Here is a 282688-nt window from a genome sequence, read left to right as displayed (position 1 = left end):
GTCCTCTAGAACGTAAATGTAGTCTTCCTAGTAGGACTGCAATAATGAGGTCGAGCAAGAGTCGACTCATATGACTCCAACCACAGGAGTCTGAGTCGAGCAAGAGTCTACTTTTTTCGACTCCAAAATCCAGGAGTTGTGCACCACTAAGTAAAAGATTGTGAAAGGTGACTTGGGCCAGACAGGTATGTGGCACGTGGTTACTTAGCAACAGTGTCAAAATATACTGTTGCTAAGAAACAGCCTCCTTACTTCCCATCGGGTTCACATGTTTCTCAACACATTTGAGTTAATGCTAAGGTAGCCTAGTGGTTAGAGCGTTGGACCAGTAACCGAAAAGGTTGCTAGATCGAATCCCCGAGCTGACAAGGTAAAAATCTGTCGTTCTGCCCCTGAACAAGGCAGTTAAACCACTGTTCCTAGGCGGTCATTGTAAATAAGACTTTGTTCTTAACTGACTTGCCTAGTTAAATAAATAAAAATACTGTAGAAGAAAGTCAACGACCTAGGCTATTCAGATGGAAAATCAATGCATGTCGGCTACTTCTGATGTAAGAACCACATGGATATTTTCAGTATTATTTTTAATAGTCAAAAAAGCAAAGCCCGCTGGTTTATGTGTCGCACACAGGGTCACTAAAAATTCCTCAAAACTCCCAAGTGTTCTGGAAATGTTAAAAAGAGAGGACTATAACTCAAATTTCAGTTAACCTACCTTTATCTGACACACATCTCTGACAGTGGCAACCCTTTTTATTCTCGTGCGGACCGACCTTTCCCTAAAAGGCTAGATTATTCACAACATATCGGCTGTCGGTTGTTAACATCTCATCTGACAATGAATCTACAGCAGACGTGATGTGATAGCCCTACATTAGCCTACACACTTTAAGGTCTTACCCCTTTTTGCTGCCTGTAATATCTGACAGGCGCTTAGAACGCGTGCCGCCTCTCCACTATCGAGAGAGGACGTTTTATCTTTAGGACTCTTCACTGTATCCACCTGAGCCACTTATCTTTCAGTGGGAAGCCAACGAATGAGGTTATACACACATCAGCATCACCGCAGGTGTATCCGCAGCAGCACTTTGGAATCTACACATTTCACCGCATCAACTCCATACTTGTGCGCACGGTAAGATTGTAGTAGCCTATTATTTCTAATGATGTTTACTGATATGGAGTTGTTTAGAGATGCAGCTAAGGTGGTCTATTTAGATGAATTTTATCCTTAATTTTTTACAGATCTATCTGCTTTTATTCTCACAAAGTTGGGATGTAATTCTGATGCCTTTATTTTTGCATTTCATGAAAACCCATCAGCTAACCATAAAGCCTATCAAAAGATGGTGGCAACATTTTTTTGTTTTTTAAATATGTGATTGTGCTATTTTGCTTGATCAAATAGCATACTAGGCTACTGGAATTCTTTCACCCAATGTTGATTCATTTTGTGCATTTAGTTTCTACGTTGGTGAGTATGTCTTTGCGCAGTTACTCATGTCGGTTCCGTGTAATTTTTGGATGATATTAGATATTAGTCTACTAATTCGGGTAGGCCTATATATTTGGGTTCTGATGGTGTAAGACAGTTGAACTAAGCTCGCGAGGCATACAGTATACTAAGTGTTATTCTTCAAGAATCAATGGTTATATATCATTAATAAAAAAATCTAAGAATGGATGTAGCAACTGCAGATTTTCCATTTAATTTGTTGGAATGACAACTTGTTTGGATGGTGATTGTTGTCTTCTAAAAAAATAAGTTAATGATGATTATGCAGCTTCAGATATAGTATTGGTGGGAATTTTATGAAATTTAGAGAGATTATTGTAGTTGTGCTCATTTCATAGATTAATCACTCAACATTTTTTCAAGTAATTAATGGGATCAGTGCATGTAGCTGTTCAAAAATAAATCTTAGTCTAGTCTAGCTCTACTGGCTCCAAAACGGCAAGGGGGAGTTGTAGCATCTCCAATAAACCATCTGGAAGACAATACACTGATTTAAGTGACTAAATAAATATTTTGTCACATTTCATTCAAGCTTACAATTTTGTCAATCTCATTCAGAGTGCACAGTGACGTCTTTGGTTTTCACAGAATATCTTATTTAATCTTCTCAGTGTCCTTGTGTATAGGATTTCTATTTTTAGTTGGTTGCTTAGCAGCATAGTGCTTTTGTTTCCCTTTTGTAGATGAATGAAAGGCATGCAGTGGTAAAAATAATGCACTTTACAAAAGAACCTCTACTTTCATGTACAAGTACAGAGTGATCCAGGAAATGGTGGAGCGATTTCTGCACAGTGCATCTTTAAGCCCCAAATGAACTAAATAACCCATATCTGTTTGGTGTGTTCCCCTTTTCTGTCAACCTCCTACTCTCTTTCTCAAATCTCGCTCTTCCAATCCCACTACCTCCCCCTCGCTCTCTTTACCTCTCACTCCCCAATTCCCTTTTCTACCCTCTCTCCTCCCCCAATCCTCTAGTATGATAGGGGGTGTTGGTGGCCTATGAATGGGGCTGAGCGTGCACCCCACCACCACACCTGCCTCTGCACCCGTGGGGACTATGCGTTGCACAACCCTGAATGCACTAGCCGGTGGTTTGCGAGAACAGGGAAGGGGGCGGAACGTCGGCAGGGGGTCAAGGGGGGCTCAGCATGCCCCCTCCCTTCCGCATCGCTGTGCTGGGGGCGCAGGGTGTGGGCAAGACTGCCATCGTGCAGCGCTTCCTCCACGATGACTACAGCGAGGAGCCTGTCCCGGCAACCAGCCGTGCCCGCCAGGTCCACCTGTCGGCTGCCGTGCTCAATGGCCACGTGCACAACTTGCAGATCACCGACTATCCTGCAATCACCAGCTTCCCCTGCAGCTCACTGCAGGTACTGTCCCACTGAAGCACAATAGTGATGGGAACTGATGTGTATGGCAGGTTAGACATTGTAGCAAGGTGAAAGGTCCAATTTAATGTCAGGAGATGAGGAGAGGAAGCCACTGTCAGTGAGTTCATCTTAATAGAGTGGTTTCCTTCTGCTTTGATGCTATCTGTTCCCTGCTATCTAAATGTATCTACATTTGCATAACATACACACACACACATACAGTGCCTTGCGAAAGTATTCGGCCCCCTTGAACTTTGCGACCTTTTGTCACATTTCAGGCTTCAAACATAAAGATATAAAACTGTATTTTTTTGTGAAGAATCAACAACAAGTGGGACACAATCATGAAGTGGAAAGACATTTATTGGATATTTCAAACTTCTTTAACAAATCAAAAACTGAAAAATTGGGCGTTTGCAAAAGGTCGCAAAGTTCAAGGGGGGTTCAAAAATAAACTATCCAGGTGTTAGAATGGCACTGTAGATCTGACAGGAGTAGATAAGAGGACAACCTGCTCTCTGTATTCACCTGGAATGTAATTTCTCCTCAAGTTCAAATACACTGTATATACAACAGTATGTGGACATCTTTAAATGAGTGGATTTGGCTATTTCAGCCACACCCGTTGCTGACATGTGTATAAAATCAACCACACAGCCATGCAATCTCCATAGCCAAACATTGGCAGTAGAATGGCCTTACTGAAGAGCTCAGTGACTTTCAACGTGGCATCTTTCCAACAAGTCAGTTCGTCAAATTTCTGCCCTGCTAGAGGTTCCCCGGTCAACTGTAAGTGCTGTTATTGGGAAGTGGAAATGTCTAGGAGCAACAACAGCTCAGCCACAAAGTGGTAGGCCACACAAGCTCACAGAATGGGATGGCCAAGTGCTGAAGAGCGTAGCGCATAAAAATCGTCTGTCCTTGGTTGCAACACTCACTACCGAGTTCCAAACTGCCTCTGGATGCAACTTCAGCACAATAACTGTTTGTTGGGAGCTTCATGAAATTAGTTTCCATGGCAAAACAGCCTTACATAAGCCTAAAATCACCATGCACAATGCCAAGCGTCAGCTGGAGTGGTATAAAGGACATTGGACTTTGGAGCAGTGGAAACGCGTTCTCTGGAGTGATGAATCACGCTTCACCATCTGGCAGTCCCACGGATTAATCTGGTAGTTTGGTGACACCCTGTACACAGAGGTTGGGCAAAAACCCAGCCCTGGAAGTTTCTCATCCTCAGTAGGCCAAGAGGTACTGCTGAGATAGTGGATGCCATCAACCCCAGCACTCGGAGGTATGTCTTGAACGTGACCGAGCGCCTCCTGTTGAACAAGGAGAGGCACTATCAGAACGGCATGATGCAGTCCTCCGAGGGTGTCCGAGAGAGAATCCAGCATTACGCCTTGGTACTATCTGAGTTGGCACCAAATAGATCCTTTTCTGATTGATCTTGAACCATATGCGTTGTGTTTGGTACCACTTGCAAAGCAGGTAATCATCTGTATAGGACACCTCAGCCCCTTGATTCTCAGTGGTGTGAATGTTTCCTCTACACACTTTCTGAACGTTCAGGGAGCTAGCGCAATCCCAAATGGTATTCATAGACTGCCTTCAAAAGAAAACCTTAAAAACCTCCTGTCCTGCAGGTCGACTGAGGTGAACCAGTCACCTCAATGAAAAGACAGAGACAGCATGTTGAATGTAAGCATATGCAACTTTGTCAGATAGCTGTTTAGCACCCATCGCCCCAGAACTGGGGAGAACTACTCCCATTTTTTTGTGAACAAGGAAGTACCGGGTGTAGAAGCCAAGGTGGCTCTCTGCCGCATGTATAGCCCGATTGTTTCTTTGCATAATCAAGAGGAGATTTTCTGCTTTAGTATGTGTGCCGAGTCGCCAGTCGCTGCTGAGTCCAAAATTCTGCTTGAACTTGAGCCGGGGGGAGAGCCGTGGCATAACGGGCACTCAGGGGTAGAGTAGATTCCCTCCATCTTCCTTGAGAGTGAACGCATTAGAATGGGTCGCAGCACAAAGGGCAGGGTTCTACCCAAGAGTCTGTGCTCCACTGGAGAGGTGGCAGGCCAGAACTTGGAGTGAACTGTTGGCTGCCCTTCTCTGCACCAGGGAGCGTACCCCTAGGTCGGGCACCCCTTCTTCCCTGCAGGGGAATCAAATGGGCGGGACCTCGATGCGGCTGCAGAAAATTACAGGTTTCCCTATTGGCGGTGCCTGTTTGGGAATCCGAACTGTGGGGTCGGTGCATGCTGTGTCACTGGAAGCCTCCTGCGGAAAGCCCTGGTGCCAGCGAATTGGTCTGGGTTAGGCTTTTTGATAGCTAGGAGATTATGCATCTCTAGCATCAAATCGGTCTGATAAACCAGCAGTATGGTTGTAACATTCAACTGCCATATAGGACGTGCGGTAGACATGTAAACCTTCTGGTAGATGGACATGAAGAAGTGTTCCCTCTTACCAGGGAGAGAAGTGCCTGTTAGCGACGAGGAACTGTGTTTGAGGTGGTTGGCCAGTGATGGCTCGACCACCGATGGCTTGCCGAGGCCCAGCTCCTCCATGTCCTTGAAATTCATGCTGGCAAAAAGTCTGGTTTGGACCTTGTCGGTCGAGGGTTTGTCCCAATTGCGTTTGGCTTCCGCTATGCAAGCTGGGATAGCTGGGAGGAGTTGCTTGCTTGGGGCGGTGCGAGAGGGGAGTTTCCGTCCATCGTACCAGCCCATCTCTGCGCTGCCACTCCCCATGAGTTTGGGGCACTCAATATTGAGTCTGGTCGCTGCCTGTTTGCAGACATCAAGGAGCGAATATCTATCATCCGCCATCGATGCTCCGCTAAGGGTGAAATAGGGACTAGAGGTAACAGCTTGCACCTCTTCGTGCTCTTCTTCCTCTGCTGTTTGGAGGAGGTTGGTCATGCCCTCGCCATCGCCATTGGGTCTGTGAAGTAGTCTCCCTACCCGAAGGCAGTGTGTGAGATGAGCCACATAGGGCTGCTCAGCACACTCTCTGGCAGCAAAAAAACTGCCGGAGAGTGTTAGCAGTAAAAAAAAAAGCACAATGGATGCATGACTGGGGATTATTGAACACTGCTTCTGCGTGTTCGAGACCTAGGCAGACTTCCTTGCCAGCTATGGTTGCTCCGTATGGGCACAGTTGTGCTGGGACAGGGGCCGGGGTCTTGCTCGGTACCCATTGGGCTGAGCTAGCAGGCTCCATGGCTCCAAAAAACGGCTATCAAAGGGAAATGTAGAACAAAGGGAAACGTAACTCACGTTCGCCACTTGGGCTAGTAGCATAGCTAATTACCATAGTGCTAACCAGATAACCTAATTATTTAAAGGGATACTTCAGGATTTTGGCACTAAAGCCCTTGATCTACTTCCCCAGACAGATGAACTCGTGGATTCCATGTTTATGTCTCTGCATCCAGTATAAAGGAAGTTAGCGATAGTTTCACATGCCAATGCCAACTAGCGTTAGCGTGATGATTGGAAGTCTACAGGAACAGCTAGCATTCCCACAGGCTTCCAGTTATTGCGCTAATGATAGTTAGCAACTTGCTCTAAACTGCACACAGACATACATTTTTTGATCCACGAGTTCATCTGACTCTGTGGAAGTAGATAAAATCATTGCCAAAATCACAAAGTATTACTTTTACAATGTGAATGTAGCTAGCTTTCGCCTCGTGTTAGCCAAAGAAAGCTAGCTCTATGTTGATCTTGAGATGAACAAAAGTGTGGCTCTCATTCGGTAAGCAGAAAGCGAGCTAGTAATCCTACCCTTCCAGGTAAAAAAGCTAGTCGGTAGACTAGCTATCCAGGTTAGCTAAGCCCTGCAGCTAAGTTAGCTAAGTCTCAGCAACTAGCTGTGTGATGCTACAGTAGCTACCTAAGGAGACAAAGGAATAAAAATCAACGAAGCTAATTGTTACCCGAAGTGAAAACCTTCCTTTATGTAAAGTCACCCAACACAGAAGAGGAGAGCTAGCTAGAGTATAACTCTTTTGTGAGAAGAGAATGATCAGAGGGCGGCCGAGTGGCTCTTTAGTATTAAGGGAGGAGCTACCTCATTTGCCACTCGACCTGTCTGGGTCAGACAGATGTGTATGATTGGTTCTTCGAACTACTTAGAGTTTCTGGTGAATCCCACTGTGAGATATTGAAACAAATAATTCAAAGAGAACCCCTGTTTGGGGTAAAACTTCAATCACTTCACACTCTACTGAAAATTTATACAACCTGGTCTCAGAGCATTTCACATGATTCTGTACGTAAATCTGATACACTCCATTTACAGTGAACAAAAATATAAACGTACATCCAACAAGCCTCACAAGCGCAGACCACGTGTAACTACGCCAGCCAGGTCCTCCACGTCCGGCTTCTTCACTTGCTGGAACGTCTGAGACAAGCCACCCAGACAGATGATGAAACTGTGGATTTGCACAACCAAAGAATCTCTGCACAAACTGACTGCAGTTTGGCATCGTAACCGACTTCAGTGGGCAAATACTCACCATCGATGGCCACTGATATGCTGGCGAAGTGTGCTCTTCACCGATGAATCCCGGTTTCAACTGTAACCGGGCAGATGGCAGACAGCGTGTATGGAGTTGTGTGGGCGAGCAAACAGAGTGCCCCTTGTTGGTGGTGGGGTTATGGTATGGGCAGACATAAGCTAGAACACAATTGCATTTTATCAATGGCAATTTGAATGCCCAGATATACCGTGATGAGATCCTGAGGCCCACTGTCGTGCCATTCATCCACCACCACCACCTTTCAGCATGATAATGCACGGCCCCATGAAAATAAAAGAGAGCCGCATACTCTAGGAGCTCAGATGCAAAAATGTAATACCAACGTTTCGACAGCCAAGCTGTCTTCATCAGGGTATAATCACAAACACTGCGGGATAACTCATTTATATAGTGTCAAAAGACACAGGTGTCTGTAATCAAATATTAAAATGTCATACAAGAACAGCATACAAACAAATGGATAGCATACTATCATAGATTAATTTAACTACACAAGTTTACAAACAATTACAATGGCAAAATCACAATAATCACAAGAATGGCTTCAGATCAAAGTCTACGTTGAGACCGAAGGGCGCAAGGGTCTTTAAATTAAAGATCCAGGCAGCCTCTTGTTTTAACAATAAATTATCAAGGTCACCCCCTCTCCTAGGGAGGGTGACATGTGCGATGCCAATATAACGCAGAGACGAAATCGAGGGCCTGCCTCCAAGAAGTGGGCCGCAACTGGATAAGTAAAGTTTTTACACCTAATGGTGCTACGATGCTCTGAGATACGTACTTTTAATTTGCGCTTTGTTTTACCTACATAATTTTTACCACAAGGACAATGCACGGCCCCATGTCACAATGATCTATACACAATTCCTGAAAGCGGAAAATGTCTCAGTTCTTCCATGGCCTGCATACTCAGTAGACATGTCACCCATTGTGCATGTTTGGGATGCTCTGGATTGACATGTATGATGGCGTGTTCCAGTTCCTGCCAATATCCAGCAATTTTGCACAGCCATTGATGAGGTGTGGGACAACATTCCACAGGCCACAATCAACAGCCTGATCAACACGCACATACAGCTAACATTAGCAAGCTAGCTAACATTAGTCACATTGCTATAATTTGTAACATATGATACGTTTAGCACATTTGTTACAGATTGTATGTTTTCGCAAATTCGTCAAATTCGTAACTTATAACACATTTTTAAAATGTGTAACTTATTGTATGTTTTGCAATTTCGTATTTTATAATATGAATTGTAATTCTTAAACATATCTTATGAAATGGAGTGTCTCGGATTTGCGTACAGAATAATTATACGAAATGCTCTGAGTCCAGGTTGATTTATAAAGTAATCAGTGTTTCATTTGCACTGTGGAAGTGCTTGAGGTGTTTTTGAAAAGCTATCCAAGGCAAGCCCTAGCTTGCAAACAATATTTCTCACAGTGAGGAGCCAATTATAAAGCAGAAATTAAATTACAAAAAGTTTGAATTCAATAAGAGAGCAGATTGTGTTCTGGTCATATTGATCAGACAGTAAGCTATGTTGCAAGTCATTTAAACAAATTAACTAGACTAAAATCATTCACAAAAGCTGTGTGTGTGTGCGTGCATGAGTGTGTACAGAATATGTGAAAACTATTGGTCTCCATGCATCTATTTAAAATAACATCCCCAGACAAATTAAACATTTTTAAAACAGTGCCATCAGATTTTACTAGACAAAGGGAAGGTTAATTTGTGTTGCTTCGTAATGAGAGACCTCCCTATGTCTTCTTTCCTCCCTCCTGTCTCCTTTCTTCCCCTTTCTATTCTTGCTAAAATGTTATTCTAGACATTTTTATTCTCCTTTCTTCACTTTTCTATCTTCTTCCCCCCCTCCCTCCTCCAGGAGTGGACAGACACCTGCTGCAGAGGAATCCGCAGCGCTCACGTCTACATCCTGGTCTATGACATCTGCTGCTTCGACAGCTTTGAATACGTCAAGACAATGCGCCAGCAGATCCTAGAGACCAGGTGAGGACACGGCCTGCATGACAAATAGGGACCAGCTCCAGCTATGCAATCAGGAGCCCCCACCGCCACACGCACAGAGAACATTTGTTTAACATTTGGACTGAAATCAACATGAGTGGCTCAGACTGCCATGGTCAAGTGTCTTCATAATCACTTTGGCTTTTCTTCACAATTCCTCTATTGTATTTGTTTCTCTATTGTACAAAAGTTCTTTTGAATTCGGTATCCAATGGATGTTGCTGGAAGCGAAAGGCAGTGTGGAGTGGTGTGATGAAAACAGTTTTAACAACACCCACTCTACAGAAACTCACTATACACTAGACACTCAGCAGACATTCACTCACTTGTTACAACAATAGTCTTTCACAGTGGTTATCTTACCATAATAAAATAAGTTGAGTCACAGTCTGAAAGAACCATTTTATTTCACCTTTATTTAACCAGGTAGGCTAGTTGAGAACAAGTTCTCATTTACAACTGTGACCTAAAGCAAATTACAATATAGCAATTAAACACTGGAGTGATAGATGTGTAGAAGATGAGTGTGCAAGTAGAGATTACTGTGGTGCAAAGGAGAAAAGTAAATCAAATAAATAACAATATGGGGATGAGGTAGTTGGATGGACAATTTACAGATGGGCTGTGTACAGGTGCAGTGATCTGTGAGCTGCCCTGACAGCTGGTGCTTAAATCTAGTGAGGGAGATTTTTGCAGTTCGTTTCAGTCATTGGCAGCAGCGAACTGGAAGGAAAGGCGGCCAAAGCAGGAATTGGCTTTGTGGGTGACCAGTGAAATATACCTGCTGGAGCGCTTGTTGCGGGTGGGTGCTGCTATGGTGACCAGTGAGTTGAGATAAGGCGGGGCTATAACTAGCAAAGACTTATAGATGACCTGGAGCCAGTGGGTTTGGCGACGAATATGAAGCAAGGGCCAGCCAACGAAAGCATACAGCTCGCAGTGGTGGGTAGTATATGGGGCTTTGGTGACAAAACGGATGGCACTGTGATAGACTGCATCCAATTTGTTGAGTAGGGTGTTGGAGGCTATTTTGTAAATGACATCGCCGAAGTCAAGGATCAGTAGGATAGTCAGTTTTACGAGGGTATGTTTGGCAGCATGAGTGAAGGATGCTTTGTTGCAAAATAAGAAGCCAATTCTAGATTTAATTTTGGATTGGAGATGCTTAATGTGAGTCTGGAAGTGGAGTTTACAGTCTAACCAGACCCCTAGGTATTTGTAGATGTTCTGGATAGCGTCGAACAACAACATTGATGTATACGCTGATTCGGTGAGCGAGTTTATTAGCAAGTGCATCGGTGATGTCTACAGTCAATGACGGACTACAAAAAGAAAACCAGCCTCATTGCGAACCCCGATGTCTTGCTCCCAGACAAACTAAACAACTTCTTTGCTTGCTTTGAGGACAATACAGTGCAACCGACACGACCCGCTACCAAAACCTGCGATCTCTCCTTCACCGCAGCCAACGTGAGTAAAACATTTAAACGTGTTAACCCTCGTAAGGCTGCCAGCCCAGATGGCATCCCTAGCTGCGTCCTCAGAGCATGCGCAGACCAGCTGGCTGGTGTGTTTACGGACATATTCAACCAATCCCTATCCCAGTCTGCTGTTCCCACATGCTTCAAGAGGGCCACCATTGTTCCTGTTCCCAAGAAAGCTAAGGTAACTGAGCTAAACGACTATCGCCCTGAAGCACTCACTTCTGTCATCATGAAGTGCTTTGAGAGACTAGTCAAGAATCATATCACCTCCATCCTATCTGACACCCTAGACCCACTCCAATTTACGTACCGCACCAATAGGTCAACAGACGACGCAATCACATTGCACACTGCCCTAACCCATCTGGACAAGAGGAATACCTATATATGAATGTTGTTCATTGACTACAGCTCAGCATTTAACACCATAGTACCCTCCAAACTCGTCATTAAGCTTGAGACCCTGGGTCTCGAACCCCGTCCTGTGCAACTGGGTCCTGGATTTTCTGACGGGCTGCCCCCAGGTGGTGAGGGTAGGAAACAAGGATCAGATATTACTACATGGTCGGAACTAGAATCACAAGCATTTCATTATTAACATCTGCTAACCATGTGTATGTAACTAATAAAATGTGATTTGATGTCCACATATTCTAAGTCAGAACCGTCCAGAGTAGTGATGCTGGATTGGCGGGCAGGTGCTGGTAGGGATCGGTTGAAGAGCATGCATTTAGTTTTACTTGCATTGAAGAGCAGTTGGAGGCCACGGAAGGAGAGTTGTATGGCATTGAAGCTCGCCTGGAGGTTAGTTAACACCGTGTCCAAAGGAGGGCCAGAAGTATACAGAATGGCATCGTCTGCTTAGAGGTGGATCAGAGAATCACCAGCAGCAAGAGCGACATCATTGATGTATACAGAGAAAAGAGTCGGCGCGAGAATTGAACCTTGTGGCACCCCCATAGAGACTGCCAGAGGACCAGACAACAGGCCCTCCAATTTGACACACTGAGCTCTATGTGAGAAGTAGTTGGTGAACCAGGCGAGGCAGCCAATTGAGAAACCAAGCCTGTTGAAACTGCCAATAAGAATGTGGTGATTGACAGATTTGAATGCCTTGGCCCGGTCTATGAATACAGCTGCACAGTATTGTCTCTTATCGACGGAGGTAATGATATCATTTAGGACCTTGAGCATGGCTGAGTTGCACCCATGACCAGCTCGGAAACCAGATTGCATAGCGGAGAAGGTACGGTGGGATTTGAAATGGTTGGTGATCTGTTTGTTAACTTGGCTTTCGAAGACCTTAGAAAGGCAGGGTAGGATAGATATAGGTCTGTAGCAGTTTGGGTCTAGAGTGTCTCCCCCTTTGAAGAGGGGGATGACCGTGGCAGCTTTCCAATCTCTGGGTATCTCAGACGATACGAAAGAGAGGTTGAACAGGCTAGTAATAGGGGTTGCAACAATTTCGGCTGATTAATTTTAGAAAGAGAGGGTCCAGATTGTCTAGCCCCGCTGATTTGTAGGGATCCAGATTTTACAGCTCTTTCAAAACATCAGCTATTTGGATTTGGGTGAAGGAAAAATGGTGGAGGCTTGGGCAAGTTGCTGTGGGGGTGTGCAGGGCTGTTGACCAGGGTAGGGTGGCCAGGTGAGAAGCTTGGGGAGCTGTAGAAAAATGCTTATTGACATTCTCAATTATAGTGGATTTAATCGGTGGTGACAGTGTTTCCTAGCCTCAGTGCAGTGGGCAGCTGGGAGGAGCTAATCTTATTCTCCATGGACTTTACAGTGTCCCAGAACTTTTGGAGTTTGTGCTGTGGGATGCAAATTTATGTTTGAAAAAGCTAGCCTTTGCTTTCCTAACTGCCTGTGTACATTGGTTCCTAACTTCCCTGAAAAGTTGCATATCGTGGGGGCTATTCGATGCTAATGCAGTAAGCTACAGGATGTTTTGTGCTGGTCAAGGGCAGTCAGATCTGGAGTGAACCACGGGCAATATCTATTCCTGGTTATACATTTTTTGAACAGGGCATGCTCATTTAAGATTGTGAGGAAAGCACTTTTAAAGAATAACCAGGCATCTTCTACTGACGGAATGAGGTAAATATCCTTCCAGGTTACCTGGGCCAGGTCGATTAGAAAGGCCTGCTCGCTGAAGTGTTTTAGGAGTGTTTGACAGTGATGAGGGGTGGTCGTTTGACCGCAGACCCATTATGGACGCAAGCAATTAGGCAGTGATCACTGAGATCCTGGTTGAAGACAGAGGTGTATTTGGAGGGCAGGTTGGGTAGGATGATATCTATGAGGTTGCCTGTGTTTACGGATTTGGGGTTGTACCTGGTAGGTTCATTGATCATTTGTGTGAGATCGAGGGCATCAAGCTTAGATTGTAGGATGGCCGGGCTGTTAAGCATGTCCCAGTTTAGGTCACCTAACACAAACTTTGAAGGTAGATGGGCGGCAATCAAGTCACATATGGTGTTGAGGGCACAGCTGGGGGCAGAAGGTGGTCTATAGCAAGCGGCAACGGTGAGAGACTTGTTTCTGGAAAGGTGGATTTTTAAAAGTAGAAGCTCAAATTGTTTGGGCACAGACCTGGATAATAAGACAGAACTCTGCAGGCTCGCTCTGCAGTAGATTGCAACTCCACCCACTTTGGCAGTTCTATCTTGTCGGAAAATGTTATAGTTAGGAATGGAAATTTCAGGGGTTTTGGTGGCCTTCCTAAACCAGGATTCAGACACGGCTATGACACCAGGGTTGGCAGAGTGTGCTAAAGCAGTGAATAAAACAAACTTAGGGAGGAGGCTTGAAATGTTAACATGCATGAAACCAAGGATTTTACAATTACAGGAGTCAACAAATGAGAGCTCCTCGGGAATGGGAGTGGAACTAGGCACTGCAGGGCCTGGATTAACCTCCACATCACCAGAGGAGCAGAGTAGGATAAGGGTACGGCTAAACGCTATAAGAACTAGTAAGAACTATAAGAACTAGTCGTCTAGTATGTTCGGAACAGAGAATAAAAGGAGCAGGTTTCTGGGCGCGGTAGAACAGATTCAATGCATAATGTACAGACAAAGGTATGGTAGGATGTGAATACAGTGGAGGTAAACCTAGGCATTGAGTAACGATGAGAGAGGTATTGTCTCTAGGGACAATTAAACCAGGTGAGGTCACCGCATGTGTGGGAGGTGGGACAAGAGGGTTAGCTGAGGCATATTGAGCAGGGCTAGAGACTCTACAGTGAAATAAGACAATAATCACTAACCAAAACAGCAATGGACAAGGCATATTGACATTAGGGAGAGGCAAAGGTTGCCGATTGATCATAGGGTCCAGTGAGTAGCTGGGCGGGCTGGAGACATGGCGATTCAGACAGCTAGCGGACCGGGGCTAGCAGATGGGCATTCAGGGGACGTCGCAACGAAGGAGCCTGTTGAAAAAAAAACCTTGGGCGGATTACGTCGGTAGTCCAGTCGGTAGTCCAGTCGTGATGGATCGGCGGGGCTCCGTATCGGCAGTAAAAAGGGTCCTGGCCAATTGGCAAAATAGGTATTGTAGCCCAAGGAGTGGCTGATGGACCTCTTCAGCTAGCCGGGAGATGGGTCTAGCATAGGCTAGCTCCAAGCTAATTGGTGCTTGCTTCAGGACAGAGATGTTAGCCAGGAGAAGCCAATCGGATAGCAGCTAGCTAGCTGCGATGATCCAGGTGAAGAGGTTCAGAGCTTGCGGTAGGAATCTGGAGATATGGAGAAAAAGAAGTCCGATAAGCTCTGGGTTGAATTATGCTGTGCAGACTGGCAGGAGTTGGCCGGGCTAAAGGTTAGCTGATGATTGCTAGCAGTGGCTAGCTGACTACTAGCTAGTAGCTAGTTAGCTGCTGTTGGGGGTTCTGGTTCTAAAGTAAAGAAAATAGCAGAACCATACCACATTGGGTGAGGCGGGTTGCAGGAGAGTATGTTGAAGTTGGGGTTAAGAAAAACATTAAAAATGTATGCGAAGAAAAAATATATATAAAGATGTATACACGGGACACGACAAGACGAAAACAAAGACGCCTGACTGCTACGCCATCTTGGATTTCAAACTGCTATTGTAATAAAGACCTTGTAATATCTAACGTAGTATAAATTAGTTGTAATTCTTCATAACACACCATGGTGAAAATGTATCAAGGCATATGAGTTATTGTAGATTTGGCCTAAACAATCCTCTCGGCCTCAGTTATTGGAAAGTCAATAATGCTTCCTTTTGAATTTGCAAATCGTATCACCTTCGTGGCACTGGGATGTCAAAGTGGACGTCACAGCTGTTCCAGAGGTGACCGTAGGGTCAGGGTGACGGTTACCTGTCATTGGCAGCAGTGATGGATGTGAGGTGTAGTTGTCACATCAGCCTTGTTGGCTGCTGTCACATGGTGTGTGAGCATGAGGCCTTCAGTTAGCGCCCACTCTGACAGCGCCACGTGGCCAAGGCTACACAGAGGCTAATGGTGTCAGTGACAGCTCCTTTCACAGCCATTCATCTCCCAGTCATCCATCTATGGCGTGGGCTCACCCAGTTATTATTATTATTATTATTACACACAAATTATTTAATTTGTTAGATTTCCATGCTAAAGGTTTTAGCAGTAAATTCTTGTAAAATCAACGTTTGGAGCAGTGGTCTACATTTTTTAAAAATCAATACGAGAAGCAGAGTGGACAATCTCCCTCCATTGTCTTTTGCACATATTGTTGTCCCACACCATCATGTTGTTCAGACTGTTAAAATTGAGCCTTTTGCTTTTAAGGAACTGACAGCTTAGGAAAAGGTATTTATTTCCTAGAAAAGAGGGAACTATCATCATATGGAAGAGACAAAAGCTGAATGCAGAGGCTTGGGGATGGGGAGAGGAGAGTGACACCCTGGGTTTTACTCACGTTTATCTGACGATGAGTCCCGGGATAGCAGGGAGAGCCCGGTGACAGCTTGTCAGTAAGATTCCATACAAAGCCAGGCGCTGTAGACAGAACAAATGCATTAACCAAGCCTAGTGGAGCAGTGAAGGAGAGATGGGGAATTACAGTCAGCCACAACAGAGAATAGAGAAAAACACACAATGAACACTCACCTCAGAAACCCAAGGTTTCAAACTTCCTCTGTAGGAGCTACCAGCATATTACTTTGACAAGATGGGGATCTGTGGGATTTTAAACCTTCCCTCGACAATAACTCAAGGTTTCTGTCAAGGTGTACTTTCGTTAGTAAATTTGTGGAAAATGTCTGGGTTTTTGGTCATGAATATATCCAGAAACAGCCCTTTATTCTCTCCTTACGAAGAGTCAATTTTGGCCAGGGTTAACAGGGCAGGGGATGTGATAACTCTGCTTTAATAGCATCAACTATAACATCATAAAAACCCCTCAGGATATCTTTTTCAGATTTCTCTTGACTGGGTGTGAAGGTTAAAATCTTGGGGTACAAACCTGTCAGTCATAGCTAAGCCTTGCTTTTATGTTATGCTGTGTTTCTGTTTAAATGACTACAGAAAAGGAACCACTGTGTGTGCCTGGCTTTAGCTGACCACAGGTGTTTAACCTCTCATTCTCACTGTTTTTGTCTCTCTTTTCCTTTTTCCAGGGTGGTGGGCACAGGCGACACGCCCATCCTGATTGTGGGAAACAAACGGGACCTGCAGTGGGGGCGTGTCTTCCCCCGCCATAACGTGTCCGACCTGGTTAGGAAGAACTGGAAGTGCGGCTACGTGGAGTGTTCAGCTAAGTACAACTGGCACGTGCTGCTGCTGTTCGGGGAGGCTATGCGCAGTGTGGTCTGTGCCCGCTGCAAACACGTCCATGCCACCATTCGCTTTCAACGGGCACTGAGGAACGAACGCTGCGCCCTCATGTGATTTACTCAGTGACGAGGGACGGGCACCGGAGTGGCATTGAGGGCCATTGGTACAGAAAACCTCATTAGGAACAGCTGAGAATTATTGATGATCACTGTGACTGACTACCATGAGTGACCACGTTTCTGCCCAATGTGAAACTACAGTATTAAACACCCCTCTGTTTTGCTGCTGATACATGACGACATACAGTGGGGCAAAAAAGTATTTAGTCAGCCACCAATTGTGCAAGTTCTCCCACTTAAAAATATGAGAGAGGCCTGTAATTTTCATCATAGGTACACTTCAACTATGACAGACAAAATGAGAAAAAAAATCCAGAAAATCACATTGCAGGATTTTTAATGAATTTATTTGCAAATTACGGTGGAAAATAAGTATTTGGTCAGTAAACAAAAGTTTTTCTTAATACTTTGTTATATACCCTTTGTTGGCAATAACAGAGGTCAAACATTTTCTGTAAGTCTTCACAAGGTTTTCACACACTGTTGCTGGTATTTTGGCCCATTCCTCCATGCAGATCTCCTCTAGAGCAGTGATGTTTTGGGGCTCCCTCCAAAGATTTTCTATGGGGTTGAGATCTGGAGACTGGCTAGGCCACTCCATGACCTTGAAATGCTTCTTACGAAGCCACTCCTTCGTTGCCCGGGCGATGTGTTTGGGATCATTGTCATGCTGAAAGGCCCAGCCACGTTTCATCTTCAATGCCCTTGCTGATGGAAGGAGGTTTTCACTCAAAATCTTACAATACATGGCCCCATTCATTCTTTCCTTTACACGGATCAGTCGTCCTGGTCCCTTTGCAGAAAAACAGCCCCAAAGCATGATGTTTCCACCCCCATGCTTCACAGTATGTATGGTGTTCTTTGGATGCAACTCAGCATTCTTTGTCCTCCAAACACGACGAGTTGAGTTTTTACCAAAAAGTTATATTTTGGTTTCATCTGACCATATGACATTCTCCCAATCTTCTTCTGGATCATCCAAATGCTCTCTAGCAAACTTCAGACGGGCCTGGACATGTACTGGTTTAAGCAGGGGGACACGTATGGCACTGCAGGATTTGAGTCCCTGGCGGCGTAGTGTGTTACTGATGGTAGGCTTTGTTACTTTGGTCCCAGCTCTCTGCAGGTCATTCACTAGGTCCCCCCGTGTGGTTCTGGGATATTTGCTCACCGTTCTTGTGATCATTTTGACCCCACGGGGTGAGATCTTGCGTGGAGCCCCAGATCGAGGGAGATTATCAGTGGTCTTGTATGTCTTCCATTTCCTAATAATTGCTCCCACAGTTGATTTCTTCAAACCAAGCTGCTTACCTATTGCAGATTCAGTCTTCCCAGCCTGGTGCAGGTCTACAATTTTGTTTCTGGTGTCCTTTGACAGCTCTTTGGTCTTGGCCATAGTGGAGTTTGACTGTTTGAGGTTGTGGACAGGTGTCTTTTATACTGATAACAAGTTCAAATAGGTGCCATTAATACAAGTAACGAGTGGAGGACAGAGGAGCCTCTTAAAGAAGAAGTTACAGGTCTGTGAGAGCCAGAAATCTTTCTTGTTTGTAGGTGACCAAATACTTACTTTCCACCATAATTTGCAAATAAATTCATTACAAATCCCACAATGTGATTTTCTGGATTTTTTTCTCATTTTGTCTGTCATAGTTGAAGTGTACCTATGATGAAAATGACAGGCCTCTCATATTTTTATGTGGGAGAACTTGCACAATTGGTGGCTGACTAAATATTTTTTTGCCCCACTGTACTTGATCAGATGGAGAGTACTACCCTATCCATCTTTGTAAAGTGTCTTTGATCTTTTCTTGACTTGGAGGCCAACCAAAATCCGTGGCTGTACAATTTTGAACTCATCCAAGTGCACTAAAGAAACTTTCCAGCATCTGTTGTTTGATTAACCCGGGTGTTGATCAATGTATGACATTGCTAATGTCAAAGCCCCCTTTGGAGTGGGACTGAGGCTGGCATCTACTGATGCGGGGACAGGCAGACGGATCCTTCCGCTCCTGGGGCTCAGTGCATTCTCTTTCTCTGCACTGACATGTCTTGAAGGTGTACACTTGAGTGTAAAATCCTTAAAGGCAGCATTACGAATTCCATACCCAACCACTCAAACACTACAAGCAAAAACAAAGAACCCAACTGTCATTCAATTTAAGCCAATCGCAAAGGACCCTCTCCTTCACGCCTTCAGAAACCAAAACAAACAACCGTAGGGACACAGTGTCCCACACAGTGTTTAATCTTCTAATAGCTTACAAAACACTGACCGTCCTTACCAGAGAACTGTCTCTTTCATTTACTGAGGACACATCACTTTTTACATCAGGGTTTCTAGTCCTTGGCGGAGGTTTAAACAAGCGTAGTGAACTTCAAAGAGGATGGTGATATGTTATTTGGAGTAATATCACCAAATCCAATCCAACTTTTACGCTCCAACCGCAAACACAACCTTGTACATCATAAATCTACAATTGTAGATGCACATGATAAGGGTTTTTAACACAATATAATGCGACAAAATACTTTTGCAAGGCACTGGATGTATTGTATATAAAGTTGTGTTATTTGTTTTGTCAACAATCTACACAACATACTCTATTGTCAAAGTGGAAGAAGATAAAGATAAATACAAATTTAGTACAAAAATATAGTCATTGCATAAGTTTTCAGCCCCTTTGTTTAGGCAAGCCTAAATTAGTTCAGGAGTAACAGTTGGCTTAACAAATCACATAAGAAGTTACATGGACTCACTCTGTGTGAAATAATAGGGGTTGATGTGATTTCTTTAATGACTAACCCTTAATCTGTCCTCCATATATACAACATCGGTAAGGTCCCTCAATCAAATGGGTAACAATAACAAATCAGACATTGAATATCTCTTTAAGCATGGTCAAGTTAATAATTATACTGTGGATTATGTATTAAACCACCCAGACTCAAAGACACAGTTATCCTTCTGAACTGAGCCACAGGACAGGAATGAAACTGCTCAGGGATGTCACCATGAGGCCATGGGGGATTTTAAAACAGCTACAGAGTTCAATGGCTGTCATGGGAGAACACTGAGGATGGATCAACAACAATATGACAGTGAAATGACAGTGAAAAGAAGAATTCAAGTATACAGAATAAAATACTGGGGAGTTTTTCAGGATAAAAAGAAACAGGATGGAGTGTGTTTGCACAGGCAAAATCCTAGACAAAAACCTGCTTCAGGGCCTCACGAGTGGCGCAGCAGTCTAAGGCACTGCATTGCAGTGTTGCGGCATCACTACAGCCTGGGGTTCGATCCCAGACCGGGAGTCCCATAGGGCGGCGCACAATTGGACTAGCGTCGTCCGGGTTAGGGGAGGGTTTGGCTAGGAGGGCTTTACTTGGCTCATCGTGCTCTAGCGACTCCTTGTTGGCGGGCCCGGGCAGCTGCAGGCTGACTTCGGTCGTCAGTTGAACAGTGTTTCCTCCGACACATTGGTGCAGCTGGCTTCCGGGTTAAGTGAGCGGGTGTTAAGTGCGGCTTGGCAGATCATGTTCCGGAGGACGCATGACTTGACCTTCGCCTCTCTTGACAAGATCGCAATCACGAAATTGGGGAGAAAAAGGTAGTAAAAATTACAACAACAAGAAAGTGATTAAAAAAAATTCTACCTGCTTCTGTCTGCTTTACACCAGACATTAGGAGAGGAATTCCCCTTCCAGTGGGACAATAACCTACAACACAGGGCCAAATCTACATTGGAGTTGCTTACCAAGAAGACAGTGAATATTCCTGAGAGGCCAAGTTCCAGTTAACTTAGGGCCTAGATTCAATCAGATCAAGCGTTAACCGGTGATAGCAGACACCTGCATAGCGGATGTTTTGGCAATGTCAGAGGTGGAACTACTTTGGATCATTCAAATCTGAGTAGTGTGAAAATGATTAAACAAAATAATGAGGATTTCTATTATCCTAATTGAGGTGGTGTAGATTACATCTCACATACCAGTGTTCCAACTTGTAAACAAGGCTGCATGGGATTTCTGTTAATGCCACTCCATGCAGCCAATGACAATGTCCGCTTTAGGTACAATGCAGAGAGCCACTTGTGGATCTGACATCTCTAACGCAGTTCCAACACCGTCAAAACAACCGCTATGTGGATGTCGGCTAAAGCGGATCTGATTGAATAGAGCCTTAAAGAAGCTTGAAAATCTATGGCAAAACTTGAAAATTGCGGTCTAGACAGAATGTTGAAAAGAATAATGAGCAAATATTGCACAATCCAGGTGTGCAAAGCTCTTATAGACTTACCCAAGAAGACTCACAGCTGTAATCGATGCCAAAGGTGTTTCTGACTTGTAATGCATTAGGGAGTTGAATATTTATGCAACGACTATATTTTAGTTATTACATTTTTATAAATCAATTTTAATGCCACTTTGTAACACAATAAAATGTGAAGGAATCCAGTCTGAAACTTTTGAAAGGCACTTTGTACCTACAAACACAAGTCAAACCAAACCCCTGATACCTGCCTGTTAATAATGAGATATTATAAAAAGAGGTCTTGTCACGGCCGTTCGAAAAAGAGCACCAAGGTGCAGCGTGGTGAGCATACATACTTTTAATAGTAGATGTTGCAGACAAAACAATACAGACACAAACCGTGATGCTTAAGGCTATGTGCCATCAAACAAAGTTAACTTCCCACAAACACAGGTGGGAAAAAGGGTACCTAAGTATGGTTCCCAATCAGAGACAACGATAGACAGCTGTCCCTGATTGAGAACCATACCCGGCCAAAACCTAGAAATAGAAAATCATAGAAACACAAAACATGGAATGCCCACCCCAACTCACACCCTGATCAAACCAAAATAGAGACATAAAAAGGATCTCTAAGGTCAGGGCGTGACAGGTCTAAATGTAATTAAATACTTTAGACAGTTGTTGCCAACATATCGGCCTGTTCAGGTTCTCTAAACTGCTAAATACAGCAATAAATACACATTCCCTGCTTGAATCCTGGCAACCTTTGATAAAACAGTAAGCTAGAATTTGTTTTGCAATAAGGGGGAAATATAGGATACACTTGTTCCTAGAAGGTTGCATTCAATGAAAGGACAATACTATTATGCAGAATACAATGCAGATACTAGCCTACCTGACTAGAACCACTTGTGTATAAGACAGAGAGTGTTTGAGTGGAACAAGATTTGTGTAATACTATAAGAAGATTGCTTCATGATATTGACAAACTGCCAAACTGCCAGGTGGCATAAGTATTTGATCTGTGTCTGGGCAATCACATTGCTTAAGGAGAGCCTCAAATGTCTGTAACAGCCCTTGAAATCAGAACAGCACTGAATTACTGTCATGTCCTGTGATTTTAACGATCCTCTTCCTAAATATAAAATTACTTTATATACTGTATGCTGATGAGCTACCTGACTGTGTATGATTACAAAGATGAATGAGAAATAGCACTGTGTTGATGTGAAGCTATAATTACGAAGGGCACAGACATCCTATTCGCTGGTCTGTTTCATGATTATGTCATAATAATTTGATACTCCACAGGTAGGTCTGTCTGGTTTATAATACATGCTAGAGAAACTCAACCGACTCTATAAATCTCATAAAGACCACTGCCTTGAATTTACCCCACAGGTCATATTGACTTAGATACTTTTCCCTCCTCCACTGCCTGTATCATATCTTACCATTCCAATAAAATCATTTATTTTCAGGATACCTGTTGAATTTCCCAAGGTCTGAATGAATGCCCCTTCCCATGAGAACCATTATGCTGGTATTGCGAGGTGGTGTCTAAAATATCTGTATTTTTATTTAACCTTTTATTTAATTAACTAGGTCAGTAAATTCTTATTTAGAATGACGGCCTATGGGACTCCTAATCATGGCCGGTTGTGATACAACCTGGAATCGAACCAGGGTCTGTAGTGACTCCTCTAAAACTGAGATGCAGTGTCTTAGAACGCTGTGCCACTAGGAAGCCCTGGAGTATTGTGATCTACTGGAGGGGTATATTGAACCTGGGGGCGTCACAAGGAAATAACCATCAGTTGTGAATTAGAAGATGTTTAAATGCTGTATTCAAACCAATCAATTGTTCAACAAACTCAACACGTGCCTGTTTTGAGAAATTAAGTTGCTGAAAAAAACGACTGAATTTGAGTTCAAGGCTACTGGATGCTGATCCCTGGTATGTCCCCGTATGTATTGTTCTTCCTTAGTACAGTTCATCCCAGTGTGTGTGTGTCTCGCTGGCCGGCCCCACAGACAGTGGCGGTAATTGAAGGAGTATTCCTAGTCAACTCATAGGCGAGGAGCATGACGCGAGAGCGAGCGGATGAGGAACAAGCACAGCTGCTTTAGTGCTACGGGCTGCAGCTTTGACAGGGATATTAATAGCTCCAGACTTGATCTTCCAAGCAGCATTTCACCAGAGGGTTATTTCTAAGTCTGTAGCCACAAAACTCAATACACACAAGGTGACGAGGACAGCATCTGAGGTGAAGTGGAGCAATCAGAGGATGCTAAAGTAGCGACCCGCAGAACTGTTTAATGAGAGGGTCACTCCTGGGAGGCAGAGGTCAATTAAAAAGAGAATGCCTTGCACAATTACATTTTCAAAAATCTATTCAAAGTTAATTATCTGTGATTCAGCTCTTAAGACACACATACATCATGAATCTAAAACTTTCAAATCTTACATAAAAAATACATTGGCAAAAGAGTTTGTGGCTTCAGCCACCAAAGGTGTCCGATCTCATGCTGCGTGACTGTGTTCGAGGGTGTTAATGTCTATCTGTGTCTTTGAGAATATGTGTGGATGTGTGTTTTCAGCCTTGTATCAATACTGGGTCTGTGGGTCTTGGTGAGATTCTCTGTTTATCTTCTGTGCTCTGATAGAACGGATCCTGGTGTAATGTGGGCAGCAGCTGTGAGACGTCCGACTGTGTCTGCCCGCTGCCTCTGTTTGTGTTCCTTTGTGAGTGGAGAGCTACTGGGAGTCAACATTGAAGTGGAAATCTGACCTCCAAATTTCTGAGCATTATAATTGAAAAAATGTATATTTGTTGAGGTAAATGCTCCACTGAATGCTGATAATCTTTCACCACCACTCTGTGTGGTCTGATGCATCCAAAATGATGTAGTATACTATAGTACCTGTACAGTCGTGGCCAAATGTTTTGAGAATGACGCAAATATTAATTTCCACAAAGTTTGCTGCTTCAGTGACTTTAGATATTTTTGTCAGATGTTACTATGGAATACTGAAGTATAACTGCAAGCATTTCATAAGTGTCAACGGCTTTAATTGACAATTACATGAAGTTGGTGCAAAGAATCAATATTTGCAGTGATATGACCCTTCTTTTTCTAGACCTCTGCAATCCGCCCTGGCATGCTGTCAATTAACTTCTGGGCCACATCCTGACTGATGGCAGCCCATTCTTAGCCCATTCCCATAATCAATGCTTGGAGTTTGTCAGAATTTGTGTTTTTTTGTTTGTCCACCCGCCTCTTGAGGATTGACAATAAGTTCTCAATGGGATTAAGGTCTGGGGAGTTTCCTGGCCATGGACCCAAAATATCAATGTTTTGTTCCCCGAGCCACTTAGTTATCACTTTTGCCTTCTGGAAAGGTGCTCCATCATGCTGGAAAAGGCATTGTTCGTCACCAAACTGTTCCTGGATGGTTGGGAGAAGTTGCTCTCTGAGGATGTGTTGGTACCATTCTTTATTCATGGCTGTGTTCTTTATTCAAGGCAAAATTGTTAGTGCGCCCACTTCCTTGGCTGAGAAGCAACCCCACACATGCATGGTCTCAGAATGCTTTACTGTTGGTATGACACAGGACTGATGGTAGCGCTCACCATGTCTTCTCTGGAGAAGCTTTTTTCCAAAGGCCCCAAACAATCAGAAAGGAGATTCATCAGAGAAAATGACTTTACCCCAGTCCTCAGCAGTCCAATCCCTGTACCTTTTGCAGAATATCAGTCTGTCCCTGATGTTTTTCCTGGAGAGAAGTGGCTTCTTTGCTGCCCTTCTTGACACCAGGCCATCCTCCAAAAGTCTTTGCCTCACTGTGCGTGCAGATGCACTCACACCTGCCTGCTGCTATTCCTGAGTAAGCTCTGGACTGGTGGTGCCCCGATCCCACAGCTGAATCAACTTTAGGAGAAGTCCTGGTGCTTGCTGAACTTTCTTGGGCGCCCTGAAGCCTTCTTCACAACAATTGAACCGCTCTCCTTGAAGTTCTTGATGATCTGATAAATGGTTGATTTACAGTGCCTTGCGAAAGTATTCGGCCCCCTTGAACTTTGCGACCTTTTTCCACATTTCAGGCTTCAAACATAAATATATAAAACTGTATTTTTTTGTGAGGAATCAACAACAAGTGGGACACAATCATGAAGTGGAAAGACATTTATTGGATATTTCAAACTTTTTAACAAATCAAAAACTGAAAAATTGGGCGTGCAAAATTATTCAGCCCCTTTACTTTCAGTGCAGCAAACTCTCTCCAGAATTTTCAGTGAGGATCTCTGAATGATCCAATGTTGACCTAAATGACTAATGATGATAAATACAATCCACCTGTGTGTAATCAAGTCTCCGTATAAATGCACCTGCACTGTGATAGTCTCAGAGGTCCGTTAAAAGCGCAGAGAGCATCATGAAGAACAAGGAACACACCAGGCAGGTCCGAGATACTGTTGTGAAGAAGTTTAAAGCCGGATATGGATACAAAAAGATTTCCCAAGCTTTAAACATCCCAAGGAGCACTGTGCAAGCGATAATATTGAAATGGAAGGAGTATCAGACCACTGCAAATCTACCAAGACCTGGCCGTCCCTCTAAACTTTCAGCTCATACAAGGAGAAGACTGATCAGAGATGCAGCCAAGAGGCCCATGATCACTCTGGATGAACTGCAGAGATCTACAGCTGAGGTGGGAGACTCTGTCCATAGGACAACAATCAGTCGTATATTGCACAAATCTGGCCTATATGGAAGTGTGGCAAGAAGAAAGCCATTTCTTAAAGATATCCATAAAAAGTGTTGTTTAAAGTTTACCACAAGCCACCTGGGAGACACACCAAACATGTGGAAGAAGGTGCTCTGGTCAGATGAAACCAAAATTGAACTTTTTGGCAACGATGCAAAACGTTATGTTTGGCGTAAAAGCAACACAGCTCATCACCCTGAACACACCATCCCCACTGTCAAACATGGTGGTGGCAGCATCATGGTTTGGGCCTGCTTTTCTTCAGCAGGGACAGGGAAGATGGTTCAAATTGATGGGAAGATGGATGGAGCCACATACAGGACAATTCTGGAAGAAAACCTGATGGAGTCTGCAGAAGACCTGAGACTGGGACGGAGATTTGTCTTCCAACAAGACAATGATCCAAAACATAAAGCAAAATCTACAATGGAATGGTTCAAAAATAAACATATCCAGGTGTTAGAATGGCCAAGTCAAAGTCCAGACCTGAATCCAATCGAGAATCTGTGGAAAGAACTGAAAACTGCTGTTCACAAATGCTCTCCATCCAACCTCACTGAGCTCGAGCTGTTTTGCAAGGAGGAATGGGAAAAAATGTCAGTCTCTCGATGTGCAAAACTGATAGAGACATACCCCAAGCGACTTACAGCTGTAATCGCAGCAAAAGGTGGTGCTACAAAGTATTAACTTAAGGGGGCTGAATAATTTTGCACGCCCAATTTTTCAGTTTTTGATTTGTTAAAAAAGTTTGAAATATCCAATAAATGTCGTTCCACTTCATGATTGTGTCCCACTTGTTGTTGATTCTTCACAAAAAAATACAGTTTTATATCTTTATGTTTGAAGCCTGAAATGTGGCAAAAGGTCGCAAAGTTCAAGGGGGCCGAATACTTTCGCAAGGCACTGTAGGTGCAATCTTACTGGCAGCAATATCCTTGCCTGTGAAGCCCTTTTTGCGCGAAGCAATGATGACGACACGTGTTTCCTTGCAGGTAACCATGGCTGACAGAGGAAGAACAATGATTCCAAGCACCTCCCTCCTTTTGAAGCTGTTATTCGAACTCAATCAGCATGACAGAGTGATCTCCAGCCTTGTCCTCGTCAACACTCACACCTGTGTTAACGAGAGAATCACTGACATGTCAGCTGGTCCTTTTGTGGCAGGGCTGAAATGCAGTGGAAATGTTTTTTGGGGATTCAGTTCATTTGCATGGAAAAGAGGGACTTTGCAATTAATTGAAATTCATCTGATCACTCTGCATAACATTCTGGAGTATATGCAAATTGCCATCATACAAACTGAGGCAGCAGACTTTGTGAAAGTTTATATTTGTGCCATTCTCAAAACTTTTGGCCACGACTGTACATTACCATCCAAAACTAGTAATGTTCCCTTGACTATTGCAATTGGCTATGGAAGTGAAATATAAGGGGTTAGACCCAGGGCTCCTGCTCCGGGTCCACTGCTGTCTCCTGTTTAGGCGTTTGGCACTGCCTTAGCCTCACTGTGGCCTCGTAGCCATGTTGCCTGTAGCTCTGATACCTTTCCGTGGAGCCCTGTCTGTCTGCCTGTAGTGGTGAGGTGTGTGTGTTGCTTGTCTATGTGTGTGTCCCTTCTGGACCCTCTGTAGGAGATTGGGGTGGGGATCCATGTGGGCTTCCTGCCTAGTCTGTAGTGCCTGGGATGGACTCTGGGCCGAAGCTTCAGCTTGTAGATGGAGGGCACCCTCTATGGTTTCTTCAAGGTCCTCTTCTGACTGAAATAGCCTGTTGAAACCAAAGAAAGGGTATCTGAGCCTGTTGTGATAGTGGCTCGGGAGTTCCTTGCATGTGAAGTGGCTTCTGTCACCCTGCGCCTGCGCCTGCTGCTAATGCTAACTCCATTCCCAGAGTCAGGAGAGGTTGTAGAATCAGTGGACAGCTCTTTCTACACTGTAGCTCTTTCTACACTGTAGTCCAGAGAGGACCAAGAGCTGGTCACACAAGCTTTTGCCACATTGAGGTTTAAGTTTGAGTCCACCACCTCTGAGCTGCTGCATGTCTCTCTACTGGCTCTAGGGCTGCCACAGTGTGTTCACCCAGCTCTCCACACACACCTTCTCCAGTAGCCTCTTCCCTTTGGAGAGTTCAGCGATGACTACATCGAAGCTGGCCTCACCTGGATTGTGTGACATTAGAGGCTGAGGTATGTGGAGATGGTTTGGACCCAGCTGGAACAGTAGAGAATCTACCATGGACATTCTGAGTAGGTTTGTATTGACCGTTTTCCTCGCTGTCGTCTGGGAGGTTGTGGCTGTATTCTGAGTTGACGCTGAGCTGCTAGAGGTTGGACAGGATTTCGTGCTCCAGACACGGGTACAGACTGACTTCCCGGGCTGATGGGGGAGGGGTGAAGAGGTAAACACTGTCTATTGCTCTGTCTCCTCCCCTAAAGATTTTGCCACATAGTTATGGATACTCAGGCTCTTCAAGGTTTGCCTCAGTGCTTTTGTGAGAAGCCTTGACAGGAAAGCCAAATGCATTTGGTCTCATCAGGTTCTGTATTCTCTTGTGGTTGGAGTTGCTGTTTATAGAGCTGTGTGGAAGGGTTGGTTGTGATGTCATAAGGGGTGGGTTTCTTATTTTGATCCCTCCTCAAGTTTCCCCCAATGGGTGTGAAGGGCCTGACTCTGGGTTCCCCAGAAGATTGTTCACAGCATGTTTTGACTGGACAGAACGTGCAAATTATATCTGAGCTCTTTTGAGGAGTATCACTTTCTTCAGGCTACTGGATAGTGATGATGGGTTGTTTGGGGCCGACAGGGGTAAATCTGGCGGGCTGTAGTCTCTGACGGGTGTAGCGACCCTTGCCGTGTTGGATTCTCCATGCATCTGGGGGGCCGAACTGCATTTTGCTACCTCTGCATTTTGCAGTATAACGCTTTTACTAATGGGTTTGACAATCGTCAGTAGCTAAATACAGTACATGGACTTTCTCTTAATTGCGATGGTTGTTTAATTTGGAGGATTTCTCACCAGGGACCTTTTGATTTAAATCATGGTTCATTTTTTCTAATATTTTAGATTCCCAAGAGGAACAAAAGGAAGAAGCTCACCCAGCAACCCAGCCAAGGCAATGCTTCCAATAGCAGTGATCATCAGGGCTCCCGAGTGGGCTCCCAAGTGAGTTCCTGAGTGGCGCAGCGGTCTAAGGCACTGCATCTCAGTGCTTGAGGCGTCACTACAGACACCATGGTTTGATTCCAGGCTGTATCACAACTGGCCGTGATTGGGAGTCCCATAGGGCGGTGCACAATTGGCCCAGCGTTGTCCAGGTTTGGCCGGTGTAGGCCGTCATTGTAAATAAGAATTTGTTCTTTACTGACTTGCCTGGTTAAATAAAACATAACAATGAAATCAGAGTGAATTAATCTACATCTACTAACTTTATTATACTGTAGTGGTTATAGTTCATGGAGATAATATATATGGATCACATAATTTTTGGGAGGTATTTCAGATTTTTCTGGCAATTCTCACATAGTAACTTCATTGACAGGAAAGATGTCTAACAAGCTTTTTAAATTTGTATTACTAAACATTTTTATGAAAATGATGATGAAAGTGGCCATTTTAGGCCCCTTTTATACCTATACATGCCTCCTGTAAGACCCTATGATCTGTTAACAGTACATAATACAGACAACATCTTGGTGTCATTATACTCATTATAGTGTGCTCTCAAATTTGGAGTATGTCTAGATTCTGAAATACACATTACTACATAAATGTACTCAACATTTAAAAAGATGATATGAATATCTCAAAACTACTCTTTTTGATTTAGCTTATTTTTTCTACATTTTGTTTGGAACAATATAGTCTTCAAACACGTCAAATTTCCAGAGTGGGCTTGAGGCGTCACTACAAAGCCGGGTAAAAATAGAAAAGAGTAGAGGGCCTAGAGAGCTGCCCTGCAGTACAGCACACCCTACATGTTGGACATTAGAGAAGCTTCCATTAAAGAAAACCCTCTCTTCCCTCTCTTCTCTTAGATAGCTCTGAATCCATGATATGGCACAGGTTGAAAAGCCATAACACATACGTTAACACATACGTTTGATCAAACACCCTTTTTTTCAACAGTTTGCTTAGAGCTGGCAGCAAGCTGATAAGTCTGTTGTTAGAACCAGTAAAGACCGCTTTACCACTTGGGTAGCGGAATGACTTTGGCTTCCCTCCAGGCCTGAGGACAAAGACTTTCCACTAGACTCAGATTACAGATTTGACAAATAGGAGTGACTATAGAGTAAGCTTCCATCTTCAGTAGCTTTCCATCTAAGTTGTCTGATTGATTTATAAAAAACTAAAACAATTCTACCTCTCCCACACTACCTTTACAAAATTCAAACTTACAATGCTGTTCTTTCATTATTTAATTTTTTATGCATGAGTACGATGGCTCACCGTTCGTTGTTCGCATTTCCTGCCTAAGTTTGCCCACTTTGCCAATTAAGTAATCATTAAAATAAGCCATCTGATTCAATGAAGGAAGGAGCTGAATTTGTCTTTCTGCCCATAATTTCATTTAGAGTACTCCAAAGTTTGTTTCCATCATTCTTTATATCATTGATCTTGGCTTCATAATACAGTTTCTTCTTTGTTTTGTTGAGTTTAGACACATCATTTCTCAATTTGCAGTAAGTCAGATGTGCAGCCAGACTTATTAGCCACTCCTTTCTGCCCCATATCTTTTAACCATACGTTTTTTCAGTTCCTCATCAATCCATGGAGCCTTAACAGTTCTAACAGTCAGTTTCATAACAGGTGCATATTTATCAATAATTGGAATATGCAATTTCATAAATTCATCAAGTGCAGTGTCTGGATACAGTAAGAAGCTTCCTCTTGAGCGGACAGCTTGATCAAATCACATCAAATTGTATTGGTCACATACACATGTTTAGCAGATATTTTTGTGGGTGTAGCGAAATGCTTGTGTTTCTAGCGCCAACAGTGCAGTGATATCTAACAAGTAACATCTAACAATTTCACAACAATACACACAAATCTAAAGTAAAGGAATGGAATTAAGAATATATAAATATTTAGACGAGCAATGTCAGAGCGGCATAGATTAAGATACAGTAGAATAGAATACAGTATATACATATGAGATGACTATTGCAAAATATGTAAACATTATTAAAGTGACTAATGTTCCATTATTAAAGTGGCCAGTGATTTCAAGTCTATGTATATAGGGCAGCAGCCTATAATGTGCTAGTGATGGCTATTTAACAGTCTGATGGCCTTGAGAAAGAAGCTGTTTTTCAGTCTCTCGGTCCCAGCTTTGGTTGTCCTTGATGATCTTTTTGGCCTTCCTGTGATATCAGGTGCTGTAGGTGTCCTGGAGGGCAGGTAGTTTGCCCCCGGTGATGTGTTGGGAAGACCGCGCCACCCTCTGCAGAGCCTTGCGGTTGCAGGCGGTGCAGTTGCCGTACCAGGCAGTGATACAGCCCGACAGGATGCTCTCAATTGTGCATCTGTAAAAGTTTGAGGGTTTTAGGTGCCAAGCGATCAACTGTTGATGTTGAGTGAGGTTATTTTCCTGGCACCACACTCCCAGGGCCCTCACCTCCTCCCTGTAGGCTGTCTCGTCATTGTTGGTAATCCGGACTACTACTGTTGTGTCGTCAGCAAACTTGTTGATTGAGTTGGAGGCATGCGTGGCCATGCAGTCATGGGTGAACAGGGTGTACAGGAGGGGGCTAAGCACACACCCTAGTAGGGCCTTAGTGTTGAGGATCAGCGAAGTGGAAGTTTTGTTTCCTACCTTCACCACCTGTGGGCGGCCCGTCGGAAAATCCAGGACCCAGTTGCACAGGGCCGGGGTTCAGACCCAAGGCCTCGAGCTTAATGATGAGCTTGGAGGGTACTATGGTGTTTAAAGCTGAGCTATGAACAGCATTCTTACATAGGTATTCCTCTTGGCCAGATGGGATAGGGCAGTGTGCAGTGCGATGGCATTTCCATCGTCTGTGGATCTATTGGGGTGGTAAGCAAACTGAAGTAAGTCTAGGGTGTCAGGTAAGGTAGAGGTGATATGATCCTTGACTAGTCTCTCAAAGCACTTTATGATGACAGAAGTGAGTGCTACGGGGCGATATTCATTTAGTTCAGTTACCTTTGCTTCCTTGGATACAGGAACAATGGTGGACATCTTGAAGCATGTGGGGACAGCAGACTGGGATATGGAGAGATTGAATATGTCCGTAAACACTCCAGCCAGCTGGTCTGCTCATGCTCTGAGGATGGAAGCAAGACATTGGTGTCTGCGACGTGGCTGGTTTTCCCTTTGTAATCCGTGATTGTCTGTATACCCTGCCACATACGTCTTGTGTCTGAGCCGTTAAATTGCGACTCCACTGTCTCTATTTTGACGTTTTGCATGTTTGATTACCTTACAGAGGGAATAACTACACTGTTTGTATTTGGCCATATTCTCAGTGACCTTGCCATGGTTAAATGCGGTGGTTCGTGCTTTCAGTTTTGCGCGAATGCTGCCATCTATTCACAGTTTCTGGTTAATGTAGGTATTAATAGTTACAGTGGGTACAACATCTCCTATACACTTCCTGATAAACTCAGTCACCATATCAGTGTATTCGTCAATGTTATTCTCGGAGACTACCCGGAACATATTTCCCAATCCGAGTGATCAAAACAATCTTGAAGCGTGGATTCCGATTGGTCAGACCAGCGTTGAATAGTCCTTAGCACGGGTACTTCCTGTTTGAGTTTCTGCCTATAGGAAGGGAGGAGCAAAATGGAGTCATGATCAGATTTGGCGAAGGGAGGGCGAGGAAGGGCCTTGCAGGCATCCCGGAGGTTGGAGTAACAGTGGTCAAGTGTTTTAGCAGTGCAAGTAATACAGTCAATGTGTTGATAGAACTTTGGTAGCGTTTTCCTAAAATTTGCTTTGTTAAAATCTCCAGTTACAATAAATGCGGGCTCAGGATATGTGGTTTCCAGTTTGCATAAAGTCCAGTGAAGTTCTTTGAAGGCCGTTGTGGTATTGGCTTAAGGGGGAATATACACAACTGTGACTGTAACCAAAGAAAATTCTCTTGGGAGGTAATACAGTCGGCATTTGATTGTGAGGTGTTCTAGGTTGGGTAAACAAATGGACTTGAGTTCCTGTATGTTATCACAATCACACCCTGAGTAGTTAATCATGAAACATACACCCCTACCCTTCTTCTTTCCGGAGAGATATTTATTCCTGTCCATTTTCAGGTCCCCAAGAAAGTAGACCTCGCTGTTTATATCACATACACTATCAAGCATTTCACACATATTACTTAGCACTTGTTGGCCTATAACAACACACCGAAATAATAGGCTTTAGGTGAACATGCAAACACAACACTTCAATAACACTTGACATACAATATTCTTTAAGCATTACAGGGATATGGCTCTGAATATATACAGCAACACCTCCCCCATAAGCATTCCTGTACCTTTAATAGATGTAATATCCTTATATTGCTACTGCTGTATCATCAAATTAATTAGAAATGGCTAATATATGAATGTTACCTGATGTTAACAAGTTATTGATTTCATTAACCTTATTTCTAAGGCTACATATATTAATATGGGCTATTTATTTTTACCTTTCCTGAGTAGTTTATCAGAGATAGACATAACATGGAAAAGAGAAAACAAAGCAAGGAAAAAAATATATACATTCAGCAGTCCATTATTCAGTTGGTTTGTGGAAGAGTGTGATGTGGGGTTGAAGCTACAAACCCATAGGCTTGACTCTCTCATCTCTCATCTTGACTCTCTCAGGCTTTTGGGAGGGAGGGTGGACAAAGAGCCTGTCATAGCAGATGTCCCCACACACTCTGGCAGCTTTCATGGCTGGGATAAGTTCTTTACTTTCTGGTGCACAGCTTCAGGATAGTCCTCGTTGAGGAAGATGTAAGTTCCTCTCAAGTTCTTGGCTCTTTCCATAACAGCTACCTTGTCCTTGAACCTCAGGAACTTGACTACTATCACCCTGGGCCTGTCACCTGGGCCAGTGGTGGGTTTTCCAGTCCTGTGGGCCATTTTCAGTTTCTCCAAGATCATTTCCCTCACTTTGTCCTCAGACTCTGTCCAGGTCTCATGTTGAGATTCTGCAATTCTGTCCACAACCATGTTGTTACACGGACCTTGGACCTCCCGGTCACGAACTTCCCGGTCATGGCCGGCTGCGACAGAGCCTGGGCGCGAACCCAGAGTCTCTGGTGGCACAGCTAGTAGGTTCATCATCAATATTACTAAAATCTTCATCAATACCATCACCATCATTCTCTTACCTGTTGGGAGAAGGATTCTGATACTGCGGTTGAGGGAGGATCTGATACTGCGTTTGGGGGGAAAAAAAACTCAGAGTCCTTGGGTCTAGTGATAGGGAAACCCTGGTCCTGGCTGACTTTAGGCCCCTGGGGGAGGAAGAGGAGGTGGTTGCGGACAGGGTCCAGAGGACGGGCTGGAGGGTGGTCTGGGCGTGATGACTCAGGAGCAGCGTGGTGGTGATGGTTGTATCCTGGCCATCTGGGCGCCCCGGCAACCTGCCTTTGATCTCGTGGACTGGCGTGCCCAGGCACTGGGCCAGCTTATGGGCTGAGAATGGATGTATGGATGGGAGAGGGATTAAAAACGTGAGAAGAAAACAAGGTCGTCATCTGTCACCAGTGCTACAGCAAAGCTGTTAATACCCCAGTATCTGACCGAGGTGAAAATAAAATGTAAGGTACAGTTGACAGGATTCAGCAGCACTCATTTAAATGTTAATCATTACATAAAGCACTTAATTCCATTATGGTGATATTTTTAGGAATGAAGCACAATTTATATATACTGAAAAACATAAACGCAACATGTAAAGTTTTACTCCCATGTTTCATGAGCTGAAATAAAAGATCCCAGATACCTTCCATATGCACAAAAAGCTAATTTCTCTCACATTTTGTGCACAAATTTGTTTACATCCCTGATAGTGAGCATTTCTCCTTTGCCAAAATAATCCATCCCCCTGACAGGTGTGGCATATCAGAAAGCTGATTAACCTTCATGAGCATTACACAGGTGCACCTTGTGCTGGGGACAATAATAGGTCACTCTAAAATGTGTAGCTCTTAACCTGCGTGATTGTCTGTGACCAGCCACCCGGACAGCTGATGAAACTGTGGGTTTGTACAACCAAAGAATTTCTGCACAAACTGTCTAATGGAAGCTCATCTGCATGCTCGTCGTCCTCACCAGGGTCTTGACCTGGCTGCAATTCGGCGTCGTAACCGACTTGTGGGGAAATGCTCACCTTCGATGGCCACTGGCATTCTGAGAAGTGGGCTCTTCATAGATTAATCATGGTTTCAACTGTATCGGGCAGATGGCAGACAGCATGTATGGTGTTGTATGGGCAAGCGGTTTGCTGATGTTAACGCTGTGAACAGAGTGCCCCATGGTGGCGGTCGGTTTATGTTATTGGCAGGCATAAACTACAGACAACGAACACAATTGCATTTTATCGATGGCAATTTGAATGCAGAGCGATACCGTGACGAGATCCTCATGTTTCATGTTGCATGGCCCCATGTTGCAAGAATCTATGCACAATTCCTGGAAGCTGAAAATGTTCCAGTTCTACCATGTCCTGTATACTCACCAGACATGTCACCCATTGAGGATGTTTGGGATGCTCTTGATCAACGTGTACAACTGCATGTTCCAGTTCTTGCCAATGTCCAGCAACTTCACACAACCATTGAAAAGATTGGGACAACATTCCACAGGCCACAATCAACAGCCTGATCAACTCTATCTGAAGGAGATGTGTCGTGCAGCATGAGGCAAATTGTGGTCACACCAGATACTGACTGGTTTTCTGGTACACCCCTCCCCATACTTTAAAAAAAAGGTTTCTGTGTTTCAATTTTAGCTGAAGTATTTAACATCTATGATAGATCTTAAGAATAAATACACCTTAGGTTTATGCTTGCCATGTTATTGCCTGTCACAATTAATATTCTTAGTCAACTTAATAAAATAAAAAACATTGGGGAATGAATGATCATCTCTCATCAGCATAGAGGTTACACTAGGGGTTGCTCCCAATATAAATTTGTGTCTCTATTCTATGATGAAACGACAACCACAGTCCACCGTTCTTCCTGTCCTTCCACTCTGTCACTTTGGGACTTTATTGTATAAACCTGGTGATTCAGGAGAGTGAGATGTTACATGCCTTTGGTTAGAAGCCATCCTTGGAGAGGACAGGCCAGCAATGATTCAGTTACATAAGTCATTTATTACACCAGCTTCTAGTGTGGAGCGGTGACGTAGGTGACAGAAGCTGTGTCACAGAGTGTGACTCAGCAGAGCAACGGGGACCAGCATGATCTATCCATGCTTCCTTTTCTTGACACCTTTAATGCATCTACTTTGTCAATGCACTGTAATACACAATGAGCAGCTCATTTGTCCAAACATAACAAGTGTGCACTGCTGACTAGTGTGCAGCATGCCCTATGCTGTATAGCAATATTGAGAATAGCTTTGAGTAATATTCCAGGTATTCCAGTTCTTCTCCATCCTACTGAAATAAAATAACACATACATTAAATATGTATGTACTCTATTGGATTCCTTCTAATCTAAATAGCCTCTGTGGGGGGTGGAACTCAATATTTGGAAGGTGTTCCTAATGTTTGGTATACTCAGTGTTTATCTGCTTTCATCAACTGATTAAATTTGAGATGTCGTCCCGGGCAAGGAAAGTGGCAGGTTGGGCCAAATTTACAAACGTAACACCCATAGAGACACGAAAACCAGGTGGCACCAGTTGTTGGCAGCTGGACCCGTCACACCATCCCGTAATTCTCTGAATTATCTCTCCCACCCCTCGTTGTGAAATTATTGGCGCGGGAACAGAGAACTGTGACAGTCTCGAGCACATCCATATTATTCAGTCAATATCGTACAAGTCTCTCAACCATTATGCTAAATCCTCCATCACACACAGGTAGAAACCAATGCTGTACATAAACCCTGGATTGCTGATGCTATGTATTGGCCATAGAAAGGCTTTGAAGCCGCAGGTCTTCATTATTGGCACTCCCCAGTAGGAGCAGTCCTCCATAGGAATGGAACTCTAAATTAAATGTTTCAAAATTACATGAAGTATTTTTTCATAGGAGTGGGGACAGTAACATTAGTGATCTAAACAATTATACTCTAAGGAAAATGTTTGTATATATGTTTTCTTTGTTTAGCTCACAAAGTATGCATTAAGGTGTCTAATATAATAAACGTGGCAAAAACTAATGTAGACATTAATGAGTGCATTTCTGTAGCTTCCACTTTGTTCAGGCACACAGGATTCCATTTCTGTTAGTCACATGTCTGTGGAACTTCTTCAGTTTAGTCTCAGTTGTTGAATCTTATGTTCGTACAAATATTTACACGTTAAGTTTGCTGAAAATAAACGCAGTTGACAGTAGGAGGATTGTTGGGGAATAATCAGAATTTGTTGGTAACATAGGTAAGATGTTTTATATTCATCATATGCTTATGAGTTATTTCTCATAAGAATGTATTTTGTTGTACTATAGTGGTGGCCATTGGCAGTTATCTGTTCTCTGTCAGGACTAAGTTGTTTGGGCCGCAGAGAGGGGAGAGGTCAAGGTGTCATCATGTGTAAACATATCTTTTGCTCCACTGTGTCTGTGTGCCGGTCACTCCCTACTTTTCCCATCGGGGAGAGGAGGATGGCAGTGTCTGGAATCATTCTATGCTCCCTCTTTTGTTAACCTATAGAGTCACTCTCCTCTCCGTGAGTTTGTCCAGGATTGGTTGTATTTAGAATTGGTTGTATCTAAATGACAATTTAGGGTGGGGGTAATGTCTTGGTACCATTTCGTACCAAGGACGAAATAAGAGCTTTGTTTAGGAGACCAAACTGAAGGATAATTTATAGCCAACTCTGTCTGGCTAGGGGATACTCCTCTCTGAAGTAAAGTCTTTTCTTTGTGTAAGTTCCTAAGACCTGTGGTTTGTCATGTCGTCTAGGGGGGGGAGGGGGGGTGGATCGTTAGGATAAAGGATCCCATTTGCCATTATGTTGGGACTCTCAACTTTTCATTAGAGATACTGAACTGTTGAAAGTCAAAATGCTATTGCAAAAGCTTAATTATTATTAGAGGTGAAGATTAAGCGTAACTCTGACTTGTGTGTGGTTTGCGCTCATGATTTGGTAAATAGAGGACATTTCCACGACAGGATGTTTCTCTTTTTGCTGAGTTTATAAATCATTGACAGGTACTTGTCTTCGAAGGGCTTGATGCTTTGATTCTTGGCATGATGCATCCAGGTAGACATTATTTTGATCAATAACAATGGACACTTCAAGCAGAGAAGTCATGATGAGGTAAAAGATTCATTTGAAAGTATTACAGCAAATATCATATTTTGCCTCAGCCTGCACCTGGTTCCACTTATTTCATGTTGTTTAAGTAACATCATGACAATGAACACATACAGTTGAAGTAGGAAGTTTTCATACACTTAGGTTGGAGTCATTAGAACTTGTTTTTCAACCACTCCACAAATTTCTTGTTAACAAACTATAGTTTTGGCAAGTCGGTTAGGACACCTACTTTGTGCATGACACAAGTAATTTTTCCAACAAATTGTTTACAGACAGGTTATTTCACTTATAATTCACTGTATCACAATTCCAGTGGGTCAGAAGTTTACATACACTAAGTTGACTGTGTCTTTAAACAGCTTGGAAAATTCCAGAGAATGATGCCATGGCTTTAGAAACTTCTGATAGGCTAATTGACCACATTTGAGTCAATTGGAGGTGTACCTGTGGATGTATTTCAAGGCCTACCTTGAACTCAGTGCCTCTTTGCCTGACATCATGGGAAAATCCTAAAGAAATCAGCCAAGACCTCAGAAAAAAAGGATTGTAGACCTCAACAAGTCTGGTTCATCCTTGGGAGCAATTTACAAACGCCTGAAGGTACCACGTTCATCTGTACAAACAATAGTACGCAAGTATAAACACCATGGGACCACAGAGCTGTCATACCGCTCAGGAAGGAGACGCGTGCTGTCAATCCTAAGGAGAATTTGTGGGCAGAACTGAAAAAGCGTGTGTGAGCAAGGAGGCCTACAAACCTGACTCAGTTACACCAGCTGTCAGTAGGAATGGGCCAAAATTTACCCAACTTATTGTGGGAAGCTACACGAAACGTTTGACCCATGTTAAACAATTTAAAGGCAATGCTACCAAATACACTCAATTAGTATGTAAACTTCTGACCCACTGGGAATGTGATTAAAGGAATTAAATTAAAGAAATAGAAGCTGAAATAAATCGCTACTGTCATTCTGTCATTTCACATTCTTAAAATAAAGTAGTGATACTAACTGATCTAAGACAGGGAATTTTTACTAGGATTAAAATATCAGGAATTGTGAAAAACAGTTTAAATGTATTTGGCTAAGGTGTATGTAAACTTCCGACTTCAACTGTAGTTAGCTAGTTTAATTTAGTGTAAAATACTTTAAAGGAAAAGGTATTGATCTCAGATGGTAATCAGCTACTGCCACCAACCATAGATATGCAGAGGTTAGTCAAAATTAACTTGAAATATGTCTGCATATTTTATCTCTAGCTAGCAAGAGTCTGTTTTGTAGTGTGATTTAGCTGTGGTACTCCTTGGTTACAAGGTAATAATGAGCTCATTCCAAATATTCCATTTCACGACCACACTTTCCCCATAGCTCAACAGATCCAAATGAATTCTAAAACATGTTCAATGTCCTTCGGCGTTTGAAACATTTTTTTTTGCAGCTGGATGCCACTTGTTACACATTTTGATGTCCAAATTCAAATGTATAACTGAATATCATTGACAGACTCAAGGTAATACATTTGGAATACTGATTGACATTTCCATGGACCCCTTCCCCTAAAATATTAAAATACAAATCACAAAATGTAAATGGGGTTGAGATTTCTTTATACATTTGAAAGAAGCCACAATAGTTGAGTTGATGGGCAAAGACAAAATACTACTCAAATAATTCCATGCATAGTTACGTGGAGCCTACTTTGACATTCCAAATTGCAAACATAAGTGCCATACAAAATATACTGTCGGTCATGATTCTCTCAGAGATCCCTCTCAAACCTACATTGATCCAGCTCAAGATGGTGAGGTCAACTGTTTGAGTAAATATTTCTGATCAGTAACAAACTACTGCTTTGTCAGGCATGATGAAACTTTGATTTTGGAGAGGCCTGGCACCATTTATGTGACTGGACAATATAAATAACCACAGGTTGAGAGTTTCAAATCCTGCTCACTTCATATTAGCAACAAAATCCTCGCCCTTCTTGATGGAGCCCTTCAGCTCACCAATGGCATCAGCCACCAGATTCTCCTCAAAGGCTGACAGCTTGCCCAGTCCAAGGTTCTTCTCAATTCCGTGTTTCTAAAAGAACAAAAATATTCCTACTGGTTACAACTTCAGATTATGAACTGTATTCAAGAAAAAAAGAGTCCGTCATTCAAATAGGAACTTGAAAGGGGCAGTGCAGTTACAAATGTGATTTTCCAATAACAAATATATTTATTTTCACACTACGATGTCAAAATAACACAGAAATTGTGAAAATGCCAGGAATTTCTGCTGGTTCAGGTAGGAACTTTTGACCCAAATCTAGACCTAGACCATCCTAACAGCCAATCAGGGCGGTGTATGTAAATATCTTCAAATTTGTTTCCTAACGCCCACACAATCAGACTGCGTATTAAGGGCCAAAAGAGGTTCAGGGATATAAACCATTCAAAATATATTTAAAAATTATTTTCACAAAATAAAAGTGACTAGGCATTGATTTAAAATAAAATTACATAGTATGGGGCTTTAAGTACAACATTAATAAGCAAAAGGTGAAATTTCTGTCTCCAAGTTATAAATCTATTAATAAGGTGGTGCAGGACTTACACCAAGGAGGAGAGGTGTGGAGAAGTATTTGCATTCGGTCTCTTCTGACCTTACATACGCACACTCTACGACTCCCTCCTTTCCGTTCATGGCGTCCAGGACAGAGAAGGTGAACCTAGCCCCAGCGTAGGCCATGGACAACGTAGCAGAGCCTGAACACAAATAGGTTAGCCAGTTAGAGCTCAATCAGTGGTTAAAACACAGGACCCACCCCATTATAGTGAATGAAAAAAATGAAGTGTGCTCAATCTTCATACATTTTTTTAAAAAGATTTTAAAAATAATGGTACCAATAACTGCTTTTAATGTCCCTGAACTGATTTTTTACATTAAAAAAATATAATAATCACACACACACATTTAGATAATTTAGTTGCCAATGGCAGCCTGCAGTAGCCCGGTCAGCCTTCAACTTGAGTTAAAGGCTCTGCATGGTCAATCCATTATCTGCAGTGGCTGTACATCATTTACTGTGATGCGGCCTCTGCAGAAGTCAGGGAATTCATACTTCCTGCGCTTCGCAGAGCAGATCTGTTGTGAAGATAGTTGTCAAGGAAGTGAGTGTGTTTATACAGGACCTCCCGCCCCCACCTACCGTCAACCAATCATGTCAATGCGGAGCTATACTGAGCCCTCCGCATCGCTACAAAATTTGGGAGGCGCACGGCGCTGTGGTACATTGCTCATTTTGCCCTCCGGAGGCTCCGCAATGGTGTCAAACCCTCCGTACGGAGCCTCTGGATCACATTTCCGGAGCAAGAATAAACTGGCATTTAATCAATGAGGAGGCAGCACTGAGCTAGCCTGCAACGTCACCTCCTGGAGTAGCTCAAACTGCGCATGTTGTTTCCATGAGATGCCATCTTAACCGATTTCAATGCACTATAGTCTTCAAATAGGAATGAATGGTGTCACATGATCAATGGCTTTGTTCATATATAGACAGTCATTGGTCAGTCCTCAGGGTAACAAACACTGCCTACCTGCTCCAGCCTTGGCCTTCACAACCTCAGTGCCAGCATCCTGGATCCTAGCAGTCAGAGCAGACAACTGGTCGGCTGGGAACTCCACTTTGGGTGTTGCCTACAGAGAGATGTGTGGATGTTATAATAACTCTACCTACATGTACATATTACCTCAATTACCTTACCGGTGCCCCCATACACTGACTCTGTACTGGTAACCCCTGTATATAGCCTCGCTAGTTATTTTACTGCTGCTCTTTAATTGTTACTTATATTTCATATTTTTGGGGGTATTTTTCTTAACTGCATTGTTGGTTAAGGGCTTGTAAGTAAGCATTTCACTGTAAGTTCTACACTTGTTGTATTCGGCACGTGACAAATCAAATCAATACAGAGTTCAGTGTGTCAAATCATAGGGCCTGTTGTCTGGACCTCTGGCAGTCTCAATGGGGGTGCCACAGGGTTCAACCCTCGGGCCAACTCTTTTCTCTGTGTACATCAATGATGTAGCTCTTGCTGCTGGTGATTCTCTGATCCACCTCTACGCAGACGACACCACTCTGTATACTTCTGACCCTTCTTTGGACACTGTGTTAACTAACCTCCAGACGAGCTTCAATGCCATACAACTCTCCTTCCGTAGCATCCAACTGCTCTTAAATGCAAGCAAAACTAAATGCATGCTCTTCAACCGATCGCTGCCCACACCTACCCACCCATCCAGCATCACTACTCTGGACGATTCTGACTTAGAATATGTGAGTCTCCTTCCAGACTCACATTAAGCATCTCCAATCCAAAATTAAATCTAGAATCTGCTTCCTATTTCGCAGCAAAGCATCCTTCACTCATGCTGCTAAACATACCCTCGTAAAACTGACCATCCTACCGATCCTTGACTTCGGCGTTGTCATTTACAAAATAGCCTCCAACACTCTACTCAGCAAATTGGATGCAGTCTATCACAGTGCCATCCGTTTTATCATCAAAGCCCCATATACTGCCCACCACTGCGACCTGTATGCTCTCATTGGCTGGCCCTCGCTTCATATCCGTCGCCAAACCCACTGGCTCCAGGTCATCTATAAGTCGTTGCTAGGTAAAGCCATCGCCTTATCTCAGCTCACTGGTCACCATAGCAACACCCACCCGCAGCACGCTCTCCAGCAGGTATATTTCACTGGTCACCCTCAAAGCCAATTCCTTCTTCGGCCGCCATTCCTTACAGTTCTCTGCTGCCAATGACTGTAACGAACTGCAAAAATCACTGAAGCTGGGAACTCATATCTCCCTCACTAGCTTTAAGCACCAGCTGTCAGAGCAGCTCACAGATCACTGCACCTGTACATAGCCAATCTGTAAATAGCCCATTCAACTACCTTATCACCATATTATTTATTTTGCTCCTTTGCACCCCAGTATCGCTACTTGCACACTCATCTTCTGCACATCTATCACCCCAGTGTTTAATTTGCCATACTGTAATAATTGTGCCACTATGGCCTATTTATTGCCTCACCCCACTTTATCCTACCTCATTTGCACACACTGTATATAGAGTTTCTCTATTGTATCATTGACTGTATGTTTGTTTATTCCATGTGTAACTCTGTTGTTGTTTGTGTCACACTGCTTTGCTTTATCTTGACCAGGTCGCAGTTGTAAATGAGAACTTGTTCTCAACTGGCCTACCTGGTTAAATAAAGGTTAAATAAATAAAAAATGTGATGTGTATAGTTATTCACAGGGAAAGCATTGTTCAGTGAGAACCTTACTTTTTCTTGTCCAACTTCATTTTTAAATGACCATGAATGAGGAATTTCTTAACGCCCCTGACTAATGAAAAATACCTAATCAAGGCCTCCTACTGTAGAACAACCCTCATTCGCTTTGATCCACACCATAAAATGTTACACACTAGAGGGAACCATAAACACATTTGTCTCCAATAGGGAGGAGGGATATCTAATAGCTCAAATACCAACAGAATGAAATTACATGAAACAGTAGAGAATTGCAAAAGTGTGTTATCTTTGTAATTAGATTAAGATGTAGGCCTACTGATGGCATTGCAAGACAATCATTCAGGTATTGGATTTTTTATTTCTGTGAAAAAGCCCTTAATTCTTACCTGTGAGATGAGAGGAATAATAGTTTTTCCTGCATGACCTCCAATCACTGGTACATTGACACGTGCTGGGTCAAGGCCCTGCAATACAAAACACCAAATAGTCAGCCATCTAGCATTGCCAATCATTATACCAATCATTATACAATGATAACAAAAAAACATCTGTAAGATACAAACAAAACAAGCGTTTTTCCGTTCAGGGTGATATCCCTGTGAACTTTGAGATGACTCCTGATGTGTCAAAGGTATAGAGGGTGTGTATAGGGAGCATGAGGAGTGAGGTCCTCAATCCTCTGCAGCTTGAAGATTGATTACTTTCAGCTCTGCAACGAAAGCGTTGGCTCTGACGATGTCCAATGTTGTGACTCCAAACACTCTATTGGGGTTGTAGACGCCATACTTCTTCATGACCTCTGATGTGATGGGAATAGTGGAGTTGACCTATGGATTGGAAACAAAACTGTTACTATGTACACAACCAATTGTATATTTAAGAATTTACCATTTAACATGCATTCAAACAAGATATTGTATCATTAAAGGGCATATTGACTGAAGCATCGACACACAGTCAGTGAACTAAACAGAGCTGGCATGGAAAATAAATTCCCTTCCAAATTAAAGCCTTGACCTCTATTCCTGAAAGTCAGTAGTACCTTCTCTTTGGCAACAACACAAAATGGCTTTTCTCCAACACTAAGGCCTCTAACTCTAGACATCTGAGCTGCTCTAGAGTAATGTGAGTTGTCAGGAGGGTGAGTTAATCTGTGAGGTGTCTGGAGAGGAGGTAGTGGTGTATTTACAGGGTTGGCGATGATGCAGATCATGGCCTCGGGGCAGTTGCGGGCGACGGCGTCGGCCAGTGTGGCCACGATGGTGGCATTGGTGTTGAACAGATCATCACGGGTCATGCCTGGAAGAAGTTCACTTTAAAATGTAATGTGTGCACTTCTCAATTGAAAGAAAAGCATAACATGATGTTCTTCATTATGAATCACATTGTCAACTTGGGTGAACTCACCAGGTTTTCTTGGGACACCAGCGGGGATGACAACGACATCACAGCCTTTCAGTGCAGCGTTCAACTGGTCTGGACCCATGTAACCTAGTGAAGGAATCATGATAGTTAAATGCCATCAACCAAGCAGACATTTTCACACTCATTTCACTATACAGCATCAAGACACTAGTAGCTTAGCAGATGTCCAGCAGGTGTCTTACCAGTGACGTGGGCCCTGGTCTCGATGTGGCTGAGGTCAGCTGCCACTCCAGGTGTGTGGGCAATGTCAAAGAGAGACAGTTCGCCCACCAGAGGACTGTTCTTTAGGAGCAGTGAGAGAGGCTGGCCAATACCGCCGGACGCACCCAGCACTGCCACCTTCGCATTGTTCTGAGGGGAGAGGAGACAATTTCACTGACTGCCTATCTATGTTAATGATACTGTTCTGCACATTTTAGAAATCCTGGCTACTAACTGTATTTCCGACATAAAATCACAAAGAACCAACATATCTTCTGTGTTTTTGAAGATTTCCAGCACAAACAGTATTTTAGAATACAGATGTGCATCTATTACCAGCAATAAGATTAAATGAGCAACAGACTCATTGTTGGTTTTGTAGGATGGGTTCCATTAGATCAAGGGTTATAGTCCAAATTCAATGTAGAACTTTGCAATGTATCTTTGCACAATAACTCCTTGTCATTTGCTGATATCAAAGACGGGACAGACGAACCATTCACCAGAAAATGACTTCCGTATTTTGTAGGCCATAAACCACTTAGACCCACTTCCTGAGAAGCCAGTATTTCAGAATGGGCGATTCAAGGCTCATTAAGCTGTAGAAAGAATGTAAGCCACCCTTACATTAAGCCCACAGATAATGGTAACAGATTATATTCAAGAGGTTACTTCTTGATCAATGTAAAAGGCTCTGGAATTATAACATTGTGTCATTTTCAATGCCAACCTAAAGTAACATATTTAACACTGAGATTGTGTCAAGGATAAAATAAACACAGGATTGATGAAACACTTTGCAGTTTTGCTCAAACGGGTGTAGAAAGGAAACATGGCAATATTTTTTATACTATTGTATTGCATATTATCAGTAGTTTTAGTTTATAATCACCTGGGCTAACCATGACTTAAATACAAGGCTACTGTTGTGCCTCATGTGTGTTACATATGGATACATTAGCTGAAACCTTAATTTGAAAAAAAAGGCCCAACAAACTAATCCTAATATCATTCATAAAAACTTGAAATGGGCCATCAGAGGTGGTTCACTACCATCATGTCATGGAGGACAAACTAGAGATGACAACTGACAAAACACATGCCTTGCGGACCTTAAAAGTGAAGGAAACGTTTGTTGACCTTATACAGTGCACGCAGCTTTCAACCGTGTACACATCCTTGCCAGCAAGCTATAGCTAACTTACACGATATGGTCGGCAACTATCACTCGTTTTAAACGATCTAGACCATTCTGCGGTGGCTCAACGCGTACGAAGTTTATCTATTACATTGCAAGTTATAGCTAGTTAACTGGCTGTCTAACTATTCTGACAAGCTAGATGGCAACCATGCTAGCTAACTAATGATAACGTTAGTCACGTTAAGCTAACTCTCTCTCTGGCTGACAAAATTATGTATTTTTTAAATATCTTATTATTTACCTGTGAGGAGGTGGTTAAGCTTCTGTTAGCAATGCAAAGTGTGGGTCTTGCAATGCGGGAAAACATGTTGTCTGATTTTATACCAAAAATAAAATTTGCTGATCCTCTCAGTGACTCAAACGTCCTCTACCTGCGTGCCCGGTCGAGACAGAAAGCGTTCAAAAGCGAGCTACCTACCGTAACTATCGGGGACAGCCTACTTCCTGCTCCATATGCAGTTTGATTGGTTAACATATGTAAATGTCAATTTGTGATTGGGCGAAAATAATATCAATCATGTATCATAACGTGAAGGTCAAAAGTGGTCCTTTCACTTTAGTGCTGTATTTGTTGGAGTGTATATTCAACCCTTTGCAAACATACTTTAGAGTATGTTGCCTGTAAAAAAAAAAATCTGCCAATGTTTTTTAGAACCCAATTCATACGGTCCCATCTTTACCATATTCTTTACCACATTCTTGTCGAGATAAGTATTTTATATCTCCCATGCCAGAAAGGTTAGGAGTGGTAGATGTGAACCGTTTGTCTATTTTTTTTTAAATCACAAAGAAATCCATTATTCATTTGTTTTAGGCATGTCATAAACACAAGACTAATAAAATGTATTTTCAAAAGAATATAATGGTATATTTTGAGTTTAATTATGTTTACTGGTCTGTGCTGGCTATAGGCTGGATGGCTGCCATGCATATGAAATCAACAAACAGTTAGTTTGTTCATTAAAACAGAAAAAACACTTAGGCTACCCTGATCACAGTCAAAACACATATTTTGTAGTAGGCTATGAATATAATGAAATATAACCCACACAACTTGCGTAACGGCAACTTGTGGATCTGCAGTCATAAAAAAGTTACATTTTGAAACAGAGCCCATGCTTTTTTGAGCAACGTTTCACCTCTTTCCTACCCTTACTCCGCATTGTTAGGGAGCAGGCGTAGAGTCTCAGATATTCATCATGATACAGATAGAAAATAAAATAAATCTATATTTTATATTTTCTAAAGCATGTAAGTCTCATGTTAATTTTTCACAACTTCCACAGGCTTTTGGAGTTGCCTGTACGCGATCGAGCAAAATAATAGGTTTACACTTGATTTAGGCTACATTATTGTATGCTACATTTTCTGATCAGTTATAAATGATTGCAAATGAATATATAAGCTATACCACCTCCACTTATTTGCCCAGCCAGAGAATTAACCAAATATACAGATGGAGATTCAGTGAAACAAAATCCCATTGATTGATTAAGACAAGTCACAGGCTTTTGGTCAGGAGTAGGCCTAGGCTACTAATCAACTGCGAGTGAAGAGCAAAATAAACCACATGTTAAGCTACATAACATGCTGTCAAATGTTTTGGTCAGTGCTAATAAATGAGCCAACTAGACAAGATGATCATTAGCAGCCCTCACCTGAGCTTAGCTAACATTTCCACACCCTAAATGTAGCCTAACCAATATCCAAATGGAGATTCAGTGAAAAATCTGAAATTGATTGATTTATCAAGACAAGTCCCCACACTTGTCTCAAAGCAGCACAAAATGGCGCTGAAATGGTTGACAGTGTAGCTATTCCTTCCGCAAGGCAATCAAACAAGTGTGGTGAAGAAGGCGGAACAGCACCTCAGGAGGCTGAAGAAATGTGGCTTGCCACCCAAAACCCTGACAAACTTTTACAGATGCACAATCGATAGCATCCTGTCGGGCTGTATATCACCGTCTGGTACGGCAACTGCTCCTCCCACAACCGCAAGGCTTTTCAGAGGGTAGTGAGGTCTGCACAACGCATCACCGTGGGCAAACTACCTGCCCTCCAGGACACCTACAGCACCCGATGTCATAGGAAGGGCAAAAAGATCATCAAGGACATCAACCACCCAAGACACTGACTGTTCACACCACTACCATCTAGAAGGCGAGGTCTGTACAGGTGCATCAGAGCTGGGACAGAGAGACAGAAAAACAGCTTCTATCTCAAGGCCATCAGACTGCTAAACAGCCATCACTAACTCATAGAGGCTGTTGCCTACATTGAGACCCAATCACTGGCCACTAGTCACTTTATACAATACACTCTAAATAATGCCACTTTAATCATGTTTACATATCTTACATTACTCATATCACATGTATATTCTGTATTTTATACCACCTATTGCACCTTGCCTATGCCGCTTGGCCATCGCTCATCCATATACTTACATGTATATATTCTCATTCACACCCTTTAGATTTGTGTGTATTATGTAGTTGTTGGGGAATTGTTAGATATTACTGCACTGTCGGAACTAGAAGTACAAGCATTTTGCTACACTCGCATTAACATCTGCTAACCATGTGTATGCGACAAACAAAATTGGATTTGATGAGGTTGAAGCAATTGCCCGTAGCACTCAGAGACAGGATTATGTAGAGTAACAGCTCTAGGGAAGGGTACCAAGAAAATGCCTGCAGCATTGAAGGTTCCCTCGAACAAAGTGGCCTCCATCATTCTTAAATTAAAAAAATAAAAAATAAAAAAGAGGGAAACGGCGGTCTTCTGGTCAGACTCCGGAGACGGGCACATCGTGCACCACTCCCTAGCATTCTTCTTGCCAATGTCCAGTCTCTTGACAACAAGGTTGATGAAATCCGAGCAAGGGTAGCATTCCAGAGGGACATCAGAGACTGTAACGTTCTCTGCTTCACGGAAACATGGCTAACTGGAGAGACGCAATCCGAAGCGGTGCAGCCAGCGGGTTTCTCCACGCATCGCGCCGACAGAAACAAACATCTTTCTGGTAAGAAGAGGGGCGGGGGCGTATGTCTTATGGCCAACGTGACATGGTGTGATGAAAGAAACATACAGGAACTCAAATCCTTCTGTTCACCTGATTTAGAATTCCTCACAATCAAATGTAGACCGCATTATCTACCAAGAGAATTCTCTTCGATTATAATCACAGCCGTATATATCCCCCAAGCAGACACATCGATGGCTCTGAACGAACTTTATTTAACTCTCTGCAAACTGGAAACGATTTATCCGGAGGCTGCATTCATTGTAGCTGGGGATTTTAACAAGGCTAATCTGAAAACAAGACTCCTAAATTTTATCAGCATATCGATTGCGCAACCAGGGGTGGAAAGACCCTGGATCATTGTTACTCTAACTTCCGCGACGCATATAAGGCCCTGCCCCGCCCCCTTTCGGAAAAGCTGACCACGACTCCATTTTGTTGATCCCTGCCTACAGACAGAAACTAAAACAAGAAGCTCCCACGCTGAGGTCTGTCCAACGCTGGTCCGACCAAGCTGACTCCACACTCCAAGACTGCTTCCATCACGTGGACTGGGAGATGTTTCGTATTGCGTCAGACAACAACATTGACATTAGAACGTGCGTTGAAGATGTCGTTCCCATAGCAACGATTAAAACATTCCCTAACCAGAAACCGTGGATTGATGGCAGCATTCGTGTGAAACTGAAGGCACGAACCACTGCTTTTAATCAGGGCAAGGTGTCTGGTAACATGGCTGAATACAAACAGTGCAGCTATTCCTCCGCAAGGCTATCAAACAAGCTAAGCGCCAGTACAGAGACAAAGTAGAATCTCAATTCAACGGCTCAGACACAAGAGGTATGTGGCAGGGTCTACAGTCAATCACGGACTACAGGAAGAAACCCAGCCCAGTCACGGACCAGGATGTCTTGCTCCCAGGCAGACTAAATAACTTTTTTGCCCGCTTTGAGGACAATACAGTGCCACTGACACGGCCTGCAACGGAAACATGCGGTCTCTCCTTCACTGCAGCCGAAGTGAGTAAGACATTTAAACGTGTTAACCCTCGCAAGGCTGCAGGCCCAGATGGCATCCCCAGCCGCGCCCTCAGAGCATGCGCAGACCAGCTGGCCGGTGTGTTTACGGACATATTCAATCAATCCCTATACCAGTCTGCTGTTCCCACATGCTTCAAGAGGGCCACCATTGTTCCTGTTCCCAAGAAAGCTAAGGTAACTGAGCTAAACGACTACCGCCCCCGTAGCACTCACATCCGTCATCATGAAGTGCTTTGAGAGACTAGTCAAGGACCATATCACCTCCACCCTACCTGACACCCTTGACCCACTCCAATTTGCTTACCGCCCAAATAGGTCCACAGACGATGCAATCTCAACCACACTGCACACTGCCCTAACCCATCTGGACAAGAGGAATACCTATGTGAGAATGCTGTTCATCGACTACAGCTCGGCATTCAACACCATAGTACCCTCCAAGCTCGTCATCAAGCTCGAGACCCTGGGTCTCGACCCCGCCCCTGTGCAACTGGGTACTGGACTTCCTGACGGGCCGCCCCAGGTGGTGAGGGTAGGCAACAACATCTCCTCCCCGCTGATCCTCAACACTGGGGCCCCACAAGGGTGCGTTCTGAGCCCTCTCCTGTACTCCCTGTTCACCCACGACTGCGTGGCCATGCACGCCTCCAACTCAATCATCAAGTTTGCGGACGACACAACAGTGGTAGGCTTGATTACCAACAACGACGAGACGGCCTACAGGGAGGAGGTGAGGGCCCTCGGAGTGTGGTGTCAGGAAAATAACCTCACACTCAACGTCAACAAAACTAAGGAGATGATTGTGGACTTCAGGAAACAGCAGAGGGAACACCCCCATCCACATCGATGGAACAGTAGTGGAGAGGGTAGCAAGTTTTAAGTTCCTCGGCATACACATCACAGACAAACTGAATTGGTCCACTCACACAGACAGCATCGTGAGGAAGGCGCAGCAGCGCCTCTTCTACCTCAGGAGGCTGAAGAAATTCGGCTTGTCACCAAAAGCACTCACAAACTTCTACAGATGCACAATCGAGCATCCTGGCGGGCTGTATCACCGCCTGGTATGGCAACTGCACCGCCCTCAACCGTAAGGCTCTCCAGAGGGTAGTGAGGTCTGCACAACGCATCACCGGGGGCAAACTACCTGCCCTCCAGGACACCTACACCACCCGATGCTACAGGAAGGCCATAAAGATCATCAAGGACATCAACCACCCGAGCCACTGCCTGTTCACCCCGCTGCCATCCAGAAGGCGAGGTCAGTACAGGTGCATCAAAGCTGGGACCGAGAGACTGAAAAACAGCTTCTATCTCAAGGCCATCAGACTGCTAAACAGCCATCACTAACTCAGAGAGGCTGCTGCCTACATTGAGACCCAATCACTGGCCACTAGTCACTTTATACAATACACTCTAAATAATGCCACTTTAATCATGTTTACATATCTTACATTACTCATATCACATGTATATTCTGTATTTTATACCACCTATTGCACCTTGCCTATGCCGCTTGGCCATCGCTCATCCATATACTTACATGTATATATTCTCATTCACACCCTTTAGATTTGTGTGTATTATGTAGTTGTTGGGGAATTGTTAGATATTACTGCACTGTCGGAACTAGAAGTACAAGCATTTTGCTACACTCGCATTAACATCTGCTAACCATGTGTATGCGACAAACAAAATTGGATTTGATGAGGTTGAAGCAATTGCCCGTAGCACTCAGAGACAGGATTATGTAGAGTAACAGCTCTAGGGAAGGGTACCAAGAAAATGCCTGCAGCATTGAAGGTTCCCTCGAACAAAGTGGCCTCCATCATTCTTAAATTAAAAAAATAAAAAAATAAAAAGAGGGAAACGAAGCGGTCTTCTGGTCAGACTCCGGAGACGGGCACATCGTGCACCACTCCCTAGCATTCTTCTTGCCAATGTCCAGTCTCTTGACAACAAGGTTGATGAAATCCGAGCAAGGGTAGCATTCCAGAGGGACATCAGAGACTGTAACGTTCTCTGCTTCACGGAAACATGGCTAACTGGAGAGACGCAATCCGAAGCGGTGCAGCCAGCGGGTTTCTCCACGCATCGCGCCGACAGAAACAAACATCTTTCTGGTAAGAAGAGGGGCGGGGGCGTATGTCTTATGGCCAACGTGACATGGTGTGATGAAAGAAACATACAGGAACTCAAATCCTTCTGTTCACCTGATTTAGAATTCCTCACAATCAAATGTAGACCGCATTATCTACCAAGAGAATTCTCTTCGATTATAATCACAGCCGTATATATCCCCCCAAGCAGACACATCGATGGCTCTGAACGAACTTTATTTAACTCTCTGCAAACTGGAAACGATTTATCCGGAGGCTGCATTCATTGTAGCTGGGGATTTTAACAAGGCTAATCTGAAAACAAGACTCCCTAAATTTTATCAGCATATCGATTGCGCAACCAGGGGTGGAAAGACCCTGGATCATTGTTACTCTAACTTCCGCGACGCATATAAGGCCCTGCCCCGCCCCCTTTTCGGAAAAGCTGACCACGACTCCATTTTGTTGATCCCTGCCTACAGACAGAAACTAAAACAAGAAGCTCCCACGCTGAGGTCTGTCCAACGCTGGTCCGACCAAGCTGACTCCACACTCCAAGACTGCTTCCATCACGTGGACTGGGAGATGTTTCGTATTGCGTCAGACAACAACATTGACGAATACGCTGATTCGGTGTGCGAGTTCATTAGAACGTGCGTTGAAGATGTCGTTCCCATAGCAACGATTAAAACATTCCCTAACCAGAAACCGTGGATTGATGGCAGCATTCGTGTGAAACTGAAGGCACGAACCACTGCTTTTAATCAGGGCAAGGTGTCTGGTAACATGGCTGAATACAAACAGTGCAGCTATTCCTCCGCAAGGCTATCAAACAAGCTAAGCGCCAGTACAGAGACAAAGTAGAATCTCAATTCAACGGCTCAGACACAAGAGGTATGTGGCAGGGTCTACAGTCAATCACGGACTACAGGAAGAAACCCAGCCCAGTCACGGACCAGGATGTCTTGCTCCCAGGCAGACTAAATAACTTTTTTGCCCGCTTTGAGGACAATACAGTGCCACTGACACGGCCTGCAACGGAAACATGCGGTCTCTCCTTCACTGCAGCCGAAGTGAGTAAGACATTTAAACGTGTTAACCCTCGCAAGGCTGCAGGCCCAGATGGCATCCCCAGCCGCGCCCTCAGAGCATGCGCAGACCAGCTGGCCGGTGTGTTTACGGACATATTCAATCAATCCCTATACCAGTCTGCTGTTCCCACATGCTTCAAGAGGGCCACCATTGTTCCTGTTCCCAAGAAAGCTAAGGTAACTGAGCTAAACGACTACCGCCCCGTAGCACTCACATCCGTCATCATGAAGTGCTTTGAGAGACTAGTCAAGGACCATATCACCTCCACCCTACCTGACACCCTTGACCCACTCCAATTTGCTTACCGCCCAAATAGGTCCACAGACGATGCAATCTCAACCACACTGCACACTGCCCTAACCCATCTGGACAAGAGGAATACCTATGTGAGAATGCTGTTCATCGACTACAGCTCGGCATTCAACACCATAGTACCCTCCAAGCTCGTCATCAAGCTCGAGACCCTGGGTCTCGACCCCGCCCTGTGCAACTGGGTACTGGACTTCCTGACGGGCCGCCCCAGGTGGTGAGGGTAGGCAACAACATCTCCTCCCCGCTGATCCTCAACACTGGGGCCCCACAAGGGTGCGTTCTGAGCCCTCTCCTGTACTCCCTGTTCACCCACGACTGCGTGGCCATGCACGCCTCCAACTCAATCATCAAGTTTGCGGACGACACAACAGTGGTAGGCTTGATTACCAACAACGACGAGACGGCCTACAGGGAGGAGGTGAGGGCCCTCGGAGTGTGGTGTCAGGAAAATAACCTCACACTCAACGTCAACAAAACTAAGGAGATGATTGTGGACTTCAGGAAACAGCAGAGGGAACACCCCCATCCACATCGATGGAACAGTAGTGGAGAGGGTAGCAAGTTTTAAGTTCCTCGGCATACACATCACAGACAAACTGAATTGGTCCACTCACACAGACAGCATCGTGAGGAAGGCGCAGCAGCGCCTCTTCTACCTCAGGAGGCTGAAGAAATTCGGCTTGTCACCAAAAGCACTCACAAACTTCTACAGATGCACAATCGAGAGCATCCTGGCGGGCTGTATCACCGCCTGGTATGGCAACTGCACCGCCCTCAACCGTAAGGCTCTCCAGAGGGTAGTGAGGTCTGCACAACGCATCACCGGGGGCAAACTACCTGCCCTCCAGGACACCTACACCACCCGATGCTACAGGAAGGCCATAAAGATCATCAAGGACATCAACCACCCGAGCCACTGCCTGTTCACCCCGCTGCCATCCAGAAGGCGAGGTCAGTACAGGTGCATCAAAGCTGGGACCGAGAGACTGAAAAACAGCTTCTATCTCAAGGCCATCAGACTGTTAAACAGCCACCACTAACATTGAGTGGCTACTGCCAACACACTGACTCAACTCCAGCCACTTTAATCATGGGAATCGATGGGAAATGATGTAAATATATCACTAGCCACTTTAAACAATGCTACCTTATATAATGTTACTTACCCTACATTGTTCATCTCATATGCATACGTTGATACTGTACTCTATATCATCGACTGCATCCTTATGTAATACATGTATCACTAGCCACTTTAACTATGCCACTTGGTTTACATACTTATCTCATATGTATATACTGTACTCGATATCATCTACTGTATCTTGCCTATGCTGCTCTGTACCATCACTCATTCATATATCCTTATGTACATATTCTTTATCCCCTTACACTGTGTATGACAGTAGTTTTTTTTTTGAATTGTTAGTTAGATTACTTGCTCGTTATTACTGCATTGTCGGAACTAGAAGCACAAGCATTTCGCTACACTCGCATTAACATCTGCTAACCATGTGTATGTGACAAATAAAATTTGATTTGATTTGATTTGAAATGGAAGAAGTTTGGAACCACCAAGAGCTGGCCGCCTGGCCAAACTGAGCAATCGAGGGAGAAGGGCCGTGGTCAGGGAGGTGACCATGAACCCAATGGTCCCCAATGGTTCCTCTGTGACTAGTCAGGACCGAGGGAGAGATGAATGGAGTGAAGTACAGAGAGATACTTGATGAAAACCTGCTCCAGAGCGCTCAGCACCTCAGACTGGGGCCAAGGTTCACCTTCCAACAGGACAACGACCCTAAGCACACAGCCAAGACAATCCAGGAATGGCTTTGGGACAAGTCTCTGAATGTCCTTGAGTGGCCCAGCCAGAGCCCGGATTTGAACCCGGTCGAATATCTCTGGAGAGACCTGAAAATAGCTGTGCAGTGACACTCCCAATCCAACCTGACAGAGCTTGAGAGGATCTGCAGAGAAAAATGGTAGTAACTCCCCAAATACAGGTTTGCAAAGCTTGTTGCGTCATACCCAAGAAGATTTGAGGCTGCCAAATGTGCTTCAAGAAAGTACTGAGTAAAGGGTCTGAATACTTTTGTAAATGTGATATTTCAGTTTTTTTTTAAAGTGTCATTACGGGATATTGTGTGTAGATTGATGAGGGGGAAAAAACTATAATACATTTTTAGAATAAAGCTGTAACATAACAAAATGTGTAAAGTCAAGGGGTCTGAATACGTTCCGAATGCACTGTATATGTTACATTATTATTAAAACTTATCCTAGGTCCTTGTTCTGTGGTTTCTCTGACAGCAATATAGCTAACTAGAACTGCCAAGATAACTAGATTATTTCTAGCAAAAAAACTATCATATTTTTCCCTGCAGTGGATCCTTCTAGTTTGGAGCCTCAACTTCCTATGGATAGACGTTTGTATTTTGTATCATTTAGCTAGCTAGTTCCCAATTAAATTAAAATATGTTCATGAACATCAACCTTAGTTCTTCACCTTGTGTGGAATTTGTTCTCAGACTCTCTGTCTCTGCATTATCCACAGGGTAACTGTCAACTTAGTCTGAAATTGGACAAGGTGAACAAATCTGCATTGCAAGTATCAATTTGATGTTTAAATACCTTATTTTCAAATACAGATACAGTTGAAGGTTTACATACACCTTAGCCAAATACATTTAAACTCCGTTTTTCACAATTCCTGACATTTAATCATAGTAAAAATGACCATTCTTATATCAGTTAGGATCACCACTTTATTTTAAGAAAGTGAAATGTCAGAATAATAGTAGAGAGAATGATTCATTTCAGATTTTTTTTCTTTCATCACATTCCCAGTGGGTCAGAAGTTTACATACACTCAATTAGTATTTGGTAGCATTGCCTTTAAATGGTTTAACTTGTTTCAAACGTTTCAGGTAGCCTTCCACAAGCTTCCCACAATAAGTTGGGGGGAATTGTGGCCCATTCCTCCTGACAGAGCTGGTGTAACTGAGTCAGGCTTGTAGGCCTCCTTGCTCGCACATGCTTTTTCAGTTCTGCCCACAAATGTTCTACAGGATTGAGGTCAGGGCTTTGTGATGGCCACTCCAATACCTTGAATTTGTTGTCCTTAAGCATTTTTGCCACAACTTTGGAAGTATGCTTGGAGTCATTATCCACATAATTTTCCTGCTTCATGATGCCATCTATTTTGTGAAGTGCACCAGTCCCTCCTGCAGCAAAGCACCCCCACAACATGATGCTGCCACCCTGCTTCACAGTTGGGATGGTGTTCTTTGGCTTGCAAGCCTCCCCTTTTTCCTCCAAACATAATGATGGTCATTATGCCCAAACAGTTCTATTTTTGTTTCATCAGACCAGAGGACATTTCTCCAAAAAGTACGATCTTTGTCCCCATGTGCAGTTGCAAACCGTAGTCTGCCTTTTTTATGGCGGATTTGGTGCAGTTGCTTCTTCCTTGCTGAGAGTCCTTTTAGGTTATTTCAAAATAGGACTCGTTTTACTGTGGATATAAATAGCTTTTTCCTCCAGCATCGTCACAAGGTCCTTTGCTGTTGTTCTGGGATTGATTTGCACTTTTCGCGCCAAATTACGTTCATATCTAGGAGACAGAACGCGTCTCCTTCCTGAGCGGTATGATGGCTACGTGGTCCCATGGTGTTTATACTTGCGTACTAGTGTCTGTGCAGATGAACGTGGTACCTTCAGGCGTTTGGAAATTGCTCCCAAGGATGAACCTGTCACGCCCTGGCCTTAGTATTCTGTGTTTTCTTTATTATTTTGGTTAGGCCAGGGTGTGACATGGGTGATTTATGTGTTTTGTCTTATCTAGGGGTTTTGTAGATTAATGGGGTTGTGTTCAGTTTAGTGTTCTAGGTAAGTCTATGGTTGCCTGGAGTGGTTCTCAATCAGAGGCAGGTGTTTATCGTTGTCTCTGATTGGGAACCATATTTAGGCAGCCATATTCTTTGGTATTTTGTGGGTGATTGTTTCCTGTCTTTGTGTTTTATGCACCAGTTAGGACTGTTTCGGTTTTGCCACGTTTTCTTATTTTGTATTTGTATAGTGTTTACGTTTTCGTCTTTATTAGAGCGAAGCAGAGACCGTGAAGGAGTTAATTGGGAAATTGGAGGAGAGAGTTATGAGGGAGTTGCTGTGTTGGTGCATGAGGCACGGCATTCGCCCGACGGAGCGTGTCGGGGATTTGATGGCACCTGGGTCAGCTCTCCATACTCGTCCTGAGGGGCGTGCTAGTCGTCTGGTGAAGATTGTGCCAGCCTCACGCACCAGGCCTTCTGTGCACTTCCCTAGCCTTGCACGTCCTGTGCCAGCTCTGCGCTACAGTGCTCCTAGCAGTGCTAACCGTGGCGGGCGTGGTACTGGTCAGGCACCGTGTTATGCGGTGGAACGCACGGTGTCCCCAGTACGCGTGCTTAGCCCGGCACGCTACATCCCAGCTCCCCACATCTGCCGGGCTAGGGTGAAGACCCAGCCAGGGCGGTTGGTGCCAGCCCTGCTCTCAAGATCTCCAGTACGCCTTCAAGGTCCGGTCCATCCAGTGCCATCTCCACACACCAGCCCTCCGGTGGCAGCTCCCCGCACCAGGCTTCCTGTGCGTGTCCAGAGCCCAGTAGTCCCTGTTCTTCCTCCCCGCACTCGCCCTGAGGTGCGTGTCCTCGGCCCTGTACCACCAGCACCGGCACCACGCACCAGGCCTACAGTGCGCCTCGCCTGTCCAGAGCCGCTAGAGTCTCCCGTCTGTCCAGAGCCGCCAGAGTCTCCCGTCTGTCCAGAGCCACTAGAGTCTCCTGTCTGTCCAGAGCCGCCAGAGTCTCCCGTCTGTCCAGAGTCTCCCGTCTGTCCAGAGCCACCAGAGTCTCCCGTCTGTCCAGAGCCGCCAGAGTCTCCCGTCTGTCCAGAGCCTCTCCCGTCTGTCCAGAGCCGCCAGAGTCTCCCGTCTGTCCAGAGCCGCCAGAGTCTCCCGTCTGTCCAGAGCCGCCAGAGTCTCCCGTCTGTCCAGAGCCGCTAGAGTCTCCCGTCTGTCCAGAGCCGCCAGAGTCTCCCGTCTGTCCAGAGCCGCCAGAGTCTCCCGTCTGTCCAGAGCCGCCAGAGTCTCCCGTCTGTCCAGAGCCGCCAGAGTCTCCCGTCTGTCCAGAGCCGCCAGAGTCTCCCGTCTGTCCAGAGCCGCCAGAGTCTCCCGTCTGTCCAGAGCCGCCAGAGTCTCCCGTCTGTCCAGAGCCGCCAGAGTCTCCCGTCTGTCCAGAGCTGCCAGTCAGCCAGGATCTTCCAGAGCCGCCAGTCAGCCAGGATCTTCCAGAGCCGCCAGTCAGCCAGGATCCGCCAGAGCCGCCAGGACCCGCCAGAACCGCCAGTCAGCCAGGATCCGCCAGAGCCGCCAGTCAGCCAGGATCCGCCAGAGCCCATTCAGCCAGGATCCGCCAGAGCCGCCATTCAGCCAGGATCCGCCAGAGCCGCCATTCAGCCAGGATCCGCCAGAGCCGCCATTCAGCCAGGATCCGCCAGAGCCGCCATTCAGCCAGGATCCGCCAGAGCCGCCATTCAGCCAGGATCCGCCAGAGCCGCCATTCAGCCAGGATCCGCCAGAGCCATCAACCTGCCTGAGCTATCTCTTAGTCCTGAGCTATCTCTTAGTCCTGAGCTACCTCTCAGGCCTGAGCTACCTCTCGGTCCTGAGCTTCCTCAGTAATGAGGCACCCCTCAGTCCAGGTGGGCCCTTTGTTAGGGTTACTAGGCCAAGGTCGGCGGCAAGGGTCGCCACTCAAAGGACGCTAAGAAAGCGGACTAAGACTATGTTGGAGTGGGGTCCACGTCCCGCGCCAGAGCCACCACCGTGGACAGACGCCCACCCAGACCCTCCCCTATGGGTTTAGTTGTGCAGCCGGGAGTCCGCACCTTTGGGGGGGGGGATTGTAGATTAATGTGGTTGTGTTCAGTTTAGTGTTCTATGTAAGTCTATGGTTGCCTGTAGTGGTTCTCAATCAGAGGCAGGTGTTTATCATTGTCTCTGATTGGGAACCATATTTAGGCAGCCATATTCCTTGGGTATTTTGTGGGTGATTGTTTCCTGTCTTTGTGTTTTATGCACCAGTTAGGACTGTTACGGTTTTCACGTTTATTGTTTTGTAGTTTATTCGTGTTTTGAGTTTTCTTATTAAAGAACCATGAACTTCAACCACGCTGCGTTTTGGTCCGCCTCTCCTTCCCAGGAAGAAAGCTGTGACAGAACCGAACTTGTGGAGGTCAATAATTATTTTTCTGAGGTCTTGGGTGATTTCTTTAGATTGTCCCATGATGTCAAGCAAAGAGGCACTGACTTTGAAGGTAGGCCTTGAAATACATCCACAGGTACACCAACTCAAATGATGTCAATTAGGCTATCAGAAGCTTCTAAAGCCATGACATCATTTTCTGGAATTTTCCAAGCTGTTTAAAGGCACAGTCAACTTAGTGTATGTAAACCTCTGACCCACTGGAATTGTGATACAGTGAATTATAAGTGAAATAATTTGTCTGTAAACACGGGTTGGTAAAATTATTTGTGTCGTGCACAAAGTAGATGTCCTAACCGACTTTCCAAAACTAGAGTTTGTTAACAAGACATTTGTGGAGTGGTTGAAAAACGAGTTTTAATTACTCCAACCTAAGTGTATGTAAACTTCCGACTTCAACTGTAAGTGCACAGAGTTCATTTGTGCACTGTTTTGTTGTCAGATGTATCCTATGCCACAATTCAACAATGCACCAAGTTATTTGAGCAGAATTCAATATTATTAAAAGCACTCCTTTAATTGTCAAAGTCATGACTTTTCAAAGTATACTACAGCATGCTATTGTGTAATAGTGATTCACTTTGATATTTTATACATTCCATGTGAATGTAGCCTAGCTACTGTATGTTAGGTAAATAGCTAAATCTTTCATTCATTAAAATAAATGTCAACATGTATTTATGAAATATATTTTGGAATATACACTCAGTAACCAGGTTATTAGGCACACCCATCTAGTACCGGGTCGGAACCCCCTTTGCCTCCAGAAGAGCCATTGCTCAGTTGGTATCAAGGGACCTATCGTGTGCCATAAAAACATTCCCCACAGCATTACACCACCGCCACCAGTCTGTACCGTTGACACCAGACAGGAAGGGGCCATGGACTCATGCAGCTTACACCAAATTCTGACTCAAAAACTGGGATTTGTTGGACCAGGCAATGCTTTTCCACTCCTAAATTGTCCAATGTTGGTGATCGTGTGTCCACTGGAGCCACTTCTTCTTGATTTTAGCTGATAGGAGCAGAACCTGGTGTGGTCATCTGCTGCAATAGTCCATCTGTGACAAGGACCGTCGTTCCAAGATGCCATTCTGCACACCACTGTTGTACTGCGCTGTTATTTGCCTGTTAGCGTGCACAATTATTGCCATTCTCTTTCGACCTCTCATTAACGAGGTCACAGGACTGCCGCTGACTGGATGTTTTTTGTTTGTTGCACCATTTTCGGTAAACCCTAGACACTGTCGTGCTTAAAAAGCCTAGGAGACTGGCCGCTTCTATGATACTAGAACCGGCGCGCCTGTCACTGACAATGATACCACGCTCAAAGTCACTTAGGTCACTCATTTTGCCCATTTTAACGTTCAATCAAACAGTAACTGAATGCTTTGATGCCTGTCTGCCTGCTTTATATAGCAAGTCATGGCCACGTGACTCACTGTCTGTAGGAGCAAACCATTTTCGTGAACGGGGTGGTGTACTTAATAAACTGGCCCCTGAGTGTATTTTGCAGCATGCAAAATACACTATTCCAAAAACATGAATCCTGTTTGCAATAAGGCACAAAAGTAAAACTGCAATAAAACGTGTAAAATAAATTAACTGTATGTCCTGAATACAAAGCGTTACGTTTGGGGGAAATCCATCACTAAGTACCACTCTTCATTCTGTTCAAACATGGTAGTGGCTGCATCATGTTATGGGTATGCTTGTCATCGGCAAAGACTTTGCCTCACGCAGTGTGACACATCTCCTTCGCATAGAGTTGGTCAGGTTGTTGATTGTGGAATGTTGTCCCACTCCTCTTCAATCAATCAATCAAATGTATTTATAAAGCCCTTTTTACATCAGCCAATGTCACAAAGTGCTATACAGAAACCCAGCCTAAAACCCCAAACAGAAATCAATGCAGATGTGTATGCACAGTGGCTAGAAAAAACTCCCTAGAAAGGCAGGAACCTAGGAAGAAACCTAGAGAGGATCCAGGCTCTGAGGGCTGGCCAGTTCTCTTCTGACTGTGTTGGGTTGATATTTTAGCAGTGCATGTTCATAGATGACCAGCAGGGTCAAATAATAATAATAATAATAATAATCACAGTAGTTGTAGAGAGTGCAACAGGTCAGCACCTCAGGAGTAAATGTCAGTTGGCTTTTCATAGCCGAGCATTCAGAGCCAGAGACAGCAACTGCGATGGGGTTAGCTAGAGATGGTTGGAAACTGGAACACGTCGATCAAGAGCATCTCAATAATGCTGACGTGTGTGACATGTCTGGTGAGTATGCAGACCATGGAAAAACTGATGCTGAAACATGAGGTGATGGCGGCGGATGAATGGCATGACAATATAGGCCTCAGGATCTCGTCATGATATCTCAGTGCATTCAAATTGCCATCGATAAAATGCAATTGTGTTCATTGTCTGTAGCTTATGCCCATACCATAACCCCACTGCAACCATCGGGCGCTCTGTTCATAACATCGTTGACATCAGCAAACTGCACGCCCACATGGCGCCATACACGTGGTCTGCATTTGTGAGGCCAGTTGGATATACTGATAAATTCTCAAAATTATGTTGGAGGGGGGGCATCGCATTGCTAGCTGTGCCACCAGAGACCCTGGCTTCGAGCCCAGGCTCTGTCGCAGCCGGCCGCGACCGGGATGTCCATGGGGAAACGCACAATTGGCCTAGCGTCGTCCAGATTAGAGAGGGTTTGGCCGGTAGGGATATCCTTGTCTCATCGTGCACTAGCGACTCCTGTGGTGGGCTGGACGCAGTGCACGCTGATCTGATCGCTAGGTGTGTGGTGTTTCCTCGGACACATTGATGTGGCTGGCTTCTGGGTTGGATGCGCACTGTGTTAAGAAGCTGTGCGGCTTGGTTGGGTTGTGTTTCAGAGGATGCATGGCTCTCGACCTTTGTCTCTCCCGAGCCCGTACAGGAGTTGTAGTGATGAGACAAGACAGTAACTACTAATAATTGGATACCACGTAATTGGGGAGAAAAAGGGGGTAAAAAATAATAAATATGTTGGAGGTGGCTTATGATAGAGGAATGAACATTCAAAACTTGAGACATCTGAAGCATTGTGACAAAACCGCACATTATAGAGTGGCCTATCTTTTTCATGACTGTAGCCCACTCATTCTCACTCTCTGTACTAGTGATTAGAGCATTGGGCCAGTAACCGAAAGGTTGCTGGATCGAATGCCTGAGCTGACAAGGTAAAAATCTGTCGTTCTTCCCCTAATAAGGCAATTAACACACTGTTCCCCGGGTGCCGAATACGTGGATGTCGATTATGGCAGCCCCCTGCACCTCTCTGATTCAGAGGGGTTGGGTTAAATCTCATCCAAACCGACCCACCAAACCCGCCCCTTGACTGAATTTGAAAAAGCATGACCCTCCACCATTTTCCTCCAGGTACCCAATCTGTAAATTTCTATCCATCCCTAAGAGCTTTTGTGGACAAGCTACTCCAGTGTTATAAATGCTAAAGATTTGTGCATGTCTCAAGTGTATGCAGACGGGAAGAATATCCTATGCCAGCTGAGGTTGTACGCAGCAACTGTGGTGGCGAACATATGCCTGAGTCCCTGGATTTCCCTGTTAGGTTGAAGGAGACAGAGGTGGAGAGAATAAGGGCTGTCCAACATGTCTCCTATCTGGAGGAGGTGAGAAGAGTGGAAGGAGTAAGTGGCGTTGAAGACGCAATGGTAATTGAGACTGCACCAGTGAATGTTTCTCGGCAATCAAGGGATCCTGATTTGCTTGGAAACCCAACATTGAATTGCATTGAATTCTATGTCAGGCAAAAATTAGTGTTTGAATCAGGACATTTTCCTTTCAGGACCTCTACAAGCCAGAACGTTGCATAAAATGATACTTTAACGTACTTTACTGGTTGTCTGTGCGGTTGGTCCTTTTGGCCTATAGAAATGTGCGATCCTGATATATTACAGTTGTAGCATTTATTACAATGGTCATAAACTGCACAGCACAAAGAAAGAAGAAATAAGAGAACATTTGAATTATTGTGAGTGCAGCAGAACACTTTTTGGGATTCTGAGTTTACAGACGTGCGATTGCAAGAAATCCTGTCAAAAGATGTTTTGCCCTCACAGGCCCCTGAGTCTGTAGGGATGTTACTTGAATTGGAATATGACTGAAGGAGTGGGATGTTTTATGTGTCTGGTATTTATTTTGTATGATGTCGGTTTTTCCTAACATTGGATATTTTTGCTATAGTTTACCAAGCGTACGGTAGGTGGCGGCATGCACCTCTATAGCTAGTTTGCAGACCGCCATAATACCATAGAAGAAGACAGAACGTAAACTACTCAACATGGAGACAGCAGTTGATAAACTGGAGGCGATGGTAAGCTTTTACAACCACTTTAATTTCTAAACCAGCGAAAGTAAACCTATGCTCATAGTCTTTAGATACGAGGCGGCTTTTCTGTGGTCAATTAGCTATTTGAGGAAATGCGTCAAAAATAGGAATGCAACGTTAGCAAAGTGAGAGGAGCTAAATAAAAAAAATCTGCCATTTTTGTAGGAAAAAAATATTTCCAGGAAAAGAACCACGAAAACATACCATTGTAGCTAAGTGTTTTCTGCAATGAAAACCAAAACCTAAAAAATGTTCGCTTGTGTCACGTTGCTCATGTTCAGTGTTTATTTAGGTAGTTAGCTATCTCGATGGCTTGTTTGCCACACGTTTCACAATGAGTACGACAGACTGCGCCTGCAAAGAGGACATAAATTAGACGATGTCCCCGCGCTCGCACTTCGTCTTACGTGGTCGTTCATGTTGTACGTGGTCGTTCATGTTTAAAAGCGAAATTTCACGCTTTTCACGCTTTTCACGATTTCATCAATTGAAATTTGTACACATTCGTTGTTAGCCAATCGACAGATAAAGGAGAGAGTTTGCAATGTCTGATCAGCGATAACATTTGTGGGTGTTCCAATCACGGCCCTTATCAAACGTACAGTATGCAACTGTTACAAACTAGCCAGATTGGGCACCCCACGTTATTTCAACGTGGACATTTGGGTAGTATTTGGTTGAGACATTGAACAATGAGATTTCAATCTTTTATTCACTCACTCAAAGTCAGACAGAAGTTTGTTGAATCTCAATGTGGTATCACTTAGTCTGATTTAATCAGGCTGTAATACACAATAAATTGGTATATAGGTCCTGAGACATTTATGTAGAGTATTAGGTAAATGTTCCATACAAGCCAGAATGTTTTAATACAATTACATTTAAACTTGCTCTACCGGTTGTCTGTGCAGTTTGTCCTTCTGCTGCTAGAAAATTGAGACAATATTGACAGAGTAATGTTATTTGTGCTGAGCGATTTATCCAAAATGTTTTATTTTTGGTTCAATTATTTACATTTTTTTTCTGTGAGCTTAATGCACACATTGAACAGTTTCTCTATAGATAAATATGATCTAGCCTGAACTGTGCAATGTAGTAGAAAGTTGGAGTTTCCAACAGGCCAATATTCTACATAGTTTAGTGCAACAAAATGTGGTAATTAACTATAATAGCTAGGTTTCCATCCAATTGGCTACAGATCTTCATGCAAGTATTCTTAAGTCTGCATGAAGAAAATATGCATGTTTTCCCTCCAGTGGTGTGTTTCCACCAAACTGACTTGTTGCAGAGAACTCAGTGCATGACACAACTTACATTTGGTGTGCACTTTCATGTACCGAATAAAAATTGGTTTCTGTCGCATTGTCAACTCTACCAGTAGTTTTGTCAGAAACTGTTGAATAGCAAAGGTGCCTACTCTGGTCTTGGCATATGTGCTCTAGTCAACAGCTCACAGATACAGAGCGAGAGCATCAATCATGTATTTATTATCGATCCCCAATTGCCAACAGCTACTCTTCCTGGGGACTGGCAAAATGAAGGCAGTTATACAATTTTAAAAACATTACAGAATTCACAACACACTTTGTGCCCTCAGGCCCATACTCCACTACCACATATCTACAATGCCAAATCCATATGTACGTGTGTGTATAGTGTGTATATTATCATGTGTGTGTTTATGCATGTGTCTGTGCCTATGTTTGTTACTTCACAGTCCACGCCATTCCGTAAGGTGTATACTTTTACCTGCTTTTTGAATCTGATTCTACTGCTTGCATCAGTTACCTGATGTGGAATAGAGTTCCATGTAGTCATGGCTCTAGTACTTTGTGCCTCCCATAGTCTGTTCCGTATTTGGGGACTGTGAAGAGACCTCTGGTGGCATGTCTTGTGGGGTATGCATGGGTGTTCTGTCACCAGAATAAGACCTTTGATAATTGTTGGAAAGGAGCATCAACTTCATAGTGTGCACTTTCAACACCCTGTGAAGTTCGTCATAACTTACTTCATCTGTAGCCTAATAAACTGCATAGTTTCCTGAGTTGTAGTGGAGGACCAGACACTATATCATCGCATGTCTCCAGGTTTGCGTCGATATTATGGTTATTATATCAGTATTTGCATATAAAGGCAACCGCCATTTCTCGCATAATACATTTTACCGAAACAAAGATCCCACCATGTCCAATGAACAAATTATCTGTTGGCATTTATAAAGTTTTACCGAAACTTCCGGTTTCCATCACATCTGTTGTGATTAAAAAATACGGTATGACTTTACTGTCGATGGAAACATGGTTACTGACCAAAATCCCTTGCACATCTACTTGTCCGGTCTGTTTATTTTATGCCTGCTATGGAAGAGAAGAATGCGTGATCATGAGGGAATATAGAGAGCACCTATTGCTTCGCCAGGTATCTACCTGAAAATACACAATCAAAGTGAATGATAGTTAGTATTCAGAAGTCGTAAAAGTTTACCTGATTTACTTTGAAGAACTACAAAATAGAGATGAGAAGGTGACATGAAATGAAATAATAAAGCCATCAAGTAAAACAAATGTAATATAAACAACTGAAATATTTTATTATAGTATTGTGAATTAAATATGGTTAATAAGTGATAAGCATTCATGGGCAGTCACTACCATCATGGGAATTATTAATTGCTTTATTCTGTTACAGCATTCAACCAAAAGAATGGAAACCGAAATCGAAAACCGTGATAATTTTTTTAAGACTCAAACCAAACCTACTTCAAAAATAACTAATCGCTCAGCACTAAGTGTTATTAACCTGACTTTCAGTACACTGGCCTGTATATTGGTTTGTACATCCAGGTTTTTATTTTCAATACTGATGCAATTCGCACAGTGTCAAACACTTGCACAGTATGGCCTGGCCTAAATGAACCACAGACCAAACGGAAAACACTTCCAGCTGATTGCGAGGAAATGTGCTTCGGGAGACTACTTTTGGTTACATTCAACTATGTTTACATATTGTGCATCACGTGCAAAGAGTCGAGATTGATAATAAATGTCAGAACCCACGGTGCCTCAGAAAGTGGGTGAACAACACTTTCCTGTGACCCTATCTACACCTACCACCAAAAGGACCAACAGCATGTACAACAGGTAAAGTAACCTCAAATGTTATTTTATTCAACATTCTGGCTTATAGAGACTATTAGTGGTGTCAAGATTCGACTCTGAAGATTCAGTATTTTTGGAACGAAAGATACTGATTGTATACGTAGGCTACTTCCGAGAACACAATCTCGTGGGTTAGCAAGAGAGAGGGGAGAGGCACAGCCCCTAGGTAGGTAGGTAGGTAGGTAGGTAGGTAGACATAGTCAGAACTGTGCATCGGTAATCAAAAGCTGTATTTTGCAATTTCTTGGCTTGCAATGTCTCGCAAGTTCACTAAAGTAAGTAGGGGCTATCTATGATTAGGTTACCGTAAACTATTTTACATGCAACAGACTGAAGACTGAACACACACACTGGCATCTTTTATAGCGAAGAGATAGATCAGGCGACCCAGCGAGGAAGAGGGGGGCAAGGCAGACAGTTGGAACTGTGCACATAGGCTAGGCCTATATATTTGATGATTTGTATCTCGCAATGCCTCGTAAATTCACCACAAGTATATTAAAGTATAGATTAGGCTATCAATGAGTATGGCTAAACTACTCTACACTGTGCCAGTGAATTGAAAATGAACAAACGTGTCAATTTAATTAGGCCTAAATATGCAATAAAAATAATTGTACTTATAGCTTATTTAGTGAAACCCTGGCTGTTTTTTGTCCTAGGCAATAGATAGCAACGCAGGGCATCCCCAATTTCCCCACTGAGCCCTATCTTATTTACATAAGTATTCAGACCCTTTGCTAGGATACTTGAAATTGAGCTCAAGTCCATCCTGTTTCCGTTGATCGTCCTCCAGATGCATCTACAACTTGTTTGGAGTCCACTTGTGGTAAATTCAATTGATTGGACATGATTTGGAAAGGCACAACCCTGTCTATACAAGGTCTCACAGTTGACAGTGCATGTCAGAGCAAAAACCAAGCCATATGAGGTCAAAGGAATTGTCCGGAGAGCTCCGAGACAGGATTGTGTCGAGGTACAGATCTGGGGAAGGGTACCATTCTGGTCCCGAAGAACACAGTGGCCTCCATCATTCTTACATGGAAAAGTCTGGAATCACCAAGACTCTTCCTAGATCTGGCCACCCAGCCAAACAGCAATTGGGGGAGAATGTGACCAAGAACCCAATGGTCACTCTGAGAGGGCTCCAGAGTTCCTTTGTGGAGATGGTTGTTCTTCTGGAATGTTCTCCCATGTCTCCAGTGCTCTACAAATCAGGCCTTTGTGGCCAGACAGAAGCCACTCCACAGTAAAAGCACATGAAACCCCGCCAAAAGGCACCTAAAGACTCTCAGACCATGAGAAATAAGATTCTCTGGTCTGATGAAACCAAGATTGAACTCTTTCGCCTGAATGCCAAGCGTCACGTCTGGATGAAACCTGGCACTATCCCTACGGTGAAGCATGGTGGCAGCATCATGCTGTGGGGATGTTTTTCAGCGGCAGGGACTGGGAGACTAGTCCGGATCAAGGGAAAGATGAACGGAGCAGAGTACAGAGAGACACTTGATGAAAACCTGGTCAGGACCTCAGACTGGGGCGAAGGTTCACCTTCTGCAGAGAAGAATGAGAGAAATTCCCCAAATGCAGGTGTGCCAAGCTTGTGGCGTCATACCCAAAAAGACTCAAATCACTGCCAAAGATGTTTTTTTTAAAAGTATTTAGTATCTGAATACTGAATAGTGTCTGAATACTTATGTAAATGTGATATTACATTTTTAAATTTTTTAAAATAAATTAGCTCAAAAACAATGTTTGATCCAATTTAGAAAATGTCTGTTACGTTGCAATGGGGAAAACGTCAAGTGGCCTGAATGTTTTCCGAATGCACTATGTCCATGGTATCGCATCGAGACAAGTAAACTAAAGATATTGAGCGATAGCCTCACTCTGGTCCAAAATATGGTAAAAGAAAACCGATTGAATTGTTTTAAAAAGATTATCAAATAAATCAAATAAATCAAATTTTATTTGTCACATACACATGGTTAGCAGATGTTAATGCGAGTGTAGCGAAATGCTTGTGCTTCTAGTTCCGACAATGCAGTAATAACGAGCAAGTAATCTAACTAACAATTCCAAAAAAAAAAAACTGTCATACACAGTGTAAGGGGATAAAGAATATGTACATAAGGATATATGAATGAGTGATGGTACAGAGCAGCATAGGCAAGATACAGTAGATGATATCGAGTACAGTATATACATATGAGATAAGTATGTAAACCAAGTGGCATAGTTAAAGTGGCTAGTGATACATGTATTACATAAGGATGCAGTCGATGATATAGAGTACAGTATCAACGTATGCATATGAGATGAACAATGTAGGGTAAGTAACATTATATAAGGTAGCATTGTTTAAAGTGGCTAGTGATACATTTACATCATTTCCCATCGATTCCCATGATTAAAGTGGCTGGAGTAGAGACTACCCTTTATATAGGTCTACTGATCTAAACATTTTGACAATGGAGTAGTGAACTGCTGCTTTCAGTGTAGCAAAGCCCATGATTAACACCTGCTTCATTGGTCAATCATACCTCTATTGGATAGTGGAGAGAACCTCTTAAACGGAAGCTTGAAATATGTGGGTCAGTTGTTAAACAAGTATTTTTAGAGGGTCATTATCAGCAACCATCACTCCTGTGTTCCAGTTAGCTAATCCAAGTTTATCATTTTTAAAAGGCTAATTGATCATTAGAAAACCCTTTTGCAATTATGTTAGCTGAAAACTGTTGTTCTGATTAGAGAAGCAATAAAACTGTCTTTAGACTTGTTGAGTATCTGGAGCATCAGCATTTATGGGTTCGACTACAGGCTCAAAATGGCCAGAAACAAAGACCTTTTTTATTTATTTTTTTAAACTCGTCAGTCTATTCTTGTTCTGGGAAATGAAGGCTATTCCATGCGATAATTTGCCAAGAAACTGAAGATCTTGTACAACGCTGTGTACTACTCCCTTCAGAGAACAGTGCAAACTGGCCCTAACCAGAATAGAAAGAGTGGGGGGCCCTGGTGCACAATATTCTACCAACTATAACTTTCCTGTGTATTTCAGATGGAATCAAGGCATTAGAATGTAGAGCTTGTTCAGCAAAGCATTCTTAACCTGGGTGGGATCTGGCTACTCAATGTGCTTGTGGAAAACACTGTTCTTTATCTTTATTTTTGGTTGATATAAAGATGTGAATCCAACATATTAATGAGTAACTAGAAGATTACATTTGAAATCAGCCAAAGTTTGAAACCCAAGGCCTACAGTGGATTCAGAAAGTATTCAGACCCCTTGACTTTTTCCACATGTTATGTTACAGCATTATTCTAAAATGGATTAATCTACACACATAATGAAAAAGCAAAAACGGTCTTTTATGCTAATATTCTAAAATATGAAAATGTATTTTTTCCCACCAGTGGTTTTTCTGCTAAACTGACTTGTAGCAGATAGAAATGAGTGCGTGAAGTAGTGCACATGGACATTTTTCGCTTAAGTTTTCATGTACAGAATAAAAATCTAAAGTTCAATGTATTTGCCTCACATTTTCAACTGTACCGATACGTTTTGTCACAAACATTTGTGTTAAGTAGCAAATGTGCCTGCTTTGGTCTTGGCAGTTGCGCTATAGCCAATAGCTCTCAAATTCAGTGCGGGTAGGCTGTAGAGGTTGACCGATTATGATTTTTCAACGCCGATACTGCTTTATTGGAGGACCAAAAAATCTAATACCGATTAATCGGCTGATTTTTAAATCGTATTTGTAATAATGACAATTACAACAATACTGAATGAACACTTATTTTAAAATCAATTTAGCCTCAAATAATGAAACATGTTCAATTTGGTTTAAATAATGCAAAAACAAAGTCTTGGAGAAGAAAGTAAAAGTGCAATATGTGCAATAAGTTCCTTGCTCAGAACATGGGAACATATGAAAGCTGGTGGTTCCTTTTAACATGAGTCTTCAATATTCCCAGGTAAGAAGTTTTAGGTTGTAGGAATTATAGGACTATTTCTCTCTATACGATTTGTATTTCATATACCTTTGACTATTGGATGTTCTTATTGGCACTTTAGTATTGCCAGTGTAACAGTATAGCTTCCGTACCTCTCCTCGCTCCTACCTGGGCTCGAACCAGGAACACAACGACAACAGCCACCCTCGAAGCAGCGTTACCCATGCAGAGCAAGGGGAACAACTACTCCAATTCTCAGAGCGAGTGACGTTTGAAACGCTATTAGCGCGCACCCCGCTAACTAGCTAGCCATTTCACATCACATCGTTACACCAGCCTAATCTCGGGAGTTGATAGGCCTGAAGGTTTGAATGAATGCTTATGAGCCTGCTGGTGCCTACCATCACTCAGTCAGACTGTTCTATCAAATCATAGACTTAATTATAACATAATAACACACAGAAATGCGAGCCTTACGTCATTAATTTGTTCTAATCCGGAAACTATCCTCTCGAAAACAAGACATTTATTCTTTCAGTGAAATACGGAACCGTTCCGTATTTTATCTAATGGGTGGCATCCATCAGTCTAAATATTCCTGTTACATTGCACACCCTTCAATGTTATGTCATAATTATGTAAAAGTCTGGCAAATTAGTTCTCAATGAGCCAGGCTGCCCAAACTGTTGCATATACCCTGACTCTGCGTGCAATGAACGCAAGAGAAGTGACACAATTTCACCTGGTTAATATTGCCTGCTAACCTGGACTTCTTTTAGCTAAATATGCAGGTTTAAAAATATATACTTCTGTGTATTGATTTTAAGAAAGGCATTGGTGTTTATGGTTAGGTACACGTTGGAGCAACGACGGTCCTTTTTCGCGAATGCGCACTGCATCGATTATATATAACGCAGGACACGCTAGATAAACTAGTAATAGCATAAACCATGTGTAGTTATAACTAGTGATTATGATTGATTCAGTTTAATGCTAGCTAGCAACTTACCTTGGCTTCTTACTGCATTCGTGTAACAGGCGGGCTCCTCGTGAGGCAGGTGGTTAGAGCGTTGGACTAGTCAACCGTAAGGTTGCAAGATTGAATCCCTGAGCTGACAAAGTAAAGAAATCTGTCGTTCTGCCCCTGAACAAGGCAGTTAACCCACCGTTCCTAGGCCATCATTGAAAATAAGAATGTGTTCTTAACTGACTTGCCTAGTTAAATAAAGATTAAATAAAGGTGTAAAAAATTTTTTTAATTAAATGGCCAAATCGGCAACCAAATTTGTTGTGAAAACTTGAAATCGGCCCTAATTAATCGGTCGACATGATTAGATTACTATGGATCGAGCAAAAACATTTTATTTTTCAAACTGCTGTCAACCATTGAACATTACGTCACCAGAATAAGACCTTTGATATTTATTGGAAAGGAGCATCAAGCTCATCACCGTGCCATTTCACTACCCTGTGAAGTTCATAATTGATTTAATCTGTAACCTAATAAACTGCAAGGTTTCCCGAGTTGTAGTGGGAGGATGACACTCGTTGCGTGATTCCAAGTTTACTTCGATATGATTGTTATTATATCAGTAGTTGCACTTAAAGGCGTTTCTACCGCCATTCCTCGCATAATTAATTTTACCGACACACAAATATCCCACCATGTCGACCAAACAAATGATCTGTCCGCATTTATAAAATTCTACCGAAACTTCCTATTTCCATCACACCTATCGTGAATTATTTTTATACACGGTATTACTTGGCTTCCATAACAATGTGGATATTGTCACTCGATGTTGATAATTTGTTACAATGATGACATAATCCTGTGGTTGAAATTCAACCCTCAAAACAACAGTTGATTACTTTTTTCTAAACCAAATGTATTTCCACGTAGATTCCACGTCACAATATGTTGACAACCAGTTTGTGCCCGGTGGGTAGTAACTAGACTATTCAAATATGATGCATTCACTATCTACTCAGCTCCCCAAAGTCATGTAGCTTCACTTTCTTGTTTCTCTCTGCTGTCGATCACTGCATTTCAAAACTGGTTTTACTTGAGGTTTAGATAATTTGATTCACCCATTAATATTTTTTCTTGATCTGGCTCCGCCAATCCAATTAAAGTTTCTGTCATGTAGTTAATTATTTCTCTAGTTTGACAGGAGGTTGGATGTCTCCAATTTTATTTCAGGACTGATAACACAGGATAAGAGGAATCCATTATGTTGTGTCTGTCTGTCCAGTGCCCCTTTTATATTGTCCTACTGGTGACCCTGTAATGAAAGCAGTGCAATGTTAAAAGGGCATTGGCCAGGGATTATTCCCAAGGAGGTTTTGTAAGGTGTAGGTGTGAACCTTTGCTCAACAAAGCTGTTTGCAGGTGCTCTGACTTCATTGCACTACTGTATTGGACAGCTAGCAGTGCAATAGTATTGTCAAAGCATCTGAAAGCAGCAAAGACCACTTTTGGAAGCTGCAAAAACTGTAGGACAAAGTGGCAAAGCTGCCACTCTCCTCACCAAAGGGGGGGGATTCAGACCGGAGTTACTCGCTTAAATGGAACTTTATTCCCTTTTCTCTGTGCACGTATTCTGACCTTGAATTTAAGCATGGGACAACTCATGTGTCAGCCAGTTATTCATTTGGGGTGGAGATCACAGAAACACCATATTCTGATCTTGTCTTAATTCCACGACCTTAACACGCAAGGAAACCATGAATAAGGTTGATCAACCTGTCAGTTCCATTTGAAAAAACAGCTTTACTGTTATGTCTATTGGGGAAATAATAATCTCTGCACTGTAATTTATAAATTGATAAGAGCTATTGATGAGACCTAGGTAATCTGTTTACAAAAAAATTGGCACAGGAGGGTAGTGTGTTTTATTTTCCCCCCTGATTTACATTTGCCATTTTGCAGGTTTTACTATTATGTCTTCCATATAGCCAAATCTTTTCATCCACTTGTATGCGCCTCCATTATCGAGGTGGTTTGGTACTTCCCTTGTGCACTACGCTTTTCTGAGCGCTTACTATACCATGGGTCAATGTAGTCTACCAGTCGACTGTCTAGCCTGCCCTCTATCCATAGTGGTAGGTGGATCGTTTGTCCAGATCTGCAATAGGTTAACTAGCGGTCATACCACAAACAAAATCATACAAATCTGCAACAGTTTTCAATATAAGGTGCATTTGGAAAGTATTCAGACCCCTTGACATTTTCCACATTGTTACTTTACTGTTGCAGTTCTAAAATCTATTACATAGGTCCCCCCCCTCAATTTAACATACAATACCCCATAATGACAAAGCAAAAACAGTTTTTTAGATTTTTTGGTGAAAAAAATAAACAGAAATATCAAATTTACTTAAGTATTCAGACCCGTAACTCAGTACTATAAAGCACCTTTGGCAGCGATTACAGCCTTGAGTGTTCTTGGGTATGACGCTACAAGCACATCTGTATTTGGTGAGTTTCTCCCATTCTTCTCTGCAGATACTCTCAATCTCTGTCAGGTTATATGGGGAGCATCGCTGCATAGCTAATTTCAGTTCTTCAGATGTGTTCAAGTCCGGGCTCTGGCTGGGTCTCTCAAGGACATTCAGAGACTTGTCCCGAAGCCACTCCTGCATTGTCTTTGCTGTGTGCTTAGGGCAGTTATCCTGCTGGAAGGTGAACCTTCACCCCAGTCTGAGGTGCTGAGCGCACTGGAGCAGATTTTCATCAAGGATCTCTCTGTACTCTCTGCTCCATTCATCTTTCCTCTCCCTGTCCCTGCCGCTGCTACCACCCTGCTTCACCGTAGGGATGGTGCCACGTTTCCTCCAGACATGATGCTTGTTATTCAGGCGAAAGAGTTCAGTCTTGGTTTCATTAGACCAGAGAATCTTGTTTCTCATGGTCTGAGAGTCCTTTAGGTGCCTTTTTGCAAACTCAATGGAAACAGGATGCACTTGAGCTCAATTTCGAGTCTCATAGCAAAGGGTCTGAATACTTATGTAAATACGTTATTTCTGTTTTTATACATTTGCAAACATTTCAAAACTTGTTTTTGCGTTGCCATTATTGGGTATTGTGTGTCAATTGTGGAGGATTTTTATTTAATCAATTTTAGAATAATGCTGTAATGTAACAAAATGTGAAAAAGGGGAAGGGTTCTGAATACTTTCCGAATGCACTGTGTATCCATCCACAAGATTGAGGAGCAGCGGAGAGGCCAGGTGCGTCATTGCACATGAAAGAACAGTGAAGACAGGTCGTTTAAAAAGCTCCCCTATTGCACTTTCGGGACAATACAATTATACTAATTAGACTAGCCTACAACACCAAAATCCAATGACAAATTGCATTATTATTTTCAAGTGAGTACAATTCTCTAGCCTGTAAACTGCAGTGAAAATGTCATTTGAATAATTACCAAAAGCCCTGTTATTTGAATGTTTCATTCCATTTGGATCAGTTGTGAGTCTACTCTCGACAGATTATAGAAAGTTACAGTAGCAGGACAGTCTGGCTGTATTTTGACTTGTGATACTGATGCGCTGTCTGTTGTGATCATCCTTCTCCAAAGTCCTCCTGTGGCCTATGCTCTCAGCAAGCCCAGTTATTCAGGAAAGCTTAATACTCGTTCTTCCTCCTTTCCGATCTGAGAGGCTATTCCTTGACCTAGAACCTAATGCTTCAATATAGCCTAAATATTTGTCATTTAACTTTTAGAATATATTACCTTTTTGTGTGAGGCATAAACATAACTAGTCATAATGTTTTAATATGATTAGCCTATAGGATACTTTTGAAGCAGCCTATCTGCTCACGCTCATCCATTCCACTCGATTATAATTCCAGCATCCAAACTGAGCAACGGCCGTCCTATTAATGGAAAGAGACATCTGTTACTAAACATAAAGGTTTAATGACATTCTGAGATTGTCAAATCAAGCCTTTAATACTGAATCGGGAGTATTTTCTGTTTGTCGAGATTTGACATACTCTACTTGATTGTGGTGTTGAAAATGCAAACCATGATGATAAGTCGGTAATCGGTATGCAGTTATGCGTTGCTTATTGGGTGTGGGTGGTGCGTTGGAACAGAAACCTGTTAGTGGAGAATTTGTTGCATATATTTTACATAATTATATGGGAGACCAGATGCTGCTGGAAAGGCATTCTTCCCTCTGGTCTCAGTAGATCCCAGGGCAGTGAAGGGGACCATTGCTCTGCGTAGGGTGCTGTTTTTCTGATGAGATGTTAAACGGGTGTCCTCACTAAATATCACATAGGGGTGTTAACCCCGGTGTCACGGCTAAATTCCCAACCTGGCCTATTCCATCATGGCCACCTAATCATCCCCCTCATTCCTAATTGGCATATATCACTCCTCTCCACTTTGTGTGGTGAGCATTCTGCCACAAAATAGGTTGCTGTGCATAACCCAGGTGGTGGTGGATACAGCCCAGACTATTTAATTATTATTATTTTATTTTTTAAAGATTTCTATCATATTGTATTAAATATTAGCCACTATCTGTAGCCACTGTCAGTAATAACCACATACAGTACTTAATAACTGGCACTTTAGTGCAGTGATTTTTAGTTTCCTTAAATTTATAGCCTAAATGTATCATTCCATTACATTGTTAGTTTACCTTTCTTTCCTCTGTCACATTCGTGTGGTTGTTAGTGGATAGTGTAATAGTAATAGTGGATCATATAAGACTAAAGTATTACATGTAGCCTATTGGAATCATTTTTATTTTGTATTAGGATTCTCAATTAACTGCAGCCGAGGCAGCGGCTACTCTTCTTGGGGTCCAAACAGGAAACAACATAACAAATAAAATACATAATATGCATAAATTATACATAGCACTACAGACGTGGCCAACATTTTTGAGAATGACACACATATGAATTTTCACAAAGTCTGCTGCCTCAGTTTGTGTGATGGCAATTTGCATATACTCCAGAATGATATGAAGAGTGATCAGATGAATTGCAATTAATTGCAAAGTCCCTCTTTGCCATGCAAATGAACTGAATCCCCCAAAAAACATTTCCACTGCATTTCAGCTCTGTCACAGAAGGACCAGCTGGCATCATGTCAGTGATTCTCTCGTTAACACAGATGTGAGTGTTGACAAGGACAAAGCTGGAGGTCACTCTGTCATGCTGATTGAGTTTGAATAACAGACTGGAAGCTTCAAAAGGAGGCTGGTGCTTGGAATCATTGTTCTTCCTCTGTCAACCATGGTTACCTGCAAGGAAACATGTGCCGTCATCATTGCTTTGCACAAAAAGGGCTTTACAGGAAAGGATATTCCTGCCAGTAAGATTGCACCTAAATCAACCATTTATCGGATCATCAAGAATGAGGCAAAGACTTCTGGAGGATGGCCTGGTGTCAAGGAGGTCAGCAAAGAAGCCACTTCTCTCCAGGAAAAACATCAGGGACAGACTGATATTCTGCAAAAGGTACAGGGATTGGACTGCTGAGGACTGGGGTGAAGTCATTTTCTCTGATGAAGCTTGTCCAGAGAAGACCAGGTGAACGCTACCATCAGTCCTGTGTCATGCCAACAGTAAAGCATCCTGAGACCATTCATGTGTGGGGTTGCTTCTCAGCCAAGGGAGTGGGCGCACTCACAATTTTGCCTAGGAACACAGGCATGAATAAAGAATGGTACCAGCACATCCTCCAAGAGCAACTTCTTCCAACCATCCAGGAACAGTTTGGTGACGAACAATGCCTTTTCCTGCATGATGGAGCACATTTCCATAAGGCAAAAGTGATAACTAAGTGGCTCGGGGAACAAAACATCGGTATTTTGGGTCCATGGCCAGGAAACTCCCCAGACCTTAATCCCGTTGAGAACTTGTGGTGTCTTGTGTGATACTGATGAGTGTCGACTGCTTGAACAGACAGTTCGGTACCCTCAACACCTCGCACAAAGATCAATAGTGACAGTCAATCTCTCCTCAACTTTGAGCCAGGAGAGATTGACATACCCCTACCGTGTACATCTAAGTGCAATATGTGCTGCTTTGTTTCGGACCAACTACAATTTGCCTATGTCCTTCCTTGCTGCACCTGACCACACAACTGGACAGTAGTCCAGGTGCAACAAAACTAGGGCCTGTACGACCTGTAGCTGAAATATCAAGAAAGCAGAGCAGCACGTTATCATGGAGAGACCTCTTCCCATTTGAGTAGCCATTGAGTCTATATGTTTTGACCATGATTGTGTGCTATCTAGGGTGACACCCAGCAGTTTAATCTCTTCAACTTGCTCAATTCAAGAATAGATCCAGATGAGGTTTAGGGTTAAGCGAGGGGTTTGTCCTAAAAATTATGCTTTTTAGTTTTTAGCACCAGCCTAGTGCTAGTTACCGATTTATAAAACTGACTGGAGATCTATATTGAGTGTCAGTTACTTATTTTACTGTTGCAGCTGACGTGTATACTGTGAAGTTGTCAGCGTACATAGACAGGCTTTATTCAAGGTCAGTGGAAGGTTATTAGTAAACACAGAAAACAATAATGGTCCAAGCCAGCTGCCCTGCGGCACACCACACTGCACCGAATTTTCATTAGAGAGGGTTCCATTAAAGAAAACCCTCTGTTCGATTGAATAGGTAACTGTCCATCCATGATAAAGCAAAGGATGTTAATCCATAACACCTATGTTTTTTCAGCAATATGTTATGTTAATTTACCATCCAGGTTGTCGGTTCCAGGTGGTTTGTCCTTTTTATCGATGGCAATATTTTTTTCAACTATTCCACACTAGCTTTGTTGCAATACATTCCGCAGTCTTTCATCATTTGGCCCGTTATGCATGAAGATGAAGGCTCAGCGTTTGTTGTTTGCATGTCATGCCTAAATTTTTGCTAATCTTGTCAACCAAAAAATTAAAAACCCCAAGCGTCTATTGAGGCTCCGGTGCGTCAATCTATGTAACATAATACAAAGAATTCCCATCAAAATCTCTCAGTTTAAGCTTGAGATACAGTTGAAGTCGGAAGTTTACATACACTTAGGTTGGCGTCATTAACTCGTTTTTCAACCACTCCACACATTTCTAGTTAACTATAGTTTTGGCAAGTCGGTTAGGACATCTACTTTGTGCATGACACAATTTTCCCAACAATTGTTTACAGACAGATTATTTCACTTATAATTCACTGTATCACAATTCCAGTGGGTCAGTTTACATACACTAAATTGACTGTGCCTTTTAAACAGCTTGGAAAATTCCAGACATCATTTGAGTCAATTGGAGGTGTACCTGTGGATGTATTTCAAGGCCTACCTTCAAACTCAGTGCATATTTGCTTGACATCATGGAGAAATGAAAAGAAATCAGTCAAGACCTCAGAAAAACATGTGTAGACCTCCACAAGTCTGGTTCATCCTTGGGAGCAATTTACAAACGCCTGAAGGTACCATGTTCATCTGTACAAACAATAGTACGCAAGTATAAACACCATGGGACCACGCAGCCATCATACCGCTCAAGAAGGAGACACCTTCTGTCTCCAAGAGACACTTTGGTTCGAAAGGTGTAAATCAATCCCAGAACAACAGCAAAGGACCTTGTGAAGATGCTGGAGGAAACAGGTACAAAAGTATCTATATCCACAGTAACACAAGTCCTATATCAACATAACCTGAAAGGCCGCTCAGCAAGGAAGGAGCCACTGCTCCAAAACCGCCATAAAAAAGCCAAACTATGGTTTGCATCTGCACATAGGGACAAAGATTGTACTTTTTGAGAAATGTCCTCTGGTCTGATGAAACAAAAATAGAACTGTTTGGCCATAATGACCATCGTTATGTTTGGAGGAAAAAGGGGGAGGCTTGCAAGCCGAAGAACACCATCCCACGGGGTGGGGGCATCATCATGTTTTGGGGCTGCTTTGCTGCAGGAGGGACTGGTGCACTTCACGAAATAGATGGCATTGTGAGGCAAGTAAATTATGTAAATATATTGAAGAAACATCTCAAGGCATCAGTCAGGAAGTTAAAGCTTGGTCGCAAATGGGTCTTCCAAATGGACAATGACTTCAAGCATACTTCCAAAGTTGTGGCAAAATCTATTAAAGACAACAAAGTCAAGGTATTGGAGTGGCCATCACAAAGCCCTGACCTCAATATTATAGAACATTTGTGGGCAGAACTGAAAAAGCATGTGTGAGCAAGGAGGCCTACAAACCTGACTCAGTTACACCAGCTCTGTCAGGATGAATGGGCCAAAATGAATCTATTGTGGGAAGCTTGTGGAAGGCTACCGAAAACATTTGACCCAAATTAAATATTTTAAAGGCAATTCTACCAAATACTAATTGAGTGTATGTAAACTTCTGACCCACTGGGATTGTGATGAAAGAAAGAAATAAAAGCTGAAATATATTTTTCTCTACTATTACTCTGACATTTCACATTCTTAAAATAAAGTGCCGATACTAACTGGCCTAAGACAGGGATTTTTACTAGGCTTAAATTTCAGGAATTGTGAAAACCTGACTTTTTAAATGTATTTGGCTAAGATGTATGTAAAGTTCCGACTTCAACTGTACACACACACACACTGCATTCGGAAAGTATTCATATCCCTTTTCCCCACTTTTTTTATGTTGTAACCTTATTCTAAAATAGATTTTTTTTCCATCAGTCTACATACAATACCACAATGACAAAGTGAAAGCAGGTTTTTAGAAATGTTTGCACATTTTTATTTACGTAAGTATTCAGACCCTTTGAAATATGACTCAATTGAGAACCGGTGCATCCTATTACCATGATCATCCTCAGTGTTTCTACAACTTGACTAGGGTCCAGCTGTGGTAAATTCAATGGATTGGACATGATTTGGAAAGGCACATACCTGTCTATATAAGATCCCACAGTTGACACTGCATGCCAGAGCAAAAACCAAGCCATGAGGTTGAAGGAATTGTCTGTAGAACTCTGAGACAGGATTTTGTGGAGGCACAGATCTGGGGAAGGGTTCCCAAAAAATGTCTGCATCATTAAAGAACACAGTGGCCTCCATCATTCTTAACTGGAAGAAGTTTGGAATCACCAAGACGCTTCCTAGAGCTGGCCGCACTGCCAAACTGAGCAATTAGGGGGAGAAGGGCCTTGGCCAGGGGGGTGACCAAGATCCCTATGGTCACTCTGACAGAGCTCCAGAGTTCCTCTGTGGAGATCGGAGAACCTTCCAGAAGGACCGCCATGTCAGCAGCACAGCCTTGTTAACTAGTAAAGAGTAGCCTACAGCACAGCCCACAGTAAAAGGACCTAAAGGACTTTCAGACCATGATAAACACTATTCTCCGGTCTGATGAAACCAAGATTGAACTTTTTAGCCTGAATGCCAAGCATCACATCTGTAGGAAACCTGGCAGCATCATGCTGTGGGGATGTTTTTCAGCGGCAGGGACTGGGAGACTAGTCAGGATTGATTGAGGGGAAAGATGAATGGCCAAAGTACAGAGATCCTTGTTGAAAACCTGCTCCAGGGCGTTCAGGACTTCAGACTGGGGCGAAGGTTCACCTTCCAACAGGACAATGACCCTGAGCACACGGACAAGGCAGGAGTTGCTTCAGGACTTCGTGTTGTTAATTTAAATAACACATTTTCAAACATTTTCAAAAACCTGTTTTTGATTTGTCATTATGAGGTAATGTGTGTAGGTTGAGGAAATATATATTTTCAATTTTAGAAAAAGTCTTAACTTTACAACGTGGAAAAAGTCAAGGGGCCTGAATACTTTTGAATGCACTGTACCTCTCTGTTGATCTCATACATTATCAAGTCTTTCCCACATTATCCAGATACTGACTGTTGGGACTTGGTGGTCTATAGCAACTTCACACAAGAATAGGCTATATGGAACAGACCATACATTGCTGTTCAAACCTGGAGCCTAGCGCATGGTTCACAACAACTGAATTGTTTTCATCATTTCCATGAGGATTAGGGTAGATTTAAAGGACTATTGTTCAATCCCCTATTGTACACTTTTCCTCCCTTTTCAAATATTTCATGAATTGAACAATTGAATATGGTACCTTTTTCAGGATGAATCAAACCACTGTATTTATGATTCACCAATACATTTTGTGCGTAAATGCTTTCCAACCCTGTTTGTTTGATTCATTAACACTTTCCTAACCCTAAATAGTCTAAAAGATATGAGTATTTTTAGATCTACCAATTAGAGCTGAAAAGGAGACTGTAATTAGATGGCTTTCTTTCATTGATCCCTATTCTGAGCTCTTTCTCAACGTATATTCTAGTGAATCTGTCGCGAAAATTCAAATTAAAGGTACATTGTATTTGAATGGATGGCTTTAGATAAATGTCCTGAAAACCCTTTTGAATGGAAACTTAACAAAGAAATCTGTGGGCTAGCAAGTGGGAGAGTTTTCAGCGGTTGAATAAAATTTTAATCAGTGGGGTCCACACCTGCAAAGCCCATTGCGCACCTGCATAAGGTAAGTCCGAATACTGACTACTGAAGCGCTTAAATCAAAACAAATAGGGCAAAGCCCAAATAGCCCTGCAAAGCCCATTGCACCTCAAGGAATGGATGTGCTTATAATTAGGAATTAGAACTCTGGAATAGGCATAGGTGCGATTGGGGGGGGTTGTTATTTCATTAAAAACTTGTTAGGGAGGATGTTCCTCTGGCGGGATCAAATCAGCGGATATTTTAGAGCGCCACTTATTGTTTTCGATAAAACTCAAACTTTCATTAAAACACAAATGCAAGGTAGTGAATTAAAGCTACACTCGTTGTGAATCTAGCCACCAAGTCAGATTTGTAAAATGCTTTTCGGCGAAAGCATGAGAAGCGAATATCTGATAGCATGCACCCCGAATACCAGACCGTCAACAAAACAACAGATTTTGCGGTAGCCGGCGCTACCCAAAACGCAGAAATAAAATATAAAACATTCATTACCTTTGACGAGCTTCTTTCTTGGCACTCCTATATGTCACATAAACATCACAATTGGGTCTTTTTCCCGATTTAAATCCGTCATTGTATACCCAAAATGTGATTTGCTGACGACCGGTCTGATCCAGAAAAATGCCCCTTTACATGACGCAACGTCACTTTTTAAAATGACAAAAGTTACCTATATACTTCTACAAATCACTTCAAATGACTTTTCTAAACCAACTTTAGGTATTAATAAACGTTAATAGTCTGTTAGATTGATCACGGGGCGATCTGTATTCGATAGCAGCAAGTCTTGAAATCATCGTCCATGTTTTCACTTTCAAAACATCCTGTGGTGAGCCCAAAGAAAGGAAATGCGTCACGTTTCCAAACCAAGGATAAACTAGGCCCAAAATGACAGCATTGGCGACATCGTGTGGAAGCTGTAGGCGTTTATAGGGGCTTGATAAGTATTTTCCTTCGCCTTAGGCAATACATTGACTGGCGGATGGATATTATTTTTGTGTTTTTGGTGACCAGTTTTTCAAGGATTTTGACTCCTAAACACGTTCTGTTATAGCCACAGACACGATTTAACCAGTTTTAGAGACTTCAGAGTGTTTTCTATACACACACACTTATCATATGCATATACTATATTCCTGGCATGAGTAGCAGGACGCTGAAATGTTGCGTGATTTTTAACAAAAAGCTGCGAAAATTCGCAGCCTCCCTAAGAGGTTTTAATCTGCAGTGAAGATCAATGGTCTTAATTCAGGCAGAGTCCAACTAAGCAATAATCTTACTCTGCAGGAGAGGGAATAACGAGAAATCTATCAAAGCAAGTCAAACTTTTGTCCCCATCAGTCAGCTTCCATTTCTCATTAGGAGGAGGATCTACCTAAACTTCCAAAAATGGACAGTTATTTGTATTTAAATGTTCTCTCTTTCATACCTTGTGAATATGTTTTGTGTTACGTGCCTACTCAACCCTGATTATTTTTTCCCCCACTCCATTTTGACAAAACATTTGATTGATCCCAAGTCCTGAAACCCTATCAGTATTTTCTCTGCTGTCCACTTTGAGTAGTGAAATGTTGCTTTTAGGGTTTCAGTGTTTTGGTTAAAGCCTCACAGAAGGCACTATGAGTCTCTCAACTATTTCATCATGCACCTTTCGGGAGGCAACAGTTTTGTGGCCGAAGTCTTCGACAGATGTGATTGATTATTTCACTCATTTTGTTTACCATATCATATGGAGACAGAAACATAAACCTTTTACCTAAACATAAGTAGACATAGTTGCAAATTATTAAATCCTTCCAATAGAAATAAAAAAGCTATTTCGTTACGAATTGAACTTTAATTAAATGAGTTGACTCTTCACATGGGATGATTTCACTGAACAACAAAATAAAGGGAATATTGAATGATCCCCAATGATCCATCGCATCTCCCACAACATTTTCAACATACAGTGGGGCAAAAAAGTATTTAGTCAGCCACCAATTGTGCAAGTTCTCCCACTTAAAAAGATGAGAGGCCTGTAATTTTCATCATAGGTACACTTCAACTATGACAGACAAAATGAGAAATAAAATCCAGAAATTCACATTGTAGGATTTTTAAGTAATTAATTTGCAAATTATGGTGGAAAAATAAGTATTTGGTTACCTACAAACAAGCAAGATTTCTGGCTCTCACAGACCTGTAACTTCTTCTTTAAGAGGTTCCTCTGTCTTCCACTCGTTACCTGTATTAATGGCACCTGTTTGAAGTTGTTATCAGTATAAAAGACACCTGTCCACAACCTCAAACAGTCACACTCCAAACTCCACTATGGCCAAGACCAAAGAGCTTTCAAAGGACACCAGAAACAAAATTGTAGACCTGCACCAGGCTGGGAAGACTGAATCTGCAATAGGTAAGCAGCTTGGTTTGAAGAAATCAACTGTGGGAGCAATTATTAGGAAATGGAAGACATACAAGACCACTAATCTCCCTCGATTTGGGGCTCCACGTAAGATCTCACCCCGTGGAGTCAAAATGATCACAAGAACGGTGAGCAAAAATCCCAGAACCACACGGGGTGACCTAGTGAATGACCTGCAGAGAGCTGGGACCAAAGTAACAATGCCTACTATCAGGAACACTCTACGCCGCCAGGGACTCAAATCCTGCAGTGCCAGACGTGTCCCCCTGCTTAAGCCAGTACATGTCCAGGCCCGTCTGAAGTTTGCTAGAGAGCATTTGGATGATCCAGAAGAAGATTGGGAGAATGGTCAGATGAAACCAAAATAGAACTTTTTGTAAAAACTCAACTTGTCGTGTTTGCAGGACAAAGAATACTGAGTTGCATCCAAAGAACACCATGGCTTTTGGCCCAAAAATATTATGAAAAGCCGATTTTTAAATAAAAGTTACCGGGAGAAAGGAAAATGCATTGCCAAATAATGCTTTTTAATTGATGGAAATACCAATCGATGGAAATGGATTTGACTGTCATGCTTATCGGTCTATAGGTTCAATTGCATAATTTTGTGTCATTTAAATTGGCCTGTGTGTGTATCTGTTAGTCATCGTTTATCTTATTTATCCAACACAACTATCCTACGCGCACAGCATACAGAACCTATTTTGAGCGGGATTTCTCCTGCTGCTCCACAGGTTATTGTTGCTGGAGTAAAACATGCTTTATAAACATACACCAAGTCCCTTTTCACCCTTTAATGACCCCAACATATAAACTCAGCAAAAAAAGAAACGTCCTCTCACTGTTACGACACTTTGCAACCATAGTTCATAGTATTGACAGATCTGCACATGCAATGATTTTCCGTGTGTAATAATGATTGTGTCAGGCTTGTAGTACACTAAACCAACTGTCCTTTCAGTTCCAGAAGGCAGAGGCTGACATGGAGTACATGGAGAAGCGACTACGGCTGGATTTCCTGACTAATGTTCCAGAGAACAGTGCAGCAGAGGTGAATACACCACAGTACTGAGTTACAAACATGTCCTCAGAACAGACCAACAGACAAGTCACCCAACCCCTTTCCACTCTATCCACAAAAGGCAATGATACAGTGTATATAATATATCTCTGAACTTCTGCCATGCAGAGAGTGTAGCCAACGTTCTGTTAAATCAATATGACGCACGTTCTCGTGACCACAGGAAAACCCTGTGAAGCTGCTGGAGAACCTGTCAGCCATCAAGACGAGACATGCGGCCCTGTGCACACAAGTGCAGGAGATCGCAGCCGAGCAGAAGCAATCAATGGACTCCATACGAGTGCACCTCGACACCACTGTGCAGCTGGTGCAACAGTTACAGCAGGCTGCTGACGTTGAGGTAGACTATTCCCTCTACGTACATCCGACAATGTCAACCAACTCTTCAATGTTCAAGGGTGGTTTAAATCATGTGCAATTCAGAATTAATATTTGCACTTGTACTGTTTTGTAGCTTCCAACACTGACTGAGACGGAGCAGGAGTCTGCAGAGTTCCTTGGTTTATCAGTAAATCAAAACACAGCAGAGGTAAGTCCATTTGCTGGAGCTAAGGTGTCATTGCGTACAGGAGCAGAGTGTGTGGAGGAACGATATTTCACTGACGTCATTCTGTGTAACACTGACATTATATGGGCACTACTTTTGATTGTCCAATTTTACGGCCCATGCTATTCAGAGAAATATATAGCTTTTCTGCTCAGGATTTCTCAACTCTTTCCTTCAGTGAAATGTTATGGTCGTCTTGTAATATCCCAGTATTACAATATATTGTAATATAACTGTAATATGCCAATGTTTGTCTGTTAACAGGTACCGATGTCTATGGAGCTTCAAGCCCAAGAGCTGCCTCGGTGTAAGTAATGGTTAACCCCAAGTCTCCCCTCTGCATATGTCTTAGACACAACAAACCCCTATTGAAGTAATTTGTAACCAACATATTATGTACATAGCTAAATAGGAAATGTTCAATTTGGAGAATTTATATTGATACTATAACAGCCAACAATGACACAACATCCCTCCTCAAGGAATCCATGTGAAACCAAAAAAAGGGCTCCGTACTCTACAGACAGGAATATGGCGACTGAAGCGAACGTGAGTGTGTTCTGTCCACAGCCTCGAGGGAGGGCGAGTTTGAGGAGCTGAGTGAAGCCACACTGGAGGCAGTGCCGTGCAGCATGCGTGCCAACGTCAAGCTGGCCAACCTCAATGCCTTCTACAAGCAGCTGCACGAGTACTTCTCCTTCAGAAAAAACAGGTCAGACGAGTCATGTTCGTGCTGAGATGCATATACCTTTACACAGAAACCCCCAGTTGTCAAGGCAATGTCCGAATTGTTTTAAATCTGAACAGTTAACTGCTGGACCAGAGTCATATGAATGTTTAGTAAGTTGTATGCATTTTGTGGATGTTCTTGCAAGTTCCAACTTTGCCACTCTTTCTCCAGTGGTGCCCTCAGTTTGCAGAAGATGAAGCAGATGAACATGAAGGTTAGCGACGCCAAGCTGAAGACGTTGCAACACCTCTCTCTCATTGAGCTAGACAAGAAAGGGCATGTTCGTCTGCTAATGTGAGACTGAGGAACCTGCATAGCCGAGAGGCTAAAATATAAGACCCCACCGCACTATGTGATGAAAAGTGACTGATTCTGCCCATCTCTCCTTGTCCATTTGCTAGGCATATTAGCCTCATTGAAGGGTTTTCAGTTGAATCCTCATGCCTACATATGCTGTGGTTCGATTTTAATTTGCTAGATATTTTTCTTAAATGACACCCCAGAATCTTCTTTCAAAAGGAATTGACATCAGAAGCAAGAATTCCAGATGGGATCAAGTCATCACATGTTTCTAGGGTGCTGTAAGTAGAAGGCTGTTGAGCCATATTGTAAATTAAGGTGCACTATTTTTGTAAAGAGTTTAATGTTGGATAAGTATGTAGTGTTTTCTGCCTAATGTATCAGCCAAATACATTTCACCTGTAAATATGTGATGAACGATTTAATGCCACTGACTTTCCAACTGTACTGTACATCTTGTGTCGAGTGTCAATGAATTTTATGAGCATTCATTAAATTGAAATATTCCCTCTGCCCAGGTATACACCCAATCAAAAATCAATTTAACAAGGCGTGCAAACATGTATTAGCATCTCAATGTACAGTTTAAAGTCTCTTTCTCCCAAGTATGTAAAACAATGACTTAAAATTAACAGGAACTTTAAATGAATCCATAAAAGTTTAAAAATGCAGATGCAAACAAACCATTACATTGGTTGATTTAAGTTTGCTTATGTGTTGATAAAATCTGATCAATGGGTAATGCACTAGGGCAGAGTGAAATTACAATAGGTAACACATGAATATATTAACTGTAGTGATGGTAAATGAATTAAAAACAGTTATCAGAATTGCAGAACCAAAGAATACATGTATTGTCATGCCACATGTTTAAGTGCTTAAAAAAGGCAATTGTTTTTACCACCAAAAGGATCCATTTTCAAACAGGTGAGTGAATTGTAGTGGAGAATGTTAGAACATAATCAACAGAATGGTTGAATTGTAGTACAGTGCATTTGGAAAGTATTCAAAACCTCTTCCCTTTTTCCACATGTTGTTAAGTTACAGCCTTGTTCGAAGATGGATTATATTAATTGTTTCCCTCACCAATGTACACACAATACCCCCATGTTAGAGCAAAAACCAAGCCATGAGGTAGAGGGAATTGTCCATAGAGCTCCGATACATGATTGTGTCGAGGCACAGATCTGGGGAAGGGTACCAGTGGCCTCCATTCTTAAATGGAACAAGTTTGGAACCAAGACTCCTCTTAGAGCTGGCCACCCAGCCAAACTGAGTAGTCGGGGAAGAAGAGAGACCTGGAAATAGCTGCGCTCCCCATCCAACCGAACAGAGCTTGAGAGGATCTGCAGACAAGAATGGGAGAAACTCCCCAAATATAGGCCTGCGAAGCTTGTAGCCAAGCTCATATCAAAGAAGTCTCAAGGCTGTAATCACTGCCAAAGGTGTTTCAATAAAGTACTCACTAAAGTGTCTCACTACTTATGAAAATCTGATTTTTCAGTTTCATTTTTTAAAATTTTATACATTTGCAAACATTTCTGAACCTTTGTTTGCTTTGTCATTATGGTGTATTGTGTGTAGATTGATGGGGGAAAACTATTTAAATTTAGAATGAGACTGTAACGTAACCAAATGTGGAAAAAATGAAGGGGTCTGAATACTTAACGAATGCACTATATGTGATAGTAGAATAGTGGCCCGAGGGAACACATTTAATGTGTTGTGAAAGTTTTATTTTAAATTGTAAACTCAGCAAAAAGAGAAACGTCATCTCACTGTCAACTGCGTTTATTTGTCTCACTGTCAACTGCGTTTATTTTCAGCAAGCTTAACATGTTGAATCTTATGTTCATACAAATATGTACACAGCTGAGACATAAACTGAACAAGTTCCACAGACATGTGACTAACATAAATGGAATAATGTGTCCCTGAACAAAGGGGGGTCAAAAGTAACAGTCAGTATCTGGTGTGGCTACCAGCTGCATTAAGTACTGCAGTGCATCTTCTCATGGACTGCACCAGATCTGCCAGTTCTTGCTGTGAGATGTCACCCCACACTCACCCCTGCGTGGAATGGCCCTAGCCTCACCCTCCGATCCAACAGGTCCCAGACGTGCTCATTGGGATTGAGATCCGGGCTCTTCGCTGGCTATGGCAGAACACTGACATTCCTGTCTTGCAGGAAATCACGCACAGAACGAGCAGTATGTCTGGTGGCATTGTCATGCTGGAGGGTCATGTCAGGATGAGCCTGCAGGAAGGGTACCACATGAGGGAGGAGGTTTTGCATTGAAATTGCCTGTGTTGACAACAAGTTCAGTCCGATGATGCTGTGACACACTGCCCCAGACCATGACGGACCCTCCACCTCCAAATCGATTCCTCTCCAGAGTACAGGCCTCGGTGTAACGCTCATTCCTTTGACGATAAACACAAATCCGACCATCGCCCCTGGTGAGACAAAACTGCAACTCGTCAGTGAAGAGCACTTTTTGCCAGTCCTGTCTGGTCCAGCGACGGTGGGTTTGTGCCCATAGGCGACGTTGCTGCCGGTGATGTCGGGTGAGGACCTGCCTTACAACAGGCCTACAAGCCCTCACTACAGCCTCTCTCAGCCTATTGCGGACAGTCTGATGGAGGGATTGTGCGTTCCTGGTGTAACTCGGGCAGTTGTTGCAATCCTGTACCTGTACCGATCCTGTGCAGGTGTTATACGTGGTCTGCCACGGCGAGGACGATCAGCTGTCTGTCCTGTCTCCCTGTAGCGCTGTCTTAGGCATCTCACAGTACAGACATTGCTATTTATTGCCCTGTCCACATCTGCAGTCCTCATGCCTCAGTGCAGCATGCCTAATGCACATTCACACAGATGAGCAGGGACCCTGGGCATCTTTCTGTTGTTGTTCAGAGTCAGTAGAAAGGCCTCTTTAGTGTCCTAGGTTTTCATAACTGTTACCTTAATTGCCTACCGTCTGTAAGCCTTTAGTGTCTTAACGACCGTTCCACATGTGCATTTTCATTAAATGTTTATGGTTCATTGAACAAGCTTCGGAAAAGGTGTTTAAACACTTTACAATGAGGATCTGTGAAGTTATTTGGATTTTTACGAATTATATTTGAAAGACAGGGTCCTGAAAAAGGGATGTTTCTTTTTTTTGCTGAGGTTATAAAACTGCCTTAATGTTTCTGGAACCCAGGAAGAGTAGCTGCAGCCTTGGCAGTCTCCTTGGTTGAAACACTAACTTCCAAGTTCCAAACTGCCGCTGGAAGCAGCGTCAGCACATTAACTGTTTTATGGGAGCTTTATGAAATGGGTTTCCGTGGCCGAGCAGCCGCACACAAGCCTTAGATCACCATGCACAATGACAAGCATCGGCTGGAGTGGTGTAAAGCTCGCTGCCATTGGACTCTGAAGCAGTGGAAACGTGTTCTCTGGAGTGATGAATCACGCTTCACCATCTTGCAGTTGGACGGACGAATCTGTGTTTTTAATGCCCATGATTTTGGAATGAGATGTTCGATGAGCAGGTGTCCACATACTTTTGATCATGTTGTGTAATTGTGTGGTGTACAGAGGTAGTTATTCAAAAATCATGTTAAACACTTATTCCACAGTGAGTCCATGCAACTTATGTGACATATGTAACATATTTACACTTGCCATAACAAAGGGGTTGAACACTTATTGACTGAAGACATTTCAGCTTTTAATTTTTTAATTTGTAAAAATGTCAAATTTGACATTATGGGGTATTATGTGTAGATCAATGACACATCTCAATTTAATCCATTTAAAATTCAGGCTGTAACACAATAAAACGTGGAAAAAGTCAAGAGGGGTGAATACTTTCTGAAGGTTAAACTATCTCACTATGTAAAAGAAATTTCCACTACCATTAATAATACTAATTCCAGCCAGTTAGCATGCACAAAACGTTTCTACTGAAACTTATTTTTCTAGTTTGCTGCTTGTAGAGATATTATTTTAATAGTAATATCATCAAGTAATTTTTTATATTTGTATGTTTTAATGTATTTAAACCTACTTGTAGTGAAGCCCCTTGACATTTACATTACATTTAGTCATCCAGCAGACACTCCCATCCAGAGCGACCTACAGGAGCATCGGGGTCAAGCACCGCCCCCGGGGAAACGTCGAACAGATCTCCCACAAAGGCAAATCGGGGAGGCGGACCAGCGACCAATCGGCCGCCGGCCGAAGCTCCCAACCGCCAGGCATCCAACCATCCAAGTTCCCGAGAACTGCCCCTCAACCATCCGAGACCCCCCACACAGTCAACAACAACCAACAAAAAAAGAGCAGAACAAAGGAAAACAACAGAAAACAACAATACAAAAAACATCAAGGACAACAAAAATGAAAACAGCAAGGCCGACTATGCATTTGAGTGCATGTGTGGCACTATTTACATGTGTGTGTGCACATGTGCGTTTGAATGCGAGTGTGTGTGTGTGTATATGTGTATACAAGTCAGTTGTTCAATTCAGTTTCTGAATCTTACTAAAAATAACATTCAACTTCTCAACAACACCTTGCTTAATTGAATCAGGTGAGTTAACATGGCTAGGGCTTCTATGAAAGCCTGCACTGCCTCTCCTCCAGAACCATGTTTGGAGACAACCAAGCGAGAGAGTTTTGAAGAGGAGGAGAATAGCATGGAGTGTCTCTAAGGGGAGATAGGGATGTCGCTGGCTGCAGACATGAAAGAAGAGATGGAGAAAGAAGAGTTGGAAGGGTTCAATCAGGGTAGCTGTGATAATGTGGATGTGGACCAGATGCATGAAGAGCCTCTGGTTGCTAGGTTATTAACTCCTCACCTCATATAACAGCAACCAGAGGCTCTTCTCAATAGTGCAGCTGTAGAACCTTTTTGAGGATCTGAGGACCCATGCCAAATCTTTTCAGTCTCCTGAGGGGGAATAGGTTTTGTCGTGCCCTCTTCGACTGTCTTGGTGTGCTTGGACCATGTTAGTTTGTTGGTGATGTGGACACCAAGGAACTTGAAGCTCTCAACCTGCTCCACTGCAGCCCCATCAATGAGAATGGGGGTGTGCTACGTCCTCTTTTTCCCTGTAGTCCACAATCATCTCCTTTTGTCTTGATCACGTTGAGGGAGAGGTTGTTCTCCTGGCACCACACGGCCAGGTCTCTGACCTCTCCTCCCTATAGGCTGTCTCTTTGTTATAGGTGATCTGGCCTACCATTGTTGTGTCATCGGCAAACTTAATGATGGTTTTGGAGTCGTGCCTGGCCGTGCAGTCATGAGTGAACAGGGAGTACAGGATGGGACTGAGCACGCACCCCTGAGGGGCCCCTGTGTTGAGGATCAGCGTGACGGATGTGTTGTTACCTACCTTTACCACCTGGGAGCGGCCCGTCAGGAAGTCCAGGATCCAGTTGCAGAGGGATGTGTTTAGTCCCAGGGTCCTTAGCTTATTGATGAGTTTTGAGGACACTATGGGGTTGAACGCTGAGCTGTAGTCAATGGCGTATACACTTGGCGTCACAACCAAGTCCTTAAAAACCTTGCGTCCGCCCTGGAGGACAAGCGAGCTGCCACCAACTCCCTACCATCCACAGCAGCATCACACTCCTTACGGACTAGCTGCCGAAGCACGGCATCATGGCTGGAACACAGAAGTCCGACCAGTGGAGGTGGGCTGCAGAGGTTTTGTGGCAACATCTACAACCAGACTGCTTAGAGACCTGGGAATTAAGGGCCAGAGCCAGCGTTCGGCAATCAAAGCTGTATCGGAGGCGGCAGAAGGCAGCAGTCAGTGGCTCTGGATGAAGAGGAAAGACCCCAGCTGGGCCCCGAAGTGAGAGGGCCAGGAGGTATGCGGTCAACAATGCTTGACTCAGGGAGGAGGACGCCACTGCCATGCATAGTCCCATGGGATGTTGGCTATCAACAACAAGGCAACTCCTATGACTAATTGGGAATGGGACGCAAGCGTAGGATTGATCACCCTGTCGCTGGCCGCCTTTGGGGAGGGTGTATAGTGTGAAAGGCCGAAACACCCTAGGAACCAAAGGTACACTACTGACGATGCGCTCCCCAAATTTCACCACGCTCACTGTTCATTAACTCTTGGAAGTGCTTGCACAAAGGATAGTAACATCTCATCCTGTGTTCTTGGAATCCAAATGAATAGCATTTTCACATCGGTGTTCCTTTTGTCCAGGTGGGAAAGGGCTATGTGGAGTGCAATAGAGATTGCATCATCTGTTTATCTGTTGGGGCAGTATGCAACTTGTAGTGGGTCTATAGTTTCTGGTATAATGGTGTTGATGTGAGCCATGACCAGCCGTTCGAAGCACTTCAAGGCTACAGACGTGAGTGCCAAGGGTCGGTAGTTGTTTAGGCAGGTTACCTTAGTGTTCTTGGGCACAGGCTCGGACAGGGAGAGGTTGAAAATGTCAGTGAAGACACTTGCCAGTTGGTCAGCACATGCTCACAGTACACGTCCTGGTAATCCGTCTGGGCCTGCGTCCTTGTGAATGTTGACCTGTTTAAAGTTCTTACTCACATCAGCTGCGGAGAGCGGGATCACAGTCTTCCAGAACAGCTGGTGCTCTCATGCATGTTTCAGTGTTATTTGCATCGAAGTGAGCATAGATGTAGTTTAGCTCATCTGGTAGGCTTGTGTTACTGGGCAGCTCTCGGCTGTGCTTTCCTTTGTAGTCTGTAATGGTTTGCCAGCCCTGCCACATCCGTCGAGTGCCAGGTGGTACGATTAGATCTTAGTCCTGTATTGACGCTTTTCCTGTTTTGATGGTTCATCGGCAGGCATAGTGGGATTTCTTATAAGCTTCCGGGTTAGAGTCCCGCTCCTTGAAAGCGGCAGCTCTAGCCTGTGCGGATGTTGCCTGTAATCCATGGCTTCTGGTTGGGATATGTACGTATGGTCACTTTGGGGACGACGTCATCGATTCACTTACTGTATTGATGAAGCCAATGACTGATGTGGTGTACTCCTCAATGCCATTGGAGGAATCCCGGAACATATTCCAGTCTAGAAAAACAGTCCTGTAGCTTAGCATCTGCTTCATCTGACCACTTTTTTATTGATCTAGTCACTGGTGCTTCCTGCTTTAATTTTTGCTTGTAAGCAAGGAATCAGGAGGATAGAATTATGGTCAGATTTGCCAAATGTAGGGTGAGCTTTGTATGCGTCTCTGTGTGTAGAGTAAAGGTGGTCCAGAGTTGTTTTTCCGCTTGTTGCACATTTAACATGCTGATAGAAATTTGGTAAAACAGATTTCAGTTTCCCTGCATTTAAGTCCCCGGCTACTAGGAGCGCCGCCTCTGAGTGAGCATTTTCTTGTTTGCGTTTGCTTATGGTGGAAAACAGCTCATTCAATGCTGTCTTAGTGCCAGCCTCTGAGTGTGGTGGTAGGTTTTTTTTAAATTAAATTTTAATTTAACCTTTATTTAACTAGGCAAGTCAGTTAAGAACAAATTCTTACTGTCCGTTAACTGCCTTGTTCAGGGGCAGAACGACAGATTTTTACCTTGTCAGCTCAGGGATTCAATCTAGCAACCTTTCGGTTACTGGCTCAACGCTCTAACCATTAGACTACCTGCTGTATGTAAACAGCTACAAAGAAATAGAGGAAAACTCTCTAGGTAGGTACTGTGGTCTACAGTTTATCATGAGATACTCTTCCTCAGGCGGGCAATAGCTCGAGACTTCCTTAGATATTGTGCACCAGCTGTTATTTACAAAAATACATAGTCAGCCGCCCCTTGTCTTACCAGGCGCCTCTGTTCTATCCTGCCGGTGCAGCGTATAACCAGCCAGCTGTATGTTGATAGTGTCATTCAGCAACATCTCCATGAAGCATAAGATATTACTGTTTGGAATGTCCCGTTGGTAGTTTAATCTTCCGTGTAGGTCATCTACTTTTTGCCCAAAGATTGTACGTTTGCTAGCAGAATGGAAGGAAGTGGGGGTTTATTCGATCGCCTATGAATTCTCAGAAGGCAGCCCGCCCTCCGGCCCCTTTTTCTCTGCCTCCTCTTCTCACATATCACGGGAATATGGGCCTGTTCCCAAGAAAGCATTATATCATTCGCGTCGGACTCATTAAAGGAAAAAAAGGATTCTGCCAGTCCGTGGTGAGTAATCGCAATCCCGATGTCCAGAAGTTATTTTCAGTCATAAGAGACGGTAGAGGCAACATTATGTACAAAATAAGTTACAAAACAACGCAAATAAACTAACAAAAAACAATTGGTTGGGGGCATGTAAAACGTCTTCCTTCTTCTCCGGCGCCATCTTACTAGTTGACTGGTACTGTATGTTCTGGAACATTTCACCAAGTGACTACTCCTAAGCTTAATTTCACAGTGCAACTGGGGGGTTTCTACAATTGAAGCTCCAGTAAAGCTCTGGTAGCTAGGTGTCGTTGGTTGGTACCTGGGCTGCGTGGGGGGCTTTTGAAGCTGGGGTGCAGTCTCTCCTGGCAACCCACTCCTGGTGCAGGCGGGTCATGATGTGATGCTGAAGACATCAGTCATGTCAGGTACACCGGTGGATAAACGCACACATGTAGGCGCGCACACACACACATAAATTGATGATGACCATGACACATTGTACGATGGGATGTCTAAGAAAGTCTACAGCCTGTGTAGATCTTTGTCTCAGAGAGTGCAAAGATATGTGCCTGAAACACTCTGTGGCACACTGGAAATTATATTGTTGGTGGTCGTACTCCCAAAGGAAGAGTTGTTGGTGCCACCTAACTGAGGAACTCAATTTAACCTTGCGCAATACCCTAGATGCAGTTGCACCCCAAAAAACTAAAAACATTTCTCATAAGAAACTAGCTCCAGAAAATTCTGAAGAAGCGAAAATTGAAAAATGGCGCCACACAAACTGGAAGTCTTCCGACTAGCTTGGAAAGACAGTACCGTGCAGTACCGAAGAGCCCTTACTGCTGCTCGATCATCCTATTTTTCTAACTTAATTGAGGAAAAAAAGAACAATCCGAAATTCCTTTTTGATACTGTCGCAAAGCTAACTAAAAAGCAGCATTCCCCAAGAGGATGACTTTCACTTTAGCAGTGATAAATTCATGAACTTCTTTGAGGAAAAGATTATGATTATTAGAAAGCAAATTACGGACCTCCTCTTTAAATCTGCGTATTCCTTGAAGCTCAGTCCTGAGTCTGCAACTCTCCCAGGACCTAGGATCAAGAGAGATGCTCAAGTGTTTTAGTAATATATCTCTTGACACAATGATGAAAATAATCATGGCCTCTAAACCTTCAAGCTGCATACTGGACCCTATTCCAACTAAACTACTGAAAGAGCTGCTTCCTGTGCTTGGCCCTCCTATGTTGAACATAATAAACGGCTCTCTATCCACCGGATGTGTACCAAACTCACTAAAAGTGGCAGTAATAAAGCCTCTTGAAAAAGCCAAACCTTGATCCAGAAAATATAAAAAACTATCGGCCTATAACGAATCTTCCATTCCTCTCAAAAATTTTAGAAAAGGCTGTTGCGCAGCAACTTACTGCCTTCCTGAAGACAAACAATGTATACGAAATGCTTCAGTCTGGTTTTAGACCCCATCATAGCACTGAGACGGCACTTGTGAAGGTGGTAAATGACATTTTAATGGCATCGGACCGAGGCTCTGCATCTGTCCTCGTGCTCCTAGACCTTAGTGCTGCTTTTGATACCATCGATCACCACATTCTTTTGGAGAGATTGGAAACCCAAATTGGTCTACACGGACAAGTTCTGGCCTGGTTTAGATCTTATCTGTCGGAAAGATATCAGTTTGTCTATGTGAATGGTTTGTCCTCTGACAAATCAACTGTAAATTTCAGTGTTCCTCAAGGTTCCGTTTTAGGACCACTATTGTTTTCACTATATATTTTACCTCTTGGGGATGTTATTTGAAAACATAATGTTAACTTTCACTGCTATGCAGATGACACACAGCTGTACATTTCAATGAAACATGGTGAAGCCCCAAAATTGCCCTTGCTACAAGCATGTGTTTCAGACATAAGGAAGTGGATGGCTGCAAACTTTCTACTTTTAAACTCGGACAAAACAGAGATGCTTGTTCTAGGTCCCAAGAAACAAAGAGATCTTCTGTTGAATCTGACAATTAATCGTAATGTTTGTACAGTCGTCTCAAATAAAACTGTGAAGGACCTCGGCATTACTCTGGACCCTGATCTCTCTTTTGAAGAACATATCGAGACCATTTCAAGGACAGCTTTTTTCCATCTACGTAACATTGCAAAAATCAGAAACTTTCTGTCCAAAAATGATGCAGAAAAATTAATCCATGCTTTTGTCACTTCTAGGTTAGACTACTGCAATGCTCTACTTTCCGGCTACCCGGATAAAGCACTAAATAAACTTCAGTTGGTGGTAAATACGGCTGCTAGAATCCTGACTAGAACCAAAAAATTTGATCATATTACTCCAGTGCTAGCCTCTCTACACTGGCTTCCTGTCAAAGCAAGGGCTGATTTCAAGGTTTTACTGCTAACCTACAAAGCATTACATGGGCTTGCTCCTACCTATCTCTCTGATTTGGTCCTGCCGTACATACCTACACGTACGCTACGGTCACAAGACGCAGGCCTCCTAATTGTCCCTAGAATTTCTAAGCAAACAGCTGGAGGCAGGGCTTTCTCCTATAGAGCTCCATTTTTATGGAACGGTCTGCCTACCCATGTCAGAGACGCAAACTCGGTCTCAACCTTTAAGTCTTTACTGAAGACTCATCTCTTCAGTGGGTCATATGATTGAGTGTAGTCTGGCCCAGGAGTGGGAAGGTGAACGGAAAGGCTCTGGAGCAACGAACCGCCCATGCTGTCTCTGCCTGGCCGGTTCCCCTCATTCCACTGGGATTCTCTGCCTCTAACCCTATTACAGGGGCTGAGTCACTGGCTTACTGGGGCTCTCTCATGCCGTCCCTGGAAGGGGTGCGTCACCTGAGTGGGTTGATTCACTGATGTGGTCATCCTGTCTGGGTTGGCGCCCCCCCCTTGGGTTGTGCCATGGCGGAGATCTTTGTGGGCTATACTCGGCCCTGTCTCAGGATGGTAAGTTGGTGGTTGAAGATATCCCTCTAGTGGTGTGGGGGCTGTGCTTTGGCAAAGTGGGTGGGGTTATATCCTTCCTGTTTGGCTCTGTCCGGGGGTGTCCTTGGATGGGTCCACAGTGTCTCCTGACCCCTCCTGTCTCAGCCTCCAGTATTTATGCTGCAGTAGTTTATGTGTCGGGGGGCTAGGGTCAGTTTGTTATATCTGGAGTACTTCTCCTGTCCTATTCGGTGTCCTGTGTGAATCTAAGTGTGCGTTCTCTAATTCTCTCCTTCTCTCTCTCGGAGGACCTGAGCCCTAGGACCATACCCCAGGATTACCTGACATGACTCCTTGCTGTCCCCAGTCCACCTGGCCGTGCTGCTGCTCCAGTTTCAACTGTTCTGCCTTCTTATTATTCGAACATGCTGATCATTTATGAACATTTGAACATCTTGGCCATGTTCTGTTATAATCTCCACCCGGCACAGCCAGAAGAGGACTGGCCACCCCACATAGCCTGGTTCCTCTCTAGGTTTCTTCCTAGGTTTTGGCCTTTCTAGGGAGTTTTTCCTAGCCACCGTGCTTCTACGCCTGCATTGCTTGCTGTTTGAGGTTTTAGGCTGGGTTTCTGTACAGCACTTTGAGATATCAGCTGATGTACGAAGGGCTATATAAATAAATTTGATTTGATTTGGTGCTAGATGATTACATCAATCCGCAGAATACCTCAATCTACTCTGACAGCCTCACCTTTCCCAGAGCTCCTAAACAACATTCCCATCAGGTCTCAACATGGGGGGGGGGATTTACAAAGCTTAAGCATTCATCTGCACTGAAACTTCTATTCGCAACACACATAATACATTACATAATCATATATTGTACAGTTGATTTTACCATAGAACCTTGTGTTGGTCCTGCTCCTAACCTTTATTTAACTAAAGGGGGTGTGCTACTCCTCTGTTATGTTATACCATATAACTATTACGTGAACTAGCTAGCCTGGCTGTCTCTGGATGGGGCTATGAGGCAGGGACGGGGGAGGGGGCTCGAGAGGACCTGTAACCATTATCACTGTGACTCAGGGGGTCCAACTGCTGACCGCTGTCCCAATCTGTCCTCCTCCTCCTTACTGTCACTGCTGCCAGGGGGCCCCACAGCCACCCCCGGGTCATCCTGGCCAACAACTCTGACACCTCACCTATGGGAGGTCGATGTGTTATGTGAACTGTAACTTACTTTGGTTTAATGTATGTATAATATGTCCAGTATAGTGAGTTCTCGGTAACACTTTACTTGACACCCAAAATATGTCATAACAGCTGACATAACTTGTCATAACACTGTCATGACCCATATATTTATATCTGTAGTGGCATACACTACCAGTCAAAAGGTTTGGAACACCCCAATTGTTCCCGTTTTTATTGAAATTTAAGCAGTTCATGTCCAGTGAATAACGTGAAACCGTACAAAGGTAAGCAGTAAACTGCCAGAGGTAAAAACAAAAACGTACGTTTAGGTTACCTGCTTGGCCGGGTGGCCAGCTCTAGGAAGAGTCTTGGTTGTTCAAAACTTCTTCTAATTAAGAATGATGGAGGCTACTGAGTTCTTGGGGACCTTCAATGCTGCAGAAATGTTTTGGTATCCTTCCCCAGATCTGTGCCTCGACACAATCCTGTCTCGGAGCTCTACGCACAATTCCTTCAACCTCATGGATTGTTTTGTTTTTTTCTCTGACATGCACTTTTAACTATGGGACCTTATAGACAGGTGTGTGCCTTTCCAAATCATATCCAATCAATTTACTTTACCACAGGTGGACTCTTATGTCAGTAAGGTAATACTTATGTCAGTAAGGTATTAGTTTTTTATTTTTAATAAATGTGCAGTAATTTCTAAACCTATTTTTGCTTTGTCATTATGTGGCATTGTGTGTAGATTGCTGTGGAGTATTATTGTTTTAAATCCATTTAAGGCTGTAACGTAACAAAATGTGGAAGTCAAGGGGTTTGAATACTTTCCAAAGGCAATGTATGTAGGTGTCATAACCAGACGTAAAATAACACATATGTCACAATGGGTCTAAATGTGTCATGACAGTGTTATTATCATATTACAGGTTATGACATGTTATGTCATCAATTATGACATGGTTATGATGCTGGGTGTCAAGTAAAGTGTTACCGAGTTCTCACCGGTCCATTTGGCCTTGGCTGGGGGCTGAGGCAGTCTGGGCTGTGGTGGCTACAGACAACAAACAGCATGGAAAGCGTCAAAACACAGCTAGGGATTATGTTCACAAATCTGATTGACCTTTAACCATGTCTTGGTTTTTGTGAAAGTGTGATAGGTGGTGCAGTTATGTGTGTCTTCTGGTAGTGCATTCCAGACATGGGATGCTCTCACAGAGAAAGCGGATTTCCTAAAGGTGCTTTTCCTTTAGGGGAACTATACAGTCACCTCTCATGGCAAACCTTGTGGATCTGCTGCCATATGTTTGGGTTTTCTGTTTAACGAAAATACTGAGTGGAGGGGGAGCCAGGCCATTTAGGATCTTGAATACAAGACATGCGTCCCAACTCAGGAGCTCATGCTTTCTGAGGATGTAACCATGATGATGGCTATTGGGCTTTGTCGTAGCTGAATCAGAATTAGTTAGGTAACATTGATAAATAAGATGTTTTATTTACTTTCATAATATGCTTATGTGAGATACTTGTCATTAGGATGTCATTTTTTGGACTATACTGTCGGCAGTTGCATTTTCCTTTCTTCTCTAGGGAAAAGTCCCTTGGGGCCCAGAGAGGGGAGAGGTCAGGTTTGTCTTTTACATGTCTGGTAATATGCAGGACATCAGAAAGGGAGAAGTCAGAATTGAACATTGTCTTCATATGTGAACGTATCTGTTATACCATGTGATGGGGAGATGTCGTGGAAAATTGCAAGATTATGTTATAATCTTTGTATTGCATTAGAATGGTTGTTTTATTCGACAGAATATAATCTTGTTGAATATTGTGTGTGTTGTTCCACTGAGGATGGGCCTCTATGAGGTCACGATGTCTATCTATGAATGTCTATGAAATTTACGATGTCTTTGGCCAATAAAGCCTAAAGAGCATTCCAGATACAGTGCCTTGCGAAAGTATTCAGCCCCCTTGAACTTTGTGACCTTTTGCCACATTTCAGGCTTCAAACATAAAGATATAAAACTGTATTTTTTTGTGAAGAATCAACAACAAGTGGGACACAATCATGAAGTGGAACGACATTTATTGGATATTTCAAACTTTTTAAACAAATCAAAAACTGAAAAATTGGGCATGCAGAATTATTCAGCCCCTTTACTTTCAGTGCAGCAAACTCTCTCCAGAAGTTCAGTGAGGATCTCTGAATGATCCAATGTTGACCTAAATGACTAATGATGATAAATACAATCCACCTGTGTGTAATCAAGTCTCCGTATAAATGCACCTGCACTGTGATAGTCTCAGAGGTCCGTTAAAAGCGCAGAGAGCATCATGAAGAACAAGGAACACACCAGGCAGGTCCGAGATATTGTTGTGAAGAAGTTTAAAGCCGGATTTGGATACAAAAAGATTTCCCAAGCTTTAAACATCCCAAGGAGCACTGTGCAAGCGATAATATTGAAATGGAAGGAGTATCAGACCACTGCAAATCTACCAAGACCTGGCCGTCCCTCTAAACTTTCAGCTCATACAAGGAGAAGACTGATCAGAGATGCAGCCAAGAGGCCCATGATCACTCTGGATGAACTGCAGAGATCTACAGCTGAGGTGGGAGACTCTGTCCATAGGACAACAATCAGTCGTATATTGCACAAATCTGGCCTTTATGGAAGAGTGGCAAGAAGAAAGCCATTTCTTAAAGATATCCATAAAATGTGTCATTTAAAGTTTGCCACAAGCCACCTGGGAGACATACCAAACATGTGGAAGAAGGTGCTCTGGTCAGATGAAACCAAAATTGAACTTTTTGGCAACAATGCAAAACGTTATGTTTGGCATAAAAGCAACACAGCTCATCACCCTGAACACACCATCCCCACTGTCAAACATGGTGGTGGCAGCATCATGGTTTGGGCCTGCTTTTCTTCAGCAGGGACCGGGAAGATGGTTCAAATTGATGGGAAGATGGATGGAGCCAAATACAGGACCATTCTGGAAGAAAACCTGATGGAGTCTGCAAAAGACCTGAGACTGGGACGGAGATTTGTCTTCCAACAAGACAATGATCAAAACATAAAGCAAAATCTACAATGGAATGGTTCAAAAATAAACATATCCAGGTGTTAGAATGGCCAAGTCAAAGTCCAGACCTGAATCCAATCGAGAATCTGTGGAAAGAACTGAAAACTGCTGTTCACAAATGCTCTCCATCCAACCTCACTGAGCTCGAGCTGTTTTGCAAGGAGGAATGGGAAAAAATTTCAGTCTCTCGATGTGCAAAACTGATCGAGACATACCCCAAGCGACTTACAGCTGTAAGGCCCATTCCTCCATGCAGATCTCCTCTAGAGCAATGATGTTTTGGGGGCTGTTGCTGGGCAACACAGACTTTCAACTCCCTCCAAAGATTTTCTATGGGGTTGAGATCTGGAGACTGGCAAGGCCACTCCAGAACCTTGAAATGCTTCTTACGAAGCCACTCCTTCGTTGCCCGGGCGGTGTGTTTGAGATCATTGTCATGCTGAAAGACCCAACCACGTTTCATCTTCAATGGCCTTGCTGATGGAAGGAGGTTTTCACTCAAAATCTCACGATACATGGCCCCATTCATTCTTTCCTTTACACGGATCAGTCGTCCTGGTCCCTTTGCAGAAAAACAGCCCTAAAGCATGAGGTTTACACCCCCATGCTTCACAGTAGGTATGGTGTTCTTTGGATGCAACTCAGCATTCTTTGTCCTCCAAACACGACGAGTTGAGTTTTTACCAAAATTTATATTTTGGTTTCATCTGACCATATGACATTCTCCCAATCTTCTTCTGGATCATCCAAATGCTCTCTAGCAAACTTCAGATGGGCCTGGACATGTACTGGCTTAAGCAGGGGGACACGTCTGGCACTGCAGGATTTGAGTCCCTGGCGGCGTAGTGTGTTACTGATGGTAGGCTTTGTTACTTTGGTCCCAGCTCTCTGCAGGTCATTCACTAGGTCCCCCCGTGTGGTTCTGGGATTTTTGCTCACCGTTCTTGTGATCATTTTGACCCAGCTCTTTGGTCTTGGCCATAGTGGAGTTTGGAGTGTGACTGTTTGAGGTTGTGGACAGGTGTCTTTTATACTGATAACAAGTTCATACAGGTGCCATTAATACAGGTACCGAGTGGAGGACAGAGGAGCCTCTTAAAGAAGAAGTTACAGGTTTGTGAGAGCCAGAAATGTTGCTTGTTTGTAGGTGACCAAATACTTATTTTCCACCATAATTTGCAAATAAATTCATTAAAAATCCTACAATGTGATTTTCTGGATTTTTTTCCTCATTTTGTCTGTAATAGATGAAGTGTACCTATGATAAATTACAGGCCTCATCTTTTTAAGTGGGAGAACTTGCACAATTGGTGGCTGACTAAATACTTTTTTGCCCCACTGTATATAAAGGATGAGGCAATTGAGTGGCAATGTGGACTTAAGAGTCTACATTGGAAAGTTGAAATCCCCTGCATGTTAGCTAGCTGGAAAACCCCCTTTTGGATCTTTACTTGTTTAATTTTTGGGTTTAGTATAATTCGAGTTCAGATCATTTGTTTATGCTCCGTGAGATAGAAGAGTTCAACACATGGAAAAAGGTACCACCCCACTTTTACAGTAGGATTCAGTCTGGATATTGAATGGTCAAAGTGCAATGGCAGGTAACAGACTGCGTGTATGTACATGGAACAATAGAGGGAGTCATAACCCCATTAAAAGGAAGAAGGTACTGTCTTTTTTGAAAAAATAAAATATTGATATTGCCCTGTTGCAAGAAACTCATTTGGATGAGGAGCATCTGAAATTACAACAAGCGGGGTTTGGTCAAGTGTTTTCCTTATCATTTACATCCAGAAGTAGAGGTGAAGCAATTTTTGTGAAAAAGAACTTACCACTTAAGGTCTTGATTTGTGTGAAAGATAAATTTGGTCGCTTTGTTATAATTATTGGTACTTTACAAGGGCAGAACATTTCCATAATGAATATTTACTTCCCCCCCCCCTGCCCACCCCCTGATTTCCTCACTAAGGTATTTCTAGACTTTTCAGAATTAAACTCAGACACTGCAGTGGTTGGAGGAGATTCTAATTGTTTGTTGAACCCCCTTATTGATAAGTTTCCCAGCGGTATAGCTTCACTCTCTCCTCAAGCGAAGTCACTTAAAGCTATTTGTGATGATCTGGGATATGCTGATGTTTGAAGAACTTTTCATCCCTCCAACAGAGTTCACTTTTTTTCTGCACCTCATGGATGTCAGACTAGAATAGATTACTTTTTTATGCCCAGGACGTCTTTGCAGTCTGTTTTATCCTCTAGGATAAGAAGCATAGTCATATCTGATCATGCGGAGGTGATCCTGGACATAAAACTCAACGGGGGATTCAATCTGTCAAGACATTGGAGGTTAAATACAACCATTCCTAAAGACCATACATTCACATCATATTTTATTACAGAGTTTAAAGCATTTCTCTCTAACTCTCAATCAACCAATAACCCCTCGCTCCTTTGGGAAACCTGTAAAGCGTACGCCAGGGGTCTGATTATGTCATACACGTTAGAGGGTGAATTAGGAACTACATTAAAACTCCCACCCCTGCCCTATTAAAGGAAATATCAGTCCTTAGATCAACGTTGGACTCTCTCCTAACACAGGACGCTGAAAAGAACATGAGATTTGTCAGGCAAAAGCTATATGAACATGGCGATAAGCCAGGAAAGTACTTGGCGTACCTAGCTAAAAAGAGAGCTGACTCAGTCAATTGCTACTATTACTGATTCTGACAATCATTTATGTGAAAATAAATTGATAAATGACTCATTTAAGAAATTGTGTGCAAATCTTTATGCCTCAGAACTGCCAAATGATGCACCCAAATTAATGGAGAACTTATTTTCTAAGATTGAGCTCCATACTATCTCTGAAGAACAGAGGTCTCTCCTTAATGCTCCTATTACCGAGGAAGAGATAATGTTCACGATTAAGAATCTGCAAAATGGTAAGGCCCCAAGACCAGACGGGTTTTGTAGTGAGTTCTATAAAGAGTTCCGTGGCCTGATCCTTGAGCCATTGCGTGATATGTTTAACCCCTCATTTTCAAATGACCAGCTCCCTCAAACGCTGAGAGAAGCCAACATATCACTTATTCTCAAAAAGGGAAAATGTCCAGCGTCTTGTTCCTCGTACAGTTTCCTTCTGAATGTGGATAGAAAATTGCTTTCTAAAATTCTAGCCACAAGATTAGAGGACTCACTGCCACTAATTGTGAAAGGAGACCAAACTGGCTTCATTTAGGGCCGTAAGTCATGCAACAATGTCAGGCGGCTTCTTAATGTAATTCAAGCCTACCAGCAAAGTGCTATGGATGGTCTTGTGCTCTCCATAGGGATGCTGAGAAAGCATTTGATCGTGTGGAGTGGTCTTACTTATTCTTTGCTCTAAATAAATTTGGTCTAGGGGACAACTTTATAAAATGGGTGAAAGTTTTATATGATGATCCTCAGGCTGCTGTCCTTACTAAAGGGCTAAGGTCAAAAAGCTTCTCTATATACAGAGGTACTAGACAGGGCTGTCCTTTGTCCCCTCCTATTTGCACTCGTTATGGAACCACTGGCCGAGGCCATCAGGGTAACGCCTGCTATACAGGGGCTGCTCATTGGTGATGATCACCATAATATAAGCTTGTATGCTGATGATGTCCTGATATTCATCTCTAGTTCCGAGACTTCAATTACATCTCTTATTAATATTATTGAATTATTCAGAAAATTCTCAGGCTATAAGATTCACTTAACTAAATCAGAGGCTATGCCACTTGGTAACCTTCACTCTGTACCTAATACTTCTCCCCCTTCCCTTTTAAATGGTCTCCCTCAGGTTTTACGTATCTGGGTATATTTGTAACTCCTAAATTCCAACAAATGTACAAAGCCAATTTTTTTCCCTTGTTTGATACAATACGACAGGATCTGGAGTGCTGGAACTCTCTCCTGATTTCTTGGTTGGGTAGAATATCTCTCTTGAAAATGAACATTTTTACAGTATTACTCTCCAACAAGGTAATAAAGGATGAAAATGGATGGCTAAGTTCCTTTATATGGAGTAAATGCAAGCCAAGACTTAAGATGGCAATATTGCAGCTGCCAAGTTCTATGGGCGGCTTGGATCTGCCCAATATCAGGTTCTATCAGTGGTGTGCCCACCTATGTTATATTTATTACTGGATCACAAACAATGACTCCTCTATTTGGTTAGACATTGAGACTTCTCTTTCAAAATACCCCTTACATGATCTTTTATTTTTCAGAAGTTTCAAGTCTGTAAAAGATCACTGCAATAATCCCATTACACTTAACACACTCAAAGTATGGAGGTCAGTTCAACGCTTCCTGGGAAGGTCCAAACTAACCTCTGCTCTTACCCCAATTCTTAACAACCCAGATTTTGGTCCAGGATTGCTAGATGCTGGCTTTAAATTTTGGCTTAATAAGGTCATACGCAGACTAAATGACTTATTTGCTGAGAAGATTTGATTGTCATTTGAGCAGATGGTCGAGAAATATCGACTCCCAAAGCAGGACTTTTTCCGCTTCCTACAAGTAAGACATTATATTCTGAAGAGCACCACCTTAATTGGTAACCCTGAAATGCTTTTTTTTACCACAAAGGAAAATGTCTGTAAATCTGTTTTTATGATGCTTTAAGGTCCTTTTCTGCTGTCAACACACAGCTGGTGAAACAAGTGTGGGAGAAAGAATGGTCTGTTACTATTGACGAAGAGATGTGGGAGGACATTTGGAATACGCAAAAACAATATATGTAATCGTACTAGAACAATCCAATTAAGAATAATACACAGATTGCATATATCCCCAAATCGCAGACATGCTTTTAGCCCATCTTCCTCTTCTCCTCAGTGTCTTAAATGCAAAACTGTTACAGGCACCCTAACACATTGTTTATGGTCATGTACCAAAATACAAAGATACTGGTCTGGTGTTCTGCAAGAAATTGAAAAGATCCTAAGGGTTTATCTAGAATTGGACCCAGTTTCTTTACTGTTGGGTCTCCCTAGTAGACATGTTACTTCTGTGGGTAAGAGGAGGCTTTACAACATCCTTACCTTCGCAGCGAGGAAAAACATAATTTTACAGTGGATTAGTGATAAGGTTCCTCCTATTAAAGATTGGCATATGATACTATTTGAATGGGTGTCTCTGGAATATCTGACATGTACGTTGCATTCTAAAACAGATCAGTTCTACAAAGTATGGGAACCTTATCTAAATTACCTAGAACCTGAGGTATCAGCTATTATGCTGCAAGGATTCTCTTAGAATGGTGGTGATCTATGTATTTCAGAATTACACTGTACGTTCCATGTGTGGAACCTAACTTCTTAGTTAAAACTGAGCTTTTTTGTTTAATTTCTGTTTGTAAGTTTGTTTAAAATGTATGTATTGAGAGACGCAATGATGGGGATGGGGTGAGAGAAGCGCCAAGCGGGGAGAGGAAAATGGTGTACGTATGTATGGGTGGGTGTGTGTGTGTGTGTGTATGTATATGTAGGTATGTGTATATATATATACCCAGGTATGTGTAAGTGAGTGCTGTTTTTTTCTGCTTTGTCTCTGTTGTTGTATCTCTTAATATGGGTGAAAATTGTGAAATTCCAATTAAAAAACTGGAAAAAAAGATGAAGTTGAAAATATAACTCTGAATTGTGTGTGGTTTGTAAACTCTCCTCATTTAGTAATACAGGAAATGACCATGACAGCTTCCTATCAAGCACTTTGAGAGCCTGTTTTTAAACAGACTGAATGGGTTTTAATGTTGTACAGCAAACTTGGGCCCAACTAGTCAAGCAGTAGGTTAAGTGGGGGAGTATCATAGATTTGAAGTACAGTTTTGCTACCTCAAATCAAATTTATTTATATAGCCCTTCTTACATCAGCTGATATCTTAAAGTGCTGTACAGAAACCAGCCTAAAACCCCAAACCGCAAGCAATGCAGGTGTAGAAGCACGGTGGCTAGGAAAAACTCCCTAGAAAGGCCAAAACCTAGGAAGAAACCTAGGGGTGAGGGGTGGCCAGTCCTCTTCTGGCTGTGCCGGGTGGAGATTATAACAGAACATGGCCAAGATGTTCAAATGTTCATAAAGGACCAGCATGGTCAAATAATAATAATCACAGTAGTTGTCGAGGGTGCAGCAAGTCAGCACCTCAGGAGTAATGTCAGTTGGCTTTTCATAGCCGATCATTAAGAGTATCTCTACCGCTCCTGCTGTCTCTAGAGAGTTGAAAACAGCAGGTCTGGGACAGATAGCACATCCGGTGAACAGGTCAGGGTTCCATAGCTGCAGGCAGAACAGTTGAAACTGGAGCAGCAGCACGGCCAGTTGGACTGGGGACAGCAAGGAGTCATCATGCCAGGTAGTCCTGAGGTATGGTCCTAGGGCTCAGTTCTAGGGCTCAGAGAGAGAAAGAAAGAGAGAATTAGATAGAGCATACTTAAATTCACACAGGACACCGGATAAGACAGGAGAAGTACTCCAGATATAACAAACTGACCCTAGCCCCCCGACACATAAACTACGGCAGCATAAATACTGGAGGCTGAGACAGGAGGGGTCAGGAGACAATGTGGCCCCATCCGATGATACCCCGGACAGGGCCAAACAGGAAGGCTATAACCCCACCCACTTTGCCAAAGCACAGCCCCCACACCACTAGAGGGATATCTTCAACCACCAACTTACCATCCTGAGACAAGGCTGAGTATAGCCCACAAAGATCTCTTCCATGGCACAACCCAAGGGGGGCAACCCAGACAGGAAGATCACGTCAGTGACTCAACCCACTCAAGTGACGCACCCCTCCTAGGGACGGCATGAAAAAGCACCAGTAAGCCAGTGACTCAGCCCCTGTAATATGGTTAGAGGCAGAGAATCCCAGTGGAGAGAGGGGAACCGGCCAGGCAGAGACAGCAAGGGCGGTTCGTTGCTCCAGAGCCGTTCCGTTCACCTTCACACTCCTGGGCCAGACTACACTCAATCATATGACCCACTGAAGAGATGAGTCTTCAGTAAAGACTTAAAGGTTGAGACCGAGTCTGCGTCTCTCACATGGGTAGGCAAGCCCATGTAATGCTTTGTAGGTTAGCAGTAAAACCTTGAAATCAGCCCTTGCCTTAACAGGAAGCCAGTGTAGGGAGGCTAGCACTGGAGTAATATGATCAAATTTTGGGTTATAGTCAGGATTCTAGCAGCCGTATTTAGCACTAACTGAAGTTTATTTAGTGCTTTATCCAGGTAGCCGGAAAGTAGAGCATTGCAGTAGTCTAACCTAGAAGTAACAAAAGCATGGATTAATTTTTCTGCATCATTTTTGGACAGAAAGTTTCAGATTTTTGCAATGTTACGTAGATGGAAAAAATCTGTCCTTGAAACAGTCCTTCACAGTTTTATTTGAGACGACTGTACAACCATCAAGATTAATTGTCAGATTCAACAGAAGATCTCTTTGTTTCTTGGGACCTAGAATAAGCATCTCTGTTTTGTCAGAGTTTAAAAGTAGAAAGTTTGCAGCCATCCACTTCCTCATGTCTGAAACACAGGCTTCTAGCGAGGGCAATTTTGGAGCTTCACCATGTTTCATTGAAATGTACAGCTGTGTGTCATCCACATAGCAGTGAAAGTTAACATTATGTTTTCGAATGACATCCCCATGAGGTAAAATATATAGTGAAAACAATAGTGGTCCTAAAACGGAACCTTGAGGAACACTGAAATTTACAGTTGATTTGTCAGAGGACAAACCTTCCACAGAGACAAACTGATATCTTTCCGACAGATAAGATCTAAACCTGGCCAGAACTTGTCCGTGTAGACCCATTTGGGTTTCCAATCTCTCCAAAAGAATGTGGTGATCGATGGTATCAAAAGCAGCACTAAGGTCTAGGAGCATGAGGACAGATGCTGAGCCTCGGTCTGACGCCATTAAAAGGTAATTTACCACCTTCACAAGTGCAATATCAGTGCTATGATGGGGTCTAAAACCAGCCTGAAGCATTTCGTATACATTGTTTGTCTTCATTAAGGCAGTGAGTTGCGGCGCAACAGCTTTTTCTAAAATGTTTGAGAGGAATGGAAGATTCGATATAGGCCGATAGTTTTTTATATTTTCTGGGTCAAGGTTTGGCTTTTTCAAGAGAGGCTTTATTACTGCCACTTTTAGTGAGTTTGGTACACATCCGGTGGATAGAGAGCCGTTTATTATGTTCAACATAGGAGGGCCAAGCACAGGAAGTAGCTCTGTACCTCTGTAGACAAACAATTTCATATACATCGGAAATTAGCTAGGTTGAATTTGGTTATTTGAATGACCTTTTCACCTGCTTTTTAAAAGAGAGGTTGGAATCAAGTATGATGTAAAGGTACTTAAAATAAGATACCACCTGGAGCTTCTCCCCTGACACATAGACATCTGGCTCAGTAGCATCTGTTGCCTTCTTTGTGAAGAACATGCAGACAGTTTTTTTCACATTGAGATGCAAACACGGGTCACTGAGCCACTTTGTAAACTGGACCAATACAGTAGTGAGTTATTGTGCAGCTTGTTGTTAGCTCTTTGCATGCACATATATCACTGTATCATCTGCATACATTTGAACTTCAGACCCAGTACAGACAGAGGGCAGATCATTAATGTACAGGCTGAACAGGAAGGGCCCCAGTGTTGACCCTTGGGGCACGCCCACACCATAGCTAAGAGTGGGCGACAGCTCATTGCTCACTCTGACACACTGAGTTCTGCCTTCAAGGTATTATTTCATCCATCTTAAGGCATTGGGGCAAAGTTGAACTTGGACAATTTTGTGATGATAATCTCATGGTTAACAGTATCAAAAGTCTTCCTTAGGTCCAGAAACACAGCCCCAACAACGCCCCCTTTGTCCATCTTGATCTTCATATTTTCCAGAAGAAAGCAGATGGCCGTTTCTGTGGAGTGTTTCGCTCTGAAGCCAAACTGCAAGGAGTGTAATGTGAAGGGGCTGTTGTTGAGGTGGGCAATCAGAATGTGAAATGTCAGAATAATAGTAGAGAGGGAGTTATTTCAGCTTTTATTTCTTTCATCACATTCCCAGTGGGTCAGAAGTTTACATATACTCAATTAGTATTTGGTAGCATTGTCTTTAAATTGTTTAACTTGGGTCAAACATTTTGGGTAGCCTTCCACAAGCTTCCAACAATAAGTTGGGTGAATTTTGGCCCATTCTTTCATGACAGAGCTGGTGTAACTGAGTCAGGTTTGTAGGCATCCTTGCTTTGCACACACTTTTTTAGTTCTGCCCACAAATCTTCTATAATATTGAGGTCAGGGCTTTATGATGGCCACTCCAATACCTTGACTTTGTTGTCCTTAAGCCATTTTGCCACAACTTTGGAAGTATGCTTGGGGTCATTGTCCATTTGGAAGACCCATTTGCGACCAAGCTTTAACTTCTTGACTGATGTCTTGAGATGTTGCTTCAATATATCCACATAATTATCCTGCCTTATGATGCCATCTATTTTGTGAATTACACCAGTCTCTCCTTCAGCATAGCACCCCCACAACATGATGCTGCCACCCCCGTGCTTCACGGTTGGGATGGTGTTCTTCGGCGTGCAAGCCTCCCGCTTTTTCCTCCAAACATATTGATGGTCATTATGGCCAAACAGTTCTATTTTTGTTTCATCAGACCAAAGGACATTTCTCCAGAAAGTACGATCTTTGTCCACATGTGCAGTTGCAAACCGTAGTCTGGCTTTTTTATGGCGGGTTTGGAGCAGTGGCTTCTTCCTTGCTGAGTGGCCTTTCAGGTTATGTCGATATAGGACTTGTTTTACTGTGGATATAGATACTTTTGTACCTGTTTCCTCCAGCATCTTCACAAGGTCCTTTGCTGTTGTTCTGGGATTGATTTGCACTTTTCACACCAAAGTACGTTCATCTCTAGGATACCGCTCCTTCCTGAGCGGTATGACGGCTGCGTGGTCCCATGGTGTTTATACTTGCGTAATATTGTTTGTACAAATGAACGTGGTACCTTCAGGCATTTGGAAATTGCTCCCAAGGATGAACCAGACTTGTGGAGGTCTACAATTTTTTTTCTGAGGTCTTGGCTGATTTATTTTGATTTTCCCATGATGTCAAGCAAAGAGGCACTGAGTTTGAAGTTAGGCCTTGAAATACATCCACAGGTACACCTCCAATTGACTCAAATGATGTCAATTAGCCTATCAGAAGTTTCTCAAGCCATGACATCATTTTCTGGAATTTTCCAAGCTTTTTAAAGGCACAGTCAACTTAGTGTATGTAAACTTCTGACCCACTGGAATTGTGATACAGTGAATTATAAGTGAAATAATCTGTCTGTATACAATTGTTGGAAAAATGACTTGTGTCATGCAAAAAGTAGATGTCCTAACCGACTTGCCAAAACTATCATTTGTTAGCAAGAAATTTGTGGAGTTTAAAAACGAGTTTTAATGACTCCAACCTAAGTGTATGTAAACCTCCAACTTCAGCTGTATATTGGCATGTTTTCCGGCCTTCAACTTTATCTCCGGCTGAACAACACCTGTGCCAATATATCCTCCAAACACCGGCTTCTCGGGCATTGTCACTTAATTGTACCATAGCATTGTTGAATACTAATTTCTGATGGGCTTGACGGGAATTCTAGAGCATGCATTATTTCCCTATACACCATGTCGATATTCATGTTATAAAAAATAAATTCCCTTCGACCACGCCCACAAATTGGGGTAAACAAACATTCTTTCCCGTTCGCCCCTATTGTAAAGGCGCCAACTTCGTTGTTGATTTTTTGTTCTACAGAAATAACAACAATTGCAGAAAGATATACCGAAACTTCTGTACTTTTTCAATACTAGAGCATGAAAAACGGTTCAGTACTAGATTCTTTGTTACTTTTGGTACTTGTGTCTCACACCGTATACTGATTGAGAGGATGGAGTCTGTCTGGATTTTGTCTGACTCTTCTCAAGGGAGCAGTAGTAATCTGGCCAGCCTACTTGCTTATAGAACGGAGAGTCAGCTGACATAGCGCAAGACACTTTTGAGAAGCAAGAGGATAGTGAGAGAATGCCAACAGCATGGCTTCTTCTTCTATTGATAACATCATACTGTATGACCGCAGCTTGTTGACAAAACTGACTCCAGAAGCGGACTATGGGAATACTTTGCTTATAGATCAGATGATGAGTGCCAGACCACTGAAACAACTAAGCAAAAGGTGTAACAAAGCAGTGCAGTTTAGGGAGGTTTAATTCCGAAACGATATCTTAAACTGTTTTACACATTTGCATTGTAATGTTATTCTACTAGCAACTAAATTCAAATTATTTTTGAGTGACAATTACGTTAACATATATTTAGCTTTACATTAATGTCAGCATTATAATATGATTACAACCCAAAAGTAATGACATGCACTCAGAATTGAACTATGACAGCAATATATTTAGACTACTTAGTCTGGGTTTGCTAGCCAGCCAGTCAGCAGCCCTGGGCGGAGCATTGCACATTATAACCAGGTAGTGATAGCGCTGATGTCATCCACGATACCTATGGAAAACCCCCGATGGCGTATGAACCCGGAAGTACTTGAATTTAAATGTAAATGTAGCTGTTTTCATCCTGCCTGAGAGAGTCAACTGGGAGCCTCTTTGTAGCTTGCCGACCTTTGATTGGTCTGTGTCAGCATGTGGTCCTGTGTGATGACTAATTGTGTAATAAGAATGGATCACAATTTAATAAAATATCTCGATTTGTAGCGAACTTTAAATAATTTACGGTCGGGATTGAACTTGATCATACTAAAAAAATTTAAGTAGGTTTTCTAGGGCAGACCAGGGCTTTAGGCTCCACTAGGTTGCTATGCAGTAGCCGACCAGCAGAGCTCGTGATTTTATGCTCCAGACCGAACACTGGGTGCTTGATTGCACCCTGGGAGGTGAAATGTACTCTGGGAATAGTAGTATTTTGTGTAGACCATCAGGCTTGGGCAGTATGCCTTATATACTGTATACTGGGGTATTAGGAAAAAGCCACAGGATGGTTTCTCAATACCATAAATACCTTCAAAACTATTTTTTTTCAATACATTTTAATATTTGTAGCTACTTTAAGTTAATACTTGCAGTCAACTTTTGCAATATGAAAGCGGGAACTGGTGAGTCCATAACATTCTATTGGCGAGTCTCTGTTGTGCAGCGCACATTAGGTGATTAAACTTGTATGCAATTCACTACCAAAGGTTTGCCATGTTTTAGAATTCAAAGAACTCTGTTACCTGAGTTATATATACAGCTGTCATTTGAGTTTTTTCCTCCTCCGTTTTTCTCCCCTCTGCTCAGTGTACGTACACATGCTGCGCTTCCTTCAGAAAAGCATGCATCACAACTTTGTTCATTTAGCACAAATTCTCTTGTTCACTTTCGCTTGGAAATGTCCACATTCACCGAAAATGACATTCGGTAGCTAATAGCTATGCTTGTATAACTTTATGAGCTGGATTTGCCTGTCTTTGCAATTAGTTTGTTTGTTTTTGCTTGTTAGTCTTTAGCTAACAGCGTCTGAGTGATTTCACTATGACTTGTGCTAATTGTGTTAACATTTTGGTAATAGAGGCCCAATGGGCTTTTTTTGTGGCATTTTTAGCACCCTTGTGTGCTATGCCGGTAATACTGTAAATCCAGGGATGAAACTCTGGATACCGCCCAAGCCTATAGATAGATAGACTATTCTATTTCTATGGTGTTTAGACTAGGACAATATTGAAGCTTTAAAAAATGAGCTTCAAAGTGTTTTAAATTGTTTTGTAAATTAGCAATACATTTTTAATAAATACAATTATTAAGCTGTAATGAATAAATAATCATAGATCTAATGAATGTATTTGACCCAATATTATGGCCATAGATTAGCAGATTTACCCTTATGTGTATCCATCTATATTTTAAAACAGTTTAGATTTAAGAAAATTATTTTGTATGCTCTTATTTTGTATGAGTCTTAGATGTGGTTTTGCACTCGTGGAAATTCGCCTATATGGGCCAAATTGAAATGTTTAGAACAGAAGAAGTATAAAAAGCATATGCATGACCATGGTAGAAATTGAAAGAGAACACTTTGGAGATTATGGGAAATTATCAGACCAAAGATGAGGACACAACAGTTCACCTGACACAAGACTGAATCTAAATATTCCACTGTTGATTTTATGTGCATTTTACATTTACTGTACTTTTCACATCATTTGTCGATAATGAAATCTGAAAATACTCTGGATACATTCATTACCATAATATGAATATTAATGTAACTTTTTGAGTAAGTGCAAGATAAGAAAAAACAATTACAAAGGTTTGAGTGAGAGGTCTAACTGGCGTATTCAAGTCACCACACACCTCCAAACTAACTGTCCACAGTTCCTAAGTAATTTCAATGCACTTTTATGACTCAAACAAGAGTCTTCAGCTATAAGGTGCTTTTTTTGAGCTCTCCTAGCTTTGCTTTTGAGGAACTGAAGCAAGCGCGCTTGTAGTTTTTTTGTTTGTAACACAGCCCTGCACCCTCACATCACACTTACTGTTGCTTACACAATCCAGAAACGTTCCATTATAAATCCCAATCTAGGCCAGGTGGGAATCATTTGAAAGCTTATTCTATTGCCAAATGGCCAACTAAGTTATAAAATAATGTCTAACAGTATTAGGCTTTCAAGGCACTTCAAACAAACATATTGTAATTTTGGTGTGAATAGAATGGAGTCATGAGTGCATTCAATTGCGTGTTCCACGGTAAAAAAAAAAAATCACAATAAGACAAACAGGTTCATTCTGTTCAGGACAACGACAATGTTGATACTGTAAATTACATACGTTTTCAAATATGGAAATGTGAAGTGCATATTTGGACTCACGGGTATGTGGTTTGCTTATATGACATCAAAACGGTATTTGTTATAATCCTCAAGTCCAACAGTTTTTTTTCAATTTCAATTTATTTTAGACGAAATAGTGAATTGTGCAAGGGTGCCAATATATTTGACCGCAACTGTACATGTTTATGTTATGTTTTAGTATTTCATTGCAGGTGCAAGGACTACAACTGAAAAACAAAGTAGAGGGGAAAAAGAGTAGGAAATACCTACTAGAGCAAGTTTTGGGCAGCATGTGTTTTGTTTGTTCCTTCTCCCTACCTTGTCACCATGAAGTGGAGGCCGGAAGGTTTGGCCATGCCGGGGTGTGTGAGGAGGACGTTGTATCGGGAGAGAGCTCGCAGCACCAGGGCCCGGCCATGCAGGTAGAGCAGAGCCTCACACACTTGCAGCACCACCAATTGCATGGTCTCAGCACTCACCACTGGGAACTCAGCACGGTGGTGTAGAGGAGCACAATTAAGCATGCATTTCATTTATCCAAATATTTAAGTATAAAACACAGATAAATGTTGAAAGTGTGTGTGTGTGTGTGTGTGTGTGTGTGTGTGTGTGTGTGTGTGTGTGTGTGTGTGTGTGTGTGTGTGTGTGTGTGTGTGTGTGTGTGTGTGTGTGTGTGTGTGTGTGTGTGCGCCTGTGTGACTGGTGGGGATTACCCTCTGGTGCAGTAAGTTGTGCAGGGAGCTAACGTAGATCCTCTCAAACAACAGGCGGACCCTTAGCAGGTCACTGGACATGCCCACTGTCATCAGCTGAAGCAGGTGGGGATGTAACAGACAGTCACACTGTAGTTACTGGGTTAGGCCCTATATCCCTAGACGACAGCATCAATACCACTGAAATGACAGGTGTGATTTAGGTAAAAGACTATCATTTGGAAGAACACTAGTGGAAACTCAGCGCAGCAGTTCTTTCATATTTTCTTAAAGGGGTTTAAAAAAGTTCAAACAGATTTTGTTGATGTCTTCTCACCTGGAGAACTCTAGCTCAATGAGCAGCAGATCCAGGTAGTAAAGCCCTGCGCAGGCATGCATTTTAAGCCTGAGCCCTACCCATGCCCATGACGTTCAGAGACTACCCTACCCAGGCCCATGACGTTCAGACACTACCCTACCCAGGCCCATTTGCTTTTGCCAAATTTAAGGCCCGGCCCTGCCCAAAGGCCCGGCCCTGCCCAAAACCCGAAATCAGAAATAACTTCCTCCATTAGTAAATCCATTAGCTGCTCCTTGATGTCTGTCACTCGCTCTGCGTGCGCTTTGCTCTTAGCGGCTCTGAGTCTGTGAGTCTCCATAGCAACGGCTCCACTTATACTTAGCTGTTTGCTACTTTCGGGCACTCTAAACTCCGACAAAACTCAATGATTTTCTATTAAATAATCGCTCCTGTCTTATATTTAACAAGGTTGAAGCACTTCTGACACCATGTTATGATCTTAGTCAGATATGACTATACTGAGAAGCAGAACACGAACAAATTGCTCAGATCCAAATTGTTAATGATCAATTTAGTGACTGCGGAGAGGGACTGCAGCTCCTTTAAAGTGACCATGCAGCCCTTCCAGCTGTAACATCCAGCTTAGTGGACAAAATCAAAGACTGTAGCTTCTTAATTGATGCGATCCCATAGGAGTTATATAAGATGTGGTTCCAGGCCCCAGTGGTGTTACTTGGTCATGGTAATGAAGGAGCCACAGGTGAAGGAGAGGAGGGGTTAATGTCCCCCTGCCCTAACTCACTGTCAGCAATCACAGGCAGGGATGCCAGAAGACCCAATGCATGCCCCGGCTTATCTATAGACAACTGGGTCCAGCAAGAAAACACGGGGTCACTGAGTCTCATCCAGATACACAATACTGCCATTCCAAAATATTACCACACTATATGTCATTTAGCAGACGCGTTTATCCAAATAAACTCCAACACTATCCAATATATGTCTCATGATGATGATATAGAGACAAATCCTAATATGACATGGCACATGATGCAACTTTTTTTGTCTTAAATCAACATCACTGATTTAGGCAAAAGTTTGATCTTGAGCCAGAGTGAATACATGTTTGAACTATTATGTTCCTTTCCGAACTGTATCACAGGTTTGGTCATCTTTCGGTTGAGGTGCAGTTCAGAACCACTGCAACATGGGAGAAATGGGGAAAAGTTAACTGACAGACCTCAGAAAACCCTAAAAAATGGGGAGTATCAATGTAGGACCCCCCCTGCGTCCAGCAGGCCAGGTCTTACAGGAGAACATGGCAGTGTGCTCCTGTTTTCACAGCGACTACACAGAAAAATAGATCACTCAGAGTATGGTGCCATGCAAAACACATATAAAGCGTGCTGTACTAAAACGCTTATTAGCATATCATAATTTCTATTACACAACTTTGAAGTATTTACTTTACGTCTAAAAGAGAGGAGACTTGAGAGAGTATTTATGTGCAGTGTGTGAATGACTTGTCAGTCTTACTGGTTGGGGTCAGCTCCATATTGCAGTAGCAGCTCTGTAACACCTGCCCGGCCCAGGAGAGAGGCAGAAGAACAGAGGTGTCTTTCCCAAGTGACTGACACAGTCCACATCCACACCTATAGCACGGCATCAGAACAATTGATGAATGATAAACTTCATTAGGAAACCATTTATTCATAACTGCAAAGCTCACTGGGTAGGTACTAGTAGGTAGGGATGACAAATGCTTACTCATCATCGTCATGCATTACTTGTGTTATTGTTTTGTTTTACCTTTCTTGAGCAGCTTCTCCATCTTGTGCAGATTCTTCTCTGTAGTGTACTAGTGCAGCTGAGCAGGTAAACCTCCATTCTTCACAATGCCTAATCGCACTGGGCAGGGCACCGTCAAAGCAGTTATCCTGCTCCATTCAGGTCCAACTAAAGATACCACCAGGTGGGTCGCTGAGGTTAAATAAGATGTGCTGAATGTCAGTTAGCTGGCTAGCTAAAAACAGCTATTTTTCTTCTATCCAGACAATACATTATATAAAGACCTTGTAAAAAGTACATACATTCAGAGTTTTGATAGCTTTTTTTGTTTTCAGATGTCACGACTTCCGCCGAAGTCGGTCCCTCTCCTTGTTCGGGCGGTGTTCGGCGGTCGACGTCACCGATCTTCTAGCCATCACGGATCCATTTTTAATTTTCCATTGGTTTTGTCTTCCTTCACACCTGGTTCCAATCCCATCAATTACATGTTGTGTATTTAACCCTCTGTTTCCCATCATGTCCTTGTCGGAGATTGTTTGTTTGTATGTTTGTGTGTTATGTATTGGTGCGCGATGGGTTCTTGTTTGTGTGTTATGTATTGGTGCGCGATGGGTTCTTGTACCCACTTTGATTTATTTTGTCATTTTGGTTTTGGAGTTTTGTTAAGTTTATTAAACAACTCCATTTATACCAAGTTGGATTCTCCTGCGCCTGACTTCCCTGCCACCTACAAACACATTATTACATCAGAAGAAGAAATTGTGTTCATATATGGTTCAATTTAATTCTCAAAAATAATAAACAGAGATTTTTGACTCGATCTCTGATGCTCAGCTATGAAAACCCAACTGACATTTACTCCTGAGGTGCTGACCTGTTGCACCCTATTTAACCTCTGTGATTATTATTTGACCTTGCAGGTCATCTATGAACCTTTTGAACACCTTGAAGAACGATCTGGCGTTAAAGGCCATGTACTCTTATAATCTCCACCGGGCACAGCCAGAAAAGGACTGGCGAGCCCTCAAAGCCTGGTTCTTCTTTAGGTTTCTTCCTAAATTCCTGCCTTTCTAGGGAGTTTTTCTTAGCCACTGGGCTTCTACATCTGCAAATTGCTTGCTTGCTCTTTGGGGCTTTAGGCTGGATTTCTGTATAAGCACTTTGTGACATACAGTTGAAGTCGGAGGTTTACATACACTTAGGTTGGAGTCATTAAAACTTGTTTTTCAACAACTCCACAAATTTCTTGTTTACAAACTATAGTTTTGGCATGTTGGTTAGGACATCTACTTTGTGCATGACACAAGTAATTTTTCCAACAATTGTTTACAGACAGATTATTTCCCTTATAATTCACTGTATTACAATTCAAGTGGGTCAGATGTTTACATACACTAAGTTGACTGTGCCTTTAAACAGCTTGGAAAATTCCAGAAAATTATGTCATGGCTTGAGAAGCTTCTGATAGGCTAATTGACATCATTTGAGTCAATTGGAGATATACCTGTGGATGTATTTCAAGGCCTACCTTCAAACTCAGTGCCTCTTTGCTTGACATCATGGAAAATCAAAAATAAATCATCCTAGGCCTTAGGATCTTTTTTTAGACCTCCACAAGTCTGGTTCATCCTTGGGAGCAATTTCCAAATGCATGAAGGTGCCACGTTCATCTGTACAAACAACAGTACGCAAGTATAAACACCATGGGACCACGCAGCCGTCATACCGCTCAGGAAGAAGACTCGTTCTGTCTCCTAGAGATTAACGTACTTTGGTACGAAAAGTGCAAATCAATCCCAGAACAACAGCAAAGGACCTTGTGAAGATGCTGGAGGAAACAGGTACAAAAGTATCAATATCCACAGTAAAACAATTCCTATATCGATATAACCTGAAAGAGCGCTCAGCAAGGAAGAAGCCGCTGCTCCAAAACCCCCATAAAAAAGACAGATTACGGTTTTTAACTGCACATGTGGACAAAGGTTGTACTTTCTGCAGAAATGTCTTCTGGTCTGATGAAACAAAAATAGAACTGTTTGGCCATAATGACAATCGTTATGTTTGGAGGAAAAAGGGGGAGGCTTGCAAGCCGATGAACACCATCCCAACCGTGAAGCACAGGGGTGGCAGCATCATGTTTTGGGGGTGCTTTGCTGCAGAAGGGACTGGTGCACTTCACAAAATAGATGCATCATGAGGCAGGAAAATTATGTGGATATATTCAAGCAACATCTCAAGACATCAGGAAGTTAAAGCTTGGTCGCAAATGGGTCTTCCAAATGGACAATGACCACAAGCATACTTCCAAAGTTGTGACAAAATGGCTTAAGGACAACAATGTCGAGGTATTGGAGTGGCCAACATGAAGCCCTGACCTCAATCCTATGGAAGATTTGTGGGCAGAACTGAAAAAGCATGTGTGAGCAGAGAGGCCTACAAACCTGACTCAGTTACACCAGGTCTGTCAGGAGGAATGGGCCACAATTCACCCAACTTATTGTAGGAAGCTTGTGGAAGACTACCAAAAATGTTTGACCCAAGTTAAACAATTTAAAGACAGTGCTACCAAATACTAATTGAGTGTATGTAAACTTCTGACTCACTGGGAATGTGATGAAAGAAATACAAGCTGAAATAAATCGATCTCTCTCCTATTATTCTGAACTTTCACATTCTTAAAATAAAGTGGTGATCCTAACTGACCTAAAATTTTTACTAGGATTAAAGGTCAAGAATTCTGAATAACTGAGTTTAAATGTATTTGGCTAAGGTGTATGTAAACGTCTGACTTCAACTGTATATGCTGATGTGAAAATGACTTTAAAAATACATTTGATTGATTGATATTTGAGTGATTGATTGATACTGTTCATTTACTTCTCCTTGCCTGGGTTTACATTCATTGACCACACGGGGGCGACATAATGTAACGTAGGTCGGTGGAGCTCGTGAACACAATTTAGGAGGGATCGTTGAAAACGGCTAGCTACTTACTTGCAAGTTGCTTTTCTCATAGCTAGTTAGCAGGTGTCTAGTTAACTCCAGCTTCTGTAGAAGTAAAACATGTCTTACAGAGGAGGTAGCTAAGCGAAAAACTGGAGTTTTATAAAAGTTATATTTTCTGAGCTAGGCATTTTCACTGAGGTGTTTGTTATGGGATTTTTATGAATAATGACAAAATTATGTGTACATTTAACTTACTGTATGAATGTATGAATCTTACTATAATCATAATAGTGAATATAATGTGTGTAGTTTTAGTCAAGAATTATAACAAGGACATTCTGTTCCTTGTTAGAAACGAATGGAGACATAGTCAGACCGGCTGGAATACTGTATTCCTTACAGGACATTCTGTCCCTACCCAGGGAAGGGAGAGACCTTGGGCTTGTAGAAGATTGTTTAACAGGTGGCAGACAATGTGGGAACTATATTGCCATTTTATCTGAGAGGAGGAGAGACATTTATGATGAAATGTGAGGTATATAAATCAATGTACATGATATTATGACCAGAGCTCTCGGGAAAGAAACGCTACTGATTAATTTTGAGACTGGTCTCTGTCCATATTTATGCAAATAAGTATCTTACAAATTCTTAGAAACGGACAGTGTTTTAATTGAATTGGTTAATGAACATATAGGAGTTAAATTCCTCTAACAGTGTTAGAAACTGGTTCAATGTATCAAGCAAATTATCATTACTGGCAAGGGGCATGCTAGCTTTTTAATTTGTCTGCCCGTATCCATCTCATTCAGGTCGCTGAAATGGGTAAGAAAGAGAAGGTTACAGAGGGCTGTGTTAAGCTACGCCGCACCGCCTGTCAAAGTGAAACTGCTCAAATCTGGGTTTCATTCCGCTGCAGACGTGTTTGACTTGCAACCTCCAACTAAGCAAAGTTAGCCAACCAGTCACAGTTGTTGTAGTTGTTGATGTAACATTATTACAGTAGTAGATTATAATACAGTTACAGGACATGAACTGGGTGAAACGAATTACACCTAAATATCCCAAATATATTGTTTTTGTCAATGTGTGGTGCCAACTTTTCCCCCCAATGTGTCTTACAGTGCATTAACATTTGTATCTCTCCCCTTCAAGATTGTCTATCTTGTCCTCTTCAGCTCCATCCCTGTGTTTGTATTTGTAGAGGCTCCCAGAAGGAGGCGGTAGAGGTGCTGCAGCCTGTGAGGTGTGAGTCTGGCCAGGAGAGAGCAGCAGCAGGCAGGCTAACGGCACAGGAGCTTCTGGAGAAAGAGCAGGAGCTGGGCACCATCTTCACCTTCTGCTCAGCGCTGGACACAGCCCTGGGAGGGGGCCTGCCGGTGGCGAAGAGCACTGAGGCCTGCGAGGCGCCTGGAGTGGGAAATACCCAGCTCTGGTAAGCTCTGGTACCTCTGTGTGGAAGAGTTTCTCACCTGTTCTGTATAATGTAATAATAACATAGTAAAATAACTGCACCATACATTCACACCTAAACCCCTCCTTCTGTGTCCCTAAGTATCCAGTTGGCAGTAGATGTGCAGATCCCTATGTGTTTTGGGGGGCTGGGAGACAAGGCTCTGTACATAGACACAGAGGGCAGCTTCTTGGTCCAGAGGGCTGTGGACCTAGCCCAGGCAGCTGTGGACTACTATGGGCTGCTAGCAGAGGATGCACGTAACTAAGTAGTACAGGACAGAACAAAAACAATGAGACTGAACGTTTATATCATCCATCATGTAGGATGACTTATAACTGATTTCTTAAGCATCTATTTAGTGCTTATGAGTCAAATCAAATCTAATTTGATTTGTCACATGCGCCGAATTCACCTTACAGTGAAATGCTTACTTACAAGCCCTTAACCAACAATGCAGTTTTAAGAAAGACTTTCAAATGTTACACATATTCGTCACATCGGTAGTTGTCACTACATTGTCATACATACTAGGCTATGAAGAGAATGGTTTACTGATGAAAAACTGTAGTATTGTTCTGTTATTTGGTAAATGCTGACATAAGGGGATCAACAGTACTGTTGCATGCATTCAATCACTGCTTGCTCGTTTCGTCACACCTTTTAATCGATACACTATGTGTGAGCCATGACAAAATGTACAACAATAGAGACGGTTTAGAGAAGGGTTCCGTCTTAGATTCAAGCTTAATTGGAGAAATGTTTTACTTCACTGTCTCTGATTTATTTGTCTTAATTTTTTCCTTCTCCAGAGCAGCAGGAGGCCTTGAAGGAGCTGACTGTGGAAACAATCTTTTCTACCGTCGTCCTCGTCCGTTACCATGACTACGTGGAGCTGTTGGCGGAGATGTATCTCCTGGCTGACTTCCTGGCTCAGCACCCTGAGGTACTAATCCCTACCAATACTGTCACTGATCCCAAAATATCCAACCAATCCAAAGGGGTTATTTCTACAACCTCCATTTTGGGTTGGGCTCCGTTCCATTTCAATTCCAGTCAATTTCAAGGAACGAGTCGAAATGGAATTCCTTAACTGAAATGCTCATAGAACATTATGGCTAAATTTCTGGATTGACTGGAGCAAAATAGAATAGTAGAAAAACTGGAACATCAAAGACAGCATCAATAAAATACTTTGCTTGTGGCTTTTGTATATTAACTTGGGCCCCTGTATTGGTCAAATCCAGGTCCAGCTGGTGGTGATTGACAGCATTGCCTTCCTGTTTCACCATTGCTTTGATGACCTCTCCCAGAGGACCCGCCTCCGGAACAGCCTCGCCCAGCAACTCATCCAGATGGCCACCAATCGCAATGTCGCAGTATGACCTGACATTGTCCACCTTGCTGCCTCACCAGACTTTCACTAATTTCTTCTCCATCATCTGTATTCTTAACCTGTCTTCCTTTTAGTTGGTGATAACTATTTTCTAGGCCTGGTAAAAACACATTTAAAGGAGCAATAACAACCAAGAAGAGTCCAGTTACAACCACATCCTCCCATAATTTATAGAGCCTATCTACCTACTCCCAATTGCAAACTACTATAATGTATAGTAAATAGCCATAACTGAGCCATCCTTCCAAGCCCAACCAAAACTATGCTCACCAGACTTGCTTTGTGTCTCTCTGTCCCTACTCAGTATTTACTACCTCCCATCTCCGGTCCCAATCCAACCACGCATCTAGACTAAGCACTCTCATTCCAAGAGATAAAAAGGCTCTTATTAGTGCAATGCTGATTTAAGCAGCCAGGTAGATCGGGATCTAAATGGAATGGCCGCTCCATGCCAGGATGGCGCTGCACAGTTTTTAATCAGCAAAAGAGTTATCTTATGAGCCCTGGAGCAAATTCACTTTGTTATAGTAATTTGTTGGTTGGCGGCACTCAGGGACCCCTTAGAGGACACACAGGAAAAACAACAAAGCCAGTGGACAGGACAACCTGTTCCAATGTGAGCGGGGGGACCCTAGGGTCCATGGAGGTACTGCTAGCGGTCAGCGATGTTAGTTTAGTTTTCCTTTTCCAATTATAATGTGGGGTGGTCAAAAAAATTAAATACTGTCTACCAAATCTTTTCATTAAAAAAAATGGTCATTACTTCTTCTTGCCATTTATCACTCACCTGATGATAAGACAAGGAATGTGATTTTTTTGGTGGGCTAAGGTAGGATGGGGGTCCCTGGGTCACCGGTTTCCCTGGGAAGGGATCCCTAGACAAGAAAAGGTTGAAGGCCCCTGCCGTACAGTCATACCAGTAATGATCCTCTGATTGTGGAGAGCTGGAGTTCTTTTCTGCTGCTCTGCTGTAGAGAGGGAGAGTATGACTCATCCTGATGCAAGCCCACAGGACCTGTCTCTATGTTTGCTGAGTACATTCCTACTGTATGTCTACCAATACCTAAGTCCACAAAACCTATTATTGTGTTACTCGGTGCCCAAGTCCACATAATAACCTAGTCTAAATGCCATCTCCAATGTCGTCTCTCAGTCTGAAATGACAATACCACATGCCGGCTGTGTTGCTGATGGATGGAGCATCAACACATAGGCAGGAAATTATAAACACTACACAATAATTTTGGGTCCCCCAGCCTCACAGCTGTAAAGGACAGTAATTGAAGTGGAAAAAAGAAGGTGCCACTAATAATGTGTTGTTAAGGAGGGATGTGTTTTATTCATTGACAAACTCTTCTTTTCTCAGAACATACCACTGCATCAATGAGACTGAAGAGGACTTTTTACCTTTACTTTTTCTATCAGGGTGAAATGATTAACACAATACATTTTGCCTGTTGTCTTGTTTTTGCCTCTGTCATGTTTCTGTGGAAGCCAGTTTCCTTTTGATGAACTTTAATTTCCTTCGTGTTTAGGTTATTCATGCCAATCAGACTTCAAAGGTTTGAATCAGCCAATCGAAGCTTATTCCTGCCTTAGATGAAAAGGACGGCTCCCGAGTGGTGCAGTGGGCAAAGGCACTGCATCTCAGTGCTAGAGGCATCACTACAGACTAGAGGTCGACCAATTATGATTTTTCAACGCTGATACCGATACCGATTATTGGAGGACCAAAAAACCCGATACCGATTAATTGGCCGATTTATATAAAAAAATGTATTTGTAATAATGACAATTAAAACAATACTGAATGAATTTTAACTTAAAATAATAAATCAATAAAATCAATTTAGCCTCAAGTAAATAAGAAACATGTTCAATTTGGTTTAAATAATGCAAAAACAAAGTGTCGGAGAAGAAAGAAAAAGTGCAATATGTGCTATGTAAAAAACCTAACGTTTCAGTTCCTTGCTCAGAACATGAGAACATATGAAAGCTGGGGGTTCCTTTTAACATGAGTCTTCAATATTCCCAGGTAAGAAGTTTTAGGTTGTAGTTATTATAGGAATTATAGGGCTATTTCCCTCTATACCATTTGTATTTCATTAACCTTTGACTATTGGATGTTCTTATAGGCACTTTAGTATTGCCAGTGTAACAGTATAGCTTCCGGCACTCTCCTCGCTGGGCTCGACCCAGCAACACAACGACAACAGCCACCATGGAAGCAGCGTTACCCATGCAGAGCAAGGGAAACAACCACAGGCTCAGAGCAAGTGACGTTTGAAACGCTATTACGCTAACTAGCTAGCCATTTCACTTCGGTTACACCAGCCTCATCTCGGGAGTTGATAGGCTTGAAGTCATAAACAGCGCAATGCTTGACGCACAAGAAGAGCTGCTGGCAAAACGCACAAAAGTGCTGTTTGAATGAATGTTTACACTCCTGCTTCTGCCTACCACCGTTCAGTCAGATACTTAGATATTTGTATGCTTGTATGCTCAGTCAGATTATATGCAACGCAGGACATGCTAGATAATATATAGTAATATCATCAACCAAGGTTGCATGACTTTCAACCTTCGTCTCTCCCGAGCCCGTACGGGAGTTGTAGTGATGAGACAAGATAGTAGCTACTAAAACAATTGGATACCACGAAATTGGGGAGAAAAAGGGGTCAAATTCCAAAAAAAAAATATATATATATATATATATACAAATCGGCACCCAAAAATAACGATTTCTGATTGTTATGAAAACCTGAAATCGGCCCTAATTAATCGACCATTCCGATTCATCGGTAGACCTCTACTACACACAATTTGCCCTGCCACGCCCCCCCAGCAGGCAAATTGAATGCTCTGCACCTTATTGTGATGTTTTATTGAAAACGACCTAACTATTAACTAATTTACTGCCTGGTGATGTCATACCACCAAAACAAGCTGACATTTCAGGCATCTTTTCAAACACTTAAAGGGCATTATTATAATTTTCACCATTTTGTAGTATTATTCCAACTTCAATTGTCACGCCCTGATTTCACGTGTCTTTGTGCTTGTCTCCACCCCCCTCCAGGTGTTGCCCATCTGCCCCATTATTCCCTGTGTATTTATACCTGTGTTCTTTGTTTGTCTGTTGCCAGTTCGTCCTGTATATGCCCCATACTTCTGTTTGCTCTCTAGTCCCTCTTTTCTAGTTTTTCCGGTTTTGACCAATCTGCCTGTCCTGACCCTGAGCCTGCCTGCCCTGACCCTGAGCCTGCCTGCCGTTCTGTACCTTTCGGACTCTGCTCTGGATTACTGCCCTCTGCCTGCCCTTGACCTGTTGTTTACCTGCCCCGTTTTTGTAATAAACTTTTGTTACTTCGACTTGTCTGCATCTGGGTCTTATCCTGAGGTCTGATAGAAATGCACTGGGCCTTTAATGGTCTTCTGATAGACCTCCTTTTCACAATGGATTGGCAGACTAGATCAACTCGGACACCCAAACATAATCCTTGCTCTGTGCACCCACACCATCAAGTGATTTGGACTGTCAGTTTTGGGCGGTTCCTCAACAACCAAATTATAATGAGATGCCTGAGTGCATCTCTCCTGCTCCGCCACAGATATTACATCCAGCACCAGTCAAGTGGTTTTGAGAGAGGTCTGGTAATGCATCTCTGTAATGAAATTATACACTTTAGAGCTGGCCTCTGTAGCAGTGGGAAGGCAGGTGAAATACGAACACCTTTGCTCACATTGACATTGCTTGTTCTGATATCCAGGCTGTATCACAACCAGCCGTGATTGGGAGCCCCACAGGGCGGCGCACAATTGGCCCAATGACGTCCGGGTAGGCCGTCATTGTAAATAAGAATTTATTCTTAACTGACTTGCCTAGTTAAATAAAGGTTAAATATTCTTATTTTTTAAATGTCTTAATTTCTTCTTTTTTTCACTTTTGGATTATGTGTGTATTGTTATTGTATTGCTAGATATTGCTGCATTGTTGGAGCTAGATACTTAAGCATTTTGCTGCACCTGCGATAACATCTTCAAATCTGTGTACGCGAACAATAAACTTTGATTTGATTTGGACCTCATTTCACGTGGACAAATCCTCAGGATGAACGATGTTCAGCTCACAGTTATATGTCAAATACTGCATACATGATGACATTGGAAGTAAGGTGAAATACAGAACTCTGTTGGATGGTATGCTGTTCTTGTGGCGCGCGCACACACACACACACACACACACACACACACACAATTGTCTCGTTCGTGTTTTGTGTCAAGCCAAAATTTGCTTTTTGGCAATTAATTAGAGCGTGATTGTTCTTTAGAAATATTGACAGCAGCTGCTTCCAAGACCCACACACACACACTCAGAGCCAGCTCTAGCCTTTTGGGGCCCCTCTGCAAGACTGCTTATGCATGGACCCGGCCCTGCACACATTGTGCACAAACGTACACTGTCCACACACATGACTAGAGAGCAAATCAATGAATAATTTTCTGAACCCAATAAGTAGCCTAAGAAGTTTACCATTACTTCATGAAAACCTCTCATGACATCCAAGTAAACTTAACCTATGGGGGTATTGATTCCTTGGGTCAATGTTACATTTGATCATTTGCAACAAGCCAAAGTAGGTAGTAGGTACAAAATCAGAACAAGCACTTCCTACAAAATAATGCTAAATGCATTGAACCTAACTCTGCTTAATGTACCCAGATATGTCTTTAACCCTTTAACTGGCACACCAGGAAAATATCTATTTCATAGCAAAATATGTGTATTTAGCCTCAGTATAGACAATAATTAAATAATGTTTCTTTGATAGATAATGCATTGCAAAATGCATCGCAAACAATTAGCGTAAAGTCATTTTGTATTGGAATTTGCAAAGACTTTTTAATTGATACATGAAGTAGTATTGTTTGCTCCATTTACTTATAATGGAAGATAGGCCTAGTTAAATTAGGACTGATATCAAATATGAATAAAATACTTTACATTTGTGTCAAAATATGAATATCAGAATGCATGTAAATGAATGTGTTTATAATTTATATGCTTAGAATAGCAGTAAAATGACATGTACTGAATGATATTGTGAAACATATTGAAGATAACAGACAAACAGTATATAATTATATGGATTTGAAAGGATTTTTGAATTTGAAAAAAATAATCCTTTGACAATATTTCTCCGTTGTCCAATATTTCTCCATTCACAAACTGAGTTAATAGCATTCCTTTAATGGGCAACTCAACTGCCTGATAGAGCATATTCCTACATTTGTAAAACGACATATTAGTAATTTAATAATTCTTAAATGATGTTATACAACAACATTTTACAACATTGCAATTTCCCATTGTATACACAATTACACTGAACATAAATATTAATGCAACATGTAAAGTGTTGGTCCCATGTTTCATGAGCTGAAATAAAATATCCCCGAAATGTTCCAAATGCACAAAAAGCTTATTTCGCTCAAATGTTTTGCCCAAATTTGTTTAAACACCCTGTTAGTGAGTATTTCTCTTTTGCCAAGATAATCCATCCACCTGACAGGTGTGGCATATCAAGAAGCTGATTAAACAGCATAATCATTACACAGGTGCACCTTGTGCTGGGGACAAAAGGTTTGTCACACAACACAATGCCACAGATGTCTCAACTTTTGAGGGAGCATGCAATTGGCATGCTGACTGCAGGAATGTCCAGCAGGGCTGTTGCCAGAGAATTGAATATTAATTTCTCTACCATAAGCTGGAATCAACATAGTTTTAGAGAATTTGGCAGTACGTCCAACCGGCTTCACAACCACAGACCGCATGTATGGTGTTGTGTGGGCGAGCGGTTTGATGATGTCAACATTGTGAACAGAGTGCCCCATGGTGGCGGTGGGGTTATGGTATGTGCAGGCATAAACTACAGACAACAAACACAATTGCATTTTATTGATGGCAATTTGAATGCACAGAGACACCGTGACCAGATCCTGAGGCCCATTGTTGTGCTGTTCATCCACTGCCAACACCTCATGTTTCAGCATGATAATGCACAGCCAGCCCCATGTCGCAAGGATCTGTATACAATTTCTGAAAGCTGAAAATGTCCCAGTTCTTCCATGGCTTGCAGACTCATCAGACATGTAACCCATTGAGCATGTTTGGGATGTTCTGGATCGACGTGTACGACAGTGTGTTCCAGTTCCCGCCAATATCCAGCAACTTCGCACAGCCATTGAAGAGGAGTGGGACAACATTCCACAGGCCAAAATCAACATCTGATCAACTCTATGCGAAGGACATGTGTCACTCTGAATGAGGCAAATGGTGGTCACACCAGATACTGTGGTTTTCTGATCCACGCTCCTACTTTTTTTTAAAGGTATCTATGACCAACAGACATATCTGTATTCCCAGTCATGTGAAATACATAAATCAGGGCCTAATTTATTTATTTATATTGACAGATTTTCTTATATGAACTGTAACTCAGTAAAATCTTTGAAATTGTTCCATGTTGCGTTTTATATTTTTGTTCAGTATAGTAAAAAAGAAAATGTGGTAAATGAGGTTCAGTTTTGTTTCAATGTAAAAAAATATGGGTGTTTCGATAATGAAAACCACATGATAATTTTACTAAATGACATTGGTTGAGATTATAAATATGCCAAACAAAATGTAATTTATTTTAAAATTGGTTGTCAAAGTTAGCTTAACCGCCTCGTTGAGCTGCCTGTTAAAGGGTTAAAACCACTGATTATTGCATTTGTAGCTTAACTGAACAGCTCTGCAGGTATTGAAATGGTTAATTCTCATTCTGAGTGAAATCCACTACATTGGATATTTTTAGCATGGGTGCTTGGTGTCCTATATACACATTTAAGCCATAGAATCTCACTATTGATGCCAAGCTGTTGATGAATGCTAAGAGTGCTGTTTTATCATGGATAAAGGCCCTATCCATATATACTGAACAAAAATATGAACGCAACATGTAAAGTTTTGGTCCCATGTTTCATAAGCTGAAATAAAAGATCCCAGACATTTTCTATACGTACATAAAGCTTATTTCACTCAAATGTTTTGCCCAAATTTGTTTAAACCCCTGTTAGTGAGCATTTCTCGTTTGCCAAGATAATCCATCCACCTGACAGGTGTGGCATATCAAGAAGCTGATTAAACAGCATGATCAATACACAGGTGTACCTTGTGCTAGGGATAATAAAAGGCCACTCTAAAATGTGCAGTTTTGTCAAACAACACAATGCCACAGATGTCTCAAGTTTTGAGGGAGCGTGCAATTGGCATGCTGACTGCAGGAATGTCCACCAGAGCTGTTGCCAGATAATTCTATGTTAATTTCTCTACCATAAACTGCATCCATTGTCATTTTAGAGAATTTGGCAGTACGTCCAAACGGCCTCACAACCACAGACCACGTGTAACCACACCAGCCCAGGACCTCCACATCCGGCGTCTTCACCTAAGGGATAGTCTGAGACCAGCCACCCAGACAGCTGATGAAACTGAGGAGTATTTCTGTCTGTAATAAAGCCCTTTTGTGGGTAAAATCTCATTCTGATTGGCTGCGCCCTTGCCCAGTCTTGTGAAATCCATAGATTATGGCCTAATTAATTAATTTGAATTGACTGATTTCTTTATATGAACTATAAGTCAGGACAGTCTTGAAATTGTTGCATGTTGTGTTTATATTTTTGTTCAGTATAATTTTTTGTAACCAGGGTTGAGTTTCAGATTACATGTATTCAGATTTTTTTTTTAAACAAACATGCAAATCTAATTATAAAAAAACTAACGTAATCAGTTAAATTACCAGCAGAGATATTATAATCCGATTACAGTTTAAAAAACGAGATACTTTTTTGGATTACATTACAATTAGGTAAGAATGTTTGCGAAAGATTACATTATGAAACCTTTCTGTTTTCTCAATGACATTCAATTCCACATTTAAAAAAGGCCTAAATGTAATGTTGTTCCACCTGAACACTATGATGACATACCAAATGTGTTAAATGGATCCTTTTTGTCAGTAATAAGATAACTTTTGGATTAACCAAACTCAGTAAAGTAATGTTAGTAATGACTATTTTGGGCAGGTAACTAGCAAATGTAATGGATTACATTCAGAAATTAACCTACATATTTATTTTATTTGGCAAGTCAGTTAAGAACAAATCCGTATTTACAATGACGGCCTACCCTGCCCAAACCCTACCCTAACCCGGACGACACTGGGCCAATTATGCGCCACCCGATCACGGCCGCTTGTGATACAGCCTGGGATCGAACCAGGGTCGGTAGTGATGAGATGCAGTGCCTTAGACCCCTGCGCCACCTATCATAGGCGCCACCTATCATAGGCGTTATATATTGTTTAAATACTGTATATTTTTGGATAAGTCATTACATGTCCTATGCACTTTAAAAAAAATACGCTATTGCCGTTAGTTGTTACAGTTCCTCCACAGTGAAGGCAATTTGCCTAATTTTAGTGTTTCTTTCAAAGCAGTGGGTTTATTTAATCTTCCATCGGCGTTCAAAACGCACGTATCGCATTATGAGGGTGCATTGTGCGTACGCGTTCCCGAACCTAACACAAACCTGATGCTTCTCCCGCTTTCTCAAAATTCCCTCCCTTCTCTTGTCATCATCCACCCACCCTCTCCTGTGATTGAGCGAAAACCTTGTTCACGCGCGCGCGTTCCCAACCGGCGCGAGTGGGGAGCTGTCCAGCAAGAGATTTGAAGTAGTCTTCTTGCCCGGCAAGTGCGGTCTCTTGTCTGTCCAGGAATGAGAAGTGATGGCCGGCTCTGCAACTGAGGAGAAAACCTTCCGAAGGTTCTTGGAGCTCTTCCTCCGAGAGATGAGACCACCACTCCAGGAGAATGACCCTGTCCCAATGCGCCCTTTGTCTGACCTCACCTCGGAGGACGAAGTTGAAGGGGAATGCCTCGATATGTGTCTTCAGCACTTGTGCAAATAGTAAGTACGCTACCGATTTTATGTTACAAATGGTTTTGTATGCAGCTTAAACTAATGGTTTATGTTTGTCTTTGCAAGACAATTTCAGACGAGAATAGGAATAGAATAGAATAGGAATTTGGAGTCATCAAAAGTGAAAGCTAATTTTGCCGGCTAAATATATTTTACACGAATTTTACACGACCGTTGCGCAAACACAGTTAATATACATTATAGAATTATATAAAAAAAATAAGTAGCCTTCTAGGTGCAGTGAGCAATTCGGAATTAGTTGCTACAGAATTGCTCTCCCGTCAGTTTTGCCGGGTATCATATGAAGCCACTCACAATGTATTGACATCCTCATCTATCATGTTGCCGCCGACGTCATTGGGCATGTTGCAAAAAATTCTGTAACAAAGGGAAGACAAACTTCAAATACATTTCAGGATGGTTGCAAATACACTGAAATGGGGAACAGAGGGGAAAATCAGGACATACTGAACAAAGTGTGCCCGTAGTGTTGTCATGTAAAATAGCCTACATCGACAAAGCTGTATGAATTGGAAAGCACCTCTTATGAGAAAAGCCTGCCATGGTAACTATGAGGAATGCAATCGTTTCTTCCTACGAATGAAATGACGTCGTGCGACGCAAAAAGGAAGGGGAATTCACATTAACGGACATCGAATAAATGGGATGGAGGATCATGAACGAATGGAAACAGAGAGGAACCGGAGTACAACTGAAATGAAGCGCACTTGCAGTTCGCCGGCGCAGGATCCCTAGTAAATTCAAAGCAAAATGTGTTTGGGAAGGGTTGAGCAATTTCAGATATATTACGTCACACTCACATCCATAAATAGCACATGTAACCACTGAAGAGACCTAAAAGACGATGGTGAATTTCTGAAGCCTGTCGAGGATGATTGCAATTTGACACGTCAGGTGTAATTGTGAGATCACCACCACCAATAAACGACCCGACAAGAAGCAAACACAGACAGTCTAAAATAGAGCCATTTAAGGCACCCAGGCGCACAAGTGCTTGGAAATAATTCATTCTTGACCTTGAAAATGTGAGCTTACAATTTACTATGTTTGCTACAGTGCATTCAGAAAATATTCAGACCCCTTCCCTTTTTCCACATTTTGTTATGTTACAGCCTTATTCTAAAATGGATTTAAAAAAAAAATCATCCTCATCAGTCTACACACAATACCCCATAATGACAAAGCGAAAACAGGTATTTAGAATAGTTTGCAAATTTATTAAAAATAAAAAACAGAAATACCTTATTTACATAAGTGTTCAGACCCTTTGCCATGAGAGTCGAAATTGAGCTCCGGTGCATCCTGTTTCCATTCTGTTTTTCATCCTTGAGATGTTTCTACAACTTGATTGGAGTCCATATGTGGTAAATTCATTTGATTGAGCATGATTTGGAAAGGCACACATCTGTCTATGTAAGGTCCCACAGTTGACAGTGTATGTCAGAGCAAAAACCAAGCCATGAGTTTGAAGGAATTGTCTGTAGAGCTCCGAGACAGGATTATGTTGAGGCACTCTTCCTAGAGCTGGCCGCCCAGCCAAACTGAACAATCAGGGGAGAAGGGCCTTGGTCAGGGAGGTGACCAAGAACCCGATGGTCACTCTGACAGAGCTCCAGAGTTCCTCTTTGGAGATGGGAGAACCTTCCAGAAGGACAACCATTTCTTCAGCACTCCACAATCAGGCCTTTATGGTAGAGTGGCCAGACGGAAGCCGCTCCTCAGTAAAGGCACATGACAGACCGTTTGGAGATTCTCTGGTCTGATGAAACCAAGATTGAACATTTTGGCCTATGCCAAGCATCACGTCTGGAGGAAACCTGGCACCATCCCTACAGGGAAGCATGGTGGTGGCCATACTGTAAGGATGTTTTTCAGCGGCAGGGACTGGGGGAGGCTAGTCAGGATCAAGGGAAAGATGAATGGCGCAAAGTACAGAGAGAACCTTGATGAAAACCTGCTCCAGAGCGCTTAGGACCTCAGACTGTGGCGAAGGTTCACCTTCCAACAGGACAACAACCTTAAGCACACAGCCAAGACAATGCAGGAGTGGCTTCGGGAAAAGTCTTTGAATGTCCTTTAGTGGCTCAGCCAGAGCCCAGACTTGATCCCGATCGAACATCTCAGGAGAGACCTGAAAATAGCTGTGCATCGAGACTCCCAATCCAACCTGACAGAGCCTGAGAGGATCTGCAAAGAAGAATGGGAGAAACTCCCCAAATACATGTTTGTCAAGCTTGTAGCGTCATACCTAAGAAGACTCAAGGCTGTAATCACTGCCAAAGGTGCTTCAACAAAGTACTGAGTAAAGGGTCTGAATACTTGTGTAAATGTGATATTTCTGTTTTTTATTTTTTATAAATTTGCAAACATTTAAAAAACCTGGTTTGGCTTTGTCATTATGAGGTATTGTGTGTAAATTGATGAAAACAATTTAATGTGGAAAAAGTCAAGGGGTCTGAATACTTTCCAAATGCACTGTATGTGTTTACTCTACTGAGAGCTAGTTAATCAATACTGAACCCAATGTGTTATGTTGGGTTTTGTCATGTCCCACATAGCCTACAGGGCTTATCATACAACAAACACTATTTTGATGTTCACCCCTGCTCCATTTCAAAGACCTAAACTTGTTGTGTCGATGTCACCAATTCCCAGTCTTTGAGAAGAGGGTTGTAGCAGTATCAGTCTGCTAGATCTGCTCTGCACAAAGAGCTTATTGTCTGTGACTTTGCGCTCAGCTCTGGATGCTGCCAGGGCCCATACTACCAGAACAGATCCATACCTACAGTAGTGTTCATGTATTGACAGTTTTCAAATGTAATTGACCCCATGGATAGTCCTAAGTCTATCTAAGAAGAAGGAAACACCCACATATTATGTATTTATTACACATTAACAATTTCCATTCGTGGATATTTGCAGTGGTTCCTGGTTCCCTCTCTAAAGCGATCACAGTTTGATTGATTATTTGTTTTCCATGGGATCATTCCTGCAGCGCTAATGATAGTCTTTTTGAAGGAGAGCAATGTTGTAATTCGGCACGAAGTGGGACCCATTCTCACACTTTGTGCTGCGAGGATCAGGTCCTTCCGTTGTGTTTCAGCTGAACGTGTGATTATTTTGTCTCTGGGTTGAAGATCTAATAATATACCTGGGAGAGAGGTGGAGGTCTCCTTTTCTGCTCTTCCTGTGTGGAGGTCCCTGTGTGTGTGTGTGTGTGTGTGTGTGTGGAGGTCCCTGTGTGTGTGTGTGTGTGTGTGTGTGTGTGTGTGTGTGTGTGTGTGTGTGTGTGTGTGTGTGTGTGCGTGTGTGTGTGTGTGTGTGTGTGCGTGTGTGTGTGTGTGTGTGTGTGTGTGTGAGGTCCCTTTGTGTGTGTGTGTGTGTGTGTGTGTGTGGAGGTCCCTGTGTGTGTGTGTGTGTGTGTGTGTGTGTGTGTGTGTGTGTGTGTGTGTGTGTGTGTGTGTGTTTTGCAGCGGTGCTGTATTGATGGGTAGGAGAGGCTCACAGTGTGGGTATGTATGTATTTGAAAAGGTGGAGATGAACACAGATTGTGCAGATCTGGACTTGTGTGTATGTGTGCAATGACGACAGTGTGAATAATGTTTTGTCACATTCCCATCCCTGCCTGAGGTATCAGAGGCACACATTTGTGTGTGTGTGTGGGGGGGGGGGGTTGTGACATGGTACGCCCCGCCCAGTGTCAGCTGGCTCAGTGTGTGGGTGAGACACAGCCCTCCTCTCAAATTGTCATGGCTGACGTGTAATGATACTTCTGGAGGGTAAGGGAAGCACGACACAGGGATGGGGCTGTCACATTTAATGACAACTTACTTTTGAATTGAACCCAAAATAGTAGGGTATGAAAAAAAGAAAAGAGTCACGATTTAAGTGACAGGAATGCTTTGATTTTGCAACCAGGAAGCCTGTGATTATTGTCTGTTTGGATGTCTGAGGGACTATACACAAAGATAATGTACTCGTACATCCATCAAATATGACAAATGATCATTATCCAACCATCTAAAAACACAGAAGGACCATTGACCTGGTCTTCATTTGAATTCTGTAGTTCTAACACATTTGTACCATACTCTGTAGTTGCCAGAATATGCTGGAAGCAGTGCTGTCATGTGCAATGTGAATAGAACACAGACCTCACTCAGTTATCGCTAGCGAGTGGCCACCTCTCTCCCCATACAGCAGTACATTTTCTTGAAAGTGTGTGTGGTGTGTGTGTTGGACATGGTTCAAATATTTTAGTATCTGGTATTTAAAATACTTTTTTTCTGTGTATTTGAGTATTTTCAAATACACCCCAAAACAAGTACTTTTATTTGGTTTGTAAAATCCAAACAGTCTACCAAATTGTATTTGAGAGTATTATTCAAATATTTATTTCAAAAACAATTTTTAAATACCTGGTCAAATGCATGGAAGTGTATTTGAGTCAGTGTATTTGAGTATTGTCAAATACTTTCCAAGTGTATTTCCAAATACATTAAAATATCCATCTACCATGTCTTTTCAATTAAAATATATCTGAATAATTACTTTGAATGTACGTGAAAGTAATTGAGATATTTTAAATAGTATTTTGTGTGTGTGTGCGTACGTGTGTGTGTTCAGAGCAGCTGATTAATAATCCAATAACAATTCTAATACTGAAAGCAGCTCGGCGTTGCAATCCCAGTCGGCTCGTGTGTAAAGCCTTCACCTGAGGCATGCGTTCGTGGCCTCCATTTCTCCTCATCGCTTCATCATCTGACAAGGCAGGTAGAAAAGCTGCTCTGTTTGTCCAGCTTCAAAGTGTCAAGCTTTCCTCACACACCTTAATGATGGCTGTTAACTAGGGGGTGAGAGAGAGAGGAGCATAAAGGATGCAGGCATACGTGTCAGCAGGCTCATTGGTCCTCGCTCACAATTCCACCACGTCATTATGATGAAAAATAACCATAGGAGGAGCCTATGCAATATACAGTATGCAATACATAATTCAACACATATGCTGTGATGGCTAAAGATAGACATTGCTTACTGCCTGACTTCACTCTTTGAGTGTTTTGAGAGCTAGTTCTGTTGGGAACGGCTGTAGAGGCCATCCTGAGGGTGGGTAACAATAGAGGGAGGGATGGAGGAGAACCATGACTAAGCCTCCTTCCTCCTTCACTCCTTCCTACCCCCATTCCCTCCATCCCCTCGTTTCCCACTGCCCCCGGTACCTCTACTGGGAGCGCCGATAATTGAGAGAGGGGAGCTCTCCTAAACCTCATTAAACTGGCACGTCTCCCACAGCTGTAAACAACCACGCGCACATCCGGACCTCCAACACACACACACACACACACACACACACACACACACACACACACACACACACACACACACACAGTCTGCTTCCGCACACTGCTGGAGGAACAGTGTGTGGTGTCGGAAGCGCTGCAGCTGACGGCTGCGTTAATGAGCACTGCTGTGCGACCGGATTGGACATCAGAGGAGCAGGGGACACACTCATCTCCCCACAACTTCTCATTCATAACACAACAGGAAGAGAGGGGGTCCTCTGTGCCCTCACCCGAAAGTGCCTCAGTCCTAATGGACTACGACAGTGTCGCAGAGTTTTACCAGATCAAGCATTGCTGTCCATTCACATCTTAATAACTACAATGTAATTACAATGTTAGTGCAATCTTGCACTTGTTCAGGGTTAATGATATAAAATGTAACCCGGCCTACAATTTGTCCATCTCATTTTGACACAGACCCACAAAAGACAAATGAGATATGCGCTGTTCCAAATGATCAATTCCATACATTTTTCAGCTCTCACACCAAAGAGTGTTGGTTTACATGAAAACAAACTGATTTATGCACAAGAGAGCCTTTATGACATTTTCCTGTTTGTCTTTTGTGTGAAGACAAAATTCAGCTAAGAGCTTTTGGGCATTGAATTAAGAGCGTGATTGTTCTTCAGCAACATTGACAGCTGCTGCTTCCAAGACACACACACGCGCACGCACACACACGCACACGCACACACACACACACACACACACACACACACACACACACACACACACACACACACACACACACACACACACACACACACACACACACACACACACACACACACACACACACACACACAACATAATCAGATAGAGGTTTTAAAGTAGACACAGAGCAGGCCTCTGATCCAGAGAGAAAGAGTGCATCTCTCAGCCTCCCTCGTTTGTCATAAATCTGGAGATGAGATACAGGATAAAAGGCAAAGATAACCTTTCCTTGTTTGAGTCTGACATTGCTATTTGTGTCTAGAAGTTAAGGTGGTGTTACGTAAATGTACCAGGGTTCTGCTAGCTAGATTTACTGTCAATGCGGTAGCATATTTACTACACCACCTGCAACTCCCAATAGACTTATTTGGCTGTAATTTGGGATTTTTGCTAATCGAGTCATTGAATTGATTTAGACCCCTAAATGACCCTCAAGTTTTACTTATATCTTACAGACTGGGCCGCTATAGAAGTCCAGATGAGTTGTTGACACTTGAGCCCAGTGAGAATTGATGGATAAGAGCGACCAAAACATTTGATCTCAACAAATCACAGATTAAAATGGTGAGATCAAGACACATTACCTCAGCAGAGGGAGGTCATCAGTACCAAAGATTTACAACCAGGGTTCATCTCCTCTACACTCTTTTCCAATTAAGGTGCATTGCTTAACGGGATGCATTTCTTAATGGGATTGATACATCAAAGCAACGAAGCACTAATGGCCATGCTAGGCTATGTCGTACCTTGACCCACAGCATGAGTTTTTTTTATATCCTTCTTCAAAAAAGGCCCAGCAGTTCAGGCTGAATCCTTGCCATGACTTGCCCAGGACACAGGCGGTAGGAGTGAGCACGTCTCCTCAATGCCTGTTTTTATTCTAGCCAAAGGCACAATTAACTGCCTTTCACACTTGCAATCGATGCTACTCAATTTAGAATGCCCGGCTAGGCTAAACAAGGGCAACAGAGAGACAGAGAAAAGGGATCCGCAAGGATTCACAAGTCATGACTTCCAAATCAATGAAAGTGTCCTCTGCTTATATGTACTGCCATGAATGATCTTGTTCCACAGAGAAACAAGTCTGGGGTCAGAGGTTTATGTCTGCTGTGTCGTAGCTCCCAGAGAACAGTGTCCATCTGCCTAAAGATTTTTCATATCCCTGGGGCTCTCTGACTCTGGGCCTCTCAAGACACTAGTGATGTCTCTGAACTTTGCTTTAGTCTTGAGGGCCTCTTCCCAGAACCTCTAGTGGCACAACTGATTTCTGGTGATCATTCTGATGAAGCATATACCACTATATTTGTTGCCTTGTCTTTAATTTACTTTGTGTCAGACCTTTTGTTGGCCTCTTCTTTTCACTTGTACGTATATTTTGTCCTCTTGAGCTTACTGAAGAAGCAGGGGAGCGTGAAAGACATCAGTTGCACATGCTGTTAAATTGAGCGGCAGTTTCGCTGCATGCCTCAAACATGACCCTAGATGGACAATTGTTTGGCAATTAGCCCTCACTTAGAGTAATTGCCAAAGTAATCGTCATCCAGCACTTAATTTCTTTTAATTAACAGGAAAAGATCATTACAGACTGTTATGGTTGTTGAACATACCCAGGAACCTGCTATCATTCAGAGCAGAACTGGGTACTGTCATAGACAAACAGCAGCTTAAACAGAGAGTTGGTAAGGGCTCTGAATTCACAGGTAAGTCAACTCTTTTCCACAGAGAAAGGTGAGTTTGGGTGATGACTGTATCTGTCAGTAGGTCTATTAAAGGCACTGGTGTTTGCAGATGAGAAAAAGAGATGATGTAATCGGCATCAAGGTTGGCATAAACAAGGTTTGTCTATTTAAACAACCTAAAAACACCTAGCACCTGGATGGGCCTTACGTAAGAGCCGCAGACCACAAAAAGCACTCTGCTTCAAAGTGTTGTGCAATGCACTCTGTTTTATAATAACTGGCAACTCTACAGACATACGGACACCCCTCAGGGTCCTCCCAGGTTGTCTCCCCCCCAAGCTTTTCATTTGTGCAAAAGGGGTCTGGCACCTCCTCTGCGATGACCGGCTTGCTAATTGGATGAAAATATGATTGATTTGGTCTCCTCCTGCCCGCCACACAGCAATTACTCTGAGTGTATTTGACGCCAGTTTCCATCTATACATCTTCCGCAGGTCAAACATGGTCCCGACGCTCAAGATTTTGCATTTCAATTAGAATGTGGAAGGTCACTCCCAGGCCCGTAGTGCAGCATACATTTGAAATATCAAATTTGATTTAAAAGCAGAAACCAGATATTAGGGCAGACCCAGTGGTCTATCCTTTGTGATGCCTAGAGGGGGCTTGCCTTACTTTTACTAAACATGATCTTCATAAACATAAAGTAAATGCCTTTCAATACGGAGTGCATATCAAGAACAATTCATTTACTGCAGTTGATTATCGTTAGAATATTTTGTCATTTTATAGCAGACTAATCAGAACATTCACTTGAGTCCCAAATGTACTGTTTCAGGATGATCTGACCTCTTTTTGCATTGAACTAGTTTCAGAATCTAAAACAATGGATGTACCCTCATCACATTTGTGAAAGTTTAAAGGGGAAATCAGCAATAGAAACAATAACAAACCGTTCTCCCTGTCCTGTTTCGGTAAAAAGCTGAGTGATGAGGCTGGAGAAATGTAACCACTCTAAAATTCATAGACAGAGCTATGGATGCAAGGACTGACCATCCATGGTATAAACATAGTTGTAACCATGTTTTGAGGCCATATAGTTTTTATTTATATTTACTTTGTTTACAAACATTAGAGTTAAACAAGTTGATATTTTTGGTTCTGATGGGGTAGGACAGTTGAACTAAGCTCTTGAGGCATTTTGTCACATAACCTTCCGGAACTTTCATCACGCACACCTGTCCCCTATTCCCACTGATTAGTCTTGGTCTTGTCGATTATTGTTACAATGTCCGTTGGTGCATGTGAGTACCTGTGTTGTGTGTTTTGGGCTTTCGTGCCCTTGTGGATTGCGTAGATGATTACTGTTCTCGTCCCGTGTGTTAGTCATTGTGTGGGTGTGTTATTTATTCTAGGTACTCCTCGCTCTTTTGTTTTGAGTTTCAACCCTGTGTTTTTGTTACGTGTTTGTTTGGTCTTCGTCCCCGTGCCTTTACACGGCACGCCGTAATTTGGGCTGAATAAAAACCCATATTACACATTCCTGCGCCTATCTCCCGAATCTCTTCATGCCAAAGTGACACATTTATAAATTATATTCTTCAAGAATCAATGGGTATATATAATTAATAAGTCCAAACAATGGATGTAGCAACTGCTGAGTTCCCCTTTAAGAGACCAATTTATATCATAATGTTGCTGTCAAAGATAAGATCATTTTGGTCTCCCACAGTAGCACAATTGTACATTCTTGATGAAAATTCACACCCAATGTGTTGACATTAACATCAGTTCTGCAGGAAACACAAGACCTGAAGGTTAAACAATGGGATGATGAAAAATTCAAGCATGGTGAGCAATGTAGCAGTTGTGGCCCTTCCACCATGGCTGCTTGCAGTTCAATGTCCAAAGGAATGACATGAAACATCTGAGGCCTCGTTGTGCACACAGCGATCACATTCAAACATCCCATTGGAAGCTGTGGCCAGGGTATTTCAGCACTGCTGTGAAGAAGTTGGCACAGAGAAGTTCTAGAACACGCCACTGCAAATTGAAGCCGCACAGGTCCCATCGGCACCTGCCTCTCCTTAGAGCTCTCCTGTCTTAGTGCTATTTAGGCCTGGCCGCTATGTCTGACACAATTACTATTATTTAAAGGGCCACTAACCAGACAGTGACAGCAAAGGCTGCTTGGCGATCCTGGATATGCTGTCCACCAGGTTTCAGCTTATCTTTACCCCAGATGTAGGTACAGGGGTGTCCAAGCTACCCCTCTCCTGGTCTCCCTTCACCCCTTGCCCTTTCACATCCTCCTCTGGCTCCTGGTGGTTGGGCTACCCCAGGTAGAGAAATTACTTGCAGGAGCAAATCCCTTAATCAGTGTCTCTCCCTGCGATTAACAAGCCCAGACAGTGCCCTGTCCTCACTGGTCACTTAACCCCTCAGCGGATCCAGGGCAGAAGCACAGCACAGTGCCTTTACCTGGCAGCAGGGACAGGGCCCTCCACCATTGGCCTCCAGCTCTGGTTTACCATGACCTCAGAGCTCTGGAAAACCCCAAGGAGCTTCTGCCCTTCAGGGAATAGCATTCATGTTCATACATGGGTATACTGAGTCTAAAGACCATGTGTCACTGAAACATTTGACTCTTCTCTGCCTGTGCTGATGGATATCTTTACTTGGGCACAGTGTTGTTGAGTTAGTTATGAGTTAATAACGCCTTGGCAGTCTGGGTTATTATATTTGCTTGAAGATTACATTTAGGTCCAGTTTGATCTCAGTAGCAGTCTGGTAAGATATTTCTAGTGCTTTGGGAACACCAAATCTCTGTTTATCCTGGCTATTCCAAATGTCAGTCTTATGAAGAGGAATGCCAAAGGCAGTAAGCACAGTTAATCTCCGTTAAGCCCAACATTTGACGTTACCAATCTGTCCTGACAAAATCATTCGTATTTCTTCCTTTTTAAACAGGTTGCACTACGTTAAAAGTGACGAAAAAAGACTAAATGCCCTTACATTTTTAAATGTATTTTTTTCACCTTTATTTAACTAGGCAGGTCAGTTAAGAACAAATTCTTATTTACAATGACGGCCTACCCCAGCCAAACCTTAACCCGGACGACGCTGGGCCAATTGTGCGCCACCCTATGGGACTCCCAATCACGGCCGGTTGTGATACAGCCTGGAATCAAACCAGGGTCTGTAGTGACACCTCTAGCACTGATATGCAGTGCCTTAGACTGCTGCGCCACTCGGGACCCCGTTGATGACTTATTGCAAATCCAATCAGTTTCCCACGTTGATTCAATGTTATCACATAGATTGTTGGGGTTGAAATGATTTGGAAACAACATTGATTGAACCAGTTTTTGCCCAGTGGGAAATCACAACCGCTGAGTCACAGTGATTCACAGCCAAGCCTTGCTTTTGCACTGACTTGATTGAAGAATTCAACACTGTGCCGCTGCCTAAAAGCTTATTTGATCATTGTGTGCACATTTAACACCAAATCTACATGGATGACAGCTATACATCGATGAGTTGTACGCAACAGTTTCCAAACACTTGACATTGTGTTTCTATCAGAGGTTGCTGTGTCTCAGTATGTAGGGCTGGGTATGTGAAGCACAAGCCTCCCTCTGTAAAATGGTCCAGTCAAGGGCATACAAAGTGGACCAAACTTGAGTGATGCACATGACCTGCTCGTCTGCGAGTTCTCTTCCTCGCCGGCTGTTCTCTACCACCGCTCCTCAGGCAGTGGAAAGAGGACTGCGTGGAGGCGGGAGATGGTTGCCCTACATTCATAAGCAGCAAATGCTTCCTGGGAGCTGTACCTTCACGGCCATGCCTACTTTCCCTAGCCTCTCCGGGGTTTTGAAAACATTCTTTTTTTAGCGCCTCTCTGCCAGCGTCTGGCTTGGAGCTTCTAGTTCTCCTCTTCAACCTCCATCAGACTTACTAGTGGTTTCCTCATAGATGCTTGAGTGTCTCGTGTCCCCGGAGAGACCTAAAAGCACAGGGCTGGTTGGACAGCCAGCATGTGGTTTCTTAACTATTATTAATCTCTTACCCAAGGTTAACAAGTTCCCAGCGTCACTAATGGGCACTTACCTCAGCTCTACTGGCGTGACAGTAAAGCTAACCTGAATGGTGGATTCAGGGGGCAGGGATAATCAATGTTATTCTGGGGGCAATGATGGTAGATTTATGAATGGGATTATTTTCTATGTTCCCATTAATCAGACACATGCTGGTTGCCCAAAGCTGCTCCTGTAGAGGGGGAATGTAATGATGCCATCACATTTGAAACAGTAGTTCTATCACAGTAGGTATTTTCCTTATTTATTGTGCTAAAATCCGAGCAATCTTTGAAATAGTAATTTAAGTGTTGAGTCCAGGTTATTTATTTGGCAAAATGTCAGCTCTGCAGGTGGCCCAATTGTGGAAGTAAAATGACCTTCAAAACGTCCTGAACTGTTCTACTGTATGTCCTCTTTCTCCTCTTGTCTCTCTCCCTGAAACAATATTATAGATACATGTGCAGATGTTTTTCCTGTCTGCCCTTGGCCAGTATATCCAGCCGCTTTGTTTATGAGCAGCCCATAGTCAAATGTTGAGTCATATGTTTGCAGCAGAAGAAGCAAATGCAAAGCAGTTGCTCCGACTGACAGACTGGAATCCCTACTTGCCCACCTAGTGCTCTGTCTATCCTGGCAGAATGCAAATGATTGCCATTGAATAGAATGCAAAAAAGAGGGAGTCTGCCTCCAGCAGGTAATATGCCAGTCCATGTATGAATCCAATCATGCGAAAAAGGCAACTTATTGCTCTTAAGAGAAATGCATAAAAAAAAGCCATACCTGAGGTGAGATCAGGTAAGCAAGTTTCTTTAAGAAATACCAACATTGAATATCACCCGTGTCTTAATGCCGCGTTCAAAACAATTGGGAACTCGAAAAATACGAGGTCAAATCATGACGTCAGTGATTGTCAGGTCGGAAAGTCAGAGCTCTAGAAAGAGGCCCGAAAGTTGGAATTCCGAGTTGGATGACAGTTTAAAATAGTTTTTTTTCCCAGTCAAGAGATCTTTTTTTTAACGATTTCCCAGTTATTTTGAACGCACTGAAGTCAGAAGTGGAATAATTCTGACTTCCCAATTCCGAGTTCCCAGTTGTTTTGAACGCGACATAAGCAGTCATGCATAATAAGTCAATAAATATGTCTATACGGGTTATTAAAGCTTCCATTTTAGATGTGCTTATGTGCCCAATTAACGACAGTGCATGACTGCTTCAACAATATGTATTGTGTAGTTTCTGTAGAAAAACATTCAACAAAACACAAATTTCAACTGACCTTATGACATGACAACAAAATGAGCGATGCAGCAGAAGACAATCCGCAGAAAGATGTGTGGAATGTGCGTCTGTTGATTCATTGATGTGCGTCCGTCCGTCTCTTCACTGAAAGTACAGTCGGCTGCATCTAATAAAGTGAATGTGTAAAGAACACATTAAACCAGGGGAGATTTCAGATTGCTCTCAATATGAACCCCACCCACACCCCCACCAGAGCACATTGCCCAGTCTGGCCTATTCTGTTAGATTGCAGCGGCCTCTCTTATCCAGTCTCGGCCTCTAAACAGCTTTACCCTCTATCATTTGCTGTGGGGCAGATAGACATGGCTGAGGCCTTGTTTGGTATCCTGGCTATGACACCACAAAACAGGATAGAGAAAGTAAGTCTGCATTATTGAGACAGCTTCCACCGAGGCCTACATATTTAATAGAGATGCTGTGCTATTAACTTACAGTGCTCCCTCTCCCCCCCATGACAAAAAGCTCAGCTCCATCTCATTTAGTTCTCTATGCTGCATGGTTATCAGAAAGTGTGTTTTTCCTTTGGGCTCTCATTATAATTGCCTTGTTTGTTCTTAGATCCAGTTCATTGGATCTGCAGGATTGATTTAATTTGTGAACAAAGGCGATTTAGTGATAATGTTATGAAGCCTAGTTAACTGGTCTGCAACCTGATTTAAGATGTGCATCTATGTGAGAAATCGTTTCAGGACCATGTTGGATGCACATTGTAATGGTTTTGACTTGAGGTTATTGTTTCTTAGTGGTGCCAGGTAGGTCGTGCCTACCAGAGACATTTTTGATTTCTCCATTAAGTTTGTGAGTCGGTCTCATCTATCCGTCATAGTCTAGAGACCAATACAAAGGACTCGTGAAAAAGTAATAAACCCTTAAAAACATTAGAAATCATTTCAAAACAATGATTATTTTGAATTGTTTGTATTATATAAAATAAATAATCATACAAACAATTGTCACAAAATAATAATAGAAGTTACTCAGGGAAAGTCCCATAGCTAGGACATAAAAAATGGTCCGGCTCTGTAAATGATCCAAGTGAACCCAAGTAACCTCAGTCACGCAATGTTCGCTCATAATGTAAGGCAGAAAACCGGTCTCATTATACATTCAGATCACAAATCTCCCGTTCCACACAACAAATAAAGATCAGCAGGACTCACATTACTCTTCTCCAACAATTGAACATATTAACCAACCCAAACCGGAGTAGATCACAAGAAAATACATGAAACACCGCTTAGGAAAAGTTGTTAGTCAGTCAGTCAGTCAATCAGTCAGTCAGTCAGTCAATCAGTCAGTCAGTCAGTCAGTCAGTCAATCCGCCAACAGATCTCTGGCGGAGAAAGGCCACGGAGAACAGCGGAGACCACTGGAGATGTGTAGTCCAACAATAAAATGAGTGGAACCGATCCTTGTTGATCTTGCGACACAACTACAATGCACACTTTTAAGTAGAACAAAAACAAAACGGAGTAAAGGAGCTTCGGAACAGAAGGTTGGACCTTCGTCTCTCACGCCACGTCACACCCGTTGCGCATCCGATGCTGGCTATTTAATGGGACATTAAAGGGGAAGTGCAGCATCGGGAGAAGAAGCTCTTGGTCGGCCAGTCCAAGCGGTTCGTTATGTTGTTCAGATGGTGACGAAAATAAATGTATACAAAAATAAACTACAAACAGGCATGCTCAAGCTAACATGCGAAATAATCCCTGTTGATTTGGACAACCTCTGAAAATTGCATGGTTAGGGTAACACAGGTGTGTGGCAAGTTGCAATGTGGCACACAGACAGACCTGTGAGGACCCCTCCGGTCTTTTGCTGGACTGCATACGCTGAACATGAGTTCACATTATTACCCCACCTCTGTGGTGGCCTTCACATTGTCAGCACCCAGAGAGAGAGCGAAAGAGAGGTAAACAAGCTTGCTGTGTGAGGGCTGAGTCACAATAGGCAGTGTGCTGACAGGCTGACGCGCTCCAAAGCCCAGCGATTAGCTGCTTCACTTTAGTCAAGTGAGCTTCTCATCCACAGAAGCCATGAGTCACCGTTGAATAACGGGAGGCATGTCCCCCCAGGTATTGGCAGTGATTCAGTGTGACCTTCGCTGGCTTTCTCCTCAGCAGGGCCAACAGTGCCTATAGTTTTAGGGGCTAACTAACACCCTAGCCTCGTCTCTGTCCACCATCCATCCTGTCTTTCCGTATCCCCATGGTAACTATAGGCCTACGAGCACCGTTGGATCCTTTTCTTATGCTTTGATAATATTAGGTCAAGTGGTAGTGTGGGGTAGGGCTGATAAGATATTATCACGATACTTTGGTGACAATGCAGTATGTATTGCGATTCTCACGATTCTATATACATTGCGATTTTTTTGCAATTCAGTGTCCCAAACATATTGCTCACCATATGTCTGCTGCAGAGGCACAAGAGAGCCATGAGAATTTTGATCAGTCGTGGAAATAAAAGTGCTGAAAAAAATGACTGCCTATTTAAAAAGAAGATGGAAAACAAGCTATGAAGGAGTTTTGGTGCAGGTACAGCCAAGCTAGCGCAAAAATAATATTGTCAAAACAATACGATATGATATATCATCAAAAATAATATGTAACTGTATCAATTTTTCCCACATCACTAGTGTGGGGTCAGGACCCAGGAGCCTTGGCTAGTCAAGAGTCCCTGCGATTAGGCAGGCCTTGGACACGTTTTAGCTACCCCTTAGGCTATTATGAAACAACTGATCTGCCAGCTGGTGGATTACATAATACTATCTTGAGGACTGTGTAGAGCTGCACAGAGCTCGCTCAAATGCCTCTAAGCGAAGTACATTTAAATTCCCAATCTTGCCTAGTATGGGAATGAGTTTTGCTGGATCATTGATAGTGGAAACTATGCACTCTCGTACCAGGTCTAAAGCTACAATTTTCACTGAACAAAAATGTTGGTCTCATGTTTCGTGAGCTGAAATAAAATATCCTAGAAATGTTCCATATGCACAAAAAGCGTATTTCTCTCACATTTTGTGCATCTGGTTGTTTACATCCCTGTTAGTGAGCATTTCTCCTTTGCCAAGATAACCACCTGATAAGGTGTGGCATATTAAGATGATGATTAAACAGCATGGTCATTACACAGGTGGACCTTGTGCTGGGGACAATAAAAGGGCACTCTAAAATTAGCAGTTTTGTCACACAACCCAATGCCACAGAGGTCTAAAGTTTTGAGGGAGTATGCATTTTGGCATGATGACTGCAGGAATGTCCACTGGATCTGTTGCCAAAGAATTGAATGTTCATTTCTCTACCATAAGTCGCCTCCAACGTTGTTGTAGAGAATTTGGCAGTACGTCCAACCGGCCTCAAATCAAATCAAATGTTATTGGTCACATACACATATTTAGAAGATGTTATTGCGGGTGTAGCAAAGTGCTTGTGTTATTGGCTCCAACAGTGCAGTAGTATCTAACAAGTCACAACGATACAGACAAATCTAAAAGTAAAAGAATGGAATTAAGAAATATATAAATATTGAGACGGGCAATGTCGGAGCGGCATTGACTAAGATACAGTAGAATACAGTATATACATATGAAATTAGTAAAACAGTATGTAAACATTATTAAAGTGACTAGTGTTCCATTATTAAAGTGACCAGTGATTCAATATCTATGTACATAGGGCAGCACCCTCTAAGGTACAGGATTGAGTAACCGGGTGGTAACTGGCTAGTGATGGCTATTTAACAGTCTGATGGCCTTGAGAACAGAAGCTGTTTTTCAGTCTCTTGGTCCCAGCTTTGATGCACCTGTACTGACCTCGCCTTCTGGATGGTAGCGGGGTGAACAGGCCATGGCTCGGGTGGTTGATGTCCTTGATGATCCTTTTGGCCTTCCTGTGACATCGGGTGCTGTAGGTGTCCTGGAGGGCAGGCAGTGTGCACCCGGTGATGTGTTGGACAGACCGCACCACCTTCTGGATAGCCCTGCAGTTGTGGGCGGTGCAGTTGCCATACCAGGTGGGGATCCAGCCCGACAGGATGCTCTCAATTGCACATCTTTAAAAGTTTGTGAGGGTCTTAGAGCTGAATTTCTTCAGCCTCCTGAGGCACTGTTGCGCCTTCTTCACCATACTGTCTGTGTGGGTGGACCATTTCTGATTGTCAGTGATGTGTATGCCGAGGAACTTGATGCTTTTCACCTTCTCCACAGTGGTCTTGTCGAAGTGGATAGGGGTGTGCTCTCCTGTCTCCTGAAGTCCACTATCAGCTCCTTTGTTTTGTTGATGTTGAGGGAGAGGTTATTTTCCTGGCACCACTCTGCCAGGGCCCTCAGCTCCTCCCTGTAGGCTGTCTCGTCATTGTTGGTAATCAGGCCTACTACTCTTGTGTCATTTGTAATCTTGGTGATTGAGTTGGAGGCATGCGTGGCCACACAGTCATGGGTGAACAGGGAGTACAGGAGGGGGCTGAGCACACACCCTTGTGGGGCCCCTGTTTTAAGGATCAGTGTAGTGGCGCTGTTGTGGCCTACCTTCACCACCTGGGGGGCAGCCCATCAGGAAGTCCAGGACCCAGTTGCACAGGGCTGGGTTCAAACCCAGGGCCCCGAGCTTTATAATGAGCTTGCAGGGTACTATGGTGTTGAAGGCTGAGGTATATTCAATGAACAGCATTCTTACATAGGTATTCCTCTTGTCCAGATGGGATAGGGCAGTGTGTAGCGCGATGGCGATTGTATCGTCTGTAGATCTATTTGGGCGGTTTGCAAACTGAAGTGGGTCTAGGGTGTCAGGTAAGGTGGGGGGTGATATGATCCTTAACTAGCCTCTCAAAGCACTTCATGATGACAGAATGAGTGCTACAGGGTGATAGTCATTTAGTTAGTCAGTTACCTTTGCTTTCTTGGAGACAGGAACAATGGTGGACATCTTGAAGCAAGTGGGGATAGCAGACTGGGATAGGGAGAGATTGAATATGTCCGTAACCACTCCAGCCAGCTGGTCTGTGCATGCTCTGAGGACGCGGTTAGGGCAGCCATCTGTGCTGACGGCCTTGCGAGGGTTAACACGCTTAAATGTCTTACTCACATCAGCCACAGAGAACGAGAGCCCACAGTTATTGGGAGTGAGCCGCGTCAGTGGCACTGTGTTATCCTCAAAGCAGGTGAAAAGTGAGTTTAGCTTGTCCGGAAGCAAGACGTCGGTGTCCACAATGTGACTGGTTTTCCCTTTGTAATCCGTGATCGTCTGTAGACCCTGCCACATACGTATCGTGTCTGAGCCATTGAATTGCGACTCCATTTTGTTTCTGAACTAACATTTTGCCTGTTTGATTGCATTACGGAGGGAATAACTACACTGTTTCTATTCAACCATATTCCCAGTCACCTTGCCATGGTTAAATGCGGTGGTTGGCGCTTTCAGTTTTGTGTGAATGTAGCCACGGTTTTTGGTTTGAGTAGGATGTAATAGTCACAGTGGGAACAACATCCCCTATACACTCCCCGATGAACTCAGTCACCGTGTCCGTGTATACGTCAATGTTATTCTCAGAGGCAACCTGGAACATATCCCAGTCCACGTGATCAAAACAATCTTGAAGCATAGATTCTGATTGGTCAGATTAGCGTTAAATAGACTTAACACAGGTACTTCCTGCTTGAGTTTCTGCCTATAGAAAGGGAGGAGCAGAATGGAGATGTGATCTGATTTGCCGACGGGAGGGCGGGGGAGGACATTGTAGCCATCCTGGAAGGAAGAGTAACAATGGTCGAGAGTTTTTGAAGCACAAGTACCACAGGCAATGTGTTGTTAGAACTTTGGTAGTGTTTTCCTCAAATTTGCTTTGTTAAAATCCCCAGCTACAGTAAATGCAGAATCAGGATATGTGGTTTCCAGTTTGCACAAAGGGTGGTGTAGTTCCTTGAGGGCCGTCGTGGTATCAACTTGAGGGGGAATATACATGGCTGTTACTATAAACGAGGAGAATTCTCTTGGGTGGTAATACGGTCAGCATTTGATTGAGGTATTCTAGGTCGGGTGAACAAAAGGACTTGAGTTCCTGTACGTTATCACTATCAAACCATGAGTAGTTAATCATGAATCATACACCACCGCCTTTCTTCTTTCTGGAGAGTTCTTTATTCCTGTCTGCACAATGTACTGAGAACCCAGCTGGCTGTATGGACGGAAACAGTATATCCAGAGAGAGCCATGATTCCGTGAAACAGAGTATTTTACAGTCCTTGATGTCTCTCTGGAAGGAGATCCTCACGCTGAGCTTGTCTACTTTATTGTTCAAGGATTGAACATTAGCGAGTAATATTCTCGGAAGCTGTGGATGGTGTGCATGCCTCCCGACTTGGACTACAATTCCACTCTGAATAACTCTTTGTCTACACCCATTCAGCATCGTTCCCACCCTCTTAAGCCTTAGCCCCACTCATCTCTTTAAGGAATCACATGTGAGGCCGTGTACAAAACAAGGCTGGTTTATACTGTCTATCGACAGGTGTCGCAATGACATCATGAACATTCTATTGTCATCTGACATCAAACTTGTCATTGTCGTTTTGAAAAGTATAAACACAAAAACTACAGGCTGCATGACATCAACAGCCTGGTGGTCCAAAATATCATAACTAGTGTATTTTAACACCAATAAATCCACCCATTTTAAAAATGAATTTAGTATATGTCAATCTAGCAAACCAGGCAACTAAATGCAACTTTATAAACATTGTTTTGGTTAGTTTTTAGCTTGTTAGCTCGCTAGCTAATGTTAAATTAGCTGGCTAGCCAGTTCAAATAGTGACCATATTATATAGCTGACAATGTCTTCATTTTAGCTAACCAACCAGGTTCATTGTTACAGGAAAATAAACTCACAACAAGATCATTATTTACAAGTTAATGGCGAACAAATGACAGAAAATAGGTTGTGAGTGTGACAAAATAAAATCAGGGCATTCTACTGAAGGATTTTAGAACTTGGACACTGTCTCGTTGACCAAACGTTTCATCCTAATTTGACTTTGGTGCAGGTCATGTTCTTCACATTACCGTCTGTGGTAAAACACATAATATATCAAATAAAATCAATGTTGATTTGTCACATGACAGGATACAGAAGGTGTAGTGAAATGGTTACTTGCATAGTAGAGTATTTTGTTTAGACATACAGTGAGGGAAAAAAGTATTTGATCACCTGCTGATTTTGTACTTTTGCCCACTGACAAAGAATTGATCAGTCTATAATTTTAATGGTAGGTTTATTTGAACAGTGAGAGACAGGATAACAACAACAAAATCCAGAAAAACACATGTCAAAAATGTTATAAATTGATTTGCATTTTAATGAGTGAAATAAGTATTTGACCCCCTCTCAATCAGAAAGATTTCTGGCTCCCAGGTGTCTTTTATACAGGTAATGAGCTGAGATTAGGAGCACACTCTTAAAGGCAGTGCTCCTAATCTCAGTTTGTTACCTTTATAAAAGACACCTGTCCACAGAAGCAATCAATCAATCAGATTACAAACTCTCCACCATGGCCATAACCAAAGAGCTCTCCGAGGATGTCAGGGACAAGATTGTAGACCTACACAAGGCTGGAATGGGCTACAAGACCATCGCCAAGCAGCTTGGTGAGAAGGTGACAACAGTTGGTGCGATTATTCATAAGTGGAAGAAACACAAAATAACTGTCAATCTCCCTCGGCCTGGTGCTCCAGGCAAGATCTCACCTCGTGGAGTTGCAATGATCATGAGAACGGTGAGGAATCAGCCTAGAACTACACGGGAGGATCTTCTCAATGATCTCAAGGCATCTGGGACCATAGTCACCAAGAAAACAATTGGTAACACACTACACCCTGGAGGACTGAAATCCTGCAGAGCCCGCAAGGTTCCCCTGCTCAAGAAAGCATATACAGTGGGGCAAAAACGTATTTAGTCAGCCACCAATTGTGCAAGTTCTCCTACTTAAAAAGATGAGAGAGGCCTGTCATTTTCATCATAGGTACACTTCAACTATGACAGACAAAATGAGAAGAAAAATCCAGAAAATCACATTGTAGGATTTTTATTAATTTGCAAATTATGGTGAAAAATAAGTATTTGGTCACCTACAAACAAGAAAGATTTCTGGCTCTCACAGACCTGTAACTTCTTCTTTAAGAGGCTCCTCTGTCCTCCACTCGTTACCTGTATTAATGGCACCTGTTTGAACTTGTTATCATTATAAAAGACACCTGTACACAACCTCAAACAGTCAAACTCCAAACTCCACTATGGCCAAGACCAAAGAGCTGTCAAAGGACACCAGAAACAAAATTGTAGACCTGCACCAGGCTGGGAAGACTGAATCTGCAATAGGTAAGCAGCTTGGTTTGAAGAAATCAACTGTGGGAGCAATTATTAGGAAATGGAAGACATACAAGACCACTGATAATCTCCCTCGATCTGGGGCGCCACGCAAGATCTCACCCCGTGGGGTCAAAATGATCACAAGAACGGTGAGCATAAATCCCAGAACCACACGGGGGGACCTAGTGAATGACCTGCAGAGAGCTGGGACCAAAGTAACAAAGCCTACCATCAGTAACACACTATGCCGCCAGGGACTCAAATCCTGCAGTGCCAGACGTGTCCCCCTGCTTAAGCCAGTACATGTCCAGGCCCGTCTGAAGTTTGCTAGAGAGCATTTGGATGATCCAGAAGAAGATTGAGAGAATGTCATATGGTCAGATGAAACCAAAATAGAACTTTTTGGTAAAAGCTCAACTCGTCGTGTTTGGAGGACAAAGAATGCTGAGTTGCATCCAAAGAACACCATACCTACTGTGAAGCATGGGGGTGGAAACATCATGCTTTGGTGCTGTTTTTCTGCAAAGGGACCAGGACAACTGATCCGTGTAAAGGAAAGAATGAATGGGGCCATGTATCGTGAGATTTTGAGTGAAAACCTCCTTCCATCAGCAAGGGCATTGAAGATGAAACGTGGCTGGGTCTTTCAGCATGACAATGATCCCAAATACACCGCCCGGGCAATGAAGGAGTGGTTTCGTAAGAAGCATTTCAAGGTCCTGCAGTGGGCTAGCCATTCTCCAGATCTCAACCACATAGAACATCTTTGGAGGGAGTTGAAAGTCTGTGTTTCCCAGCAACAGCCCCAAAACATCACTGCTCTAGAGGAGATCTGCATGGAGGAATGGGCCAAAATACCAGCAACAGTGTGTGAAAACCTTGTGAAGACTTACAGAAAACTTTTGACCTCTGTCATTGCCAACAAAGTATTGAGATAAACTTTTGTTAGTGACCAAATACTTATTTTCCACCATAATTTGCAAATAAATTCATTTAAAAATCCTACAATGTGATTTTCTGGATTTTTTTCCTTCTCATTTTGTCTGTCATAGTTGAAGTGTACCTATGATGAAAATTACAGGCCTCTCTCATCTTTTTAAGTGGGAGAATTTGCACAATTGGTGGCTGACTAAATACTTTTTTGCCCCACTGTTTGCCCATCTGAAGTTTGCCAATGAACATCTGAATGATTCAGAGGACAACTGGGTGAAAGTGTTGTGGTCAGATGAGACCAAAATGGAGCTCTTTGGCATCTACTCAACTCGCCGTGTTTGGAGGAGGAGGAATGCTGCCTATGACCCCAAGAAAACCATCCCCACCGTCAAACATGGAGGTGGAAACATTATGCTTTGGGGGTGTTTTTCTGTTAAGGGGACAGGACAACGTCACCGCATCAAAGGGACGATGGACGGGGCCATGTACCTTCAAATTTTGGGTGAGAACCTTCTTCCCTCAGCCAGGGCATTGAAAATGGGTCGTGGCTGGGTTTTCCAGCATGACAATGACCCCAAACACACGGCCAAGGCAACAAAGGAGTGGCTCAAGAAGAAGCACATTAAGGTCCTGGAGTGGCCCAGTCAGTCTCCAGACCTTAATCCCATATAAAATCTGTGGAGGGAGCTGAAGGTTCGAGTTGCCAAACGTCAGCCTCGAAACCTAAATGACTGGAGTGGGACAAAATCCCTCCTGAGATGTGTGCAAACCTGGTGGCCAACTACAAGAAACGTCTGACCTTATATAAACATGTGTTTGCCTTTCTAAATCATGTCCAATCAATTTTAATTACCACTGGTGGACTCCAATCATGTTTCAGATATATCTCAAAGATGATCAATGGAAACAGGATGCAGCTGAGCTCAATTTTGAGTCTCATAGCAAAGGATCTGAAAACTTATGTAAATAAGGTATTTCTGTTTTTTTTTATTCTAAAAACCTGTTTTCGATTTGTCATTATGGGGTATTGTGTGTAGATTGATGAGGAAAATGTTGTATATAAGGCTGTAATAACATTAGGGTTTCAGATGTTTTCTGAAGATAGGCAGTGACTCTGCTGTCCTAGTTTCTGGGAGAAGCCTGGGGTGCCAGGACAGTGAAGAGCTTGGACTGGGCTGAGTGGGAGCTGCCTTCCAGTAGGGGTGGGAGGGCCAAGAGACCAGAGGTAGCAGAATGGAGTGCTTAGGTTTGGGTGTAGGATTTGAGCATAGCCTGAAGGTAGGGAGGGGCAGCTCCTCTTGCTGTTCCGTAGGCAAGTACCGTGGTCTTGTAGTGAATGCGAGCTTAGACTGGAAGCCAGTGGAGTGTGCGGAGAAGCGCGGTGACATGGGAGAACTTGGGAAGGTTGAACACCAGGCGGGCTGCAGTATTCTGGATAAGTTGCAGGGGCACAAGCGGGGAGCCCAGCCAACAGCAAGTTGCAATAGTCCAGACAGGAGAGGAATAGTGCCTGCACCGCTTCCTGTGTGAGGTAGGGTCATACTCTACGGATTTGCAGAGCTGTGGTCAGCAGCCTTTTCTGAGTTAAGATCACTTTTGCAGTCAAAAAGCAAGCCAAGATCTACCGCTCAGATTTTTAAAAACATTACCTACATGTAACATTAAGCTAATATAAGTAATTTTGTATAAATTAAGTTTGTGCAGTAGGTCTAAAACATTATCACAGCATATTGGCATAAATACTTGGCCTGACAATATTGTTCTTCTCAGACCATTTTATATTTCAAAGCTCAAGCTTTGAAAACAAAATAGATCATTTGGTGTAGCACTTGCGAGGCACAGTTGAGCATAAATTTAAATAATTTGCTTTTTATTTTACTCGACTGGTACCTGCATCTGTCATGATGCTTTCAATACAACTGAGAACTATGTCAAATCATGACATCAGTGATCTTCAGGTCGGAAAGTCGAAGCTCTAGAAAGATGGCAGAGTTTCAGTCTTGGAATTACGAGTTGGGTGACTGTTCAAAAATCTTTTTTTCCCAGTTGGATATCTTTTTTTTCAGTTGGAAGTCTGAGATTTCCGAGTTCCCAGTTGTTTTGAACAAGTCATTAGTCTCAGCGGAGGGAGGAAGAGAGCAGCAGAGGATCCATCTCTCATGGTTGCTGCTCTTTCCTTCCTTTCCTTCGGTGAGACTGACCAGAGAGTGGGGGCACTGTTTTTCAACTGATTACGAAACTGGAGTCGCATCGCATCGCATCTGCATCATGCATAAATTCATGTTGTTCCTGTGAGCAGAGAAAGTTAAATATTTCTCGATATCATTGCAGCTGCAGCGCAAGTGTATGTAGGAAAAGGCATGTTTTATGTTTTGTAATAGTGTTGAATAAAAACAGTGTTGACAGTGCTTCAATACTTAAACATGAACTCACTCATAAAAACAGCAGCTGTTTGCTGTATTCTTTGACAGTCTCTCGCTGTTCATGGTTTAAAAGTGATGAAATCTCACGTAGACTATCAAACGTTGCTGTGGCCGGGTCATGGAAGCTGTAGGCACGGTGATTTGAGCTAACCGATTGGCCAGCGCAACTCAATTTAGCCACAGAACTCCTGGTCCACCGGGTAGGCGGGGTTTGTATTTTCAGACAAAGGAAATTATTCAAAATGGGAATATTTTGCCTATCTGGTACGCAGGGCTTATGAATCACGAACAGCTACAGCCGACAGCACAACAAGAAAAAAAGAAAAGGAACACAAGCCTTTATCATTGGCTGTTCTACAGAAATGTTTGGCGATCGACTAGGAATGCTTTGAGTGTTCGACTAGGAATGCCTTGATTATTCACAAGTCAATTGCGATCGACCGGTTGGTGACCACTGTTGTAGAGCATGAACCTGCAGGAGTGAGTTACTGCTTTGATGTTTGCAGAGAATGACAGGGTGTTGTCCAGGGTCAGGCCAAGGTTATTTGCACTCTGGGATGGGGACACTGTGGAGTTGAAGAGGTCTTGGAGTGGGCAGGCCTTCCCCGGCAGGAAGAGCAGCTCTGTCTTGTTGAGGTTGAACTTGAGGTGGTGGGCCGACATCCAAGCTGAGATATCTGCCAGACAAGCAGAGATGCGTGTCGCCACCTGGGTGTCAGAATGGGGAAGCTGAAAATTATAGCAATGATAGGCGATATGACGGAGCCGAGTGACATGGTGTATAGAGAGAAGAGGAGAGGGCTTATAACTGAGCCGTAGGGGACACCAGTAGTGAGAGCGCGTAGTGCAGACACAGATCCTCTCCACGTCACCTGGTAGGAGCGTATATCTACCCTCTCATTTGCTAGAATGGTCCCACCTGATCTCGCCTCCTTCCACTTGCCTTCCATCTTTGATGACATGTATTTTCATTGTTAGAGTAGTCCCTTGAATATCTTGTCAATATAATAGACAATCTTTGATACGGCTGATTATGAAGTGGTCAGAAGTGAAAGAGGTGAACCAGCAGCAGGGTCTTGGGAGGACAAGTGACTTCCTAGCTCTGAGTCAATGGTCCTCCTGACGATGTTCCAGTGAACAACAATTAAACTAGCCTGCTGCCTAATGACAGTCTCTGTAGTGTAATTAAGAAAACACAAGTGGGTGCTCCAGAGAAAACAATAACTGGTGAAGGAAGGAATTAGAGGCAACCGAACCAGTCAGGGGACTGAAGCTAGTGGAATGAAATCATGTCCGTGCACGTCCTCCCTGACAGTTAAAGGGACAGCCATGGGTGTGTTTTTGTGTGTCTGCGTTGCGGGTGATGGTTCATTTGTATTTCAGCCTTACACTGAGTGTACAAAACATTATGAACACCTGCTCTTTCCGTGACATAGACTGTCCAGGTGAATCCAGGTGAAAGCTAAGATCCCTTATTGATGTCACTTATTGAATCCACTTCAATCAGTGTAGGTGAAGGGGAGGAGACAGGTTAAATAATTATTTTTGAGACAATTGAGACATAGATTGTGTGTGTGCCATTCAGAGTGTGAATGGATAAGACAAAGATTAAAGTGCCTTTGAACAGAGTATGGTAGGTAGTAGGTGCCAGGTGCACTGGTTTGTGTCAAGAACTGCAACACTGCTGGGTTTTTCACGCTTAACAGTTTCCCGTGTGTATCAAGAAGTACATCCAGCCAACTTTCGACACCTTGTAGAGTCTATGCCACGACGTATTATTTTTGACGATATATGATATAGTTTTGACAATATCACAATGTTATTTTTGCTCTAGTTGGTTAACTGCACCGAAACTCCAGTATTTTTCTTTCATTTTCATGTCTGTTCAAAACTTCTTATCTCATGGCTCTCTCTCTTGTCCCCCTGCAGAAGACTTATGAGGAGCAATATGTTTGGAACATCAAATCGCAATAAAATCACAGTATTGAATTGCAATACATATAGAATTATGAGAAATCAAATCAAATCAAAATCAAAATCATTGTGTCGCGAATTGTGACGCTTTCAAAGAGCGGGACACTAATCCGGGCGCTTATAAGAAATCCCGCTATGCCCTCAGATGAACCATCAAACAGGAAAAGTGTCAATACAGGACTAAGATTGAATCCTACTACATCGGCTCTGACGCTTGTCGGATGTGGCAGGGCTTGCAAACTATTACGGACTACAAAGGGAAATCCAGCCGTAAGCTGCCCAGCGACGCGAGCCTACCAGACAAGCTAAATGCCTTTTATGCTCGCTTCGAGGCAAGAAACACTGAAGCATGCATGAGAGCACCAGCTGTTACGGACGACTGTGTGATCATAGTCTCTGTAGCCGATGTGAGCAAGAACTTTCAACAGGTCAACATTCACAAAGCCGCGTGGCCAGACGGATTACCAGGACGTGTACTCAGAGCGTACACGGACCAGCTGGCAAGTGTCTTCGCTGACATTTTAAACCTCTCCCTGACCGAGTCTGTAATACATACATGTTTCAAGCAGACCACCATAGTGCCTGTGCCCAAGAAAGCAAAGGTAACCTGCCTAAATGACTACCGCCCCGTAGCACTCACTATAGGGAGGAGGTCAGAGACTTGGCAGTGTGGTGCCAGGACAACAACCTCTCCCTCAATGTGAGCGAGACAAAGGAGCTGATCATGGACTACAGGAAAAGGAGGGCCAAACAGGCCCCCATTAACATCGATGGGGCTGTAGTGGAGCGAGTCAAGAGTTTCAAGTTCCTTGGTGTCCACATCACCATCAAACTATCACGGTCCTAACACACCAAGTCAGTCGTGAAGAGGGCACGACAACACCTTTTCCCCCTCAGGAGACTGAAAAGATTTGGCATGGGTCCCCAGATCCTCATGAAGTTCTACAGCTGCACCATTGAGAGCTTCACCGCCTGGTATGGCAACTGCTCTGCATCTGACCGTAAGGCTACAGAGAGTAGTGCGTATGGCCCAGTACATCACTGGGGCCAAGCTTCCTGCTGTCCAGGACCTCTATACTAGGCGGTGTCAGAGGAAGGCCCAAAAACTTTTCAAAGACTCCAGTCACCCAAGTCATAGACTGTTCTCTCTGCTACCGCACGGCAAGCGGTACCGGAGCACCAAGTCTAGGTCCAAAAGGCTCCTTAACAGCTTCTACCCCCAAGAAATTGAACCCCCCTTTGTTTTTACACTGCTGCTACTCGCTATTTATTATCTATGCATAGTCACTTTACCCCTACCTACATGTACACATTACCTCGACTGACCTTATACATTTCTTTACTTTAGTTTATTTAGTAAATATTTTCGTAACTATTTCTTGAACTGCATTTTTGGTTAAGGGCTTGTAAGTAAGCATTTCACGGTAAGGTTGTTGTATTGTATTCGGTGCATGTGATAAACACATTTTGATTCAATTTGGAATTGTTACGCCCTGACCTGAGATATATCTGTTTTCTTTATATTTTGGTTAGGTCAGGGTGTGATTAGGGTGGGTATGCTAGTTTTTGTATTGTCTAGGGCTTTTGTTTGTCTAGAGTTTTTGTAAGTCTAGGTGAATTTGTATGTCTATGGTGGCCTGATATGGTTCCCAATCAGAGGCAGCTGTTTATCGTTGTCTCTGATTGGGGATCATATTTAGGTAGCCATTTCCTTTTTGTGTTTGTGGGATCTTGTCTACAGTAAGTTGTCTTTGTGCACTCCAGTAGCGTCATGTTTCGCTTGTTCTTTATTGTTTTTGTTCGGCGTTCATTTAATAAATAGAGAATGTACGGATACCACGCTGCACCTTGGTCTCCTTCATATGACGAACGTGACAGGAATATTGAAAACTCAATGATCCCTTTGCTAAAAATATTTTCAGAATACAAAAAAATGTCAGGATATAACATTTATGTGAAAAAAAAATGTCAATAGGAAAAATTACAAAATAACTCACGATCTACAGCAATCCTTTAAGTGGACCACAACATGTTTTAAAAACTTAGAATGCTTGATATGTGACAGCAAGCAACAAATATATAAAGATAACTTTATTCCATTACTCAACAATATGAAAGCAGATCTAATTAAATTGAATAATCTTTCTACACATTTTACAGGTACTGTAGAATAAACCTCTTTAGAATGGCTTGGCTACCAAAGATTTTGTATTTATTTTCGGTAATACCAATTACCCCACTGAAGACGTTCTTTAAAAAAGTATACTCGGTTATAACAGACAAATAAAATCCATAGAATAAAAAGGAACATTTCACATCTTTAGTCAGAGGTTGGTTTTAACCTTCCAGACTTGGAATTGTATCAACTCGCTACCCAAGGCTTTTACTTGCGACATATAGTTAAATGCACTAAAGAAGAACCATGGGTACATATTGAAGATGTTTATGCGCATCCCCAGAATATTTTTTACGTGTCTGTTGTTACATTTAACAACTTCATAGTTAAGAACACTATAACAATTCGGAAGAAAATTAAAAGGAATTCTACAAGAACCAATATCACGTCCTAAAAACACAACCTTATGCAACAATCATTGGATAGCTTTTCAGAATTCACAGATAAATTGGTCCACAATGAAAAACTGAAGCCATAGAAACTTTGTAACAAGAAATACATTTATTTCCATGACAGAATTCAAAAGTAATGTTGGACTGACCAATGTAGATAGTTTCAAAAACATGCCACTTCAAAGTTACATATCACAAAATGTCTATTTCAAATCTTTTGGACATCAGAGCAACCTTGAGGGATTTGAGTCAGAAAGGATGTTCATATGATAAGGAAGATACTGCATGAAAACACCTTGAGGGATTTGAGTCAGAAAGGATGTTCATATGATAAGGAAGATACTGCATGAAAACACCTTGAGGGATTTGAGTCAGAAAGGATGTTCATATGATAAGGAAGATACTGCATGAAAACACCTTGAGGGATTTGAGTCAGAAAGGATGTTCATATGATAAGGAAGATACTGCATGAAAACACCTTGAGGGATTTGAGTCAGAAAGGATGTTCATATGATAAGGAAGATACTGCATGAAAACACCTTGAGGGATTTGAGTCAGAAAGGATGTTCATATGATAAGGAAGATACTGCATGAAAACACCTTGAGGGATTTGAGTCAGAAAGGATGTTCATATTATAAGGAAGATACTGCATGAAAACACCTTGAGGAGAGCATATCCAACTGACAATTAGCTATTGGAACCAAGGCTTAAAAATAACTGATGTTGGCACAAGATGGAGGGAAAGTATAACTAACAAAATTACAGTTCACGAAAATATATGCTTAATCCATTATAAGATAATGTAAATGATTTATTATACAAGAGACAGAATTCACAAATTCTACAGTACAACGGCAGTCATGTCTTAAGTGTAAAACTAACAATGACTCAATAATCCATGCTTTCTGGGAATGTTATAAAGTCCAAAAGTTGTGGGCGAAGCTGACAGAAGTATTACAATGTAAACATACTTTTAATCAGTCAGTCTGCATATTTCAAGACATGGTATATGGGGGTGTAGTGAGATATCTGATGGGTACTCATCACTCATCTTGAAAAAATGTAGACCAAAAACGTGAAAATCAATCACTTCGCCATCATTAACACAATGGAAAAATCAAATGATTTATTAGTGAAATATTGAAAGGGCGTCGCCTACGGAGAGAAACTGTGATTGTGATGTTCCAGGCCATGTGGTGGAGAGTGATGCGGGTTTTGGAGATGGGGATGTGTGCTAGTGAGTCTGGGCAGGTGTGATGTAGTTTATGTTTGTATGATGTTGTCGATTGTATGTGTATGTTTTGTATTGTTTATAAAAGATAAAATACAGTCTTACAAAAAAACTAAAATCATTGTGAGAATCGCAATACATATCGTATTGCCGCCTAAGTATAGTGAAAATATCATATTGTGAGGTCTGTGGCAATTCCCAGCCCTAGTTGTTTGTGCCTGTTTGTGTGGTGGAGTGTTTATGAGTGTGCATCATGCCTGTGGCCCGTGACAGCTGGTTGACAATTTAACCCTTTGAGAAATTCCACAATGCCTAACGTCTGATAAGGCAGACTGTCAGTGGGAGAAAAGTACACACAATTATGCTCTACAATCTACAGCAATGTGACATAGCTCATGAAGAGTAGATTTATTACTCTTTTCATCCAACAAATGTGTCATCTGTGTCATTATGAAACACAGGCTATCGGAGTCAACCTTCAAAATGCCTTTTCTCAAAACGACTCAATGCACACATACTAGGGTTGGGCAGGTATACGATAATAACGCAGGAATGATTCCTATATTTTTTAGGGATGTTTTGTTGAAAAAATGCAATGGACGTCAATTTATTAGGTGAATGTCTAGGGTTGTGCTAGTGGGAGTGCTAAGGAGAATTCTGGATTACACAGAAGTATAAAAATAAATGCATACCAGATCTACAACCAAGATACAACCTACATTGACTCTGTGTCTCTATCATGTTCACTTCCCAGCGCACTTCCGTTACGTAACTTCTGTCTCTGAGGAGGCAGGCAGGGGCATAATCTCCATGTCACTGTTTCAGAAATGGATTACTTCCCAGGACAGCAAAAGTCCGAATTTGCCATTGGAATGGAAAGCGGTTTGGAAAGCAGGCTCTCATTGGCGATACAGTGGTGGAAAACAGTGCGCACCATAATCCCAGAGATTTAACATTTAATCTCAGGCCGCGACACAGAGAAAGATATTGCCCCATTGTGTGGCTGATTTGTTTCCTTGAAACCCGGCAGGCTACTCAGCACCTGAGCACTGTCTAAAGAGTCACCTCTGTCATTATGTTTTAGTGACCCATAATCACATTTTCCAATACATTTCCACATGCACACGACTACCATGTCAATTGTCCATGTTAATGGATCATTCTTTGCATGGTATTATCTGTAGCACTAGAAATATGATTCACTCCTTAACTATGTGTAGATATTGCCTCTCCAGAGAGTTCTTTGATAGACAGAATAAAATGATAGAAATGGACTGATAGTTTGGTATCATTCCATTCTATTCTAATAGTTCTCCATCTATGGCATTGCTCTCAATGCTCAGAGCTGCTTCACATGGGATTTTCCAGAGCCACTTGGCTCAGTGTTCCCCGCTGTGCAAACACACTCTGGAGAGGCTTTTAGTGGTGAATAGAGCAGAGGGAAATGAGTCTAACCCACACTAACAACACAAACAACCCCATGAAGAGCCACTGAACAATGGCTTATGCAGGTGAGAGGAAAAACCTCCCTGCTTTCACATGCTGTTGTTGCTGGGCAATGTCCATTAGGGATCAAAATGACCCAAAATGGCTCTGAATAGATTTGATTGTTGAGTGTTTGTGTTGTGCGGTTCCAGCTGGTTTCTCCGATTCAAGCCCTTGTGAACATCCGACAGCACAGGGCACACTCTTATCAGGCTTATAACCCTGCAGCTCTTCATACATTGTTATTATATATGAAGGTAAAATGTCATGCCTGGAGTCAAAGATAAAGAACATCAATCTTGCCAAAGGCCTCAAGGATCTTCATTTTCATTCTGAGAACATTCCCTAGCTGTCTTTCATCATCAACCTCCATTCTTCATCACTACACGCCATCGACTGACAAGATTATCTGCCCATCCAGGTGAAATGGGGAATTGTGTGTGTCAGATCAGCAGTGATGGAGTTTTCCAATGTGTACTTCATACAAAAGAGCAGATCGACTGATTGAATTAATGTGATCTGTTTAAAATTCTGACCTCTTGTTTACGCTGAAAATATCCTCAAATTAAAGAATAATTTGGTCTCCGAGCGTCAATTCTTGTCAATTTCAGTTCAAAATGACAAATCTGAGTTACCATGACAACCTTATATTTGACCTGTGATGGCTAGTTCTTCAGAAAGAACAAGTGCTTTGGCATAACAATAAAGCAAACCCTGGATCAATGCATGACTCACATAGCAAGTACTGCACAAGAGTACTTGGTAAATGTATTCCTCTCCAAAACACCTCATAGCATTCAAGCAATTTCTCTCCATTTTATCAGTACAGCCTGTCAACGCTCCCTGCAATATTGTGCCCAAATATAGCAGTCGATGAAAGTAATCGATGAAGGACTGAAACAATTAACAGTGGGTGCAGTTGTAAAACAATTCAATTAACTCTGACCCTGTCACTATGCATTTTTAAACAAAATAATTAAGGCATTTCTTCCCAGTGCAGTTTTTCTTCCAGAAAGCCAGGCATCCTATTTGACTATAGAATGAAAGGTGGACTGAAACTATCAGCTTCCCCGGCCCTGGCATACAGCGTCACTAAATTAAATCAAATTCTTAAAATGTTATTGGTCACATACACATATTTAGCAGACGCTATTGCAGGTGTACCGAAATGCTTGTGTTCCAGCGTCACTAGTACTAGCCCAGAGTTTTTGGGACCTTACAAATATTGCTTTCTCTCTTTCATATGACAGTATGTAAACATTTGTTTTAGTCTTTGTGTGAGTTTGACAGGAAATTGATAGAGACAGCAACTGTATTTCAGGCTTTTATAGCTGCAGGAGAAATATCCCCCCAAAAAGTTAGCGAGCTTGGAATGTCTCTCAAGATCTCAAGATTATGTAACTGCTTCTCCCAAACCAAAGTTGATTGCAGATTCTACTTGAACGAAGACGCAAATATCCAATTAGGGCACTATCTTAGACCAACTGTGTGTGAAGAGAGATTTGAGATGAATAAACGAGAACAGGCTACATGGTACTGGAATGGTTTTAGGACGGCTGATTTTCTTCATGTTGTGTCAACATTATTGTGTATAAATAATATGATTTAGATTCATATCATGTTCATTCATGAATCATGACTGACATGATAAACAAGTAAAGTTGAGTGAACTTGCTTTGAGGTGTAGTCAATACAGAATCAATACATTCAACCCCAGTTCATCTGTTCTCCATACTATAATCTCTGTTCAGAGTATGTCAAAATCAGGCCCACTCTATATGGTATGTCACTGCTGTATAAGATGCAGCTCTGATTGTGATGCATGGGGATTTTCGACCAGCCTCTTTCCTTAAGTGCCGAAATACCGGGATGTAGAGCTCCTCATCCTTCAATGTCACAACAGCCCAAATAACTGGCCTCTTTGGCCCAGCTAAGTCACCCTCTCGTAAATAGAGCCAGTCTCACTGCTCGGTTAATCTCAGATCTGACACGTCTCACCTTGTTTACACCTTCACTACACTAGAAAAACTACTCAACACATATAATGTGAAGTATTTAATTAATCGGGGTGTTTATTTGCTTTAATCACTGAACACAACAGGCGCTTATTAGAGTCTGGCTTCTATTTGAGCCAGGTATCTATTTCCTTAATGCACACAGCTTTTGCTCATTTGCATAGTTAATTGTTTCATTCCAGCATTCACTTCCAGCATTTTAATCAATTTCTTAATTTCCTTCACTAATGTGTTATCGTTTACACACTGTGTCACGTTTCTTTTCTCACAGTGTGCCTGTATAAAGAAATTCCAAAAACCATTCCTTGACAGAATAATTATTCTCCTCGTTGACTGCATTTTTGGGAGTTCCTACTTTCGCCACTAGAGGGCGATCAGACAATTTCTAGGGGTCTGTACTCCCGAAGTTGTTGACTGCTTTAGTTAGCCATTCTCAGCTCTTAGCAGCCAATGGCAAGCAGTTTCTTACTGCCAATAAAAACGGATGATTGCCATCATGTTTTATGTAACAAATCAAACATTAAACCTCGTACACTATTCATGGTAACCTCATAAACAATTAATTTAGACCCACAGCTTATTTGAAATAACCGTTTATTTGCTGAAATGTGTGTCGTTGCCTGGCTATTAAAAGGTACAGGCGGCTATTTGAGCCTCTGCATTTAATTGAAGTTTTACAGTATTCACACTTGGCTCCAAAGCTAACCTTACATCTTTGTTTGCCCATAATGACATGTCGGTGTGCCCTCTTCCTGGCTTTAATTTCAGCCTAAATGCTCCTTTTACTAATTGGAACCAGAGTTTGGTAACTAATTTGCTGTGGGCCCCATCAAATACTTACGAAGCGAGTGAGATTTGTCCCATTAGTTACCATTGTTTTTGTTACACTTGAACCAGACATGCATCCCCACCACAACACCAATGCAAAATCGGGGTGTTCTTGTACGGCTCATGGTTCTTTGTTGGCTGATCTTCTGAAGTGCAGTGTAGGAATAAGCACCCTGTCCTGGTTTGCACCCATAACCTTGGCTAATACTCAACTCAACCTTTCACCCGTAGTAGGCAACGTTTACCCTTGATTGTCTTACTGCCACAGGGTATCAATGTATTGTTCCAAAGATAATTGCAATGTGACCTGTCCTATATAGTTGTAGGATCTTAATTTGAGCCGGTTTGCCACAGCAGGAAAATAATCCTGCAGCAACAGGAAATGTGAATTATTATTATGTGGATTAGAATTAATGGACATTTTTCATAAGGGAAAATAAAGTCTGACATTTCAAAGTGGAAATTACAAACTTCAGAAGGCTTTTTAAATCTCAAATACACTACAAGTTTTACATTTCCTGAATTGAGAGGGTGATCAAATTAAGATCCTACATCTGTAACCCTTGATGAAGGAACATTTCTAATCCATGAGTATCTTGAGCAAAGATAATTGCTCTGGTATCTGAACAGAGTATTACATTCAGTATTACGGCCCCTCGTGATCTGCTCCCAAGCTTTCGGCAAAGCTAGCTCTGGGCCTGTGATGGCTCTATCATACAATCTACTGCTTAATGAACAAGACGACCTTGGCTTTAAACTTGCTACTATTCAAGTGGCCCTTAAAAATGATGACATTTCCAGGTCATATATTGACAAGATGTTCATAAAGATGTTGAAGACGGGGATTAAATAGGCCTAAAAATATATATATATATTTTTATCTCAGAGACATTTTCCTTTTCCACGAAGAATCTAATTCACACTGTATGCTGTTTCCCTGCATTCCAGGAACAAACATCAACTCCCTAGATTAGAATATCAATGCTGATCTTATGGCTGGTGACGTGTTTCCAGTGTTCTGACCTTTTGATAAGAAAGAAAGAGGGGAATAAAAGGACAGCTGTAGAGAAAGAGAGAATGGCTTGCCATTACGAGTAAAAATAGCCATTTGCCCTCAAGAGTTGCTAGTTGTAGCATCTGTATAATTCTATATGATATAAGAGTGAACCTCCTGTATTCGGAAGCGTTTGCAGATAATGCCGTCACTACCGCCACAGCTGAAACCCCTTAATATGTGTATCCACATGGGTGGTCACAGGACCAAATACGGTATATAAGATAACAAATTGAGTTAAACCAGCCCATATCACCAACATTCAGCTCACATTTCTTTCCCAAGCCACAATGCCAGGCAATGAGCTTACTTGTCCTTGTTTTATTACCAAAGACTGTGTTAGACAAGATGCACAAACAAACCCCTGCAAAGTGATCAGCACTTTCTCTTTGGTCTGGCTTGGGTTTGACTATGTTGTAGGGGAGAGTGGGTTAAGTTGAGCCATGTTTTACATTCTCCATCACTCCGTCAAGAAAAGAGGAGTATTCTTTCTAACAAAGATATCTACATATGTTTCAGGATGTTGTGTATCCATGGAAATAATCAGAATTCATCTAATCATTTGACAACATAGCTTATGGGCTGCAGGACAGGGTAAATTAAGCTGCCTACACATTTCTGTTCTGAATGAAATATTACCACTTCCTTTAAAAACAATGTCTATCTTTATTTCCCAAACACAGTTCAACATAATCACATTTTAAGCATATTTTAACACAAGCTTAACACCTAACAAACACTTTGTACCTTGTTTACAATTTGCATATAGGCCAGGCCCTGTTGTTGCCTTGCATTACACCTGGGAAGAAAACACTTCAATTTGCTCAACTTGTCATTGACTGATACAACTGATACAATCTTACAATTATATCATTTGGTTTAGATACATCACGAAACACAATACATTCCTTTCAATGATGAAAATCAGTTTTTTGGACCGAACTTGCTAACTACTTTTCCCATGTGGTTTCTTCCTTCACAGACTCCATAACATTATGACATATTCCTAAATATTTGGTCAAATTATACATTTTGTGTCTGGTTTCCTAGAAACAACTTGCTCCACTCTCTCCTATTGATTGATGAATGCTACATTTGAAATATTCTCCACTAATGGGAATGAAATCCTTACATTGAGTGAATTATTACAATGTCTATCGCTTTGAATAAGAGCTCACGTAAATCTATGAAACCATCAACAGTAAAGACATTTAGGGAGTGGCAGGGAGTGATGCTGAAATCATTCACCCCAAATGTTTTAGAGGACCAACATCACTGAGAGACTGAGAGTCCATCCTCAGCCAGACTATTAGAGCTGTCTATTCCAAGTGCCAGGAACACGATGACTTCCATTTCGGTTGTGCCTGAGTCAAAGCACAGCTCAGTCTAGTTTTCATTTACTTTCAACACATAGTCAGTTGCCAGAGCCTTGCTAGAGTCCCTCAGCCATGTCACAGGTTCATGCTACACTGTAAAGTAGCCAATAAGAAGCTCACTTCACAACCGGATCTGTTCAAACAAAGCTACTGTCACTGATTAATAGTCTGACTTACTGCGTAGCTATAGATATCGAATACCAATAGTGCCCAGGAGGAAGTGTAGCGCAGTCCGGATAATGTGGATCATAGCAGTTTGATTCTCCACAGGAATGTCCTCTTTGAGGCTGAGGCCACAGTCATGCGACGATGGAGGTGCTTTCGTTCCGCCAACTTTAACAAAAAACCCTAGGGGCTCCTCCTTGATACGAGGCATCCATAACAATGTCTACTCAATGTGCTTGCCAGCTCCTTCCACATGGATGGATTCATGACTTACTTAATTACTTGGCACTGAGCTCAGAGCTCAATGGCATTTTTAGTCTGATAAAACCACAACACACATACAGTCCATAAAACGAACCAAATCTAACCATGTCTACATTTAGTGGTTCCCCGTGATGTTGACAGAAAATGTTACGGCCCAAAGTTGACTACTTGTTGTCCACTTCTCCTATGTTGCCCCAATGCAATAAGAAATACAAGAAGTCTGATCGATCTACTCCCACCCACCTTGTCCCCAGCCGAGTCATAGCTGTTTCTCAAAGAAAATCACACACACACACACACACACACACACACACACACACACACACACACACACACACACACACACACACACACACACACACACACACACACACACACACACACACACACACACACACACACACACTGTAGATTAACCTGCTCAGCTAAGGGAACACAGAGCCCCCCAAACCCCCTGTAACTCGGGAGGTGAATTCATATATAAAAGAGAGCAAAGAGAAGAACTCAGGTTAGCAAGAAAGAGAGAGAGAACGCACTGACGCAAGAGAGGGATAAGGAGAGAGAGAACGCACTGACGCCAGAGAGGGATAAGGAGAGCGAGAACGCGCTGACGCCAGAGAGGGATAAAGAGAGAGTGAGTGATGGAGAGAGTGTGTATGTGAAGGAGAGGTGGGCGTTGTGACGTTAGCTGTGGTCTGCACTGTGAACAGCATCACAGCCACGCACCAGTGACGTCCAGTGGACACGACTGTGTCATTCACAGTTCTGGCAAGCAAGAGGGGAGGAGGACAGCCCTAAGTCAAGACAGCCCAGTACATTTATCCCTACAAGTTCTGTATGTATGGGAATTTGTATTGTCATAAGATGAGTCAAGGTTTGGATGAAGCTCTCTATACAGGTATGTCATAGAAGGAACACTCTATGTAAGGACAAACTTTCAGGCTGCAGTGTGTGGGTGTGTAGAGATCTTGCCAAGTCTCTGTCAAGGACAGTTGAAAGTTAATGTAGGAACAGGAGCCCCCTGAGAGACGGTTGTGACGCACTGTTGCAGGGATGGGTCTGAGCTCAGGCACTGCCTTCTCACGCACTGTTACAGGGATAGGTCTGAGCTCAGGCACTGCCTTCTCACGCACTGTTACAGGGATAGGTCTGAGCTCAGGCACTGCCTTCTCACACACTGTTGCAGGGATGGGTCTGAGCTCAGGCACTGCCTTCTCACACACAGTTGCAGGGATGGGTCTGAGCTCAGGCACTGCCTTCTCACACACTGTTACAGGGATGGGTCTGAGCTCAGGCACTGCCTTCTCACACACAGTTGCAGGGATGGGTCTGAGCTCAGGCACTGCCTTCTCACACACTGTTACAGGGATGGGTCTGAGCTCAGGCACTGCCTTCTCACACACAGTTGCAGGGATGGGTCTGAGCTCAGGCACTGCCTTCTCACACACAGTTGCAGGGATGGGTCTGAGCTCAGGCACTGCCCTCTCACACACAGTTGCCTGTGACGCTGTTGTTGGGATCACTCTGCACTGATACACGATGCCTCAAAATCAGCACCAATGCAACTGACACATACCCAATCGCACAGCTGCCCTCTCTTCAATACACACTCAACTCTCTGACATGCAGCTATGCCTATGACTTCAAGAGATCCTCATAGCATTAACCTTGACAACGTAACCTGCTACAGGGTTCACTGGGATCCTAGTTATGTGATGTTCATTTTCCAATGAGAGACGTCTCTGGGAGGCTAAAACCCTAAACAATGGAGCTGCCAGCAGTCTTCTCCATTAGTTTGAGAAATACGCTGCAAAGAGAACTACTCGTTTATCAATCCAAGGGTATGCTCTCTCTCTTTATCTCTCTCCCACTGTCTCTCCCGCTTCCTGTCTCTCTTGTTCTGTCTCTTCCTCCCTCTATGCAGTAGTGAAACCGGGCTTAGCCTCCTCTCTCTCAGTGTGACGTCAAAGCGAGGCTTCCTGACCCAGATCTCTCACTTCCACAGACAGCAGCTGCAGTAAGCTGCAGTAAAGCCCTCAGCGCTATGCTCTGTCTCTCCCAGCCTCACTGCTACACTATGCATGTCAATATAGGCATACACCATGCAAACGCTAACATCACCCATGATGATAACGAAAGGGTGAAAAACTGCTCGCTATAGGCTAGCTGGCAGGGGGAGGGGAAGAGAAAATACACAATACATGTGTGTGTGTATTTTCTGTAATGTCTGTAATCCGGGGCTCATCTGTAAAAGAGACCTTGGTCTAAGTTTGACTCCCTGATAAAATAAAGGTTAAATTGTCTCAAGGCTTAAAAACCTTTTTAAAAAAACCTGTCTCATCCCCTTCATCTACACTGATTGAAGTAGATTTAACAAGTGACATCAATAATGGATCATAGCTTTCACCATGTCAGTCTATTTAATGGAAATGTTTTGTACACTCAGTGTATATGGAATATACTGTATATATAGAAATAACCCGGTAAAGGAGTCAGCCAATAGATGAAAAATACTGCAAGCTGTGAAGCTTGAATGCGTTGTATCTGTTGTTGTCACTATAAAAGCAATGTGCGTTGTTAGGTTTGTGAAATAGAATTCACAAAGATAGCTGTGTGAAAAAAGCTTTTCTCTCCTCCTAATCCCAATTCCTCACACTGATCTGACTTCACTGTGTCGCACAAGTAGATGAGGGACCTTATTGGCTACCGACGGATGTGCTGGAGTCCCTCAGCCAATGAGGGCCCCACACCTCGGCACCCACCCATCTTGGGCAAGCAGTGATGGAGTATGTGAGCTAGTGAGCGTGAAAAGAGGACAGAGAGAAAATGAGCGGAAGAGAGAGAATTTCTATGAATGGAAATGTGGAGGAGGAACAGCACAGAGTAAAGCCCAGCCATTGGCATGGCAGCTGGAGACCGATGAGACTGTTAGCATCTCTCTCTCTCTCTCTCTCTCCCTCCCTCCCTCTCTCTCAATCCCATATAAGGAGACCATGCCTTACCTTTGTCACATGTTTTTTTCACATGAATAAAAACACACACACACATGCCCACGCACACCACTAACCACAGACCCACCCCCAACCCCATATTATCTTCCTACACACACATGCACATACAATACCCTCATACCCACCCACGCACACACCCTCAGGGCATTTACACACTCACTCCCTGTCCTCTCCAAATCCCCTCCTCTCTACTGATTCAATAAAGAAGTTATCAATTAGTAGAGACCCAATGGTCCAGGTACATTTCAGTCTGCCCCGTGATTGCATTTTAGTCAGATTAGAAATTGAGCATGAAGAGAACTACAGTGGGCACTGTTACTTGTTGTGTATAGTGTACCCTCATTAACAACCTATGAACTGTTGAAATGGAGCCGGTTAATAGGGGCATAACATTCAAATAGAATAGTATTTTTTATAAGCAAGTGGGTCCAACTGGAAAGAGGGTAGTTTAGGAGTTATATAGTTGCTGAATAAAATGCTACATTTACATTTGAGTCATCTAGCAGATGCTTTTATCCAGAGCGACTTACAGGAGTTCATTGCAGTGCGCGTGTGTCTGTCAGAGAAGTTCTCTTGTCCAGCTCTCTACACGTACACACCACCAACTTTAAACCCCAGAGAATATCCTGCTTACTGCTCTCTAGTAACACAGGAGTTACATAAGCACTGATAGTAGCGTTGTACTGAGTAAACTCTTCTTAATAGGCTGTGCCATCTGCTTTCCACCAAACTAGGCTACTTCGCTCAGACCATGAGAGTCTATTACACAAGACATCTGCAAGGAGGACAAATCTTTATTTACAATACAACCAGAATTCAGTCAAGCAATATGTGCCTGAGTTAATTTAATTGGCTGTAGTATCTGGAGTCCAAATAATCACATTTTAGGCTTGAGATCAACTTTAACTAGTTTTGAACGTCTCTATCTAACTTAGATTCGTATGCAGTTCAAAATAACCTGTGACCTTGCTATCAAATGTATTTAATGTAGCTGCACTTTCAAAATAACCTGTGACCTTGCTATCAAATGTATTTAATGTAGCTGCACTTTCAAAATAACCTGTGACCTTGCTATCAAATGTATTTAATGTAGCTGCACTTTCAAAATAACCTGTGACCTTGATATCAAATGTATTTAATGTAGCTGCACTTTCAAAATAACCTGTGACCTTGCTATCAAATGTATTTAATGTAGCTGCACTTTCAAAATAACCTGTGACCTTGCTATCAAATGTATTTAATGTAGCTGCACTTTCAAAATAACCTGTGACCTTGATATCAAATGTATTTAATGTAGCTGCACTTTAAAATAACCTGTGACCTTGATATCAAATGTATTTAATGTAGCTGCACTTTCAAAATAACCTGCTGCACTTTCAAAATAACCTGTGACCTTGATATCAAATGTATTTAATGTAGCTGCACTTTCAAAATAACCTGTGACCTTGATATCAAATGTATTTAATGTAGCTGCACTTTAAAATAACCTGTGACCTTGATATCAAATGTATTTAATGTAGCTGCACTTTCAAAATAACCTGTGACCTTGCTATCAAATGTATTTAATGTAGCTGCACTTTAAAATAACCTGTGACCTTGCTATCAAATGTATTTAATGTAGCTGCACTTTCAAAATTACCTACATTTCAGAGGAATGCTGCAAAATGTTTAACTTTCTATTCTCTGCTGAAAGATAAGATTACTTGTATCATCAACTTCCCTGATGATAATTGTTACAATTTACCAAATACATTAAACAGGTATTGTAACTAGACTGGTTATCGCTGGTTACCCGCAATAAGATGGAATGGTGACCGTGGTTGGCAATTTAGCCTGTTATCTGAGATAATTTATCTTCTCATGTTAATTTGAGTGTTCTTCTTATAGAGTAACTAGGCCGAGTTACCTTGGTTACCTCAATATACCTAGGTGCCTATCATGAGTATTCACCCACGTAGATATCTTCAAATTGTATTGTGTTACAAAGTGGGATTAAAATGGATTGAATTGTATTTAATTTACTTTCGTCAACAATCTACACAAAATACACTGTAATTTCAAAGTGTATGAACAATTCTAGCATTTTATTTTAATGAATGAAAAACACTAATATACCTTGATTAAATAAGAATTCACTCCCCTGAGTCAATACATGTTAGAAACACCTTTGGCAGCGATTGGAGCTGTGAATCTTTTTGGGTAAGTCTCTCTAAGAGATTTGCACACCAGGATTGTGCAATATTTACCCATTATTCTTTCAAAAATGTTCAAGCGCTATCAAGTTGGTTGTTGATCATTGCTAGACAGCCATTTTCAAGTCTTGCCATAGATTTCAAGTGGATTTAATCAAAACTGTAACTAGGCCAGTCAAGAACATTCACTGTTTTCTTGGTAAAGCAGTGTAGATTTGCCCTTGGGTTTTTAGGTTATTGTCCTCTTGAAAGGTGAATTTGTCTCTCAGTGTCTGGTGGAAAGCAGACTAAATCAGGGTTTCCACTACAATTTGCATGTGTTTAACTTTATTCTGTTTATTTTTATCCCAAAAAACGCATACCTATAACATGAGGCAGGCATCACCATGCTTGAAAATAGGGAAAGTGGTACTTGGGGATGTGTTGGTTGGATTTGCCCCAAACATAATGCTTTGTATTCAGGACATTTTTCAGTATTACTTGTAGGTGCAGGGTGGATATTTTGGAATATGTTTATTCTGTACAGGCTTCCTTCTTTTCACGCTATCATTTAGGATAGTTTTGTGTAGTAACTACAATGTTGTTGAGCCAACCTCAGTTTTCTCCAATCACAGCCATTAAACTCATTAACTGTTTTAAAATCACCATTGGCCTCATGGTGAAATCCTTGAGCGGTTTCCTTCTTCTCGGGCAACTCAGTTAGGAAGGACGCCTGTATCTCTGTAGTGACTCACCATCCAAAGCTTAATTAATAGTGTCACCGTGCTTAAAGGTATATTCAGTGTCTGCTTTAAAAAATTGAAAAAAATTGAAATTAAGCACCAATCGGTGCCCTTCTTTGCAAGGCATTGTAAAGCTCCCTGTTCTTTGTTGTAAAATCTGTGCTTGAAATTCACTACTCGACTGAGGGATCTTACAGGTAACTGTATATACTGTATGGTGTGCAGAGATGGGGTAGTCATTCAAAAATCATGTTTACCGCTATCATTGCACACAGAGTAAGTTCATGCAACTTATTATGTGATTTGTTAATTAAGCACATTTTTACACCTTAACTTATTGAGGTTGCCATAACAAAGGAGGCGAATACTTTAATAACCTGTAACGGTTTTCTAGTGGTGATGAAGGAGAGTCGGACCAAACTGCAGCGTGTCGATTTTAGATCCATATTTATTAAACAAAACGTAAACACGACTTAAACACGACTAAACACTAAACACTACAAAACAATAAACGTAATGAAAACTTATCTAGTGCAAACTAACAGAGAGTACAAGTAAGACACTAAGGACAATCACCCACGACAAACTTATGGCTGCCTAAATATGGTTCCCAATCAGAGACAACGATAAGCACCTGCCTCTGATTGAGAACCACTCCAGACAGCCATAGACCTTGAGACAACCCACTAAGCTACAATCCCAATGACAAACACACCACAATTACAAAAACCCCATGCCACACCCTGGCCTGACCAAATACATAAAGATAAACACAAAATACTTTGACCAGGGCGTGACAGAACCCCCCTAAGTGCGGACTTCAAAACAATAGGGAGGGTCCGGTACGTCTGTCCATGGTGGCGGCTCCGGCGCGGGATTTGTCTTAGTCCCCTCTCCCTTCGTCCCTGGATAGTCCACCCGCCGCCGACCATTTGTCCCCACCCAGAACCCCACTGGACTGAGGAGCAGATCGGGAAAGGACAGCTCATCGGGAAGTGAGAGGAAGCTGGAGTGAGAGGAAGCTCGGGGAGTGAGAGGAAGCTCTGAGAGGAAGCTCAGGAGTGAGAGGAAGCTCAGGAGTGAGAGGAAGCTCAGGAGTGAGAGGAAGCTCAGGAGTCAGGAGTGAGAGGAAGCTCAGGAGTGAGAGGAAGCTCAGGAGTGAGAGGAAGCTTCAGGAGTGAGAGGAGTGAGAGGAAGCTTAGAGGTGATCTACCAGCTCCTGGCTGGCTGGTGGTTTCAGCAGATCCTGGCTGACTGGCAGATCCTGGCTGACTGGCAGATCCTGGCTGACTGGCAGATCTGGAAGAGTCTGGTTGACTGGCAGATCTGGAAGAGTCTGCTTGACTGGCAGATCTGGAAGAGTCTGGCTGACTGGCAGATCTGGAAGAGTCTGGCTGACTGGCAGATCTGGAAGAGTCTGGCTGACTGGCAGATCTGGAAGAGTCTGGCTGACTGGCAGATCTGGAAGAGTCTGGCTGACTGGCAGATCTGGAAGAACTGGCGGCGCTGGGCAGACTGGCGGCGCTGGGCAGATCGGCGCTGGGCAGACTGGCGGCGCTGGGCAGACTGGCGGCGCTGGGCAGACTGTTGGCGGTGCTGGGCAGACTGGCGATGCTGGGCAGACTGGCGATGCTGGGCAGACTGACGGCGCTGGGCAGACTGGCGACGCTGGGCAGACTGGGGGCACTGGCGGCGCTGGGCAGACTGGCGGCACTAGCTGCACAGACTGACCGCTTTCCGTGTGACTGGCAGCTCCTTGCAGACTGGCAGCTCCTTACAGACTGACAGCTCTGTGCAGACTGACAGCTCCGTGCAGACTGACAGCTCCTTGCAGACTGGCAGCTCCATGCAGACTGGCAGCTCCATGCAGACTGGCTGCTCCATGCAGACTGGCTGCTCTATGCAGACTGACAGCTCTGGCTGCTTCATGCAGACTGACATCTCTGGCTGCTCCATGTGACTGGCTGCTTCATGCAGACTGGCAGCTCGGGCTGCTTCATGTAGACTGACAGCTCTGGCTGCTCCATGCGGACTGACAACTCTGGCTGCTCCATGTAGACTGACTGCTTCATGCAGACTGGCAGCTCGGGCTGCTTCATGTAGACTGACAGCTCTGGCTGCTCCATGCAGACTGACAGCTCTGACTGTTCCATGCAGACTGACAGCTCTGGCTGCTTCATGCAGACTGGCAGCTCTGGCTGCTCCATGTAGACTGGCTGCTTCATGCAGACTGGCAGCTCGGGCTGCTTCATGTAGACTGACAGCTCTGGCTGCTCCATGCGGACTGACAGCTCTGGCTGCTCCATGTAGACTGGCTGCTTCATGCAGACTGGCAGCTCGGGCTGCTCCATGCAGGCTGGCAGCTCTGGCTGCGCTGAACAGGCGGGAGACTCCGGCAGCGCTGTAGAGGAGGAAGGCTCTGGCTGCGCTAAACAGGCGGGAGACTCTGGCAGCGCTGGAGATGAGGAAAGCTCTAACAGCGCTAGATTAGACTCCGGCAGCGCAGGAGAGGAGAAAGGCTCTGGCTGCGCTAAACAGGCGGGAGGCTGTAAACAGGCGGGAGGCTCCGGCAGCGCTGTAGAGGAGAAAGGCTCTGGCTGCGCTAAACAGGCGAGGCACACTGAAGGCCTGGTGCGTGGTGCTGGAACTGGTGGTACTGGATCGAGGACACGCACAGGAAGCCTGGTGCGGGAGCTGCTACCGGAGGGCTGGGGTGTGGAGGTGGTACTGGATAGACCGACCGTGCAGGCGCACTGGAGCTCTTGAGCACCGAGCCTGCCCAACCTTACCTGGCTCGATGCCCACTCTAGCCCGGCCGATACGAGGAGCTGGAATATACCGAACCGTGCTGTGCACCCGCACTGGAGACACCGTGCGCTCCACAGCATAACACGGTGCCTGCCCGATCTCTCCAGCCCCCGGTAAGCACAGGAGTTTGCGCAGGTCTCCTACCTGGCATAGCCATACTCCCTGTAAGCCCCCAATAAATTTTTGGGGCTGACTCCCGGCTTTCTTGCCAACCGTGTTCCCTCGTATCGCCGGCTCCTCTCTCCGGCTGCCTCTGCTCTCCTAAGTGCCTCCACCTGTTCCCATGGAAGGCGATCCCTTCCCGCCAGGATCTCCTCCCATGTGTAGCAACCCTTGCCATCCAATATATCGTCCCATGTCCAATCCTCATTGCGCCGCTGTTGCTGCCTTTGTTGCCTCTCCTCTTTCGGCTGCTCCTGCCTGTTGACACGCCGCTTGGTCCGTTGGTGGTGGGTGATTCTGTAACGGTTTTCTAGTGGTGATGAAGGAGAGTCGGACCAAACTGCAGCGTGTCGATTGCGATCCATATTTATTAAACAAAACGTAAACACGACTAAAAACTAAACACGACTAAACACTAAACACTACAAAACAATAAACGTAATGAAAACCGAAAACAGCCTATCTAGTGCAAACTAACAGAGAGTACAAGTAAGACACTAAGGACAATCACCCACGACAAACTCAAAGAATATGGCTGCCTAAATATGGTTCCCAATCAGAGACAACGATAAGCACCTGCCTCTGATTGAGAACCACTCCAGACAGCCATAGACCTTGCTAGACAACCCACTAACTACAATCCCAATACCACCACCAAAACCCCAAGACAAACACACCACAATTACAAAAACCCCATGCCACACCCTGGCCTGACCAAATACATAAAGATAAACACAAAATACTTTGACCAGGGCGTGACATAACCAAGACATTTTAGTTATTTATCTTTTATTAATTCTTACATTCACTTTGACAATATGGAGTATTTTTTGTAGATCAGTGACAGAAAAAATTCACAATTAAATAAATTTCCATCCCACTTTGCAACATAACAAAATGTGAAAAATCCAAGAGGGGTGAATACTTATGATACCCACTATAGAGGTGACCCGGATTACCTTAATGTAGAGCAGCAGCCTGTCATTGTGGACTGTCCTTGTATGAGAATGTTCCACTTTCCCCTCGCTCGCTGCCTGTTGAGCTGCTTGCTTCTCCACTTCCTTAGACAAGGGAAGGGCTTATCCCTCCCTCCTTTCTCTCCTCCTCTATCCCTTCATCCTCACCCCCTGTGTTGTCTCTGGGGCTAAAGTGGCTGTGTAAGGTCACCCCCTGCTGCATACACACACACGCACGCACAAACACACACACACACACACACAATACCTGTAGCCTTCTGAGGTAGACTGTGGGCATGCCGCCTGCCCAATGAACCCCTGCACCTGCTGTCACTGCCAGGCAGTGCAGATGTAATGGGGACCCCATCATCAGCTGTCAACACACTGGGTGTCTCAGGTTACCATGGGTACAGGAGCTCAGTGCCACAATGGCGTATAACCTGCCCAGATGAAGGCAGCACCTGGACCAAGATCATGTGACCCAAACCCTCTCTTCCCACTCCAAGCTGCCTGAGGCTCCCAGGGTGCACCTGAACACATAGTTCCGCTACACCTCGTCAGCGCTGAGTAGTTCTATTTGCAGGCGGGGCAAGTATTGGCATCAGTGCACTGGAATGTTTAAGCTTAGGGTAAGTAGGAATCAGGGCTAGGGGCCAGATTCATTCCTATCGCGTTTTAAAGGCAATGTATTGGCAACAGTGCACTGGAATGTTTCAGCTTAGGGTAAGTAGGAATCAGGGCTAGGGGTCAGATTCATTCCTATCGCGTTTTAAAGGCAATGTTAAATGCTATGCACGTTTTAAAGGCAATGTTTGCGGAGACCACATTCACGGTAAATGATGCATATGTTGTCACAATCTGAAAATGACCTTTAAATGTAAATCTTGCTAAATACTGAATCTAGGCCTAGGCCTATTTGAAGGGAGCACATTGATGTACAGTACATAACCTAGAGAGTACCCAGATGTAGACATTTGAATGGTTCACTCATGACTTTCCTCTAATTGCGGCCATTGCATGGTTTTGAAGGACAATTTAAAAATGAACTGGTCACCATAACCACAGTTCCGCGGGGAGGTCTGATAGCTCAATAGTAGTTACTGACAGACGCAGAATCACTCAATGAATTTCCCCTCCAACAGGGACATGGATTGAGTTTAGACAAACAGATCTATACTGGCACATCTCTGGAGAGAGAGTATTTGTCTCTTCTCATCTGACTTGTCGTTTTTCTTTTCTATTGGAACAACATAAAGAGGACATATCTCTCAGTCTAGTTTGCTTAAGGAGCTTCTAAATGGATGTGTTCTTTGTCTTTTGCTGTTTTCTCATCAGTCCAGTAAGGATTTCATGATTGCATGGTTATATACTGTCCTTAAAAATCATTGTACTTTTAGCAGTGATAGTATAACAACACTTAAAAACAGGATTTTTCCACTGGGTCTCTGAGCCAAGTTGCTCTGGGGACTAGCCCCAATGTGACTTCTGCAGTATAGAAATCACAATGGGGCTAGTTCAAGGGCCTCATTAATATTTTGATTGCAATACAAGATTTAACTGAAATAGTTTGGCATTGCCTTTGAATCAATCCAGGTGCTTCACCCTTGTTAGCGCGCCAAGAAAGGGCTACTGTACAGAACTGTATCTCCCATGGCAGCTACAGTTGATAGAATTTGAACAACAACACAAAAGCTCGGCCAGGCTCATGGGCGAGCACTAGATTTCGTAATATGACAGCGCTCAGCGCTCGGTAGAGTGCCTATAGAGCTCGCCAGCTTGTAATCCTAAAAAATGGAAACGAGTTACCTCTAGTTTGTTCAGCCATTCCTATTGGGAAAGAATAAGGTTTTGGGATAAATGCCGAAAATACATTCTGAGGTTAACACAGGCTAAGGAGATCTAATACATCTTGTTCTGTAAAATAATGTCAGACAGTTAATATGATGGCTGCTGTCTTACGGGCTCCTGACCAATTCTGCTATTTTGTGTTTTTTTTTTACACTGATCTTAACATTTTTGTACATAATATTTCCACTATCAATTTCTATGACCGAAAACAGCCTCTGGACATCAGAACAGCGATCACTAACCTCAATTTGGATGAAGATTTCTACATCAACGAGTCAGCAGCTGTGGATGTACTGCTCATTTCGAACCAGGCCCTAATCCCCAGGACTATAAAGAGGAAAAGATGGCGCAAGTGAGACAAACGAGCCTGTTACCTGAATGTACAATCACTCGAGAACAAACTGGATGAGCTCTGTTTGAGACTATCAACAGGACCTGAAGAACTGTAATATCCTATGTTTCTCTGAGTCGTGGTTGAACAATGAAATGGATACTATACATCACTGTTTTTTCTATGCATTGTCAGGACCAAACAGCAGCCTCGGGTAAGGTTAAGGGGGTAGGTGTGTGTCTCTTTGTTAATGACATCTCTAATGTTAAGGAAGTCTCAAGGTTTTGCTCACCTGAGTTAGAATACCTCATGATAAACTGCAGACCATACTATTTACCAAGAGAGTTTTCATCTATATTTCTCGTAGCTGTCTATTTATCACTACAAACCGATGCTGGCACTAAAACTGCACTCAACGAGCTGCATAGGGCCATAAGCAAACAAGAAAATGCACATACAGAGGCAGAACTTTTACACACACAAAAATGCATTCAAAGCTCTTCCTCGCCTGCCATTTGGCAAATCTGGCCATAACTCTGTTCTCCTGATTCCTACTTACAAGCAAAAACTCAAACAGGAAGTACCAGCGGACTGTTCTGGACTGTTCCGCTAGCACAGACTGGAATATGTTCCGGTATTAATCCGATAACATTGAGGAGTTTACCGCATCAGTCAACCACTTCATTAATAAATGCATCAACAACGATGTCCCTGCAGTGACGGCACGTACATAACCCAACAAGAAGCGATGGATTACAGGCAAAATAAAATTCACACTGAGCTAAAAGATAGAGGCCGCGGGAGCGGGACACTAATCCGGACGCTTAGAAGAAATCCTGCTACGACCTCTGACGAGCCATCAAACAGTCAAAACATCAATACAGAACTAAGATCGAATCCTACTACGCCGGCTCTGAAGCTTGTCGGATGTGGCAGGGCTCACAAACTATCACAGATTATAAAGAGAAACCCAGCCACGAGCTGCCCAGTGACGTGAGATTTCCAGTTGGGCTAAATTCCTTATATGCTCACTTCGAGGCAAGCAACACTGAACCATGTATGAGAGCACCAGGAGTTCCGGATGACTATGTGATCTTGCTCTCCGTAGCTAATGTGAGTAAGACCTTTAAACAGGTTAACATTCACAAGGAGACAAATTACCAGGATGCATACTCAAAGCATGTGCTGACCAGCTGGCAAGTGTCTTCACTGACATTTTCAACTTCTCCCTGACCTACATGTTTCAAGCAGACCACCATAGTCCGTGTGCCCAGGTGTGCTCAAGAACGCCAAGGTAACCTGTCTAAATTACTATCGCCTCGTAGCACTCACATCTGTAGCCATGAAATGCTTTAAAAGGCTGGTCATGGCTCACATCAACACCATCATCCCACACACTCTGGACCCACTCTAATTCGCATACCGCCTCCAACAGATCCACAGATGACGCAATCTCTATTGCACTCCACACTGCCCTTTCCCACCTGGACAAGAGGAACACCTACGTTAGAATGCTGGTCTTTGACTATAGCTCAGCGTTCAACATCATAGTACCATGGCAGAGTTAGTGCCTGCAAAAAGACGCCATTACTATTGCCATTATTATTCACATTACCGTGCCTGGGAACAAGGGCGTGTCCATTTACTGTGAATGTTTTCCTACTTCCGGCAGCGTTCCTCAGAACTTGCATGCCAATTGATCTAGCGGTGCCATCTCTAACTAGATGCTAGATAGCTAGCTATCCGGTGCCGAGAACCTAAAATGTAAGGAGGGAAACAACTGTGTTCGATCAGGAAGTAGGTCAAGTGGGCAGGGCATCATAGGTGAATACGCAACTAAAAGATCCTAAATAGAGTGGTGGCAGACCAATGCTCAGGATCCCCCGCCAGTGTAAGGAAACTCCTCCATTGGATCCCAAAGGTTGGTCGTGTCACTCATCCCGTTGGGGAGTTGCAGCAATGAGACAAGATCGTAATCATGAAATTGGGGTGAAAAAGGGGGTAAAAAATTACAACCCAGAAGCGATTGGAACGTAGAAAATTAACAGGCCTGTCTCATGTCAAAGGACATACAGACAGACTTCTACTCTGGGATTGGTTAAAGCTGCTCGATTGAGGGAATTACTTCAGTGGAATGAATTGATGGTAGGCCTAATGGTTGAAGTGAGAGCTGGTCATTGAGGACTGTAAATCTATAGGCTGGTCTCTTTGGAGTATGATAACTCAAGTAAGGTTGATGGGGATGTTACAGCTACAACCTAGCACACACTCTCTCTCCATCATTCTCTCTCAATCTCTACGCTATATGATTGTTAGATCTGGTTGCTACAGTATAATCGTCCTATACCTCCTTCCATCTATTCCTCCAAGGCTTTTATCTTACTTCCTCCCTGGTGTTGAATGGATGTTTTAACCCCTCTCATTTTCTTTTTTCTCTCTCTCTACTACAGTAACTGCCCCTTCTCCCTGGCGGCTGCCCTGGCACGGGCTACGGCAGACAGTGTTCTGCAGAGTGACCTCTCCATCTACCACATCCAGAAGACCGTCGAGGATGGAGTAGACCCTTTCCCCCGTGAGTCCCCTGTCAACCTGCGCATGACATGCAAAATCAGGTCATGTACTGACCTAGCTAGGCTACTGAAAGGACAGAGGTATTTCTTATTCAATATATTGGCTTAAAGCCTTAATAATTTCAGGTGTTGTTTTATTCAACACCGTGGACAAATGAGAAAATCACCAACTTTAACACAAACACATTGTATTTGTGGCACAGCTGCTACAATCTCTTAGCGAATAATTAGCATTAAAACAGTTGTGCTTCCTGGCTCACTTGTTTTATACCACAGCTTGATGTCAACCGCTGTCACTTAGAATTCCCTTTACTTTGTTAGTTACAAAACAAAGCACTCTGTGGAGCGAGCGAGAGCAGAGGTCTTTTAGAATAGAAGGGAACAGCAATGAATAACCCTGCGACAGTCCTCTAAGATCTCTGTGTTCTTATCAGAGAGAGAGAGGGAGGAGGAGAGAGTGAGGCAAAAAGAGAACGCAGGGGAAAGATAATTTTGGCTCTGGTGATTTGCGTGACGGGGTTGCTGTCTTGGGACGGAGGGTGGGTTGGTGAATGTCAGGTGGGCGGTAAGAGTGGGTAAGAACAGAGGATAGCAGACAGCCTGGCCATCTAGGCCCAGGGCAGAGGAGACACACGAACACACCCACACACCCACACACACAGAGCTCCCACTGCTCACTGACAGGGCTCTGAGATGGAATGGGAGGTTAAATTTAACTACAGAGCCTGGGGAGTTAGTGAGAGGAGGAGGAGGAGAGGAATGGAGAGGAATAGAGAGAAGGGGAAGAAAGGAGAGTGAGGAGGATTGGAGAGTGGAAAGACCAAGTCCTTAGTTCCACTAGGTGGAGCAGAGAATTCATTCAAAATGACCTCGTCCAGATATTCATTACAGAAGCTATGGTGTCTTTAAAAGATACTGCGAGATTTTGGTTGTTTTTCTACTTGCGCTGAGTCAAACAAATGAACTCATAGAAACTATCAACTTCCTCATTCTGTCCCGCTGTCGCATCTGGCCACTGTCTTGATTTGAGAGGTTGTCCGTGTGCCCACGGCGGATGAATGAAATGCGTATATCAGAGAAAATAGTAAAGTAAAAATGCATTTAAAACAACTATAATCTAAATGTTATCGTTTCAAACGAACTTGTAAAAAATGCATAGAGGACCAAGTGCTAACCACCAAGCTTTGTAATAGTTAGGTCTATTTCCCTGTTTTTGAGAGGAGAATGCAGAGACATAAAAATGGTATCCATGAGTTCTCTAGGTAAGTAGAAAAACGACCTAACTCTTGGAATCTCACAGTATTTATAGGATTATAGGTATCTATAGTAAAACATAGGACTCTATAGTAAGCATCAGAGCTTCTTAAGACGAGTTACAACCGCTACTATTCTGTATATTACGAATGAACAATTGGTGAGCCCTTTGCAACAAACAGTAAGCCCACAAGTTTTCTTACGAATGTCAGTCACCCAGTTAATCCCCCCTAACAACAACCAAGGTAACTAGGAAACAGAGTACTTTGAGAGATTTATCTATATTTCAGGTTCATCAAAATAAAAACAAACACTTTAACATTGTCTCCTGAGTCCCTCTCTGTTGCTCGACCCGCTGTGGCAGAGAAGAAAAAGGCTAAGGGCTTGATTCAATCCGTAGTCCTGAAGAGCTGCTCTACAGCACGATATAAGTTTAAAGGCAATGTTCCCACATTAACGGACACTCCATTCACGGTAAACGCTGCATGTCGGCTCATTTGGAAATGACCTTTAAATTTCGATACGGATTGAATCGAGCCCTAAATTAGTTAACTTCCTCGAAATTCCGTCAGTGAGCTCACACCGATGCTGTTTAAAACCCCAAAAGCCATTTCTATTCACCTATGAACACATTTTGAAACATACAGAAATAACAAACATCCAAATTGAAGCTCAAATGATTGATGCGTTCTGTTCTAATGGGAGTACTGTAGGTACACAGACTATGATAACCAACCAAAACATGTTTATGTCACTTATGACAGGAGAGATTATAAAGTTGCATTTAAACAATTCAATGTCAATAAATATGCAATATGCAATGCAATATCAATGCAAAATGTCAATATCAACGCAAGCATATTTATTGCAACCAAAAATGTATCATCAGAAACGTTGACAGTAATCCAATAAACCCTGTTGTTGACTTACATGAGTGCCTTTGGGTTCAAGTGTGACAGAGCTCTAGTATGGAATACAGGTGTCCCAGACTACCAGGTTAATTGGGACTGATTGCAAACAAATGTGTGTGTGTGTGCCTGCGTATGTGTGATTATGTGTGTATGGTTTCATGTGAGTCTACATGTGTGCATTTTAATGTGAACAAACGTGAATATACATCTGGAGGCTGTAAATGATGTGCATTCTTTTCACATGTGCACTTATGCATGGATACATGCGTGTATAATGTATATGTGTGCTAGCCTGAGGTCTAATCACATGCCATTTATGTGCGTGCATGTGCGGTTTGTGTGTGTTCTCTTTTAGAGATTGAGTCGGTGGCCTTTGCCCGGCTCATCTTCAATAAGTTGTGTGAAACATGCTGCCTGTGGCTGAAAGACTTCCCTTACCGCCGCCGCCCTCAGCCCTACTACGAGACCTCCATCCACGCCATCAAAAACATGCGCCGCAAGATGGAGGACAAACACATCGTCATTCCCGACTTCAACACCCTCTTCAACATACAGGTAAGCATGAACAGAGTAATCCTTAACCACAGGTCTAGGATCAGTTCAACATACAGGTAAGCATGAACAGAGTAATCCTTAACCACAGGTCTAGGATCAGTTCAACATACAGGTACGGGTGACTCCAGCATGTCGCTAGGTTGATGAAGAGAGCAGCCTTCAACCACAGATCTAGGATCAGATTACCCTCCAGTTCTTACCGTAACCATTAAAGGGATATGGACTCTTTACATTCAATTACAATTGATTGCCGTTTCTGGTAAAGCATAAGAAGAAAGGGTGGGAAAAGAGGGCTCGAACACTACTGTAGCCCTGCCCTATGGCTTCTCCCTAGTGGGCTAGGCTTGGGTGATATACCTTATACCGGGGTATTTAGACATAACGACGCTATGATTTTCAATATCATTACAAAAAATATATATAGATAGAAGAAATGTGGGCTGGGCGCCCCCCGTCTCTTGTGGGCTGGGCGCCCCCCGTCTCATGTGGGCTGCGGGGGGTGCGTGCTACGCCACTGCTTATAAGTTCACTTTTTTAAAGAAATAGCGCCCCTGGTGTTTTACATTCGGTAATACCATATATCCCAGTGTGGTACAGAAACGGTATGAAATATGGATACTGCTCAACCCTATAGTGGCCTTTAAAGTGCTTACTCTAAAAGGGCTCTCTAGAAACCCCAAGACACATGGCGGATGGCATCCTGATGACCACAAAATCAATACCTTGTTCTTGGCCACACTCAAAATATATTCTCCTATCAAAGACTCCAGGATGTCTGTCATTGTTTGAATGTTTCTTAGCAACATTTGGCCTAACACTTGATGCAATAACAGTAAAACACAGTATCACCATCAATTCAGGAAGTAAACTGAAATTCCAATTCTAAATTGAGGAGTTTCAGTTTACATCCTGAATTGCCTGAATTGAAATGGAATTGACCCCAACCCTGTAGAGGCACTCTTCAAAATCGCTGTCGACTGGCTAAAAAGAGCATTTTATTATTCTGTGCATATCAGCTAATGAAGAGACCCCCCCCACTGAGTAGGCTAACCCAGCTGGGAAGCTATCGACTCACTTCACTATGGGGGGAGATCAATAAAACTCCCCTATACGAGTTATTCCCATTACAACCCCAATAAGAACAGTAAATGATAGCACAGTAGCTAGCCGCTGGTGAATGAAATGCTTCTAATAGCATTATTGGCTACAGCACTCTAACGTGCTCCCTCGGGCATGAAGGAAATGATTTCAATGAAGCTGAACAACACACCCTCACACACACACATAAACACACACACAAACACACACATAAACACACACACACACACATAAACACACACACACACACACACACAGAGAGAGAGGCAAACAGACAGATAGAACTGGAGCTAGAAACATTTCGCTGCACCTGCGATAACTGCAAAATATGTATACGCGACCAATCAAATGTGATTTGATTTGACAGAGACACACCAGCCAGATAATAGCATGTTATCTGAGCCACACTGAGTCAATCAGTCATTGAAGTCCTATCCTTATTAGTTTTCCAGTCATCCCCAACGATTATGGCCCCTCCCCTTACGTCCACTCTGAGCCAACTGGCCAGTGAGACATCCCTGGGACAGACAGGCAGATGGACAACAGCAAGGATCCTGAGATAATTATTCAGTTGGATCAAATGTTTATCTCATTCTATTAGCTAAGCATGCTAGTGGCAGGTAAGCCTCCCCAGTTAATTAAAACAAATAGATGGAGACGCAAGCAGGTTATATTTCGATGTGCATATTCGTGATGAGGCACTACTACACATCAAGAGTATGAAGCAATGCAAAACATTCATCTGTCTCAATCATTTTTACAACAAGCTTCCATAAAGAAATTGAACTCATCATAGTAATGTTTTCTAAATTACAATTGCTTCTACAGCATAGTTTGTTGCGTGTCACTCTCGTGACGTTGTGTGCTTGCCATTCATGGAAAACACACAACTGAGAGTGACACGCAACGAACTATGCTGTAGAAGCAATTGTAATTTAGAAAACATTACTATGATGAGTTCAATTTCTTTATGGAAGCTTGTTGTAAAAATGATTGAGACAGATGAATGCTTTGCATTGCTTCATACTCTTGATGAGAGTCTATACATGAATTAATATCATGTTAGAACAGGTGATGACTCCAATGAAGTGCAGAAATAAGAGTGCGTCCTGAAAGTATTGAAGCTCTAAGACATTGCAGGCTCATCCTCTTGTCATACTGTTTTGACCTTTGACCTGTGTGTGTGTTTTCAGGACCAGGAGGAGCAGGCCTTCTTCGCCGTGTTCGATGGCCATGGGGGCGTGGACGCCGCCATCTACGCCGCCAACCACCTTCACGTCAATATGGTGCACCAGGAGTGCTTCAGCCAAGATCCAGGGGAGGCCCTGTGTCGCGCCTTCAGAGTCACCGATGAACGCTTCATCCGTAAAGCTAAGATGGAGGTAAGGGCTCAAATTGGTATAGTATGGACATTTTCATTCGTATCAAATGGGGTGTGGTCAAAAACTGATTGAAATCAAATGGAAAGACCCAGTAGACACGTAACCGGACATTCATATATGTTTATGTCTAAATGTGTGTGTGTGCTTCCACCCGTATGTATGTATATGTGTGTGTGTCTGTCTGTGTGTGTCTGTGTGTTACAGAACCTGCGCTGCGGCACCACGGGGGTGGTGACCTTTCTAAGGGGACGGACCCTGTATGTGGCCTGGCTAGGGGACTCTCAGGTCATGCTGGTCAAGAAAGGCCAGGCCGTGGAACTGATGAAACCTCACAAGCCTGACAGAGAGGTCACATGCACGCACACACACACACACAAAACACACTCACTTAATCACTGTTCACTTCACACACACAGTGGTTAACATCACTTGAGCAGAGATGTCTGTCTCATATACAACCACATATCATTGTACATAATACTATCTTTCTTTCTCCCTCTGCAGGATGAGAAGCAGCGTATTGAGGCTCTGGGAGGCTGTGTCATCTGGTTCGGCACGTGGAGGGTTAATGGCAGCCTGTCCGTATCCAGAGCCATAGGTGCAAACAATCACTCTATGCCTTGTATTTATACAATTACCGTATGAAGTACAAGAGGTCGGAGTGTGTCGAGCAGAGAGTGTGTTTGTGTCGTGCAGAGAGTGCGTGTGTGTGCAACTCACCACTCAGCAGGAGGCCCATAATCAGTCTAAACTATCTTGGTGATTGAGTGCCACAGCCAAGGATCAGCTGCCACTGTGCTGAGTGGGAGACAAATAGCAACCCAGAGGTGGGGGTTGAGGGTTTCCTGTAACTTTATGCATACACAAGTGTACGTAACTTTAGGTTAGGTGACCAGTCTGATTTCCCAGCAGGTATTTAAAATCCTAATGGGATTAGATGGAATAATCTCACAGCTCCAATAATACATCATCACAATCACAACAATACTGTTGTTCTCTTGAAAACAAATGGCCTTTACATTGGAATCCACTGTAAAGACTTCCTTAGAATCCAACTGTACTCATTTACATACACAATAGGGTTGGGGTCAATTTGAATTGAAGTCTATTCAGGAAGTGATTCGATTTTATTTCCCCCCAAAAATGGAAATAACTGACCTCAATTCTAATTGACCCCCAGCCTTGATGCACAAGGAAACTTGAGGCTAGCTTCTAGTCTTATTTCCTGATAGTTATTTTAGTGGTGGCTAGTGAGAAAGCCCTACTGTGACCTGCTGTTCCCTAATCCTAAAGCTCCACTAATCTGATATCAAAACAACCGCTTCCTCGACAGCAAATGGCTGCTACATAACAACTGTTTAATACCTGCTGCATGAAGGAGAGGAGAGAAGACAGATATTGCAACACTGATATTCATACGTATATATAAATACATTAGTCACAAAGGACCGAAAATTACGCTTTTCTTACGCACGCCTTTCATATGCACTTCTCAGCAGTTTCAAACGTACTTTATGAAGGTGCGTAACGGGCTTTGCAGGTGTTGTTCCCTTGCGCGCGCTGAATAAATGTAATTCAACCGCGGAACTTTTCTCGTGGAGTTTTCATTCAATAGGGTTTTCGGTACATTTATCTGAAGCCATCCCTTTAAATACGGTGTACCTTTTATTTTGTCGACAGACTAGAATACATCAAGAGAACGGGTTAAGGAAGTAAGGATCAATAAAATAAATCCATCTAAATATATGCAGATTCGTCTCCGTTTTAGCACCAACTGGTGTTTAACGTTACTCAATCAACTGTTACTAATGATCCTCAGCAACAACCACATGGCCGTAACGGCGTTTACAGAGGAAGCAAATGAAGGTAAATGAAACAATGTAATTAAATGGAATGATAATGTAGGCTATAGGCCTACTAACTGAAGCGAACTAACAGTAAATGACCAGTTGAATGTGTTGTTTTTAGACCTACTGACGGTAGATACTGATAGTGACTAATATTTAACATGATAGAAATAGGAAACAGAGAAGGTCGGGGTAGCCTATAATTAAGCCATTCAAGAGTTCCTATCCCTGCAAGTTAAAAGGCTGTACAATTAAAATTCGACATAATGGCACAGTAATTTCATAAACTTTACTGTGGGAATGTTGATATGCTTCAGTTTGCTGCCATATGACTGGTTTCACATTTGTCTCCAGGTGAAATAAAACAAGTGTCATTTATATTTACAATTCCCTTCTCCAAACGGATTACTCATTTACCTAGCTCTTATCAATAGCGCGTATCAAGTTGTAAATTACAGTGCATGGAGAATTATGTTATTTCTATCAGAAAAAATTAAGTGGATGCTTTTTCCACTTGGAAACTGCAGATTCACTCAACTTTATTCATGGTTTCCTCTCGCATAAAGGTGGTGGAATTATGAAGGAATTAAGTCAAGGTCAGAATAAGGCGTATCTGTAGACACACCTCTGCCACACGTTCATTTCTTAGATTTCCATCCCGAACGAATAGCAGGTGAATAGCATGAATACGCAAAGAGAGAAAAGTGCATAAAAAGGTTATAACTTTCCGTTTAGGCGCTCTTAACTCGGTTTGGAGTACTGAACAACACGTTTAGGCGCTCTTAACTCGGTTTGGAGTACTGAACAACACGTTTAGGCGCTCTTAACTCGGTTTGGAGTACTGAACAACACGTTTAGGCGCTCTTAACTCGGTTTGGAGTACTGAACAACACGTTTAGGTGATAAGGTGGCAAGCAGAAGATGTATCATTTATTATTACATTTTAAATTAACATTTATTCTTTGTTTTTCTCAACCATGATTTCAAAACATATGCATAGCCTTGTGGACTTGACAGATAAAGCAGCACTGAATATCACATGAAGTTGTTGTCAGCTCTTTGAGGGTTGAACAGGTTCCTGTTTTTATAAAAAGTGCTTCAATGAGAAACATTTGACAATATATAGAATACATGATTTGTTTTCTTTGTTTCTTATCTCTCTTTGTCTTGGTGATTGACAGGTGACAATGAGCACAAGCCCTACATCTCTGGCGTTGCTGACCAACACATCGTCCCATTGGATGGCACGGAGGACTACCTGATCCTGGCCTGCGACGGCTTCTACGACACAGTCAGCCCCGAAGAGGCGGTGCGTGTGGTCAGCGACCACCTGACGGAGAACAGTGGCGACAGCACCATGGTGGCCCACAAGCTGGTGGCCTCGGCCCGTGACGCCGGCTCCAGCGACAACATCTCAGTCATTGTGGTCTTCCTCAGAGACCTCCGCGCGCCCCCGCCGGGAGAGGAGGACGAAGAGGGGGAGGAGGGAAAGGATGAGGAAGTGGCGGAGGTGGAGGAGGAAGGTCAAGGGGAGATGGGCTGCCAGGACGGGAGCACCACGGACGTTGGGGGGAAGGGTCATTGTTTCCTGCAGCAGTGCTCGGCTCCAGCCGACCTGGGCTATGAAGACCGCACAGACTCGCTGACAGACAGAACCAGCCTAGGCCTGCTGGGGCCCATGCTGGGAGAGGATGGTCGAATCAGGCTCCCCCCTGCCTGCTCACACCCTACCCCCTCCTTAGCCCTCACCCAGAATCTCATGCCTACCGAGGGCCATGGGGCGGCCTGGTTGCCCTGCCTAGAGGAGGGGCTCCAGGGCTCCAGGCACAAGCCCCAGCCTAAACCCTGTGTCCCTGCCTGCCAGGAACCCAGCTCAGACGGACAATGGCCCCTGGCGGCCTCCCTGTTTGGCCACACGGGGAGGCGCACCCGGAGGATGGAGTGCGTGAGCCCCAGGTGGGGGTGGGTGTCCCGGCGTTGGGGCCGTGCCCCCAGGGAGCTCCCTGGCCTGCTGCACTCCACCTGTAGTGTGCCCTACCCCCAGCGCTGCCCCGAGAGGAGGCCCGGGGTGGCCCTTCCCCACCTGCCCCACGGCAGCAGAATCTGATGATGTGACCTAATCTTCACTAGCTCCTCGACCTCCTGCCCCTTTCTCTGTTTGACTACAGTCATTATTTCATTCATCCATCCATCATGAGTTCCCCATCCAGGACACTGGCTCCACACCCATACCCTCACAGCCCCATTCAGGAGGCAATCCACCTACCCCTCCCCATACCCACACAGCCCCATTCAGGAGGCAATCCACCTACCCCTCCCCATACCCTCACAGCCCCATTCAGGAGGCAATCTACCTACCCCTCCCCATACCCTCACAGCCCCATTCAGGAAGCAATCTACCTACCTACCCCTCCCCATACCCTCACAGCCCCATTCAGGAGACAATCTACCTACCCCTCCCCAATACCCTCACAGCCCCATTCAGGAGGCAATCTACCTACCCCTTCCCATACCCTCACAGCCCCATTCAGGAGCAATCTACCTACCCCTCCCCATACCCTCACAGCCCCATTCAGGAGCAATCTACCTACCTACCCCTCCCCATACCCTCACAGCCCCATTCAGGAGGCAATAACAAATCCTGCTCCTGGCCCGTATTGCAAACAAACACACACTGTACTGTACTTTCTGATTCATAATGGAAAACACATTATCCGCCCACTCTATCTTCATAGATGGGAGTACTTAATACAGGATTATAAGTAGTGGTCACTTACCTGAATAAATCCAACATATATAGACTGATATGTATTCCAGATGGGAGTACAATAGAGGATAATGGCATGTAGAAGGGATATTATTAAGAAATTATATTCTATTTATAATTTTGGGGATGACGTCATCCAAGAGCAGACAGTCAGTCCTTGCCATGCCTGTCAAATTGAGGTAACGTTTGCATAAAACTAAACACGAGATGTGTTCTCATTGACAAGAAATCATTCCCAACAGACTGGGTGTGAATAAGTTGCCAGACTTACTTGGCCAAGATAGTTCAGACGAACATGTGCCTTCCCTAAACAAGAAAAAGTTTATGGGAATTTTGAGCCTCAGTCAACAAAACCCTTTCTAAGCTTCCCATTACAATATGGACCCATGTGTTTCATATCGCTTACAGGGGCTACTTAACCAACGACTATCCTGCTTTTTAAGTTCACTAACAACGTTAGAGCATAAGAATGATGAATGTCAAAGACTTCATCTCTGGTTTGACAAATATAGTAAATTAATCTTAATCTCACCATCCTTTCAAATGTAAATGTTTATTTTATATTGAAACTCCATAGAAGATGCTATATACTGTAGCAATGACTAGGTTCTGTAAAATGTGCCTCCATTCTCCTGGCCCAGGCAACCGTTGTTTAATATATATCAAAGACAGTTCAGTCTTGCTGTTGGAAAAACTCCCAATCTTTTCACCTTTAAGAAAACAGGAATTGTTGGTGCCATTCCTGACATTTTTAACTCTTACTAACACATTGTGCCATTTCCATAGCCCCCCTAACCCCCCTTCCCTCCCCAATCCCACTGAGTTCCCAGGAGCAGGAGACAAGGACACAGGGTATGAGAGGCCAAATCCCCTCACTGACCCACAGTCACACAGAGAAATACCCCCAGCCAGTCAGTCAGTTCCCAGTCACTGTCATTGCTTCCTGCTACCCTGAAACACCTAGCCGTTGGTCGCCTGGTGGCCTCCCCACTGAAGAACATGGTGGTCATTTACAGAAGGCCATTTGGACAGTGTCATCGTGAAAGATCCCCAGAAAGTAGAATGTATTCCAGTTGTCGAATGTACATGGAGCTCTCCCAGGACCTTCATAGATGGGCCAGTAGGACTGAGACAGTAATGGGGTTTTTGGACTGTGGATGTAAGACAACCGTGTCTGGATGCGGTACACCTGGAGGACACACTATTCTGGAGGCGTTTGTTAATCATGAGATACTTTATCAGCTATCCACCGTATCCTTGCAAATCTGAGTATTCTATCCTGGTGTTCCACTCTGAGAGAGCAGGATGTGGATAAGCACACTGACTCTCAGGCAGAAAGATGCCCATGCTTCTGTATCTTTCCCTTTGCGTAAGCAACACCTGCATTTTGACTCTTGGAACAGTGGACCACACAAATTGACATTTTCTGACCAATTATGAAAGACAACCAGAAAGTCGAATATATAAGGGTAGTTATCAAATGCCCCGAGTCCCCCCAACTTCCTCCCCAGTCCCACCACCACCCACATCAACTGCTTTTTCAAAGCTTTCTGCTTCTTTTTGAGAGCAAAAAACCGCACATCTTTCCCATCTTAAATGTTCCTCGAACGGGGCACCAATTGCTTATTGGAATTTATCGTAAATTCACATATTATGTACATGTAGGTATGAATGTGTGAAGGCGTACGTGTGGGTGTGTGTATACGTGTTGAGGGTATTCATGTGGTCTGTCTTATAAGTCTACTATTTAAAATCACCACTGTAAAGTCAGCAGGATGGTGGAACAATATTCTGTGTTGATATCAAGCTTCACAGCCCCCAGCACTCTACTGTACTTTTCATGTGACACCTTCCTTTGGAAGTAGAGTTGTGTACTTTAGCAGTGCTTGAGTGACAAGGGAACATGGGAATTCAAATGCTGGGCCACATTTCCACTGAAATGTTAAAATGGTCCCCCACCTCGCAGTCCTCTAACTCCGCAGTCGTTCATAAGACACTGAACCTTCAAGCCATAAACAGAAAAGTGTATGCTATAATTCCCCAGCTAAACCTGCTTGCTCACATATCCCATAGTTCCTCTCTCTCTCATCCACTTCTGCGGTATGACTCTTCCCTCCTACCCCCCCATGTCTATATGACCCTTCCCTTTTACCCCCATGCCTATATGACCCTTCCCTTTTACCCCCATGCCTATATGACCCTTCCCTTTTACCCCCATGCCTATATGACCCTTCCCTTTTACCCCCATGCCTATATGACCCTTCCCTTTTACCCCCATGCCTATATGACCCTTCCCTTTTACTCCCCCATGCCTATATGACCCTTCCCTTTTACCCCCATGCCTATGACCCTTCCCTTTTACCCCCCCATGCCAGTATGACCCTTCCCTTTTACCCCCATGCCAGTATGACCCTTCCCTTTTACCCCTCCCATGCCAGTATGACCCTTCCCTTTTACCCCCCCCATGCCAGTATGACCCTTCCCTTTTAACCCCCATGCCAGTATGACCCTTCCCTTTTAACCCCCCATGCCAGTATGACCCTTCCCTTAAAACCCCATGCCAGTATGACCCTTCCCATGCTGATAGAAACAGACCACGCTGTTCAGGTCTGTTCCCCCCTCTCCCCTTCCTTTTCCTATGCCACTCCATTGCTCTCCATGACTCTGCACTGTGTGTCCATGTACACAAAATGCTTTGTTCCTGTAAGCAATAATGAATCTTTACGAGTCGCGCATGGAAAGGCTTTTGTTCAGAGGGTTTGTCTTCACTGAGCAAGGCGGAGGGAGCTAGAGCCAGATCAAACTAACCACAGCCACACTCCTAAACTCTTACCAGTGCTCACATTCACATTGATGGGCACACACCACTTTACTTCTGCTTGATGGTAGAATGGGACACAACCTATGATGTACCCCTTAGAAAGTTGTCGGTGTATATAAAATACTACCACGTTTGGCGGCCATATTGAATTAGTCTCAAAGAGAAACACTAGAAAGTGTTTCTATGCTTGGCCAGCCCCCTGTGACAGGGTGGTTCAAACTCTGTATGCCAGGCTTCCCTGAAGACAAACCCATGACCAGCTCTTCCCCAACCTGCAGGTTAGGTAAACCAGTAAAAAGTTTCAGTATCTCTATCTTCTGTGTTGTTCTCGTAGTATACAAATGTGTATCTTAACGGTGACTATTATCATGTATAAAGATTAGACCAAGTCTTTTGTCTAAAGGGTTTTATTTGACCTCTTCTGCAACCGGATGGATTTTAATTAGACCTTCTGAATTTTCCCAAACATTTCTGGGGGTGTTACTCTCACCATTGGTGTGTGTGTAGGCACTCAGGTGTGTGTGCTGTGGCTCCAGTTGCTCCACCTACAGATCCAGGGGACTTAATTAGAGTGTCTTCAGCCTCCACCTGTCAAGCTGTGGCAATAGAACAGCCATATTTAATTAACTACCCAAGATGCATTTTAATCAAGCCCTCCAACTGTCCTGTGGTGATATGCACATATGCCCATGTATGTACATGATGGCCAGTATTTACAGGGAAAACTCCACCCAAAATCTATCTTTTGGTATTTGTTTCATTAGTCCATTATTGATATATTCCCACAATATTTTGCATGTCAGTAATCAAGTTTTCAAGATATGTAACTTTCAAAATGGAGAAATCTGGCCCATATGATGCATTTCTCAATTGCTGACATGCAACAAATACTAAAAGATAGTTTGTGGGTGTAGTTTTCCATTAAAGGAATACCAACACCCTGTAAAGTGCATCAAGCATTCTTCAGATAGAGAATACAGATGGCAAGCTACAGCGTTTTAATCATATATACTAGAAAAGGAAGAGGACATTCTCTTGTTAACATTCAAGCAGAGAAACGGAAACATTGCTATGTTTCTATTTCACCATCCAGGTGGAATGAATGGTGTGCAGTCAGATGTCCATTTATCTGTTCTCTGGCATCATAAAACATTAATCATCATTACTTATTAATGTATACCTTTTTAAAAAGCATTATAGGTCAAGAACACTTCACAAATCCCACCTGAATTTCGGAAACAGCTTTTCAGACTTAATACGTTAAAAGTTTGTGCTCCACATAGCACATATGGTATGGTATGTGCAGAAGCTGCTTATACCTTGACCAAACCGGTCCCACACGTATCTCCGAGTGCACATGTTTATTTTGTCTCCACCAGATACGTTCATGCAGGTTAAAATACCAAAACCAACTGTGAACCAACTATATGAATTTGAGGACAGGTTGAAACACATAGCTTGCAGTTGCTAGCTCATGTGTCCAGGGGATGAACATTGGGGTTGTTATTTTACCTGAAATTCATATGGTCCTTTTTTTGCTGGATCTTTGTAGAATTTTGACCCATTTTTGAGTCGTACAAAATCGTGTGTTCTCTACTCTGACAATTAATACCCAGATAAAAGGCTAAACCTAGTTTGTTTTTAGTTTGTTTTCTTTGAATAATCTCTCCTTCATCTTTCAATCACCCATGTGGGTTAGTATGCATGTAAAAACCGATGACACGCGCAAGCAGTTTAGATGAAATGATTGAATAACGTGCACATTTATTTTGCAATGCTCGCGCAACGTCTGTGGTCTATATTTTTACATCATGTAGCAGCACCACAGCTGAGTTTTTGTATATGATTGACTGAAGGCACTTTTTGTTGTTGCTGCAGGCCATGTCATGTCAGGCAAAAACTGGATTCTGAAGGATTCAAATTTAGACCAATGTGCAGGTTCTTGTATGTATGTGAAGGTTTAAGACACACTCAAGTAATGAGTAATGTTGTTCATCAGCTTGAGGACACTCACACACTACTTAATTACTATGCGGTTTACTAGCTGACATAACAGATGAGTGTGCGTTAATATCCACCAGGGTTCACAGAGAATTGTGTGTTCCAAATGTAATCAAGAGGCAACCCCACAGGAAAAGCCATGGCTTTAATCGAGGAGTCACATTAGTGATCAATTAAAGGACATTTCGGGCATCAGAGACCAAATAGCCCCATTTTCTCATTTAGGCGAGTGCTAACGAATAAGGGTGGGAGATGTACAGTGTTGCGAGAGGGTCATTAACCGAAGGCTGTAATAGGGACCACTTCAATGGAGTCTGGCGTGACAGTCAGAGCTGCTCGGTTTGGCAGTCGTCAACAGACTCCTGTCGCTATAAAAAGAATAATCAGCTTCAACACTTAATCTGGATTTATTCAATCCGTCGTTGTAGTTGGGTGAAAGCAATGGGTGATGAAATTCGGGGGGGATTACAAGAAAGACATTTTGAGTGGAGCAGCTTCCTGAACATAACCTTAACAGGTTACAGGTTAAAACTGTCATAACATGATGGTAAGAGACCTCACAGTGTACAATATGACAAAGATTGAAGAAAAGACTTCACACTAACCAAACTATACACTGGTTTAATCGGCCTAGAAAGCTGTTAAAATCTATCAGCAGTTCGAAACAACTTATTCATGAGGAATCGAGAATCAATTAAAACTAATGTGAGCTTTTAACCAAGAAAAAGTGTGGAGGTGGAGCATTAGTGATGGAACTTAATGCCATGACATATTAAATGAATCATAAAGCTTAAAGTAGTCTCTTCACACGTTACATCTCAGTTGGTAATGTGAATAAATATACTTGAGTCATGCCAATTCCTATGGGGCTTTCTGGGCTGCAGACTAATGTGCAACATGTCCTTCTCTCCAACCCTCCTAAATGAAGCCCCGCTTCCTGGCATGGTGGCCCTCTGAAAGAGGGGAGAGTTGGTGGGGACCGGATGCAAGCAGGACATGGCCAGTGCCAACGTTCACTCACCCAAGTAATCTCTGCTGAGCTCTTCCCGCGCCAACCTGGCAGACTGAGCCCCCACCCCCCTCCAGACGTGTTTATTTGTATCGTGCTTTTCAGTACAAGTAACAAAGTGTTTCACATCATAGAATAATAAAATAAAAGTATTAACAAAGAAACAAAAACAAGATAATTAAAATCATACATTGAAATATACATTAAAAGGTATGGTATTTAGTATTGGTATTTTATTAGGATCCCCATTAGTTGTTGCAAAAGCAGCAGCTACTCTTCCTAGGGTATACACAAAACATGATATAAAACAGAACATTGATAAACAAGAACAGCTCAAGGACAGAACTACATAAGCACACATAGCCTACATATCAATACATACACACAACATATATAGGTCAATAAGGGAGAGGCATTGTACTATGTGGTGTTGCTTTATCTGTTTTTTTAAACCAGGTTTTCTGTTCATTTTAGCAACATGAGATGGAAGGGAGTGCCATGCAATACTGGCTCTATATACAGTTGAAGTAGAAGTTTACATACACTTAGGTTGGAGTCATTAAAACTCATTTTTCAACCACTCCACAAATTTCTTGTTAAAAAACTATAGTTTTGGCAAGTCGGTTAGGACATATATTTTGTGCATTTTTCTAACAATTGTTTACAGACAGATTATTTCACTTATAATTCACTGTATCACAATTCCAGTGGGTCAGAAGTTTACATACACTAAGTTGACTGTGCCTTTAAACAGCTTGGAAAATTCTTATAAAAAATAAATGTCTTAAGAAGCTTCTGATAGGTTAATTGACATCATTTGAGTCAATTGAAGGTGTACCTGTGGATGTATTTCAAGGACTACCTTCAAACTCAGTGCCTCTTTGCTTGACATCATGGGAAAATCAAAAGAAATCACCCAAGACCTCAACATTTTTTTGTAGACCTCCACAAGTCTGGTTCATCCTCGGGAGCAATTTCCAAATGCCTGAAGGTACCATGTTCATCTGTACAAACAATAGTATGCAAGTATAAACACCATGGGACCACGCATCCGTCATACCGCTCAGGAATGAGACACGTTCTGTCTCCTAGAGATTAATGTACTTGTGCAAATCAATCCCAGAACAACAGCAAAGGACTTTGTGAAGATGCTGGAGGAAACAGGTACAAAAGTATCTATATCCACAGTAAAAACGAATCCTATATCGACATAACGTGAAAGGCCGCTGAGCAAGAAAGAAACCACTGCTCCAAAACCTCCATAAAAAAAGCCAGACTACGGTTTGCAACTGCACATGGGGACAAAGATCATATTTTTTGGAGAAATGTCCTCTGGTCTGATGAAACAAAAATAGAACTGTTTGGCCATAATGACCATCGTTATGTTTGGAGGAGAAAGGGGGAGGCTTACAAGCTGAAGAACACCATCCCAACCGTGAAGCACGGGGGTGGCAGCATCATGTTGTGGGGGTGCTTTGCTGCAGGAGGGACTGGTGCACTTCACAAAATACATGGCATCATGAGGCAGGAAAATTATTTTGATATATTGAAGCAACATCTCAAGACATCAGTCAGGAAGTTAAAGCTTGGTCGCAAATGGGTCTTCCAAATGGACAAGCATACTTCCAAAGTTGTGGCATAATGACTTAAGGACAACAAAGTCAAGGTATTGGAATGGCCATCACAAAGCCCTGACCTCAACCCTATAGAAAATTTGTGGGCAGAACTGAAAAACCAACTTATTGTGGGAAGCTTGTGGAAGGGTACCCAAAACATTTGACACAAGTTAAACAATTTAAAGGCAATGCTACCAAATACTAATTGAGGGTATGTAAACTTCTAACCCACTGGGAATGTGATGAAATAAATAAAAAGCTGAAATAAATCATTCTCTACTATTATTCTGACATTTCACATTCTTAAAATAAAGTGGTGATCCTAACTGACCTAAGACAGGGAATGTTTCTAGGATTAAATGTCAGGAATTGTGAAAAACTGAGTTTAAATGTATTTGGCTAAGGTGTATTTAAATTTCCGACTTCAACTGTAATACTGTACGCTTTCTTGAATTTGTTCTGGATTTGGAGACTGTGAAAAGACCCCTGGTGACATGTCTGCTTGGGTAAGTGTGTGTGCCAGAGTTGTGTGTAAGATGACTGCAAACAATGTCATTTTCAACACAATGTTTCTTATAAAAAGAAGAAGTGATGCAGTGGAAGACATGCATGGTATTTATATTTGCCCTCTGATTACAATGAAGAGCAAGACATGCCGCTCTGTTCTGGGACAGCTGCAGCTTAACTAGGTCTTTCTTTGCAGCACTTGACCACGACTGGACAATAATCAGGATAAGAGAAAACTAGAGCCTCCAGGACTTGCTTTTTGTAGTGTGGTGTCAAAAAAGCAGAGAATCTCTTTATTACGGAGAGAACTCTCCCCATCTTTACAACCATTGAATCTATGTTTTGGCCATGGCAGTTTACAATCTAAGGTAACAAGTATTTAGTCTCCTCAACTTGTTCAACAGCCACACCATTCATTACCAGATTCAGCTGAGGTCTAGAGCTAAGGGAATGATTTGTACCGAATACAATGCTCTTATACTGAACAGAAATATAAACACAACATGCAACAATTTCAATTTCAAAGATTTTACTGAGTTACAGTTCATATAAGGCAGCGGTTCCCAAACGTTTTATAGTCCCGTACCCCTTCAAACATTCAACCTCCAGCCTCGTACACTCTCTAGCACCAGGGTCAGCGCACTCTTAAATTTAATTTGTAAGCCTGCCACACACACAAACACTATATGATACATTTATTAAACATAAGAATGAGTGAGAGTTTGTCACAACCTGGCTCGTGGGAAGTGACAAAGAGCTCTCATAGGACCAGGCACAACTAATAATATAATAATCAATCATTTCTCTCTTTATTTAGCTATCTTATTTGTGAATAAACAATTGTGAATAACTCACCACAGGTTAATGAGAAGTGTGTGCTTGAAAGGATACTAATAACTCCGCAATGTTGGGTTGTATTTGAGAGAGTCTCAGTCTTAAATAATTTTCCACACACAGTCTGTGCCTGTATTTAGTTTTCATGCTAGTGAGGGCCGGGAATCCACTCTCACATAGGTACGTGATTGCAAAGGACATCAGTGTCTTAACAGCACGATTTGCCAAGGCAAGAAACTCTGAGCGCAGCCCTATCCAGAAATCTGACAGTGGCTTCTGATTAAATTCAATTTTCACAGAACCGCTTGTTGCAATTTCGATGAGGCACTCTTGTTAAGATATTGGTAAGTGGACTGGAGGCAGGGCATGAAAGGGATAACGAATCCAGTTGTTTCTGCTGTCAGTTTCAGTAAAGTACCTGCGTAATTGCGCACCCAGCTAACTCAGGTGCTTCGCTATATCACATTTGACATTGTCCGTAAGCTTGAGTTAATTTGCACACAAAAACTCATACAATGATGGAAAGACCTGTGTGTTGTCCTTGTTAATGCAGACAGAAAAGAGAAAAGAGCTCCAACTTCTTAATCATAGCCTTAATTTTATCCCGCACATTGAATATAGTTGCGGAGAGTCCCTGTAATCCTAGATTCAGATCATTCAGGCGAGAAAAAACATCACCCAGATAGGCCAGTTGTGTGAGAAACTAGTCATCATGCAAGCGGTCAGACAAGTGAAAATGATGGTCAGTGAAGAAAACTTTAAGCCTGTTTCTCAATTAAAACATGCGTCAATACTTTGCCCCTTGATAACCAGTGCACTTCTGTATGTTGTAAAAGCGTTACATGGTCGCTGCCCATATCATTGCATAATGCAGAAAATACACTAGAGTTCAGGGGTCTTGCTTTAACGAAGTGAACCATTTTCACTATAGTGTCCAAAATGTCTTTGAAGCTGTCAGGCATTCTCTTGGCAGCAAGAGCCTCTCGGTGGATGCTGCAGTGTATCCATGTGGCGTCGGGAGCAACTGCTTCCACGTGTGTTACCACTCCACTATGTCTCCTTGTCATGACTTTTGCACCATCAGTAGAGATAGCAACACTGACCATCTTGACCACCAAAGACCATTTGATGTCACAAAGCTGTCCAGTACTTTAAAAATATCCTTGAATGTTGTCCTCGTTTCCAGTGGTTTGCAGAAGAGGATGTCTTCCTTAATTGACCTCCCCCATAAACGTAACGGATATATACCAGGAGCTGTGCCAGGCCCGCCACGTCTGTTGACTCATCTAGCTATCATGACGTGGCCCTCTTTGGGTATAGCGAGTACCATCACCCTCTCTCTCACCACCTCTCTCTCCCTCCTTCACCCAGGTTCTGTTATCTCAGGTCATAAATTCCTGGAGGAGACTCTCTCCTCATGGCCATGCAGTATATAGAGAGAGATAGTTTCATGGTAGAACAAAGGAACTTCTTCTACATCACCGAACTTGAGAACCAAACAATATCCATGTTTTGGAGAATGTGTAAACGGTCGGTGGAGTAGCCAGCTATGACCCGGTCCGTTTTGTTTCATGTTGTGACCTCATGAAAGACAATACAGCTACATTACCATGACTCTGTTTATACAGGAGCCTCCATTATGAGGTTTGCGTCTAATTATTGTATAAAATGAATGAGTAAAGATGAAACTATTTGTGAAATTATGTAAGGTGATGTTGAACCGTTAATGTGAGAGAATTTTATTCCCTTCAAAGTTTAACTAAGTCATTGGCCCGCCCCCATGAGCACAGACATGATCTGGCTCATGGGACAGCCCTTTTCTACTGTTACGAATAAAAGCCCCACCTGAAGAAACCCACTTCAGACCATGCATACCTCGGTCACCGAGAGGGCAAAGGTTTGAGTAGAGACCACAAAAACTTCAGTATAAGCTAAGGTTGTAATGGTTGTTGAATTACTAACCAAACCACGTGGAACATTGGTGGAAATGGTTTAACTCTGAGACCATCGATCCCAACAGAATAAGAGCAAATCTTCGATAGTAATTACTAGTCTGCAGCTAGAAATGATGTACATTGAATGTGAGGACCGACAACCGCCAAAATTCTATTCTGTAAGAACATCTCTGAATGGGACTCTGAAGTAACCATTCTAACCACGAAAGACATTTTGGAAGCAGATGGAGAGACGAGTGGATGAACTTTCCAACAGAAAGATGGATGATTCCAACAGAGATCTCTGACGACACACTGAGCGTAAATATATATTGATTGCAATGATTCCCGAATGAGTGAGCATTCATGTGCAAAGGATTAGCATTTCAATTAATAATTATCAACTGTGTAGTGACTCTTGTAATTCTCGCCCTTCTCAGTCCATACCCACTTCCCTTTGTTCACCAAGCTGCCATATCAGTTTAGCCCACTAGGGAACCTCCCCTATCATTTCCTTGTAACCATATCTAATATTTGTTTGTTTGAGAATGAGACTAATGTGGGGTGGCAACGTAGCCTAGTGCTTAGAGTGTTAGACTAGTAACCGAAAGGTTGCAAGATCAAATCCCTGAGCTGACAAGGTACAAATGTCATTCTGCCCCTGAAGAAGGCAGTTAACCCACTGTTCCTAGGACATCATTGAAAATAAGAATTTGTTCTTAACTGACTTGCCAAGTTAAATAAAGGTTAAAAAAGTGAGGTACAGATTAATTAATTAGAAGACTAATTGATCAGATATTAAAATATCTGAAGAGTTATATTAGGAAAATTATAACTTTGTAATCTGAAGATTTTCCTTGGTGCCCCAACTTCCTAGTTAATTACAGAGAATTGATTTGATAAAATAACAGTCTTCAATTTAATGATGCCAAAGACATGACACAGCTGTAACGCATATAATTCACTGGCTTGTATGCGAAGCAGTAATTGTTTCAAAACATCTCCTGCCATGTCACTGAGGCGTTGTGAAACAGTGTTTGATGAAGACATTGTCTGTATAGTTTTAAAAATCTTTTTCCCGAGCATTGTCCCAGCCATATCCACGGCAGCAGGAAGAATGAAGTCCTCCACAATATTATGGGGCTTGCCTGTCCTTGCCACTCGGTAGCTCACCATATAATACGTCTCTAGCCCCTTCTTATTAATGGTATCTGTTGATTTTATACATCTTACTACTTGAAAGTTGTTTTTATTCCCACTCAAAAAACTCCTGTGGCTTATTTTTTTAAATGGTCATGTTTACTTTCTAAATGTCTGCGCAAGCTTGAAGGTTTCCCACGAGAGAGTAACGGTTAATGTGATTGGATTTTAATTATTTGACTAGGCTACCTGTATTTGACATTGTGTTGTTATTTCGCTAAACACTAGATGGTTTAATTTTATTTTTGGCAGTGAAACGAGGCTACTCAGGTGATAAAAAAACCTCACCCAAATATATAGCCTCGGTGGAAAATATAAATGTACTGTTTGAAAATGTGAAGGTTGCTGACACGTATATGGCAGGTCATTGGTAAAAATAGAAAAGAGTAGAGGGCCTAAAGAGCTGCTCTGTGGTACACCACACCCTGCATGTTTGACAGAGAGGCTTCCAATAAAGAAAACCCTCTGAGTTCTATTAGATAGATAGCTCAGAATCAACAATATGGCAGAGGTTGAAAATCAATAAAACCTCACTTTTCAGGTTATATCAATAATATCAAAGGCTGCACTGAAATCTAACAGTACAGCTCCCACAATCTTCTTATTATCATTCAACTAATCAGTAATTTGTGTCAGTGCGGTACTGGACCTTTCTGGTCAGGTCGTCCATTCTTTTATTAGTTGACTTCACAAGTATTTGGACACAACACTTGAAGCTATTTTCATGTTGTTGTAACAACTGCTTGTTGAACTATTTTTGTTTTAGTTTAAAAGACCCTTCACCTGCGATAGAGAGACACCACTGTCCTCAATGGTACTCCCACCAGCTTTGGTCTTTGTTATGGTAGCAACGTGGGTTACACTGTTACTCCTGGCAGTTCAGGTCACAGGGAAGATGGAAACAGCAACAAACAGCAGAGATCTAGCAGTCACAAGCCCGGGACAATCCACTGTCCCAGCCACAATGACTAACCCCGTCGCGGGCGGCGTTCAAGCCCTCAAGGAAACCCCACTAGCTTGATAGGCAGCTAACAGTTGCATCCAGTGGCCAAGCAGCTCATCAAACCCCTTGGTCAGCAGGATCCCTGGACCGATAGCAGCGGTCTCAGAAACTGATGCCAACTGCAACGCGGGATCCAAACTCAAAAAGGTAGTGAGCTAGTAAGAGCTGTAGCGTTTTGAACTAACTGTGAATTGACTGATTTCTGACTGAGACAGGTAGGTATAGAAAGAGTTACAGTGATCCAGGCATGAAGACGTAAAAGCATGAATATGTTTCTCCAGATCAGTGACTGAGATAAGACTTGACTTTAGCATTATTTCTTAGATTATAAAAGCAGGGCTGAACAACCTTTTTTTACATGCAGCTCAAGATTTAGGTCAGAGTCAAAGCCGACAGCAAGGTTTCTGCTTGTAGGCTTTACATTTGTGGACAAATGACCAAGTTTATCTATCATCTGAGTTCAAGGTGGTGGTCAAATACAACAACCTCAGATTTTTTATCATTAAGGTAGAGAAAATTGTCAGACATCCAACATTTGATGTCAGCAAGACACATTTGGAGAGAACTGTTCAGAATAAGGGGTCAATGAAAGAAAGCCATGTATTGTAAATACACCCATATTAGTCTCCTTTTCAGCACCAATTGGTAGATTGATTGGTACTCCGATCTTTACCTTATTTAGGGTTAGGAAAGTATTTATGAATAATAATTTAAAAAACAGGTTTGGATAAAGATCGGTGAATCAAAAATACAGTGGTTTGATTCATCCAGAAAGTTACCATATCCATTGGTTCAATCCATGAAATATTGGAAGGCGAGAAAAGCGTACAATATGGGTTGAACACTAGTCCTATGAACCTACACTAATAACGAACGAAGTCAGCTATCCCCACATGCTTCAAGGTGACCATTGTTCCTGTACCCAAGAAGGCAAAGGTAACTGAACTAAACGACTATCACCGCCTGGGCAACAAAGGAGTGGCATCGTAAGAAGCATTTCAAGGTCCTGGAGTGGCCTAGCCAGTCTCCAGATCTCAACCCCATAGAAAATCTTTGGAGGGAGTTGAAAGTCAGTGTTGCCCAGCAACAGCCCCAAAACATCACTGCTCTAGAGAAGATCTGCATGGAGGAATGGGCCCAAATACCAGCAACAGTGTGTGAAAACCTTGTGAAGACTTACAGAAAACGTTTGACCTCTGTCATTGCCAACAAAGGGTATATAACAAAGTATTGAGATAAACTTTTGTTATTGACCAAATACTTATTTTCCACCATAATTAGCAAATAAATAAATTAAAAATCCTACAACGTGATTTTCTGGATTTTTTTTCTAATTTTTTCTGTCATAGTTTTTCTGTCATGTCCACAGACATGTGACTAACAGAAATATAATAATGTGTCCCTGAACAAAGGGAGGGGGGTCAAAATCAAAAGTATCAGTCAGGATCTGGTGTGGCCACCAGCTGCATTAAGTACTGCAGTGCATCTCCTTCTCATGGACTGCACCAGATTTGCCAGTTCTTGCTGTGAGATGTTACCCCACTATTCCATCAAGGCACCTGCAAGTTCCCGGACATTTCTGGGGGGGAAATGGCTCTAGCCCTCACCCTCCAATCCAACAGGTCCCAGACGTGCTCAATGGGATTGAGATCCGGGCTCTTCGCTGGCCATGGCAGAACACTGACATTTCTGTCTTGCAGGAAATCACACACAGAACGAGCAGTATGGCTGGTTGCATTGTCATGCTGGAGGGTCATGTCAGGATGAGCCTGCAGGAAGGGTACCACATGAGGGAGGATGTCTTCTCTGTAATGCAGAGCGTTGAGATTGCCTGCAATGACAACAAGCTCAGTCCGATGATGCTGTGACAACGCCCCAGACCATGACGGACCCTTCACCTCCAAATCGATCCCGCTCCAGAGTACAGGCCTCGGTGTAATGCTCATTCCTTTGAAAATAAATGTGAATCCGACCATCACCCCTGCTGAGAAAAACTGTGACTCGTCAGTGAAGAGTACTTTTAGCCAGTCCTGTCTGGTCCAGCGACGGTGGGTTTGTGCCCATAGGCGACGTTGTTGCCAGTGATGTCTGGTGAGGACCTGCCTTTACAACAGGCCTGCAAGCCCTCAGTCCAGCCTCTCTCAGCCTATTGCGGACAGTCTGAGCACTGATGGACGGATTGTGCGTTCCTGGTGTAACTCGGGCAGTTGTTGTTGCCATCCTGTACCTGTCCCACAGGTGTGATGTTCAGATGTACCGATCCTGTGCAGGTGTTGTTACACGTGGTCTGCCACTGCGAGGACGATCAGCTGTCCATCCTGTCTCCCTGTAGCGCGGTCTTAGGCATCTCACAGTACAGATATTGCAATATATTGCACTGGCCACAGCTGCAGTCCTCATGCAGCATGCCTAATGCACGTTCACGCAGATGAGCAGGGACCCTGGGTATCTTTCTTTTGGTGTTTTTCAGAGTCAGTAGAAAGGCCTCTTTATAGCATCCTAAATTTTCATAACTGTGACCTTAATTGCCTACCGTCTGTAAGCTGTTAGTGTCTTAATGAACATGCACCTGTGGAACGGACATGAATTGTTTATGTTTCCTTGAACAAGCATGAAAAACAGTGTTTAAACCCTTTACAATGAAGATCTGTGAAGTTATTTGGATTTTTACAAATTATCTTTGAAAGACAGCGTCCTGAAAAAGGGACATTTCTTTTTTTGCTGAGTTTAGTTTATTGTCAAAATGCTAAAAACAGTAGGCCATTTTAGTCAACTAAATGCCTTTTAAGTTATGTCACATCACATTTGTATTGTCTCATTAACCTACAGTGCATTCAGACCCGTTCACTTATTCCACATTGTTACATTTCAACCTTATTCTAAAATTGATTAAATTGTTTTATTCCCCTCAATCTATACACAATATCCCATAATGACAAAGCAAAAACAGGTTTTTACAAATGAGCAAATGTATAAAAACCCTGAAATATCACATTTACATAAGTATTGAGACCCTCTACTCAGTAATTTGTTGAAGCCCCTTTGGCAGTGATTACAGCCTCGAGTCTTCTTGGGTATGATGCTACAAGCTTGGCACACCTGCATTTGGGGAGTTTCTCCCCTTCTCTGCAGATCCTCTCAAGTTCTGCCAGGTTGAATGGGTAGTGGTGCTGCACAGCTATTTTTGGGTCGCTCCAGAGATGTTTGATCGGGTTCGTGTCTGGGCTCTGGCTGGGCCACTCAATGACCTTCAGAGACTTATCCCGAAGCCACTCCTGCATTGTCTTGGCTGTGTGTTTAGGGTCATTGGGCTGTTGGAAGGTGAACCTTCACCCCAGTCTAAGGTCCTGTGCTCTCTGGAGCAGGTTTTCATCAAGGATTTCTCTGTACTTTGCTCCGTTCATCTTTCCCCTCGATCCTGACTCGTCTCCCAGTCCCTGCCGCTGAAAAACATCCCCACAGCATGATGCTGCTACCACACTTCACCGTAGGGATGGTGCAAGGTTTCCTTCAGATGTGACTCTTGGCACGGTGGTGAGTTTGATCTTGGTTTCATCAGACCAGATGATCTTGTTTCTCATGGTCTGAGAGTCCTTTAGGTGTATTTTACTGAGGAGTGGCTTCTGTCTTGCCACTACCATAAAGGTCTGATTGGTGGAGTTCTGCAGAGATGGTTGTCCTTCTGGAAGGTTCTCCCATCTCCTCAGAGGAACTCTGTCAGAGTGCCCATCGGGTTCTTGGTCACCTCCCTGACCAAGACCCTTCTCCCCCGATTGCTCAGTTTGGACTGGTTGCCACCTCTAGGAAGAGTCTCTGTGGTTCAACACTTCTTCCATTTAAGAATGATGGAGGCCAGTGTGTTCTTGGGGACCTTCAATGCTGCAGACATTTTTTGGTTACCTTCCCCAGATCTGTGCCTCCCTATAATCTTGTCTCGGAGCTCTAAAGACAATTCCTTTGACCTCATAGCTTGGATTTTGTTCTGACATGCACTGTCAACTGTGGTATTTGTATATAGACAGCGGTGTGCCTTTCCAAATGATGTCCAATCAATTGAATTTACCACAGGTGGACTCAAATAAAATTGTAGAAAGAGCTCACGGATGATTAATGGAAACAGGACGCACCCGAGTTCAATTTTGAGTCTCATAGCAAAGGGTTTCAATGCTTATGTAACGAAGGAATGTTTTTCATTGTGAATAAATTTGCTAAAATTTCAAAAACCTGTTTGTTTTCGCTTTGTCATTATGGGGTATTGTGTGTAGATTGATAATTATTTAAATCGATTTTAGAATAAAGGCTGTAAGGTAACAAAATGTGGGAAAAGGAAGGGGTATGAATACTTTCTGAATGCACTGTATATGAAGTAGTTCTAAAATTCCAGAAGCAAAAATGAACGGTGAAAAAAACAATTGGAACCATTACCGGGTTTTATGCGTATTATGATGCGTCCACTATAGGTGCTATTTGTGCTGGGAATGATACTGAACCACCCATGCTCACTGAGAAACATCTGCCACAAAGATGGGACCTGAACTAGTTGGGGACCAAGCCAGATTCCCACCCACATTTCCAGATGGTCAACAAGGATGTTCTTATCAAGGGTCAAATGCAGCATTCAGATCCAAAAGAACTAGATAGAGCATTCAATGGCAGCCAACAGAGTCATTACTAGCAAGGTTTCCATCCAACTGCTGACAGCAGATTTAAATGCAAATAGCTATTGTAAAATATGAATATGCTCATTTTCCCACCAGTGGCGTTTTCACCAAATGGACTTGTAGATAAAAATCAGTGCGTGATGAGGTAGTGCACACAAAAATTACTTTTTCGCTCAAGTTGAATTGTACCGAATAAAACTGTAAAAGTTAAAAACGTATTTACATCGCATTTTCAACTACCAAGTCGTCAAACTGTTAAACAGCAAATGCGCCTACTCCGGTTTTGGCAACTGAGCTCAAGCCAACAACAGCTCGCAGATAGTGCGGTTAGGATGTGCAGACAGACTAGTCTACATGTGATAATTATAAGAGCGAGAATATTTTTTATTTGTCAAACGGCAGTCAAGCATCGATCATCATGTCACCAGATAGACCCTCGATATTTATTGGAAAGGATCATCAAGCTCATCACCAATGCCGTGCACTTTTACCACCCTGTGAAATCCATCAATTTATTTCATCTGTAGCCTAATAAACTGTACGGTTTCCCGAGTGGTAGAGGGAGGCCCACACACACACCATTTCGTCACGTGACTCAAAAAGTTGACTTCGACATGTTTATTATAGCAACATTTGCGCATATAGGCATTCCCAACAACATTTCTCGCATAACTACATTCTACTAATACAAAAAGATCCCACCATGCCAGACGAACAACTTATCGATCGACATTTATAAAATTGTAACGAAACTACTGCTTTCCATCACAGCCGTCGTGATTTTTGTTTATACAGTATGATGACTTAAGGCTACATGCATACAAACTGAGCATGGGAACGTGGTTACTGACTTCCAATAAAGCAGTTTCGGTGCTGTGAAGTGAGCGGAAGCCTGACTGGAATGTTTAAGTAGTGCAAACTCAAATTAGTCCCCAATTGCTTGAAAAACGCGGTTTCTAAAATCATTGGGAAAAAAAGTTGCGTAACCCCTCATCTGCAATTGATCTCTCATGCAGTTTGTGTTCAATAAAACAAAAAACACAGGATTTTCGTTATTCAGCCATTTGACAAGTATTTCCATATGTAGGATACAAAAACAAACGTGTTCCAGTTCAAGAAACCAAACAATATTTTAATTTGTTCATGTCATATTATATAAGTACAAAAAATGAAAAGAAAAAAAAGACATTCCCAACATAAATTCCCACTGCATTCTGGGACAATACAAAACAAACACTCAGACACAAGGAGAGCATGAACACTCAAAAACATCTAATCACCTTCTTTCTAGTGCCTTTCCTCAGCCAGCCCCCCCCACACACACCTCAAACCTGGGCAGTGTACACACACACACACACACACACACACACACACACATCTCAAATCTGGGCAGTAACAGAAATGTGCAGTGTACACACACACCTCAAACCTGGGCAATAACAGAAATGTGCAGTGTACACACACACCTCAAACCTGGGCAATAACAGAAATGTGCAGTGTACACACACACACACACACACCTCAAACCTGGGCAATAACAGAAATGTGCAGTGTACACACACATCTCAAACCTGGGCAGTAACAGAAATGTGCAGTGTACACACACACACACACACACCTCAAACCTGGGCAGTAACGGAAATGTGCAGTGTACACACACACACACACACAACACAGAAATCGATATAGACACAATAAGACCATATCAGGATGAGTCTCGAGCTGTATATACAAACACCCTTTCAAGGGCACAAGAGGTTTTACACATATTTTCCACACTCTGCCTGTTCAACCCTATTAAAGCCATGTGATTCTAGGCACACGATGGAACATTAAGAAGATGTGCAGCTGTGGGTTTTAGCGTCAGGCATCCTATAGCTGACATAGGAAGATATTAACAGCGTTAACCACTCAGCTCTCCACTCAGGCATTTGGAAACATATTTCCTTATTAGTCAATGCACATTAGTATACTTTGAGACATCTTACATATCTCCCTTTCAAGGATAGAATTGTTTACAGATTTGGTTTGGGTCACCACTTTATTCAAATGACGACTGTCAGTGTTCATTGTTCTCCAAAAAGCAACTACAGTTTCTATTATGATGTCCATGTGGACGCTAGTGTGGTCTTTAGATTCATTTTAAGGGTTGAAAGCAATAAAATGGCACTGTGTAAAGAAAAATGGTCCACGGCCACAGAGCAAAGCTAAACTTTAAGGCAGAAATGGCACCCTCTGATGGGCAAAAAGGAAAAAATTCAAAAGGTAATGGGTCCAATTACACACTTTAAAGAAAAATATTCACATCATTGTTGGGGAGTCTTTGTATAAAACAAACACTTATTTACACACGTCTCAGTCAAACAAATTTTTGCTAATAATTAACTCAGTCAAATAAAATGTATCTAGACCCAAGAAGATGGACATTTGAATCCATTTAAGACCATGTTTGAACTGGGAAAGGAATCCACTGAGTTGCATCTGTTTCATAGAAGTCAAAACCGGTGAATTTGTATGGACCCATTTTTCTAAGTCAAGCAGAAAAGCTGAACTGGGAGGAGTTGCTCACACAGCACAGGGAAAGAGTGAAGATGGAAATTACAGTGTGGACACAAATGCTATCAGGGAAGAAAACGCAAAACACCTACACATGTGCCTATGTTACAGAGCTCATCTTGACAAGAGCTGCAGAAAACACTTCTACATGAAAGAAAGAACCCTGTATGTACGAATAATGTATGTCAGCTTTGATGTGCAATGAAGAGACAAGGTCAACGAGCACTTGAAGCCCAAACCGTCAATCAAGAATGGTTAATAATCAATTCAGTCAGAATCCACTCAATACTCTGAGCAAGAGTCATTTCCCTACTAAGACTTCACTCAATACCAATTCAAAATGTAGCCATCTTTTACACAGGCCAGAGGAGGCCGTACCATTGATCCACATTTCAATGTTTGTCTCCACAGCAGCAAAACTGGTTCTTGTTCTGAATGATTTACTGGGGGGAAAGCAACTCCAATCTAACGGGAGAAGTTGATGAAGTACAGTAGTTTACATTGACAAGATTTACGCAGAGGGGACTTTGGGCAATTTTTCCTTGTGTTTCATCCCCGCCTTTCCTTCAGTTAACGTAAAGGGTTTCTAACACGTTTTAAGCCATGTTGATACAGGAATTAAGGTTGTAAATGTGTCCACTTCATTTCAAGGCATTTGTTTAGACTTAACCAGAATTGAGTGTTCATTACAACACTGTGTGATACCTGCTTGACTGTGCTCCTCCACACAAATACATCAATAGCACCTCATTGAATCAGAAAAGCAGAGAGCTTTTGATGTTCTTTCTGTTGTAAAGCAGGTGCCCCCTGCTTCTTTCTAAAAATTCACCTTAGCTCATAATGCCCAGACCAAAGCCCAATCTGAGTATGTAGACATTGCAAAAGTCAACCATGACCTAATTAGTTATATTATAACTTCCTATTTTATTTAACACCGACAGGAATATGTCTCTCGCAAATATATTGTTCATCGCCCCATAAACTCATAAAATGTACATTTAAATGAAAAGATGAATGAATGTGACCAAATATATTGTGACACATTTTGCAGTTAGTCGTCATCATCAAGGTGCTTATTTAGTGAGTTGTAGCATTCGTAGTATTTGGGTTGTCAGTGACTAGAATGAGTGCATGCACGTGTCTACACAAATGCTCATGTGCATTAAAGTTATATACACTACGATCCAGTTCCCACATGGCGATTGCCACTGTCTAGACCGGCTGTGGTGTCCAAATTGGAGGGGAATCACCTGTCTGTGGTCTCTACTGTGGTGAAGCTTAGGTCATCAGAGATCAGCTGGTCTCCTGGGAGGAAAGAAGAAAAGAAGCATTTAATCATAGCAATAATTTCCTTCCAAGGAACTGGCAAATTGATTAGAGGATAAATGTGTGTGGAGAACGTGCAGAAATGAAACCCCACACTAGGGTATGCATGTTTTTGTGTGAGGGTTACAGCAGGTAACAATATTGACCTGCGCAGGGCAGTGCCGGGGTGTCGTAGCGACTATTTCCAGCCTCCAGGACCACCACCTCGTCCTCGTTCTCTGTGTCACAGTCAATCTCACTATCACTACTCATACCTGGCAGCAGTACCACCGTCCGCTTCTGGACAACATGACCTGACCGACAGAAAGAGGGACACACAAGATAAGGGAAAACAGAAAAGGGAGAGCACATAGGTAAACAGAAAGGGGGGGGTCAAAAAGGAAAACAGCAGAAAGATGTAAAGGAAGAAAAAAGGTCCAGAAACAGAGTGGGGGAGACAGAAAGAACCTTATAGCGGAGTCTCACAGGTAAGGGGAACAGGTGTGCTCTTGGCACTGATGGTCTCATCTTGCACACCAGTGCCAAGTAGACACCCACTCACCCCAGAGTTCATTAGGAGAAACGCTGGAGGAGAAACACATTTTAAAATACCCTTCTCAAAGAAGCTGTTAACTCTACCTGCAGTATGTAATTAGATTACAGTACATTCTATCCACTTAAGATGAAGAGTGGAGCTCAAGCCGTAGTGCCATCACAATCCTCCGTAGAGGAGGGTGGAGCTAGAGGAAGGGAGGGGTGTTAGAGCAGTGAGGGCTCACCTTCGTTGGGGCATGAAGAGGGTTCCTCTGCCAGGAAGAGCAGTGACTGGCGGATCTCAGCCGGCTCCGAGCCACAGTCCAGAGAGCTGTCCGTCAGCAGGCCGGCCCTGAGGGAGGGGAGGAGGAAGAGAGAGGAGGAGGGTGTCAGTTTACACAATTCCATTCTCACAAAGCCTCCTGCACAACATCACCTCAGATGCTCCTAGAGTGGTCAATCAATTAATAAAAATGACCATCCACACAAATGATAGACAGGATGAAAGTAGATTTGCCACTCTTATTTTAAGCACAGGCGAAATTGTATGATTTCAATAGACATTTTTCTTAAATTCTTTCTAAGCTATTGTTGAGATTTACGATTTGTATTCGTATCACCATTAGCTGTTAAAAAAGCAGCGGCTTTTCTTCCTGGGGTCCACACAAAACTTACAGAACACTGATGGATAGGAACAACAACATTTTCACCACTCTAGTAGCTGGTTTATTCCAAAGCTAAACAGTTATTTTAGAGAAAGCTGGCTCTCAAGGCCTTTGTGGTCCACTGGGAGGGTCAATTTGCAATACCAAATAGGGTGCCACAGAAATACCACTTAGCTACAACAGCAGCAGCACACTTTATTTTCACTTATCCGGCATTCTTTTAAAACCCAGCCAAGGTTGGCACAGTGAAGTAATAAAGAAAGAGTAGCACAAAACAAATATGACGCCAAAAAAAAACAAATTGTTAAATTGGAGGCTTTGGCAGGGGCTAAACACTTGATAAAGGAATAATAACTAAAGCGTTGGTTTAAAACGATCCATTAAAAGATTGTGGAGCAAACAGAAATGTATGAGGGAGTTTATATTCTCAACTGTCAAGTACACTTTTCAATTATCAAGCTCCATTCTCCAAGCACCTGGACTGTATGAAAAAATATTAGATATGGGAAAAATAAACAATAGAATTTCAATCCAATCGCTTTGGATCTCCACAAATGCATAGGGGCTAGGGTTGGATTTAGGACAGGGTGTTAGTTTACCCCACGGTTTTGGTCCTGGGTCGTGCCATGGTGGCGGTGGAGATGCAGCTGAGGACCTCCAGAGCGTATAGGTCAGACCCGTAGAGCTGCTCCTGGTCGTGTTTGGAGCTGCAGGGTTTGTTTTCGGAGCAGGACGACGAGCTGCCCAGATAGGGAGGGGAGCTGTGGGTGCTGCGTGGCTTCAGGGCTCCTACAGTATGACACCGCACAGGGAAACACTGGTCAGTCAGAAGTCATCAGCTGACAATCATTTTTTGGGAACATAGGTAGATCCATGGTGGTCTAAACACTGATAACCCCGACACCTGGCTTTAATACTGACCCTCTGATCCGTTGGAGGTGCCCCTGGGAAAGAGGCTTTGGTCGCTGGACGACTCTCCACCGCTCTGGCCTCTCAGCTCCTTCTCAACTACGTCTGCAGCCCTCCTTAGGCCCAGCCTGCTCCCATCCTGCTTGGGAGATGAGGCTTTCTTCCCTCCTGCCACACAAACCACAGCTAGATAAACATCTGATTGAGCAGTTGATAGCTCCCCAGCTGCCCATCTAGTCTTCAAAGAGTTTGACAGTAGAACGTGATGTAAAATGCTATCCGATTCCACAGATTGTAGTCTGTGTGTATTATGTAGTGTGTGTGTGTGTGTGTGTGTAGCAACTCTCACCAGAGCGACAGTGTCTGGAGACCCCAGGTCCTTTCCCCATCAGATCTAGCTCTATGGGCTTCCTGCAAGGCCCTAGCTCTGAGTGGTAAGAGGGCCCCTGCTCCACCCCTGTGGCCCCGCCGGAGGGCCCTGCCTTGGTCTCCCCCCGTGCCTCCAGCTGACACTTGACATCCGTCATCTTACTGCGCACCTCGGCCATCTGTGCCTTGAGCCGAATCAGGACCCCAGAGTCTGGGGCTCCCCGCCTCACTGTCTGAGGCCTGCGCTCACCCCGCTCCTTCCTGGAGTGGACTTGGACTGGAGCAAGAGAGAGAGAAAAAAGGGAAGAGTGAAAAAAGGAGATGAAAATATTAATTGGCTATTAGTGCTTATCCTAATGTCTGCCAGAGAGGGAGTGACTGTGTCTTAGCTTGGCTACCTTGTACAGAGTAGGAGGCTGTGAAAGACAGACCCTACCTGGGCTGTGCAGCAGGGAGGCAGGGGGTCTGGGTTGAAGGCCCCACAGTGACTCCACACTGCTGCGCTCCTTCAGATCCAGTAGCTGGATGAGGATGACGGGGTCAATTTCTAGCAAACTGTTGTTGCTGCCAGCGGAGGAGAGACCACCACTATGCCTCAGAGACTTGGCCCCGGGGTTAGAGCTTCCTGGGAGAGGGTTAGAGTGAGAAAGGTATGTTCAGAGGTACAATGGTGAGGAAACAGTTGCAAACTGAAAGGGGAGACCAAATGTGAGCTACACTGGATATGCTTCTATCTATCGAGTGTTGGAGGAGCAGCAAGGGGAGTCAATTGACACTTTGAATGAGTTTGGAAAAGGGCATATTGAATACTTGTGCAAAAGGAAATCTTTACCTAGGTTTAACATAGAGCGGAGCTCAATGGCTACTAAACAGCCCATGCTGCATCTCCATTTTAAGTTACAGACAAGAGAACTCCTGCACCAAGATTCAGTTCAACTCTCCAGCCATTTCACTGCAGTACTGAATGAGTCAACCAGCGCACAGCTACGAGAGCAGCATAAAAATCATTAAGGGCTGCATACAATGAGCATTTCAAAAGGCGAGAGATTAGATTGGAAAAAAACGCTACTCTGTCTGAGGCAGTGAGAGTAATGGAGGCGGGGACGATAATCCACTTTGCAGCCAATGTTTAATGAATACATTTGAATTTAAATAACCTCCCTGGCTAACCGACTATTAGGCATTGGGGCATGCAATAATGGATATTTTCCTTTCGGAGGAGAGTCCGATATGAAGCAAAAGGGACTACCAACATGTCCAAGTTTAAGGGTGGCCCGCACTGAGTTGCTAAAGTTTAAATCAATTATCAAAGTACCGAAGGGTAACAGGACAAGGCTTAGATCTGCCAAAGAAAGGTGCATCCTAAACACTATGTAAATTAAAGTAAACTGACACATGGATTGTTATGCAGCCTTTCACACTCCCCTTTGGCTTAACACACACACAGTTTAAACATTCCACATCAGCACCCATGACATCCTCTTTAAGCCCCATTAGACACACACACACACACACACACACACGAGAGTTCTGATGATATAGATCAAAAAGAGGAGAGAAAAAAGGCGACGGAAAGAGAGACGTACAGACAGAAAGTATGAGAGGGAGAACGAGGCTGTGAGAGAACGGGATGGAGAGAAAAGAGGGGAGGGAGATAGAAAAACAGATGAGGGAGTAGAGAGAGAGAAAGAGATGGAGACAAAGGGGAGGAAGAGGTTACCTGCTGCTCCTGCCACAGCGGCAGGCAGTTCTCCCTCCTCCATATCCAGGTTCCGACTGAACTCCACATCATTCTCCCCAGACCTGAGAACCAGAGACCATCAACTTCAGGACTGGGAACAACATTGCTACAATGTCACGGTCAAACTAACACTAAAACTTTAGCTGAGAGCCAACACTAAAGCTGACTGAATGCCGAAACCATGCCAAGACCAGGAAAACAAGTCTACCTATCATTTCAAATAGCCTCGCTGGCATTTAAATTTGGTCAACTGAGTTTTAGTTGATTCAGTTTATCAATTGGTTTTATTGGCCGATTTATTGTTACAAGACAGCGAGATGTGACCATTTGGGGGACATGGAAATGTCGTTCCCTCCATGGACCTCTTTGGGTATAGAAACTGCGCACGTTCAAATCAACCCCACTTAAGGAAAATGTAGTTCCTTGGCCAATACTATAGGCTGGGAGACGGCATTAATGAGACAAATAATAAATCAGCATCCGCAAGACCTTGGCTGGACCAGCAACTCTTCAATGAGAGTGTGTGCATGTCCAGGACTCCCTAAACCACCGAGCAGTGTTCCCTTACCAAAAAGCTTTTTAGGGTGATTAGACAGAAAGTGCTCTGTTGTCACAGACCAACTAGTAGCTCTACTGATGAAATTGATGGACACTGCAATGTTCTCTGTCGAATGGTACAGCTTAATGATAAGTCGTTAATGATAAGTCGAACGGCCCCATGGGGATGTGCGTGCCCATTTGAGAGTGTGCAAGTAAGTGACTGACTTGTGTGCCTGTACATTGTGTGTTCGTATACATCAGTCTGTAAGCCTTCCCGGTACACATGCCTTTAGGTATGCCCCAGGGGACAACGGGAAACACAGCAGCCCTTGCCATTATATCAGTCCATAGCACAACATGAGTCAGAGATATCCAGCAGAGCTTTTCTCACTCGCCGCCACTCAGTGTATTTATAGACGTGGGAACGATGGAGCAACGCATCCCAGAGCATCTTGGAGGAGAAAAAGCCCTACCAGCATTACAGCTTTTGCGAGCGCGAGAGAGAAGTGCCTTGTGGGAGGAGAGGGGGATGGCACTTGACTGTAGTTTCCCCCACAGGGCCTGAGAGGATCCTTGTTAAAAGCAAACATGGAGCACTAACATGGATTTAAATGTTTCAGGAGAGGCATGGAGATTGAACAATGTGTGTTCTCTATGTAATGTGTGTATGCATGCGCGTACAGATCTGTATGAAGACATGGGAAGCCCTTCTGTGAGAATGTTTATGCATACGGTACATGTGTGATAATGTCTATGTAAGTGTGCGCTTGTGTGAGGAAGGAGCTGGTGAGCCTCGTGTTGGTGTTTTACACTCAGCCAGCCAGGCAGTATGAGGAGCAATGATGACTCATGGACGGCTCATCTGGAGAGCTCACAATGAGGGGGTGGATGGGGGAGAGAGAGAACATGCGAGGCTGATGATCCAGCGCTGCACTCCACTCTCAGCCTCTCTGGTTGCAGGGGTTTGAAAACACGTCGATGAGGTACGCATACACTAGTCATATAAAACACTTTTTCTAAGTAGCACAACCCAGATGGTGGGGAAGGGCAGAGGGAGTCTAACTTAATTGTACTGATACGATGGGGAAAATATAATTTCCTTTCTGCATCCATCCCCCAAAAACAAGCAAGTTTCGGTAGGCCACTCACATGGTCTCTTCGTCGATGTCGTTCTCCTCTGTGTTGCTGGTTGCCGTGGAGCTGCCAGAGGTGCTGCTGCCATCCAGAGGGTTCACCTCCTCATCCCCCGTCAGACAGTCCACCTCCAAATCCCCGTCAGACAGCTCCTGACCACACCACAACGTTGGCACAACATTTACATAAGAGCCTCTAGTACTGCTCTGTCAAGTTTTATCATCTGATACACCAATGAAACAGTTCATGCTCAAGGTCCACTTCAGATTGCTCATGATCACACTTCAACATTAATGCAACATTAGCACAATGTTCAGACAACACGTAGCTTGGAGCTCAGCTCCTGACGCACCAAGTGTTTCCCCTCTACTGTGTCGCATCTCCATCTTAAGACAACTTATGATACTGCACACTGAGGTCAGTGCTTAGGTATGACAAGAGAAATTAAGTGGAAGAAAAGGTGGAATGATTTATAAGTGTTTTTTAAATCTAATTTAGTCCAGTAATATAGACTAATGATGCGCCATCTTTAAAATAACATTTTAATCGGAAACAAATATGAACCAAAATTATACATTTTGTGAAGTTCTGTGAAAGGGAGTAGTACACAGCGTTGAAAGAGTTCTTGGCAATTTCTTGCATGGAATAGCCTTAATTTCTCAGAACAAGAAAAACTGACGAGTTTCAGAAGAAAGTCTTTGTTTTTAGACATTTTGAGCCTGTAATCAAACCCCCAAACGCTGATGCTCCAGATACTGAACTAGTCTAAAGAAGGCCAGTTTTATTGCATCTTTAATCATAAGTTTTCAGCTGTGCTAACATCTATTTGATGTTATTTTAAATGGAGGAAAAAAAAGTGCTTTTTGTTAAAAAACAAGGACATTTCTAAGTGACCCCAAACTTTTGAACGGTAGAATAGGGCGCTGGGCCACCACAAGCAAAAACAGCTTCAATGTGCCTTGGCATAGATTCTATAATGGTCTGGAACTCTATTGGAAAGATTCAACACCATTCCACAATAAATTTATTTGGTGTTTTGTTGATGGTGATAGAAAACGCCATCTCAGGCACCTCGCCAGACTCCCATTAGGGCTGGACAATATGGCCAAAATATATCACGGAATTTTATGTTTTTAATAATAAAAGCGTTAAATTTGCTTTATAAGTAGTGCATAACCCAAGGGTGGCAACACATACAGTTGAAGTCAGAAGTTTACATACACCTTAGCCAAATACATTTAAACTCAGTTTTTCCAAAATTCCTGACATTTAATCCTAGTAAACATTCCCTGTCTTAGGTCAGTTAGGAACACCACTTTTAATTTAAAAAATGTGAAATGTCAGAATAATAGTAGAGAGAATTATTTATTTCATCACATTCCCAGTGGGTCAGAAGTTTACATACACTCAATTAGTACTTGGTAGCATCGCCTTTAAATTGTTTAACTTGGGTCAAACTTTTCGGGTAGCCTTCAAGCTTCCCACAGTAAGTTGGGTGAATTTTGGCCCATTCCTCCTTACAGAGCTGGTGTAACTGAGTCAGGTTTCTAGGCCTCTTTGCTCACACATGATTTTTCAGTTCTGCCCACAATTTTTCTATGGAATTGAGGTCAGGGCTTTGTGATGGCCACTCCAATACCGTGACTTTGTTGTCCTTAAGGCATTTTTTCACAACTTTGGAAGTATGCTTGGGGTCATTGTCCATTTGGAATACCCATTTGCAACCAAGCTTTAACTTCCTGACTGGTGTCTTGATATGTTGCTTCAATATATCCACATCATTTTCCTTCCTCATAATGCCATCTATTTTGTGAAGTGCACCAGTCCCTCCTGCAGCAATGCACCCCAACAACATGATGCTGACACCCCCGTGTTTTATAGTTGGGATGATGTTCTTCGGCTTGCAAGCCTCCCCCTTTCTCCTCCAAACATAACGATGGTCATTATGGCCAAACAGTTCTATTTTTGTTTCATCAGACCAGAGGACATTTCTCCAAAAGGTACCACCTTTGTCCTCATGTGCAGTTGCAAACCATAGTCTGTCTTTTTTAGGGGAGTTTTGGAGCAGTGGCTTCTTCCTTGCTGAGCGGCCTTTCAGGTTGTGTCGATATAGGACTCGTTTTTACTGTGGACATAGATACTTTTGTACCCGTTTCCTCCAGCATCTTCACAAGGTCCTTTGTTGCTGTTCTGGGATTGATTTGCACTTTTCGCACCAAAGTACGTTAATCTCTAGGAGACAGAACGCCTTCCTGAGCGGTATGACGGCTGCGTGGTCCAATGGTGTTTATACTTGCATACTATTGTTTGTACAGATGAACATGGTACCTTCAGGTGTTTGGAAATTGCTCCCAAGGATGAACCAGACTTGTGGAGGTTTATAATATTTTTTCTGAGGTCTTAGTTGATTTCTCTTGATTTCCCCCATGATGTCAAGCAAAGAGGTACTGAGTTTGAAGGTAGGCCTTGAAATACATCCACAGGTACACCTCCAATTGACTCAAATGATGTCAATTAGCCTATCAGAAGCTTCTAAAGCCATGACATCATTTTCTGGAATTTTCAAGTCGTTTAAAGGCACAGTCAACTTAGTGTAATCTAAACTTTCTGACCCACTGGAATTGTAATACAGTGAATTATAAGTGAAATAATCTGTCTGTAAACAATTATTGGAAAAATGACTTGTGTCATGCACAAAGTTGATGTCCTAACGTGACTTGCCAAAACTATAGTTTGTTAACAAGAACTTTGTGGAGTGGTTGAAAAACAAGTTAATGACTCCAACCTAAGTGTATGTAAACTTCCAACTTCAACCGTACATTCTAAGTGATTTCAATGGGTCCATCTCCATTCGGATTATTTTATAATGTTGTCAACATTGATCAATTTCTGCATTTACTGCACTAATTTGAGAATTTCCACACTGCCACGTAGGGTTGTTTGATATGGGCAAACAACCTAGGCCTGATCTTTTACCAAATGTTGCAATTGCGATTTGACTTGCGATTTAGAGCAAAACACTTGGACTCACTGTTGGAATTACGGAAACAGAATGTTTATTCTAATTCTACACTAGTGGGCACTTTGAATACAATGTTGTTGACATGACAACGAATGAAAATGCCAGGAAGGAGTTATTGTGACAGGGTAGGAACCAAAGTGTTGACAAGTGTTTCCAAGGGGACCCTATTATCTCTTAGCTACTTCATTTAGATAACATATTTATGCTTTGCGTATTCCTCTTTTATTTAGAAGATACTGTTTCAAACAATATTTAAGTCTACAGCCTGATAATACCAGTGATGGTGTATAGCGAATTACATTTGCTCTAAGTGCATTTATTTGCTAGCTAGCTTTAAATCATATGGTAGTGTGTGCACCATCTTGAACCAAAAACATGAACCAATACAGTGATCATCGGTGATCCTCATTAATATGATTATAAAGTGCTAATGTCTGAGTTACTCACATTGGAGTCATCGTGCTGAGTCTTCTCCTCCTCCTCTTCCTCTTCCTCTTTGGTGTCAGTGGTCTGGCAGCTGTCCTCAGCCACGGGGCCTTTCCCTGAGCGGGAGTCTCTCTCCGAGGTCGAGGGGCCCAGGCGCCGGTTAGGAGGGGACGAGCTGCGAGACTGCTGCCTACAGATCAGCTCAATGGCCAGCCTCTGAAAACGGGTGGACATAATATGCAATGACAAGACAAACATTTAAGCTAAGATTCATTTGTGATCTAAGCAAACTCGGTCCTGGGGTTCCCCCTGGGTGCACGTTTTGTTTTTTGGACCTAGCACTGCAAAGCAGATTCAAATAATCAAAGCTTGATGAGTTTGTTATTTGAATCAGTTGTGTAGTGCTAGGGAAAAATCCAAAACGTGGACCCAGGACCTAATTTGGTAAACCCTGATCTAAGCCCCCACCTCTTTGAGATTGTTGATCTGCTGGACGTAGCTGGACTGGGCTGACTCCAGCTGGCTGATGTACCAGTATTGGTCTCTGCACTTCTGGAAGAAGGTGGGCGAACGCACCTGGTACCTGTTGAGGATAGAGACAGTAACCTCGGCAGTCGAACAAGACATCAATGAACCCGGAATCAGAGCTGATAAAGACATGGCACCTTTCTGTCTAATGTGTAGTAGTGGTAACTCACCTGCAGTGATTTATTTTTATTTTTACGAGAGAAATCAATTCAAGAACTATGTGGGAGGCTGGGCTGAAGCAGAAACGTGGCAATTAACTACAATGACCATAATCCATTGCGCCTGTTCTTTCCAGCACGGACAGAGATGGATACACTTTTACGCCTGCTACGTTAGATACATGGACCGCGTGAGAGAGGAATGACGAGAGAGAGGGATAAGGAACACATTCAACGACAGTTTGTGAATGTGTGTCTTATCTACTTTGAAGAAGTAGTAAAATTATTGTGTCAGACAGACAGCTCTGCAGCATGTTTAGGCAGACTAGCCTAGCTAAATATGATGAGTAAAGACAATATGGGGAGCACAGAGATAACGTTGTCTGATTGACTGCTTCTGCCTGAGCAGAGATGAGATGACGACTAAAGGAATGAAAAATAGTCATCAAATAAACAGTAATATACACAACTGAAATATTTTATTTCATATTATTTTCCATCGTTGTCTATCTAATGTGGAATTGACAGAGAACGGAATATTTTCAATGTTTTGGCAATTGAATGTTCACAATTTTTGGCTTTGAAATTTCCATTAAAAAGCTCTCAAATAATTTTTATGTAATTATTTCATAATACATTTTTAATTTTTTAAAATCTTGAAATGGAAAATCTTTATAAAAAAATTCAATAGTCAAACCGACCTCAAAAAGCACTAGTCGCTCACCAATACCCACCTGAGGACTAGAGTGTCAGTCTGCATGTTGAGGTAGCCCTCACTGGCCAGCAGGTCCAGTCTGAAGAAGCGGTTGTATCCCCAGCACTCCCCCACCTCAAATCAAATCAAATTTGTCACATACACATGGTTAGCAGATGTTAATGTGAGTGTAGCGAAATGCTTGTGCTTCTAGTTCCGACAATGCAGTAATATCCAACGAGTAATCTAACCTAACAATTACCTTACACACACACACACACACACACACACACACACACACACGTGTAAAGGAATGAATAAGAATATGTACATAAAAAAATATATGAATGAGTGATGGAATAGAACGGCATAGGCAAGATGCAGTAGATGGTATAGAGCACAGTATATACACATGAGATGAGTAATGTAGGGTATGTAAACATTATATGAAGTGGCACCAGACCTCAAAGTCTGACGCAAACTCCCTGATGATGTTCTTAGTGGGGTCGCTGGAGGCCTGGTGAACCATCTCCACGCGGTACTCGTACCTACAGACACAAACACACGCGTTAAAAGGTGATATAACTAAAAGTGAAAACTTGAAAGAGAATGACAATTTGACAAAAACATACTTCGACGTTTCAGGGAGTCCTGCAGACAGTTCCAAGAAAACTGACAGGTAATTGCCACGCACCACACCGTTGCCATCCTGAAGGAGAAACACATAATGATGAACATGAACAGTTTTTCACAGATCTTCAATACTGAAAACTTCATTGTGACATATCAAATCTAGTAGCTAGAGTAAGATAGGATGAACATAAGAGCTAATTGTCTTGTTTCAATTACTACAAGATAACAACCAATTGTTGGAGGTGTCGGTCTACTCCAACGGAGGCTACAGAGTGGAGGATGGCTCATAATAATGGCTGGAACAGAGCAAATGGAATGGCATAAAACAAATGTAAATGTGTTTGATGTATTTGATGCCATTCATTCCGCTCCAGCCGTTACCACAAGCCTGTCCTCCCCCAATTAAGGTGCCACCAACCGCCTGTGGTCTACTCACTGGGTAAACCTTGAGTCTCCAGCAGAGGCCAGATATCTGGAGTGGTGGGCTGTAGACAGGATCTGCCCTCTGTCTCAGGGTGCTGCAAGACCAACGGAACACACCGGCAGAATAACAAGTCAGATAGGATGAATCCATTCATTAAACAAGCCAATTTCTACTGCGTCTTGGTAAGTGTCACGAGAGAGAAATTGCTCATCATCATGGGCCGACATGTCCGTGGTTGTTTTAACGGAGCAAATCCCCCAACCGACTGATGCTAATACATGATCAGTCACATGCTAATTAGCAGCTAGAGCATAAGCACTTAATCAGAGCCTTGGACTTGGCAACCCAAATGGGGGACTTAGTATTCTTTGCCAAGACACAAAAGGTAAAATATATTTCGTTTGTTGTTTAAAAAGACTGTTGATTTCTATTCAAATCAAACTTTATCACATGCACCGAATACAACAAGTGTAGACCTTAACGTGAAATGCTTACTTACAAGCACTTAACCAACAGTGCAGTTCAAGAAGAGTTAAGAAAATATTTAACAAATAAACTAAAGTATAAAATTATAAAAAAATAACAATAACGAGGCTATATAGAGGGGGTACAGGTACCGAGTCAGCGTGCCGGTGTACAGGTTAGAGGTCATTTGTACATGTAGGTAGGGGTGAAGTGACTATGCATAGATAATAAACAGCGAGTAGAGGTGTACAAAACAAATGGGAGGGGGGGGGCAATGTAACAGTCCAGTGACCTTTTGATTAATTGTTCAGGAGTCTTAAGGCTTGGGGGTAGAAGCTGTTAAGGAGCCTTTTGGTCCTAGACTTGGTGCTCCGGTACCGCTTGCAGTGCAGAAGCAGAGAAAATAGTCTGACTTGGGTGACTGGAGTCTGACAATTTTATGGTCTTTCCTCTGACACCGCCTATTATATAGGTCCTGGATTCAAGGAAGCTTGGCAACAGTGATGTACTGGGCTGTACGCACTAGCTTCCCTCTGTAGCGCCTTACGGTCAGATGCCGAGCAGTTGCAATACCAGGCAGTGATGCAACCAGTCGTGCCCTCTTCACAACTGTCTTGGACCACGATAGATTGTTGGTGATGTGGACACCAAGGAACTCGAAACTCTCGACCCACTCCAAAACAGACTCGTTGATGTTAATGGGGGCCTGTTCGGCAAAACTTTTCCTGTAGTCCACGATCAGCTCCTTTGTCTTGCTCACATTGAGGGAGAGGTTGCAGTCCTGGCCCCACACTGCCAGTTCTCTGACCTCCCTATAGGCTGTGTCATTGTTGATTAGGCCTACCACTGTTGTGTCGTCAGCAAACTTGATGGTGTTGGAGTCGTGTTTGGCCACGCAGTCGTCAGTGAAGAGGGAGTACAGGAGGGTTATAAGTACACACCCCTGAGGGGCCCCAGTGTTGAGGATCAACGTGGCAGACATGTTGTTTCCTACCCTTACCACCTGGGGGCAGGCCGTCAGGATGTCCAGGATCCAGTTGCAGAGGGAGGAATTTAGTCCCAGGGTCCTTAGCTTAGTGATGAGCTTTGTGGGCACGATGGTGTTGAACGCAGAGCTGTTGTCAATGAACAGCATTCTCACATAGGCGTTCCATTTGTCCAGGTGGGAAGGAGCAGCGTGGTGCAATTGAGATTGCGTCATCTGTGGATCCGTTGAGGCGGTATACGAATTGGAGTGGGTCTAGGGTATCCGGGAGGATGCAGTTGACGTGAGCCATGAACAGCATTTCAAAGCACTTCATGGCTACCGACGTGAGTGCTACGGGGTGGTAATCATTTAGGCAGGTTAACTTCGCTTCCTTGGGCACAGGGACTATGGTGGTCCGCATGAAACATGTATGTATTACAGACTGGATCAGGGAGAGGTTGAAAATGTCAGTGAAGACAGTTGTCAGTTGGTCCGCACATGCTTTGAGTACACGTCCTGGTAATCCATCTGGCCCCGGGTCTCACTCACATCAGCTACCGAGAGCGTTATCACACTCATCCAGAACAGCTGGTGTGCTCGTGCATGCTTCAGTGTTGCTTGCCTCAAAGAGAGCATAAAAAGGCATTTAGCTTGTCTGTTAGACTCGCGTCACTGGGCAGCTCACGGCTGGGTTTCTCTTTGTAGTCCATAATAGTTTTCAAACCCTGCCACATCCAACAAGCGTCAGAGCCGGTGTAGTAGGATTCAATCTTAATCCTGTATTGACGCTTTGCCTGTTTGATGGTTCGTCTGAGGGCATAGCGGAATCTAGATTAGTGTCCCGCTCCTTGAAAGAGGCAGCTCTAGCCTTTAGCTTGATGTTGCCTGTAATCCATGGCTTCTTGTTGGGATACATGATCACTGTGGGGACGACGTCGCGATGCACTTATTGATGAAGCCGATGACGGAGGTGGTATACTCCTCAATGCCATTGGATGAATCCCGGAACATATTCTAGTCTGTGCTAGCAAAACAGTCCTGTAGCGTAGCATCCACGTCATCTGACCACTTCCATATTGAGTGAGTCACTGGTACTTCCCGCTTTAGTTTTTGCTTGTAAGCAGGAATCAGGAGGATAGAATTACTGCCAAATGGAGGGCGAGGGAAGGCTTTGTACGCATCTCTGTGTGTGGAGTAAAGGTGATCTAGAGTTTTTTTCCCCCCTCTGGTTGCACATGTGACATGCTGGTAAAAATTTGGTCAAATTGATTTAAGTTTGCCTGCATTAAAGTCCCCGGCCACTAGGAGCAGCGCTTCTGGGTGAGCATTTTCTTGTTTGCTTATGGCCTTATAGAGTTAGTTGAGTGTCCTCTTAGTGCCAGCGTCGGTCTGTGGTGGTGAATAGAGGGCTACAAATAATATAGATGAGAACTTTCTTGGTATATAGTGTGGTCTACAGCTTATCATTAGGTACTCTACCTCAGGCGAGCAATACCTCAAGACTTATTTAATATTAGACATCGCGCACCAGCTGTTATTGGCAAAAAGATACACCCCCCACCCCTCGTCTTACCAGACGTAGCTTCTCTATTCTGCCGGTGCATTGAAAATCTCTCCAGCTCTATATTATCCGCGTCGTCGTTCAGCCACGACTCGTTGAAACATTAAGAACTGTAATATCTTGTGTCCCGTTGGTAGGATAATAGTTAGCCATCAATTTTATTTTCCAATGACTGCATGTTAGCAAGTAGAATTGATGGCAGTGGGAGTTTACTTGCTCGCCTACGGATTTTCAAAAAGGCAGCCCATCTGGGTCCTATTTTCCTCCGCCTTTTCTTCACACAAATGTGCATCTTTCTCGTTAAAGGAAAAGGCTTCTTCCAGTTCGTGGTGAGTAATCCCAGTTCTGATGTCCAGATGTTATTTATTTTCAGTCATAAGAGACAGCAGCAACATTATGTACAAAATAAATAAGTTAAAAAATAAGTTGAACAAGGCAACAAAAAAATAATAAATTTGCACAATTGGTTACGGGCATGTGAAACTTCAGCCATCCTCTTTGGCTTCATCTTAACATACACAAGCTGAATATCAGAGCATTTTCAAGACTAGATGAGGAAGAGCGATGAGGATTTTTTTTACCTGAAGTTTGCCAGAACGAAAGTGCTTGAGTCATAGGCAGGAACCAGCTCACTGTATGTGTGTGTGGGGGGGAGATGTTTCGTAATTACAGCTCAATTTCATCAAATATCCATTAAAAGCATAAAAATATCTTGCTGCATTATGACTCATCCAAAATGGAAATGTATATCTGAAAATACAAAATTAAACTGAACATCCATATTTAAAAAGTGGATCCTCCTTTCTCTGACGACAATTTGAAAACACAGCTACAACAAAGTCTAAAAAGAGAGTGCAGGGCATTTTTGTATTCTCAAGTTCTCTAGTCGCATCATCTGTGGTTAAGTACAGTACCTAGGGAGTGCAGGTAGAATGGGTTTAGTATGTTACCTGGTGAAGTCTGGGGGGACTGGGGTGGTAACAAACGACTGCATGGGCTTGCGGTGAACCTGCTGGAACATGAGCAGGATCTCTGGGCTCTTGGAGATCAACTCGCTCTTACTGCAGGAGCGCAGCTGAAGGATCAGAACAACACACACAATTCTAGAGCTCCGCAGAGCAACACCTGACCCACCCCCCCACCCTTAACACTTAGTCATCTCATTTCACTGGCGGCATGACATATCAAGGTAGAGTTCCACACGCCATGGAAACCCAAGGTGGAATGTATAAGAAAACATCTGGGTGAAGGGCGGAAAACAGCTATATCTTTTTCTTCAATTGACTGTGTTTGAATAACGCATTATGAACCTGAGAAACATCCTGAAAGATTCACATGGCTGAATTTGAATGCGTGACTGACAGTTGAAGCCAGGACACCCACTCTCTCAGGGGGCTTGCGACCTTCATTGAATTTAGGCTCAGTTTTGAAATATAGGAATCTCTGGACTGAAAAGGGCAGGATTATCAAGCTCTTGCCAATCAATGACTCACCTAAAACATAAAAGCTTAGTTTCTCACAAGAGTTTCAAATCAGGGCGAACAACCTGGTTTCTTGAAGTTTCACATGAGTTCTCTCAGAAAACTAAAAGTAAATCTCAATAGTCTGAAAAATGTAATGGAGTTCAAGCTTTTGGGGGATTTTATGCTACTGAAGCTGGCTGGTAAATGCGGCCAGGAGATGGCCAGGTTTCAAAAATGCCTAGCTTTTGTGTCACTATCTAACAGGAAAAGCTAACTTAATTATTCTTACATGTACTAAAATTATACTGAACAAAAATAAACTTCAAAAACTTTACTGAGTAACATTTAATAAGGAAATCAGTCAATTGAAATAAATTCATTAGGCCCTGATCTATGGATTTCACATGACTGGGAATACAGATATGCATCGGTTGGTCACCGATACCTTAAAAAAGGGTAGGGCGTGGATTAGAAAAATAGTACGTATCTGGTGTGACCACCACTTGCCACATGCAGTGCGACATATCTCCTTCACATATAGTTGATTAGGCTGTTGATAGTGGTCTGTGGAATGTTGTCCCACTCTTCAATGGCTGTGCAAAGTTGCTGGATATTGACGGGAACTGAAACACGCTGTCGATCCAGAGCATCCGAAACGTGCTCAATATGTGACATGTCTGGTGAGTATACAGGACATTTTCATCTTCCAGGAATTGTGTACAGAGCTTTGCGACATGTAGCCGTGCATTACCATGACGAAACATGGTGATGGTGGCGGATGAGAGGCACAACAATGGACCTCAGGATCTTGTCACGGTATCTCTGTGCATTCAAATTGACATCAATAAAATGTAATTGTGTTCGTTGTTCGTAGCATATGCCTGCACATACCATAACCCTAACACCACCAAGGGGCACTCTGTTCACAACGTTGACATCAGCTAACCGCACGCCCACACAACGCCATACACTTGGTGGTTGTGAGGCCTGTTGGAAGTACTGCCAAAATCTCTAAAATGACGTTGTAAGCGGCTTATGGTAGAGAAATTAATATTATTATATTCTGTTAACGCATATCCAAATGATGTTGTTGACTCGTCCTAGAGTCCTATGTAACCAAAGCATAATTTGGAGAAAAAAGAAAAGAAAAACACTTCAAAACAGACCGTTTCAAAAATGTTTGCCATTTCCTCATAGATTATGTCATACTAGTGAGGAGGATGAGCTGGCCAATCAGTACTCTACTCGCATAAATCTGTTTAATGACTAGCATGAATATTTTTAATGACCGGTATACACCCACACCATTCTGTTATTGGGGTACAGATGGAGCATTCCACACTTGACCAAAACACCTCAGCTAATCAAAAGGGACGTGGAATGACTCCAATGTAGCATTGGAGTCATGAGAAGGGCTAGCCTAACCTATGACCTGACCCATCACACCCCCCCCCCAGTGGTAAGAAGTGACATCCCAAGAAAACGATACAACACAAATGGCCCCTAGCCTCTCACGCAAGTTTTCTTCCATTAACACTAAAATTAAATATTTTCATACAACTTAAACTAAATAAAAATGAACAAATCAGGTCTGAAAACTAACAAACTAAATCTAATTCAAAACTAATAGAAATAAAGATGAATCTAAAAACACAAAACTATAATAACCTTGGTGCAGATGCAGAGTAAGAGGATATGAAACGAGAGATAGCTTCTAGACCATTGGTGGCTCAGTGCCTTTTCTCCCCCAGCTTCCTGCTACCCTGAGTGCTGTGCAGTGTGGCGTGCCAGACTTCCACTGGAAACACTTCACACTCTCCTCTTAAACACCTGCCTCCACAAACCACAGGACCACACACCCTCAAGCAGGTACACCGTGTCCAATCCACTTGTAGTGCCACCTATGCTGTTATTATTGCCTTTTGGTTTACTGGTGTTAAATGTATTAAATGGTACGCTGTATAGTGAGTGGTATGGTACAAGTTCACACACCTGATGTTCCACCTCTTGTAGGAGAGACTCCAGTAGCTCAGTCTCCTGGGTGAGGGAGGTCTTCTGACCTGTTGTGAGAGGACATTTTCATGTAAAAAATAATATTTCAGTGACATAGAAGGGCATTACAGTGACTAGAGTGAATCCGGAATGGTGTCACCAAATGAGCGTACCCATGAGGGTGAGGAGTTTGTTCTTGAGCTGGTTGTCCAGACGGGCGATCATCATCTCCACTGCATTACGGATCTCTCGCACTCGCTCGTCCTTGGCCCCTCGCACTGCTTCCACATTCCTCTCCTGAGAAAACCAGAAAACCATGTCAAATGAAGGCAGAGATTGGTACAACGGTAACTTCATCTGTCATCATAGATGGATAGTGTGTAGAGGATAATTACCTACAGAGGATAATTACCTGTAGTGTCGTTGTGCCATCTAGCGGTTAAAATCAACACTGCATTAGTGATACTATTTTCTCATGTGCGCGTCTAACCAAGCCACAAAAAAACAATCAAATGATCCCATGATATGTCATATTATACAGACACAGTTCCCCTCACCACTTCCTGCACCAGGCTGATAAGTTCCATGAGGCGTCGGCGGAGCTTGGCCACCTCCTCGTTCACTTTGGTCACGTGCTGCTCATAGATCTCAGCCAGAGGCTTGAAGGTGTGGCCACCATGCTTGGGAAAGGGGTAGATGTGGTGATCATAAAATGGAGGGACGGACTGACATAGTACTTGTCTTATACCAAACTGATGTGGGCTTGATTGAGAATACTCCTCTGGGGGTCACTTACCATGCCTCCCCACAGAGCACACTGGTGGCAGATGCACTTCTTACAGGTCCAGCAGAACACACTGAGCTTCTCATGGTGGTTCTCACACCTGTAGACAAACCACACAACTGATAAGGTTGACACATCCAGACCCTCTGGAATCTCTTTTCAATACATTTTCTATAATTAACTGGATCGAAACATGGTTTTCTTTTGCAAGTAAAGGCAAACCGTATAAAAAAAATAAAAAATCATGATAGCTGTGATGGAAACAGGAAGGGTCTGTAAAATGTTAGAAACGCAGACATAATGTGAGAAATGGAGGAGGAAACTACTTTATGTACAAATATTGATATAATTAACCATCATATCAAAGTAAACTTGGGAGTCAGGTGATGATATGGTGTGTGGTCCTCCCACTACGACTCGGGAAACCATGCAGTTTATTAGGCTAAAGATTAAATAGGGTGGTGAAAGTGCACGGTGATGAGCTTGACGCTCCTATCCATTAAATATCAAGGGTCTTATTCTGGTGCCATGTTGATCGATGCTTGACAGCCATCTGACAGTTGAAAATGTGATGGAAACATTGATCTTTAGGTTTTTATTGAAATCATGGAAACGTAAGTGAAAAAGTCAATTTCACATGTGCACTGTCATCATGCACTGATTTTTATCCCCAACAAGGGTGGGAAATGCGCATATTTTCTTTAAGCAGATTTTTCCATATTCGCATGAAAATCTAATGGCAATTGGGTGGAAAACAAGCTACTGTCAGCAAAACAACTCCCAAACAACCAGCCATTTATAAACTCAGCCCACATTAGAATGTGCTGGGCCTTCAAATTTCCTAGCTGAAAGGACACAATTTTAGGTTGCTTTTGCCTCATACTGCAGGTACAAGCTACATTTTGTTTAATGGGGGTTCAGGTCGTTTAGAGGTCTTCAGAAAGGGGTAGAAAGGGCAGAGAGAGACAGAAGGATAAAAAAAAAGCAGTGGTAGTGATGATGAATGAGGCGGCGAGTCACAGGGGAGCGATGCTGGGGCTCACTTGTCCTTGTCGTTCTCCTCATGTTTGGAGAGGTTGCAGAGCTGCAGGGTGTCCAGCTGCTGGGTAACTTCCTCAACCCAACGGCAGTTCACCAGCTCCCGCAGCTGCAGTGGTGCCCTGGACACACACAAGATCAGGCTTGACATATAATGCCCACTAAATGGTGGCTAGAGTCTAGGTCAGGGATGTCAAACTCATTCCATGGAGGGCCTAGTGTCTGCATGTTTTTAGTTTTTCCTTTCAATTAAGACCTAGACAACCAGGTGAGGGGAGTTCTTTACTAATTAGTGACGTTACTTCATTAATCAAGTACCAGGGAGGAGCGAAATCCTGCAAACAGTCTGCCCTCCTGGAAATGAGTTTGACAAGTGGCCTAGGTCTATCCAAAAACATCTAATCAAACAATATAGCCAAAGGAAGTTACATACAGATCTCCAAGTTTAGTATACCTTCAAGAATTTTTCAAGCAAGACTTCTTTAGAAACGTGTTTCTTTTACCAGCATGAATTGATACTGGAACTAGAATTTTTCCGGGGTCGCAGCCCCTACTTTGAATACTACTACAGTAGTAGGAGGGCTTACCGACAGTGTGGGCATTGGGCTCTCTGCTCAGTCAACCAGCGCTGTCAATAGGAGAGGTTACATTACAGCACTGCAGATGAGGTTGTATAGATTTCTACAAGATTCCTAACACCCATGACCGCATTCATTTACTATATTTCTAGCCTGACAGTTCAATGTAAACACTAATGAGAATGTTTCTATACTTTAATAATTTGAAAATGTAAAGTGGAATTTTGAATTTCTCTGGTAAACAAGAAAAGTAGTTTCATAAAGCTTCTTCTTAATTCACCAATGCTGTGAGTTTTAAGCATGTTAGTCCGAACAGAGACTTTTTAATGTGCATTGTTGTAGATTTCTCCCTCACAACCCAGCTGTGCAGTTACGCTAACGAGCTGGCCTCATTGCCCGTGGCGACATGTCATGAGACTCACCCTTATGCAGCTGAAACAGCAGAGTTTGGAGCAGTGGGGGCAGAGCCGAGCATCCCGCAGCTTCTCCATACAGATGAAACAACGAAACACCTCTGCAATACTCTACGTGCAGAGATGGAAGGCTTTTAAAATTATCAAAGCAAGACTGGAACCATTATAAATTGACAGGAAACAGTAGGCTCTTGAAATGTGGTGTACGATACATTCAATTAATACAGACCTAACTAGAAATGTGATATAGGGTATATATTTTGTAAATTAACTTTCTAAATATACAGAAAATATCAATCTATCAAACAGTGATAAAAACTAGCAGCACAATGGTCACAGGGGGGTGGGGGCTTAGTCATGGACATGCAAGCAGGAATCAATTCTTATTTGGTACAGTTGAGGCACAAACCAATGTAAATGACTATCTGGTGGGGTGAGAAATATCACAATCTAATGCAATTGGCATAAGGCCAACGATGGCTGAGAGGAAAAGCTCTAGTCTAGTAATACATCCTGAGCTCAGGAGTGCTTCCATCCATCCGCCTGTCAGCTGAGGAGATTTTCTAGTTAGAGCAGTGTGTCTAGTTGTTCACACAAGCAAGTCAGAGATGGGTCTTTATCTAAAGCTGCAGTGAGGTAACCAGTGACATACATAATGACAGTGAAAATAATTTTTTTAATGTTTGCAAATGTATTAAAAATAAAAAAACGTACCTTATTCACATATAGTACCAGTCAAAAGTTGACACCTACTAATTCCAGGCTTTTATTTTTTACATTGTAGAATAATAGTGAAGACATCAAAACTATGAAATAAAACATATGGAATCATGTAGTAACCAAAAAAAGTTAAACATATCCAAATATATTTGAGATTCTTCAAAGTAGCCACCCTTTGCCTTGATGACAGCTTTGCACTCTCTTCGCATTCTCTCAACCAGATAAAATAGTCCTATTTGGTAAAAGACCAAGTCCATATTATGGCAAGAACAACTCAAATAAGCAAAGAGAAATGACAGTCCATCATTACTTTAAGACATGAAGGTCAGTCAAAGTGCAGTCGCAAAAACCATCAAGCGCTATGATGAAACTGGCTCTCATGAGGACTGCCTCAGGAAAGGAAGACCCAGAGTTACTTCTGCTGCAGAGGACAAGTTCATTAGAGTTACCAGCCCAAATAAATGCTTCACGGAGTTCAAGTAGCAGACACCTCAACATCAACTGTTCAGAGACTGCGTGAATTAGGCCTTCATGGTAGAATTGCTGCAAAGTAATCACTACTAAAGGACACCAATACGAAGAAGAGACTTGCTTGGGCCAAGAAACACAAGCAATGGACATCAGACCTGTGGAAATCTGTCCATTAGTCTGATGAGTCCAAATTTGAGATTTTTGGTTCCAACCCGCTGTGTCTTTGTGAGACGCAGAGTAGGTGAACAGATGATCTCCACATGTGTGGTTCCCACAGTGAAACATGTAGGTGTGATGATGTGGGGTGTTTGGCTGGTGACACTGTCAGTGATTTATTTAGAATTCAAGGCACACTTAACCAGCATGGCAACCACAGGATTCTGCAGCGATACGCCATCCCATCTGGTTTGCGCTTAGGAGTATCATTTGCTTTTCAACAGGACAATGGTCCAACACACCTCCAGACTGTGTAAGGACTATTTGACCAAGAAGGAGAGTGGTGGAGTGCTGCGTCAGATGAGCTGGCATCCACAATCACCCGACCTCAACCCAATTGAGATGGTTTGGGATGAGTTGGACCGCAGTGTGAAGGAAAGCAGCCAACTCCTTCAAGACTGTTGGAAAAGCATCCCTCATGAAGCTGGTTGAGAGAATGCCAAGAGTGCACAAAGCTGTCAACAATGCAAAGGGTGGCTACTTTGAAGAATCTAAACTATATTTAGATTTATTTTACACTTATTTGGTTACTACATGATTCCATGTGTCATTTTAGTGTTGATGTCTTCACTATTATTCTACAAAGTAGAAAATAGTACAAATAAAGAAAATCCCTTGAATGAATAGGTGTCCAAACGTTTGACTGGTACTGTATACTGATGTGCAAAATGGACCACACCTCAACACTTTGTTCATCCATCTCAGCCAGTTCAGTTTTCTTCAAGTGGAGGAAATTGGGTGATATCTCAATCCAATACCTATTATCATGGTGAGAAAGAAAACAGGGGTGTAATCATTAGTCCAAACAGTTGCGCTTCGCAACAAAAACGAATTTCTATTTGCAAATTCCGGTTGGCTCCATCCCCGTTTCGTTCTGTTTGTTTATGTTTAAGAAATGGTTTGCAACAGAATCAACGTAATGAATACGTCGCAGGGTTACAAAACATTCCCTTTTGCAGCGAAAACGAACCCAACAAACAGGGCGGGAACTAAATTAATATGTCCAATATAAATATTAGTTTGATGTTTTCCAACTGTTTGGAGTGAAATAGTTACGCAGATTCTGTTGCAAAACTTTTTGCAGAAACCGTTTACGCCAAATCGAAATGCAAACATTCAGGTAGGTCCCTCCCCGTTTAGTTTGGTTCTTAAACGGTAGACTTTCTGTAATGAACACACCCCAGTTGTGCCAAACTAATGCAGATAGAGGTCAAGTCATTACCAGCGCATAAATGAATGAGTTCATGATAACGGTATTTCAAACGAACATTAGTGTTCAATAACTTCAAGCTGAAAAAGAGTTTGGCTCTGTGACTGGTTAGCTAACGTTAAGCAGGTGGTGACTTGGCTAATTAATACTGGTTTCTAAAACTTTGTTGGTTATATCCATCTATACACACACACCATTAAAATAATTGTAGTTTGACATGGGGTTGAACAACAAAGCTATCTAACATTAAAAAAGATAACAATGCAGAACTTCATTGGCTATGAGGGCTGATGGCAAATTCTAATTCATAGCTAGCGAGCTAGCTAACGTTAGCTGACTATGATAGTTATCTTACCTTCTCATATGCTTGCTAGATAGCTAACTGGCTTAGCTATTTCTTCTTTCTTCAAAAAGGCATCGATAACCGCGCTGAAGACACACGCCGAAGTTCCACTATTATTTTGGATGGGTGGAATTGGATGGTGAAACTAGCTTGCTAGTTAGCGTCAGCTAGCCTGATTCTGAACATCCACTGGCTAATAAACGAATTAGCATCGAGCTTACTTTACCTAGCTTAGCAGCTAAATTGCCTCAGCTGTAAATATCGAATTCATACAGTAAATGCAGGCTTCATTCAATGATACATTTGAACGCAAGACTAGATATATTTTTTGCAATCCGTGACTACATTTATATTTCTCCCATGATGCAGGCTATATCATCTGCTGCAGCTACATATCACCATTGGAGACCATTCCCCTGTTTATCGCGAGCTCTTCGGATATTGCTTAAACCAATGTAAAAGCGGTGGAAGGTGGGACGTTTGTAAATGATCCAATGGGCAATGGCCCATATAGCTGAGATGGTAAGGCAACACACCCATTTTCTTATCGTATGATCCGCACACACCACTGATATTGAAAAACAAATTGAGGTTCAAAAAAAGAAAATTCTCTGTGACTATGGTAATTTCCAGTGATGTAATTACATATTACATATATTATTACATATACATAAGAAATTGGGGAGACAAACGGTAACACAAAATGTGAAATTGAAAACCTAGCTAACGTTACATCCTTTTATTATTCTCCCCATTGCATTGCAAGTGCAGAATCAAAGTTACTTATCAACTATGCCATGCTTAAAACTGTACTGAAATGTGGACCTTCCACTGAAAATGCCTTATTCTGAAGCATCATTTGGACCCGAGTGAGAAATTGACCCACATCTAAATACAGAGCACCCGGAGAGTTGCCTTCAGTGGAGTTGCCTTCTCTGGATGTGGGACCAAATTACTGAGCATTTTTTAAATGTCCCCAGTGAACCTGATTAAATGTAAGTCTTTCATTCAGGCTAGCCCCATCGAGACACATCCCATTTTCAGCAGGATCCTCTGGTATCAAGCCTAGCTAAACACTGTGAACCTTGATGAATATAGGCATCCATAGACACACATAACAAAAGTACATCTTAATTGTCATCCATTGTCTCATCTCCACCTGTTGTAATCTGAAAACATGTGATAGGTGAAAGCAATATGGTGGACCACAGTAAGGCAATCTACATACACACGTGACCCGTCCAATTCTATTTGATCAATGTAGATGAGGACAAGAGACTTGGAGAAAGAGGCACATACGACTACAATATGTATTAATCATGTCCTCTCTCCTCACTTTCATATATAATATATAGAGCTCCAGAGCAGCCACTATTAAATAGTCATTGCTAGAAACAAAAAAACACATCTTAAAAGTTCTACCTAAAACACAAACAATTTGATAATGCTAATGTTCAGTGAGCTTTTCTGTTACAGTACAGCTTTTTAGAAATTGTGTCAATGAATTTCCAGCACAAATTCAGAGGCTGAATGTCAAAATGTAGATTAAACCAAGCATATGCATTTTCTGCACAGGATTCTCAGAATTGGGATATGGTTCCAAAGTAACCCGTACTGCTGTGCAGTGCCCCATCTTATCTGCTTTAGCACAACTCTGGTCAACATTTTCACCACAAGATGTCAGTAGCAAGTCATTTGCAGCAAGCAATGCAGACTACTCTACGTGATTTAGGCTAGATTTGAGTGCATTCACTGTTAACGAGCAACAGTTCCAGTAAATTCAATTTGAACAAACATCACCATTATGGGTGGAAATGGTGTGAGGGAGAAAAAAGTAACACAGCTGATGGATTTGAAATCCAGGGGTTTATTCATTGAATGGCAATTAATACACTGACAATAGACACTGTAAAACAAGGCTATTCTTATAAGTTACATGTCCATAATAAAAAGTGATGTGCCATTTCAGTTAAAGTTTACATAAATATACACACTTGTTTAGAGACCCCTTAGCAGTCAGTCACAGTTGATTACAGTGTTAAAGTAGAGTACCTGTTATGTTTATGTGTAACAACGGAATGAGTGATGTTAATTAACACTTTACAACCAGGGGCTTATTCAGGTGATTAAAACGTTCAATGGATTGCTGATAGCAAACACCATGCGGTAATCAGATCGAACTGTTAAGAAGTGTTCCTTCTGCATTGTTCTGAGTGTTTCGCCCCACTGAACATTCCCCAGGTATCATCCATATTTCACGATTACATTATGATATACAACATGCCACCTCCATATATCAGCAGTTCACTGGCATTTTGTACATAACACAGTAACCTGCGTCTTGGTCAACTTCAGGTTTCACAGATTGTACCACTGTCTGAAGAATAAACTTAGGATGGTTCTCCCAGATCTGTTGCAAAATGGAAAAGAAGCGTATTAACTGAAAGTCCTCTATTAATCCTTTGTTTCACTAGACTGCCATCCCCTGAAATATTTTCCAACCGTTTGAATGTGATAATAAAATTAAAGGGCCACATATTTTAGCACGCTTATTGATACGTTCTCACATTTAGCTTAAGTAGTACCATTACCTTGATATATATATATATATTTCACAGCCAGATAATTCTGCACCATCAAAATAAATTAGAAATATAGTAGGTCGATTCTAGCCCAGCGGAAGATTGTTCTGGCAATTCTCACATAGGAACTTCATTGGGAGGAAGGATGTTTGACATGCTTTCTACATTCGTATTGCAAAATATTTTTGAGAAAAGCATGTTGAAAGTGGCCAGTTTACGCCCTTTTTATACCTATACATGCCTCCTGTAAGACCCTATGATCTGTGAACAGTACATGATACAGACAACATCTTGGTGTCATTATACTCTTTATAGTGTGATCCATTATATGCAGTATGTCTAGATTCTGAAATACACTTTCACATCAATTTATAAAACATTAAATATTAATGAATATCTCAATTTGATTTCTTAATTTAAAACAGTTTTCAACAATATACTCTTCAAATGTCACATTTCCTGAGTGACTCTGCTACTGTTAAAGAAATCATACATTTTATACATAGAAATTGACATAGGTCATTAACCAATCTCATCCCTCCTTTAGGCTTGCACATTTAGTAATCACCAACAGATGGAGTTCTCTTTAAATCCATTTTTCCATTCACTATGTTGGTGGTGCTCAAAATGTATTATTACTCCAGAATTAGCAGAGAGCCCACTCTGTAAATGTGATGTACTTGTAGAGTATATTGTTCCAAACAATATGTCTTCAAATGAACACAATCAGAAAGGGTAGTTTTGAGATATTTATAATAGTATTTGTAATGTTGAATAAATGAATGTGAACATTTGTATTTCAGAATCTAGACATACTCCATATAATGGATCACACTATAAAGAGTAATGGATCACACTATAAAGAGTATAATGGCACCAAGATGTTGCCTGTATCATGTACTGTTCACGGATCATAGGGTCTTACAGGAGGCATGTACAGCGTAGGTATAAAGAGGGCCTAAAATGGTTTGTGATACAAATGTAAAAAGCTTGCTAAACATCCTTTCTGTCAATAAAGTTACTATGTGAGAATTGCCAGAACAACCTGACAACAACAATATTTTCTGCTTCCGCTGACTTGGAATCGCACAGCAGCAGTACACCAAGGAAACAATTAAAAAGTATTTGTTCAAGTTACAAATTAATTGAGGAGTGTTACAGTGGGGCAAAAAAGTATTTAGTCAGCCACCAATTGTGCAAGTTCTCCCACTTAAAAAGATGAGGCCTGTAATTTATCATAGGTACACTTCAACTATGACAGACAAAGAGAAAAAAAATCCAGAAAATCACATTGTAGGATTTTTAATGAATTTATTTGCAAATTATGGTGGAAAATAAGTATTTGGTCACCTACAAAAGTTTCTCAATACTTTGTTATATAGCCTTTGTTGGCAATGACAGAGGTCAAACGTTTTCTGTAAATCTTCACAAGGTTTTCACACACTGTTGCTGGTATTTTGGCCCATTCCTCCACGCAGATCTCCTCTAGAGCAGTGATGTTTTGGGGCTGTTGCTGGGCAACACGGACTTTCAACTCCCTCCAAAGATGTTCTATGGGGTTGAGATCTGGAAACTGGCTAGGCCACTTCAGGACCTTGAAATGCTTCTTACGAAGCCACTCCTTCGTTGCCCGGGCGGTGTGTTTGGGATCCTTGTCATGCTGAAAGACCCAGCCACGTTTAAATCTTCAATGCCCTTGCTGATGGTAGGCTTTGTTACTTTGGTCCCAGCTCTCTGCAGGTCATTCACTACGTCCCCCCGTGTGGTTCTGGGATTTTTGCTCACCGTTCTTGTGATAATTTTGACCCCACGGGGTGAGATCTTGCGTGGAACCCCAGATCGAGGGAGATTATCAGTGGTCTTGTATGTCTTCCATTTCCTAATAATTGCTCCCACAGTTAATTTCTTCAAACCAAGCTGCTTACCTATTGTAGATTCAGTCTTCCCAGCCTGGTGCAGGTCTACAATTTTGTTTCTGGTGTCCTTTGACAGCTCTTTGGTCTTGGCCATAGTGGAGTGTGACTGTTTGAGGTTGTGGACAGGTGTCTTTTATACTGATAACAAGTTCAAACAGGTGCCATTAATACAGGTAACGAGTTAAGGACCGAGGAGCCTCTTAAAGAAGTTACAGGTCTGTGAGAGACAAATCTTGCTTGTTTGTAGGTTACCAAATACTTATTTTCCACCATAATTTGCAAATAAATTAATTTTAAAAATCCTACAACGTGATTTTCTGGAGAAAAAAAAATCTAATTTTGTCTGTCATAGTTGAAGTGTACCTATGATGAAAATTACAGGCCTCATCTTTTTAAGTGGGAGAACTTGCACAATTGGTGGCTGACTAAATACTTTTTTGCCCCACTGTATGTGCTTTGCCTCTCATAATACCATAGGTAGTAATTGTTTATCCAACATTAACGTGTTAAAAATAAAAAGCTAACTTCTTACACTGCCACCCAATAATATTGTTATCCCCAACCAATACATATTGTGTACCTGGGAGAATAAATTCCCTTTTAATACATTGTTCAATTAGGAACATACAGGATACTTTCACTATTGTAGTTTACAGCATCAGCACCATGGTTCAACTATCAAAAAATGTATTGCCCTGCGATTCCATGGTATAACAAGAAGACTGCTTCAGCATTACTATGCCTCATGGGCATCCTACATGAGTGTAACAGGAGTTTTCCTGGTCAGATCACATCATCAGGAAAAAGGTCCTTTAATACTTACAGTAAGGGCTCTTATACTGACACATAGTTGAGATATAAAATTAATGAGAGAAGTTAAAAGTACCTTACCTACCTAATTCATACTTTTCTGATGATTAAGCACTCTATATTACCATTACAAATATTAGTTGAGACCACTCATTGGGGCATAATCACATAAGAACCAGCTTAAGACCTTTGGTTTTGGATGAAACACATCCCTTTTCCCCCCATTGCGCACAATTAGCCTGCACCCTGGTCCCTTGCTGGAGACTCAAGAAGGATAGGAGCAAAGCACATGCAAGCAGATTATACAATTCTGCAGAGTGCATACTGCAAGATGCAGAAGTCAGCGTTTCCCAAATTCAGCAGCAGCCATCTAAAAATACATACCCCTTTCGGCACTACAAGCTGGAGAAGTAATCTTACAGTATCAAGATGTGCCGTCTGGGTCTGTGCAGCGGGGTTGTAGAGGATTACAGACTAGGGCCGAATGCCAACTCCGCCATACATAGTGTGAGGCCATCTGAAGAGGTCTGGTCTAAAAGGAGTATGTGTATGCAGGAGCATTGTTTTGGCTTGGCTTCATTTCAGTCCCTAAACCCTTTTCCTCAAACTTAGTCCATCCTTTTGATCTATTAATGCTTAATTTAACCAGGCTGAGATAGCATTCACAGATCTTACTATCAGAAAAGGGTCTAGGGGCCAAAATGGACCAAAGCTTACAGTATGTGAGAATGTTTAAAAGCGTAGCAGTGGAGACAGGAGGGGGCTGCCACTTCCTGAACCTCACCAAAGTGAAGAGCCAATGACGTCTCAAGACATTAGAGAGGCGCAGTCATTTGTTCAAGAAGCCCTTTGTTGCCTCCGATTCTGCAGAGACATTACCCAGCAAACACCTGGGGCGTCAGTGGTGGTGGCAGCCGGTCGTTTTCCACGTTGTCTGAGTCAATGGCGGAGGGGGTGGGCAGGCGGATCTCCAGCGGGTACTTCTCCAGGATCTCCTGCACCTCTCGCTCCACACTCTCCTGCCAGGTGATCAGGTCTCTCTGTAGGCTCTGCACCCCCTCCAGAACCCTGTCTTGTCGGCTCCCCAGGCCAGACAGGAGGTCCAGGTTCTGGTAGACCTGGGATAGGGCGGGACTGGAGGCGGCAGAACCACTAGGAGGGTCCACCTGGGGCCAGCCGCTGTCTGCCTCAGGCCTGCGAGGAGAGGCCTGGCCCGACATGTAGCGCTCAAAGTCCTCTGGGTCCAAGTTGAGAGACTGGGCGTCCAGTTTCTCGATGAAGGCAACTGCACAGCACTAAACAGGGAAAGGACACATGAGGTGAGCCATGAACAAAAAGTGTGTGTGCTTAGTTCTCATCAACTTGGTGTGGGCATGAGGGAGTGGTGTGAGGTGGCACAGAGACAGGTACCAGGTTAGTGAAGTAGTATCCGTCCTCTCCAGTCATGAGCCTGCTGGGGTTGCAGAAGCGGGTGATATATTGGATGTTGGACTGCAGGCGTGGAGGGTTGGCCTTCAGCACGATGTAGATCAGGGTGGGCAGGAAGTCGTCGGCCGAGGCTGGCTCGCTCTTCGTGATCTTGATGGCGCTGAAGATGTGCTTGCTGCAGCGCGTGATGCACGCTAGCTTGTCCCGGGGTACCCGCTTGGAGTCCATCTCGATGACATCTGTGACGCGACACACACAATTCACAATCCTGTCCACACTAACAAGATTTCATTAACAAAGTCTATGAATGTTTGTACAACAGACTTATAGCAAACTAAAGGAAACACTCTGCAGTGTCCTCGAACCACACTACCCATGTTTTGGTTGAGTCCTAATGGGGTCCAGTCTGACACCATCAATAGCTCACCTGTTATGGCTTTGACCACGTTGTCTGAAACCTCTGGGATCTCCTCATCCACTGGCACACAAAGCATCTGAATGTCTACCCAGTGTAACGCCCTGTACAACAGAGTGCCGTGGGTGAGCGAGACCTACAGTGACTAACACCCACCGTGCCACCAACACCCACAGAGACAGACATGCAAAAGGGGCATTACCACCCACAGTGATATAGTCACATAATTGCATGCATCTCTCTGTCCACAGTGGTAAATGTCCCAACACACAAGCACAGATTAAACGGCTTGTCCTCAGACAGGATATGATAGTCCTTACCGTATCCGGTTCTGAGTGGCCAGGTCTTTCTCCTCATCGTCTGTGGTCTCGGGGCAGAAGACACTCTTATACAGGCGTGTCATAATGTACTTCTCCACCTCGTCCATCACTCGCTCCACACGCTCTGAAGAGCCTGGAGGGAAGAGACACCCCATGAGGCTTTACTTTAGTCTTCATTACATATAAAACATTACCATAGTATCAACTGTATATTAGCTTTATGCCTATGTAGCACACAGTGAGGAACAGATGAGTCATGCAAACATTCTACACATCAAAAGATCAAAGTATCTATTTGGTCTAAAGGCCTGACATCTCACAAAAACGTTTCCCATATCAGTCAATGAGGACCAAGAGATAGGACTTTAGCCTTTGATATGAGAGAAAGGATTGAGTCAACAGGCTTATCAGTCATTCCTTTTGTCCTCACTGGCCTCTTGGTGAAGTGCTTAGACATCACTTGTATTAGTGTCAAAGGCATTGGCAGAAATGCATTTTCTAGCAAAAATACACAGATATCAGTGGTGTAGTCATGGCGTATGGAGATGTAGGCATATTCAAACTTTGCCAAGAATTTCCCAAACGGTCTGCCTGGCAAATCAAAAGTGCCCTGTGTGAAAAATTCTATGAGAAACAGATGTAGGCTACTCAATGATCTAAAAGCATGGCAAGGAGAAACACATCAACCATCATATCCAGAAGTAAATAATAGACCTAGCACTTATGGCTGATATGTTAAGCAAAGGGACCAGAAAAGGATGGAGGTAAGAAATGGAACAGATTTCTGTGGTGGTGCGTTACATGAGAACGGGATACTGGAGGAGTTCCTACACTTCACAGTAGCTGAAGGCTTTGATACTACTCGCTGCTGATTAATCTCTGTATTCTGCATTTTGTGAGAGGAGATTTGTGTGTTACAAAAAAGGGTTAGGCTACATTCAATGCCATACACCATGGTTTCCACATACAGTGCATTTGGAAAGTATTCAGACCCCTTGCCTTTTTCCACATTTTGTTACCTTACAGCCTTATTCTAAAATGGAATTTAAAAAGTTACAATTCCCCATAATGACAAAAAAACAACAGAAATACCTTATTTACATAAGTATTCAGACCCTTTGCTATGAGACTCAATTTAGCTCAGGTGCATCCTGTTTCCATTGATCATCCTTGAGATGTTTCTACAACTTGGAGTCCACCTGTGATAAATTCAATTGATTGGACATGATTTGGAAAGGCACACAACCTGTCAAAATAAGGTCCCACAGTCGACAGTGCATGTCAGAGCAAAAACCAATCCATGAGGTCAAAGGAATTGTCCGTAGAACTCCAAGACAGGATTGTGTCGAGGCACAGATCTGGGGAAGGGTACCAAAATATTTCTACAGCATTAAAAGGTCGCCAAGAACACAGTGGCCCTCATAATTAAATGGAAGAAGTTTGGAACCAGCAAAACTCTTCCTAGAGCTGGCCGCCTGGCCAAACTGAGCAATTGGGGGAGAAAGGCCTTGGTCAGGGAGGTGACAAAGAACCCGGTGGTCACTCTGACAGAGCTCCAGAGTTCCTCTGTGGAGATGGGAGAACCTTCCAGAAGGACAACCATCTCTGCAGCACTCCATGAATCAGGCCTTTATGGTAGAGTGGCCCGACGGAAGCCACTCCTCAGTAAGAAAAGGCACAACGGCCCATTTGGAGTTGCCAAAAGGCACCTAAAGGACTCTCAGGCCATTAGAAACAAGATTCTCTGGCCTGATGAAACCACAACCTCAAACAGTCACACTCCACACTCCACTATGGCCAAGACCAAAGAGCTGTCAAAGGACACCAGAAACAAATTGTAGACAAATTGTAGACCTGCACCAGGCTGGGAAGACTGAATCTGCAATAGGTAAGCAGCTTGGTTTGAAGAAATCAACTGTGGGAGCAATTATTAGGAAATGGAAGACATACAAGACCACTGATAATCTCCCTCGATCTGGGGCTCCACGCAAGACTCACCCCGTGGGGTCAAAATGATCACAAGAACGGTGAGCAAAAATCCCAGAACCACACAGGGGGGCCTAGTGAATGACTTGCAGAGAGCTGGGACCAAAGTAACAAAGCCTACCATCAGTAACACACTACGCCGCCAGGGACTCAAATCCTGCAGTGCCAGACGTGTCCCCCTGCTTAAGTCAGTACATGTCCAGGCCAGTCTGAAGTTTGCTAGAGAGCATTTGGATGATCCAGAAGAAGATTGGGAGAATGACATACGGTCAGATGAAACCAAAATATAACTTTTTGGTAAAAACTCAACTCGTCGTGTTTGGAGGACAAAGAATGCTGAGTTGCATCCAAAGAACACCATACCTACTGTGAAGCATGGGGGTGGAAACATCATTCTTTGCGGCTGTTTTTCTGCAAAGGGACCAGGACGACTGATCCGTGTAAAGGAAAGAATTAATGGGGCCACGTATCGTGAGACTGAGTGAAAACCTCCTTCCATCAGCAAGGGCAATGAAGATGAAACGTGGCTGGGTCTTTCAGCATGACAATGATCCCAAACACACTGCCTGGGCAATGAAGGAGTGGCTTCGTATAAAGCATTTCAAGGTCCTGGAGTGGCCTAGCCAGTCTCCTGATCTCAACCCCATAGAAAACCTTTGGAGGGAGTTGAAAGTCCGTGTTGCCCAGCAACAGCCCCAAAACATCACTGCTCTAGAGGAGATCTGCATGGAGGAATGGGCCAAAATACCAGCAACAGTGTGTGAAAACCTTGTGAAGACTTACAGAAAACGTTTGACCTCTGTTATACACCCTTTGTTGGCAATGACAAAGTATTGAGATAAACTTTTATTATTGGCCAAATACTTATTTTCCACCATAATTTGCAAATAAATTCATTAAAAATCCTACAATTTGATTTTCTGGATTTTTTTTCCTCATTTTGTCTGTCATAGTTGAAGTGTACCTATGATGAAAATTACAGGCCTCTCTCATCTTTTTAAGTGGGAGAACTTGCACAATTGGTGGCTGACTAAATACTTTTGCCCCACTGTACACAACATGTCTATTACCGACATATACTGAGAGAGAGCAAAAGAGACACAGAGAAAGAGATTCTAAAGCAGCAGACAAGTGCAGTGATAAAATGTTAAATTATAGGCCTACTGTCAAAAAATACAGATATTAGGTGAAGTGTTCAGTTTGACCGTCCAACCTTATGAAATAATCAAAATATCAGATCAACCACTCCCACTCAAAGGAGTGATCTACAGTACAGGCATAACAGGGATTCAGGCTATAGTCAGTGCATCGGCCGGAAACCAGCTCTGCACTGGATTGGAATTCCAAACCAACGTTGACATGTGCAGACTTACTCAAATTAGTGTACTTACATACAGTTTGTATACTTATGTAAAACATTTAAAAATTTGCATATATTAATAGGTTTAAATGACAGCCAAGAGTGCTTTAGCAGTAACTAATAGGGATCCTAATAAAATAATTATTAGCTGGGTGGTTCCAGCCCAGAATGCTGGTTGGCTGACGGCCGTGGTATACGAGACCGTATACCATGGGTATGACAAAACATTTGTTTTTACTTCTCTTATTACTTACTGTTTTTACTGCGCTAGTAACCAGTTAATAATAGCAATAAGGCACCTCGGGGGTTGGTGGTATATGGCCAATACCACACCCAATTGGGCCTTATTATTTAAATAACCCACCACAATAATAGTAACTCTTGAACCATTCAAGCCAGACACCAAACCAACTTTCACATGTTCAGGCTATTGTATCCTATCAATCAATTGATACCTCAAGACAAGCTTGCAAGCCCACACTTCAGGAAATGTACTTTTCTAGTTACAGTAGTAGTTACAGCAGTTCCAAGGCACTGCATCTTAGTGCTAGAAGCGTCACTACAGACCCTGGTTCGATTCCAGGCTGTATCACAACCGGCTGTGATTGGGAGTCCCATAGGGCGGCACACAATTGGCCCAGCATCATTTGGGTTAGGGTTTGGCCGGGGTAGACCGTCATTGTAAATAAGAATTTGTTCTTAACTGACTTGCTTCGTTAAATAAAAAGGTTAAAATCAGTAGATATTTCTACTTGCAAATAAAACCAAAAGGCATTTTGTAAGCCGAAAAGACCAACAGAACACTTTATTGTGCACTAGAACACAGTTAGTTGAAACACATTGGGACTCCGTTTAGTCCATTTTTGTGAATCTAACGAATGCATTGTATTTGCATTTTGCACAGTGCAAGTTGTTGTATCCCTTTTGGCTGGTTGAGTCATCATTCTTAATGTTGTTTGAACCTACCTTTAAAATGAGTCATGAGGCGGTCGGACAAATTCTGGTAGAAGTCTTGGACACACTCTGACAGCTCGTCAGCACTCAAGTCCTGAAAAATCAAAATGTCATCCCAGGTATTTGTCAATCAATGTCAATGTCTGGACGATATGAGGGGAACTACATACCATAACAACCAAAAAAACAAAATTGCATGTTCCTGACAAAATGTATGACAGCTTGAAATAACTTTTTAACCTCATCACAACAGCTGTTTTTTCCTCTGTTTATATAATTTAATTATATTTCTACAAAAGATACCATAAAAAAACAGCTTTACACTGAAGGAAATTATAAAAGACACTGTACTGTAAAACTATGTACAACACAACTACTGATTGTGAGAAAGGCTACTACAGCCACAATACATTCTTGTCTAGCCAATAAAAACCAATAACTTTTTGAAACAAGAGAGAACCTTGGAGTGTTTTGCCAGATCAAATAGGAATATTTCATTTCAAAACATACACATAAAAGCTATTCTTTCATTTGTGCTTTTCAGGGCTGACCTTTGTTGAAAGAAGATAAGTACCTAAACACTATTGTATATGCCCCCATACCCATACAGTTTATTGCAAAGTTACAGCTAGATCAAGACCTTCTGTTTAAAATGTTGTCATAATTTGCACACAAGCATAAATTGTGTAGGTACAGCTGAAGTCAGAAGTTTACATACACTTAGGTTGGAGTCATTAAAACACATTTTTCAACCACTCCACAAATTTCTTGTGAACAAACTATAGTTTTGGCAAGTCGGTTAGGACATCTTTGTGCATGACACAAGTCATTTTTCCAACAATTGTTTACAGACAGATTATTTAACTTTTAATTCACTGTATCACAATTCCAGTGGGTCCGAAAGTTGATACACTAAGTTGACTATGCATTTAAACGGCTTGGAAAATTCCAGAAAATGATGTCATGGCTTTAGAAGCTTCTGATAGGCTAATTGACATCATTTGAGTCAATTGGAGGTGTACCTGTGGATGTATTTCAAGGCCTACCTTCAAACTCAGTGCCTCTTTGCTTGACATCATGGGAAAATCAAAATAAATCAACCAAGACCTCAGAAGAAAGATTGTAGACCTCCACAAGCATGGTTCATCCTTGGGAGCAATTTCCAAATGCCTGAAGGGACCATGTTCATCTGTACAAACAATAGTACGCAAGTATAAACACCATGGAACCACGCAGTCGTCAGACTGCTCAGGAAGGACGTGCGTTCTGTGTCCTAGAGATGAAAGTACTTTTGTGCGAAAAGTGCAAATCAATCCCAGAACAACAGCAAACGACCTTGTGAAGATGCTGGAGGAAGCATGTACAAAAGTATCTATATCCACAGTAAAACGAGTCCTAAATTGACATAACCTGAAAGGCCGCTCAGCAAGGAATAAGCCACAGCTCCAAAACCGCCATAAAAAAGTCAGACTACGGTTTGCAACTGCACATGGGGATAAAGATCGTACTTTTTGGAGAAATGTCCTCTGGTCTGATGAAACAAAAATAGAGCTGTTTGTCCATAATGACCATCGTTATGTTTGGAGGAAAAAGGGGGATGCTTGCAAGCCGAAGAACACCATCCCAACCTTGAAGCACGGGGGTGGCAGCATCATGTTGTGGGGGTGCTTTGCTGCAGGATGGACTGGTGCACTTCACAAAATAGATGGCATCATGAGGCTGGAAAATTATGGATATATTCAAGCAACATCTCAAGACATCAGTCAGGAAGTTAAAGCTTGGTCGCAAATGGGTCTTGCAAATGGACAAAGACCCCAAGCAAAGTCGTGGCAAAATGGCTTAAGGACAACAAAGTCAAGGTATTGGAGTGGCCATCACAAAGCCCTGACCTCAATCCTTAGAAAATGTGCATGTGCAAGCAAGGAGGCCTACAAACCTGACTCAGTTACAGCAGCTCTGTCAGGAGGAATGGGCCAAAATTCACCCAACTTATTGTGGGAAGCTCGTGGAAGGGTACCCAAAACGTTTGACCCAAGTTAAACAATTTAAAGGTAATGCTACCAAATACTAATTGAGTGTATGTAAGCTTCTGACTCACTGGGAATGTGATGAAAAAAATAAAAGCTGAAATAAATAATTCTCTCAACTAGTATTCTGACATTTCACATTCTTAAAATAAAGTGGTCATCCTAACTGACCTAAGACAGGGAATTGTTACTTGGAAAAACTGAGTTTAAATCTATTTGGCTAAGGTGTATGTAAACCTCTGACTTCAACTGTATATCTATGCCTTTCAGATATCGTTTTGTACCCTGCACGTTTAAAAATCAATGAATGAGCATTCAGACTCGTTTTCAACTGACCTTTTTGTTGGCCATGATCTCGATGAAGGCTCGGCTCTGCTTGTGGACCTCACGGCCAGGCTTATGCAGGGTCTTCAGGAAGTCCACAAAGTCTCTGGAGACACGGTCCGTCTCAATGCTTGATTGGCGGCTGATGGAGGGGCTGGGGGTCTTGCCCTCCTGGTTCTCTGATGGGGGGGGGGGCCACACCATGACATGTGTTACTCTTAATGTTACACCTTCCTCTTCATGGTTGCCCTCGCTAACTTACTGAGCCTCAGGTAAACAGTCAGAAGTGTGCATCTTTACATAAGAACTGAGAAGAGGTCAGGAAAACAGACTCAAATATGAAATCAACAGTATTGCGTCACAACTACAAATAAACAGAAACTTCAGAACTGCTTTTGCTGATGGTTGTAAGAACACATTGTTGGCAGTTTCAGGGACACAGTCAGTTGTATCATCTATTCTGTAGAAGTGTATCTACAACTACAGAGAGAATGACAGACACCCACCTCTGAGTCTTGCCACCAGTGCTGCCAGTATAATGACCATACGCAAGAGGAGGACAGTGAGATAATGAACTTTATGAGCAACATGAAAAAGGGACTCTTGTTGAACACACACACCACATTAAAACAAACTCAAAACCAACCGGAGCAGCGGAGTCACTTTGATAGACAGGTCTCTCAGCCAATCAGACTGAGCGGGTGCTACTATGGTGAGACTATTGGTACTTCTTAATGCTACCTAGTTGGAGGGTAATTATAAGTCGACTACACTAGTTAAGGCCTTATGGTTTCCTAGTTGGTTTTAAAACTACAGGGATTAAAATGGGAGAGCTATCCAATGCAAATCTCCTCTCAAATGGTAGGAATGATTACCTTCGGTGGGAGAGCCCATTTCCCAAGGGGGAGTAAACATTCCTCTCCAGTCCCTGAGGCCTGTCAGCTTCTCCTCTCCCACAGTGGGGGCTGAGAATGAGATGGTAGGGCCAAGTGGGGCCACAGGGCACGGGAAACAGGGATAAAGGGTACCAGAATGGCATACAAGAGAGAATGGGTACATGGGATTTGAGAGAGGTGGGTGAAGGTGGAATGGGTATGGAGAATAATGGACGACAATAAATTCATGAATCAACAAACACTGGCGATGACAGAAGTACGGAATGAGGGGATCAGACAAGATGGAGAAGGAGAGAGATTGTTTGGTTTGGGACCATTGTGTTATGATGAGAGGGTATCAATGAGATAGAAGGGATTGGAAAGGATATGGAAAACAGTTAAAAACATGACCTAACAATAGAGAATGGTGCACAGCAGCTATTACTGCAAAGCAAAAGTGAAATGTGATGAGACAAAGTCACAATCTCGACGAGTGAGGCGTCAATGACAATCAAGACAGAGGGATAGGGCACCTTTTTGAATGAAGAAAAAAATATTTAAGTCTGCAAAAATAAAAGGAACTTTGAAGTTTGCACATTGTTCTCGATACCCCTGGGGCCATTGTACAGATAGGAGCTATGGGAGTTTGCCTAACAGTGAGGCTAATAGAGGGCATCACTAAATAACCCAGGCTATAATAGGCTGTAATGGGCTTGGTGGGCACAGAAGACCTTCAAATCACTAACATGCCCTGCTTTAGAGCCTCCGGGGATCACTTCCAAAGAAGTGAGCTGATGAGACAAGTACTAGGCTGATACGCTGGGATGGAAAGAGTGTGTGTGTGTGTGTCAGAAACTGCACTGGAGAAATGCCATTGAGATAACTCCGGCTTTAACGTATCAAAGGGAAAGCAGAACTGTCTTCTGTTTTATAGAGTCAATCAGGCAGTCAGTACCTTTCTTGGGGGCTGTCCGTGACGAGGGACTAAAGAACTTCTTCACAGTGGTCACCTTGCGTGTCTTCTCATTGGTCTTCTTCTCCTCGAACTTGGAGAAGGGCGCCAAAGAGGCCTGGGGTTGTGCCTGGGGCTGGGACTGGGCCCCCTGGATGCTGGCATAGGCAACCTCCTCCTCCCTCTGCAGCCTGCGGTAGACCAAAGGGAACAACTGGTGATTAGACTAACTTTAAGCTATTCTTTTTAACTAACAAGACACACCGCTGGTGTTTTTTTTTAAAATTACTGTGTCATAGGTGGCGCGTCCAATAGGCAAGTCCAATATGCTGAGCTTCCCCTAAAGTAAATTGAATTTGCCAAATGTACAGTACCAGTCAAAAGTTGACACACCTACTCATTCCAAGGTTTCTTTATTTTTACTATTTTCTACATTGTAGAATAATAGTGAAGACATCAAAACTATGAAATAACACATATGGAATCATGTAGTAACCAAAAGTGTTTTATTTGAGATTCTTCAAAGTAGCCACCCTTTTCCTTGATGACAGCTTTGCACACTCTTGGCATTCCCTCAACCAGCTTCATTATGTATTCACCGGGAATTTCAATTAACAGGTGTGCCTTGTTAAAAGTTAATTTGTGGAATGTCTTTCCTTTTAAATGCGTTTGCGCAAATCAGTTGTGTTGTGACAAGGTAGAGGTGGTATACAGAAGACAGCCCTATTTGGTAAAAGACCAAGTCCATATTATGGCAAGAACTGCTCAAATAAGCAAAGAAAATGACAGTCCATCATTACTTTAAGACATGATGGTCAGTCAATCCGGAACATTTCAAGAACTTTGAATGTTCCTTCAAGTGCAGTCGCAAAAACCATCAAGCACTGTTGAAACTGGCTCTCATGGAGGACTGTCACAGGAAAGGAAATCCCAGAGATACTTCTACTGCAGAGGATAAGTTCATTAGAGTTACCAACCTCAGAAATTGCAGCCCAAATATATGCTTCAGAGTTCAAGTCACAGACACATCAACTGTTCAGAGGAGACTGCATGAATCAGGCCTGCATGGTCAAATTGCTGCAAAGAAACCACTACTAAAAGGACACCAATAAAAATAAGAGACTTGGTTGGGTACTGTGTATATATTTTTTAAACTTCAATGAAATAGTTAACAATATTGACTGTATTTAATAACCATCCCGTGACCATTTCCAAATATCCCGGTATATACAGTACACCGCCCAAGCCTAATTGGCACTATAGTGGAGAGTATCGGCCATATCTCCGCAGTCAAGCGACCACCCCTCATCACTGTCAAACGCTCCCTAAAACACTTCTGTGAGCAGGCCTTTCTAATCGACCTGGCCCGGGTATCCTGGAAGGACATTGACCTCATCCCGTCAGTTGAGGATGCCTGGTCATTCTTTAAAATTAACTTCCTCACCATTTTAGATAAGCATGCTCCGTTCAAAAAATGCAGAACTAAGAACAGATATAGCCCTTGGTTCACTCCAGACCTGACTACCCTCGACCAGCACAAAAATATCCTGTGGCGGACTGCAATAGCATCGAATAGTCCCCGCGATATGCAACTGTTCAGGGAAGTCAGGAACCAATACACGCAGTCAGTCAGGAAAGCTAAGGCCAGCTTCTTCAGGCAGAAGTTTGCATCCTGTAGCTCCAAAAAGTTCTGGGACACTGAAGTCCATGGAGAACAAGAGCACCTCCTCCCAGCTGCCCACTGCACTGAGGCTAGGTAACACGGTCACCACCGATAAATCCATGATTATCGAAAACTTCAGCAAGCATTTCTCAACAGCTGGCCATGCCTTCCGCCTGGCTACTCCATCCTCGGCCAACAGCTCCGCCCCCCCCTGCAGCTACTCGCCCAAGCCTCTCCAGGTTCTCCTTTACCCAAATCCAGATAGCAGATGTTCTGAAAGAGCTGCAAAACCTGGACCCGTACAAATCAGCTGGGCTTGACAATCTGGACCCTCTATTTCTGAAACTATCCGCCGCCATTGTCGCAACCCCTATTACCAGCCTGTTCAACCTCTCTTTCATATCGTCTGAGATCCCCAAGGATTGGAAAGCTGCCGCAGTCATCCCCCTCTTCAAAGGGGGATACACCCTGGACCCAAACTGTTACAGACCTATATCCATCCTGCCCTGCCTATCGAAGGTCTTCGAAAGCCAAGTCAACAAACAGGTCACTGACCATCTCGAATCCCACCGTACCTTCTCCGCTGTGCAATCAGGTTTCCGAGCCGGTCACGGGTGCACCTCAGCCACGCTCAAGGTACTAAACGATATCATAACCGCCATCAATAAAAGACAGTACTGTGCAGCAGTCTTCATCGACCTTGCCAAGGCTTTCGACTCTGTCAATCACCATATTCTTATCGGCAGACTCAGTAGCCTCGGTTTTTCGGATGACTGCCTTGCCTGGTTCACCAATTACTTTGCAGACAGAGTTCAGTGTGTCAAATCGGAGGGCATGCTGTCCGGTCCTCTGGCAGTCTCTATGGGGGTGCCACAGGGTTCAATCCTCGGGCCGACCCTTTTCTCTGTATATATCAATGATGTTGCTCTTGCTGCGGGCGATTCCCTGATCCACCTCTACGCAGACGACACCATTCTATATACTTCCGGCCCGTCCTTGGACACTGTGCTATCTAACCTCCAAACGAGCTTCAATGCCATACAACACTCCTTCCGTGGCCTCCAACTGCTCTTAAACGCTAGTAAAACCAAATGCATGCTTTTCAACCGTTCGCTGCCTGTTCCGACCTTGAATATGTGGACATCTAGAAGTACCTAGGTGTCTGGCTAGACTGTAAACTCTCCTTCCAGACTCATATCAAACATCTCCAATCGAAAATCAAATCAAGAGTCTACTTTCTATTCCGCAACAAAGCCTCCTTCACTCACGCCGCCAAACTTACCCTAGTAAAACTGACTATCCTACCGATCCTCGACTTCGGCGACGTCATCTACAAAATCTACAAAAGGCTTTCCAAGAGTCCACTCTGTAGAGTGGAGAGAAAACGGGGGGAAAGGTATTTATGGGGGTCATAAACCTCACCCAACAGGGCAACGTCATGACACACCTTTGGCGGCGATTACAGCTTGGAGTCATCAAGTGTGGTTTTCACAGACTTCACTGTCGTTATGGGGTATTGTGTTCAGATGGGTGGGAAAAAAAATCGATTTAATAAAATATTGAATTCAGGCTGTAACAACAAAATGTGGAATAAATCAAGGGGTATGAATACTTTGCGAAGGCACTGTAGATGCATGCAATGCTTTATCATAAAGGAGTTTTTCTCTTCCAACTTCCCCTAACTTGAAACTCAGGCACCATGTGTCAAGGGAGGGTTGGACAAAGCTAGACAAATGTGGAAATTTCTTTAACGCCCCAAAACTATTTCAATTATCATATACAGTGGGTATCATAAGTATTCACCCCCTTGGACTTTTCCACATTTTGTTACATTACAAAGTGGGATTGAAACATATGTAATTGTGATTTTATTTGCAAAATACTCTATAAAATGTCGAAGTGAAAAGATAATTCTACACATTTTTACAAATTAAACGACTAAAATAGACATTGCATAAGTATTTACCCCCTTTGTTTAGGCAAGCCTAAATTAGTTCAGTAGTAAAATAATAACTTACATGGACTCAAAATGTATGAAATATTAGAGGTTGACATGATTTTTGAATGACTACCCTTTCCTGTGTCCCCCACATACAACAGCCGTATGGTCCCTCAGTCAAGTATTGCATTTCTGGCACAGATTTAACTACAACGACCAGGGAGCATTCGAAAGCCTCATAAAGGGCAGCGATTTGTAGATGGGTAACAAGAAATCAGACATTGAATCTCTCTTTAAGCAGAGCTTGACATTAACTTTTTTTGCCATTTGCTTTTGAACAAGTAGGACAGATTCTTTACTTGTCCAAAAGCTCAATTCATTAGCCCAAAAATGCATTTTTACACTGTTGTATGATGTGAGGAACCATTAGATAAAATGCATGATCTTTTTTACCGTAGAGAATCAGACAGAAATCTAGGCTAAAACTCTGCCTATTGACTTCTTTACATATTCAACCCTGTCTCAAAATACAACACTGCCCCTTTTAAGGCTCTCCTGGAGGATGGTTGGCCACCATTGTTAGCCTATAAAATATTGCAACATTACAATTACAACCAAATACTTTATATCTTTATGAAATAATTCCCCCCGGGGTTCGAAATTAAGGTTGTCCTGTCATTCCAGGGACAATATTAAAAAAGGATGTCTACTGAAAGAATACACTTTTTATTCCGCTAGGCACCAATCATTTTCAAGGATAGATTACATTCATCACAGTTAGTGCATCTAGTTCAGAAGGTGGAAATTATACACTGTGTTGTTGTATGTGTCGAACTGCTTTGCTTTATCTTGGACAGGTCGCAGTTGTAAATGAGAACTTGTTCTCAACTAGCCTACCTGGTTAAATAAAGGTGAAATAAAAATAAATACAGTGCATTTGGAAAGTATTCTGACCCCTTGACTTGTTACCATTTTGTTATGTTACAGCCTTATTCTAAAATGGATTAAATACAAATTGTTCAATCTACACACAATACCCCATAATGACAAAGCGAAACAGGTTTTTAGAAACTGTTGCAAATTTATAGAAAATTAAAAACTGAAAAACCTTATTTACACAAGTATTCAGACCCTTTCCAAGGAGACTCAAAATTGAGCTCAGGTGCATCCTATTTCCATTGATCATCCTTGAGGATGTTTCTACAACTTGGAGTTCACCTGTGGTAAATTAAATTGATTGGACATGATTTGGAAAGGCACACACCTGTCTATATAAGGTCTCACAGTTGACAATGCATGTCAGAGCAAAAACCAAGCCATGAGGTCATGGGAATTGTCCGTAGAGCTCCGAGACAGGATTGTGTCGAGGTACAGATCTGGGAAACGGTATCAAAAAATGTCTGCAGCATTGAAGGTCCCTAAGAACACAGTGGCCTTCATCATTAAATGGAAGAAATTTGGGACCACCAAGACTCTTCCTAGAGCTGGCCGCCCGGCCAAACTGAGCAATTTGGGGAGAAGGGCCTTGGTCAGAGAGGTGACCAAGAACCCGATGGTCACTCTGACAGAGCTCCAGAGTTCCTCTGTGGAGTTGGGAGAACTTTCCAGAAGGACAACCATCTCTGCAGCACTCCACCAATCAGGCCTTTATGGTAGAGTGGCCAGATGGAAGCCACTCCTCAGTAAAAGGCACATGGCAAACTCCAAGCGTGCTGTCAAGAGGCACTTAAACAACTCTGACCATGAGAAACAAGATTCTATGGTCTGATGAAACCAAGATTGAACTCTCTGGCCTGAATGCCAAGCGTCACATCGGGAAGAAACCTGGCACCATCCCTACGGTGAAGCATGGTGGTGACAGCATCATGTTATGGGGATGTTTTTCAGCGCTAGGGACTGGGAGACTAGTCAGGATCGAGGGAAATATTTACAGAGCAAAGTACAGAGAGATCCTTGATGAAAACCTGCTCCAGAGCGCTCAGGAGCTCAGTTTGTCAAATGTCTGCCCTGCTAGAGCTGCCCCGGTCAACTGTAAGTGCTTTTATTGTGAAGTGGAAACATCTAGGAGCAACAACGGCTCAGCCGCGAAGTGGTAGGCCACACAAGCTCACAGAACGGTACTGCCGAGTGCTGAAGCGCGTAATTTTTTGTTGTTGCCTGTCCTCAGTTGCAACACTCACTACAGAATTCCAAACTGCCTTGGGAAGCAACGTCAGCTTCATGAAATGGGTTTCCATGGCCGAACAGCTAAACACAAGTCAAAGATCACAATGACCAATGCCAAGTGTCGGCTAGAGTGGGGTAAAGCTCGCCGCCATTCGACTCTGGAGCAGTGGAAACGTGTTCCCTGGCGTGATGAATCGCGGTCACCATCTGGCGGACGAATCTGGGTTTGGCGGATACAAAGAGAACGCTACCTGCCTCAATGCATAGTGCAAACTGTAAAGTTAGGTGGAAGAGGAATAATGGTCTGGGGCTGTTTTTCATGGATCGGGCTAGGCCCCTTAGTTCCAGTGAAAGGAAATCTTAACACTACAGCATACAATGACTGTCTAGACGATTCTGTGTTTCCAACTTTGTGGCAACAGTTTGGGGAAGGCCCTTTCCTGTTTCAGCATGACAATGCTCCCATGCACAAAGCAAGGTCCATACAGAAATTGTTTGTAGAGATCGGTGTGGAAGAACTTGACTGGCCTGCGCAGTGCCCTGACCTCAATTCTATCGAACACCTTTGGAATTAACTGCAACGCCAACTGCGAGCCAGGCCTAATTGCCCAACCTCACTAATGCTCGTGGCAAGTCCCCGCAGCAATGTTCCAACATCTAGTGGAAAGCCTTCCCAGAAGAGTGGAGGCTGTTATGGCAGCAAAGGGGGGGACCAACTCCATATTAATGCCCATGATTTTGGAATGAGATGTTAGAAGAGCAGGTGCCCACATTCTTTTGGTCATGTAGTGTGTCTAATGATCTTGCAAATTATCAACAACCGATGCTCCAAATCGTGCCACAAGGTGGAGATTTAATCTCACTCTTTAAAAATGTCTGATTTACATGAATTTATCCTCAACGAAGAGTCTGTGACCCAGTTTGTGAACAAGTCTCAAATAAAAAAATAATAACCAAACTGTTGTCCACTATTCTTACTAACTCATCAACAAGCAGAACAGTTTCTCCGCCGGAGAGAGAATTAATCATTAAAACTGAGTTAAATTCCTTACTCAGATTAAGAGCAGAATTTTGAATTCATAGAGTCCGACAAACTGATTATCTGCACTTTAAATAGACCTAGCTTCCTCTTAGTGAGTAAATTACGGAATAATGATAGTCATGTTCCCATTCAGGCTGACGATGTTCTCTTGCATGATTCACCATCAATTTCTATTTAAAAAATGTATATGAAAAATTATACAGTTCTGAAGTACAAAATACCTCAGACCGCAAGAGACCCTTTGAGGGCTTGAATCTACCGCAAAACTCTCCTCTGATGATGCACACTCTTTAAATGCACCTATAAACACTCAATGAACTGCACAATGCATTGAAAGACATGAACTGAGGTAAATCCCCTGGATGGGATGGCATCCCATCTGAATTTTATTTAACCTTTTGGTCTGAACTTGGTCCGATATTATTAGAGATGTTACGAATATCTATTCAAATGGGCTTTTTCAATAGAGACATCTCTCTGTTACATAAAAAAGGTAAAGACTCAACTCTTTTCAAGTCATAGGCCTCTCTCCCTCATTAAATAGTGACATGGAATTGTACACCAAGGTTCTAGCCAAACGTCTTGAAACCATTTTACCCAAACTAGTACAACCTGATCAAATGGGTCTCAAACAGACTGGCGTCAGACAATCGGAGGGGTCCCCTACATATAATACAAATTACACCTAATATACTGCCCTCCTGTGCAGTCCTGCCAATTGATGCGGAAAAGGCCTTTGGCCGTCTCGAATGGTTCTACCTCTGGTATACTATGTGTTAAGTTCTAAATATCAGAGTAAGAAATTGACGGACACTATGAAAGCTCCAACCAAGTTTATTCGCCCAAAGGATCGAACAGCAGTGGTACTACATATACCCCAATATGGGTGACGTCCTCCTTCTCTCTAAACATTACATCTCTATTGCTAGGCAGGAAATTAAGTGACACGGGCAATAAACTGTTCCTTCTCCCTTAAGGTGGCCTGACCTCGAACCCTTTCCTCACTAATCCAACTCTCCATCCTTATCAGTGCCTGCCACATGTGATTATCTTTTCTTCACTCAGTACATTCACATCATCTTTCCTTCACTCAGTACAGGGTTGCTGCCCCTATCGTCGCCAAGCCTGTCTCTCCGTTCTGGGGAGGTTCCCATTGCTTGAAAGGCAGCCATGGTTCATCCTTTGTTTAAAAGGGGGAGATCAAGCTGATCTAATTGTTATAGGCCTATTTCTATTTTGCCCTGTTCATCAAAAGTGGTGGGAAAACTTGTCAATAATCAACTGACTGGCTTTCTTGATGTCTATAGTATTCTCTCTGGTATGCAATCGGGTTTCTGCTCAGGTTATGGATGTGTCACTGCAACCTTAAAGGTCCTCAATGATGTTAACATTGCCCTTGATTCTAAGCAATGTTAGGCTGCTATTTTTATTGACTTGGCCAAAGCTTTTGATATGGTAGACCATTCCATTCTTGTGGGCCGGCTAAGGAGTATTGGTATCTCTGAGGGGTCTTTGGCCTGGTTTGCTAACTACCTCTCTCAAAGAGTGCAGTGTATAAAGTCAGAAAATCTGCTGTCTCAGTCACTGCCTGTCACCAAGGGAGTACCCCAAGGCTCAATCCTAGGCACCATGCTCTTCTCAATTTACATCAACAACATAGCTCAGGCAGTAGGAAGCTCTCTCATCCATTTATATGCAGATGATACAGTCTTATACTCAGCTGGCCCCTCCCCAGATTTTGTGTAAAATGCTCTACAACAAAGCTTTCTTAGCGTCTAACAAGCTGTCTCTACCCTTAACCCTGCTCTGAACACCTCCAAAACAAAGGTCATGTGGTTTGGTAAGAAGAATGCCGCTCTCCCCACAGGTGTGAATACTACCTCTGAAGGTTTAGAGCTTGAGGTAGTCACCTCATACAAGTACTTGGGAGCATGGCCAGACGGTACACTGTCCTTCTCTCAGCACATATCAAAGCTGCAGGCGAAAGTTAAATCTAGACTGGGTTAAACTATCGTAATCGCTCCTCTTTCACTCCAGCTGCCAAACTAACCCTGATTCAGATGACCATCCTACCCATGCTAGATTACGGAGACATCATTTATAGATCGGCAGGTAAGGGTGCTTGTGCGGCTAGATGTTCTTTACCACTCGGCCATCAGATTTGCCACCAGTGCTTATAGGACACATCACTGCACTCTATACACCTCTGTAAACTGGTCATCTCTGTATACCTGTCGCAAGACTCACTGGTTGATGCTTATTTATAAAACCCTCTTAGGCCTCACTCCCCCCTATCTGAGATATCTACTGCAGCCTTCATCTTCCACATACAACACCTGTTCTGCCTGTCACATTCTGTTAAAAGGTCCCGAAAGCACACATATCCCTGGGTCGCTTGTCTTTTCAGTTCGCTGCAGCTAACGACTGGAACGAGCTGCAACAAACACCTCAAACTGGACAGTTTTATCTCCATCTCTTCATTCAAAGACTCAATCATGGACCCTCTTACTGACAGTTGTGGCTGCTTTGCGTGATCTATTGTTGTCTCTACCTTCGTGCCCTTTGTGCTGATGTCTGTGCCCGATAATATTTGTACAATGTTTTTTGCTGCTACCATGTTGTGTTGCTACCATGCTGTGTTGTAATGTGTTGCTGCCTTGATGTTGTCGTCATCTTAGGTCTCTCTTTATGTAATGTTGTCTCTTGTCATGATGTGTGATTAGTCTTATATTTATTTTTTACATTTTTAATCCCAGTCTCCGCAGGCCTTTTGTCTTTTGGTAGGTTGTCATTGTAAATAAGAATTTGTTCTTAACTGACTTGCTTAATTAAATCAAGGTTAAATTAAAAAAAGATAAAACATTCCAAGCTTAAATGCATCCACCATATACATTCCCCCTACAGATAACCATTAACTTCTGGTGTAGACCCTAGACTATGGCACTCCTCATGTCTCTAGTGTAACTGATGATTGACAACATTTAAAGTTTAGAAATCCGAACCCATCATATGGATTTGGCTAAATGTTTATAACCATGTTAAAAATAATTTACATTACCCTCTATGCAATAGTCTTGACGGGTATCCAATGCTCCTCACAATTCGCCTTCTAACGGGGAACTCGTCAAGGCTGTCCAGCCTCCTATTTGCCCTATCATTGGAGCCATTAGTGGAAAAAAAAACATTTCTCAACATTTCTTCGCAGTGCCAATAGAGATCGTGGTTCGAGTCCAGGCTCTGTCGCAGCCGGCTGCAAACGGGACACCCATGGGGCGGCGCACAATTGGCCCAGCGTTGTCCTGGTTAGGGAAGGGTTTTGCCGGCAGAGATGTTCTTGTCTTATCTCGCACTAGCGGCTCCTGTGGCGAGCCTGGCGGCAATGCACGCTGACACGGTCGCAAGGTGCTTCCTCCAACACATTGGTGTGGCTGGCTTCCGGGTTAAGCAGGAATTGTGTCAAGAACCAGTGTGGCTTGGCTGGGTTGAGTTGAGTTTCGGAGGACACACGGCTCTCAACCTTCGCCTCTCCCGAGTCTGTACAGGAGTTGCAGCGATGGGTCAAGACTAACTACCAATTTGATACCACGAAATTGAAAAAAAATAATAATAATTCCCTCTAGATAAAAATTGTTTAGAAGAACTACAAACCAGTCACAACTGCAATTACAGCAAACGGTTTCATCTAACCTTCTTCAGGTTGAATTTCGATAGAATGAATGTCTTGCCTAGACTACATTTCTTTGGTAGCATTTTTCCTTTGCACACGCCATTCGGGTACTGGGAAAATATATGATTTTATATGGAAAGGGAAACATCCCAGAATTAAAATGACTACACTCCAGCAACCCAAATGTTTTGGGGGTCTAGGTTTACCCGACTTCAAGTTATATGCTTTGTCTCTTGTGCTCCAGCACACTTAAGAAATAGTTTGATCAAGATACAAGGTCTTCCTTGGTTAGAAATAGAGGAAAATATAATGTCACCATTTAGATTGAAAGATGTATAATTCTCTTCTTTATCTCCTAAGTTTTGCCGTAATCAGTTTGGACCAATCATCAACCACTCAATACAGACCTGGCAACAAATTGAAAAACTTGGTAATTGGGAAGTGCAATGGCATACCCAAACACCAATATTTAGAAATAACTCCCTACCTTTGGGAGGGAAAACCTATCATGGTCTGAACAAAGTATTCATAAACCTTCTGAATATCCTAAAGTCTTCCCGAAATTTGAAATCATCAACTAATACACTACAAATTAATTGACATATTTTATTTGACTACACGGAAAAGCTGCCAATTTAAATTTGCTCCTATTCCAAATGGTCTGTTGTATCTATTCTCTAATAAATATTGGAACTTACATGCATATGATGTGGGACTACCCCAGTTTGACAGGTCTCTATCGAGCATAGTTGGTGTTCCCATTCCCCATCTCCCCAATATATTATTGGTGAATGATGACTCTTCACTGACTCTCACAGTAGCACACAAACTAGTATGGTTGTCTGAACTGACTGCAGCAAAAAGGATGTTAGTGACCAGATGGAAGCCTCCACATAAGCTCAGCATAACTCATTGGCTACAAAACGTCCTTGACGTTCTTTCACTAGAGTTCTCCATAGCTCGTGTGAATAGCGCCAAACAAACATTTGATACATTCAATAGAGCAGTTGAAAAGGTCAAAAGCTTATGAGTTAAAATGTAATCATATTTGAATATCTGTATTAAATATCGATGTATGCAGGTTGATTCTATTCATGTGTGCCTTGGTCCCACAAAATCAAAGATGAGTTACCCATGATGTTGTTTTATACATATAGATACGTTCACAACATGAGCTCGTGTTGTTACAGCCTGAATTTAAAATGGATTAAATGTAGATTTATGGTCACTGGCATACACACAATACCCCATAATGTCAAAGTGGAATTATGATTTTAGAATTTACCTTTGTGTCCTGAATACAAAGCGTTATGTTTGGGGCAAATCCAATACATCATTAAGTCCCACCTCATATTTTCAAGCATGATGGTGGCCTCATCATGTTACGGGTAAGCTTATCATCGGCAAGGACTAAGGATTTTTGTTAGGATAAAAATAAACAGAATAGAGCAAAGCACAGACAAAATCCTAAAGGAAATCCTGGTTTAGTCTGCTTTCCAACAGACACTGGGAGACGCATTCACCTTTCAGCAGGACAATAACCAAAAACTAATGGCCAAATCTACACTTGTTGCTTTCCAAGAAGACAGTGAATGTTCCTGAGTGGCCAAGTTACAGTTGACTTTAATCTGCTTGCAAATCTATGGCAAGACCTAAAAATGGCTGTCCTAGCCATGATCCCCAACACCTTGACCACGTTCAAACCCGGAAGGGCCAATTGTGCGCCGCCCTATGGGACTCCCAATCACAGCCAGATGTGATGCAGCCTGGATTCGAACCAGGTACTGCAGTGACGCCTCTTGTACTGAGATGCAGTGCCTTAGACTGATGTGCCACTTGGGAGCACCTTCCGCTCTTAGAGACTTACCCAAAAAGACTCACAGATTTAATCACTGCCAAAGGTGTTTCTAACATGTATTGATTCAGGGGAGTGAATTCTTATTTAATCAAGGTATATTCGAGTTTTATTTTTCATTAATCTTTATACAAAATTATAACTTTTCTTCCACTTTGAAAATAGATTGTGTGTAGATCGTTGACAAAAAAATGACAAATTAATTTGAATCCCACTTTATAACAGAATAAATGATAAGAAATCCAAGTGGGTGAATACTTATAGGCACATATCCTCTGCTACAGTAGAATACCATGTGGATAAGACAAACCAGCTTGCCTGTTAACTCTGCTGGCCAGTGACCTGGGATTGAATGTTGACATTCCAACATAGTGAGGCATCCCACATGAAACTTTGTGATGTAAAAGTATCTACCCTGCCACTGAGGAAGGAATGCGCCACAGCACTGACAACATATCGCAATTGATTAGAACGTTTCACAAGTGGGCCTACATTTCATCCTACGTCATCTCACCAACTATCTATGGACCCCTCCATCATCACACCCCACCCCAAGTTTAAGACCCATTGATCCAGGACTAGGAGTGTTCCTTCCTTACTTCTCAGCTAGGGCCCAGTCCTCCTGGATCTGCTTCTGTCGGGCCCGCTGGTACTCCTCCCGCCAGCACTTGGAGCACAGGCCCTGCCAGGCGGCATTGCCATAGTAACCACAGCCCTTGTTGCAGTGCAGCTCTGACTGGTCCACGTGGATCCCGCGGCGCTCCTTCCGCTGACTCATCTAGCTGCCTGGCTGGAGAGAACTTATAAGAGCTGGCTGGTGGGAAAAGATTACATTTTTAGTGTTGTTCACACACCAATGAAATTGAGGAAGACTGAGACCATCTGGGACATTGAGCTAGGCCTATAGTTATGTTGTTGTTTGTGTTTTTTTGTGTTGTTTTTTTACTCTTACACCTTTACCACCTTCTCTAAATAAGGCTTGCATGGCCACAGTTTTAACAAGCAATCAGTCGATGCAGTTTTTGGATAGAATTGAGGTTTACACACACTTATTCAAGTCCATGGGCTTTTCCACATTTAACTATACATACAAGATGAATCACCCCCCACAAACCCCTGATGTTCCAGCAGGAAGGAGGCAAGTCCGTACACAAGCCAATCCTGCCCAGAAACACTGAGAACATTCAGACCTAAGAACTGCTCTCCAATCAAACAAGCTCCATTCCTGGACAAAAAAATTATAATAATCAACCCCATGCATTATGGATAGGGTTGCACATTTTAGGGAATATTCAGAGGTGGGAACTTTCCTTGGGAATATATGGGAATTAATGCAAATGAATATTAATACCATTTAGAATGGAGATGTTTTTTTTTTTATTGGATATATTTACCATATCATATGGAGACAGAAACATAAACCTCTTACCTTATCATAAGTAGACATAATTGCAAATGATTAAATCCTTCCAATAGAAAAAAAACTAAAAAACAATTAAGTTACAAATTTAACTTTAATTAAATGAGTTGACTCTTCACACGGGATGATTTCACTGAACAACAAAAGGGAATATTGAATAATCCCCAATGATCCATCGCATTTCCCAAAAACCTTTTAACATACATCTGTAAAATGACAGTCTAGAAACTAAAGCTTTGGTTGTCTTCCTCTAAGGCGTTTATGTCTTCTCCCTGGACCTCCTCAATGTCCACCTCTTGAACATCAGACTCATCACTTTCCAATCTTGTTGAGGATGGCTCGTTGTGAGGCTCAAAAATCCTCAAATTTGCCCAGATGGCCACCAATTTGTCAACCCTTGTATTGGTCAGCCTGTTGCGTGCGTGTTCCCAAACAAGGACCAGTTGAGCTCCAGGTGGCTGATGAGATCTGTTGGCACGACTGCCATATTGCATCTCCATTCCAAAGCCCTTGCTTGGAAGTGTACTTCGGCAGACTGCCAAGAACCTTGCCCTCATCCAGGCCAAGGTGGCGAGACACTGTAGTGATGACACCATAAGCCTTGATCTTTGCACCAGACAGGATGCTCTTGCCAGCATACTTGGGGTCCAACATGTACGCTGCGGCGTGTATGGGCTTCAGGCAGAAGTCTTCATACTTTTTGATGTATTTCAGAACTGCAGTTTCGTCTGCTTGGAGCAACAGTGACATGGGCAGGGCAGTATGGATTTTTTCTTTTTCAACTTCAAGCAGAGTCTGAACATCAGACAGGATGGCATTGTCTCCCTCAATCTGTGCAATGGCTACTGCTATAGGTTTCAGGAGTTTCAGGCTGCTTACCACTCTCTCCCAAAATACATCATCCAGGAGGATCCTCTTGATGGGGCTGTCCATATCGGCAGACTGATATGGCCATTTCTTGGAGAGACTCCTCCCCCTCCAGGAGACTGTCAAACATGATGACAACACCACACCAACGAGTGTTGCTGGGCAGCTTCAATGTGGTGCTCTTATTCTTCTCACTTTTCTTGGTGAGGTAGATTGCTGCTATAACATGACACTCCACATACCTAACCATTTCCTTGGCTCTCTTGTGGAGTGTATCCATTGTTTTCGAGCAGCAGTCATTTGAAAGAGTAAGAAAATGTCAACGAGACAACTCAAAGGCAAAATCCATTAAAACCAAGATAATGGAATTAATTGCCCTTAACAATCAACCGTTCTCTGTCGTGTGTGATGTTGGCTTTCGTCGACTGGTTAAGTGCCGGTACACACTACCAAGTGAGCTATTTTTCAGATGTTGCTCTACCGGAGTTACACAGTAATAGCGTGGAATGCCATTTGGGTCTTTGCGTGTAAAAAAAGATACAGTAGCACTGTCAAAGCTGTACAAAGAAGTCTGTAAACAAGCCAACACCGGCCACGAATGATGTGTAATAAAGCATAATTTGTTTAACTGCAACTTCTGGGGTAGCTAGGCTTAGCTTGCTAACCGCAAAGTCCACTATTGTGGCTAGCTTCACATAGATTGGTCCGATCACCATTAATCAAATAAGAACCGTCTTGTAAATTAGGGTTATTTTAGACGATGACACCTAGCTATATAGTTACTGAAACAGATGTCAGTTTGGTATGTTTTTGGAGAAGAACATTGTTTGTATCCATGAGCTAGCTCGCTTTTTTATGACCAGCACTGTAGCTGCGCAAGACAACTTTACCAGCATTATAGCATATGTGTCGATGAATCGTTGTGACATATGAAATACGAGTGATAGTGTAATAACTACCCAATTTAGGAACGTGTTTAATGAATGCGTTAAATTATTATATGACGTGCAGTCATATTCAGATCCTGATTGGTCAACAAGCTTATTTGACACGTCAAAGAGTGTTATTTAACAAGCATCTTTTTTGACATGAAAAGACCCAAACGGCGTTCCATAGAAATCCTGGTTGAGAAATTAACGACTGAAGAAATGAACAACGAAACAGCACAGCAAGTAACAGAAATAGTTATGTTTTTTTTACTGGTAATGGGGACATATGCAAATGCCAACCTAATAATTTTTGGGTCAGTGTGGTGTGTGTGTGTAACCTTTATATAACTAGGCAAGTTAGTTAAGAACAAATTCGTAATTTACAATGATGGCCTACCCCAGCCAAACCTGGACGATGCTTGGCCAATTGTGCGCCGCCCTATGAGACTCCCAATCACAGACAGATGTGATAGAGCCTGGATACGAACCAGGGACTGTAGAGACGCCTCTTGCACTGAGATGCAGTCCCTTATCTGTGTGTTAACTATTTAACTGTACTAGACTGCTTAAAAGAAGGCAACAATTTTAAATATCGGTTATCGGTATAGGTTTTTTTGGCAAGGAAAATATCGGTATTGGCCAAAAATGTGATATTGGTGCATCACTAAAGACAAATGTTTTAAATTGAAACATGTATGGAAACAGGTGAATTAACACTCAGTTAGCAGGCTCAAACAAGCTAAAACACATGGTAGCAAAAACTAACTAGCAGAAATTGTTAACAAGTTAGAAATGATTTAAACACACTTTGCTGTAGGCTACTATTTACTAGTTAATATAAAATATATTCACCCCACCTAGCATTGTAATAAAAACTTACCAGAAAGCATGTAGTCCTTGGCTTAGACAGTGTAGTTGTGTGGGCTCAATAGCATCTCATTAGTGTGCAAGATCTTGAGAATCAGCTGTACATGTGATGGAAGAATGCACTGTGCATGCAGAGGGTTGCAATTCCATTGAATTGCGGATAGTTCAACCAAAATATTCCACAAGAGAAAGTTTCCGACCCTTTGCAACCCTACCTATGGAGGAACAAGGTGACTTGTTACAGGGGGGCCATATCCAGTACTGCCCAGTATAATATGCACATACAGCAATAGAGAGTGACTTGTAGGTAACAGGACCCATCACTACACAGCAGAAAGCAGACACAGCATCAATATTTCAGTGTGATGCTGCTGACACTGCTGTGTGAGCTCAGAGAACACAATGTGGTCAGGAACAAAGATAGGGACTAGGCTAAAGAGAATGCAGCCTGAAGCTAACAATTCACGTGAATGTTTCCAACCCCATATACACCGTGGACAACAAGACTCACTGTGTGGTCAACTTTACACACATTATAGTGGAAGGAGACATGGAGGTGCTTCCCAAGCTCACTGCATTGGGATTCTAAAAGTATGCTAAACTGTGCTGAGCGTAACCTACATCCCATGTAGCCTTAGCTGATTGTTGTAAAAACAGAGGTTAGGGTTGGGCATCAGCTTAGCTCTACCACAGCAAACACATAAGGTTTAGGTGGGGGTTGTACCACCTCAAAAAGCACAAGAAAGAGGATTGCCAGCCATCATCTCAGATTGTTCAGAAATTGTTGCCGTTGTTATAAACAGATAAAATTATCATTCTGAAATTATTTTGTTGAAATAGAATGTGAAAAATTAAGCTAATTGATTGCACCCAAAATTGGCCATTTTCATTTATGGGATTCATTTCATATTCAATAAATATAGTATCCAATGTGACTTGGATTAACATTTTTCTAACAATGAGTTAGACATGAGGAATCCAAGGAAATGGTCAAAAGCCATCCATGGACCCCCACATCAATCCCACCCCAACAACGAGTAAATAGTATCAGATCTCCATGTCTGACAAGTAGTATGGAGCTGCGGCTTTGAGTATTGTTTCTTCATCCAATGTAATGTATGCCCAGCGAATTCAGTGATGTCGTCGTCATCCCCGTTCCGAGAAACTAAACTCAGCAAAAAATGAAACGTCCTCTCACAGTCAACTGCGTTTATTTTCAGCAAACTTAACATGTGTAAATATTTGTAAGAACATAACATTCAACAACTGAAACAAACTGAACAAGTTCCACAGACATGTGAAATGGAATAATGTGTCCCTGAACAAAGGGAAATTCAAAATCAAAAGTAACAGTCAGTGTCAGGTGTGGCCATCAGCTGCATTAAGTACTGAGGTGCATCTCCTCCTCATGGACTGCACCAGCTTTGCCAGTTCTTGCTGTGAGATGTTACCACACTCTTCCACCAAGACACCTGCAAGTTCCCGGTCATTTCTGGGGGGGTCCCAGACATGCTCAATGGGATTGAGATCCGGGCTCTTCGCTGGTCATGGCAGAACACTGACATTCCTGTCTTGTAGGAAATCAAGCACAGAACGAGCAGTATGGCTGGTGGCATTGTCATGCTGGAGGGTCATGTCAGGATGAGAATGCAGGAAGGTTACCACGAGGTAGGAGAAGGTCTTCCCTGTAACGCACAGCGTTGAGATTGCCTGCAATGACAACAAGCTCAGTCCGATGATGCCGTGACACACCGCCCCCAGACCCTGACGGACCCTCCACCTCCAAATTGATCCCGCTCCAGAGTACAGGCCTCGGTGTAACGCTCATTCCTTCGACGGTTAATGCAAATCCGACCATCACCCCTGGTGAGACAAAACCGCGACTCGTCAGTGAAGAGCACTTTTTGCCAGTCCTGTCTGGTCCAGCGACAGTGGGTTTGTGCCAAAAGACGACGTTGTTGCCGGTGATATCTGGTGAGGACCTGCCTTACAACAGGCCTACAAGCCTTCATTCCAGCCTTTCTCAGCCTATTGCAGAAAGTCTGAGCACTGATGGAGGGATTGTGCATTCCTGGTGTAAGTTGTGCAGTTGTTGTTCCTATCCTGTACCTGTCCCGCAGGTTGGATGTGCAGGTGTTGTTACTAGAGGTCGACCGATTAATCAGAATGGACGATTAATTAGGGCCGATTTCAAGTTTTCATAACAATCGGAAATCTGTATTTTTAGGCGCCGATTTAAAAAATAATAATAATATGTTTAATTTAAAAACATTTATTTTATACCTTTATTTAACTAGGAAAGTCAGTTAAGAACACATGATTATTTTCAATGACGGTCTAGGAACGGTGGGTTAACTGCCTTGTTCAGGGCCAGAACGACAGATTTTCACCTTGTCAGCTTGAAAGACAGGGTCCTGAAAAAGGGACTATTCTTTTTTTTGCTGAATTTAGTAATTTAATGTTCCATCCTGCATCCTAATATTACCAGGTTTGGACCACTAGATGGTGCTGTTCCAGGTGTTATTAAGGACCCAAATTCACAAATAAATACATTACATAGGATGAAGAAACAATAATCCGAGCCACAGCTCCATACTATTTGTCAGACATAGAGAACTGGTACTGTATACTTACTGTTGGGGTGGGTTTGCCGTGGGGGGAGGGGTCTGTGGTTGGCTTTTGACCATTTTCTTCGGTCTTACTCATTGTTCGAAAAAAAATTGGTCAAATTGGATGTTAGGCACTATATTTATTGGGTATTATATGAATTCTGTAAATAATAATGTATGTAATCAATTAGCTTAATTTATCTGAGATCAAAGTATATTTCAACAAAATAATGTTGCAAGAACGCTAATCGGATCTGTTTCTAACTACAGAAATGATTTTAGAACAATCAGATGGTGGGTGTAATGGATTGCTGAAATGACATGGAACGACCCATGGGGACAATGGTGCCTAGCCTATATTTGAGATGGTTTACTTGCTATTGTTAATCACCAGAAAGCTTTCCTGGCAGTGACTAAAACTATATGGAGTGACTTTGAATGAAATCATAAATCTCACTTGCAATGCCATCAACGTACTTCACCAACCAAGTAGAATATCCCTTTATTAAAAGCTGTGTGTCATGTGCAGTTTGTGTGTAGCCTGTCTACAGTGTGCAGATTATGTACATCAGGTTGTGGCTCCGGAATATTGATTTTGTCATTTAACTCCAGGGTCACTGGACATTTCCCCAGATGAAATTGAGGTAGGCCAGCTTGTCCTTCAAAACAAAGAAACCATTCACCTGCAGGCTGCAGCTTGAGGACTGTGAGTGTGTATGTGCACTCAAAACAAGACCGTCAGTATATTATGTTAAACCCTGGTTGAGCCCCCCTCGAGCAGGAGGTGGATACCTCACCTGTATATGACAGATTGTAGCTACTAGCTAAGCCATCAACATAACAGGAGCTTGGCTGGTTATTTAGCTGACGTTATCATGTATGACGCCTGCAACAACCAAAAATACACAAGATAAGCCGGAGACGGGGGAGCATGTAACGTTACAGGTTACAACAAACATAAATAGGGTTTCGTCATAAAGCGTTAGATTTTGTTAAACAACGTGCCAACAACCCATTGATAACAATAAACAGCTAGCTGGCTAGGCAACTAACCACCGTGCTACTGTACAAATGTATAACTAAAAATATGTTTATTAACTGACCTTATCCAGACTTGTTCTATATGTGTTAGCATGCTAACTAACAGTGGAGTAGCTTTATGTCTAGCTAGCTAGCAAGCTAAAGTTAGCAAATGCGTACTTACATGTTGGTAGTTGCAAACATGCCTTAGATAACTGGTCAAGAACTAACTTTACAAGGCTTAAATCTCACCTTTTTCAGAGGACGAGACACCTTCTTCAGTAGCCACTGACTGTGCGGCTGGGATCAGAGTCTCGTCAGCAACACTAAAAAAGTACTTCAGTGTCACGGAATTTCGAAAATTCTCAAAATAAAAGTCCCACGTGTAATAGTAGAAAAAGTGTAATTAACCTGTATGTATTCATGATATATTTAAAAAATTGTCTTAACATTAACAAGGATTCATATTTGTTCATATTTAAGCAACATTAAATGTGGGTTTTAAAACATGTTTCACGGTCAAATAAATGCCCCATGTGCAATACACAAAATACGTATAGATAGAAAACTATTATAGGTGCCAAAGTAAACGTGGGGTTGGGATTACTCACTAGGGTCTGTAGAATCTATATATGATCATTATTTAATGCCCAGCAACACTTTTTACTCCACCCACTCCATTCACTGCAATTCAATACACTGTCGGCCGATAGGTGATTAGTTACTTCAAAGACACAATGTAAACAATGATGGACTGCCATACCTGTTAACGACCTAGATTAATCTAATGATTAGCCAGTTGTGCTTTTCACACATTTAAATCAGCCCAAGGCCAGCCTTGACCTGTGCCAAAACATGCATTTGGCCTGACAAATAACGTCAAACGACTTAAAATGGAGCCATTAGACACTACGGTACAAATATTGCACTGTAAACGCAAACCCATCGATCGTGTGTCCATAAAACCAGGGTCCAGTATAATCATTAGAATCCCTAGAAAACCAAATAGCCAATCCCCTCTTCAAGCCTCTCTCTTTAAAGTAGCAGATGAGGTCCACCAAGGCCAGAACAGAAAGACTCGGTAACAGCACTTACTCGTAGGCTGTGAGGTCGGCGAACTCATGTCTAAATCATACTTCTGTACTGTCACTTTAACTCTGCTGACTGACTAATTTAGGACTATATCTAAATGCCAAAACAATGAATGAACTATATTAGCTTTCTATTGAGTTTACTGTGTGAACTTAAACACAATTCCACAGACTTGCACTCTTGTCTTGCCCTAGCAGGTGTTAGGTGAAAAGCTAACTGCTTCAAAGAAACAATGGAAACAACTGACTTGCATTGCTACGTGTAAATTACCTACGTTATAGTATTGATTATGAGCGGGCTGCAGACATTTAAATCAGCCCAAAGCCTGCATTAGGTGCCAAAACATGCACCAGGTCAAGCGTTTTGGATAGACAAATATACATATATAAAAATGTTTTCCGGCAGTACACTAGTAAGATCATAGTGCTATAGGTTAGTATCACCCCAATTATGCCTATAGCCGATCAACGATTATCAAGGAGGTTAACAGCGCTATTCTTCAACCCACCCTGGTCGCAATTCATCAAAATGTTTGCATCTTGGACAGGGTTTTGGACTGAAAGCAGCAGGGATGTGGTTACGTTTTTTGTGTGACGTATTATTGCCTCGTAAAATAGCGATGTGCTCACCAGGACAAGTTAGACTCTAGTGAGTAGACTGGACCCAGGTTTTATGGACACACTATTGATCGTTATTCCTGTACAGTGGCAGTGCAATGTGTTTGTGCAATACAGCACGAATACAGTAAGACTTTCTTAAACATTACATTTCAAAATTGCATCTTTGAACAAAAGCAGGAGAAATTAACATAAATCATACAATCAAAATAGTGATTTTTTTTTTAATTGTCATGTTTTTTACCAGTTGGCTGTGTTCTTTACATTCATTTACTATTTCTCAATGTGCTCCACCTTAAAATATTATTTATCTTATAATTCTCTTGCGTTTAGATTTCCCCCAGTAGTTATAATGGTTTTACATATTTGTAACATTATTCACTATGCAAAGCTGCAAAAAATATAGATGTTGTATCATACACATAACGTTTTACCGCAGACTTTTATTTTTAAGGCAAAAATCGAAAACCGGAAGGCTTAATGTGGCTGCCGGGACAAAATCAAATCAATAACATTTTCAAACGTTATTGGTTATTGGTCACATATGCTTCTTAAACAACAGGTGTGGACTATGCAGAGAAAAAGACAGAGAAAGAACAGAAAAATAAAACACATAATAATAAATAATAATAGATACAAAATGAGTAATGATAACTTGGCTATAGACAAGGAGTACAAGTACTGAGTCGATGTGAAGAGGTAATTGAGGTATATATGTACATATAACTAGGAATAAAGTGACAGATAGTAAACCGTAGCAGCAGCGAATGTGATGAATCAAAAAAGTTAGTGCAAAAAGGGTCAATGCAGATAATCAGTGTCGCTATTTGGTTAACTATTTAATAGCCTTATGGCTTGGGGGTAGAAGCTGTTCAGGGTCCTGTTGTTTCCAGACTTGGTGCATCGGTACCACTTGCCATGCATTAGCAGAGAGAACAGTCTATGACTTGGGTGGCTGGGGTCTTTTACAATTTTAGGGCCTTCCTCTGACACCCCCTGGTATTTAGGTCCTGGAGGGCAGGGACCTCAGCCCCAGTGATATATTGGGCCATCCGCACTACCGGATGCCAAGCAGTTGGCATACCACGCGGTGATGCAGCAGGTCAAGATGCTCTCAAAGGTGCAGCTGTAGAACTTTTTGAGGATCTGAGGGCCCATTCCAAAACTATTCAACCTTCTGAGGGGGAAGAGGCCTTGTCATGCCCTCTTCATAACTGTGTTGGTATGTTTGGACCATGATAGATTCTTAGCGATGTGGACACAGAGGAATTTGAAACGCTCAACCCGCTCCACTACAGCCTCGCTCATTTTTCTTGCTGATGTTGAGGGAGAGGTTGTTGTCCTGACACCACACTGCCAGGTGTCTGACCTCCTCACTATAGGCTGTCTCATCGTCGTCGGTGATCAGGCCTACCACCGACGTGTCGTTGGCAAACTTAATGTCGTGCTCGGCCACGCAGTCATGGGTAAACAGGGAGTACAGGAGGGGACTAAGTACGCAGCCGAGGGGCCCCCATGTTGAGGATCAGCGTGATGGATGTTTTCATGTGTTGTTGTCTACCCTCACCACCTGCACAGGGAGGAGTTCAGTCCCAGGGTCCTTACCTTAGTGTTAGCTTGGAGGGTACTATGGTGTTGAACACTGAGCTGTAGTGAATGAACAGCATTCTCGCTTGTCCAAGTGGGAAAGGGCAGTGTGGAGTCAATAGAGATTGCGTCATCTATGGATCTGTTGGGGCGGTATGCGAATTGGAGTAGGCCCAGAGTGTCTGGGATGACAGTATTGATGTGAGCCATGACCAGCCTTTCAAAGCATTTAATGGTTACAGTGCTACAGGGGGATAGTAATTTAGACAGGTTACCTTGGTATTTTTTTGGCACAGGGACTATGGTGGTCTGCTTGAAACATGCATGTATTACAGACAGGATCAGGGAGAGGTTGAAAATGTCAATGAAGACACTTGCCAGCTGGTCAGCCCATGCTCTAAATACGTGTCCTGGTAATCTGTCTGCGGCCTTGGG

At 42.8% G+C, this 282688-nt stretch overlaps 6 protein-coding genes and 1 pseudogene across 13 annotated transcripts; 4 read left to right on the top strand and 3 right to left on the bottom strand.

Moving 5' to 3' along the window:
• The first annotated feature begins 854 nt into the window (after positions 1-854).
• LOC112259365 (ras-like protein family member 10B) lies at positions 855-17088 on the top strand. Its single transcript, XM_024434074.2, has 4 exons — positions 855-1135; positions 2492-2886; positions 9277-9458; positions 16586-17088. The coding sequence occupies exons 2-4, from the start codon at positions 2665-2667 to the stop codon at positions 16854-16856; spliced, it is 675 nt and encodes a 224-aa protein (XP_024289842.1). The 5' UTR covers positions 855-1135; positions 2492-2664; the 3' UTR covers positions 16857-17088.
• A 22854-nt stretch (positions 17089-39942) lies between these two features.
• On the bottom strand, positions 39943-46892 carry LOC112257927 (malate dehydrogenase, mitochondrial). Its single transcript, XM_024431873.1, has 9 exons — positions 46729-46892; positions 45268-45436; positions 45068-45151; positions 44850-44959; positions 44362-44487; positions 44047-44124; positions 41934-42033; positions 40951-41102; positions 39943-40434 (listed from the first exon to the last, which is right to left on the bottom strand). The coding sequence occupies exons 1-9, from the start codon at positions 46792-46794 to the stop codon at positions 40303-40305; spliced, it is 1017 nt and encodes a 338-aa protein (XP_024287641.1). The 5' UTR covers positions 46795-46892; the 3' UTR covers positions 39943-40302.
• Positions 46893-64650: 17758 nt separating this feature from the next.
• On the top strand, positions 64651-89261 carry LOC112257926 (spindle and kinetochore-associated protein 2). The gene is made up of 7 exons (XM_024431872.2): positions 64651-64740; positions 86730-86819; positions 87013-87189; positions 87304-87378; positions 87661-87703; positions 87967-88108; positions 88298-89261. The coding sequence occupies exons 1-7, from the start codon at positions 64708-64710 to the stop codon at positions 88422-88424; spliced, it is 687 nt and encodes a 228-aa protein (XP_024287640.1). The 5' UTR covers positions 64651-64707; the 3' UTR covers positions 88425-89261.
• Positions 89262-120576: 31315 nt separating this feature from the next.
• LOC112259129 lies at positions 120577-129450 on the top strand (annotated as a pseudogene).
• Positions 129451-134980: 5530 nt separating this feature from the next.
• Positions 134981-197612, top strand: LOC112257925 (protein phosphatase 1E). The gene is made up of 7 exons (XM_024431871.2): positions 134981-135283; positions 187586-187707; positions 190226-190425; positions 192717-192905; positions 193110-193253; positions 193410-193503; positions 195934-197612. The coding sequence occupies exons 1-7, from the start codon at positions 135102-135104 to the stop codon at positions 196857-196859; spliced, it is 1857 nt and encodes a 618-aa protein (XP_024287639.2). The 5' UTR covers positions 134981-135101; the 3' UTR covers positions 196860-197612.
• An 18604-nt stretch (positions 197613-216216) lies between these two features.
• Positions 216217-243411, bottom strand: LOC112257924 (E3 ubiquitin-protein ligase TRIM37). 2 transcript variants are annotated; one of them, XR_006084089.1, is made up of 27 exons: positions 242977-243411; positions 242091-242169; positions 240014-240115; positions 239601-239641; positions 239019-239135; positions 237988-238075; positions 237749-237871; positions 237365-237488; positions 237192-237259; positions 234687-234811; positions 234318-234368; positions 230756-230837; positions 230319-230395; positions 230150-230234; positions 229727-229821; positions 228775-228889; positions 228328-228522; positions 224874-225010; positions 223164-223246; positions 221880-222068; positions 221424-221720; positions 221087-221242; positions 220765-220954; positions 219746-219852; positions 219134-219280; positions 216718-218966; positions 216217-216571 (listed from the first exon to the last, which is right to left on the bottom strand). XR_006084089.1 is itself a non-coding variant. In XM_024431870.2 (26 exons), exons 1-26 carry the CDS (start codon positions 242982-242984, stop codon positions 218908-218910), a joined length of 2940 nt encoding a protein of 979 aa, XP_024287638.1. In that variant the 5' UTR covers positions 242985-243411; the 3' UTR covers positions 216217-218907. The 2 variants fall into 2 exon arrangements, 1 of the variants encoding a protein (XP_024287638.1); XM_024431870.2 differs by having other exon boundaries at positions 216217-218966.
• A 1400-nt stretch (positions 243412-244811) lies between these two features.
• On the bottom strand, positions 244812-279320 carry LOC112257923 (RAB guanine nucleotide exchange factor (GEF) 1). Of its 7 annotated transcripts, none has more exons than XR_002954659.1 (12): positions 279210-279302; positions 271845-272059; positions 258917-259104; positions 257962-258051; positions 257593-257613; positions 257099-257265; positions 254748-254829; positions 250436-250568; positions 250128-250219; positions 249683-249939; positions 249057-249567; positions 244812-245374 (listed from the first exon to the last, which is right to left on the bottom strand). XR_002954659.1 is itself a non-coding variant. In XM_042326862.1 (12 exons), exons 3-12 carry the CDS (start codon positions 272021-272023, stop codon positions 249148-249150), a joined length of 1629 nt encoding a protein of 542 aa, XP_042182796.1. In that variant the 5' UTR covers positions 272024-272059; positions 275342-275543; positions 279210-279309; the 3' UTR covers positions 248259-249147. The 7 variants fall into 7 exon arrangements, 6 of the variants coding, with proteins under 6 accessions (XP_042182796.1, XP_024287635.1, XP_024287632.1 ...); XM_042326862.1 differs by lacking the exon at positions 244812-245374 and adding an exon at positions 275342-275543 and having other exon boundaries at positions 248259-249567; positions 279210-279309; XM_024431867.2 differs by lacking the exon at positions 244812-245374 and having other exon boundaries at positions 248259-249567; positions 271845-272055; positions 279210-279320.
• Between the last annotated feature and the right edge of the window lie 3368 nt (positions 279321-282688).

The sequence above is a fragment of the Oncorhynchus tshawytscha genome, linkage group LG09, assembly GCF_018296145.1.
Source record: "Oncorhynchus tshawytscha isolate Ot180627B linkage group LG09, Otsh_v2.0, whole genome shotgun sequence".
Classification (NCBI taxonomy): Eukaryota; Metazoa; Chordata; class Actinopteri; order Salmoniformes; family Salmonidae; genus Oncorhynchus; species Oncorhynchus tshawytscha.
The sequence above is the reverse complement of the archived record's forward strand: the minus strand, read 5'-3'. Positions and strand labels throughout refer to the sequence as shown.

What these genes read in the sequence shown, in the direction of transcription:
- LOC112259365 (XM_024434074.2), top strand. Translation starts at nt 2,665, where the DNA reads ATGCCCCCTCCCTTCCGCATCGCTGTGCTGGGGGCGCAGGGTGTGGGC. An exon ending in TCCCCTGCAGCTCACTGCAG is followed by an intron (nt 2,887 to 9,276) that starts GTACTGTCCCAC and finishes ATGTTATTCTAG; the next exon opens with ACATTTTTATTCTCCTTTCT. An exon ending in CAGCAGATCCTAGAGACCAG is followed by an intron (nt 9,459 to 16,585) that starts GTGAGGACACGG and finishes TCCTTTTTCCAG; the next exon opens with GGTGGTGGGCACAGGCGACA.
- LOC112257927 (XM_024431873.1), bottom strand. Translation starts at nt 46,794, where the DNA reads ATGTTTTCCCGCATTGCAAGACCCACACTTTGCATTGCTAACAGAAGC. An exon ending in TTATTCCTCTCATCTCACAG is followed by an intron (nt 42,034 to 44,046) that starts GTAAGAATTAAG and finishes ATCTCTCTGTAG; the next exon opens with GCAACACCCAAAGTGGAGTT. An exon ending in GAAGGCCAAGGCTGGAGCAG is followed by an intron (nt 41,103 to 41,933) that starts GTAGGCAGTGTT and finishes ATTTGTGTTCAG; the next exon opens with GCTCTGCTACGTTGTCCATG.
- LOC112257926 (XM_024431872.2), top strand. Translation starts at nt 64,708, where the DNA reads ATGGAGACAGCAGTTGATAAACTGGAGGCGATG. An exon ending in TTGATAAACTGGAGGCGATG is followed by an intron (nt 64,741 to 86,729) that starts GTAAGCTTTTAC and finishes CTGTCCTTTCAG; the next exon opens with TTCCAGAAGGCAGAGGCTGA. An exon ending in AGCAGGCTGCTGACGTTGAG is followed by an intron (nt 87,190 to 87,303) that starts GTAGACTATTCC and finishes ACTGTTTTGTAG; the next exon opens with CTTCCAACACTGACTGAGAC.
- LOC112257925 (XM_024431871.2), top strand. Translation starts at nt 135,102, where the DNA reads ATGGCCGGCTCTGCAACTGAGGAGAAAACCTTCCGAAGGTTCTTGGAG. An exon ending in ACACCCTCTTCAACATACAG is followed by an intron (nt 190,426 to 192,716) that starts GTAAGCATGAAC and finishes GTGTGTTTTCAG; the next exon opens with GACCAGGAGGAGCAGGCCTT. An exon ending in TCCGTAAAGCTAAGATGGAG is followed by an intron (nt 192,906 to 193,109) that starts GTAAGGGCTCAA and finishes TGTGTGTTACAG; the next exon opens with AACCTGCGCTGCGGCACCAC.
- LOC112257924 (XM_024431870.2), bottom strand. An exon ending in TTCGTTCTGGCAAACTTCAG is followed by an intron (nt 230,838 to 234,317) that starts GTAAAAAAAATC and finishes TTGGTCTTGCAG; the next exon opens with CACCCTGAGACAGAGGGCAG. An exon ending in CTCCCTGCTGCACAGCCCAG is followed by an intron (nt 221,721 to 221,879) that starts GTAGGGTCTGTC and finishes CTCTTGCTCCAG; the next exon opens with TCCAAGTCCACTCCAGGAAG.
- LOC112257923 (XM_024431867.2), bottom strand. Translation starts at nt 272,023, where the DNA reads ATGAGTCAGCGGAAGGAGCGCCGCGGGATCCACGTGGACCAGTCAGAG. An exon ending in GACTGGGCCCTAGCTGAGAA is followed by an intron (nt 259,105 to 271,844) that starts GTAAGGAAGGAA and finishes GGTCTACCGCAG; the next exon opens with GCTGCAGAGGGAGGAGGAGG. An exon ending in ACTGGTGGCAAGACTCAGAG is followed by an intron (nt 257,266 to 257,592) that starts GTGGGTGTCTGT and finishes CCCCCCCATCAG; the next exon opens with AGAACCAGGAGGGCAAGACC.